At 39.8% G+C, this 288,358-nt stretch overlaps 15 protein-coding genes across 38 annotated transcripts; 8 read left to right on the forward strand and 7 right to left on the reverse strand.

Moving 5' to 3' along the window:
- Positions 1-3,332: 3,332 nt before the first annotated feature.
- efcab14 (EF-hand calcium binding domain 14) lies at positions 3,333-10,084 on the forward strand. The gene is made up of 9 exons (XM_079349106.1): positions 3,333-4,058; positions 4,588-4,736; positions 4,914-5,059; positions 5,571-5,669; positions 5,749-5,850; positions 7,504-7,656; positions 7,940-8,042; positions 8,136-8,267; positions 8,673-10,084. The coding sequence occupies exons 1-9, from the start codon at positions 3,883-3,885 to the stop codon at positions 8,849-8,851; spliced, it is 1,239 nt and encodes a 412-aa protein (XP_079205232.1). The 5' UTR covers positions 3,333-3,882; the 3' UTR covers positions 8,852-10,084.
- Positions 10,085-10,247: 163 nt separating this feature from the next.
- On the reverse strand, positions 10,248-11,479 carry znf830 (zinc finger protein 830). Its single transcript, XM_079349107.1, has one exon. The coding sequence runs from the start codon at positions 11,385-11,387 to the stop codon at positions 10,386-10,388; it is 1,002 nt and encodes a 333-aa protein (XP_079205233.1). The 5' UTR covers positions 11,388-11,479; the 3' UTR covers positions 10,248-10,385.
- Positions 11,480-11,548: 69 nt separating this feature from the next.
- Positions 11,549-22,249, forward strand: LOC306827356 (ankyrin repeat domain-containing protein 13C-like). The gene is made up of 13 exons (XM_079349105.1): positions 11,549-12,375; positions 12,487-12,528; positions 13,659-13,763; positions 16,069-16,154; positions 16,333-16,378; positions 16,576-16,642; positions 16,779-16,923; positions 17,011-17,142; positions 17,740-17,901; positions 17,979-18,058; positions 18,191-18,289; positions 20,204-20,304; positions 20,401-22,249. The coding sequence occupies exons 1-13, from the start codon at positions 12,003-12,005 to the stop codon at positions 20,529-20,531; spliced, it is 1,569 nt and encodes a 522-aa protein (XP_079205231.1). The 5' UTR covers positions 11,549-12,002; the 3' UTR covers positions 20,532-22,249.
- Positions 22,250-23,137: 888 nt separating this feature from the next.
- LOC306827519 (uncharacterized protein) lies at positions 23,138-29,513 on the reverse strand. Its single transcript, XM_079349397.1, has 12 exons — positions 29,192-29,513; positions 28,260-28,393; positions 26,017-26,132; positions 25,389-25,469; positions 25,239-25,276; positions 25,013-25,146; positions 24,754-24,832; positions 24,547-24,666; positions 24,387-24,458; positions 24,168-24,239; positions 23,868-24,051; positions 23,138-23,773 (listed from the first exon to the last, which is right to left on the reverse strand). Exons 1-12 carry the CDS (start codon positions 29,311-29,313, stop codon positions 23,582-23,584), a joined length of 1,344 nt encoding a protein of 447 aa, XP_079205523.1. The 5' UTR covers positions 29,314-29,513; the 3' UTR covers positions 23,138-23,581.
- A 1,914-nt stretch (positions 29,514-31,427) lies between these two features.
- On the forward strand, positions 31,428-37,380 carry rpe65a (retinoid isomerohydrolase RPE65 a). Its single transcript, XM_079349396.1, has 14 exons — positions 31,428-31,687; positions 32,109-32,191; positions 32,383-32,533; positions 32,944-33,051; positions 33,185-33,326; positions 33,401-33,548; positions 33,905-33,986; positions 34,488-34,620; positions 34,732-34,871; positions 34,949-35,078; positions 35,171-35,285; positions 35,715-35,809; positions 35,898-36,009; positions 36,103-37,380. Exons 1-14 carry the CDS (start codon positions 31,677-31,679, stop codon positions 36,246-36,248), a joined length of 1,596 nt encoding a protein of 531 aa, XP_079205522.1. The 5' UTR covers positions 31,428-31,676; the 3' UTR covers positions 36,249-37,380.
- Positions 37,381-39,792: 2,412 nt separating this feature from the next.
- Positions 39,793-42,055, reverse strand: LOC306826647 (RING finger protein 11-like). The gene is made up of 3 exons (XM_079348102.1): positions 41,421-42,055; positions 40,916-41,085; positions 39,793-40,708 (listed from the first exon to the last, which is right to left on the reverse strand). Exons 1-3 carry the CDS (start codon positions 41,541-41,543, stop codon positions 40,537-40,539), a joined length of 465 nt encoding a protein of 154 aa, XP_079204228.1. The 5' UTR covers positions 41,544-42,055; the 3' UTR covers positions 39,793-40,536.
- A 1,318-nt stretch (positions 42,056-43,373) lies between these two features.
- Positions 43,374-104,744, reverse strand: cacna1eb (calcium channel, voltage-dependent, R type, alpha 1E subunit b). The gene is made up of 48 exons (XM_079347704.1): positions 104,396-104,744; positions 102,027-102,480; positions 96,633-96,897; positions 90,484-90,588; positions 88,913-89,052; positions 77,022-77,125; positions 76,225-76,383; positions 73,971-74,161; positions 73,792-73,895; positions 73,583-73,698; positions 71,870-71,923; positions 70,579-70,659; positions 70,210-70,419; positions 69,944-70,056; positions 69,040-69,152; positions 68,806-68,937; positions 68,442-68,511; positions 67,912-68,029; positions 66,688-66,755; positions 66,436-66,503; positions 63,056-63,811; positions 61,618-61,877; positions 61,229-61,385; positions 61,000-61,129; positions 59,447-59,506; positions 59,206-59,312; positions 57,432-57,528; positions 57,166-57,326; positions 55,846-55,983; positions 55,408-55,609; positions 55,151-55,315; positions 54,622-54,732; positions 53,853-53,933; positions 53,437-53,556; positions 53,238-53,303; positions 51,326-51,417; positions 51,023-51,197; positions 50,808-50,935; positions 50,367-50,463; positions 50,109-50,214; positions 49,809-49,916; positions 49,623-49,723; positions 48,756-48,862; positions 48,562-48,661; positions 46,784-46,888; positions 46,218-46,353; positions 45,631-45,794; positions 43,374-45,181 (listed from the first exon to the last, which is right to left on the reverse strand). Exons 2-48 carry the CDS (start codon positions 102,440-102,442, stop codon positions 44,660-44,662), a joined length of 7,179 nt encoding a protein of 2,392 aa, XP_079203830.1. The 5' UTR covers positions 102,443-102,480; positions 104,396-104,744; the 3' UTR covers positions 43,374-44,659.
- Positions 104,745-108,512: 3,768 nt separating this feature from the next.
- Positions 108,513-130,167, reverse strand: klhl14 (kelch-like family member 14). 7 transcript variants are annotated; one of them, XM_079349293.1, is made up of 11 exons: positions 129,411-130,167; positions 127,190-127,424; positions 124,168-124,210; positions 121,409-122,309; positions 119,384-119,505; positions 114,688-114,777; positions 113,836-113,914; positions 113,205-113,395; positions 112,150-112,308; positions 110,735-110,892; positions 108,513-110,123 (listed from the first exon to the last, which is right to left on the reverse strand). In XM_079349293.1, the coding sequence occupies exons 3-11, from the start codon at positions 124,178-124,180 to the stop codon at positions 109,983-109,985; spliced, it is 1,854 nt and encodes a 617-aa protein (XP_079205419.1). In that variant the 5' UTR covers positions 124,181-124,210; positions 127,190-127,424; positions 129,411-130,167; the 3' UTR covers positions 108,513-109,982. The 7 variants fall into 7 exon arrangements, with proteins under 7 accessions (XP_079205419.1, XP_079205417.1, XP_079205418.1 ...); XM_079349291.1 differs by having other exon boundaries at positions 127,190-127,427; XM_079349292.1 differs by having other exon boundaries at positions 127,190-127,451.
- Positions 130,168-130,892: 725 nt separating this feature from the next.
- ccdc178 (coiled-coil domain containing 178) lies at positions 130,893-147,007 on the reverse strand. Of its 2 annotated transcripts, XR_013779643.1 has the most exons (21): positions 146,914-147,007; positions 146,633-146,718; positions 144,608-144,744; positions 144,469-144,527; positions 144,306-144,373; positions 143,514-143,717; positions 143,155-143,375; positions 142,288-142,430; positions 141,715-141,868; positions 141,515-141,610; positions 141,157-141,293; positions 140,835-141,018; positions 140,645-140,707; positions 140,162-140,290; positions 139,950-140,063; positions 139,619-139,764; positions 139,217-139,376; positions 136,503-136,652; positions 133,869-134,003; positions 131,707-132,819; positions 131,472-131,567 (listed from the first exon to the last, which is right to left on the reverse strand). XR_013779643.1 is itself a non-coding variant. In XM_079349382.1 (20 exons), the coding sequence occupies exons 2-20, from the start codon at positions 146,688-146,690 to the stop codon at positions 131,439-131,441; spliced, it is 2,487 nt and encodes an 828-aa protein (XP_079205508.1). In that variant the 5' UTR covers positions 146,691-146,718; positions 146,914-147,007; the 3' UTR covers positions 130,893-131,438. The 2 variants fall into 2 exon arrangements, 1 of the variants encoding a protein (XP_079205508.1); XM_079349382.1 differs by lacking the exon at positions 131,707-132,819 and having other exon boundaries at positions 130,893-131,567.
- A 1,358-nt stretch (positions 147,008-148,365) lies between these two features.
- On the forward strand, positions 148,366-168,310 carry dtna (dystrobrevin, alpha). 13 transcript variants are annotated; one of them, XM_079349390.1, is made up of 24 exons: positions 148,366-148,730; positions 152,911-152,978; positions 153,596-153,622; positions 153,748-153,828; positions 153,920-154,133; positions 154,402-154,487; positions 154,977-155,131; positions 155,224-155,329; positions 155,802-155,968; positions 156,213-156,337; positions 157,468-157,551; positions 157,780-157,860; positions 159,932-160,027; positions 161,462-161,543; positions 161,862-161,956; positions 163,025-163,138; positions 163,313-163,409; positions 164,410-164,433; positions 164,958-165,117; positions 165,233-165,322; positions 165,403-165,502; positions 165,844-165,958; positions 166,080-166,112; positions 167,105-168,310. In XM_079349390.1, the coding sequence occupies exons 2-23, from the start codon at positions 152,912-152,914 to the stop codon at positions 166,095-166,097; spliced, it is 2,184 nt and encodes a 727-aa protein (XP_079205516.1). In that variant the 5' UTR covers positions 148,366-148,730; position 152,911; the 3' UTR covers positions 166,098-166,112; positions 167,105-168,310. The 13 variants fall into 13 exon arrangements, with proteins under 13 accessions (XP_079205516.1, XP_079205520.1, XP_079205509.1 ...); XM_079349383.1 differs by lacking the exon at positions 148,366-148,730 and adding an exon at positions 149,952-150,285; XM_079349389.1 differs by lacking the exon at positions 148,366-148,730 and adding an exon at positions 149,952-150,285 and having other exon boundaries at positions 157,795-157,860.
- Positions 168,311-169,418: 1,108 nt separating this feature from the next.
- mapre2 (microtubule-associated protein, RP/EB family, member 2) lies at positions 169,419-185,190 on the forward strand. 3 transcript variants are annotated; one of them, XM_079349399.1, is made up of 7 exons: positions 169,419-169,655; positions 178,683-178,810; positions 179,492-179,637; positions 179,739-179,955; positions 180,109-180,251; positions 183,323-183,481; positions 183,745-185,190. In XM_079349399.1, exons 2-7 carry the CDS (start codon positions 178,690-178,692, stop codon positions 183,841-183,843), a joined length of 885 nt encoding a protein of 294 aa, XP_079205525.1. In that variant the 5' UTR covers positions 169,419-169,655; positions 178,683-178,689; the 3' UTR covers positions 183,844-185,190. The 3 variants fall into 3 exon arrangements, with proteins under 3 accessions (XP_079205525.1, XP_079205526.1, XP_079205524.1); XM_079349400.1 differs by lacking the exon at positions 169,419-169,655 and adding an exon at positions 169,841-169,892; XM_079349398.1 differs by lacking the exon at positions 169,419-169,655 and adding an exon at positions 175,383-175,680.
- A 1,008-nt stretch (positions 185,191-186,198) lies between these two features.
- Positions 186,199-213,701, forward strand: spidr (scaffold protein involved in DNA repair). 2 transcript variants are annotated; one of them, XM_079349378.1, is made up of 20 exons: positions 186,199-186,443; positions 186,620-186,781; positions 186,979-187,042; positions 187,643-187,816; positions 188,005-188,153; positions 191,167-191,402; positions 191,966-192,066; positions 193,494-193,713; positions 198,542-198,746; positions 199,875-200,119; positions 204,999-205,157; positions 207,148-207,235; positions 208,046-208,186; positions 208,314-208,376; positions 208,884-209,082; positions 210,055-210,249; positions 211,377-211,470; positions 211,558-211,669; positions 212,580-212,636; positions 213,155-213,701. In XM_079349378.1, exons 1-20 carry the CDS (start codon positions 186,429-186,431, stop codon positions 213,272-213,274), a joined length of 2,799 nt encoding a protein of 932 aa, XP_079205504.1. In that variant the 5' UTR covers positions 186,199-186,428; the 3' UTR covers positions 213,275-213,701. The 2 variants fall into 2 exon arrangements, with proteins under 2 accessions (XP_079205504.1, XP_079205503.1); XM_079349377.1 differs by having other exon boundaries at positions 186,200-186,443; positions 208,881-209,082.
- A 107-nt stretch (positions 213,702-213,808) lies between these two features.
- cebpd (CCAAT enhancer binding protein delta) lies at positions 213,809-215,262 on the reverse strand. The gene has a single exon (XM_079349401.1). The coding sequence runs from the start codon at positions 215,028-215,030 to the stop codon at positions 214,134-214,136; it is 897 nt and encodes a 298-aa protein (XP_079205527.1). The 5' UTR covers positions 215,031-215,262; the 3' UTR covers positions 213,809-214,133.
- Positions 215,263-217,422: 2,160 nt separating this feature from the next.
- Positions 217,423-225,730, forward strand: mcm4 (minichromosome maintenance complex component 4). The gene is made up of 17 exons (XM_079349381.1): positions 217,423-217,525; positions 218,560-218,633; positions 218,747-218,905; positions 219,015-219,178; positions 219,297-219,398; positions 219,488-219,583; positions 219,743-219,838; positions 220,732-220,870; positions 221,047-221,267; positions 221,406-221,526; positions 221,702-221,961; positions 222,694-223,059; positions 223,162-223,289; positions 223,801-224,008; positions 224,110-224,338; positions 224,598-224,731; positions 225,131-225,730. Exons 2-17 carry the CDS (start codon positions 218,573-218,575, stop codon positions 225,224-225,226), a joined length of 2,580 nt encoding a protein of 859 aa, XP_079205507.1. The 5' UTR covers positions 217,423-217,525; positions 218,560-218,572; the 3' UTR covers positions 225,227-225,730.
- Positions 225,731-226,127: 397 nt separating this feature from the next.
- ube2v2 (ubiquitin-conjugating enzyme E2 variant 2) lies at positions 226,128-233,199 on the forward strand. 2 transcript variants are annotated; one of them, XM_079347752.1, is made up of 4 exons: positions 226,128-226,232; positions 231,742-231,890; positions 232,008-232,133; positions 232,316-233,199. In XM_079347752.1, exons 1-4 carry the CDS (start codon positions 226,220-226,222, stop codon positions 232,460-232,462), a joined length of 435 nt encoding a protein of 144 aa, XP_079203878.1. In that variant the 5' UTR covers positions 226,128-226,219; the 3' UTR covers positions 232,463-233,199. The 2 variants fall into 2 exon arrangements, with proteins under 2 accessions (XP_079203878.1, XP_079203879.1); XM_079347753.1 differs by lacking the exon at positions 226,128-226,232 and adding an exon at positions 226,393-226,459.
- Positions 233,200-288,358: the final 55,159 nt, after the last annotated feature.

The raw sequence follows: 288,358 nt of genomic DNA on the forward strand, positions 1-288,358 counted from the left end.
AGATATGACTTTATTGATCCCCAGGGGGGAAATTCAGGTGTTGCAGCAGCAACACAGAAATCAAAAACATCAAAAGAGAAAAGAATAGGTACATAAATACATTTTTTTAAATAGCAGATATATACAGAAGGATATATAATTGGGTGAACTCAAAAGGACACTTAATAAATAATATGCAGTGAGTGACAGGTTAAAGTGACCAGTGATGATTTAAAGTAACTTTTGTGTACCAAAGCAGCGAGTTGTTTATTTCTATTTATTTTATATACTTTATTAATCCCCTACAGCAGGGGTGCCCAGCCCTGGTCCTCGGGGGCCACTATCCTGCATGTTTTAGATGTCTCCCTCTTCCAACACACCTGATTCAAATGATCAGGATCGTTATCAGGCTTCTGCAGAGCTTGATGATGAGATAATCATTTGAATCAGGTGTGTTGGAAGAGGGAGACATCTAAAACATGCAGGATAGTGGCCCTCGAGGACCAGGATTGTGACTGTTATTGTAGAGACATGCTTCTCACACACACAGGCCTGAATCACACACAAGCTGGACCTGTTGACATGCATTAATGGAGAGATGTCAGAAAGCATCAGCTGCCCCCCACTGGAAGAGCCCCCCTGAGCTTTTGGGGTTCGGTGCCTTGGCAGTGGACCTCTCCAGCTACCAGACCAACTTCCATATTTTGGTGCGCTTCGGGACTTGAACCGGTGGCACTCCCAAGCCACTGCCACCCATATGTAAACAGCTGAACGTTAACAGTGTTAGAAATGATAAAAGTTTGAATTCCATTATGGCAACAGTTTTAGTGAGTGAAGATATGTTTCAACATTCAAAAAATAACCCATTGGAACAGGCGAAATTTCTTTCTTTTTTTAGTCAAACCGATGATGATCTTTGGGTCTCTTAAGGAACCATTCTAGGAAGAAACTATTCTAATCTCTAAAATCAAAGAGATGCTATCAACAGGTTTGGAACAAGAAACCAAACCAAAATGCAGAGACAAAAAGCTTTTGATTTAAAATGGATGCGACTAGAACAGTTCCAACAGTAAGAAACGTGTTTATGTAGGTTCCTGTTACTTTAAATAAGATGGGGATTAAAGATGTGTTCTGCTGGCCTCATAACATGAAAGAGATCAAGAGAGAACAATAAAAGCAGAGGAGAAAAAAAAGGTTGTGCTTTCCTGTGTGCTTCCCAGTGAAGCATCAGACAGCAGCTGTCAGAGATAAAAGTTCAGAAGTTCAGAAGCAATGTGACACACTTCTGAATACCATGGGGTATTTCTCATTTAATCTGTCAACCAGCATATTTTTTATGATGAAATGTTCACGTACGAATTGAGTCATGCAACAAAATGGTAGAATGACTCCAAATAAACGGTTTTCAAAAAAAAAATCCTGGTGAGAGAAATTAGTATTCAAACAGCATCCCTGCTTCCAACTGATGATAATCTGTATTCACACAGTCTGCCATGTCAGATGAAAGCCTTCAATTAGCAGTCAAATCTATTCACTGTTTCCTATCATGCCACCGTTATTTACATTCTCTGTCAGCACCCGAGGCAGCTCCCTGCCCCACGGCTGCAGGACTCACTCCTGGTGAGAATATGAGAAACCCTGCTGTGAACAAAGCGAGAAAACAAGTGTTTTGTAGTAATCAGAGTCGTGGGCTTCCAGCGCCTGATGCTCCCTACCTCGTGGTTGCAGATGTAAGGAGCCATAAGTTGAAGTGTCATCTTCTCAGTCATAACCCTGGATGAAATACTGAGACTCCAGTGGAGAGATGAAACACCTCTGATGCTTTGATTTGGAAACTCATGCCGGCGGGGGTTGGCAAAGGCCCTCAGCATGATGCTTGTCCCCTCACCGGGTGTTCCGAGTTGAGTCGAGACACTGATTGAATTTTAGTCTGCTACCTACATGACACTGCAGGATGCACAGTGAGCGCATTCAAAATAATACAGTCACCTCAAAGTTTAAGTCATTTATAAAATATCCACAAATTAGTCTGACTAATCTGTCATAATATCAGCCGTGTATGTGTGGGTGGAATTATACCAGTATTGTGGACTGACAAGCAGTGCCTTGAGAAATTCTTTCTGAGGGCAATAAAGCAACAGCAGTGGGTCTCATCACTGGCAATTCAATAATAACCAATCTCATACAGGTCTTTTGTGTGTTTGTAAATTGCTCCAGTGTGTAGAGTTTCATTCAGTGTCATTATTATCAGCATTGTACCGTGGTAGTGTGGGGGTCCAGGGACATAAAGGAACATATTTTCAAAGCCAGAAGCAGGCCAGTGGGAGACTGCATGCAATGAAAAGGGGCTAAAGGCCAGTCTGAAGCAACCCTGCCTCCACACAGTCCATGTGTCTTGCTGGGTCTGCCCAATAGCGCTCCGGGTCAGACGGATTTTCTGGCAGAACCCCTGCTGAAAGAGTGGTGCATTCCTGATTATATTGACAACACCAGTAAAAAAAAAAAAAAGAAGACAAAATGGTAGATATTACAGTACGAAGCCTCACAAGTGAAAATGAGAGCAGCAACTATAACTCAATAAGGCTTTGTCAATGACAGACCATGAATGATATTAGTATAATAAGAAACTGGTGTTTTGGTATGGCTTCATTGCTGAGGTTGTGCTTCAGACAGAACGTGCAATATAAGGACATCTGATCCCTGACTAAAAACTCCCGCTTGTTATTCTCAACTGACAATAAACCCACAAGTTGAACAAAAATAGTTTTGAATTTTATTTTCATGTCATATGGATCATAGTCAATGTAATATAAGGCTCTTTATAATATGGAGAGTCATATGATATGCAGAATTATTTCCCCCAATACTTAAATGCATCAAAATAAGGCAAACAAATGCTTAATCCAATATAAATATGTTCAGATGCATAAAGACTAACAAACTAACTATCATGGTAAGAAATGTTTTATGTTGTACTGAAAATTCTCAAAGTGACAGTTCGCAGCAGTAGGCATGAAGACACAAGGATGTTCATATACACTCAGATGCCTGATACATAAACTGAATGTGAAAGTCTTAGAAAGAGTGGTGGTTGGGGGGTACACAGAAACTAACCTGTGACCTGATGTCTTGCCTGGAATTTTTAATTGTAAGACTTTTTACATTGTTATCGTTAGCTAAACACGTTTTACATGTTTTAATACATGTCTATTTCTCGTTGTTGCTCATTTTTCTTGCTTTTATCGTTCCCGAAAATGTGCTTTTGTGTTGTGGACTGTCTTGCATTTGTGTGTGTGCGCGCGCGCGTGTACATGCAAGCAGCTCTCTCTGAGCAGCACGGTGTCCCTTGCACAACATAGAGAACAGGAAGTTGTAGCTGCTCATTCCACCAATCAGCTGCGAGATTACCGGGACGGTCCAAACAATACAGGCAGCAGCACAGACCGCTGGAAATGCAGTATTGCATGTTAAGATTTTATGGAAGGATTTTTAACCGTATATCTATTAAAACATTATTTTAATAGTTTCTTTAAAGAGCGACATTGTTTATTTAAAACGCAAGTTAGATGATATCAAAGAAATAATTACGAGTCCTTGTTAGCAACAGTTAGCAAGGCGTTAGGCGCTAGCTTGGGTAACGTTAGCTCACATATGAGGAAATCCGGCAGATAATAACAAAAGCTTTTTTGTCGGGTTTCCTCATCACTGTCAGCAGTCAACAAGGCTAGAAAACGAAGTCCAATGTTTTTATATCTGTTAGCAACCTTGTGTGGTTGAAATTCAAGCAAACATCCAGTTAGCTTAGCTGCTAGTTGAACGTCAACATCCACCAAACTGGACAAAACTTTGGATTTAGTCGGGTTTAAATCGGGCTCGGCGGGTTCGCTGACCCCTCAGAAGAAAATGAAGAAAAGGAAGGAGCTGAATGCCCTGATCGGACTCGGTGACAGTAAGAGAAAGAAGACGAAAAAGGGATCGGGTCACCGGCTCCTGCGGACCGAGCCCCCGGACTCTGAGTCCGATTCGAGCTCGGACGACGACGAGTTCAACAACCTGAGCAGTGGAGCTAACTTTGGGAAGTGAGTAATACCTTTCATCAGATCTTGTTGCAGTGCTAGATATGTTGTAGGTGTGTATTTGCTAACACTTTTAAAAAATTCATTTTCATCACGAGACTCAATAATAAATCAGGATCCATTTCCCACACTCAAAAACACTACTTTACTTCAACTCCTCACCTTCTCATTATTTACTGGTGCCTGTCATGTAATGTTTGTTTAATGAATGTCAGTACTTCCAGATCAATTTACTTGCTCTTTGTCTGTGCTCAAATGTAAGCAAGCCATGATACATTTTGTCCACTGAGAAGATGATGAGTTTATTATCCTGAACCTTCATTTCAGACAATTGAGAAATAATTCTAACTGTACCTGCATTGTGGGTATTATATGATGGTACAGTATGTACCAGCTGATGTGGTGAAGCTGAAGTAATCCTCATAATTCCCATGACACAGCATGTAGTCCTCTGAAAATATCTTCCTCATTAATAATGTAAGATGCCTCACAGTTGAAATGTCTAACATTACCATGTTTTCTTCTTTTACAGGAGGAGTTACACGCAGTGCTGCAACGTGTGCTACCCGTTGTTTCTGTTCATCATACTCGCTGCCTGTGTTATGGCCTGTGCTGGGCTCATTTGGATGCAGATTGCTCTGAAAGAAGATCTTGATGCACTAAAGGAAAAGCTGCATAGCAGTAAGTTACACACGCACGCACACACACACACACACACACACACACACACACAGAGAGAGTTACCTTTTGGTGTTCATTATAAGCGCTCTGAAACTCAAACCTGTCCGAGTTAATCACTTATTCATTCCTTTGTCTCCAGCCCTGTGACTAACATAGTGTGTAATGTTTGTCTTACAGTGGAGTCAAGCCAAAAGGTGTCATCAAGTGAAATACCAAAACTAAGTGAAGACCTGAAGAACAAGGAGAGAAAGCTCGATGACATAGAGACTGGGGACAAGGGACTGAGCAAGCTCTGGTCCAACCTGACAGAAATGAACAGAAAGGTGAGGCGTCATCATCGCTGACACTTTAACTAGATCTTATGACAAAGATTATGATGAAGAATAACAAGCTGATTGCAGGACATGGACTTTTGGGACCTTGCAGATAAGTCACAATACTGCTATATAACCAAGCAGTAGTAACACTGAGAACAAAATACGGCCAACATTAATTGTAAATACAGGTTTTGGCATTAGCTTGAAATTAGTATGAAGTGTAAGTTTTACTCTTCAGTTTGTTCAAGCTAAGAAAAATGAGTTTTTGTGCTTTGTGCCTCTATTGGAGGGACAGGACAGTGGATAGAGTTGGAAACCAGGGAGAGAAAGTGTGGGTACTGTTCTGACATGCAGGAAAGAAGCCACATGTCGGATTCGAACCTGAGCCACATGCTTCAAGGACTATAGCCTCTGTACATGAATTTTGGGTTTATTAAATGAAAATAACATAAATAGGTGAGCATTCTGTCTAAGATGTGTATCAAATGTTTTTTTTGTGTCCATTTGTCTTTTGCAGATCAGTTTACTGGACTCTGCTGTTAACCATTTAAAGGCCAACTTGAAATCAGCTGCCGACTTAATCAGCCTTCCGAATACGGTGGAAGAGCTTCAAAAGGTAGAGACGCATCAAATGAACCGAGACGTTTTGTTCAAAGTCTTTTTAATGGTAGCTTACTGAGTTCTCCGTTTTCCAGAGTGTTGCTACGATTGGCAGCACGCTGACGAGTGTACAGCATGATGTGAAGACCATGCAGGCCGCTCTGGATAAGAACAACGACGAATTAAAGAAGACAATGGTCAGTTCAAGCGAGTTGTATTTCTTTCTAGTTGATCCTTATTTTGTCCTTGTAACAGTTTCATGGTATGATAACATTCTTCGATAAACAAAATATCCACAGCTCCAAATATGCATTTACATATTTGATTTCAGATGTGTGTAAAGGCTTCCAATGGAGCAAGTTTAATCTGTCATTCTTAAATGACTTCTTCTCGCCTCGTTGTGATAACAGTATAAATCAGATGGCAGCAGAGTTTGGTTCAGATCTGGAGGGTCACCAGTTCAAGTCCTGGTACTGACCATGGAATTGGGGCTGGTTTTGGCAGAAATGCCCTTGAGCAAGGCACTGAACTTCCAACTACTCCGACGCTATAGTCCCCGTGCAGAGGTCTGCGCGTGTATCTTTTTAATAAAATGACATGTCATCCATTTCATCTCAGAATGAATCAACAGTTCCCACAACTTTAAGACGTGTTGACGACGAGAAGAATAAAGGCAGCAGCATTGTCAACAATAAGAGTCTCGACAGTCAAAATGATTTGACTTGTGTCATCGCAGTGTTATGGACCGCAGCTGACAAACATCACAGTGGAAATCTGAAGCTGTGCTCCTTTGTAAATATGTGATATAAAAGTATAGGGCTGCAGCCTCTGCGTTTTCACTTGATGTATTTTTCATGAATCAAGTTAAAGTTTGATTTCACTTACTTTTGTGTGACAGCTTGTCTGTTTTAACATCCTGTCTTAGCTCTCTGCAAATATTGCTGAAGTCTGCATTGTTAATTCAATATGAATGGATTGAGTGTTTTCATAAAACTAGTTAACAGTGCGTTGTGCTGAAATGGGTGAGATAGATAGATAGATAGATAGATAGATAGATAGATACATGATACATTGGTAGATACATAGATTGGTGGGCCAGCTTGAAATCCTCTATTTTCTAATTTCCTTCTGCAGATATTTCCTCCCTCAGATTTCAAATCTGCTTTGTTTATGGTCAAGATGAATTTGTTGATGAAACGTTAGTTTATCTATCTATCCATCCATCCTATACTATTCAGAATCTAAACCAGAAGCTGTGGCAAACTTTGCCTTTGCAAGATTAATTTGGTCCTATTTTTCTTTGCTCACTTTACCAACAAATGTTTTGTTTGCAGTTCTTCTCAGGCCAACATTGAAAGAGTTGGTGGGGGGGGGGGGGGGGGGGTTAACAAGGTCCTGTCATTTTCTTGGATCCATGCGTTGGGTTGTCATTCATAATACATGAAACGAGTGCCAATCTATTTCGGGAGCTCAGATGCTTTCGTATTTCTGAGGGAAAGTAGGTCACATATCTGAGACAACTGCAGAACTTTACTTTATATTTGAAGTAAAGGGGGAATGACAAGGGAAGATAATAGCTCTCTTTCCCTTTTTGAAAAGAAAAAAAAACCCATTGACATCAATAGTGTTTCATAGGGAATTTTTAACTGGCTGAGATCTCTGTAGTCTTGTACCTTTTGACTATTGAGGTACAAACCTCGAAGTTCCTCCCAAAGCACTAAACCTGATCACACGTTTAAACCTGTCTATAAAAACATGCCTGATTTCCCTCCTGTTCTTTTCTTTGTTCCAAACTGGACACCAAAGCAGAGTGCTAATGGAGAAAATGCATGTCTTGTTTCTCTTTATAGGACATTTCCGATCTTAAAACTGCAGTAAGTGAGGCAAATAAGACGGAGGAACTTCACCGTACGCAGACTAACGAACAGATCCAAACCCTCCTCACTACGGTTGCAGAACTCCGCCAGAGAGTGTCGTCATTAGAGAACGGCTCAAAGCAAAGCGTGAGTAAATTGAACTTTTGCACTGCATCATGGTCAGCCGTCAGAGTCATTTCAACATTGATCGTAGCTGTAAGACCTAGCATACGGTGTCAGCATCCATCTATGCAATATTCAAGTGCTGCAGGCATTAAATATGTTTTTTGTGAAGCTATTTCCGGATCGTTCTCCATGCAACGGCAGATGAATCCCCTCGGGGACCAAGGGATTGGAAACACTGTCCACTGAAGTAAAAGACAAATTCCTACAATTGAAGTCTCCTCTTCCATCTGCTTAAAACTCACAGGACTTTAAAGCAGCAGCTAAATTGGCAATCGACAATGAAAGTCCAGGAACCCAGCAGGTGAATGAAGCCACAACAATCAAAGCAACTCCGAGGAACGTTCAAGGTACCGTGGAGGCTAAAGTAGCTAAAAGATTTAAGTTTTTTAAATTTTTCCTTACAAGACATGAGATTTTTTTTTTCTCCTGTATTTCCACAGAGAATTCCACACCACTCACACAGCCACAGACGAGCAGACTTCCACGCTTCTTAACTCCACAGCGGTATAAGATCAGTACTGAGACAGCGTGTCCAGAGAGAGTGCTCCTGCCTGGTGTCACTTCTATGAAAGGTACACTAAGGAATTGAATCGGCTGTTTTCTTTTTCCTTTTTGTTGTTTTTTTGCCATGTTCCCAATTAAAACCAGTCTCATAGCTGTCCACTTAATGTCAGACATTAAAAAACAAAGTTGCCTTTAAAGCTCAAGGGGAAGAGAAGAATTGGCTCGCCTCAAATGTCCAGTAAGACTTGTACCCGTCAGTTGTGCCTTCATGTGTATGTACCAGCACATCATTCTTATCTTGTAACAACATTGAGTTGATGTAAGTGCATTCAAATCTGTAATCATTGTTTTTCTTCGTTACAGGATATAGATCGTTTTGTAATTAATACCATTTTTTTCATTTTTCGAGGGCAGTGCACACAGACAATCCTATGTTCAGTCACGTTTCTGAATAAGTCTCATTCCTTTCACAGGATTGGAGGAAATATTCCGACAGGCTGGCGTTGAAGAAAATGTGCCTGGATTGACCTACCAAGAGCTGAAAAAAGTATTTGGATCATCAACTCCCAGTGCTCGCACCATGCAGTGTTTTGACAATGACACGGACCAGAGATACTCTCTGAAGGAGCTGAGAGCTGCCGTAGGTTTGTAAGCACATCATCACTGACAGCAGTGAACAGTATTTGAAGACCCAGCAGGGTTAGTGTGCTCGGAGATCCGGACCCTTTTCTGTAATTGCTGCACTTTTGTGAACTGAATATATTTATCGTACCGGTTGCGGAACAGTGGCGCTGGCATGCCCCCCCACCCCATTCACTTCTTCTCCTCGATTCTTTTCAGTTTAACTATGCTTTAATTTGGAAATTAACCCATATAAGTATCTGTATGTAGTCAGATCTCTCAGTCTCTTATTTTAGCAAATTCCAAGGTTAGCAACTAATAGAAACATGGGGATTAGTCTTGTGAATACTTTGAACCCTGTTTTCTGCTTTTATTTCCTGGATTTGTTTTTGTGAACCTTTCTCTTTTTTTTTTTCGTTTACATTTTCCCAACAGTTTCTCATCTTCATGTAGCATATGTGTTGCTCCGCTTTCTTGGGGTTGGTTTTGTAGTCCGTTTCTCTGCAGATTGTCCTGACCATCAACACACCCTGAACTTAATGTATAGAAACCTAGATTACATTTTATGAATGTTAACAGATGACTTCTAGAGGCAGACTTTCTGTCTTTTGTGTGTTTTTTTTTTTTGTGTTTTTTTAGACAGATTCCTACATAACAGAAAAACAATGGAGCACAAAGATGGACTTGTGTGCTCTCAGCTTCGCTAACAATAATTGAGATTTATTTCGGTGTCGTGTTTCTTTGTTTTCATTTCATCTCTTCGGTTAGTTGCTACTTTTTGATCTGGGTTGTGTTTGTTGGGTCAACTGTACAATTTCTCATTTTTTCTCTTGCAGTTTTACAAGTTTTGAAGGGCTATGAACACTCATCAATCATTCAGAAAGATGTTTGAAGTGGTCACTCATGAGGCACATGTAGCAATAACAAAACTCCATTGCTATTACTTGTTAAAAGTTGCAGTAGATAGAAAGTGCACCCAGCTCACAATGTGTAACAGGTAGTATAAAAATGCACTGACCATCACTCTTTAATTGATTCTGTTTGCGGGCCTAATAAAGGTGAGCGTACTGTCAACACATGTTCTCAAATGTTGTAATCTGTACAAAGTTTAAATGTATTCTCAAGACATGATCTTGTGCAGAGCATCAGGTTAGTAAACTTTCCTTTTTGGTCTCGATCTTAACATTGTACTTTTTTCAAGTGATTATGTTGTGCTTTGCATGTTGCTCATAATGTAACATGAATAAATTATTTATGAACTTAACATAGTCAACTACTCCTTTTTTGCAGGACAATGGTTAGTGGAGCTCAAAAATGTATCAGCTTTTGTCCATCAGGGTGTGTAGATCTTTTGGAACCATGCTGCTACTAGAACATGGGAGGTTTTATGAATGTGTCATTGTGTGAGAACCAATAAACAAACAGTTAAAAAAGGTTTCATTTTGTGGTATGTCTGGTGTATTAAATCATCATATAAAGAATATTTTTTACAAGCCTGTTTAACATCACAACACAGAAATGAATCCAGTCTGGAAGATAGAAAACTTCAATCAATAACAGTTCTTTCAGGCCAGTGCTCCTTTAGCCCTCCAGTCTCCGGACAAAATTCCCAGTAGCTCTTCCTCCTCCTCTTCATCATCATCCTCATTGCTGGCATCAACTTCCATGTGTTCCTCTTTTCTGGGCAGGGACTTCCTCTTCACCACATCCCGCTTGTCTCTCAGTATCTCAACTCTCTTGTAACACTGAATTTGTTCATCAATTTCGTCAATCTGACGTTCGAGGCGACCTTCTTCGTCGTCCTCCGCCACGATGGCGTCTGACTTTGTGTTCACCTGCCTGATCTCCTTTTGAAACTCTTCCCACTCCTTGTCCATCTGATCTTTGGGCGCGTCCACTTTGCGCACTTTGGCATCTCTAACAGGATCGTCGAAGAATCCCTCTGGCAGCGCCTCGGCTGTGTTATCTTTCTTTTCTGCGGGTTTCTCCTGCTCATCTGCTTTGAGGATGGATCCTGAATGGGAAATGGAGGGTGTGGATGGGACGGAGCTGTCGAAGAAATCGTTAGGTAATCCTCCTGGCGCCTCTTCAGCATCATCTTCATCATCATCGTCATTGTAAACTCCGGCTAAAAGCGACAGACCTGCAGACTTCTTTGAAGGTGCAGCTTCCGTTTCGCTGGGTTTCTCGAAAAAGTCTCCTGGCAACGCTGACGAAGATTGGCCTGCAGCAGAGGAAGGTTTCGCCTTTTTCCCCTGAATGTCTTCACTACTCTCCGGTATTTTCCTCTTCAGTGGTTGAATCTGCGGTGCCACGGGCTGAGATTTGCCTTCCTTCAGCTCGACCACCTTCTCTTTATGCAGCTTTCCCAGAACATGAGCTGGCCACACAAGTTCGGACTTCACCTGCACATTGCACAAGACGCAGCTGAGGTGCCCGAGACTGTTGTATTTAGCAAAAGGAGACTCCACTTTCTTCTTGTCTGTTGTTTGCCTTTGTTTCGCCCTCATTAGGCGCCGAAGCTCCTCTTGATTCACAACTTTCTTCCCCTTCTTGGAAGCTGCCATTCTTTACAAAAAAACAACAACAACACAACTCACACAGGATTGCTTACAAACTGTTTTGGCTTGCGACGGAGCGAAATACGGGTCTCGCAAAGATGACGTAAAACGCGGCCAAAACCGGTGAAAAGAAAATCTCGCGAGACCTTTCGGTGTTAGCTCGTCTGGCTTTTACGTAGCTTGCGTCCGCCTGAATTTTGCGGCAAAGCAAAGTGATTAGATACTGTTATAAAAAAAAAAAGACACGTCGAAGGAGCGGCTGAAGATACGACGATGTAGTCGTTTGATTTTCGTCTTTATTTCTAGATGTGTGTTCATTTACTGCGTGTAAGTTCTGTTATGTTTCGCATTATTTTCGGGTTTCATCGCCGCACCCTCCACATTCAGTTTTATTATTGGGGGCAAGATAGCTAACGTTTGCTGGGAGCTAACGCTAACGTTGGATCAGGGAGGCAGGTGTAACGTTATTTAAACATCAGGAAGCAGGCAGCTACGGGGAAAAAACAGTTCGCTTAAGCTGCTGAGATTTGTGTTCTTTGTGCCACATCTTCCTCTTACCGTGGCCCAATAATAACACACTTCGCCTGCTAACACACGGCACGCTTCATCGTTATCATCATCATGACAGGTGAGAAGATACGCACCATGCGAAAGGACCACAACAAACCCAACAAAAATGGAGAAATAATGGACCCGTACGAGGAGACTTCAAACGGGACTATACCAAACGGTACCAGTAACCATTTCAAATCCAACAAGGCTTTTCAGAGATCAGTCAAAACCTCGGCGCTGCAGCAGCAGCAGCTTAATGAAAATAACATCAACGGCAACTCATCGTCAATCTGCACCGTGGTCAATGATGACAACAAGAACCCGATCATCCTGACTAGCGAGGAGTTGGACTTCCCTGTTCACGAGTGCGTGTTCAAGGGAGATGTGCGTCGGCTCTCCTCCCTCATCAGGACCCATAGCATCCTTCAGAAAGACGTGCATGGTAAGCCTCTATTAAATGATTGTTGTTGTTTGTTTTTTTTTCAAAAACAAAAGAGCGATCTCATCTTTGTCTGATCACATAACCCTGACCCTTTTAATGCCTCTCCTTCAGGGAACACTCCTCTTCACCTGGCTGTGATGATGGGCCACAAAGGTAAGGTTGACAGAAGATTAAAATCTATAATTTTTGTTTTCTCTACAGAATGATTTAACCAAAATGAACAAAATCCTCCTCAGAAGGTCAAGCACCTTTGCACCGGTCACTCTGTGACTTTTTTTTGTTGCCTTTTTTAGGTTAAAGCACTTTACGTCTCCCCCCTCCAGTTACTCCTGCTGCACTCAGCATGTCATTCCTGACCTCAGCAGTGTCCCAATAACACGCTGTTGGTACAGCACAGTAGTTAGATTTATTGCTTCCAATGCGTCTAATTTGTAAGGACGGGGGTTCTTGTTTTTGTTTTGTTTGGGTTTTTTTGCACAAAGTCGTCAATTCAGCTGTATTTTTTGTCCCAAACCATAAATGTGCCCCTAGTATTGTAACCATCTGTGATGAATGACACCCACTGTGATTAGACCATTAGGCAACAGCAATAAAAATAACCACAGTATAAATGAAATGCAGAGTAGGGCTGGATGACGTATACCAAAACTCATATATCCTTTTTTTTTTTTTTTTTTTTGCTGAATGGGAATACTCAATGTATATATATTGATGTCTTATATTAACAGTTAGTTGCAGAAGTTCAACATGGACATGAGAATAATCTACCCGTTTGTGAAATTACTTCATTTTCTGCTTCAAAAAATAAACAGCGTTTTGTTATCTATTTGTTTTTTGCGTTTGGCTCAAAGAGAGAGAGAGAGAGAGAGAGTGGAGGAGTAGGGTGAAGAGGGAGAGACAGTGTCGGTGAACTGGCAGCTCTACAGAAAGGAGACACGTGTAACGTTATTTTAGTACAACATAAACTATATCGATATTGTCTTATCCGATATCTTCTTTGAAAATATATGTAATATCATAAAAAAATATGTCGCCCCCACAACAGAGTATGTAACCCTCTTGTAGTAGAGACTTTTATTGACATTGACGTTATCGATCATCTTAAAATACTGAATCCTAATGGTCAGTTAGAGCAGTTAAATATTTGATATAGACTCTGTTTCAAAGGTTGTGTCAAATAAAATCTGTCTCCTATATTTGGCACGACTGCTAAAAGAAACATGGCCAATACACAGAATTGATCCCTCTTGTTTCTGTCGTCATTTATGGTGTGTTTCTTTCAGAGTGTGCCCTCCTGCTCCTGGCCCATAACGCTCCTGTAAAGATCAAGAACGCACAGGGATGGAGCCCTCTCGCAGAAGCCATCAGCTACGGTGACAGACAGATGAGTAAGTGATGTCATCAACGGCACCCTGTTTGTATTTGAATATGTTCAATATGTGTGTGTGTGTGTGTGTGTGTGTGTGTGTGTAATGTTATGTGCGCCTGTGTGATGGGCTTCCAGTTTTATGATTGTCTTCATGGTGTCAGTCTGAGTCACTGTCTGTTGGTAAAATAGCCATGTGGGCATCTGGAGTTGCTCTCTGCATGATTGCTAATGTTTGGGTAAATGTCAGCTCGGGTGTCGTCTGTTCAGGAAATACGAGTGATCGGGTCGCTTTGCTTTCTTGTGTTACACCGAATGACAGAACACACATTTCCTTAAGTAAAAATCCAATTCAATTCAATTCTTTGTTATCGTTACTCTCCTCCTATATTCAGTCTCCAGAGTCCTGAGCTTTGATTTCCTGGGGTGAACACTGTTGAATCTTTCCATATGTATCACTGTACAAGCTGGCCGTCTTCTGGTGTTAGACTGATGACATGTTTTACTTTACTCCCAAAGTTTCTGCTTTCACACTGGGCACCCAATCCGCTGTGCTGCCCTCAGTTGAAAACCTCGTCAGGAAGAAAGAAAAAGAGAAGAATTACACTTTGTTAACGCAACATGTAACTGCTTAAATCTGCTGTACACATTATTGCAGAAGTCTGACTTTCTTCATCTTAGCTTGAATTATGGAGGGGGAGGAAACAAACACTTTTTGGAGCAGCAGCATGTCCGCGTGTAATTCAATAGTTTGAAAAACGGCTGTCTGGGCGGTGCAGCTGAAAAGCTGATGTTGTCGGTGGATTTTCTCGGAGCGCTGGTTATCCAGATGGGCTTGGAACGCAGCCGGAATGTTGGCTTATAGTGTGAGGAAGCTTCCAGCCCGGTCATCCCAATGCTTAATGATTCTTCTGCTGCTCTCACATCCAGAGCATCAGAGTCACACGGATCATACGAGTGAAAGGAACCAGCTGATGTGTGTGGGGTGAATTCCATGATCCTGTCTTTGTTTTTTGTTTCAGTAAAGTATAAAGGCCAGGCTCAGTGTTCCCTTTTCTCTTTATAGATGAATTCAGTGCGTCCCTTTCTGACACGTGATGGAGGTCGCGAGGCCCCGTGTAGAGAGAAATGACCCTCAACCTTGTTAGTATGCAGCCCGGCTCTCTGTGGCTGCGGTGGCAGGCTGGCTGGGGACTGGGACCAGGAGTTTAGCTTTTGAGAAGGTCATATAATACACAGGGGAGGGGGGGAGGGGGGGCTGGGTACATTCCCACATTAGCAAGGGCATGCAGAGGGAGGATCAGGGTCTTCGGTTGAATAACATGCAGCAGAAAATCCCACACAGATACCATGGCTGTCATCTCCATGGTAGGAGTTTAGCGTTTAATAGCTTTTCATTGAGCACTGAAACACTGCAGCGTTGTCCTCAGCCATCACCTTTCACTTCCACACATGCACACGTTGTGCCAGCAGGCTCGCTCGCTGCTCGTCTCTGTGTGCAGCGACGGGCTGCTGGTGCGCAGGGAGAGCCTCGTCAGCACTTCTCTCCTCAGGCCAGATCCCCCCACCACCACGCCCCCATGTCCCCTCGGTCAAGAGCACCAGGACACGTCTGCGGCGTGCAGCTTTTTAGTGCTCCATCCCGTCTTACTGAGCAGAGCATCATCTAAGCGTGCTAATGTGTCGGCTGAGCTAATCTGTCATTCTGATCATGCGGCGTATAGGAATAGGTCGAAGCAGAGCAGTGATGCTTCCTCGTGTGTGAACCAGAGCTTCAACATTAAATCAGTTCACTTAGTGTTCCGTCATGACAAAATCACGAGCAAGAATTTTGTTTATCGATTTTGGCATTTTTGTCGTGGGGGGGGGGGGGGGGGGGGGGGGGGGGGGGGATTTCTCTGACTTTCTGAAGGCAAAAAAGCTGACATGCAGCTTTTCGGATCATCACAATGATTATCAGACGCAGCCCTAAATCGAACGATAACCACACAAACACGGGTACAGAGGACTTTTTAATGAAGGGCCCCCGGTCCATTTTTCCACTGAAGGCGGATGCTTTCAAACTGTCTAAAAGCTAATGATCAGCTCCTCTCTGATGGAGGTTCGTATCGTGCAGCCGTGGTAAACACGGAACAGTACTCATCAATTCTGCCATGCAAACACTGACACCAATGAATTCTGGGATTAGCCAATAAAAAACAAGGACGTGTGTTGCATCCTTTTGTCAGGACTTTTTTACTCCATCGCGGCAGCTTCACCTGTTCGTTGTCCAGGCTTTGATGTGTTAAAAAATGGTGGCCTTTCCCACCCCCCTCTTCTTTCCTCAGTCACGGCAATACTGCGGAAGTTGAAGCAGCAGTCCAGGGAGAGTGTGGAGGACAAGAGGCCGAAGTTACTGAAAGCTCTGAAGGAGGTGAGCGTCACACCGAGCCCAATATCTGCCCACTTTGTTTTACATGTACATCTAAAGCCTGTTTGAGGACGCGTTTATCTCTTGAAGTAGATGATGGGAAATCTCGAGTGAACGCCACTTAAATGTATAATGAACAAGACGAATCCTATGGTGAGACGTGCTCCTGTCTTTTCTCTAGCTTGGTGATTTTTATCTGGAGCTGCATTGGGACTTTCAGAGCTGGGGTAAGTTTCATATTGTTTACACCCCCCCCTTTCTCAAACATTATCACATCAAGACGAGCTTTGGTTTGGAAGTACGTCACTCGTTCTTTAGAGGAGCTGCATGACTCAACTGTTGGCTAAAAATAAAACCAAACTACTTGTTTATCATCCACAGTTGACAAAGGCAGACTTGATTCAAACTTTCATCTGTATTTCAGTGCCTCTGCTGTCCAGGATGCTGCCCTCTGATGCCTGTAAAATCTACAAGCAGGGAATTAATATCAGGTAAAAGTGCACGGGTTCTATAAGAGGCTCTCGTTTAAATCAGCAACTGGTCCGTATCCAGGTCGCCGACTCCTTTTAGATCCTCAAAGTAGGACATCAAAGCTTCACACGCCGCTTCTCCTCCCTCTTGATTTAGACTCGACACAACTCTCATCGACTTCAATGACATGAAGTGTCAGCGCGGAGATCTAAGCTTCATATTCAACGGCGATGCAGCCCCCTCCCAGTCCTTTGTGGTTCTCGACAACGAAGCCAAAGTGTACCAAAGAATACACCACGAGGTGAGCGGAGCGGGGTCAGCGCCTCCTTTTTTTTACGTGTTTGTTTTTCTTCTTTTGGGCCTGACTCTTGTTGTCCTGCATCTCCAGGAGTCTGAGATGGAGACTGAAGAAGAGGTGGACATTCTGATGAGCAGTGACGTCTACTCTGCAACTCTGTCCACCAAGTCCATCAGTTTCTCTCGCAGCCAGATCGGCTGGCTGTTCAGGGAGGATAAAACGGTAAGCCCTCAGGGTCAAACCTAATTTAAGTGAGACGTGAAGGCACACGAATGGACATTTTCAAACGACCTCTCTGAATGTTTTTCTTTGCATCACTTGAATCCTCCGACACGATGTGATTATCCAGTGACGAGTTAGAAAACATAGATCAGTTGGACAGAAGAGTGGAGGCTTTAGTCCTCCAAGTGGGCGGCCTGGACTCGAATCTGACCTCTGGCTCTTTTCCAACATGTCATTCCCCCACTCCCCCTTTTCCCCTCGATTCCTGACTTTACCCATCCAGCCCCCCCCCCCCCCCCCCCCCTTGCAAACTCCACAAAGTGAACAGACGGAACGCAGAGGCTAACACAGCTGTCCAACAATAGAAATCGTCACGCAGGGAGAGAGTTTGAACTTTGCGTCTCGTGTACCTTATGTGTGTGACTTATATTCTGGATTTAACCGTAGTTCAGTCCTGTTTTCTTCATCTGGTCAGAGCTGCTCTTAATATAAGAGACAAAGGTTGTTTGTTTTTTTTAGTCTGCAGGACTCAGGCTGCAGGTTTGTTGTGTTTTAAGATCATTAAGACGTGCAAACGTGGGATTGTTGTCCACACAGGAGCGGGTCGGGAACTTCCTGGCCGACTTCTACTCTGTGAACGGGCTGATGCTCGAGTCCCGGAAGCGTCGAGAACACCTAAGCGAGGAGGACATCTTGAGGAACAAAGCCATCATGGAGAGTCTGAGTAAAGGAGGCGGCATCAGTGAACAAAACTTTGAGGTGAGAGAGACGACCTTGATGTGCACGGTGACAAGCGGTCTCTTCAAAGACTAACTGGACCTCTCTCTTCTCCTCAGCCCGTCAGGAGGCAGTCACTTACAGCTCCGGCACCCAACACAATTTCTTGGGAAGAGTACATCACGGCCGAGCAGGGAAAGTAAGCATCAGTTGTTTTTTTTAACTAAGAAATGTCATCAGGGCAGATGGGTTTGAATCACATGTGAACTATCATGGATCATCAACACCTTTGTTTTTGTTTTTTTTCTTATCTGCCTTCTTCCTCCTTCAGGCCTCCGCATCTCGGTCGAGAGCTCGTGTGTAAGGAGAGCAAGAAGAACTTCAAAGCTACCGTAGCCATGAGCCAGGATTTCCCCCTCGGCATCGAGTCGTAAGTACATCCATTTCTCCTCAGATCTATTTACAAAGCTCTCTGTGCACATCGCTCCCGGGTGAGTACGCCTGGAAAGATGTGGGATTTCAGAAAAAGCCCTCGAGGAGAGATGAAATCATTCGGAGAAGATAATTGGGCTAGGTGAAGGTTTCACCCTCTGTAGCGTTAGAGAGTCAACCGCTCCGCCATGTGATTTACTTTTGTTGAACTCAACTCGTGCACCTCGTTAGCTGTGTTTGAAGAAACAGACCTGCCGTCTTATTCCACTATCATCGTGCTTCTGCCAGCTTGTGGCCTTTGTTTCAGGCTCAATAGACTGGTGTAGTAATGACGTCTTTTTGTAGGCCAATCCGAAAAAATGGCGCCGGTGGTTCCTTCGAAAATTCACCTATGGGATTTTTGCATTGGATTTTGGATCATTGCATTACACACGTTTCTGATGGAGTTCAGCGGGATAATCTTTACAGATGAACATCATTTATATGAAGCTTGAAGAGTTAATGCAGCCGAGAGAAGTAAAAAGCTAACGTTATGCTCTAGCGAACTACACCGCTTTGTAATGACGTCACGACCGTTATGCTTCATCGATCTAATCATTGGATTTTACAAGCTAGTGAAACGTTAGCTTAATAAGTTGTTTATTAAACTAATATTTGCAAGAACACTGAAAAACCTGACTAGAGGCTGTAAGAAAGGGTTAGGGAGAGAGTTCCCAGTGTGATGACGGGTAACAATAACCACTGTAGTTTCAGTTAGTTACTCGTGAGCAACCGCCGTTTAAAGTTCACGTAAAAACTTTAAAATTTACAAGTGGGGTCTTAGCTAACGTAGTTTAGCTCGTCTAACAAAACGTCTACATCTCTTCAGCTTGTGTTAACCACAAACCTTATTTCAGGCGTCTAAACACAAACCCATTCAAAATCCTCATTGACTTTTGGAGTTAGGAACCCATGGCGCTAAAATGCTAACTCACTTCCTGGTTTTAGGACTCAAAACTACACCAGTCTATTAGTGAATGGAGAAGGCCGAGTGTATACAGGGCTCTCAATGCTAATGTTAGGCCATGTTACATGAAGTAGGCAGGCGTAATAAAGGATGTCATATTTTACAGTCATTGTTTTAATAAACTACTGGAGGAGTAATGTAGTCAATTTTCTCATCTCCTGTCCTGATTGGTCCTTAATGGATCCAGCAAGGAAACTCCACCCTTTAATAATAGCTAATATTGTTATTCCAATACTGGTCTCTACATCTGTCTACTGTGGTCAGGAGGTTTCCAGGACGCTGTGCTCTGTAAGTCGTGCTTCACAGGGGAGCCGTGTGTTCTTGTGCCTCCAGCAGCTCACAGTTTCCTCTCAAATGACTGACGGATCAGAAGAAGTGTCACTTTCCATTCGTGATTTCCAGTCAACTATTTCAACAAAGATTTCAACATTGATTCATCTTCCCCTCAGACTGAACACTAACGAGGGCATTTTAATACCTCGACCAAGTGATGGCGCCCCCCAAAGGCCATTTGTGTTCTTTGAGTAAAATGGGTCGTCGGTGTATACCGTCATACAAATCATTTTATTTTAATTTAGATTTTTTTTTTGAATGTTAAAACTTTAAAATGTTTTCAAGCGTCACAGTATCATCACAACACAGTGTGTTATTGGATAATTAATCAACTGCAAGGCAATCGGATAGTGTTGCCTTGCGATGCCGAGATGCTTAAAGATGAGAGGCTGATGTGTTCGTTCACTTGGTGTCAGTCTCACCTCCTTTTCATGCTTCAGCCTTTTAATGTCTTTCTCCAGCAGTCTCACTTCATCCCGCTGTCAATTCAACTTCTGTTCACGTTACACTCACTGTTTGCAGCCAAACGATGTGAAAGGGGAAAACTCATTTTTCTCTCTTTTTGGCCCTCAGGTTACTCAACGTTTTGGAGGTCATAGCCCCGTTCAAGCACTTCAACAAACTCCGGGAGTTCGTACAGATGAAACTTCCTCCGGGGTTTCCAGTCAAACTCGGTACGTGTACGCAGCGATTCACCTCTTGTGTTCCTGAGAGCGAGCTTGAGGGGGAGATCTGTCACTAAATCATGCCGTTGTTTTCTCCCCCTGCAGACATCCCCGTCTTCCCCACCATCACAGCAACCGTCACCTTTCAGGAATTCCGCTACGACCAATTTGAAGAATCTATGTTCGTCATCCCCCCTGAATACAAAGAAGACCCCAGCCGCTTCCCTGACCTCTGACCTGCAAACACAACTGACACAAACAGGAAATGACCACTGAGCTTAAATGTTTGAGAGGAGGGAAACAAAATGAGGAATTTTCTTATTCGTATATGTATTGTCCCTCTCCATTTCATTGATGATTTTTTTTTATTTAAAGGGAAGTGGTGGCTCATATCATTGATGGATCCAAATCAAATTAATGCAAACAGGTTTATTTTAGAGCGCTATCACATTTGAATGCCTCTCTTCCACTGCATGGTAAAGCTCTGTTGGACTTTTGAATGGAAAAGGTGAAAAAAGTTTTTTTTTTTTTTTCTATTTTGGCATCACCTCAACAGTGGTTCCATGCAATCTGAGCCAATAAAGAACTAAAAGAATTCAGACGGTCGATGGGTAAAAGAACGGTCACACATACGTACACGACGGCGCCCGCCCTTAGTGGGACGTTGGCAAGTCGCCGCATACACATAATACATTACTTAAGTATGTAGCATATTAACCATGCCTATCTAATGTTCATTGAATAACTTCTGTTGCATTAAATCCCAGTGTGTGTACTTGAAGTTAAGACAAGACCACATGCCTGGGTAAGTGGGGGAAAAAAAGTACCGGTACGACAGGTCAAGTCAAAAAGGGCCGATACATTGCTGGGAGTTAAAAAACGGCAGTAGCATATCTGCGTTATTTTTGTGGAACAAGTGATAGTTTTTCTTGTTTTTCTTGTTCTCTGCTCTGAGCTGCTCTTCTCTCTTGGAAACGTTCGTAAAAGACTCGTTCTGAACTCGTCATTTTCACTATGTTGTTAGGAACTCGTTCTCGTCCTTTCTGAGGACTCGTGACAGAACTCTTGGTTCTTAAAAGCACGGACACCATCATCTGTAAATAACTCGCATCACATCCGCAATCCATAACAAAGAGAACTTACAGTATAACTTTATCCTCAAACTGAGCTTAATATTCATTTATAAATGATGTACTATATATATAAATATATATATATATAAATATATACTCAAAAGGAGTAACACTGTGTAGCAATACATTTCCAGTCCTGAAGAATGTTTTTAACCAGCTGGGAGAAGATCTCGCAGAAGAACACATTAACAGTTCAATACCTTAGCACCCCCCTCCCCCCAACAGGAAACGACCTCCTGTGTTTTCAGGTTCACTCATGTTACCTCTCTGCTGTCTCCATGTTTGTCGTGCTAGTATGGACTCTGTGCTCAGTGCGAGTGAGTCATTGTGATGTATTAAAGGACTGTTGTGTGTGTACGTTTGTCTGTGGGAGAACCCGGGTGGGATATCAGGTAAACTGTGATAAGTTTAACACTGCACTGATATTAAGTATATTTAAGGCATGCTATGGCTGCACTGGCCCAGTGGACATCACATGCATTGTTAACATGTATTCTCTGAACGTTTGTTATATTACCTAAAGACTTATTTAGATGAAGGAGAAACTGAAACTTGTAACACTACCACTTTGAAACACCTTTTAGTGCTTATTAAATCTCTCCTCGATGGTAGTCCGAGCATACTTTCCTTTTTGTTTTGTTTTTAACCAAGAAGAGTTGAACTAAGCTGTGAAGTTAATATTGCTGGAATTTTCCAAAACTGTCCAGAAGGGAAATGATCTCATGGTCCATTGATTTGTCTCTGGCTTCAGCTAATGTGTACTGCAACCATACCTACTTCACATCCCTTTAAATAAAGCACCAGCATCCTGTTTCAAATGACTTTGTGTAGCTTTGATTTAAACACTGTGTTCTATATAAGACTCTAAATGCAGGATGGTGATAAGTACGCATCAACAGTTGGATGCTGCTTAATATCTATACCTCAATGCAGGATGTTTGGATCCTTACTGTAAGCGACATACTTTCACTATCGAGAAGGAAACAGACATTTGTGTCTGGTCTGACAGATGCAGCTGCTAAGATGTGGGGGGGGGGGGGAGTTTTGTGAATTTTAGCCAGGCAGCAGAAACGACCACATTTTTTAAAGAGGCTACATATTTGGATATTAGCAGACTGTGGACTTGAGTTTGTTGTGCACTTTACAAGTCTTCCGACTACTCCAAGAGCTTTTACACCATGTTACACCAAGCTGACGGTAGAGGCTGCTGCTGTGTGCAAAGTGACCATCAGTATTAACTAATCACATTCATACACAGCTGACAAAGCAGTGGGAGCAACTGTAAGTGCAAGTGTCTTGCTCAGGGACACATCAGACCTGTTGTTGGAGATTCAACCCCCAACCTTCCGGTTAACTGATGACTAACTCAACCAACTAAGTCAAACCATCTTATTTACTAAAAACAAAATCAAGTCTAACCTAAAATGAATTTTGTACCCATTTACTTTTGACATTTTGTTCCTTTTGTGGTGTTAAATGAGAGATTCTGCACTCACTCTAAATGTGGTGAGTGCTCTATTTATTTAGTTAAGTTTTGTTTTGAATATTTTTATCCACTACAGTAGCAGGGCAACAGAAATTCTGCTGGTCATTGTTTCCATTATCAGAACATAATCCGGGTATTCCACCACATGAATAAACTATGATGGCGGCTTGCCTGGACCTGCCTGCAGTGAAAACATCCATCCATGCAAAATAAATCATACCAATCATGTTTCTCCAAATAGGCTTTATTATAAAAAGAAACCCTGGATAAAACGACATTTCCAAATAAAAAATAAACATTAACTGTTTGAAAGAGGAGGCCTGAGCAACACCACAAAACAAATATGTAAAAGCTACAGTCTGTGGAAAAAAAAACAAAACAAACCCAACAACTAAAGTGTGAGAAAGCAAAGCCCGCCTCCTTCCAGTTTGAAGTGATTACAAAGAATGAGGCAACGAGCATACGGGAGCTTTAAAGCGATGTGACGTCTTTGGGAATCATCGAGGCAAACACAACACTTCTGCATTGAACTTTTGCGACAACAGAAAAAAAAAAAAAAGAATTCATGTAACATTCACTTTTGTAGCATTACCCCAGATTGGGAAAAAGTCGAGCGTGTTCACAACAGAAATGGAGGGATTAAGAAGGTACAAGGAGGACAGACAACTTAATCGCTAACATCCATGTCTTCTTCATGCTGATCACTGGCTCCGTTGACGTTGGCCGTCTTCACAGGGCGCGCTGTGCCGTTACCTTCCACAGACTGAGGAGACGAAGCCGAATCATACGAATCCTTCCTTCCCTCGCGCTCTTTCTCGCTATCGTAGCCTTGTTCTTCTTCATCGTAATCCCTGGTAACCTGTAACACGAGTTAAAGAATAATGACATTGTGTTACCGTCACAGCAGCAGAGGTTGTGTCATTATGTAATGGAAGTCGGATTTGCACACGAACCTTGACATCTCCTTTATCAACGTCTGATTTTCTTTCCTTTTCCCGCTCCTTCTCCCGCTCCTTCTCCTTCTCTTTGTCTTTACTTTTCTTTTTCTTGCTGGTGGAGCGTTCCCGGTCTTCGTTACTGCGGTCTTTGTCACTCCTGCGGTCCCTTTCCTTATCCCTTTTCTTTTCCTTCTTGTGCCTGAAACAGCGAGGAAACCACCCACAAAAGAAGGACGTTGAGCTTATGAGGTGGAAAATGAAAGTACACCTCGCAGCGATAACCTGTTGGTAAATATTCCACTTGAGTTCACTGACCTTCGTGGAGATGGAGACTTGGTGATCTTCTTTTTAGGAGAGGGACTGACGCTTCGACTTTTCCTGCGTCTCCTGTGAAGCATGACGGGACAAAAAAGTAAGAAGTGGGTACTAGGACTTGAAAACTGAGAAGATGATGTGCCGAAGAGGGAACAAAAAGAGTTTCAAAATTCTTTTTCAAGTGCCTTCTGAGAGCACACAATCCTCTGATGTCCTCACCTGCTCCCGCTGCGTGACCTCCTCGCTGTGCTGTAGCTCTTAGGTGGCGTTTTGGATCTTCTTTTTCTATCTCTGTGGATACATTTAATAAAAGATCTTAGATTCAACTACTTTCATCTTTTTTTTTTCTGGTAATAAAGCAAGTGGACTGTTCACAAACCTGGATCTGCTTGGAGATCTCCTGCCTCGGTCTCTGGAGCGGGTGCGTTTCCTGCGTGGGCTTTTTGAGCGCCGCCTGCCTTTGGAAATTGACCGTCGCCGTGACCTGCTCCCAGATCGCCTGTAACCAGACATTAAAACCCTCTTTATTTCATCCTCAAAATATATGTATATATCTGTTCATCTAAAGAAAACAGTTAGGTGTTACCTGTGTCGTGAATGTGAGCTGGATCTCTTTCTTCTGGACCTGGACCTTGAGCGAGAGCGCCTCTTTTTGCTGTCCTTACCTGCGAGACAGAAGAAAGAGAAAAAGAAAAAGAAAAAAACAGGAAATGAAGAGTATTGTCAAGGTCCAATTTTCAGAGACGACATTTAATCGACAAGAAAAAATATATATATTGCAATGCACACAAGAAACACTAACAGACAAGATGAGTCAGAGTCCTGCAAAAGGTCGGTGCACTCACTTCCAGGTTCAATAGCAGCAGAAATGAGAGACTGGGCCTCTCGGACTCTCTTCATGGCCTCTTCCATTTCTTTGTTAGACGCGTCCGCCTTCAGGCTTGCACTCAGGTTCAAGCCTGCAGCCAGCGGATTCAGTCTAAAAAGGGAAGAATCGCAATTTATTTGACTCGTCATTTCTACAAACGCGCAAACTTCAGAAGACAGCAGAGCTTCTTTAAAACGACTCACTTTGGATCCGTCATGAGCTTCAAGAGTTGATCGGTAGCCTGTAAGAGAAAGGTACGAGTCTGTCAAGCATCTCAAATAAAAACGCACAGCAAATCCTACGAGGTTTGGTTTTTTGTGTGGATAATAATGCTGTTAAATTAAAGCTCTCACCTGAGGATTCATATTGGGTCCACCGAATCCAAATAGAGCCATCATGTCCATGTTTGGAGCACCGAACGGGTTCCCTCCCATCTGTATTGACAAATACACAAACGTGTCAAGGTCCAGCCATCGTAGATGTCTTCCAAATACTCAAAATGCTACTGACATCACTGAGTCCACACTTAGACGGACCGTCCTCTTTTATGGTTTCCCAGTTACTGCCATCAATTGCAAATCATTGATGGCAATTTTAAAAAGCAAGCTGAAATATACCACTCCCTGACTGAAGAACTAAATAAAATGTGGGTCAAGTCAGTAAAGTTCTCGTACAAGACTGCAAGCAAAAACATCTGTCATTTCTGACCAATGATAAAAGGTCCTCCTGCTTATAATGAGAAGAAGCTACAGAGCGATGAGATTGTGAGGTCAAATAAAAATAACCCCAGCACTCCATGGATTGTAATTTTATAAGGCGAAGCATTCTGCATGTCAAACTAAAAATGATGTCTTTTTTTTTGGATTTCATCTGACACCAAACCATGTGGCTATCATCGTATTTTGCAGAGTTCTTTTTCAAGTCACGAGATGAAACATTGGATTTCTTTTCGATCAGGAGACGACGAGCGTCGAGTCTTACGGTCGGATTGGGCATGGGATTGGGCGTGGGAAGAAGCCCTCCTCCTGGAAGAAGTCCAGCAACAGCGTTAGCTGGCGCCATCAGTGACAAAGCTTTGGCCTCGTCTGGAATAGATCCTACAGGAAAACAAACGCAGCCATTAGGAGGGAAAGACGTCTTCGAGCACGTGCAATACAAAGACAGGTTGAAAATCTTCAAACTTTATTTCTCCATATAAGGTTACCTTACAGATCAGAGTAGTCTCCCCTTAATTCAACATTATCATTGCAGTGACTTTACAATTGCTTGAATACATCACACTACTCCAATAAACACTGCCAAGAATATATCACCTGCACGTGTTTTTTAAGTCATGAACCAAACGTTAGCAAGCACAGCTGCTTCTCCAGTTGGATGTGACCTCAATTTTCATTTAGACGTTTACTGAAACAAGCGACTCACGTTGGCGGCTTCGCTACTAAAAGCACACAGAGAAAAATCGAGATACAAACAACAGAGAGAATTTTAGGGATTTAGCAAGAACACTACACAAGCCATCAGTGTCTGCTTACCAAAAACACACGTTTCAGACATATTTAATGACAATAGCAGATTACAGGGTGGCTAGTGTTCCTGTTATAAAGCATTATTCTGGTGTTCTTACCTGCCACTGCATCAACTGAACACACTTAGGCAGATTAAATCTTTTGATCACTCTATTAAGTGTTAACACAATCCAATTACAAAAGTAATGGCACAAGGCCACTGACTGTTTCACAATAACCACCCCACAGTAATTCCAGTCCCGAACAGGTTTTTCATAAAAGAACAAGACCTAAATACAGACATACAACAAAGACAACACGGAAAGAAAAGAGCACACAGGAGAGAGAAAAAATGCTGCAGGACACAAAACTGTTGGATGGTATTTTCAGCAGGGCCTGGTATACAGGACTGACTGAGCCAGGAAAAAGAACTGTAAAACACAACAACAAAAAGAAGACCACTGTTAAAGAGAATTTATTCAACCAACATGTCGGACGGGTATCTGAGACAACTCATCAAGATAGGAAAGGATTAGCAAGAGAACTAGTGTCCCTGTTGTTGAGTTAGCTTCTTAGACATGAGTTAAGAGAAAAGTACATGTGCAGCGTCTGCTGCTTGGCCTCTGCGTTGGTTTTTTTCATACCCATTACTTCTTGGAAGTTCACTTACCCATTTCTTTCAGACATTATTGTTGATGTTCATTTTTTTGCTACTGGAGTCAAATCCTTTGAAAAGACCAAAACCTGCCATATGCTAGTCTGTCTCCATTCTTTCTGACTTTGATACCCTCTTTCTGGTTTTTAGAAACCATTCTGTTTATTACATATTACAGCTTTTTTATTTTTTTCTTAAAAAGATCCTAAAAAACTGGGAACTGTAGTTCTTTTACCAACAGAACAGTGTGGCATTAATGCTCACTGCTGCGCTTTTAAAAGCTTTGTGCAGAAGTGCTCTTTGGGTCTTTTCATGGGATTTGATGGCCTCTCTAAAATCGCCTTCTCCTGTCGGGACTTATATTTCAGCCTTAAAAACAGCAAAAGCAGTATCTGAAAGTGTTATACTGTTTCAAAGCATGTCCCTAAAATCAGACAATTACACTCTAAAATAAAGGAAGAAGTCAATTAGACACAGAGAAAGAGAAAGCAGAGAAAGAGAAGGGGACACAAAAAAAGTGGAGTGGGGCTTGAATGCTTGCTGGCCTTTGCATATGTCTACAATCCCCTGATGGCAGGCAGAGGACCACTTTCAGCCATCAAGAAGGGGGCTGCTTTAGCCTTCTCCACTACAAAAGTCATACACACACACATACACACACACATTTACACAGACAAATAACAGAGAGAAGTTTAACAGGTCGTCCAAAATGAGGAAAAATTAAATTGAAATGCTTAAAAGTTGAAATAACTTTACTTTCCAATTTGGAGTTGTGATGCCACAGCTTGTGATTGTTTACCTCCTTGTCTCTGCTGTAGACATTGGCAAACTGCACTTTTTACATACAGAACATATTGTTATTTTAGGCACGGTCAAAATTAGACAGTGGGAGTGAATGGCAATGTCTGTATATCTTACTAGGTACATGAAAAAAAGCACTGAGGTGAGATAACTTGAGCAATCCACAAATGAGATGGATGACATCCATTTAATATTTTTATGTCAAAGTCATGCCATTCAGTCAATAAGGCCCATTCATCCCAGGGGACAATAACAGAACAAACCTTCTGCAAACGGCACCACGATCAATGCTCGGTCCACAAACACGGTGTTAGTCAGATGTTGAGACACTCCAACCGACTCGGGCTCCTGGAACTTCACAAAGCACACCCGTGATGTCACAGGCATTTGAGACTCACTATTGAGAGAGGAAGGAGGATGTTAAATAGAAGAACAAAATAATCTGCACAAGTGATTAAATACTTCTGTTTCTGTCCTGTCACATAATGTGGGCTTTGTATATCCTTGTGCTTTATTGTGAATCAACCTGCAGATGAAGCAGATCTCCACAAAAAAATACTGGCTGAAATGTAACAACTGTGTATCTGCAACATTGAGCAGGGTTGTGACATTGACCCATAAATAAATTTAAAAAAAAAAAACATTGAAAACTTACAAGTAGGCTACTAAATACTGAGGAGATCATTGTGGTCTTTTTGAAATTGTAAAAGTGATCTTATTACATATTTCCATGTTGACGTGTCCCAGAATAGTGATATTCCATACGTGTGTTTATTTTTCATTAGTTTAGAGGTATAATAGATACAGTGATGTTGGAAAGGAGAAAGAAAGATCAACAATTGCACCTAAAAATAACTCTTGTTACAACTCAAGTTTACTCATTTATTTGGCTTCCACTTAACAAAGTCCATTTGGTTTTAGTTAAGCATTCCTTAAATACTTTTTTTTTTTTAATTTAAAAAAAAAACACTTTTTGAGGGCCTCTCCTGTCACATTATGTTGGTAAGTCGCTGCAGGTGAACATATCTGTTAGTTCTGTTCAGTAACTGCAGGATGGTTAGCTTTAAGGCCTACGTTTCTTTTTCCAGAAAGTCTGCCAGTTTAGTTCAGAAACAACACATGGGATGCTTTAAAAAAAAAAAAACATAAACATTAAAGTGAATTCGCAAACAACCAAATGTAAAAGTGGACTCACTCTGGTGGAAACAACTTTAGTTCGTCGATGGTTCCCAGAAAGCCGAACAGTGTTCTCATCTGCTCCGATGTTGTGCTCGGAGACACGTTCGTCACCTGAACAACCTTCGTGCTGTAACTCATCGTCGCGTTTTAACACCAACTGTAGCGTTAAGAAGTTAACTTTAAAGTTAAGTAACGTTATCTGCTGGATTTTAAACACGAGCTTTTTGTTCGTAATATAAGAAGCGAACAGTAAGTTAGCTTAGGATGCATCTACATTGTCGCGAGACGCCGCCATATTGTAATATCCCCCTCGTATGTGCGCATGCGTAGAGTCGTGCTGGTTTTTGTGTCACAGCGTTAACTTATTTTAAAAAAAATTGGGGGTTTTTTTGTTTGTTTTTTTTTACCTCGGTTTATATATGTATACAGCACGTCGACGCAATCAGACGTCACATGAAGATGTAATAAAACAAACCTACAGAGGTGTAGTTTAAAGCTGAATTGACTTTAGAGACGAAAGTCACGTGTCAAGTAAACAAAAGAGTGACATTTCATAGTCGAAGGTCAGTGTATAGTTAAATATAGGCAATCAAATACACAAACACACGTGTTGGCACTTGGCACACTGGGAACCCGATATTTTTCTAAACGATCGCTATCATATTATTGTTAATGGAGTCACACATACTAAAGCCTGCGAAACATGAACCAAGAAAAGTTCCAATTTAGACCACCAGAGGTCTCCCCTCCCCACTTTAATGTATAATACATTAACGCCTCAGAAAAGCAGAGAAAGTAATTATTGTATTATTAGTTTGAAAAACATTATCTTAGCCTATCTAACATCATAGCCACACTAACATGATGATTATCCTCTGTCGGCATCACAATTCTCTCTTTACACATTATACGTGTTTTCTGTATTCATTATTTTGATTTCCTTTTTTGTAGGCCCTCTGCCTATCTCAAGTGGGATAGAACAGCAATAGCACATATCTTTTAGTCTAATTTCCATTTTGATTTTTTTTATGTAGCATGCCTGCTTATATATGTCAGCTAATCATTTGTAAAACTCGGCTCATACCTGCCAACCTGTTTGTTTGTTTTTTTCTCTCTTTGAAGTTTTGAGGTCCATTGTTTAGTTGACTGAATATCCACAAAAAATAAGTATCTCCAAAAATCCCTTGGTAAAAATGGAAACAATTGTCCACTGGTAATGTTGTATATTGTCTGGAATCAGCTAGAGGACTATTTGTTTGGATTGTTTTTGTTATAACAACCTTACTAGAAGGACAGGAAGTGATGACAGTTTTTGTTAATATAAAGAAATACTTTAGGTAAACGTGAGTCAGAATCAAAATAAAATTCATCCCCAATAAACGATAGATTAATTCCTAACTGATACATGTCACATAAACAGTTGTATAACACTTATTAAAGTGAGTCCACATGTGTTGGCTGGCTGGTGGAGCCACATCATAACCCCACCTCTGACAAAACCACGTCTGGTGAAACTCTCCCTTCTAATTGTATTTTTTCCCATAAGAAACAATGCAGTGGTTGTCTTCAGGCGACGTAGAGCTTAATCCCTACAGCTAGATTATAGTTGCACTGAGACAAGCAAGTTAAGGCTTTTTGTAATCACACCAAAGAACAACTGGCTACTTTCCCTCCAATAGCGTTGTGTGCATGTTGTACAAGATTGCTTAAAATAGCAGTGAAGGCTCTCTGATTTGTCGTCATTTCACAATAGATATTATATTTATTCGAAAAGACTTGATTTAATAATTGAGTAAGAATAGAGAAAGATAAAGAGATTTGGTCTCCAGCCAGTTCAGTCATAATCATCTTTATTAGATAAATTCTGACCTCAAAGCATCTAAAAGCAAAATGTGTATCTCTGCATAAAAGTTGAGTTCTTGTATTGTTTGCAACATTAATGTATTATAGCTTTTTTTAAAAACCCTGTGTTGTGGAATAATTAATAAATTAACCCTGACCCTTGTTCATTTAAACTGGCTCTACATGTGGAGCTCATATGATTACTGAATTTAAATCCACATTCACTCTGGTAGCCTTGCTCAATGCAGATTTGCGGCCCTGCACATTTCATACTGTTGAATATACTGCCCTTAGTATGACTCAGCTTAACTATATCTTAAAGTATAAAACCTGAACAATTGACACAATTCAAAAAAATCACATGTACTGTTGCCACATATGTGCCAGATCTCTGTAATAAATATTTTCTTCAATAAATCCGTTTTCAGTGGGGTGGCTATGAGTCATCGAACAGAGGATAGAGGCACAAAGGGATTCTTGTTCATGGTGCGACATGATTGGCCAAAAGAAAGGTTTATGGGGCAGATTGTTGCGAATTGGAGGGGGACTGGATTGATAAATACCCCAAATCCTTCAAGAGGCCAGAAGCTTCAGGTTCTGAAGTGACCAGTGGTTCCTTTAAGAGTTTGTTTTGTGCAGTGCCACAACTAGACTGCAAAATGGTCAGCCGGTGAGTTTTTGCAGAATTACAACCCTTGTCAATCAAACCTTTTTTACTATCTTGATTCTCAAAAACAGTAACCAGAGGGGCAGCATTTTTAAACTTACTTTTAATCTTATTGAGAGATGGGTTTTGCTTTTATTTTAAAAGTGCTCTTTTTAATCATGTCAAATATATGTAACGTAACCTTTTCTTTGCCTAGATTTTTCTTTAAGACGATCGTGTGACTTTTACATCCTTTTCAACAGTCAGTCTGTCTGCAGATTATTAAGCTCCTTGAGGATTTTAAAGCTCATGATGAACTATGCACTGCCTGACCTGACACAAGCTTAGATTTAAATGACTTGAACTAACAGAGACAGTCATTAAACTAACTAAATGTATCATACCCTCTAATAACTTGACTGCAATTTTGATATTTTAACAACAGATTTGAACACCCGGCTGGTAGCTACAAGAAGATCTTTGAGACATGTGAGGAGCTGGCTGAGCCTATTCCTGCAACAGTCACAGGTTTGTTTGCATGTTTCAGACTCACTCAGACCCAAGGCAATTAGTTATTTAGCGGTCATATATTGATTAAACTGTAAAGAAAATGTACAAGTAGAAGGAGTATTTTATACTGGACACTCCTAAAGCAGTTACTCTGACATTACACTTCATAAATGTGTATAATTCATGTTTGTTGTGTTGTTGTTATACAGGTAGGATTCCTCCATTCATTAAGGGAAGTCTTCTTCGCTTGGGACCGGGCCTTTTTGAGGTTGGAGATGAACCTTTTTATCACCTCTTTGATGGCCAGGCCCTCATGCACAAATTCGACTTTAAGAACGGCCAAGTCACCTACTTCAGAAAGTAAGACCTATCATGACAACACAGGTGTTGTGTTTTTCATGATATTATCAAAACTTACATTAATGCCATGATGCAAAATCTACATGTATGAGCACAAAACATCTTATTGAATATCAGCATTGCTGGGTAAAAAGCTGTGCTGAGACTTTCATATTCATAATGAACATATTTATATGCGGTAACAGTGAAGGAAAGTTGAATGTTAGAGAAAGTTCAGTTCTCTGCATGAGGATTTGCTCATGCTGGTGTAGACTCAGGGGTTTTCTGTTTACACCTTTATAACAGTCTTCTGATATGTGTCATTTTTTAAAAAAGGATTACAGATATAAGTTAGTACCTTTGCTTGTAACATTTGATGAAGAATATTTTTAGGTACTATCTTCTTTTTTTCTCCCTGCCCCTCATTTTAGGTTTGTCCGAACAGACGCCTATGTGAGAGCCATCACTGAGAAGCGTGTGGTGATCACTGAGTTTGGCACTTTTGGGTACCCTGATCCCTGCAAAAACATTTTCTCCAGGTTGGTGGTGCTGTTTATGTAAACACACAGATCTTTTCCAATTCATCCCTGCCATCATCTCTATGTTTTTTACTGTTGTGTGAAGATTTGAACAACTTCTTAACATGATCAATTATTGTTTGTTGGTTTGCAGGTTCTTTTCTTACTTCAAGGGTGTTGAAGTGACAGACAACTGCCTGGTGAATGTTTACCCTATTGGTGAGGATTATTACGCCGTAACAGAAACCAACTACATAACTAAGGTTGACACTGACACCTTGGATACACTGAAGAAGGTAAATCCATACAAATTGGTTATAGAATATGAGATGTAACACCTGATCTTACCTCAAGTGTTTTATCTTTTTAGGTTGACTTGTGCAACTATGTCAATATCAATGGAGTGACAGCCCACCCTCACATTGAGAAAGACGGTACAGTGTACAACATTGGCAACTGCATGGGAAAAGGAGCATCGTTGGCCTATAACATTGTCAGGACTCCCCCCACACAGAAAGGTTAGATCAGTGTCAGACATAAAGCAGTGACCACACATACAACTTTTATTTTTCAAAACATATCACTGAGTGGTTATTTAGGGTTAAATTAATCACGGTAGCCTTTTCAGAACCGAGCAAAAATGTTTAATAACAATTTTCTCACTTTGGGTCAGCTCTCTTGAGATTTCTAAGAAAAAATGGTTTCATCATTAAATTTGGCACATTGACATTTTACTGATTACTAAACCAAACTTCAGGCCATTTAGGCAATTTTCAAAATAAGTGAGAAGTTAATTTACCACCAATCTTATTATCTTCAGTAATGACAGTAAGGTACAACTGTAAAACATCATGACCGTTGCCTCTTTTCTTAGACAAGTCGGATCCCATTGAGAAGTCCAAGGTGGTGGTGCAGTTCCCCAGTGCGGAGAGGTTCAAGCCATCCTATGTGCACAGGTGCGAACACACAGGGTCAAATGTATATTCACTTACTGTAAGAGATGGAGGATGGATATCATTGCAGTTTGAATGACTAAAGAACAAGGGAACACACACGTTTCAAATGCAGTTTGAAAGCTAAAAATGCTTTGAGCTAATTGCGGAGACATTCTGATATCCTCAGAGAAGAAAACCTGATTTGCCAACATATTTAAATTGATACAGTATGAGTTTCAGTGATTATAACGTCAATAGGCTTAAAGGTCTTTTATCTGTACATATTAACCCAATAAAACATGCATTGTGTTTTTGAGTTAGGAAAAAGGGATTTCAGAGAACATACATCGCTTTAAAAAAAAGTCTACTAAGCGTAACCTATTAAGAGGATTTTAAGCTTAACAACATAGCATCCTTGGACCAATGATACGCTCCAGATAAGATTCTAGTCCAAAAGGTTTTTTCTCAGTAATCCATTTATGTCAAAGCCAAATTTGAACATTCTCCCTTCTCCGTTCTCAGCTTTGGCATGTCAGAAAACTATTTTGTCTTTGTGGAGACCCCCGTGAAAATCAACCTGCTGAAGTTCCTGAGTGCTTGGAGCATCAGAGGCTCCAACTACATGGATTGTTTCGAGTCCAATGAGAGTCAAGGAGTAAGAAGAACTTGAATAGATTCTTCATGATTTTAAGTGTTTTAAGTTGAATGCTATCATATCATCTACTCCTGCAATCTTGTGATATCTACTTCAATTTATTTCTTCTAGACTTTGTTTCACATTGCCAAGAAGGATCCAGGAGAGTACATTGATTTAAAATTCAAAGGAGCAGCCATTGGCATGTTCCACCACATCAACACCTATGAGGACCAGGGCTTCATTGTTGTTGACCTCTGCGGCTGGAAAGGGTAACTTAATGTTTTGGATTTCAACCTTCCTTTACTTTTTCTGCAGATATGTCTAATATTGCTGTGTTTTTACACAGCTTCGAGTTCGTTTACAACTACCTATGGTTGGCCAACTTGAGAGCCAACTGGGAAGAGGTGAAGAAGGCAGCCATGATGGCACCACAGCCAGAGGTCCGCAGATATGTTATTCCCTTGGACGTCCACAAGGTGAGTCACCTGTTATACTCACCAAGAGGAAACAGATTGCATTGTACAGTTATTAAATGTTTTGTTATTTCATTTTTTTTCATTTGATGTAGGAGGAGCAGGGGAAGAACTTGGTCAGCTTGCCCTACACCACAGCTACAGCTACCATGCATGCTGATGGAACCGTCTGGTTGGAGCCTGAGGTGTTATTCTCCGGGCCTCGACAAGGTGCAAACATGAAGCAAATTCAATGTATTCATGGTGTTACTGTTGAAATAAGCCTGGCATCATCAAGCCTAAGTGCAAATAAACCTGCAACCTGTCAGCTGATTCCAACATCCCATTCATATGACTTCTAAACCCAATCCGAGCAATGTGTAGCAACATGTAGTAACATCCAGTTTGATACACACCAGTGGAAGCCATCTTGGTTGTTTAAGGAAAAGCCACAGTGGCTCTTTTTCTGGCCTTTCTCAGAATAAACAGTTGTGACTGGCCTACCTTTAATTAAGTCAGATGGGAATCTGTCCAAACTGGAGAAGAACTGCATCCATATCCAGTGACAATCTCATTTTGGCAGTTTGTCTGGTTAAGAGGCCATCTGAGAATACAGTTAACATATTTCAGTTTTGTAACGTTCTGATTTTGTGTTTGTAGCCTTTGAGTTCCCTCAGATCAACTACGCCAGGTACCAGGGGAAGAATTACACATATGCCTATGCCTTGGGTCTCAACCATTTCATTCCAGACAGGGTAAGGTGGCCAAAATGCCCTTCTATTATCATTGATATAGAGCATGTCAAATAGTATTTTCCATTAACTTGTGTTGTCTTGTAATTAGATCTGCAAGTTGAACGTGAAGACCAAGGAGACCTGGGTTTGGCAAGAACCAGATTCCTACCCCTCAGAGCCCCTCTTTGTTCAGACTCCTGATGCATTAGATGAGGATGATGGTGTGTAAACAACAACATAAAGATGATATATATTTACCAGCTCACAACCTGTGTAAGGATTTGTTTTCTGATCATGTGCCGCTCTTCCCTCAGGTGTGCTGCTGACCATCGTTGCAGCTCCTGGCTCTCAGAGACCAGCATACGTCCTCATCCTCAACGCCAAGGACCTGTCTGAGGTCGCCCGGGCAGAGGTGGATTGTGGAATCCCTGTCACCTTTCACGGGATGTACAAACCCTAATTAGGCTCCTTCTTGGAGTGAAAAAGCAGTTGTCCATGTCAGGGCTAATAAATACGCCCCCCGTAATAAATCTTACAAAAATATTGAGTTAATGTACCAATATGTCAAGAGAATAAAGCTTCTTCAGAAAAAAAATAATGTTTGCAAGTTCTTGTTTTGTAGTAAAAAGAAACAAATATAAGAAGTTAAGTAAATTTCAGCAATAGTTAAATGAATAATGACGTGTGCACATGCTTTGTTGACAGAATATTTCATGGTTTAACAAATAAAAATGATTAAAATCAAACACCTTGTGTTCTTAATTCTGTTTGTTCATCAGCTATTTACAAGAAAGAGGCAGACTGAGCAGAGTTCAGTTGGGATAAAGAAACCTGATATATTAAAACAAAACAAGATGCTCACTGAAGTGTCACTTTCCAAATAGCACCTCACACTAACAGCTTTCAGTCCTGCAAGCACGCTTTTCTTGGAAATGATTGGAAACTGCACATCAACCGGCTTACATCCTCTTGAGATGATCCCTTCTTTGTTGAGTGCATCCAAAACATTTTAGTTTTAAGGGTTTTAAGTTGTGTATTTCTGCTGACTTATTCAAACTATATTAACATCCAGACTCAGAGATAATGCATCCGCCTGCATTTTTTAGATACTTGTAGAGATTTAGCATGTTGTCACAAAGAGTCCCATTTGAACTTGTAACCTTTCCATGTATGTCTTAAGTGTATTGCTCAAGGTGTTAGGAATGTGGACATCTTAGCGCTGCAAAGCTGATTAACAGAGCCAACGCTTTCACTGAAAATGAAGGAATAGGGGCTTTTTCAATCAGTTATTCTTCATACATCCATGTTGAGTGGATTACTGCACCCCTATGTATGCATCCCCATTATGGGTCAGCCACAAAAAAGGAGACCATGCGCAAACTGCAGGTAGCATACAATGATAGTTTGAGGATACTGCTGAAGAAGCCCAGGAGCAGTAGTGCTACTAAGCTTTTTTTAGTGAATTGAGATTATGCTGTTTACAGGTCCTTTTGAGGAACCTGATGTTTAAGTTTATGTGTCGACTTGATGAGTCACAAAACTGGATTATTGTGAGGCTCACAAGGCCCAGGTGTAGCTCGGTCCGATATCAATCATATCTATGGAAGCATGGGTATGAGTGCCTTTTAAGACTCTTGTGAAAAAGGTTGTTTTTTTATATATATATGTTTATGTAACTGTTGTTATATGTTGTATGTCTGCCTATTGGGCTTAGAGCCTGTAATAACGTGTGTATATATATATACACATACATATATATATGTATATATGTATACATACATATATATATATGTATACATATATAAAAACATGGAGATAAAGCCAACATAAAACACTTTAACTGCACATGACATTTGAATGTATAAAAAAGGCGTGTGCGTGGTAGAAAGGGAGCTTGCGTGGCCAGATTCAGATGAGGATTTACATCTATTTTAGTATTCCACTCTGTTTGTGCGTCACATATAAAACACTTTAATTTGATTCACATGTTTCCTCCACAGCTGATGTAAGCAGAGGAAACAAAGAATCACACATTACTAATATGGCTTGGGCTCGTTTGTTATGCACTGCTGTCACATTTCCATTCCAGTGCCAGGTTTTAGGATTGCATTAATGAAAGGTTTAGAGGAAAATATCGCAATGGTGTGTTCAGTAATCTCTTACACATGCATTTAGGCTAATTGCTCTGACGGATTTCAACAGATTTTCTCGATGCCTGTTCTTAATTAATCAATTTTTAAAAAAGGAGTTGGTTTTTTTTCTTGTTTATTTTGTTTTCTAGCCTTCCAAAAAGAAAGAGACAAGGTTACACAAAATATTAATTTTCAGAATCAACATAAGCTAAATAACACAGCAAAGGAAAAGCTCAATGAAAAATCTCAGTGGTAACTATCACACCAGAAATTAAGAAGTCTCTCACAATGCGAAATTCATCTGGGACAGAGGTTTGCAGAGTAAACCAGTGTAGAAGTTATACACATTATAGGATTGGGAATAAAGTAACAGAAAAATAAGAAGGTCGACAATAAAGCACATGTAACATGAAAAAAAGGACAAACTTTCACCAAAGAATGTCACAAATTAAAGTGAAACCAATCAATGCAAAACAACTGCCACAGTGAATGTAAATAAAAACAAAACAAAAATATATATAGTACAATTAAAAACATGATTCATGTTAAAGGTGCACTATGGAGGTTTGGTAAAGACGTGATAGTTGGAGAATTGAAACAAGTTTATGCTATAATTTCTGAACTGAATACACAAGATTTACTGAAAGAAAATGGGTCCCTGGGAGACTGTTCGGAGCGAATAAGCTAGCAGGAGAGTTACACTTTCACTGCTCCGGGTAACTTCTCACGTGGCATTTATCTTCAAACAGTGTGACAGAAAACACATTTTCCAGTTTGAGTATGGAGTTGTTAACATATCACAGAATCTGTACAGTTCTCCAACTTTCACATTTCTCTACCAAAAGTCTACAGTGCACCTTTAAGCAAAGTGACGTTGTTCTTGTGTGGATTCAAAATAAAAAAGGTTTGAAGTTCACCTCAAACGAAGCCTCTAAAGAGGAACAGCTAGAGATTGTGAGAAATAAGCTTGTTTGCTTTCTTGCATACATATGGGAAGACTGATTCTGCTTTTATTTTATCTTAAGTAGGTGGGAAATTAGCTTAGCTTAGCACAAAACTAGAAGCAGGGGAAAACATCCAGGCAGGCCCTGTCCAGAGTTTCTTTTTGATCACCAATCAGGTTGATTTATATTTATATAAATTGCTGTCAAATACATGCAAGTACCACTTAAGTCCCCGTAAACCATAAAAATCATTACGCTTCATAGGCAGATGGTGCTAGTAAGTTTGCTATGCATGCTAGCTTTTTGCCTCACTGATAACAGTATTTATGCTTAGCTAAACTAATCCCAGGACATAAAAGTGAAGGCAATCTAAAATCAATATTCCCATATGTTTTCACAATAAAGCTGACTAGTATATTTCCCAAATAGTCGACACTTTCTATCAATCTGGAGCAAGCCTCTCTCCCTTCACTCACAAGAATCCAAAATGAAGCAGGATGAAGAGGAGGCTCACACTACTGAATCACAGAGTTCATGAAATACATGTTCAGGTTTACCTCAACGTGATGAGTGACTACTGACAGCTTCAAAAATGTCTTTATCAGCTATATAACTTTTGCATCTCTGAAAACAAAGTAGGATGAAGTATTGATAGTGCAAGGTTATAAGGTACATATATTAATATATTGTTTAGATACTGTCCTATAAGTAAAGTGCAAATCTCTGGATCAGATGAAAAGTGTGCGCAAGCGTTTCTAATTTTTGTCTGACTGATCCACCTGCCTGTGCACAAATGAGCCCTTTTACATTGGCTGCCAGCTTCTTGACAAATGAAAACATTCACGTTACACAACATCATTTTCCCTTCAACTCAAAACGTTTTCTTTAAAGTCTGGCCTTTTTTGAGCAGCCAAATATCTTGTAGACCTGATCTCCATCACATGATGTTGTGTACTTTTCAACTTTGGGTGAATGATGTTCAGTTTGTGCATAATTTTCTGTTAATCTTTACTAACTAGAGAGTAATGTTATGCTTATTGTCTAACACCCATAGTGTAAACATCAACGGCTGAAACTCCAACGTGTCGGGCCATTTAAAGAAGAGCAGCACAGGTGATCACAATGCCAAAGAAGCCTTTGTTAAACGTTGTCACGGGCTACTTCTAATTTAATCTTTTTCTTGAAGCAACACTTTGTGAAATTTGGGTCAATAATCTGTTAGCCTGATTATCCAGTTTGATAACAAGGACAAACTGATCAAGACATGAAATGGGCCCCCTTGGGGAGAAAAAAACCCACTGAGACCGGCTCAAGTGGAAATGCAACAAACAGCTCACATACACATCCTTATGCTCACTGTGAGCAGCAACACTGGACGCTGCTTCAACAAACAACACACACAAATGCAGTCATGCAGAGTGGTCTGGGTTTGTGAAACTGCGTTTGAAACGGGCTGATTTAGATGTAGGAGTTGGAAAGCCAATGTGAGCTGACTAAGTTTTGGTTGTTTAAAAGTGCAAGAAAACAGCCAACACATTTTAAGCTCCTCTCTCTATAAGAGGGCATTTGTTTTGTTGGGCTTGTATGTAAGTATTTGTGTTTTGTTTTTTGTTTTTTTTGTTTTTTTTTGGGGGGGGGGGGGCAACAGTGGAGTGATAATAAAAAAAAAAAATCAGTTGGTCTCGTAGGTGGAAAGCAGGGCAGCATCAACAGGCTCCATGCAGGACGGGCAGGTGAAGGATCTCATCAGCCAGTCATCTATACAGTCCATGTGGTAGATGTGCATACATGGAAGGAATCGGATGGGGTCGCCGTATACAAAGTCCAGCATACAGATCACACATCTGAAACAGATTAAATAACAGGTCTAGTTAACAGCACTACCTTTAAATCTACTGTTTGTTTTTCATATTAATTCTAGTTTTACTTTAAAGGAGAGTTCTTCTTTACTGCAAACTTAACCTATGAGTGTCTGCTTTATAATATAATTTAATTTAAATAGCAACACAACATCAATTGGGTAACAAACGAAGCAAAGTGAAAACGCTCACTCTCTGATCTTTTTCTCAGAGCCGTCTTGCCCTCCGTCGTAAACACCCTTAGGGAGGTGCTGGATGAGGCCGATGCGCTGAGCTATGCGGATCTGCTCCTCCTCTGTCAGCTGGGTGGCCAGACGGGCCTGGCTGGGCGTGGGATGGTACATGGGCATGCGAGCCTGCTCCTGGGAAAGGAACAAAGAAACACTTTAATATTAGAAGTTAAACTCTCTGACAGCTGCTCAGTTTAACTCTTAATAAAAGTGGTTTGACAGGTCTGGCTCTATGTGGAACAAACTTATCTGGTTTGGGGACCAAGTCCAAAACCAGTTTGAATCCAAAACCAGTTTGTTTACTCAGAGATAGTTTTGGCTTAAGGGGACTGGAGGCGGACTCATAAATAGGCCACACAAACAAAACAGGAGATATGACGCTATATATATCCTACTGTGTTATATAACTGAAGCATAATGTAACATTATTGATTGAATCTATATGATTAAATGTTAGCACTTCTGACCTGATAGGGAGGAGGAGGCTCCAGGTCCTGGTCTGCCCCATCACCGAAACTCGCCCTGTCTGACTGGGATTCATGAAGCAGAGAAATGTCGTCTGATGTGGGAGACTTGAGACAGTTGCCCATATCTTCCGATGAAAATCAAACCTTTTTGTTTCTCAGACTGATCTCGATGTTATTTTTTTCTCTCTTTTAGCGCCGTAGAAACTATTAATTTACAGTTCGACTACCTGCTACAAGAAGTAGCATGCACATGATTTTAAAACACCGATGTAATGATCAAACGTTAAAGGTGTCAACAATAGTTTGTCTTCATGTTGACGCGGATCTCCACCTGAAAAAAACAAAACAAAGAACTCCCCTGCTAATGACAGCTAGCAGCCTAGCTAGCTACTTTTTTTTCGCTACTTCCTCGATGAGTATCGCTCATTCCTTCGTGAGAATAAAAATGTCCGCACAATATCTACTTCAGAGGCAACGATGGCTGTCACACTGAGCGCTCTGAGTGTTAGACTGTAGCGACATTTTTCCGCCTTTAAACTTCGTGAGTCAGATTTAACAGTTTGCTTCCATGCTAGCTCTTTCTTCGACCGGAGGACATGTTATCGGTCCGTTGGATATGACGTAGAGGTGAGATTCTACGCGATGATTGGCTGATATCCTCTAGTCCCGCCTTCTTCAATGACAACAACAACAACACGAAGTAAAATAATCATGCGCAGTAATTATATTGTCAATAATTCTGATTATTGATAACTGCAAAATGTCAATATGTCAGTAAAAGCTGTAATGTGATTTCAATGCGGTTCACATCGTTCTTTGGTACATTGAAACACCAAACACTAGATATGTTAAAATTCAAGGTTGGACTAAATTTATCATGTTAAACTATTTATTTACTGTTTCACAATATATGTGTATTTGCTAAAACAACACATGCTGTGTTTTATATTATATTTGAACTCTAAATTACTTATTGATAATTTATAGTCCATGTTTACGTAGTGACCTTTGTGTACTGTATCTACATTACTTTCTTTATTTCACAGTTTATGTAAACTGACAGCAGTTGTACTTCTTGGTGACATTGTTGTTTGAAATGTCTCTTCTCTGTCTTACAGATCAAATCATTTTGATGGAAAGTGTAAAAGATTGCTTAATCTGTTAATAAAACAGTCACACCTGTTTGTATTATAGCTACTTGAACTCACAACTGACCTCTGTAAATATTGTGTCACTAAATCAGGATGGGTTTATTTCCAGCACAACTGTGCATCCACTTTAGAACTACTTTTCTTACTTGGTGTCATAGCATTTATCAGTTGAAGAACACAAGTATGAACAGGTGTAATTCTGCTGTTTAAGAACAGGATCACCTTAGGAACTTAAATGAGAACAAATATTAAGACCTGATAATTCAGCGCACACCAGGATTTTATATGCAAATAAACTTGAAGGTTTATCTAAACAATCCTGGTGTGCACTGGATTATTTAATCTTGAAAGATGTTCCTGCTCTAGCTGCAGCTCGGATGAGTAGCACGGCTGTTCACTGTAATCCACAGATTCTAAAAAATATTAAGATATTGGAAAATTAGGCCCATTGTTTATTAAGTACCACTTAAAAAAAGCCAGTACCCTTCCTCCGATGGGCCTGAGCAGTCAAACAAACTTCTTCCTCCCACATTGACACCCATAATAAAGAGGTTATTTTAATGTGATCAGGTAATCAGATCAAGAATAAAAAAGTAAGAGAAACTATCCACAAGAATTCTTCCTTTCAGATAAATCTTCTGACAGTAAGTGTGTTTATGGATGTCTGTTTGTCCATTTTCCAAATGCACATGAAGTGCTTTCTGTCTGAGTTTTTACTCAGTTCAAAGTCTCCACATTCAGTCATTTCTGATGATTTCAAACACGAAGTATAAAATAAAATAAAGGACATTCCATAACAATGGCAACTTGAGGACACCTTTATTTTTATATACAGCTATTATACACATAAAAACCCACAAAGTATTTGCATTCCAGGAACTTATCATACAAATCTGCATGGTTTTTTTTGGTTAAGTGAGTTTCACAGAGTTGTCCTTGTTCAGGCAAATAAAACAAAAACACATACCTTTAAATGAACGTTTTCAAAGATTCCTTTACCTTTAAAATTCCTCAGCTGATACTGTTGATTTTTTTTTCTTCTAAATGTTACAAACAGCGTAAATTCTCTGTACATTATTAGTAAGTAATAGAGTAATGTTACATTTCTTAATGAAGCAAAACGGGTCATGATGTGCCTACAGTCATCGTCTGCAGTGATGCATTATATTCACAAGGAAGAATAAAGGTGACAATAGATAAGAGATCATTTTCTTTTCATTTCAGTTAATGGTGAATTTACACACCAGCTATTTCTCGAAATCAAACGTGAAATGTTTCTTTAGAAATTCAGATTTTACAGGAGCAGACTGAAAAAAATAAACAGACTGTACTGAAGAATAATTCAAAAATGTTAAAGGTTTGTAGGAGGAATGATTTAATAATAATATAGGGTGAAGTAACAAATAAGCATCTTTTCTATTTTATTCTATAACTGTATTCATATCTCACAACTTATTATGTTCAATACCAAAAGGAAAAAAAAATGACGGGGAAAATCAGGCAGTTTATTCCCCTGCACATTCATTCATACTGTAAAAAAATCCAGCATTACTGAGTGTTACTTATTAGTATCCACATTGTCTGGTAAAATATCAGATTGCCTCGTCAAGATGGCTTGTTGTATTGATCTGGTTTTATCAATGGCAATGGTTAGATGATCACAATGTATTTACAGAACAATCATTTTTGAGAAAATGTAGTTACATATTCACACACCCCACAGATAAATACTGATAGAGCAACACTGAATCATTTAGAAACATGTTCAGAAATGAAAATATCTATTGACATAAATGACAATTTCATCCATTCGCTCATTTTCTGCATCTCCTGATTATTTGAGATGTATTATTACTCTCTGTCATCAAGTACAAGTCAGGAACTAGACCTTCTTCAATGTCAGTGTTCAGTGTGAATTGGCAACTACAGTTTCAGGAAGTATTGATCTTTCCCTTTTGTTTTGGGTTCACATTTTACCAAACATCCAGAGGGATCATGCCCTCGAAGCATGGGTGCAAAATGAGTCACAATAACTTTGACTCTGTACTCTGTTGTACAGGTTCCTCTAACACAACTCTCCCCCTGTCCCTAGCACCTGTCGTCCTCCTCTGTGTCGCTGAGGGGATCACAGCCAGCCACAGAGGCTGTCTGTGCCAGACGCTTCCGGAAATGTCCATTGGGGACCTGCCAGCCGGTCCGCAAGCGCGGGCGGGCTGAGCTGACAGTGTTTGATCGTCCCAAGCTGCAGGCCACGGCAGCCTCGAAGGTCAACGTCTCCATGTGACCAGAGGGGTCGGGGCTGTGGTCGTCATCCTGAGAGGCCAGGAACGGCTCAGACGGGTAACGTCGAGGTGGGGAAGGGTGGTGGCCTTCCTCGCTCCGGATCTCATCAGCAACCCCTTCTTCGGTCTCCCAGGTGAGCTTGCCCCGCCTCGCGATCTCTGGGCTGCCTTGTCCGTCCTCGTCCTCGCCGACGGAGGGGTGCTTGCGACTCACAAGCGGAGAGTAGGTAATGTGAGGGTGAGAGTGAGTTGGGGTCTTTGAAGGTCTTCGGCCGCTGGGAGTGCTGGACTCTGAGGTTGAGGGCACCGGACTGTCCGAGCTGTTGCCCTACAGATGAGAATAAACAGACATGGGAAAACAATCAGTCGATAACTTTTTTTTAATTGGGAAACCTGGTGACTTACAGATGCCAAAGTTTAGGAGGTAACCCTGAAGCTATGCCTTAATTTCCTATCTAATCTTGAGTACCCTATTAATTTTCTATCTGATATCACCATTTTAGTGTTTAATTAAAATGTTTAGTTTAACTGGAGCATGCAGCTGGAACTGGAACTTGTGGCGTTACTCCTGGCACAAAGGAGAGATGCAGACTTTTCCCATTAGTCTAACAAGCCGGTCCATTTTCATTTTCAGTTTATTTTCACCTTATTTTTTTAGCGAATAAAAACATTTTTTTTTTCTGCTGCTTAATTTTCAACAAAAAAACTTAATCAAAAATGAGTTCGCAAAATACTTAGATTGATATACTGGGTGTTGGTTGAAGTTTTCTGACCAACCTGCTTATCTTGGGGCTGTGCTCTCTCTGCACTATTGGATCTCGATGGCTGCAAGTCCCTTTCCACTGAGTTACAGCGAGAGGCCTCAGGGGAGAGGAGATGGCAACGCTCCTTAGACCTGCCACGCTCCCTGTCTGCCTTCTGCCAGTGCTCAGAACGAGAAACTGGAAGGGAGATTTTCAGAAGAGGAAACAAGTGGAAGATAAAAACAGACAGAGATCAGATAACAGGATATTATTTCTTAGATGTTGATGTCCATATAGAGATACCAAACCATCCCAAAAACATGCAATTTCAGATGTTTTCATATGGCTGCTGACGTTTATTATTATCCAAAAAGGAAATTAGATCTGAAGCAGGCAACAAGACACGACAGGTAAACTAAAGAACACATCAGAAATACAGATACAGTAAATCCACAGCTCATGAGAAAAACAGGAATTTCAACCATGCTGACAGTTCAGACAAACTCATTAACATGTATACTTTTCCCCACATGTATGTATGTATGTATGTATGCAAATGGTAGAAAATACAGTGAATGCACACAAACCAACAGGATAATAAGAAGACATGACAGCACTCACCAGCAGCCTTGTAGCTTTTGTGACGAGGTCGATAAAATCGCTCAGGACTCTTCTCGTCTTGCCAAAGACCGTTCACCCGCTGATCGGCGACAGTGGAGACTGAACGCTTCATGGAGCCGCCTGCCACCTCTGTCTGCTTTCGCATATAGAAACACACACATACAAAAACATCCACGCAAAAACAAGGCACATGCACAAAAAAAACGTTAACATGCTGTAAATTCAGAAAAGAGGGGACCATTGCAGAGAAGTTGGAAGATAAAATCATGCTTGAGTGCAAACAAATGATGCATCCATATTGTTAGGTTTAGTTTCTTCTATTCTGGAGATGAAAGGGATCAAGGTAAGAGAGCAAGGCATCAGCATTCAACATCAAACGTCACTTTGTAATTTCTTTAAATCTTAAAAAGACTCCCAACAAAGAAAAGACAGGCCAAAACTCTACTGATATAAACTTCTCATCATCTCGTGCATGTAGGAAACAGGCACTTTGGCGTTAGAGCCCATGCAGCCACTGTCGTCTTCAAGATCCAGCACAGAGGCTGTGTCATGGAAAATAAGTGTACCTGCATATCTATAGCCAGACGGGGCATGGAAGAGGCCCGCACACACAGGCCCCTTCCTAGCGGAACCTCCAGTTGGGATTCAATCCCCAAACTGCACTCGCCCACCTAGGTGAGTACAGACACAAGTAAGGAGGGCAAGGAGAGACAGAGCACCAATCAGGCTCGCCCCTGCCAGGACTGCCTCTATACCAAGGTCCATTTCAGGTGAGAGGAGCGCAGACAAGCCATTTCATCACTGAGGGTCACTGTCATAGCCATCACCATCACCATCGCCATCCAATCAAAACCATTCAGCCAAAAAAAAAAAAAAGAAAGACAAATTAACCACTAGCAACAGATAACTGACTTAGAGGAGGAATAGAAACAGTGCGAGTTGTGTCGGAGCAAACAGTGGACAAGAAGAGTGAGAAAGGACAAGAAACAAAACAGTTCACAGGGAAATCCATATTTCAGCCTGATAGTTCATTCCATCATGCAGGTTCAGGTCCTAACAACTACACAAAGAGTCACGCAACATCTGTCAAGGGGTCGAACACATTCCTGTGCAAGAACAAACACTAATATGTGGATAGTTTAGGGCAAGTTCATGTCATTGATCTAGCAGGCAACATAAACCAGTTAAACCAGACAGTGGAAACACAGTAAAACAACAACTGTTTGACAAATCTGCCTTTGATAATCCAACCTCCACAGGAATAAAAGACGGGAGCACAGACAGGAGCAATGCCGAGCTCTGCAAGGCAGGGAGAAAAGTCACAGCAATGTCATCGATTGAAAGGTAAGTGATGAAGAAATAAAACATCATATTGCTGCTTTGGCAAGCGCTCAATCAAAAGTTGTGTTGTTTTGTAAATATTAAATGCGTCTAGTATTTGCTTTAGGACAGTGGTTCCAAACCTGTGGTCCGGACCCCCCTTTAGGGATCACAAGACATATCTGACGGGCAACACAGATCAGCGACTTCACCCACACATCCGTTGATTTTACTTACAGACCCCGGCACATCCCAGATACTTTGCCACAGCTGCGCCCCACTTTTTGAAACAATTAAGGGGGATGCGTATGCGTTTGCTTTTTTATGCTTTCGTGGGTGTTGATGATTACTCTAACTGTGGCATGCTGTGTTATATCAGGGGGCAGAGTTTATCCCTTTGAGTGTGTGACACGGTCTAACTAATGCCTGGTGCAATCTGCACTTCACATCTGAAGTAGATTCACTCAACTGAGCTCTTGTACAAATATAAGCTACCTATATCCTTCATCAGGATTGTCCTTGCTTTGTTCCACTGAGCGTAGATTTATACTGATGGTCTAGCTAACAGTGCATTTATGTAGCATGTATGTGTTTGTGCGGCACTAAGAAAGAGCTGGAGATCATTTTGATACTAAGTCATTGCATTGGCTTTGCAGTCGAGCAGTTTTTACATCCACAGTTAGCTTTATTAAATACAGAAATGGGTCAAAGTTTGACTACTTTTATGTGTGTTCCTCACACACAGTGTGTTAGTCGGGTGAATGACCAAGATTCTCTTGCTGCAGATGTGTGTTGCACTTCATACAAAAATATAATTCAGTTTAGGAACATAAGAAGAAAAATATACTGTATCTAACTGTCTTTTGTATTCGACCTGTGAATTTATTCAAATAACAGCCAGAGGAGAAAATCCTTATTCAGAGTTAGCCTGTGACAAGTTCACAGTAATTTAAAGGCAAAGAACCACTGTTCTAAGACGTGTTTCAAGTATTTATGGTCACATCATGTCATTCCTGTTTCTTACCAGATTCTGCTGTTGACTAACATCCACGTCTGAGCTCATGGGCTGCATGAATAGTTCCTGCGGTGAGATAGGGCTCAAGGCCACAAAACCTCCTCTGGTCCTGCATTAGAACAGAGGGAAACATTATTGAAAACAACATATAAACAGAGCCAGGAGTACAAGAAACACACATCTGCAGGTGTGCACAGTCTCACAGGGCTGAGCCGGCACTGTGGGCCATCATGGGCAGCGTCTGGCTGTTGGACAGAATGTCCTCCGGGAGGGTGGACGCATCCAGACTCTTGAACATTAAGCTGCTCTTCTGAAATAAGAAACACAAAGACTTCAGTCACATACTGCTCTGATCCAAGGGCAACGTTTCTATTTGTTGATTGACGTATTTTTATTGTTTCCTAATTGACTTTGATTCAATAACTTTTTTGCTTCTTTTCTATCTGTAACAGTTTGTTTTTGTATTATTTGCTCAACCCCCCATATTCTCTTTCTTCTTTGTGTTTTTTGTTGTTGTTGTTTTCATTTCAAAGACCTTGCTCGTTTAAATCTTTGATTCTTGCATGCTCGATGAATGCTTCTCTGCCTGCCTCACCTTAGCATAGCATGTTTTTTTATAACTATTGAATTGAATTAGTTTCACCTCTGTTATATGCATTCGGGTCATATCCACCATATTCCTGTTTCCATACTTTTGAAACCATAAGAATGAAAAAATAAATACAGTTAAGACTTTCGGCTTCAGTCGATTTATTTGTTCGAGCTACATTTAAGAATATGAAAGTGGATTTTTCTATTTTAATATTTAGGTTAAGCTACAAGAACACTCTAGCCTTTAAAGCTGTTGTTGTTCTCATATGTAATTAATTAAACTGAGCCACAAACATGAGCTCTAGAGGTTTATGGGAAAATAAAAAAAACATCCCATATGAGGATGGACATGAGCTGTGCTGTGAGTTTGGGTTTTTTTCTTCCCCTTTTCTGTAAAATGTGTTTCACAGTATGTGTGTCTCTCCCCACGGATAATCATTTGTAAAACATGTTGAGGAATACAAGCCTGCACGGCTGACCTGAGCTTCGAGTTGTTGCCTGAGCTTCTTGGCTTTGTTCTGTTTGAAGTAGTCCATTATCATCATCGAAGCATAGATCTTCCCCACCGTCATGTCTGTATCTGCGAGGGCAGATACACTACATTAACTTTCACAGCTCATCTCGAAACATCACACTCAGTTAAACATCCATAGTTAGAACCAGACCTTTGTTGATAGGTACCAGTAGATCCAAATTCTTCTGGGGCAGATAAGGCCAAATGATACTGATCTCTTTTTGGAGTTCGCTGTCCAGAGCAATACGGTCCTCACCACCTTTGGCAGTTCAATTCAGACAATTATGTAAATACATTTAATCTATCATTCAATTCGATTTAGACAAAAGACACAACATCAAAAAAAAGGATTGAATTATCAGAAATAGATGTTTTATTATTAAGTGACAATCAAAACTAAACAGTAATGTAAACTATGATGAATATAGTTTCACTCCTTAGTGACCCTGACCTCGGGCTATTTTGATCTCCAAAGCTGTGCGGATGAGTGACATCAGGGTGGAGGTGAAGTGGACTGACATGTCCTCATCCACAGGCATGTTCATCAACACCAACCTCTGAGAAACAAACAGGAGACCGAGAGACGAAGAAAGGGGCTGATAGTTACAGTCTGTTGGTTTGGTCCCTTGAATCCACTGATTATTCTTAATAAAAGGAACTCCTAATATATTCTAATTGTCTTTAAACTACTTAGAAATGGCTCATGTACCTTATAGGCAATCTTCGCTGGACATTTCTTGCCCAGGCCGAGGGGTGGCGACATGTGTGTTAACATCTCGTACATGGCTGTGTAGTGGATACGACCGCTTCAGAGGCAACACAGGGGGGGATGAGTAAGAGAAGGCACAGAGAAACAGAAGCAAAGGGTGGAGAAGTTTATCAAGAATGAAAACAAAACTCAAGGAAATCTTTGCAAGGTCTTTTTCATGTATGACATTGTGTTTGAATAATGGTTGTTTTCTCAAAAATCAATCCCGGTGTACACTCTTGAAGGAGTATTTTTAGGAATACTGTCAGCCTGTGGCTCATTGAACTGAAATAGCCATCAACATTTCACACTCTTTGATGGCCCTCTGCTGGATAAAAAAAGAACATGTCTGCTCACAAGGTCAAATAAAATAGAGCAGCGATACCTGCCACCATCTCTCACCATGCCAGACGATCAAACTCCCCCCAGATGCGGACAAACTCATCCAGGTGATGCGGACCCAGGATGGAGGAATCTCTTGTGAGGTACTCAAAGTTATCCATGATCACAGCCACAAACAGATTCAACATCTAAACATAAAGAAAAAAGAAGTGTTCAGGAGTGCAGAATAACGTGTGCAACATATCAAGATAATTTCGTTGTATTGGAGCCCTGACCAGGAAAGAGCTGAAGAAGATGAATGAGACAAAGTAGCAGTAAGCAAAGTCAGTCCCACAGCCTCCCTCGTGGTCTGGAGACATGGTGAGGGGGGCAATGGAGGGGTCCGGTTCACACTCCCGACCCGACAGACACGAAAGCATGATTTCCTGCCATGATTCCCCGGTCGCACTCCTGATGGTTCAAACACAGACAAACACCTGGCTGACATCAACTCGAAACCCATTTTTCCAAAGTCTTCAAAAGAATTGAAATTAATTAAGATGAAACAGAAGCTTGAAGGACATCTTTTAGAAGCCCACCTGAAGAGCAGCATCAGTGCACTGAAAAAGGTCTTAAAGTTGTTGTGTTGGTTAATGTGACTTTCATCATTGAGCTTGATGTTTCCAAACACCTGCAGAAAACACGAGAATCAATCGCTATGTGCATTGGATTCCTGTTAGTTTCTGCTTTAGCAGCCGTTTTCTTCTGAGGATCAATTCAATTAAAATGTAGAAATGAAAAATGTATCTAAGCGTAAAAATAAAAAATCACATCGGGTCAGTCGCCATGGAAATGATGGAGCAGGGAGGGACTTTAAAAATGAGCAGCTTTACACAAGTAAAGCCATGAGATTATTGGTGACACATTTTTTTTTGCTAATGATGTGAATTCAAAGCATAGGATAAAAATGTTGACTAACTTAATCTATAAAATGTATCATGTACATACTGTATTTATGTACCGTAAATTCCGGACTATAAGCCGCTACTTTTTTCTCACACTTCGAGCACTGCGGCTTCTACTCCGGTGCGGCTAATGCATGGATTTTTCTTGGGGGACAATGAGCTTCTGCCGCAAAAACATTTGACTTCGTCACGTCGGATCTTAATATCAGTCATTTTGCGCTTCATGCACGCACCCTCATGATGGAAAACACACGGAGAAATACATATGATGCAGCTTTCAAGTTAAAGGCGATCGAGCTGGCTGTCAAAGAAGCTAACAGAGCTGCTGCACGTTAAGATGACACTGACAGCGACAACAGAGACTGAGGAAGTGAATGGATGGACTTTTTCTTGTGAAATATATTACGGTTATCTTTTTGTGTGTTACAGTGTTACAGACACCGTCGGCTAGGCTTCGTATTGTAACGGTTCATGTTGTAAAGTCAGTAGTTGATAATGTGTTCATAATTCCGATTATGTGGAGAGTCAGTGAATGCACCAGCGAGAACGCGTTGAGTGGCTGTATGAGAGAACGCTGGGGGAGAGAGTTGGATTGTTACGGCAAGTTATGTGTTGCTCTCTGCTGTAAACGGCGTGGTCACGGCCGACAGTGATCGGGTTATTAAAAGTTATTATTTGAACGCTCTCGTCGTCCTTTAACGTCCGTACGGACGCTACAGTATTTGCGGATGTTACCGGTAGCCTACGTCTGTGTAAATAGCTCTTGTTATAGCGTGGACACCTGCGGCTTATAATCAAGTGCGGCTTATATATGTACAAATACATTTATTTACTTATTTTTAGCCGGTGCGGCTTATATCCAGGTGCGCTCAATAGTACGGAATTTACGGTACACACAATTTAAACAAAATATATGGAATAAATTGGCCAAACAAGGTTCAACAAGATAGTTTCATTGAAACGCATTAATCCGTCCAGTATTGTTGAAACAGTAAAATAGAATAATATGAGTAAAATAATTCACACACAGCAGCTTTCTTTTTCGTAAATTTAGAACACACAAAATGTGAGAAAAGAAAAGTCAATCATGGCAATTTCTGACCATCTTTTCATGGAGGAATTTGTTATTCTCCCTTCTGGTTGGAGCTACAGACTGTCCAGGACTAAGAGCAACAGATACTTATTTTCATTCATCCTCATGTTATTAATCCACTTAATCTTCTTTATTGCTACCATATCAGTGGATTTTTTTTACTGACAGACACATTTCTGTTCTTAGTTTTATTCCATCAGGTAGTTGCACTTTTCTACGTCTTTTTATTTGTTGTGTTTTTGTCCACTGCAACTAAGATGGTGGTTGGTAGAATCATGATTTTCTCTCATTGTCGGGCTTTTCTGATCTCAAGAAAGTAAGAACGTTTTCACAGATTTTCCTAACTACAGTTATTGAAGTTGTCTCAAACAATAAGTCGAAGCTTTCTCACTGAAAAAAATGAGCCGTGGCAGTCTGTAACATTAACCATAATATATATTAGTGAAAGAATACCTGCATTCCAATGATAGCGTATATGAAGAAAAGCATTGCAATGAGAAGACAGACATAAGGTAGAGCCTGTTGAAAGAGAGAAAGCAAAATATCTGATTAAAACTTGTCACCAAGGTAAGAATTTTAATTAATTTTACTTCCAGAAATGTATTATCATTGAAGTGACATGGACCAACGAGTAGATTAAAACATATCCAACCTTAAAAGATTGTACAAAAGTCCAGAGCAGAATCCGGATGGTGTACCCCTGTCTCAGTAGCTTGATCAACCTGGCTGCCCGGAAAAGCTTTAGAAAACTCATGTTGATGGTGTTCACGGACTAGGAAAGATACACGGATGGTTTGAGAGAGGGTGACACCAGAAGGAGGGAGGAAGAGAGAGAGAGAGAGAGAGAGAGAGAGAGAGTGGCAGACAGACGGGGGAGACAGGATGTAAAAACACAGATGGCGAAATTCATCACAACATGACTTAAGTTGTGTCTGGAGGCAGGGATCACAGCACACCAGGATACTTGGAAAGGAAAAAAAATGCTGCTTGCAAAGCCGACTATTTCCGACGTTTTTTCTTTGGGTCAGCACAGTGTGAAAATGAAACGGTGTCTTGGCAGGAACTTACCTGTAAATCCACAATTATCTCAGTGATGCTGCCAAGCACAGTGATGAAATCGAAAATATTCCAAGTATCTCGAAAGTAGTTCTGCGGCGAAAGAAATTTTTTTTTTCAGTTGTTTGACCAAACATAGGCAAATTAAGTATTAGCAGCACAAGATGTGATGAACGTCACCTTTGTCGGTGTAGTGTATTTTACATGCGACATAATGTAATATGAATAAGTATGTGAAGTGTAAGTATGCTGCTGTAACATGTGAGCTATTGGTGGGACAAATGACGTTCTTAAGGTTAGAGATTTGTTAACATCAAAGACAATGAAGGGGTCTATTTGGGGTCATTCCTTAAAGACTGTGATAGATAAACAGTTTGGTATTGAAGTGAGAACAGACCCTTAGGATACATTGGGGGAGATAAGAAGTGACCTCATGGTGACCTGTATAACCTTTGAAGTCATATGTCCTGAGGAACCACAGGGGGTACAGGACTGTAGGAGACGCACACCTGAATGATCAAAGCCTAAATAGAGTCGTAAATGTCCTGATGTTGCTTTGACCAATACTGTATAAATACTAGGGTCTTTTCTTTGTCACAATTGGCTGGTGACTCTCCCAGGTAACATGGCTAACCTGGACTGATGCTGTTTCTTGTTTTTGTAAATAAATGTCTTATATTACATGCAAGTCAGTGTCAGCGGATATTTCTTCATCATCTACACATCATCGTCAAAAGGAGGACTTGAGAAACTACATCGGTCTTCTTTTGAAAACACTCACCACTAAACCAAACGCCAGGATTTTTAGGATGCACTCCAAGGAGAATAGGACAGTGAAGGCCGTGTTGAGGTGTTTGAGCACCATGTCGTAGGCTGTTGGAGCCGAGTGGTACTAAGGAGGAAAAAACGTTTAAAAGGACATTAATTACATTTTGATGCATCTATCTACAATGATCACTGTTTATAAAGATGAATATGCACCTTTGAACCAATGAGTTTTGCAGACATCATTTTGTTATAACAGTTAATGTCAGCACAGTGTAAAAAAAACCCTAAAAACTTGTAGATAAACAATCAAAATGAGCATTTCATTGCTTTTGATATCTGCACATCCATGTGACAACTTTCAGCCAATCAGAGTCGAGTATTCAGGCAGACCAAGTTTTCAGTAGCTTTAATAGCTGTTTTTTTCTTCATTATGATGTAACGCTTGTTTAGTCCAATGTTAAGTGTTCTCAATAAGTGTGCATCATGACTGTAGGACTGACCGTTAAAGAATTCCAATGCTTTTACACGATTGTTTTTTTTACCTTCATCATGAGGACAACGGTGTTGAGAGCAATCATGACGAGCACTGTGTACTCAAAAGAAGGCGAGGCCACAAAATGCCACAGTCTGTACTGAAAGGTCTGTCTGTTCTGAGGCATGTAGCGGGTCATTGGCTTGGCGCTGATGGCGAAGTCGATGCAAGCCCTCTGATGGTGACAAATTTGAAAAGAAAAACATAAAGCAGATGAATATGTGCAAATTTACACTTTTTTTTAACTTTTAATTAATCGCTCCATACCTCGTTTTTTTCCAGGCTGCACTCCTGAATCATCTTATCGCCCTGCTCCTGGAAGGTGATGATGATTAAAGCAACGAATATGTTGACAAAGAAGAACGGGAAGACAACGAAGTAGACCACATAGAAAACTGACATCTCCATTCGGTTCCCTCGACTCGGCCCCATGTTCTCCTCTGTAACATCGGTCGAGTGCTGCAGCACCCTGGAGGGAGAGGGGAAAAAGAAGAGAAACATTATTATCTTTTTCAGGGAAGGAAAAAAAATATATATATCATAACTTGTGTACTTATATTTCACAATAAAAGAGAAGAGAATATGTGAAGAGAATTTTGACGTTCTTAGGTTGCAAAATGCAAATCTGAAAAAAAGACAGTCTAAAGGTTAAACATGAAGCCTTTGAACTACCTGGCGTGTCCTCCGGGGTAAAAATCTACTTACTGAGGCCATCCTTCTCCAGTTGAGACAGTGAAAAGTGTGAGGAGCGCCCAGCAGACATTGTCATAGTGAAACTCGTGTCTCCTCCACTCTCGTCTCTTCACCTCCTTCTTGTCTCTGGTGTAGTCGATGTAGTAGCCTCTGTGGGAACACAGCAGTTGTAATGAAGAGAGATATTAGCCTACCCACTTACTATGAACAGGTTCATGTGTCTGTGCTCTATTTGAAGCTTCTTTTCTTTGTTTTGGTTGTTTATTTTCTATGTACACTGACAAGATATGAGAAAATAGCTTCGTATTGTGTTTGTTCTCTCCAGTTTTTTTCAGTAAGGGAGACAAGATTAGTCGCCTGGTTTGCCCTCAAAATGCCAAAAACAATCTGACCCAGAGCTCCTGTTTTTGACTGTGTTCAGATTTAACAAATAAGATACAATATTAGTGAACTATTAAAGAGGCCAGTGTGTAAACGTTGCTACTTTTTACATGATCTCATCTTGCTCAAAGCAAATAAATAAATAAGCATTGTCCCTACAATGTAAAACCTTAGTTTCTATTCTAACAACAAGTTATTGAAACTCTACTAAAGAAAAGAAAGATAGTTGTCCCAAACAGAAAAATATTCACTGACTATGGCAATAGCAATTACACGTTTGTATATATAAGAGAGGAATTAACCATTCATGTGAAAGTGAAGCCAATGAAGAAAGGCCTCCTGCATTATTTCTCAAAAACCAGCAGGGGGCGACTGAACCAGCTGCCAAAAGTTCAAATGGATAGAAAAAAAGATTCTACTTCCCTTCCTGATCTGGTTTGTAAGTCTTCTTTATTACAGTTAGATGTTTTGTTTGTAACTTATAGTAATATTTAGCCTCAGGTAGATATTCATGTATATGTTTGTTTGTTTTTTGAGTTAGACATAAAACAAGTGCTTTAGATCAGAAGTTGTTGTTTTTTTAAAGTAAAGTAGATGTACTTTTATTTGGTTGTTAAACTTTTCTGCTTCTTTAAACATTGTTTAAACTATTGTAAAGATAGAAATACTGTGCTTCAAACAATACTGTGTATTAGTGCCATGTTCTTGACATTTGTCGATTCAGATCGTGCAGACAAAAAAACACTGATATAGTTCTACTCTGCAGTATGAGTTCTCTTACTTACGGTTATATGTTTACATTTAAAGTCATATACTTGTGTCCTTTAATTAAGTAAAATACTGAATGCAGTTCATTTACTTGCAAGGCAATATCTTAAATGTACTACATTTGCTGAAATCTTTGAGTGCTTCTTCCATGTCTGGTTCAGATACCATTACAGATCCACTTACTGGCACTCCTTCTCTGAGTTCATGGAGCTGTCGTTGCAGTAGAAGAACTTTCCTTTGAATAGCTGCACAGCAATGACAGCAAAGATGAACATGAAGAGCTGGTACACGATGAGGATGTTAAAGACGTTCTTCAGAGATGTGACCACACAGTCAAAGACCGCCTGTGGAGAAGAGGTATGGCAAAGCAAGAGCAACCAGTTAGAGATCTGTGAAATAACACCAGGAAACCAAATACAGGACAATGTTTGGAGAGACTTGCTTCATACCTTTAGTTTGGGAAGCCTCTTGATGGTTTTAAGAGGTCGCAGAACCCTCAAAACTCTGAGCGACTTGATAGTTTTGATGTCTCTGCCTTTGTTGTTTCTGTTGACATTGAAACACAGCACTTAGGAGAAAGGACGTGTGCTCAAACTTAGGCACAAGGACAGTTGGGTATGGTTACACTTAAAACAGTGACAAGAAGAATGCTAACAGTGAAATCAAAATGGTAACACAAGTGCATATTTTAAAAAACAGGTTGAAACAGGACTTCTCTTTCAGAGTGTTAGTACCAAGCCCAGCAGGTGTCACGGGTAACAAAGATGACTGTTGTTTAAGATGTTTAACTTTGCATGAAGCTTTTGTGAACTCAAATCAGATTGTGTTTTGTAAAGATACGTTTTCTGTGTATGTATTGAAATCACAACAAATGAAAGACCCTCAAATAAAACAATGTTTAGTTTAATTAAGGCTTGTTTTGAAATCAATACATACACTCTCAGAAAATTACCACGTGTCCTGAAACCACTAAATTGAAAAAATAAGGTATGATATAGTGGTTATGACATTATTTTTTTTTTACTGTTAATTTTTGGTGTTGTATTTGTGTGTTGAGATAGGACAGAGAAAGTCCTGAATGATGCGCTGCAAAGAAGCAGCAGGCTGGAGTCAGATCCCAGACCTTCCACTTCATGGGCAACAGCCTCTGTACACAGGGCGCATAAACTAACAGTGAGGCAAACTGTTGTCCCTGAAGTTGTGTCACCTTAATGGCTAATTCTCACTTATCAATCATAACATTTGAATAAAGATGGTTTTAATTCTGTCCTTGAAACCCAGGCTCAATTGTGTGGGTTTGGGACAATGTGTAATATTTCACTTTATTAGTCATGGATTATTTTTTAATACACAACATACTATTTGTCATAGCAAAAAGTATGCACATTGTGAATGTGAATTTTTAATTTTTAAAACCGTACATTTAAAAAAACTGTACATTTATACAAGCCATTATACTCAACTGGACTCATTTTAAGTGCACCATTGGAAAAAAATGTGCCAAATTAATTAATTAATTTAAAAAAAAAGGGTTTAATTAAAGTGGCTACATCTTAAAACATTTACCGCTGATACCTGCTGGTGAGGTTTAAAAAGACACAAAAACAAAATCCAAACACAATAAATAAAAAACAAACAAATGAAATTTAAGATATATATTTAAAGTTTATGGAAGACGTTCACATTTAGTGTGGCTGAAATTTTTACCCCATCACGTTCCTGGTAGCCACAACAGTGATAAAATCCACAGGAACAACATAGAAAAAAATGGAGGCATAAAAAGAGATACACTGTGAGCAAAGCTCAGAGGATCACAGTTATAATCACAACAGAGAAATCCACAGCACAGTCCTGTACAGTACAACAGAAGGCGGAAAAAGGTTTAGTCAGTTATCTGTCACACTCAGCTGGGAACGACAACAGAAACAAATACAGTAGAGGTTTTTCAGAGCAGTCATGACACACCTCACTCGTGTAAAGCCTGAAATTACACAGAAATCCATACAAACACTTAAATCTGAGTTACGCACTTCACAGAACCAGGCATGCCTCCAAAATCTGCAATTTTTTGAGCCGCTCCTTTGTCATTGAAGCAGACAGCATTTTTCCACAAAAGTGTCTTTGAGGGAAGGTCGTTTATAACAATACTGTATGCTCAGAAAACGATTTGCTGCAGTGAGTCAGCCATTACTCATCGACAGGCGGCACTATACAGTGACTCACGTTAGAGCAAAGGCAATGAGAGCTCCCACCACCACGATGAAGTCCAGGATGTTCCACATGTCTCGGAAATAAGAGCCGTCGTGCAGAATGAGACCCTGGTCTATCATCTGAGGGACAAATATACATACACAAAGACACGCAGAGTCAATGGATCAAACAACAGTGGAGCGGAAACACCTCAGGGTGAATCTCGACTGTTACATTTCTGTGAAGAGTGTTTTCTATACAAAAATATACATACCTTGATGATCATCTCAAAGGTAAAAACTCCAGTGAAGACATAATCAAAATAACGAAGGACCTGACCACACACACAAAAAGAAACACCAATAAAAAATCTTGCTGTGCATGATTCATGACCAAAAGTATCAAGCAGTATATACAACTCCATCAACATGTAATCCTCTTGTTGGAAAGCGTTTTAAATCTTTAACAGTTTCTATTTCAAGGAAGCTGCATCTTTAAATAGAGGCTGTGTGTTTGTTCAAAAACTATATCAGGAATAGAAATATTTAATTCTGATTCCTCTGATAGCGAGGTTAGAAAAGCATTGTTTGTTCACTTTCCCTTTCCCCCTTGTTCCACAACACAGTCTGCAGTCAAGCTCGTGTCTGAAACCCTTACATCAGCTGGTAACCCCTCATCCTCACCCTCAACCCCACCCATCCCCTACAACTATCACCTTTTCCACAACTACATGCACAAACACTGAGCCATCCACAGATGCAGCACATACAGTATACATCCCCTCTCTTTCTTCCCAGAACCCCTCTTTAAGGCCTTCAAAGAAAGACTCCTTTCGTTCTTTGTCTTCACTGTTTTCCCCTGGTGTTTGCGTTGTTCCAGTTTTGTCTGATTGTATTGGCCGCTAAAGAATAACTTAAAGAAAGGCAGCACAAACATTATGCTACCTTCTTCTGTTGCAGGACTTAATCACTCTGACATCATTCATGAGTACCGAAAGGTTTGCTTTTGTTAAAATATGTTAAAAAGTGGAACCCCACCAAACAGGGATGTCACACAAAGCATTACTGCAGAAAGGTTACGTAACGTCCAAATTAAAGGTTAAAGATTATGAGGGGGCATTGAGGTTTCTCTTCAAGTTGTACTGTTTAAAAGCTCTACATCAGCCAAATGAGATATTTGAATTTGGATCATTTAGTCCAGACAAGATGAGGTGTCTATGCAGGGTCTGTGGGAACACCACAGCTCTTTACTGTCACTCTCACAATGAAGCCAGCTACAATATAGATTTACTAGTTTGTGCAGATTGGGTCACGCTTGACACTTTTCATGATGCTGAGTTGTAAAAATACAAAACAGAAAAAACAACAACTGTGAAAAGCAATTTGCACAGCTACGTCCCAGTCAAAGCTGCTGACACTTTCAATGAGCATGAAACCAAATGTGTCACGACACATTGTTGCTGAGACAGCGTTACGTCGACGAGGGATCAAACAGTAAACCTGAGGCAAAAATGTCAATAATTATATATCTCAGTAGGTTTGTCTTTGGAAGTATCTTTTGAACATGTTTTCTCGTTTGTTTTTTAAAAGACATTAAGATTATATGCTTTAGTTTTTCCAAAGCTCGTACTGTTTTTTTTTTGTTTTTTTTGTCATGAACATTGTATGGGAAAAAACACAACACAAGTGAGCTCCGTTATTCACGTGAGCATATTCCGCCTTACTATTAAGGATGAATTTTCACACAGGTAAATGCATCATTTAAATGCATTCATTCTGCATTTCCAAATAGAACCACAATAAAAAAAGAGACGTGCTCTGTCCTCACCTTGTTTCTGTCTGAGTTGGTGCACACAGGGTCCTCAGCAGCCAGTGCGATGCTGCTCGCCACAATCACGAGTAGGATGGTCATCTCAAAGTAACGCATTGTGACCACATAGTGACATATCCTCCTGATACTGCAGATCAACGCAGAGAAAGATGTTAACAAGCAACAAGCATATACTTCTGTATTAGCCTTGACATTGAATCGTTTAGCAAACTTTGCAGCATCTTACGGGTTTGAAGCTTTGAAGATGAACATGCTGTCTGGCGCTACATGTTTGGGAGGAAGTGGAGGTTCCTCCTCCTCCTCCTCCTCCTCCTCAGTTTCTTCGTCGTTGTCATCGTCGTCATCCTGGTCGGAGTTGTATGCCTCCAACTCTTTGCTGTTCACTGAAACCCAGACAGAGTTTGGAGTAAGGAGAAGTAAATGTTTTAGCTGTGCATGGACTGCGATGACAGAGAAAGAACAATGATTCACCAGCACAATGGATAAATCAAAATAAACCTTCGAGTGTGGCACTATCAGATGTCAGAAACACCTACACATGTTGAAAGAGTGATACTGGTGCTTAATCCCACTTGATGATGCTTAGAAGAACAGTGTGACTGCATTCAGAGTTACCTGTCATGGGGGTGAGCTCCAGCAGAGGCTGTGCAGACATTTCAATGGCCACACTTCCCTCCAGGTTGGACTTGTTTCGTTTGATGGAGACGGGGCGGCTCTCTGACTCGACGGTCCTCACAGTGTACTCTGTAGCCTCCAAGGCAGACTCCACAGGCATGTTCTGGCACTGGTCTGGGTGTCTACCTTCGCCCTGCTCAGACCAGGAACAGTCCAGCAGCTGTTCACACTGAGGAGGGTCGGGGATGTCGTCACCAGATCTGAAACAGGGAAGAAAAGCATTAATCAGTTGCGATCGAAATTGCTTGAAGTCTGAATGTCAATGGATTTCCCCTTAAAAGAGGATCCTACCTTATAATCTGTTGTGTTTTTTTATCATTGGTTGGTTTTCCAATTAAGTCAACTTTTGAATGAAATGTCTCAACAGCCATTAGATGAACTGGAAACATATTTTGTACAATTTTTCACGTCCTCTTAATCCTTATTATTTATAACTTTGATGACCTCATCATCAGGTCACAATTAAATTCTGAAATGAAGCCTTTGCTTTTCTTTGCAGTTATAGCATGCTTACACAAAGAAATCAGGAACCTTACTAACAGCAAAGTGTTAGCATTGTAGCAAAGTGTTAGCATTGTCACTATGGGCTAGAGCCCTGACTTTTATAAGTTTCATCATATAGGTTTATAGCTTACATGTAAGCACTATACTGTTAGCATTGAACTCTATGTTTACAAACCCTTCTTCATTTTTGTTACAAGAATGTGAGCATTGTATTGTTGGCAATGAGTAGCCTGACTTTGAGCGTAGTGCCAACACCTGTTGGCAAGCTGGCATCCTTCGATCACATGGTGAACACTTGAGAACTTATTCACCTGCCTCACATCTGCTCGTCTGCATTTACACAAGCATGTTAGCCTCTTGTCAGCACTTAGCTGTATGTGACACAGTTAAGCCAAGGAGAAACAGCAGTTAGACAAAGGGAAAGGTAGGCTGCATGTTCTTAAAAGAACGCATTCTTTTTGGTAATTTCCCTCTCTCTAACATATACTATTAATTAGGTACATTTATCTTTATGTAATTTAGTTGTAGGATTGGATTTTGGATGAAAGTCGACTAATTTTTTTGTCTTCATTACCTAAATAGATTTCATCTCCTCTTGGATTGACCAGTTAAATGATTATTAATAACGCAGCTATTAATAACGTCTTTGTACATGTGGACAATGCATTAAATTTACGTTTAAAACAAGTGAATATTTGCTATAAAAAGAAGAGAGAGGGTGCTCTCTCACGGACAATCCAATAGAGACATTTCCAGAGACAATCTATTTAAAACTATATGATTTCATAGGTTATATGAATAAAGAAATAAGAAGAGTCTCGTGAACTAAAGCATATTTTTTCTCGAATAACTTTTTGGTTATCTCAAGACGTGAAGAAAGACTCGCCTCATATCTTCTCCGACTTCTGCATACGGGTTGACGATAGTTGTTCCACAGTCATCTTGTGCTGACCCTCCTTCTGCCTCCTCCTTTTCCTCCCTCTCATCCAGTATTTTCCTCTCCTGGCTGAGCGACCGTCTCACATGTAGCACCTCGTGTGGTGTCTGAGAACAGTCCAGACTCTTTGCTTCAGGTCGAGCTTCTCTGTGACGGTGCCGTCTGTGTCGTGCTCCTTCCTCTGGCCCCTGACTGGGTCTGAATTTGCGGGCCATCCTGTGTCTGCCCCCTCCTGCAGCTCGGTGGTTTCCTCCTCCGGTTTTCTCTTCGCTCAGGTTGACCAGAGGCTCAGCTGTTGGAGGCTCCGGCATGGGGATGGAGATGGACATGGGGGGCTCTGGGAGGGGCATCCCCACAGACATGGGGGATTCAGGCAGGTGAGCAGGGCTGGCCTCATCGGAGATGGTGGTGGTGTGGTGGGCGATGGTAGGGGTTTCAGCCGTTTCCTCTGTAGGGCTGCTAAACAACTCCTCTCTGCTCGCCATCTGGCGACGTTTGCGGAGCTGGTTGGCTCTCTGCTCCCACACAGACATGTTGACCTTTCTCCTCCTCTCACGGCGGTTGGAGAAAGGTTTAGCTCCTTTAAGGGGCTGTTCATCGGCGGCACCTGGGGGACCATCAAGCTCCTCTGGGAAGTTTGGCCGGCCTCTATGGATAGCTCGTTTCCTGTACAGGTAGGGTCTTCTCCTCCCACTAAGGACCATAATTTATCTCACATTATCATGGTACAGTAACAGTGCCAATATTATGGGAATGATCACAAGAAATATCAAGACTTTGTGAATTTTGCATACCAGTTGTATAGAAACGTACAAAGTAAAATCAAAAGTTGCAAGAAAAGGACAAACCTTTTCTGTGAATTTTTAATGTTAGCTAATTGGTAACATAAATAAAATTCCCATGGAAAAATGTGCAAAATATTCCAAGCTAAAAAAAAAAATAAAACATCCAAAAACTGAAAAAAATTAAGTTACCTGAAAGGTGAGGACAGATCAAAAGCAAAGAGATAAACAAAAACACAAAAACAAAAAGGCCAAGGTGCAGGGAACCAAAGTACAAACATAGTGTAACATCTAGAAAATAATCTGGATAATCTAGTGAGAGAATTAAAAGGGAGGAGTTCTGTGAGACAGGGATGCATACAATTATACTTACTGGTGTTCAGATTCTTTTGTTGTCCATGTAATCAATGAGTGATTATTTGAAAACAAGACATTAGTGTTGTACAACATACACAGAACATTTGCTGTGACACAGAACAAAATATGTGATGACACCAGAACTGAAGCTATTCTTTATCCAGGTTTTCAAGGAACTGAAACAATAGCTTGAGGATGAATGACTGTGAATATTTTTATTGAAAGAAGTTCTTGGTTTTATGGACATTCAAATTATTTCTTTTTCTATATTAAATGTTAAAGGTTGTGGGTCAAATTGACTGCAAATCATCAGTGATGCACATTACATTTTGTTCAACGTCACTAAACAGGCATAAAAACAAGACAATGTGATGGAACCAGCAAACAGTTAAATCGGCATCTTAAAAGCTGCAACACAAACAGGACATTCAAATATGTAACAGACAAATGATACACTCAGTGTCACCTCTACAGAGACACAGTGTGTGCAGTTACCTCTCACTGATTATTTGCCTGTTTATACAGTGGGTAGAACCTGAACGTGTTTCTGTTTTTTCTATTAGTAATATCACAGCCATTTCACTCTTTGATACGTCTTGTCTTTCTAATACACGCCGAAACTTTGTATTGTAAAAAATTGTACAACTTAAAAAACCTGGTAAGGAAAAAAAAGTCCATGGTTAATACTCCCCCCCATAGTGGAATTTAAACAATAAATAATTGCATGTTTCACTATCTGTCACTTAAAAAACAAAGGTGTGATTGCATTTCATTATAATTTAATTATCTGTCCTGAAGTAGGCACAGTCCCGTGAGACATGGACTCTCTGTGTGGAGCATGCATGTTCTCCCTGTGGGTTCCCTCTGGGTACTCCAGCTTCCTCCCAAAGACCAAAGACACACACGTTATTTTAATTAGTGACTCTAAAATTGCATGTAAGTGTGAATGTAAGTGTGACTGGATGTCTGTCTCTGTATATCAGCCCTGTGATTGACTTGCCCAGGGTTCAGTCAACCTCTTGCCCTATGGCAGCTGGAATTGGCTCAGCTCCCTGCGACCCCGAATGGGAAAAAGCACGGGAGGCAGGGTACACCCTGGACTGTTTGCCAGTCAATCACGTGACTGGCATATAGAGACAGAGAACCAACGACACTCACGCTCAAAACTCACCAATTAACCCTGATGAGCATGAGGAAGCCAGAGTACTTGGAGAGAACCCAAACATATACAGGGTTTACACCTGATAAGCATCATCAATAGTCATGGATATGATGTGGGAACTCTCACTGTTGATGGTATAACCGAAAGAAGTTTGTAGTTACTAGTGTGACAACATGCATAAAAATGAATGCAGTCCTAAACAAGCCAAGCCAGTGCTCTAAATCAGAAACTCCATGTGTCCCTGAAGTACACTACATGTCTCTTTAGTGATCGCTGTTTTAGGAATCTGGTAAGCTAGTAATTCCCCTGATGGGTCATGTACTCCAGTAGTCTTATACTCTATACTGTAACTCCATTGTCACAGTGATTAAATAGATTGGTAAAAAAAAAAAGAATATGACAGAACGGAAACTTGGTCACAATCTACATGCTCAAAATATCCCTTCCCTAGGTAGAGTGAAACTTCCTGCTGTTCACAACAATCTTTGAAAAATACCATCTGCCCTCCTCCCCCTAGTATTGAAAGACAAGCAGTTATAGAAATAGCTTTAAGGTAAGGGGTCATGCTTTTAAATCAGGCACATTCAATTATCATTCCATCATAAATGCCTTTATCATGCCTGTCTAAGTTGGCATTCCCCATGCAACAGAAGGAACTGGTTCTCAGAGAGTTCATTATCAATACATTTTTTTTTAGGAAATATTGATCTTGTGAGCTAGACCCTCTTGATATCTTGATTTTTATCACATCATCTTTAATAATAAGTAGCAGTAGTTCTCCAAAAGCATCCTTTCTAAATCTTAAGAAGGACCACCAGTAATTGCTGCGAGAGACACGACTCTTCAAAGAATCGTGACACTGTTCAGCTCAATCTGAAACTTCAGTTTGCTTAAAATGAGATCGAAATCTGACAATCAGTCGAACACTGATGATATAGAGTTTGGGACTAAGAGCCGTGTGTGCTAATCTCATACTAGAACAGAAGTTTTCTTAGCTGTTGGCGGCAATGACTTACTCAGATATCAGGCCGTCTCTGCCTCTGGCATATCTCTGGTTGAAAAACTCTTCCTCCTCCTCTTCATCCTGATAAAAAAAATATAAAATAATACACAAATTAATATTGATTGTAACACCAGAAATGGACCTACATCTGTTATATTCTACACTTGTGAGATACATCCCTAAAGGTGTGTACTATATACTGTATATTTATAAAAAAAAAAAACATTGGTTCACTGCCAACACGGATGTAAAAAATAGTACAAACCTTTGTCAGTTCCTGTGCGTTGGCGAGGTTATCCACAGCGATGGCCAAGAAGACGTTCAGCAGAGTGTCTGTCATGAAGACGGTTAAAAACAAACACACCTGTAGGAATCTATCAGTGTTTGTACTCCCAGCTCCCTTAAAGAAACATTGTGTGTAGATGTATGGCAAAAACTGAACCAAATTAAATGTTTTCTCTAAGTCTTTTATGGGGCTCCAACCCTAACTCCTGGTGTTCGTCATCAAGTTAAACTGTACGTGTAGACATATAATCTAAGTATGGAGGTGGCTGTTTTGTGTTGCTCATTAACCATAGGCCTATTCATTTGTTTAAATGGAAGTTAACTGAATATAATGATAATATTAATTGCTTTCTTTATTTCAGTAAATGATTGCTTTGCATTGACTTTTATTCCACTCTTCTGAAATATAGTAGTAGATACATACAAGTATGGTTGCTAAAATAATAACATTTGCTGATTAAAAATACCCAATATCAGATAGTATTATTCTATATCCTACTATATGTATTGTATAGTTATACAAGTGTATGCCAAATTCATGGAAAAGATAGGGAAAACACGTAACACTATTTTATGTATTTTACGTAACAGTAAGAAGGGGTTAAAAGAATGTTGATCTACCTTAAATTTGTGGAAGATGGAGGCAGAAACTGGATAAATGCAGGAGTAATATTTACAGTGAAATTGCCAAAAGTACAGCATGCACAATTTGACATCTCTGGAAGATGATTCCTCCTACTTAAATGTAGTTTTTCCTCTTAATTTGAAGCAAATTGGAAGCTACATCTTTAAAATCTGGTTGGCTTTTAAAAGAATCACGAAGTAGCAACTGGAATGCTAAGATACGAACAAGGCTTCAAAGAAGAAGGCTTAATAATTAATTAATATTTCTTAATAATAAGAATGGCAGATTATATATTACTTTAAAACTAAAGTTAAAAACTAAAGTTATCAACGGTTTTTAGACATTTCTTTCTATCTTAGACAGAGCCTTTTTCTGTAAGAGGCTCTACACTATCAATTATGAACACTTTTCTACACAACACTCTTTCTACATACATCATGTAGTGTTCCTCCACTGTAATGCTACTGCAGTTACGCCAATACATTTTCAATTCTTCGTCTACGCCTGATTTTTGTACATGTCAAGAGAAAAAGCTATGTTAGAGCTCTCTAAAAACTACTACATAGTCAATAAGGATACAGTTTCCAAACAGGGTGAGCACTATGAAGTAGATGGACGACCACATGCCATACTGCACTCCACCCTGGGATCGGATCCCATTATACATCACCTCATTCCAGTCCTCGCCAGTCAAAATCTACAAGCACACAAGGAGAATATTAAGCATAGATATTTACAGTGCACGCACATGATTTGAGAAATTTGCCTTAAAATCTCATGGAAAAGAAGACATATTCCCTGCACGCAAACCAGTGATAAATAGGCTTTGAAAATGGCAGCAGGATATGTCATTACTATGTCTGCTGATCAAAACAGACCTTCACAGTGGGGCTGGTTTTGTAGCAGATCTGATGTGGATTTGTTCACGTTTCACTTGTCTGATATTCATGTGCCCATATGTGTGCACGGATGTGTGGGATGATAGCAGAGGCAGGGGGGTAGAGAGCGAGTGAGCAGAGTTGTTTAATCTGTGCCTGGGGTGAGAAATATCCCAGGGTGCAATGTGTCATGGAGAGCAGGCAGAACGAGGGGATCTGTGGGAGCCAAACCTGAAACACTGTCATGATGGCAGCTGGAAATGTGTCAAAGTTGGTGGGAGTGTAATCTTCAAAGATGAACCTAGAGGGAAGATAGATAGAAAGCAGGGTCAGATATGACCAAGGAAGAATAGGAAGAGGAGGAGGAAGAAGAGGAGGAGGAGGATGCAGAGCTATTTTGATCCGGACATATCATTTCCTCTCCTCTTCATCAAACACACCGTTGAAGAAACTGCAGTTCCGCTTGCAGGGTGTAGTAGGCAATTCAAAGACTGGTTTGATCATATATAGGTTACAATAATATATGAATGAGAAAAGAAAGCTGTCCCCTGAGAATGGAGGATTTAAGTATTTACATTCTGAGGGTTTTACTCACCTTCCTCCAAAAAGCTGCATCCCGAGAAGCGCGAACACAACAATGAAGAGGAAGAGAAGAAACAGCAGGCTGATGATGGACTTCATGGAGCTCATGAGGGACACAACCAAGTTCCTGAGAGAGGCCCAGTATCTGATGGAGAGAAATCACAGACTTTTTGTCTTCTTTGTTTAAACACAGCAGGAAAAAAGATACTTACAAACAAAGAGGGTCTCTTTTCATAGTCACACTCACTTTGTGATCTTGAAAATTCTCAGGAGTCTCAGCGCCCTCAGTACGCTGATCCCAAACGACATACCAGGCCTGAAGAAACCCCAAACGACCTCAAAGATGCTGCCTACAATGACCTGTAAGAAAAAAGACAAACAAAGCTGAACTTCCTAATGGGTCCATTTTACAGTCTCCCTCTTCTGAATTTCACGCTATCCCACTTTCCAAGCACAACACAGTTTGGGTAGATGGTTGTTCAACATGAGTCTGGTTTTGCTCAAGGTTTTTACCACTTACAGGATGTTTTTTCTTGCCACTGTAACTTTGCTATATGTTGCTTAGTGTGGCGCTCATGATGGATTAATGTTGGGTCTTTGTAAATAACATAACAAAGAGTATTTGAGGTCTTTTACCTGCTTTTTTGTAAAGTGTCTTGCTATAAAAATTGTTATGAATTGACGCTGTACAAATTAACACTGATTGATGACTGATTTTTGATTGATTGACGACTAATTGATTGATTGACTGGCAGCAGAACCTGTTTCTATCTAAAGTGAATGAGCATAGAGTTTTAGATGCACTTTTAGTATTATTTGGTAATTGTTTATTGTATCAGTCCCATTGACAAAAATATTACTATTCCATATATATATATATATATATATATATATATATATATATATATATATATGGAAACAGTAATATGGAAGTGGAAACAGTATTTATGTATCTTGTAGTTACATGTTGAAATGAACGTCTATTCATAATGTGTCTAAGTGTCTATATTTAGGTTTACATAGGTACCATCTCTACTGCTGCATCAAATCACCATTTTACACCAAGATTTTAACATTTTCCTTGTGTTATATAACACACAAATGTTTTAAGTTGGTAATATAAAGACAGAATAAGAGTTAAAGGACCTCACCCCACAGTCGAAGCAGTTAAAAGATGAGTGAAAGTAGAGCCGAAAACCCAGACCATACATTTTCAAAAACATCTCAGCCAAAAACAGCCCCAGGAAAACAAACTCTGCATAGTCTGGAGATGAGAAAACAAAGAAAAACCAATTAAACAAGAGGAATAAGAAGGCAGCTGTCTACACAGAAACTGTGACTTCATCAGATGTGACCTGAAATATACTCAAACTAATACAAAGTACTAAATCTTAAAATATTCAAAAGTGACACCCACAGAGGAAGATGGTCAGCCAGTTGGGCTGGTTGTGGTGGACAATGGCCACACAGATGGTGTTGAGAGCCACAAGACTGAGCACCATCAGGTAGAAAGTGTCAGTCTTCACCATGCGGCGGATGGAGATGCGTAACATTCGCTCTTTACGCCGCAGGTAGGCAGCGGGGCCACGCCGGCCACTGCGGAAGTTCATCCTGGATCGAGACATGCCTGAGAGAGAAAATTGTAGAATCAGTGCAGAGAGAAAGAAGGCAGGAGGGAGAGGAAGAGGTGAAATAAAGGTGAGATACACACAAAGTGAGTTACTTTAAAGCCTGCTTAAAAGGTTTAAAATCTGAGCAGACAGAAACTGTAAAGATCTTCACTCACTGGCAGTAGAAGTCTCCGTAGCCTTTGGGTCCCCTGGAGCTCCTCTTCGTGCACCCGTCTTCTTACTCGCTCTCTTTAGCACTGAAATTTTTCACATGTAGTTCAGGCCATTCAAACATTCATGAATTTCTTTATATGTAAATTGAAATAGTTACAGCATAGAAAGTTATTACTCCTGTGAACTGAAGGTCCGGTGAATAAAAGTTATATTGTCAACAGTGTTGATATTTAGCCTTTGATATGATTTAAGTCTTATTCAATCATCTGTTATTGCAACTCTGATTGCTCATGCTGATATTTAACTGTGTTGTCTTTTTTCTTAATGGAGTCTGTGTTTAACTATTGTGCATATCCATTATTATTTCAAAACATAGACTCTGGTAAAGTGACTGATGATAAAAAACTACTTACTGTCACTCAACACCATTTACATCTGTTTGAATGTTTGTACATTTCTACATTGTACTGTCATCACTTAACTCAGTATTGTTTTCTTGCACTTATCTCTGTTTACACAAGTCCTATTATCTATTTTGTACTTTTTGGAACTTCTGGGGCTCCGTAGTCTTTAGTTTTTAAAGCATTGGTCTTAAATTGCCCCCACAGTGTTTAAATTGAATGGAATTGAATATGCTTTGCCTGTTTTAAATTAAGTACATTTTCACAGTGCATACGTTCACATTTGACTCACAATGCTACCACCAAAGCATTTTATCAGTGTAGCATAGAGAGGCTAAGACTGTTGTGAGCTAAAGCTGTTGTTAAGTACTAAACTGCTTTTCACTCCTAAATTCGTCATTGTTTATACAAGCTTGTACCTCAAGATTCACACCATCAGTTTAAAATAGGCTGATTTGAATCATTAAAAGGCCAATTTCAAGGCCTGCACAGAAATGTGCTTATTTAACTGAAGAATGTACCTCAGTGCTATTTATATGGCAAAACACGGTGTGAATCCATCCTTGTCAGATTGATGATGTGATTTTTTTTATGTAAAAGTGACTCATGAGACCAACATGTTAAACTGCAAACATGTTTATGTAACATCGTTCTTGTCTGAACAGGGGTTTTATTTTTCCAAGTGAGACTGAATTGGTAATATTAAATCAAGCATTGGTATTGTTGCTATGGTTACCTGTAGCTTGCAAAATCACTCAGAGAACAGAGGTGGTTAAACTGATGACCTGAACAAGGTTAGACATATTTCCACATATTATATGTTATGTGATAATCACTGATCAATGTATTATTCGGGGGACTAGGTGTAGACTTGAATTGTGTGTGAACTCACCATCCAATGGCGACCTCCCTGAGCTTTTATTCTCCTCTGCTAGCATCACCTCCTCTGTAATACAATAACACTGAAGGTTACTAATTTGCTTTCAGTTTCAACCATCCGACATGCAAATATTAGGTATGGAAGGCTTGAATTCTTTAGGATGTCTGCAAACATTCACAGGAACTGAGGCCAAGCCGATGTAAACGAGTGCTTTGAACAACCGGTGTGACCTTCGTTAGAGAGAGCTCTTATTCTCTCTTACGCTCGCCCAATATCCCACTATCGCTCTTTTTTCTCTCTTCCTCTTCCCACACTCACCCACATCCATGCACACAGAAATATGCACTGCAGCTCTCTCACATACACAAGTACAGTACCTACAAACACACACATACATACACACAAGCTCGTGTGCAGATATAAACATGCACACAAATTTAAAAGTCAGTGAGTCAGTATCACCTTTTCCTCACCCTCTATTGCGTGGGAGACAAGTGATGTAGATTGCCATTACAGAACAGTGTGTGTGTGTGTGTGTGTGTGTGTGTGTGTGTGTGTGTGTGTGTGTGTGCCACTCTTCTGTAGGTCCAAAAAGCTCAGAAAGTGTCTGCAGCAAAGTGATCACTTTAGAAAATCATCTGTAAAAAACAGACTGAGCATTGAGCTCATTTGTCAAATGAAGTTTACCATACAGCACTGAAATGCTGAAATGTGTCATACTTTAAAGGCATGGGGAAAAAAGGGGGATAACATTGAGTGCTGCACTGGGTCAAAAAGTGGGGAGGAATCAGTTTCATTGCAAAATAACTCAAAATGCATTTAGGAAAAAACAAAACAGTTGAAAAACACCTATCAAGTTTTGAATTTGTCAAGAACATAACTAATTGCATGTTTGAATGTTCATGTAGCAATACAATGGACAACATTCAAATACAACCTGTATAGTCGAACATGTTTGAATACACACACCCCTTTTTTGTCTTTTGAAAGTACTGTTGAAACAAAGTCAACAAGTAGTTATATAAATTCTACTCCATAGGGCCAAATCATACAAAATAACAAGTAGCCTCCCATTATATTACATCATACACATCACATACACCAGAAGAGATCATGGACCTGTATAATCGCTGTCAGTGTATTGAGAAAATCAATGACTGGATGCAACAAGATCTTTTCCAACCTAACAGAGATAAGGCTGACATTATTGTCTTTGGGCCAACAAATGGCAGACAGTGTTAGCTCTTGGTGAGTCCCTCTCTCTTATAGCTATGAGTCAAGCAAGAAATCTATCCGTTATCTTGGACTGAGATACCAATTTCCACAGCCATATCAAATCAATAACATCTTCTGCTTTTTACCATTTCCAAAAAAAGGCTAAAGTCAGTGAAAAATGTAAACCACATATAATAAGCTTATATTGTATATTCTTGTATTTCCATAATTCAATTGTAATAGTAATCTAAATTGCTTTTTGATTATTTCTGCATGATCTTAACACTATTACACCTGTCAGATAGCTTTCATTCAACAGGTAAGTCAATAATTAACCAATCACATGAATTCAAAAGCATTAAAATTAAGTTGTAAGAGCAACTCTCCCATAAGTAAAAAATCACTGAATCAAACAGCACTTGTATGTGTTAAACAAAAACCTCTGTATAATCTTATATAAGTGAGCCAAAGTCCGTGTCTGTAGATGTAAGTTGTTGTGCTGCTTAGTACCTGCCCTGTCAATCCAGGCCCTGTAGCCGTTCAGTTCTCGCTCCACCTGTTGCTGCCGGCGAAGCTTCATGAAGGCGCGCCTGTTCTCCACCCGCTCCCTCTCCTTGGCAAACTCTCTGAAGAAGGAGGTGTTACAAACTGTTGTCAGGATGCAATATATACAGAAAGACACATTATTGTTACAAACACATATTAAGAGTCAGACTCACCCTGACAGCACACCCAAAACCAAGTTCAAGACAAAGAACGAGCCGATAATGATGAGAGGGATGAAGTAAATCCAGTTCCATGTGGAGCCCAAGGCATCGTTGGTCTGAAATCCACAACAATCATTTATTATAACACAAATAACGATGATTGTGACGTTTTGTCGTTTCACAGAGCTCACATTGTACAGAACAGCCGTCCATCCCTCCATGGTTATACACTGGAAAACGGTGAGTACAGCAAACAAGATGTTGTCGAACTGAGTGATGCCATCATTGGGTCCGATCCAGGTGTCGTTGCAGTCATAGTTCTCTGGACACTTCCTCACCCCACAGGCAAACGCCAACTCTGACGAGTCCACAGTCTCATTGTCTATACAAAAAAATGAAGCATGTGGTTACAGTTATGGTCCTCACTAATAGACATTGATTGTTTAATCTGAGCAGAAGGGAAATAAAGCAACCTAAACTGAGGTAATTTCATTCATAAAATCTGTACAAGCACTGAAATTCATTTGGTTTTCAAACAAATACAATAAACATCTCAAACTCTATTTGTGTCCCTTTTCACATGATATTTTGCCCATTTAAAACCACAAACTGTCTTACCCCTATGTTTTTGGTCACAGTATGTCAATCACGTCTCTTGTTTTACTGTTTGTGCTTGAGGATTAATAACTAAACAGACACTTTTCACAGTGTGCTTTCTGTGTAGAACCATATTGTACATTCATAAACTGATTATATTTTGCTGGTTATTTAGCTGCACTGTGCAGAATGTGCAGAGTTTCTAAGGGCTTTACAGGACACAGTAATGACTTTTATTTGTCAAAAGAGCAAAAATATTCTGATTTATAATCAAAGCTGAGTTTTAAGAACAAGTACTTAAGTAGGACTCTGTTGCAGTTGTTGGTCAAGAATGTGTGAAACTTGAAGCTTCTTGGCATTTAGCAGTTAGGCTGTTGAAAACAACTACAATGACCTATACAGAAGAAGTAGATGGAATTTATCAGGATGACTAGCAACAGGTTAGTGACATGAGTGGGTATAATAAGAGCATCCAAGAGAGACTGATTATAACTGAAGTAAGGGTGTTAAGGGGTTAACAACTCAGTGAAATACTCTGCCAGCAAATAGTGCAACGATACAAGATATTTTTCTCAATGTCACATTTTAAAGAATTGTTGTATTTTATGGTCTACAGTTCAATGTCATTCATAGATTCAGATTATCATAAAAAATAAACTCAAGAGACAAGGCCAACAACATTAGAAACATTGGCAAGCATCCCTGATTGCATGGGGGTGCATTAATGGACACGTCATGGGTTACATTCAAATTTGTGAAAGCTTTCTTAATGCGGAACCTTTTGTACAGGGTTTGCATGTGCTGCCAAATAAACAACATCTACAAGGAAAGGTCTTACTTATTCCAAACACATTCTGCCCCAAACACAGCAGCGTGGTTCTGTAGGAAAAGAGTCCAGATAACAAACCGGCCTTCTGCTGTCCTGGCTTGTCAACCCATTAGAAATGTGAGAACCTGAACTATTGATCTGAAATCAAGCATGCATGGTCAAACATTTCATTTGTTCATCAGGATCTGGCCCCTTTAGTTCCCATACTCATGTTCTTAAGAGAAGATGTGATGCAGAAGGGTGCTAAACAAGGTCATGTCCCAACTTTTTGGAACGGTCAACAGGTTCAACATTTCATACGTTGTCTGAGCTATTTTACGTTAAATATTGGGTTGAAATTATTTGAAAATCACTGTATTCTGCTTTTATTGTACTTTTTTCAAGCTGTCTTCAGTTGGTGGAAATTGTTTGGGGATGACAGTAAGTGCTGTGGTGTGTGATTAGCTAATTAAGCAGCAACATCTCTAATAATACTTATTAGCTTGGTGTTAGTGTAATCTACTAAAAGCCTCAAGTGTTTCATAAAAAAGCAGCCGCTTTTGAGAACATTGAGTATTACACATATACCTGATAGTGAAACAAAAACAAAAACAAAAACGTGACAATAACCAGGTCAAGGCCCTGGTGGTTAGATGAAAACAGGTGGACCTGAAGACAGGTGGTGCCCACAGATGGCGAGCTAATCAAGCCAAAATACATCCGTATATTCTCAAGCAGTAGAAGAGGCTGAAAGCTGTTGTAATATACCAATAAACCAACACAGCAATAAAGTATTTCCGGAGGTGTTTTTAGTCACGTGCCTTTAGCGCTGAAACCTTCACACTAACTCAGGAATGAATCCAAAATGTTCCTATTGTGTCTCTTTCACACATTAAAAAAACCAAACAAATTAATCTAAAACAATAACACTTGTGATGTCTGGACTGCCCACTTTGCTTCACAACAAATAAAGACTGTTAGCCGTGTGTGTGTGTGTGTGTGTGTGTGTGTGTGTGTGTGTGTGTGTGCGTGGACTTTACCGAGGATGTCATAAGATGGCAAGCAGGTTTGATGAAGTTTCCCGCTGTAGAACTCCAGGCCAATGATGGCGAACATGAGGATGGCGAAGAACAAAAGGAGGCCGATCTGGAGCAGCGGGATCATGGCCTTCATGATGGACTTCAGCACAATCTGTAGGCCTTAGTGAAGTCACAAAGTAAAGAAAAAAACATCTTATTATGTCGATATGAAGTGGAAATCCACTAAGGTGTTTGTAGTGGCCTTTTTATTGTCTGCTGGTTTTGCCTTGGGTAAAGCCAAGATAACTATTGAACATTAAAGAGATCTTGTTACAGAGCCTCAATCTCTGCCAAAATGTTTGCTTTTACAACTCACTGCTTTAAAATGAACACAACATTAAGCAGTTACTACACTTGTTACAATAAAGTGCAGAGATTGGGTGCCAATGTCTTCTCACATGTCTGATCAAACAAAGATGCATATGACTTGCAGGGCACAGCAGAATGTGTATGCTAAAAAAACAATAGTGGGTCAACTTGATGGTAACATTAATCTGGTATTGCAATATTACATATGCTTAAAGCTTCAAAAAGAACCAAAACTAAGCCTATGCATGTTGTTTGATGCTTTTGTATCACTTCAGTGTTTTGGGGACTCGTCTTCAGAGAGTACACAGATTTTGTAAACAACATACACATTCAAATGATTGGATTCAAAAAACAAAATGTCCTGGTAAACCCAAAAAAATAGCACTAGTCATTTATGGCGTTATACGTCAATATCACAGAACAGGACTGGAAGCTAGTATCTGACTCACTGGGGATTCCAGATACGAGTTTGAGAGGTCTCAGCACTCGCACCGCCCTTAAGGTACGAAGGTCAACTGGGATGTTCATGTGGGCACCAGCAGTGGCCAAGATCCTGGAGAACAACACACATGACACAAAGACTTGGTATCGTTTACCTGTATTCAACAGGTAAATGAATAGTTTTGATGTATAATGGCCTGAAAATGAAAAATATATCTGAAATAAAAAAACCAGTGACATGTTCAGAAAAAAACATCCATTAGTAGCTAAATCTTGTAGAAAATCTCCTCTCATTGAAGAAATGTATTTTGTCAGTGGTGGCTGATATATTTAGCCAAAAAGATAAGTAAAGTAAAGGTACCAAAAGGAGGTACCTTAAGGACAGTTTTTCAAAGATAAGTCATTTCAAAAGAAAATTGCAAATAATAAACTGATTTGATGACATGCAGGAGCACAGTGAATCCATTTAGTGTTCCAGACTTGTGTAGTGAGAGACAAAGAATGCAAAGCCACATACACCTGGCAGGCATCTCTACTCACATCTGCCCACGCACACATTGATGTCCCTCCACCTACACACAAACACTGAAAAACAGCATCAGGAGCAACCAACAGGCAACCTTTTACCAACATGCACCAGAAATCGCATCTGAGATGCAAAGCAGCCTTTTTGTTATTTATGCAATGAGGAAACGCTATGATATCAAAATTCAACATTATTGCTACAAAAACCCTCCTGGAACATCCAGCATTTTTTCCTTTTGGCTACACTTTACAAACAAGCTAATGGTTAGTGGCCTGTAATGTTTTACAGGCCAGAGGGCCAGTATCCACTTCTATTTCTTCAAGGTGATAATGTAACAGGGTTCCTGATTTCTTCCTGTTTAGCACACAAACCAATATACAAACTCCTAAAATCTTTGGACAGTGTTAGGAAGTGTGGGGGAGGGGATATGTGTGTGCGTACAGGGGGTAGAAAGCACATGGCAGAAACTCAAGTGTAAGCCCACGCAGAATCTCTCCTGAAAAGCAGTGGGAGGGGAGAGAGGCCGAATGAGCGTATGAATGAGTGATGCCATGTACACACTAATGCGGCTAAACATGAAAATGATTTTCAAAGTGGTGAGAATGTTGGTAATGCAATGTTCAGGACCTGTTTCTAAAAGTTGAGAACAAGTGCAGAACAACTTAGTGAGCAACTCTATGCTCACACATTTTGGGATTTTTGATCCCCCTTCCATCCTTCTACTCTTAAATGTGACATACAGTAAGATCTTCATCTTCAAAAGTTAGCAAATAGATATTTTTGGTGGCTCATTCAGACTCCCTGCGTTAAGAAAACTTCTTTGCACCTTATTGCAAAGTGATATCATTAAGGGCTATTTGCTCAATAATAATAGGATGTTAAGAATGGAGCTTGGAGAAAATCTGTTCAGCCACTGTGGATATTTTAATATACAACTGAATCTGACTCTTGTTCGAAATATTTGGGTGCAGACCTTCAAGCTGAAAAAGAAAGAGAAGGGTGAGCTATCAACAAACATGGGAAAAAAATGAACATTCGGCACAAGCGTATCATGAACATAAAAACCCTTTAATATATGTCTAGCATACTGTAAGTGGCATTTTAAGGTAAATTGACGTGGTGAACAAAAGAAGCAGGAGAAATTGAAATATTTACACTTAAATTATGCCTGCTAAACAAGTGCCCTTTGGAAGTGCATTAACATGCTGGACTTATGTTGTAAGAGTCTTCAGTCTAAATGTTTTCACAAGCTGAGTCTGCTGAACTTGAGATTGTATGTAACTTGATTTGAAAGCACTCTTATTTATGCTTCTAACAAGAAATCATCTGATGAAATTAAACCAGCAGTAATACAAAAGCACTTTTGCTGATGTTGTTACAGCCTTTCTCTTATTTTGTGTAGCTTTTGAGACTACAAACTCAGTTTTACTTCACTGTGGGTGTTAGCTGTAATTTGGTTTTACCTGTGCATGTAAACGTACAGAGTGACTGAGCGAATGAGCAAATGAGCGAGTGAGTCAGACGCAGAGTTGACACAGCGAGAGACATTGAGACAGAAAGCAGGAGCAGAGAAGTGGGAGTCTGTAGAAATAGCCTTCAAACCAAACACCCTCAACAAAGGCAGGCAGCAGCACAGCTCCTTCAAGGATGCACTTTGAGCACAACAATTCAGTGGAGACTCCCTCAAAATTAAAGCAAATATTCTGTCTGCTTGTGGTAGCTTATGAATCATCCCTACACACAGAAAGACCATTTTCTAGTGTTGAGTTTAAAAATTGTTTTACCGCAGAAAGAATACAAGTAGATAATCAGTAGTTCTGCAAACCAACATTTTTGTAGCTTTCCAGCTTACAGTATGAAACCTAACCATTTAAGAAGCTGTGTGGAACAAGTTGTATCTAAACTCGTAGAAACAATACAATATTGTTGGTTAATATGGAACTTGGGTTAGAGAAGAGCAGTCTTAAAAACTTTTTGAATGACTTCACAGGGGATTCTACACAAGTCGTGGTTCTGGTTGTTTTTTTTATACAATCTTTACAGTTTTCAACCACATGCCAAAATAATTATATTTTAACTTTGTCAATTAAAAGTTACTTTTCAATTCAATACAAATTATAGTAGTTATTATATTATATTATGATTAGCGAATGTTAGCATTTTTACAATCAAACCGGTGAACAGTGCGAACATAGTTACTGCTAAACATCAGCATGTAAGCATTGTTACCATGGTAAGGATGTTAGCAGGATGATATTAGCCATTAGCTCAAAGCATGTGTGCACGGGTGTGTCAGTGATTCCAATGGAGGTAAGTCTTTTAAGGAGTGTGTTGTGAGAGATTGTTTCGAAGGCTGCACTAAGATCAAGGAGAATGAGGATGGTTAAAAGTCTGGGGTCAGCTGCTAAGAGCAGGTCATTGGGGATTTTGACCAGCGCTGTCTCTGTGCTGTGGAGGGGGTGGAAACCAGACTCGAACTGTTCAAAAACGTTATTGTCAGACAGATGAGTGTAAACCTGAGGTGCGAGTTTCAAGACCTTCACTTCTACAGGCTTCCACATGGATGTACATGGAGAATAATCTGAGCCATAGACATAGCTGTTCCTCTTTTCCAACTTTTAGGCAGTTTTTTTGTTTGTTTGTTTCTCTAATTTGAATCATGTTCATGTACATTATCTTTAGGGAGGGCCTTGTAAGGCACTAGCATGTGGATTACAACAACTTTCCTCTAAAAAACAGATGGCCTCTAAATGTATCAACATTTAAAACATTTCCTTTACTTTTTAAGATATCTATTGGGCCATTTTTGCTTTTATTGGACAGAACTGTTGAAAAGTGACAAGAATTGTGGGGAGGAGAGAATGGGGGATGACTTACAGCAAAGGGCCGTGGTCGGTATCGAACCCACAGACACTGCAATGAGGACTGTAACCGTTGATTAAATGTTAATATAATGTGAGCAATCCTCTGTTTTGCTAAAAATCTAATTTACTAGGGTGCTAAGAATTTGTAGGGAAATTACAGCTGAGAAAGTGTTAAATCAAACATTTCACTCAGTAACATCACTTTGTCAAAACGCACTAAAACACACCTAAAAACACACGTGCCTCCACTGTTACATTTCAGCAGAGAGTTAACGATCATAGCGAGAAACTAATCTCTTCCTCATTTGCTCTTTATGTGAAACACTGCAGCACAGTGTTATACCAATCTGGCTCTGGAGAGGATGAATTCATTACATGCACAAAATGCAGCCTCTCCCACACACCTCCACCTACACTAAGAACACCACAAAAAACTACAATAATCAGCAGTATCACATTGTTCAACATGTAAGCACAGATCTGCATATTTAATGCGCAGTGGAGACCACATCAACATAATGCACAAACAAATTAATACCTTTGAATTAATCTGTAAAAAAAACAAAACGTCTAATGGCAGCATTAATATGGTTGTGTTGAATTGGCATTAGCCTACATGAAAAAATAATTTATTTACCATTAGTCATAGAATAAATGGCTGAGTGTAGTTTTTTTTTACCAAAGAAAACCCACCTGGGGATGTAAACGATTGTTTGTTCAGTTCAATTTCAAGAGCAAAATTAGAGCTGAGGCCCTTGTGTCAGTCCTTAAACTCCTGGCTTTCTAAACAAATTGTCGATAAGATCTTTTGCAGTTCATCTCTATTGCTCATCAATTCACAGTTCATCAAATTCAACTAGGTCACAGATATTTAGAAATGTGTTTTTGAAGACACAAAGCTTGAAATTAGCTAGTTACATAATTCACTTTCAATTCAATTAAAACTCCAGTAATACTGTAATGAATTTAAATCACGTGTTAGGCAGCTGAAAGTTTTAAACATATTTCAAAGCCTCAGTTACAACTTTCACAGGTTCAAAGAAATATTGTCAATCTATCAATGACATAATAAAAAAGGGACAATACATCTCTCACCTATTGTCCCTTATAGCATGTCTTGTTTAGATTTATAAACATACATGTTCAGGCTATATCAGTTAACATTTCATATGTTAACATATCATTTTAGCTAGTTAACAACAAGTACACCTATACTGTACTATCTGTAAAGGTTTCAAACAATCACTGGGACATACTGCTAAGTGATGCATCTTGTTGGCATGTAGTAGCACTGTAGCAAAACTACAGCACAGATAGAGAGTTTGCTGGTTTTGCGCTAGCTGCCCCAGTCAGCTGTGCGTCATTTGAAGGCAAAGCCTGAATGAAGACGAAGATGAAGATGAAGTGTGAATCATACTTTCTCTAGGTGGAATATTTTGAATACTCAATTGTTGGTGATTCCAGTGCTTTCAGTATAACTATAGTTTCAATCACCATTGTTTGACGTGCACAAAGAAGCTAAAGAAAGAACGCCCAACAAATGGGAAATCCAACAGCCAAACAACATGTTAGCAAGTTCACTACTGTACAAACCAATTCAGACACACAAGTATTAATGCTCACAAATGCTTAGCATATTGTGTGAGCTGCAGTGCAAGCTCTGGGTAGATTCAATTCAATCACAATCCAGCTATTGTATTTTACTGTACTAATGTGTTTACTTTTCTTGTCAGCAACTGTAACTTTGCTAAATGTGCTAGTGCTCATGAGGGATTAATGTTGGTTCTTTGTAGATAATATAACTTTGAGTAAGGTATTTTACTTGTTCTTTTGTAAAGTGTCTTGAAATAACATTTGTTATGAATTGGCCATAGAAATAAAGTTGATAGAAGGCTATAAAGCAAAAAGTATGACTGCTTGGTTGAAGTTTGTACATTTTTGCCAGAGCCCCCTCTTCTGCTGATCTATTCATCAACCACATTAAATGATATATGCAGACAGCTAAGCAAAGATGGACTCACAAGAGAAAGACTTTTCTCACTTCTCCTGTGTGTCTGTCTTTGTGCCAGATGGCTAATGAATCACTCCAAACTCCCACCCAGCTGTATTATTCATCCTGTCTAAAGAGCATCAATTTTAGGGAAGTGTCAAACTGAAAAAGGGAAACAGACTTGGGCAACAGGTAAACGGATATCCTTCATGCAGGATGATGAAATGAGTAGAAAGTCTTTAACTTACACACACATAAGCACGCGCCCGCACACGCACACGTGTGTGCAGGCCCAGATGTGGAAAATCAGATTTTAATGTGAGGAGAGAGTATTAAGAACTAATGTAACAACATAAGGGCAACAGGTTTGACAGCACAAAATGATACATAGCCTTTCCACTCATTACAATCATGCACGCACGCAAACAAGTCATTTGGGAGACATTTTATTGCTAATCAAAGCATCAAATCCACCTGTGTCTATCTGTCTGCCCCAGGATATAATTGACTAATTGACCATTTTAGGAATCCCATTGAATTAAATTGGTTTGTGGGGAAGTTGTTCTCGCTGTGGTCCTTTTTGCTACACACTCCTAGATCAGATTAGGGATTTTAATTGAGCTTGGTGTCCCAGCAGATTCGCTTCTGGCAATTCATTAAAATTAAATGGAATGAATGCCGCCAGCGCTGGCCCAGTGGCCTCGTTTTTATTCCCAACTGGCCTCTACGACCCATGTGTGTTTTCTTTTAAGTCTGACTTACTTGTGCTGTGCCACAAGTGTGCAAGAGAGTCACTGTGGGTCCCTTTCTTTGTGTGTGTGATCGAGGGAGAGAGAGAGAGAGAGAGAGAGAGAGAGAGAGAGAGAGAGAGAGAGAGTAGCATATGTACCAGAAAAAATGTGTCAGATAGGTGGCAGGAAACCAGGTCGTCAGTTACCAACCAGCTGTGGCTGGAATAAGGCGAGATGATCTGTGCGCTACAGAACACTGACCACTTTGTATATTTTATGGTGTAAATCAATCTGGGCTTAGGACCCACGACAATCACCTTACATAGAAATCTTGACTTACATTTCTGACATTTTCTAACCTGTTTAATAATAAACAGTGCAGGTTGGACCTCCGACAGGAAGAAACTTGTTGAAAAAGCACCTCATAGACTTTTTAACACAATTCTTTTTCCAGGCACACATCCACAACCCACTGAAAACAGCTTTGCGATCCACTTTTGGATACTGACCCACCAGTAAGAACCATTGGTGTAAGTGGCGTGACATCAGCTCATTAAAAAAGTAAACATCAATATTAGAGTAGAAGGTCTTTAACTTACATTTTCCATGTTAATGTAAGGTGTGGGCTCATGTTACAGGTGCTAAAAGCCCTCAGTTACTTTTTAACATCTGCAGCAGAAGGAATAAAATAACTTTTTATTGGTTTGAAATCCTTTTTAGGACCAGTAGTCACCTCTTTTTGTCTATATGTATGGTTTCTACCAACTCCAAAGGGAACATATCTGGCCCTTTATCTGCACCTCTTTGTTCACTAGCTATGCTTACTGTGACTACCTGCTGTCTGTTTGTTGCAGAGCAGGTGGCACAGTACAGTACAGTAGGTACAGTTGGTTTTCAGGCTTTTACAGCATGCCTACTGGGGCCAAAAAAACAACTGTGAGGGCGGTGAGAGCAAACTAAGACAAAACAAAGTAATATAAAAAAACAAGTTAAACTCTGCCATATATCCATGATACTGAAAGGAGCTAAGAATCTGGTTGATGGTTGAAGTACAATACAGCATCAGCCTCTCTCACAATTGTTCGTTATTATTAAAAACATAATTTTAGCTGCTTAGGGGGATGCGTATCTTATAAAGACGTTTAAAAATGGTCGACCATAACCTCAAACTCCTCAAGTGCATAACTTGAGCTAAACTTTTTTTAGGACTCCACTCCATGTATTTGTTCTCTGTCTGCTTAACTGAAATAATCAGCCCTTTAATTGATTTGTTGACCCAGTGAGATCGATTGATCAATTAAAACTGATTGATAAATATTATTTTAGTAACTGTTTCGAAAATTTAGCTAAAGCTCAATACTCAGTAAGTATTTACTATTTATTTTTCAGAATACTTCATCTTGGGCTTGATGACAGATAAATAGCTAAACTTAGGTGGTCACTGCTCTTGCTTCACAAAATCAATAAACACTGAAAAACCTAAATATGTCACCCAGGGCTTTGGGAATTTATTAGACACTTTTTGGTTAATTTTATAGATCAACGATAAATAATTGATAGCAAGGATGATCATTAAAAATGAAAATGGATTGGGTCCACACCGCAGCCCACTTATATCACCATCAAACTGTTACACAACTTGCACTACTGGCCTTCAAGTGACATCCTACGCCAAATCTCTTTTTTTGGTAACACTCAGTGTTTGTAGTTCTTGATGGTTTCCTGCTAAAAGAAAAAGGTGCTTTTTACTGTACAGTATTATCATGTCATGAAACATACTAGAAGGGGATTTTTTCAGCAAAATACAATTACTATGTGGATTTGTTGCAGGGTTGTTTTGTTTCTGTGTGTTTCTTCTAGATGCTTTATATTTTTTAAGTCATAAAAACCTTAAATCAATTGTAAATTAAACTGATTCAAGTTGACAGCTGATGCCCCTTAGTTATGAAAAGGGAAAAGCAAATCAAACGCCTGGTTGACAATATCTATTTAATTCTTACACATTTTCCAGCCATGCCTGTCTGTTACATATTCCTGTCAAAATACAATCCACAACAAGTCAAAGCCTTGTGAATAATGAGCTGTCCCTTGTACCAAACAGTACTTCTTTTCTTGTCCTTTTCTTATCTGTTCCTTTTGGAAAACTAGGCATTTATTGAGAAACTCAGCAAAAATGATACAAACTCAGACTGGTGTCTCGAGAGACAAATTCAAAGTCTCCAACTACAGCAAGCAGCACCGTTAAAGTTCTGAACAGATTATTAAACCCACTGAATCCTTTGCACAGGTAAGTTCTGTGGAAATGCATTAACAACACAGCTGCTCAGCATTCAGATGGTCTGCAAACGTGATGCTGATATGTGCCTTTTATGTAAGAGGCAGAGGGACTGCGAGATAGAAAGACAGACAGAGAAATAAGAAATACTGGGAAAAAAAAGAAGGATGTGGGTGTAGGGTTGAAATGAGATGTCAACACGCCAACAGCAATCTTCCCTGAATGCTGAATACTGCTCACTTAGCCACAAACAACAGCATACCAGTGGTAACAATGTTAAACTCCTGCGCAAATTAATTTGCTGACTCCGAGGCTTAAAGAGAACAAATGAAGTATCTCGTTTTTTTTTGTTTCGTGGGTCTAACTCTCCATCCTTCCTCCTCTCCCTTGTTCTCCTCTCCTTTCTTTCTTTCCACCATTATACATTCTTTCCACATTTTTGCATAACATGTTCAGTGATGCATTCACATTTAATTCACAGAGGTCCTGGGGGCGAACCAAAGCAGGTTTTAGACACAACTGCCAATCTACTTATCCACCCACCTATTGCTGGCTGCAGAGCCAGAGTATACCATGGAAACACACATTTGCTTCATTTATGTGTTGTACTTCCTGGATGTATGTGGTGAGTAAATGTATATACATGTAGAGGGAAATCCAATCATCAAACCAACAAAAAACTGCCTATCGGGTCACTCTTTGAATACCATGTGACAGACAAGAGGTGTGGCATCTAAGGATATGAAGCCTTTAAAATACATCAGCAACATTAAAGCTGCTGACTCAAACGACTTCAACATGCATGAATGTACCTATACTCTACCTAGCAATCAATGTCTTAAAATTAATCTAATGGTTCACCAGCAACAGCCTAGTGGAGTAAAAAAATAAATTGTATCAAAATACAGTACATGCAGAATCAGATGCTGAGCATTATCATAGAAACCTTTTATCAACCTCTCCAACACAAACATGCACAAACAAAAATTACTCTGCTATAGTTACATTTTGCCATATTACATTAAGTACATTAACTATATTGTTTAAAACCCCAGATTCAGTAGCATTACTTATTGCCAAAGCCTGACGTTTCATTCATTTAATTTCTTCTGTGCCACAGAGCTCCACTGTGTTCCAAATTTAAAAACCGACCCACATCGTCGCACTGGGTAACATTTCCCTACATTATAAATGATGAAAATGGGCATGCTAGTTTATTAGGGATGACCACACAAACACCATCCATCTGCAGGAACTATGCACCAGAGCACTAAATGCATTATTGTATAACTGAAAATAGTCCCAATAAAAAGCACTCGTCTTTCTATTTTTCTGACTGGGGTAGGGGAGACTGTAGGGGAGGCCTGAAGAGTTAAATAGACACACACATATACACATACACACGCACAGCTTTTCAAACTGCTAAATTTAAGCCAAAAGAATGACTTTAATGAAATTAAGTTGCTGTCGATATATTGTTTTAAAATGTAAAATTGTCATGAATGTGTTAGTCATAAAAAAGAATCTCTGTAAATGCAGCACAGAGAGAGAGAGGGAGAAAAGTGTTCAAACGCTGTGACTGCCAATTTGTTGAATGTATTGTCCTGCTGTTGTGGTGCAAGTGTAGTTGAGCTGATGGTACAATTTGCAAACATTATCTGGTTATGGGAGCTATTTCAAACAACAGATGATGTGTTCTACAGCAACTATGTCTGCCCTTTTATACCCATCACATATGACAACAAGTGAATGAAAAATGTTTAGTCTTCACAATTTGGGGATTAAATTAGAGCCTGACTAATGAATCGGCCAGATGATTGTATCGGCTGAGATTGGCAAATCCAATGACTCTCAATATCGACTAATTTTCTCTGCGGCATGCGCAGATATTACAAGATTTATTTACCAATCAAATAGAATTTCATTTGAGTATCATTGTATTACACCAGCAGTTCTCTGTCAGAGGCAGAGTGTTCTACATACATGATGTATCTTACATGCTCAGTTACTTCATCATATATCTTTGACACAAGTGTTTGATAACTGCATTGAGGGATCAACACAATAACTGTGTATATGTATATCTATCTATCTCTACAGATGGAACATACTGTAGATCTAAGAAAGACATTGGCTGATATATTGGTATTTAATTTTTTTCCTCCTCAATAAAGATATTAGTATTGGCACCAAAATTCCATATCAGCCGATATTAAATCATGCTAAAAAGTAGCTGAGAATGTAGTAAGCTGTAATGGGCAAGACAAAGCTTGTATACTGAATACCATATTGTGTACATGTGTCTGTTTACAGTAACCTCTACTGTAATATGTGCATGTTTCTTTATTTTTCAAATTATTATGCAAGCTGTGAAATAGTCTGGTGAAATAAAATTAACCCATAATATCTTCAATAACAGCAATGTAACACTTGAATCCACATCTAACAGTGATCCAATACACCTTTTTCTACAGAAGACATTATCACAAGCTATAATAAGAAACGTACAGGTGTAATTAATCATTTTATTCAGGTAATCCAGCTCTGAGGTATTGTGTGTCTCAGCATGCTGTGAACCATCATTAATGTTACTAGTCACACCTGCACTTTTTTTTCTCAGCTGACACTGCTTTAAGAAATATCTATTAGGAAGATAAAAGACAAACAGGAGGAAAGCTTTGTAAGGTGTACACTACAGCATTTCATATCAATATATCTCAATACATCAAGGCATATCGGACACTCCTCATTCACTCGCCAGCAGCGGACAATGACGTCATTACTGTTGCAAAACTAAAACGTGCCAGCTGAAAACCCGCATCAATCATAACTGCAAAAAACAGCATACATGCTTGTGATAGTCATTGCAAGAGTGTTTTCATAAAATAATAAATAATAATTACATACAGGTTTTTCAATAATAAGTCAAATATATGTTCACGCCAAAACTTGAGCTGTGCTTACAGACTATGGCTTCGTGCATGTCATCATCATTAAGAAAACATAATGTTACTACCTTTAAAATCCTTCATCTTTATTAAAAAGGCTTCAATAATTCAGTAAAATCTAAATCCTGTCTGTATGAAAGCAGTCAGAAGTAACTATCCACTTGCAAAAAGCTTTGCAGAGCAAGCATGATTTTGTACATTACTTTTTGTATGTACTGAGGGACACAATGAGTGCACTATATTAGGTTTGATAATGCGAATTAAGAATTCGGACAATGCTACAAGACATAGCTTCTTGTAACTGTATTCACTATGTACAGTAGAGATTAGTGTGTGATTTCTGATACTTCAATCTGACTTGATTGGCTGATCGTCAAGTATTCGGTTATAGTTACAGAGAAATTATACATGTTCTTCCTCCAAAGGCAACAAGGATGCTTGGCAAATAATCATTTGGAAATCTTTCCAACCCATTTAAAACAAACATTTGAGAAAATGAAGATTTTCACTCTTCTCAAAATATCAGGTGGTAAAGTCACTTTAGCTATACTTTGATGTCACTTACCCGCTGAGAACGACTATGAAGTCCATGACGTTCCAGCCGTTCCTCAGGTATGAGCCTTTATGGAAAACAAAACCAAGAGCCACAAGCTTGATCCCCGCCTCAAAGCAGAAGATCCCAATGAAGTAAGGCTCTGTCTTCTCCTGTGGAGGTAAGACATAAGAGATGGGTCAGTAAAAACAAATGTGTCACTTACACTGACGGATGTCAGATTCTGACTGGTTGGGTTTATGGTAAATAGACTTGGACTTGTAAAGCCTTTTTTTAGTCCTCTGACCACTCAAAGTCCTTTTTACACTACATGTCAAATTGACCCATTCACAGCACCACATTCACACACTGATGTCAACAGCTGCTATGTATGGTGATTGTTATAGAATTTCTTTAATTACTTAATGTGTAATGTTAATTCACCGTTTCTGATAACAGTTCAGCTTTCTCTCGAGACCAAGGACAGCTTGGAGAGAGTCTCTTTCTGGTATCTGAAAGGATGTGTGGGAGAACTTCGTGTTCACTCCAAGATCCGAGACATCATAGATTATTCTAGGTGGGTCAATGGGGCACAACCTTGATCAGAGCCTTTGGAAATGTCTGGCAGTTATGTTTGAGCATGACACTGAACCACAAGTGAGATGTTGAATCATGTCTCCTGCAGTATTCATCTGATGTATAAACTTTCATCAACGTAAGTCATCTGAGTCTAAGGAGTCTTATTGTGTGGAGTCAAGTCTTGGTCATTTCCTCGACAGTGATCAACATTCCCATGCTGTGGGTGTAGCAGCTGAAGCAAGTTAGGGTTCAATGTTTAGAACAATGGACTTTATTATAAATGAACATAATCAAATAGTTAAAGTTTGACTTCTTGGTGAAATTTTTGGGGAATGTTTTCCTTCCTAATGAATAGACAGAAAATGAAAGGAAATTGGGGAGAGAAGGGTGTGACTTGCAACAAAGGTCACCAGGCAAGCTCAAAATTCTGACACGGCTATTATTTGTCTCTGTAGCTGTTTGGCTGTTCTCTTCCTCTTCAAATCTATATTTTAAGGACTTTTTATGACAACAAAAAGTTAAGTATGTTGTAGAAATGTTTGATAATTGTATCATGATTTCTCGGTTAACACTTTAATGATAGTTTTGGAATTGTTTTGTTTTTTCCACTTAATTATAAGCACATCATGATGGCCTATGCATGAAATGTACGACATTGATTAAAAACGTACTTGACTTGGAACATGACCCTCTATGTATGTAAAGGGCCTTCAAATAAAGTAATGAGAAAGTCTGTGTTTCTTCAGAACAAATAGTTGAAGCTCATATCCCACTCATTTCTATAAAATATATATATATTCTTTACTTTCTTAAAGTTTATAACTCTGAGTACATCGCTGAAGGCTTACAGCAAAATATGCTAATGTAATATATGAAACATGCTGGAAGCAGATTGTCCGACTTCTGATTAAAGTGCAACAACTTGATAAACTGTCTGCCATTCTGGTTGTCTTTTGTAACTCGATAAAAGCTCCCTCACATCCCCTGTCAAAGTGTTGAATATGTGAGAACACAGTAGGCCTCACCAGTCTCTTTGCCATGGGGGTCTTATCCTCTCCAGGGAGGTGCTGCTCCAAGGCCAGGACGACACAGTTGGCGGTGATGGTGGCAAGGATCATGTACTCAAATGGTGTAGAGACGCCATAGTTAAGGAAAATAGTATTATCACAATAAGAAGACAAAACTAACACATAGAAGAATAATTGACAAACAAACAAAAATCCTTGTAATATTTTTTCTTAAACGTACAGTCAAGGTAACTTCATTGCACAAAGAGGTCGCATTTTATGTCACAAAAGAAATCAGTAACCATAGGCCTGATCATTTTGCATACATACAACAGTTTTTTGTCTCTCATGTATGCATGGTTCATGGGGGGGGGGGGGGGGGGGGGAAGCATAGATGGATGGATGATTAAATGACAGATGAATTATTGCATGGTTCACATTCTCTGGTACTAGAAGCAATCTGTTAGAGATTGCAGTATCCATGGCAACCTGCTTTTAAAAGTGCTTTTCATGAAGAGAAAAAGCAAGTCAGAGAGAGAGGGAGAGAGAGAGGGAGAGAGAGAGAGAGAGAGACAGAGAGACAGAGAGAGAGAGACCACTGTGAAGTCACCTTGGCCTGGCTGGATTAAGCGCACAAAGTGCAGGAAGCAGTTCTGTAAATCCTTTCATTGCACACAGCTGATTTAACACAACACTACAGTTCAACACAAACTCACATCTAAGAACTCTGTTACTTAAAAAAAAAAAACAGCCAGTTTAATCTCCAATTGTTTTATCTTGAGTTGATACATTTTTAAAGTAAAGTCTCAAATACTACACAGTTCTGAAAATAAAGAGATGCAGGAACGAGTGCTGGGCAAGTAGTCAAGCTTCAATAACAATTTTGGCTTCCCTTGATCATGAAAACAAGCTCATGTGGAATAACAGTTAATGTGATACATGCCATGTTGGGCTTGTTCTATCTGAGATGGAATAGTGCAAAATATCTTGCAGAATTTGTAACTTGGTCGAGGTTGCCCTTAAGGCCTCACAAAGTGTTATATGACCAAGTAGTAAAGGATACAAAAATGCTCAAAGGTAAAAGTCCTTCGACTCCTGTCACCACAACACACTTTTTTGCAACCACCTCTCCAACCAGCCCCCAGAGACATAAAGTAATAAACTCCATCACATTCATGCTATCAGGTTGCTAAAAACAGTTTTAGCAACCTGGGGCTCAAGAAACCAGCCAACACTGTAGACAAGTGTTGGCTGTGCAACATGTGACACTGCCTCCCTGCTATGATATGATGACAGTCATGGGGAAGATGCAGGGGATGTCTTTACAGCAGAGTATTTTGCCTCCACAACAGATCTATGGTCAAGGTACACCATGGAACCATACAGTATAAAGCCTATAAAGCAGATTTCACTTTAAAGAAGAAATGTCACCAAACTGCCTTATTCCCCGAAGAACACAAGGACATCGCCTGAGGCAAGGTGATAGTATTTTTTTCTCCCCTTTTTGTTCAGCATGTTAAAGTGTTCGGGATGCTTAACCCTCTGGTGCCTTTTGTTTTTAGTATGAGTCAGTGTGGCTTTTATTTTATTTAACCTTTATTTAGCCAGGAACAGTGGAGTATATATTCTAAAACAACAAGTCAACAGTACTGCACTGCTTATCTTCTAATTGTTTGGCTCATTTTTCTTGAAAGTGTTTTCATTCCAGTGTCTTTGTGCTTTAAATTGATGGAAATCTGTTTTGAATCGTTGGTCCACCAAAGAGACGGCAAAGTGTCCAAGAACTTCTCTGTAATGAATTACTTCAACAATGTTAAAGCTTGTCAACATAGAGAGAACTGAAAATGGACAAATGTCCACCTTATCTAAGTTTGTTGCATCAAGGTGAACATGATAGTAAAATAAACCAACTTACGCTGGATTCATTAGCAGATGATAAATGCCAGCTATTTTTGTACGCTTTGATTTTTTGAAGTTAGCAAAAAAAATAATTTTTCAATTATGAATTGATCCATTAAAGCATGTAAGATGAATCATAAAAATGTAAATCTGCCAACAATTTTTGTTTTTGCAAAATAAAATGAGACCTATTTTTTAAAATCATTTCTCAAAATCTACTCACTCTCCCCCTTCACTCTCTGCATTGGTACCCCGACATGTATTGGTCTGGACAAAGACGCAAGTCTTACTATAATGTGCTCGAACACTTGTATGTGCTTGTGGCTTTCAGTGGTCTCAGTTCCCATGAGGCAGCTGCTTCTTGTTATTAATTTTCCTGCCTTGACAGAAATGGGGTCACTGACTCACAGAGGAGAGTGGTGATGGGGGCCTTAGGGAGCCACACTGACTCACATTGACAAGTCCACATTGTTGCCAGTGAAAGCAGTTGAAAATATCTAAAGTGGGAAACACTTAATAAATCTCGCCCACTCTGTCACTATCTGTTACCTGTTACAATGGAAGTCAGAGTGCATGTTTTAAACCATCAGTTAATCATTTTGAAACCTCTGCATATTTTTAGATGCTTTAAACATTTTTAAGTAGCCATTTACTTGTTTTTATTTTTTTAGCAGCATGGATATGACCCACTTCTAAAACATAGGCTTGTGTAACAGACTGGTTTTATCTTTGAAACTCTACACCGGGGCTAAGGGAAGCAACAGCCTTGACACTAAACTGCTTAGCCCCAGTTAAGTCTCTGCATTGTGGTAGGTCAGTTTTGAGTTCTCAAACTGAAATACTCTGGTGAATAAGAAGGGCTTTTACTGCCCATTCATTGTATATGAAGTCAATGAGAACTTTTTGCACATGCACACTTCAATTCTGCTTTCTACAACACAGAGAGTCAGTAACTGTATTGCTAATCCTGACAGTGTTTTTGTTAATAAGCCACTGCAGCAACCAGAACAAGTCTTCAGCTTTAACTAGGTGTGCTTGAAAAGTCATTAGCACATGTAAAAAGTATGATAATGATGGAATCCAAAGTAAACTTAAAGTCTTCAAGGAAGAGATTATAAGTGTTTACAAGGTGATGTCAAAGGGTGGATTTGTGTTTACAAGTAGAGCTTCTCTAGTATGTCTAATATTCTCTAACATACTAATGTGTCTCTAACCTGTCTACAAACCCCCCCATTATGAGAAGTTCTGTCTGTCATTTTTCAGAAAATGTGCACTTGAACAGATATTTTTTTTTTCCCTTGCTGACATCACAATGGGCAGTAACCCCTCCCCCAGGTAGTTGATACTCCAACAGCTAGGTGTTTGTTCTGCTCTCTGAGTTCGCCTTCCCAACACAATACTATCATACCATGTCGTCCCTCCACCACTGCCCGACGCCCAGCCTCCAACATTCGGACAGTGTCGTCCCAACCACTACTATCAGACTGTGCCGTCACTACCAACACCTAACGCCCAGCCTCCACCATCGGACTGTGTCGACCCCACATCAGTGGCAAAGAAGTCAACAACAGGAACGTGAGGAATACAAAGGAGAAATCCTGCCTGCATATTATCCCATTATGCTCTTTTGTAAAGTGTCATGAGTTAACATTTGTTATGAATTGGCACTATACAAACAATGATTGATTGATAGACAATAGGGCATGGTGTAAGAAAGCCCAAGCCACATCCCCCTTCCAGAGATGGAACACAGCTCACTTGCATTTAAAGCTACATGGCTGGAATAAAGTGGTTTATGTATCTAATGCACATCGATAAATAATAAGTTGGTCACAAAAAAAATGCACTTATCATTTTGTATGTACAGTAATGTGTTGTTGCTGGGTACATGGTGGTGTCAAGAGCTGCTGGTTGTCTTTCACCTTCACACATGAAGTTGTTTTGTAAAAATACATTCATATAAACCTTTCTGTGGCCCATTACTGTGAAAAAAACAACCTATCTTTTGAAGTTACTGATGTTATGAGTCCCCTTTCACTCCTGCAGAGAAACAATCCTTGTGCAGAGCCTGGTTGTTTCTACGCTTTTCAAATTACTAACTGAATGTCAGACTTTAACACTTAAATGCAGCTGACAGTAATTGTCAGCTTTTATTGCTTCGTCGGCCTTAGTATCTAGCAATTAATACATTAATCAAATGTGTTGGAGACAGCTCACTCAATATCCTAAGACACAGCCTGGCATCTTCAAGATGAAGAATGTTTAGTCGGACAAACAGCCCAAACCAGTAAAGATTCAATTTATAATCACTAAAAACAAGAAGCTGGAATCTTGTACATTTCAGAGATAACCAACATACTTGCAGAATTATTCATTTATATATTTCTAATTACGCCTACATTTGAAGTAAGCTGCAACTCGTATTTAAAGTTTCCAAAGGTGTACGATCCTCAGCCGACATCTACATTAATGACTTCAAAGTTATATTCCCACTGCAACTCTGACAGTTGTTAATGGACTGTGATGGATGACTTAACTACATAAGGCTACAGGTGGTCTCCATTTTGTATGAAAAAGAATGAAAAACCACGGGCTCTCTGGTAATCAGACTCTGTACAGCTCACCTTTACAAATACTGATGTGAAGTAACACTAAGGCTAGGATTCGTTTAAAGTCCCTTTATTTGACACTTGCTTTCAATATAAATCTAAATAGCCTGAAAACAGCCATCCGTGTTAAAGATGTGTTAAACACATCCTCAGATACGTTATGTTCCTCTCTCTAACAGTTTTAAGAGATGCAGTAGATCCTCAGAAAATGTGGCCCATTTTCCCCTAAAAAATTACAAAAAGCCATTGGACCATTGGATAGCCAAAGACTTTGCACTATCTGTCAATCAAGTCAATGATTTAAAAACATGCAGTATTACTACAGCATAACTCACAGCTTCTTTAACAACGCTCTATTGTGCAGAGACTTTGACCTACAGTGTGGAGTAAAAGTCCCAGTAAACTTCTGATAGACGTCCCACTTTAACACTCCAATGTTTTCATGCAGCACCATACCATGAAAGAAAAAACACTGCTGTGAATCCATATGAATCTATTTTCACTTGGACACTATTCGCAAAAATCTGGGTCTCATCCAGTCAATACTCTGACATGTGCTGCTTTTACAGCCCACAATACACCAACAGTACTACTGGCCAGCTCTCTCCCACATACCTCTGCCTCTGTGATACCGACAGTCACATTACAGAGCTGCCGGTGGCCAGCTAGTCTTGACCACTAGACCCACTCCCACACAGCACACAGAGCCTGTGGTTAGATAACAGAGGGAGACTGGCATGCTGCACTGAAGAGGGTGTAAGACAGGAGGAGCAGTAGGCAGATATGGCATCTGAGTAATGTTTTTTTTTTTTAATGATAATGATATTAAAATTGACTTATTTTTCAGGAAAATCACTTCTACCATGATTATGTTAAATACAACAGGTTTGTTTTAAAAAGACAAGCATTTGGCTTGTTATGTTTGTCCTGTATATAATTGGCATTATTGTCATATTTTTGCCAGCACTCTTTGTTCACATTATGACTTTGCTGCAGGAATGATAACATCCCACCCTGATAGTCTTTGTTGGATCTGCAGAAGTTCGGGAAGAACAAGTGTTGGCCAATGCAGCAGCAGGAAGCAGTGAAGTGCTGCCTGCTTGATTTGAACCGACACCTACTCATGGCCAGGTTCATATTCCAATGAGCACTAAGGCAAGCAAGAGATGTGCCTACATGCCACCCCCACAGTGAGCAGCGCTGCTTCTAATGATCACCACATGCTAACTTTGTGTTTGCTGCCAGCACATGGAGCCCACAGAAGACTCTAATCAGGGCAGGGTACAGTAAGCAGAGTTCTGAGAAGGTTAGGTTCAGCTGAAGGAATTTAAGAGTTTCATTTTTAATCTGACTCAAAACACAGTTGGATGAATGGAGTTTGTTCTGCATTCAAACACTGGACATAAAACTTGTGAGACACCTCCCATTCAAATATGGCAAAACACACCGACCCCATTCAGACTCAACTTTTGAGGCAGCACTTTAAAAAACACGTTTTAGTCATTCATGGAAATTGCGTTCTTATGCTGCAGATTCACGCGCTGCTTGTCGCTCTCCATGGTGCTGAACGAACTAAAATCAATTTGCCATGCATTTTCTGTCATGCAAACAGCAGAAAACAACTTTAAACTTAACTCTCGGGTTGCTCATGGAAGGATATGGCCACTCAATGATTCTTCGTGCGTATTTCCTAATGATGTTGTCCTCCGCAAATATGAAGAGCGACCTGTTGATGGTGAGGCAGTTCTGCCGGTGGGGGACGGGGTTGTACATAGCCATGGTCCGGGCCCGCTGCGCCTTCGCTTGTTTTATAGAGGCTGTCAGTGTCGCCGCAGCCGCGTCCTGCGAGTCCCCGCCGTGCTCCACATCCCCATCCCCGGAGTCCACCGTGGTGGGAGCGGACTCGTCTCCAAACCGAGCCATTCTACAAACAGAAGGAGACCCAGGCTTAGACTTTCAAGACAAAGCGAATTCAACGGGGGAAAAAAGTGAAGTGGAGCTGTAAGTAAAAGAGAATACACCTTCAATCCTATGACAGCTTTTTGAGCGCCAAAAATCTCCTCGAAAGCTGCAGATTATTTCACTTCATATCCGAAAGAAAACTGGATTTTATCATTCAAACGGCTCCTAAATTAGGACAAAACATCCATTAACTTAACGATGACTGCAAAACATCAGCATCTCCGTTATCCCATCTGTTTAACCGTGCGTTGCAAACAGATCTAAACAACTTTTAATGTGCCTTCGTCTCTAAAGTCAAGCAGAAGACGGGAGGAAAGGATCCACCAAGTTTATATCTTGCAGTTTTCAATCAACATCCAAGCACGATTTGATTTGAAAAGTCGAAGATCAATCTGCGAAAATAAGCTGGAGACATCCGAGACAAGTCTTGGCAAACTTTACGCCTCTTCTTCGAGCCGAGAAAACTTGACAAAAGGGAAGATCCCGTGCGAAAGGAAGCCCATATAACACGTCTACACCTGATTTAAAAAATATACTCTCGGGGTTATTGTCTGAATCCGTCTAAAACGTTGCTATAGATCATCTCGAATCGCTAGATCAGAGAGACCTCTCCATCCTTTCACCTGCTGGGAAATTATCATGCTGCCAGGAGCGCATGAGTCCCCTCCTCCAACAGTTACATTTCATGATGGCGATTTCCAAATCCATCTGAATGAAAGCCGGTGGAGAGGAGGTACGTGTATTTTGTTACCATAGCAATTAGAGTTTGCAAAGGACGAACAAAAAAATATTTGCCTTACAAAACCGGGAGCCTATATACAGCAGGATGTGTGGGTATGTGGCTCCAAAACAATTATGTAAAGATGTTAGTGGGTGCAGCAGCAAAAGGAATAGGTGTGAAAATACATTTAACACCAATACTAGAAGGACAATGCACAGAAAAAGGGCAACAAGTGGGCAGATGAGGATAATTAAACATTAACGTTGATTTATAGAATAAGAGTTTGACTCATTTCCCCCCTTATTGAAAAGCTTTCAACATCAGACAGCATTGTCATATTTTCATTAATGGAGACAGACTATTAAAACATTTAAAAGTAGGCCACTGTGCTAATATTGGAGTAAAAATAGAGCATGAAATAGATCTTAGGGCTGCTCCCTTTTTGAGGGAGAGGAGAAGAGAAGCAGGGTCTTTTTCACACTCAGTGTCATAAGTGAGACCTCATTAGGCAACTGGGCTCTCTCGCTCCATCTGCTGCTCTGCTCCCTTCCCCACTGTTTCCTCAAGATGACCACTTCAGCCCCCACACACATCAGATTATTCCGTCGGGGGGCTTATTTGATGCTGCCTCAATTATGGCAATTAAAACCAAAAGCAGAATCTGTCCACTTGAAATCCTGACATGAAATACAACAATGCAGGTATCAAGTGTGTTCTGACAAATGGCGAGGTCTGGGGGGAGAAGATGGAAAAGAACATTGATTTAACAGGATCTATGAATAAGTCCCTAATTGAGCTCCAAAAACTCAGACGTGTCTCTGTTCCCTCCTCTCCCTCGTCTGCATGAGGCAGGCAGGCGTCATGCAATGCAGGAGAGCAACAAATAGCTGACACTGACCTATCAAGTGCAGAGTGTAAAAAGGCAGAATAAGTGCCAGCACATACAGTCTGATTATCATAAATACACTTAAATTATCGCTATCTTTAAGGATTTGTTACATCGTTAGAAAATAATAAAACTTCATACTGTATGTCGACCAACTAAAATATTTCTCCATCTCTGCAAACAGCAAATATCTCCCTCTTTCTATCTCTGTCTGCAGTGCTCTCTTTGCTGTTGTTTCCATAGCGACATAGCTCTCTTGAATTCCTGCTCCGTTCTTTTCATTTCTGCCAACAAAAGCCATGTTGCACAATACAGCAACCTCTTCCTACAGAAATCTGGTTCTCCCAACACACAGCAACACAAGCACAAATAGAGAGACACACACACACACACACTTCGATCAAGGTCATTGGACGTCTTCCGGAGGCTGACAGACTACAGCACAGCCCCGTCTCTACACTGATGATCAACTATACTGTATAGATTGACCACATGGAGTCTGATTTTTGTTCGGCTCTTGAGCACAGCCTACTCAAAGGCTCCTAAAAATAGCTGTGTAAACTGCAGAAAAGCTTGTATCTATTTGCTCGGGCCTAACACTTTTTTATTTTTTCTTTAAACCATAGAGAAAAAGAAATGATCAGACTTTGCAGGTTGATGGGTGGCCTACTTTAAGGTCTTCCCACAGGAAAAACATGTTCTTCTTTTTACTACAGAAGAACAATAACAATGCAGTTTTATGTCCACTGTCTTGAGAAATACTGTATTGGGGCAAAGACAGCTGAAGCGATACTGCAGGTGACAAGCACTGAGCATTTAAACGCTAATGGACTTACTTTGTGGCAGAACTCTGAAGAGCATTTATATAATTGCAGACAGGTTTTCATCCAACGCTGACAAGAGCTAGCATTTTATTTTTCACTCTGTTTCCTAGCAACAGACACTTCTACTACTGAATTATGTCAGTTTGATTCATCTAATAACTGCTGCTTAGTGTATATCATAACAGATTGGTGTGAGTTTACCTTAAATCATATTTACATGGTGTATGTTGTTTTAGAGCAGCTTAACATGAATTTAGATTGAGAAAATATAATGTAAATATGTTATCAAATTTATTAGTGGAGCCCTAAAAGTTTGTTTCTAAGAAATAAGTTTCTTTCTCTAAAAAGTCATATTACTCTTAATTTCATATCACTCATTAGTGGTCTTAAATGTAATACCATGATTTTAGAAAGTATCATTAGTGTCTTTGCTATTATCTGGCTGGAAAAGCCATTAATGTTTGGTGAAGCTGTACAGCTTAGCTCATATTGGATCCTATACTGCCTCCCTGCTGCTCTTCTACTTTGATTCCCTAGCATCCCCTAATGGACAAATAACCACAATGCATTTAGAGGAGGGCTGAATCCGCTGTTGTTTTACCTTCCCTCTTTTAATATGTTATGCTTTTATGTCAGAGGTGCTAATGCAGTCAACACTTGAAATATGTCCCGTGTTCTTTTTGTGCCTTTAAATGTTAGAAAAGATGGACTCAGTGGTGGAGCGGGAAAGAGAAAGACAGTACAATGTGGACGTGAAGTGGGTGGTGGAGGTAAGTAAGTAGTGATCAGAGGATGGAGAAGGAGGAGGAATGGAGTTGGTTAGTGGGCTGGGGTTAGGCTGATGGAGTGCCACTCCATGTTTGAGTGGTGGGAGGCTGATAATCAGAGCGATGTGGCTCCATGAGTTCAAAAGTTCACCAGCGAGCACCCTCAGCTACACCATTAATAACGCTATCCAGGATCTGATTACATTATACAGCGGATGATACTGATACACAGGCCTTACTTTTTTTTTATTATTATTATTAGTTGTTTTTTTTAAAACTTCATGTCAGCTGATGAAAGCAGATGGGAACCAATTTTGTAATTCATTGGTGGGAAAAATAATAATGCTGAAAACAAAGAATACAGCATATGTGTTGCGACTGTGGGGAACCTTTTGTTATAAGAGCTTTGCAGCTAAGCAACAACACAACAATAACAAGTGTTGTACTTTTCACAACAATGGTTCATGAGTTAAACTCACGAACGTCCATGTTTTCAGTATTGTAGAGTCCTTTGACCATTAGCAGAACAGTGTTTTTAAGAGGGGTTTAGAGTGGGTCACATGAACAAGGATGCACACGCACGCTGTTCTTTCAATAGTGACACATTACTCTGTCAATGACAATAGATGGCCGTGGAATAATGTGAAGAATAAGAACTTGAAAAGTAGAAATGTGAAATGTAGTAGTGCGAATTTCTTTAAAAAAAAAACCAGCTTCACAACAGTTTCACATTCTTTGTCACCGCATATGTGTTGTGAAGAAGGGGAAAAAAATAAAAATCTTAATAACCCCAAGGATACAAACAACATTTTGTGTTTTGGGAAACTTAACTATCTCTATTTTTCCCCCCAAACTCCTTAGGTCACATTGAAATTCTCCCTTAAAGACACGTTACAAGGTTTGATCAATAGGGGGCTCAAAGACTGACATCCTTTAACATCTTTGAGAATGGAAGGTTATTAACACTTTCAGCAGACGTTGAACAACTTTTGCAATCATTTTGAAGTCATTTTTCTAGCCCCGTAAAAAATGTAAATCTAATATTCACTCTGCCTTGGGCTCTGTGTTTGCCTCCACTAGCTTTGGAGTAAAGTATTTGAACTCAGTGTTTTGTCTTCTTCACGTAAATACAATTTCTTTCACCTTTATTGCTTTCATTTAAAAAAAATAAAATAATCAACAGCTTTCTGTGGCTTAAACACGGTGGATTAGAATTCTGTATTTACTTTCAGCCTTTCAGACTGTTAATAATAACAGTTTTAAACATGATATCAAGAATAGAAGAAGTGTTATTATTAATATGAATGAAGACAAATGTAATAGAATCATCTTCTTTTTTTTTTAAGATTTGTTTTTGGCCTTTTTGCCTTTAATGATAGAGGGAGGAAAGTGGATAGAGTCGGAAAGGGGGGAGAGAGTGGGGAGAGACATGCGGGAGATGGGCCACAGGCCGGACGCGAACCCGGGCCGCCCGCGCGCGAGGACTGAGCCTCAATACGTGGGGTCGCGCGCACTGCCGCTGCGCCACCGGCGACCCCAATAGAATCATCTTTAGCACTTACACCTGAGAAGATTCAGTCAGCACTGTAAAGGTCGTGGCTTAAATACCTGAATAAAATGTGTTACTGTGCTTCCTCATCGCTACCTCAAATAAATAAATCTCCCATCCACATCCTTTAATAAGCTTTCAGATTAACATTTAAAACAAACATGAATGAATGTTTAATGTTTTTTTGCAATGCCAGCCTAACAAAGAGGTTCAACAGGTTGAAGTCACAGTGCATAAAAATTACGTGCGCCCATATCAGTGACACTTTCATCCTCCTCCGTGGGGATTTATCATCTTTACACGTATATTTAAAGAGGGCTCCTTTGACTTTCTTTTATACTTACTCCCACTCCTTCCTGCGGGCTTGCGGCGTGCTCTGGATTTTGTGAGCCTGGTGAGCCATGATGATGTCCTTCTGCTCCACCAATCCCCCTCTCCGCCGCAATACGCCATGTGGGCTGAGAGACCCTGAACCCTGATCTGACGAGGCCTCATCTTGACAACAAGGCACGTCAAAGCTGGCTGCTCGAGGGGGCAGCCCCAGGTACTCCGAGGAGGCGTGAGGGACCTGCAGTGAGCAGGAGCGGGCTCCTTGTGCCAGGCCATGACGAGCAGCCGGGCTGGGCTTCCTCCAGGCCTCAGGCTCGGGGAGGGACAGGGAGGACTGGACATGCGCCTGTCCACCTGGACCACAGCTGGATGGAAAGTGGAGGTTTGGTGTGAGGGAGCGGGTGAGGGACTGGTCTGAACTGGTGTGCATCTTTAGAGAGGGATGAGGTTGAAGGATTCACCATAATGCTACAAAAAAGAAAAAGAAAGACGAGACTCAGAAGAATTAGAAAAGATCTTAACATGCATGCATGAAACGCTGCTCGGAGAAATCGCACATCTTTCACATTTTGTCTGTCGGTCTGTTTGTCTATTTTTAGCAACAAAGACATCATAGCTCTAGGGAGCACAATGGAGGTTGTCTACCACTTTGAACCACAATAATACATATATTTTTGAGAACGTGGTAAGTATGTTCATGCTCCCTATGGGGATGAATTAACGGTTCAAAATATATCTAACGTCTATGAAATATCTTAAAATCTTCTAGACTGATAAGAATAACTGATACTGCCTTTCATTGTATTTAAGATAATATATTCTTACAACTTTACTGATCCATTTGCTTTTTTACAAGCTCCACTGTCTTGTCAGAATATCTAATTGTCCAATACTTTGGACAGCTTAAAATCAAATGATCAAATCAGTGCAGCCGTATAGCATTTCCTATATATCAGAGAAAGTCTATTAAATATGGATGAGTAACATATTCCGCTGTAATGATGTACTAAAACAAAATCTGTGTTTTACCCATCAACAATACTGCAGAACGTCCAACTAAATGCCACCGTTTATCAGTACTTTTTCTACATGATCACCTCATATTCAGTTGGAACCTAATTGCTTGCCGTGCACAAGACTGGGTGAACAAAAGCTCTGAACTAGCAGCCATTTGAAAATAGAAATTGTAATTGTACTGGTGAGCAGGATAAGACTGCACAGAAAGTGTTTCTCGTAAAAAAGCAGTGATGACACATTCAGAGAGGTGAGATTTTTCTGTTTCTAAAAAGCACTGACCACAGCCTGGACTTTCTTGCTTTTGTCTTGCCTCATGAGTCGTTTCCAGAAAACTACTATGTTAAACCATTGCACTGTTGTCGTTGCTTGTCCAGCTAAGCGTGTACATGTGTACGCTGAAACAGACAAATATGTGACGAGATGAGGTGTCAAGGCTGAAAAACAGCAAGTTTGAAGTGAGCCAGTCGGAGACAGACGAAACAAGGCTGTTTCCACTAGGCTGGAGCTAAAAGGACGATGACTGAGTGTGGGAGAGCTGAAGCAAAAGGCAAAGTGACTCACTCATCAGCAGCAGGGCTCCTCAGACATGAACTGGACACGCTTTGAGTTGAGCTCTGGCCTCAAACCCAGCACAGCGTTTGTCTGAAAGCCTGGAGAGGCTACAAGGTCAGCACACACATTTACACTCCTGATGGCTGGGACGCCTCTGATTTTAACCACAACCATGCAAGTTCAAAAAGATATGCGATATATCGAGTGTGTTTTTTTTTCTTCTGTCTGTCAGTTTTGCACACAGTGCTGTGTGGAAATTAAATGTCAAGGTACCTGTATCAAGAAGATGCAAGGAAAAGAGTGGGGGATGATATGCAGGGTGAATGCATGACAATAGGTTAGCAAGTAAATCATTAAAGGCAGCATTGGTAAGGTTGCATAGTAGAGAAGCTCATCAATAAGCTGACAGCAGTTAAACTACAGACCATACTTACTAAGGCTCGTCTATACTGTAGGCTATCTGTACGAGTCGTGAAAGTTGAGACACTTGATGATGCTCTCCCATTTTAAATTATAATACAAGCCCATTGCATTAATTAGTGTAGCTACTGTAAAGCCTGCAGGGACAGCAAGCATGAGCTGGAGGTTTGCTATCGTTAAGAAAATACTGCAAATAAAATTATTTGTCGAACAAAAAGATAAAACATGAAAAACAACAAGGAGCATCAGTCACAAGTAGCTACAAATAGATGAAAAACATGTTAAAAATGTTCACCACAGATTGGGGATTATTGCAGCGAGCGCGTCAGGAAATAGAAAAAAAAAAGAAATCTCAATTAGCTGATGAAATGAATAATACATTTGACAGCTTTACCTTGAGGTTCCATGCGCTCCTCCATCGTCATTGAGTCTCGTTCAGGTGTGGATCCTTAAACCAAGCCCCTCTCTCCCTCTCACTCTGTCCAAGTTTAGAGGTTTGAGGAGAAAAACGCGTGGATTCCTTGGGTGCTGGTTGCCGCTGTTTGGCTATAAATACCGCGGGGTGGCTGGTAGCCAGGGGAGTGTGGCTCACATGAACGTAAACAGGCATGGGGACAAGAGCGAGCAGGCATGGAAATAATCTCAATCATATTCCATGGCTGGCTGCGGTGATATGAGTCACTTTAAGTAGGTCACCATGAATCGCTGATGTCTTTCAAACTTCATCTGAAGAGTTAATTGAATCCTCAACGGCTGTTGCTGATTTACCTGTGCAGATGTACAGCATTTTAAATGCAACAGGTCCATTCATTTGCGCTGTGATCTGAACTCATGGAGTCCAGTGTATTTGCCACTAGATGGTGGACTAAAGCCACATACCTGACACACGACTGTGCTGACGTTTTAGAGAATTATAACTAGTAATAGTCATTGTAATTTATAGGCTGAGTAGCCCTTTTTTTTTTTTAAGAAAAAAAGATTAAACTAAAATATCCGTATGCTAAGATAAATACAATTAACATGAGAGAAAAATACTAAAAATGAATAGTCCAATTCTGCGCTAAAAGTCCAATGTATGACTTTGAAACATGATATAGGTCATGATTTAAAGACACAAAGGCACATTTATGAGATTAATATGTAAAACAATTAGAAATAAATCAAATTTGTAAATAATAATAAGACCATTTTAAAAGTCAAATGAGAATTATCTAATTTCTCATAATTCTGAATTTTAGTCTCCTTTTCGGGACAAAGCATGAGGATTATTTTTTATCATCACAAAGACAAACTTTCCATCTTTCTTTTACTTCTAGCAGGAATAAACTTCCACAGAAAGTGCATAATGTTAACTAATGCTTAAATATTTACATTTATAGCTCCGATCTAACTCACAGTCACAGTATATGAGTTGTTTTTGCAACAATATTTGAAATGTATAAAATATTTGTAATACCCGGTCATGCAGAATAGCTCCTCTTAGTGTTACTATAGCTTATATATGGGTTGTTAGGTTTAAATATTTTAGCATAGGCTGTTAGAGGAAAAATATAACCTATGTTCATCTTGTAAACTATTTATAAGATAATAGTAAACGTTTAGTGTCCCATATTTTTTATTTAACTGGAGAACAAGGATAAACTGAATATAGACATAAAGTACAAATACTAAAATCATGTTGACGCTACATACCTGAGCTATTTTGTTTAATTCCATCAATGTAAAAAGAACCTGTTCAGCAATTTTCTATTTGAGGAAAGTGGGAAAGATAAACATTAAATGTTGAAATTTTTGAATGATTTCATAGATGAGCAAATCGTCTCTTTTAATCTAAGTTTTGCAAAGTTGACCCAAATGCCAGTAGCACACTTATGAAGCTCTCGGTCAATGGAAGTTTAATATGACAGAAAAGAGTATTGAGGAAATGTAGTAAAAATATCAATTAAAAAAAACAGCAGGTTACAAGAGAAAGAGGATGAGACAAGCTGCAAAGTGGTCTGGAAGATTAAAAAAAAAAAAAAGGTGATGAACAGGATACCTGAGGGTGATGGTGTGGGCACCAAATGCAAAAGATCAATTAGACAAGAGGTGGTGCACTGAAGGTCAATCCAGTCTCTACTACACAGATGAGTGGCTCTGGAGGCCAATAAGGAGTTGCTCATGAGGTATGCATTGTTTCTACTGATGATTTAGTAAGTAAGTAAGTAATAGAGCACCTTTCACAGATAAAAGATCACAAAGTGCTTTACAACAATAAAAGGGGATTAACATTTAGCCATGGTCAACAAGAATATAGGAAACACATGCATCAGAGGAACACAAACCCACCATGCCCGGGTGGATTGGCAGGTGTGGGATGGCTGAAAGTATAGGGCAGAAATGGTGGATGGCTGTAATGGCACAAGGACTAGCAGGTAGGTGAACAACAAGGCAGGCAGATGACTTGCACAGTACATGTGCTCATCAACTGCTGGGTTGATGAGCACATGTACAGCGGGGGAGCAGGTTCAGAAGGTGTGCATGATTAGAAGGGATGCAGGAGCCAGGAGAGTGAGGGAGGGATCCCCCCCACCCACACCACAGATACAGATGGGGGTATGAGTGCTGCATACAGTATGTAATGTATATGGAGGAAAAAAACATACAAATTAACTCCTAAAATAAGATGCTGGAGCAGGTTAAGAAAAGAAAACTTTTTTAGTTGCTCACATGCGTTTACTGATGAAACAGTAGAAGACATTTATGCTAGCCATTAAAAAAAAACATTCTAAAGAAGTATCAAAACTTAATTCAGTTAACATACCAACATGCAGGTGTTAGTATTATAAAACTATGAAATGTGGTTCCTCCAGGACTATGGTGCTACATCAAACAACAAAGACAAATATGAGACAACACAGACTAAACTGACAGGACATACAACTCCACAAGACCGCAAAGAGTGCACATGGACATGGGCCTGTATAAAACTAACAGGACAATGAGAGTTAGCCAATTTGATTAATTTTAGCCAACCAATTGTGCCACAAGATGGATCTATTAAACAGATAAACCAGTGTTGTCAATAGGCTGCTGTAGAGAGAGAGAGAGAGCTGAAGAGCCAAGGAAAGAAAAAAAGGTTTCTCTGTGATTAATACAGAGCCACAATGTTCCATGTACTTAATTAAAAGGTCGGCCGTGTTCATCTTAAGCAATCCTGTTATTCCCTTAGCTCAAGACAAGCAGTGGGATTGAGCACAGTGCAGAAACCATCTGTAGCCACCTACACTGAGAAGTAAATTAAGACTTCAAATCCACACACGTTTCGCGCTCAGTATTTCTGTCTAAATGTCTGTATCTTAGTCTTACTGTAGATGTCGTCACATACAGTCCCCTGAACTTTGTCTGCCTTGTGGACGTATTTAGTCTCGTTACTGCTGACCTGAGGAAACATTTAGATATCTCTGCAGTATCTCAGCTGTTATTGTCCTACACGTCTCTGAGCCTCTTATAACAAGGAGAACACTGAGTATTTTTCCTAATGGCCTGTTCCCTTATTGTTTGAATTCAATATGGATTCATGTAATCTAGCAGAATCATCTCAGTGCGGAAATAATTGCCATTTTATCCTCTAGGCACATGGCCAGGTGGATGCATGAAGAGGTGATGCAAAGCAGAGAAACGGCTGCCATGAAAAGACAAAAACAGACATTAAACCACCAGGTGAATGTGTATGTGTGGGGGGGATGTGCACGCTTTTGGCATGAGACAGTTGGTAGTAAATGGTTGAAAAATCAAATGTGGGCTGGCATGAGAGACAGCCCTGAGGATAAACATCAGGCTGGCTTTGTATGCTTACTGGTTCACTTTTTACAGACTCGTGCTTGCTGTAATGCTGTTGCTTCTATTTCAATCTAAAGGTGTTCCAAGGTCAGATTTATTAATAATCTGTGGACTCGAGAGTACTGAGACAAGTCTTTATCCATCTATGAGAGGTATTAGAGGCTGCAGAGGTGAGGTGCAAGTTAAATTAATCTCTCTTTAACTCATATTGACGTTAATTATTCTGCAGACCAACCAAGGCAACTAAAGTGGAGTCTTTAGACGAGTATGAAGAGCTAGCTTTAACTTGACACCAAACTACAAGTGAAATACTATGCAAACATAAAGAGAAAGGGAAAAGCATTTTTAACTTGGGAGTTGTTAACTCTTACCTGTAGTGTAGTGTTTGTGTTTTGACAAAAAAAAAAAAAAAAGCTGGAAGTTTTAATGTCTGCCTGAATGGGGAACACGACAACTTAAAACAGGATTTAGCTTTTTTGGGTCATTTCTTGTGTAGAGACTTAACAAAATAAGAAAAAAAACATGAACTATTTCAGTTTTATGGCGGTTGAAAAATGTACGGTTTCCTACAGAATGTCATCGACCCATCTCCAAGTCAACGTAAGGGCTACATATGTAAAGGAAAAAGAGTGGACAACTTTGTCTTGATGATCGCTCCATCTAAAATGTCAAACATTTGCAAAAAGACATTTTAATCACCAAGAGTCAATTTATTTTCATTTTCTAAAATGCAAAGGACATAACAGGATTTGAGAATAAATCCAAAATTGAGTGCACAAAAATGTTTCACTGCAAGCGACTATGTACAAGAATGAAATCAACAAATCTTTACAGAATTCAACAGGTACTGCATCAATATTTAGAGTCAACTCCTTGAACCTAATAATAGAGACTAGACTGGACTTAGAGTCATTTGTACTGTAACTCATTTTGTGACACAGCACGTAAATTATTTTACATTTTAGTGAAATAAAAGTGCTGAATTAAACGTTTGCATTAGTGCATAAAGGACCACTGTATGCTTGTTTGTTTTTTATTCATTCATGCTTCAAATCTCTTTGAAGAAATGCTATTTGACTTCCCAAACAGACATTCTAGCATTAACTTGTCCCCTCTATTTATTAACCAAAGCTAGCTCACCACCAACACATTGGCCAGCAATTACAGTTTGATTGTACCATCAGTATTAAATATGAACATTAGTGCTTGTAAGAATATCAGGTATCAATAGTAAGCCTTGCATTATATTCTTGCAGCAGAAGGAACATTGGCCACAAACAAACGGTGAGATATTTTTGGTATGCAGGTAACCTGTAAGGAACTCTCTGTTCAACAACTTATACAGAAACACCACTTCAGTCTGGCTGTAAAATGTTCAGATAAAACATTCAAATTAGGGCTAGGTGTAATGGACACATCCGCATAAAGATTGTTGCATTTTTTGTACAGTGTTTGGGCCATCGTATACCTGCTTTCAGGTCAAGCCATTAAACAGGGCGGGTTGTTTTTACCATGTCAGTTACATATATGACAACGGCAGATAAGAAAACCTTTTGAAAAAAAAAAAAAAAAAAAAAAGTTTTACACATTTAATATGTTTTAAGAGATGAAATTTGCCCAAGTGATTTGGCAGGATAAAGAGAAATTGTGAGTGATGATGGATATTTATACACCTTGATCATCACTGTTAATGTAATAGTCACCCAGCCCTACTTTAACTTCATGAAGAATTAGGACTGATCCCTTCATCTCCCAGCATCAGTCCATGAAACAACACTGCATTTTGGAGGAATTATGCTTCTACTGAATACAAGATACAATGGATTTGAAAGCTATAATTCAGGTCAACACTATGCGTGCTATAGAAGAGAAGCCAAAAACACTTACTATCAGTTTAAAGTAAATCAAGTATGAAACGGACTATTTCTCAGAACACAGATGAATTTAAATACATGACTTACATAATAATTATCATTCTTTTTTTCAAACCTTCAGTAGGGAATAACGAAAGTGCTCTGGTCAATCCTGTAAAAAAATAATTTATACACACCCCTGTCATCTGACAGACGGATTTGTCACAAAATTGTTGACGGCTGTTTTGCTTATTGATGGTCCTCCACCCAGTCACCCTCATCTCCGTCTGTTGGAAGTATTAGTTGTCATTTGTTAAAGGGGAGACAGGCAGGCAGTATGACAGTGGAACAGGCTGGGCCTGCTAAGGGCTCTGCCACCTCTCCCTCCAACTCTGTCCATGTTCCTTTCTCTGGGCTGTAGCAGATGGTAGAAGACTTGTAGGCTCCCTGAGGAAAACAGAAAATCAAGTCATTCTCTTTTTTTACTCTTTTAGGGATGTTTGAATGTCTTACTTTGAAATGAAAACAATTTTTTTGAGATCAATGGAAATGATCAAAAACAGTACGGACCAGTTCAGGAAGTACGTTTTGGTATTTTCTGAAATATTCTATGTATTCAGTCGAAGAATTCCATTAAAAGACCAACCAGGAATGAAATGATTCACTAAAAAGTAAAGCTGGCTACAGCTTATTCCTCTGTGCAATGAAGCTCCAGCATTCTCCAAAAAACACAGCGAAGAGCCAAGATGTTGCAACGGATGACACATTCCCTTATTCCAATGAACTGCAATTTATTTTGAGTCAGTCTCAGTCCCACACATACCTGTACCCTGGTGCCAGAAATACTCCATAGTATGTCAATAGTGTTTAAATCCGCAGCTGAAAAAGTCCCACATAAAACCTTCCATTTTTTTCCTAACAACTCTGAGACCTGCGCCCGTTGGCTTCAGTATTATAGTGATTGACCGTTTAACTATCAGATTGTTGTTCTTCACAAACACACAGAACTGTCCTTACATTATCCTTTTACTTTCACATTATATTAAGAAAGGCCATACCATGCTCCAGCTGTAGCCTCCGACGAGGAAGATGCTGTCATCCAGAACAGCACATCCTGGGCCGCTGCGACCCTCCAGGATGGGCGTCTGTAGTATGTTCCACTGGTCGGCCTTTGGATCGTAACACTCCACCAACATTACGTCAAGATGGGAGAAACCTTTAAAAGAGGAAGAAAACATTGAAAAGGCTTCTCCGAAAGCTTGAGAATGCAGCAACCAGATTTACCTGTATGTATAATCAACATTGTGTGAACCACTTTGGAAAGGTGTTCTTTTGTGTGTAGCACTCCACACTCCTACACTCCTACTATGAATGTAGTGAATCATATAAAGACCTTCTCTTTGTTTTTAGCATGTCTTATGTTATGCAGCCAGTTTGTCTTCTCAATGTGATGGATCAGTATAACAGCCACGTGATATATGTGGATATGGAGTACAAAGGAAAACTTTAAAAAAACTATTAGAAACCTCCACAACTGGGTGATACAGAGTTCTGTTTTTTCCTCTCAGGACCTCAGAAGCCTGTTTCATTTCATCTGCAAGTGTTTGTTTCTCCCTGTTACCTCAACACTTCCTGAACCTAAGGAGTTTTATTGACATACTATACCTATTTCTTAGTAGTCAAAGTGTGTCTTTTTTTTTTTCTTTTAAAAGATTTATTTTTGGCCTTTATGATAGAGGGAGGAAAGTGGACAGAGTCGGAAATCAGGGAGAGAGAGCGGGGAGAGACATGCGGGAAATGAGCCACAGGCCGGACGCGAACCCGGGCCGCCCGCACGAAGACTGAGCCTCAATACACGGGATCGCGCGCACTGCCGCTGCGCCACCGGCGACCCCAAAGTGGGTCTTTTTTAAGTGAATTTACAAACACCAAACCCGCAATCGAGTAGTGAAGAAACCCTCCAAAATAAAGCAAAGCCAACACACACTAAACAAAAGCCTGGAGAGAAAAAAAGAAGAAGAAAAAACAACATTTGAAAGTAAACATAAAGCTTAAAAAAATCTGTGGACACCAATCAAAGGTTTTTATGTGATGAATTTCAAACGGTGGCAGTGAAAAGTGAACTAGAGTCAGCAAATGATCCACCATGTTCAATAAATAAATGTCAACGTGAATTCAAACTTAAATAACATTTAATCTTCTGGAGGTTTCTTTTCAAAAAGCCAGCATGTATTATTGGAGATTAAACACAAATTCCCCTCACGCAACGGCAGCTCTGTTGTTTGCTCTTGCATATTCTACCTTTCATGGTGAAGCGTGAGAGAGATGGGTGACCATGAGTCTTTTGTGTGGGGAAAAAAAGGTCATTATTGCCTAATGGAAGCATTTCTTTACATACCGTTTTGAAAATAAATATGAATGATCAATCTTGAGCACTTTTTCTGTTCATTTCTTCAATTGCTTGAGTGCTTACCTTTCAAATGGTTTCCACCAATAGCATACAGGCGGTCATTCATTCCAGCAAGGGCATGAATGGCACGCTTTGTGTTCATATCCTGTTTCCTCGCCCACACATCCATTATGGGGTCATAACAGTAGAGCCAGGACACATACTCGCCATTGTGCACTCCTCCTGCAACATGTTAACACAGAGCTATGCCTCAACATACTGTATCAAACGTTATATATCTGTAGGCAGACACACAAGCGTGGACAAATACATTACGAACATTTTACTTGTTTTAATAATCTGACTGATTTTACAGAGAAACGTGTTGGCTCTTTCTTTGTATTACTGCTGTTTTGTTTTTGTTTTTTTGTATAATAAAATGTAGTTCATGACAATGAATGTCTACTTCCCAAAGACTTCTATTAAACACAGGTTCTACTTCAGACTGATGCCTTTGTTTCGTTCTTCTGGTTTTAAATCGTGATGACTGGCACATTATAATAGTTACATCATAAGGTTCACCGATGATTCAGTGAAGTCAGCTTTTCGAAGAGGAGGATTTTACTTGATACTGTGTTGGTGTGATGAGTCTTTGATTTCAATTTGAATTCAACTAAAGATATTGTTGAAGATTTCAGGATGTGGTGTTCTTGTGTCCACGTTGACTGTCCCTCTCATGGTGTATTATATGTTTGTTATTATTTCCTATTTAATATAAATCATGAAAATAGATTTTATATGAGGAAAGTATGAAAAATGAAAAGGATTCATTTAATCTCGTCGTCTACTCCTGGTTTTTGCTTAAGTATAGCCACTAAAGGCAATGTTAGCTATATAGCACAATCATTCTCTTACTGATTTCTGTGTACAAAATGCATTATGGGTAATGCAGGTGGTAGATTGTGTGTGTGGGGCTTCTGCTGCTTTTATTTCTATTCTTATACTGTCTTTGAAAACACTATAAAGGTAATTATTATTGAAGAATTTAACTCTTGCAAGAACCCCAGATAAATCAAATCCTCGTGCATATTTCCTGACAAAGAAGTGGAGATCACAAGTGAGAAAGGTTGTCTCCTCACCTGATATGTAGATCTTGCCATTGTGCACTGCTCCTGCATGTGCTGCCAGAGGCTGTGGCAGAGACGACACGTAGTTCCACTCGTTGGTCTCCAGGTTGTAGGACTCCACGCTGGAGAGGTAACCACTCTCGTTCCTTCCACCAATCACATACAGGTGCTTCTCCAGACGGCAGGCAAAGAAACTAGCTCTCCTGAGGAAGCAAGTGTCAACCAGACAACATCGTTAAACCAGCAATGACGAGATTTTTTTCAATGATTGTCCACAGTCTGTGTGAAAAGAGGAAAGGATTGATCTGAATTTTTTTTACTGGTGATGACAAGTTGATAGCACGAGCACTTGTTTTTAATGCTTATTTGTTTGATGCGGCAATGCGTGTACTATACTTTTGCAGATGTTTTTTAGAACAAATTCTAAAAGAAAACAAAAGTAAAAAAAGGAAAAGCATTTAACAATGTTTTTATGCAAACAAATCAAACACATTTTTGTTTAAATGTATTACTAACTAAAAGTCAAGAAAGCAGTGCAGTTCTATGGGTGTAATACTGTCCTACAGTGTTTTGGTGGCGTGTCTAAATTTCCTTTTCACAATCCTCAACATACAATTCTGCATGAAACCACAAACAGACTTACCTCTCCTGCATCGGAGGCAACTGTATCCAACTGTTGAATCTGGGATCATAGCGGCTGACAAAATTAGTGCTGTGTTTACCTGCAAATCAGATCAAAACAAAGAGACGGATGACTCAGAGGATTCAGTTGTGGAGTTCGAGTCTTTATGGCGTGATTAAGTTTAGGTGGATTAAGGCAGTCCTCAGCTCTTATTGTACTTTCTGCCAAAATTCATGTAACATAGAGCGCAAAGGAATTTCCCTGATGTGATGCAGGTGCAGGTCTCCGTCTTATATAAAACATCACCACCAACTATTTGTGTTGTTCTTAGTTGCTGGTTTTAAGCAAATAGAAGTTGAATCTGAGCGCTTTTACATGTAGTATAATCTATTAAAACAATCATTCTGATCCTTCATAAGATGTTTAATCGTTGAGCTTGACTCTCAGAGCAAATATGACTGATTTTACTACATGTCCTTCTCTAATATAATGTTAGTTTGTTTTATAGTAACAAGAGACAGCATCTGACTTCTGCTCATTTACAGTCTTTGTTTCTTACTGTTGCTGCGTGTGTCGCCACTCTTTTGCCAAAAGCGCTCTTAACTCTTCCACAAATGTTTCAGTGTTAATAACAGTTATTTTTCTGGGCCAATTATGGATAAGTGTTGATTGGAGTGTTGTTTGTCCACTCAACGCTGATCTGGCTCTGTTATGAGTGTTTAAAACTATCTGAAAGTGTTACATTAACTCTGATGGGTTTGATCCCACATCCACTCTGGCTCAGAGCATTCTCAGAGCAACGTAAATGTGACATATGTGCTGTTTGAAATCACTGGACAGACGGACTTTCAGTCTGTGGAGGTGCCACTGTACCGTTGGGGTTCCACTGGTCCTCTCCGCCCATTAGCAGCAGGAAGTTCTCCACCTCCACCACGCAGTGATGAGCGCTGTTGTAAGGCATTACTGGACGAGACACACATAAATAAAAGTTGTCAGTGACTGAAACATGTGAATGAAACAGGTAAGTTGAAGGGTACATTTTGGTCCTCCCTTGAAAGTTTGAATCCAAACTTTTATTACATGATTTATCACACATGAACCACATGAGAAATACATGTGGCCTGTAATCCCCATTAAATGTAACCTTGTATCCCGACAAGTGTGTGTTTGTTAAGACAATACTTCCTAACCATTAGCAGTTTAATAACACTTAAGTGCAACAAGTACAACATGAACTGCTTCTATTCCATGGCTTGAGATCATTTCACCATTATAGGGATGTCGTCTCCCAATAGAACATTAAAATGCGCTTCTGCTGCGCCTGCATGTTGCAATGGTAGCTGTTGTTTTTCCTGCACATGTTGGCATAAGCATCCAGAGGAATGATGGTTTGTTTATGTTGTTCAAACCCCTGGGAACTCAAGAGGCACTTAAGAGGTTCCAGGCTCATTCTCATTTGGTCTGTTGATGTCATGCCCTGAGAGACCTTTACAGTACATACCATAATATGAATCTGAACCTCAGACTGCACAGTTCTGATCGTAACATATAAACATAAATGTTGTTCTTAAATGAATATTTATGAGATCCACAACAACAATTAAAAAAGACACATGTAGGACTACTTCTCAACATGACCTGCAGAAACAATAACATTAAAGTTATAAGGATACACTTCCACTCGTCTGGACAATTAATGTCACAATAAAATCAGGTTTGTATTTAATAAAAAATCCCCCCAAAAATGAGCTGAACACTCTAATAAGCAATGCTTGTAGTGGCAGGGTTGATCATGTGGTGACTAATTTTATTCCGCCATGCTGAGTGTCCAATTGAATAACACAGTGCTTCTCCTACTACATGTTAATGTCAAGATTGGTTTCATTGTACCATGCACTTAGCACTACACAACATGCTTGTTACACTGACAAATGTCTTTTTCACATTTGTCAATGTGAGCCAGTGTTGTAGAATCTATCTATCTATCTGTCTGTCTGTCTGTCTGTCTGTCTGTCTGTCTGTCTGTCTGTCTGTCTGTCTGTCTGTCTGTCTGTCTGTCTGTCTGTCTGTCTGTCTGTCTGTCTGTCTGTCTGTCTGTCTATAGAATTTATATGGCATCTTTAAAAACAGATGTTCACAGGGTGCTTTGACATACGAAGCTAATTCAGAAATAAAAAGAAACATTACATAATAAACATCAACAATCAGGCCAACAAAAACACGAGAACAGGATAAAGATAAACAAGAAAAGAGAAAAGGAATTAAAAAAGCTGGATCAGGCAGAAGTCAAAGGCAGTAAAAGTAAAACAGCAATCATATTAAAGATAAAATAAAAATGAATGGAAAGATAATACTTTAAGAAGAAGATGACATGACATGACAGGAAATAACAAAACTTAATGATAATAAGGGATGGATAAAAAAAGAGATCATTACGATCTCTTTTAGATGTGAGTCTCAACTTTGGAACATCCTGAAGAGTCCCACCTGAAGATCTAAGGTGGCAAGATGGCTCATATGGGATCAGCATTCCCCAAAACGTAATTTAAAACAGTAAGTGAGCCAGTAAAGGAAATTAAGGATATGAGCGATGTTGTCTTTTAGAAGCAAGTAGAGAAAGCGAGGTACTATATTCTGGACCGCTTGAAGGCAACAGATGGATTTCTGAGAGAGAAAGGAGGGAGTAGCAAATCATGAAAAGTGAATGAATAACAAATAACTAGATGTGTTAGCACAAGTTAGCATACAAAGCTACCAGCCTTGAAGAGGGGCCCCTTGTGGAGGATTTTCCTCTTGTGTATGTTTTTTGTGCTCCCCCTCCACTCCTCCATCTTCTCTTGCTGAAGTGACCCCATTGAGATGCAGAGAAATGGTCTTAGGTGACAGTCATAATGAACATGATCGTGTTCACTCAATAAATCTCAGGCCCGGTGCTTTTTGAGCACAAATCAGTGGAATGTTAAAGCCCACCTGTCTGTCTCCATCAGTCATTTCCACTGTCACCTCCCCAATGCCTGATGGATCGCAGTTGCTGCAAAATTAGACAGCCTTGAATCTCATTTCTTTCCAATTGGCCTCTCCCTGCAATCTCACTCTGGCTGGCTGACATGTGCCGGTCCTCCATGGGAGGGGAGTCTCAGATAGGAAGTAATACTAACATACCCTAAACACAGCTTTATCTCAAACGAGGGGATTAGGTTGCCTGCCTCCAGTGCACCTCAAAGACGAGTGCCATATGACTGCCAAATTCCCTTACATGCTATTTACATTATCATTCAGTCAGCAGTATATAGGACATGGATGGGCGGCTTTTTATTTGATGTCGAACTGACTTGTACTCATACTGAGAATCATCTTATACACGAGTGAAAAGGAGATTATTGCTTTACAGCATGTCACAGGCGGGGTGCTGAGGGAGGATTTGGAACACTTGGCCTTCCTCTACAGGTGTTACAGTCACACTGGTAGACAGTGTGACAAGCTGCAGTTTATAATGACTGAAACTACTGAAAATGTTTACAACATATAATTATTATTTTTTTCCTTCTACAATGTGTGAGACTACTTACCCAACCCCCTCCTGTCTAAATCTCCCACAAACCCCAGGAGTGAACAGCCATAGGAGGTCTGAATGAGTAGGTCCACCATCACTCCAGTCTACAGTGAGCTCTAGGGCTCACTAGAGGGAGTCAGAAACCTCTGCATAGAGGCACAGTCAGGGTTGGTTGAATGACTCCACAGCTAATGCACCACTGCTGCTCTATCTCTGACGTGACTGTAACAACCATTACAATTGCATCCCACTGAGGAGAATTCCTTTGTTCTGTGCCATGCTGCGTAGATGAGGTCCATTTCCGATAGGCAGATTGTAATATCAGGATGGTTTACAGAAGAACAGGAGGAGTAGGGTGAAGCATCGTGGCTGCGCCTGTGCCTGCCTTTGTCTTGTGTTCGTCCACGCTGCTGTGGGTACACTAGATGGCAAACTTTACACTGGAATCACCGAGCAGCAGATATATTTGACACAGCCAGAGAGGGATCAGATTCTCCCCAAATTGTGTTGATGAATGTCTTAATCAAAGGCTGTCCCTCTCAGGTTTCGCCTCATTGAAAAGTTATGATTGAATGTTAATAATCTTCATTCCACATCCATTGTGTGGAGGCTACATCAGATGGTCACTGATGTGTTAAGGGGATGATTTTGCAGTTTTGTCCTTCCACTTGGACACGGACCATTTGAGTGTTAACTTTTTAGTTTTTGAGCGATGGAAATCCCTGTTGACCTTTTGCTGTCGCAGTTTATACCCATGAGAGCGAGTTAAATGAGAAGCTGACAACACAGACTCCAGGGTCTCAGCATGGCTCCTTTAGTAAAATGCAAACAAACATAAGCTAAATATATATAAAATGATTACCACGATGTACTGTTACTCTAACAGAGATAGCTCGGTCCACAACCAAACGTAAGACTCCAGATACAGAGAGTCGACTGAGAAACTCATGGCATCAAGTGAGAATTTAACCTGCACAGTGGCGAGCTGACAGAAAATAGACTAATGGCTAATATGTATGAATGAAGGGACCCGGCTGAGATATGGCTACAACCGAAATAAAAGGACAAAAAACTCAATATATCCGGCGATGATGATGCAAAGCACAAAAAAGGTCTCCCATTAGCTCTTGTTTGACCTTTGCAATATGGCAACAATATAGTGGTGAGCATCAAAAGGTCAGGGAAGACAGAGAGATGAGAGAGCATAGTGCAGAGAGGAGAGTGCTGGGATGTCTCACAGCCGATAGAAATAGATAGAAAAGAAAACTACGACCACTTCCATTCAATATGACATCATGGAATCAATATAGTGACTGAAGCCCTAGTAGAAATCCCTACAGCTAATAGCGTCTTTACGTTTTATTTTTTTATTCTCGGTCATTCAAAATCCCAGTAAATTTGATTTGTAATTTTTCCAGGAGCATTTCAGGAGCGTTTTCTATCAGTATCTATTTTAATTTCAGCTGCTGTGTTCACCAAGCCAATCAATCTCTCTCTTTTTTTTTTATATCTATCCATCCATTATCTATATTGCTTTTCCTGTTCAGGGTCGGAGGGTCAACATTTTAATGCTTGTATTCAATGATTATTTTTTGTATGTATGGGGTATTTCAATGTCATGTACTGATCAAAGTGAGTAAAATAATCAAGCTACATTTAAAAACTATTGGGCAGACGTGGCATTCATCTTTGTTCTATCTCTGCCACAATAGATCATTAGATTCCAGTAAATCTCATCATGCATCCTGCCAGCATCTTTCAGCAAAAACAAGGGAAACCGGGCATGAAGCTCCACAGTGTTGTGAAGTCACGCTCTGATTAAAAACTTATATTAAAAGTGATAGTGATACATTATTACCTAAAGGATTTAGGGAACTCCTTCCCCTCATTTTCTGTGGAAATTAACCTGTGTTAAAGTCATCCATAGGAACAACTTTGTCTCATCATAAAAAGCCACTAACATGCCCCAGGAAAAAAAAAGAAAAAAGAAAAGAGGCAGAGCTGTTTGCTACTCACTTGTGAGGATCTTCCATGTCTTTTTCTCGTCGTCATAGTACTGGACTAAATTGCTTGGAAGACGATCAGGTCCAGGAGGCAAACCACCCACCAGTAACATCATTCTCTTATTGGAACGAATTCTGTAATGTCAAAAGTGTGGGTGTATGGACAAGTGTTAGGAAACAGAGAACAAAACAGGTATTAAGACTTGAAGTAAAACAACAAAGGCACAATCCTATCTTGTACCTTTAATTTCCTAATTGACATAATAACTTAGCAATTACAAGCAACCCTAGCCCAGCAAAAAAAAAAACTCATTGAAATACTAAATGTCTTAAATATATAACCTGTGAATGAAACAATAAAAAAAAATATCAGCTTATGTCTGGGTTCAACTGCTTCACTTTAGACTACTGATCCTGCAATACGTGGCCTTGTATGTCATGATTAACAATAAATTTGCTAAACTGCGTACTTGTGCCTTTGATGTGTTACTGAATGGTTATGATTCTCCAAAGACATCTTTTCAATTAGCTGGGAAACTATGAGGGTCATGCTTTGTGCCATGCTGGAGGCCAAAAGCACAATTGAGTATATAAACCTGCCTATACAATGTCTCTATTTCATTGGCTGCAGTGATTCATGTGACATGAACAGAAATTCCCGGATATATATCCTGCTGTTTTTATTTGATATGCAACCCAAAAGCTGAACACTTTACTGTAAATTAATGACCATTATCTGGCTTCTAATGGATTGCAGAGCAAGTCCACCAATTAATCACAATATGCAGTCGGAAAAATATTAAGAGTAGCTGGCCTTTATATTCAGCCACTTCCACCTTTTATCCGTTTTCACTTTTTTATGCTTGAAAAAATCCCCATCGTCTCGGTACATTCTCCTTGCTACTGGCCCACTGTGAAGTGTTTTGGGGTTATTCATATGCAAATGAGCCCCTGGACATAGATAATGGTGATTAATTGAGAGAGGAGAGAAACAGTGGCATGTGAAACTAATTATGAGGATTCCTTATTCTTTGCTCATTCTGGACAGAAAGTAGGAAAAGATATGTAATTGGGATAATGTTGGAATAGTTACAAGAAAAAAAATTTCTTTGTGTGACATTTGACTTTCAAATTGAAATGATCTGATCTTAGTACAGTAGATGTATGCAGCGAAATTAACATTTTAATACTAATGCCATCACTGCTCACAAGAAATTTCAGGCTTGACTGCACAGTCAACCCTGTAAACAAAACCTGACAACATCCCCGTCAATCAATCAACAAACTAACAACGCCCGACTATTCACCAGCTCCTTAAAGTGCTGATCAAGACAAACATGGAGGTAACCTACATGCAGCTTGGCCTATTTTTCTATGAGTAGAACTTGCTTAATAAACCTGAATGCTGACAGCACTGCCACGTTGAATCTTATTTGATAAGCTACATCTTATCAAATATATTACACACCCAGATTTGTTACATTACTTCTGACTGTTTTTATCATGACATTAATTGCTTGTGTGTCCTTAAACTTAATCCGGGATTGTAATGTAAGTACCATGTCATCCTGAGAACAAATGAATTACAGCATTTCAAATTCTATTCATCAGAGTTGCCACACATCAAAAGCATAACCTTTGGATCTAATTTGCTGCATCTTGTCTACACTGATTAGAGAGCAATTACACAGATGTGTGAGGAAATAAAGATTGTATTTCCCTCCAATAAAACATAAGGTACCTTGTAATTATGGATACAGTGTCAAGCCCCTTAACATCTGGCATTCTATAACAGGGAAACCCCAAAAATCCTCATTAAGTGGACCTCTAACCTCACAGCTCTGACTGACCACCTACATGGTCCAGATCACAAAGGTGGTGGGATCAGTACTTGAGCAGGTTTGCAATACTTAAGATCGGTGATTAGTTTAAATTTGACAAGTGGGAGGCATTTAATCGCCCTCCGTCCACTCTCGAGCGGCTCATTACTGCTTGTGTGTGTGAACTTGGTATCTGTGTGTGTTTGTCTCATCCTCACCTGCTGGCTGTAGTCTGCCTACAGTGCTGCCTGAAGGGCATGAGGTGGTAGTTCATGGCATCCAGGAGTAATTTCTGGCACACAGGGTCACTCCTCATGAAGTCAACAGACTGCACCCTCTCCACCAGCTCTGGCGCAGGTATGAGGGCGAAGCGCAGCCTCTTCATAAGGTCCGGGGCATAGTGCATGCGAGTCTCCCTGTCATGCTCTAGCCACAGGACTGACATCTGGAACAGGGCCAGTTCTGACTCCACTGGAGGTGGCAGAGCATCCAGCATAGCACACATCTCCTCAAAGTTCAGCAGCAGCACATCCTCCACGAGGTACTTGTTGGCCAGCTTCTTGGTCTCATCCAGTCCATGGAGTGCGGCAATCTTGCAGATCTGCTTGTAGTTCTGCACAGAGATCTGGTCATTGAGGAACTGCACACTGAGCTTGGTAATCTGAGGGATGTTGAGGATCTTGCTGACTGACAGCACCTCTTCCACTGTGTCTAGGGATAGAGTCACGTTGGCAGTGTACAGGTACTCCAGCACTAGCCTTAGTCCAATGGAGGAGCAGCCCTGGAGTACTAGGTTATTGATGGGCCTGGCACTGGGGGTCACCAGCTTGTCATCAGGAGAGGATGAGGGGGTTCCACTGCTGCCCTGGTCCCCTTTGCTCCCCTCGTTGTTGATGACATTATGGGAAGAGAAGAGAGATCTGAAATACTGGGAGCAGGATGCCAGCACAGCTTTGTGGCAGTGGAACTGCTGTCCCTGGGCAGTGAGAGTCACATCACAGAACAGCTGTTTTCTCCATAAGAGGTTGAGCCCGTGCAGCAGGGTGTCACTGTGTGTTGGGTCAAAGGTGGATGTTCTATCACCCGATCTGGACATGACTTCCTGACTGTGAACGCCACCTAGGTAACAAATAAACCATGCAAGCCATTTACCTCAGGTCATTTATTTGCACAACACACGCAGCCTATAGTTGATTCCGGTCTGCTATTAGAACAAAAAAACACGATTCCTCGAGTAAGTTATTGAACAGCTCTCCAGTCCGTCCAGCGGGGGGAAAGCATCATGCCATGCCTGCCGGCGTAAATCTACATCCAGCACGGCTTCACTTGATTTCAACTTTGAGCTCTGGTCGTACAGCAACAAACAAAAACGCAGTAGTTCCCACAGCGTGCCACTCTTATTCATTCTTCACTCGGCAGCGAGATGATTTAAATGGAGGCTGGCTGAGGGGGTTTTTTACACGGAGATGCTGCAGCGCGTCCTCTCCTCGCTAAACCGCGGCTGAAGTTGTCGGATGAGGAAAAAGAAAGCAGCCGCTACGTTGGACGGAGAACATGCAGCATTCAGAAAACACTTCTCCCTTTCTCCTTATCGCGCTCCCCACAACCCCACAACGAGGACATTACACATCACACAGATTTACGGAGTCATACAAAAGCGATTAGTTTGCCTCCGAGCAGCCAGCAGCACTACGGATGCCTTCTCTCTCTTTTTTTTTTTAGCCTACGGACGTGAGTATCGATACAGCTTAATAAGTGAAATGTAGCTATCGGTAAAGTTAAATGCAAACTGCATATATTGTTTTCTTTAGCTGTGCAAAAGCTATTTCTACGAGTGTAAAGTTGACACAAGCGTGCTGTAACGTTGTCGCCAGATTGTGTAAAAGCGCCTGTCACAACTAAATGATGTGAGCAGCTCGCCTGAGAAGGAGCCAAACTTACCTGACTTCAGGTCTTGAGACAAAAAAAGAAAAGTAAAGCTTCAGGTTCCCAATAATCTCACTTGATTTGTCCTTTTGTTCTTCCTTTTTTTAAAAAAAAAAGAAGTGTCCTTTTCCTTTAAAGTCTATGGTCGGTGATGTCTCAAAATAACCATTGATTCCAACTCAGAAAGTCACTATTTCAGGTTATTTGTTGACGTTGATCATTTGTTCTTCTGAATTAACAAGAAGTGTGTGAGTGTGAGAGGGAGCTGTGCTTTCTGCAAGAGAAGAAGAAGAAGAAATATACGTGTGACAAATTATGCTACCAAGAAACAACACATCATTATCCTTGGGCCTGGGGCTCAGTGAGTCGTAACGAGAGTAATAGGAAATCCACGGTTGGGGAGAGAAACGGTCGTGCATGGCCGGTGGAGAGAGACCATGCAGGGGTATGGATGCTGGAGAGACTCGCAAAATTATGGCTCAAGGCTATTGTAAAAACTGTCGAGCGTAAATGACTGCGATTTCAAACATCTATGGAAGAAAGAAAAGAGAAAGGGGGAGAAAAACCGAGTCTTTCCCTCGCTGTTATAGAGAGAACCGTCAAGTTTTAGTGCGCATTGCTAATTAGTCAATTTCTCTCTGCCTTCACAGCCCGACGACTTTGCTGCTGAGCTGAAACTGCTAATTTCTGGGACCAGCCTTTTTTTGGCTGTGAACTGGATGGATGAATGGCTTGTCTCGCACAAATGACAAAAAGCCCCTGCCTTAATCTCCATCGCCAAAATAACCCCTCATCTCATTCTGCTCCTGCTAGTCCTTCAAAAGAAGGTGCTTTTACACAACACACACACAGACACAAGTTTTGCATCTGTATCAATAATACAATATACACATTAGGGTCCCCACATTGTTTATAATGTTGCATAAAAACATTATTATTATCCTATGTGACAAAAGCATCCACACAATGAAGAACATCACAAGCATAAAAGTGATGAAAAGTTAAAGAGGAAGAAGCAGAAAAATAAAGTCTGTGTTTCATGTACTATTACCTGATGGGTGCATTGTATCACAACCTGGGGTCTAGCTGCAGGCCTGAAAACACAAAGGGGAGAAACCTAATACAACATCCATCAGTGCACATAGTGTGTTGTATGTCTAAGTCCTATTTAGATATTCTGGATCCATACACACTTTCACCTCCACGGACCCACAAAGCACATAAGGCTGCGGCCATAACCCATTAGAACAAGGTGATCGGTGCATCACACTGAAAATAAGACTCCTTGTTGTTTTGTATGATTTCCCGTCATAATACATTATGGGACATTTAAATAAAACTCCCTTAGCTCTGTCCAGCTCCTGCTTGATCTTAGAGGTGTGGATATCTTACACGTACATTTAAAAACCTGCAAAGTGACGCTTCTAATCTTGTTATCTTAATTAGGGGAGCACCTTTTTGTGACCCTGTACATAACTTATAATGTATTATCATTAACAGGTTAACACTCAACACGTTCAGGTTAAGAATAAGGAAAAACAAAGTTCTTGCAAATCCAATCAAAGCTGGTGTAAATGAGTTATTAGGACAAAAAAAAACTGTCAATTAAATAAAGAGCTCAATTAGAGTTTAAAAAAAACACTTGCATATAGGATTCCCATGGGACGAGAAGTGACAGATACCTCACAAGTTGTGAAATGACAGATAGGGATAAATGGGTTTGTTCATGTACTATGAAATAGAGCAACACCATGCTACCGTCAAGCAATAACAGGCCACATATAGGTAGCATTTATTATAGATGAAACCACAACATAGTTTGATGTTTGAGTGTTTGACAAGCATGCAGCCTGCATATCCCCCACTTGTAGTTAAACTGAGCAAATACTTTTTGCATGAACTCTGCAAAATGTCTGATGAGATTTTAAATATAAACTGTCAGAAAGTACAATAGTGTGTTTTAAAACACATTTTTTGAATCCACTCAGAAAGCATTCTGCATTGTTGGATACTGTTCTCCTTGTGTTGCCTCACTTTTAAAGCACCACAGTAAACCGCTGTATTTCACTTCAGAGTTGCATACTGTTATCTGGACTAGCGCTCAGTTAGCACTACATTACCCAAGTCTCGAGCGTGCTGTTCTAATGCAATAAAATGACCATTTCCAACTCTTTCAGCTCTTTGTAGCAACTCAGTCTCCTGAGGCCACTGGTCTTCAGATTGCAGGGCGTTTATGGTTGTAAGTTGTTGCAGTGTGCAGAGGGAGGGAAGAAGGGTGGAGGGAGGAGGGGGGGGGGGGGGGGGGGTCATCAGATAAGAGAAGAATTTCTAGACTAATTAAACCCTTTGAGACAAAGAATCACACCACAGTGATTTACAACTCTCTGTACCAGTTAACTCAACTCATATTTATCTGTCATATTACTTTGATATCATTTCTACCTCTATTAGTAAAAAAAAAAAAAACTCCAAATTAGCAGGCATAGTAGAGTAATTAACACCAGGTACATAAGATTTAAACATTCCAGTGATGAGGTTTGGGTTTTCAAAGAGAAGGCTGCTCAAAATGTGAGACCTCATGAATGGACTCATTTAGTACAGTTATATGGTATAAGGGTCTCCTTTTTTACCCTCCTTTACTAGCTGTTAAATGCTAACCTTATAGCATAGATCCCCATGTTTAAGTAGATAAAACAAATCTGAACAAGACAAATTGTAGACATTTCTGTGGCTTTAGATGTCTGTTTAAAGAGCGAACATTTAATCTAATCAGTGCAACGGAACAAAACAAAATGAGAAGCTCCGAACTTGTGAATAGCAAAAGTCTACCAGGCATAATTCCTTTTTTGCTGGCTGCTGCAGAGGGGTATGCTAAGATAGAAAGTATTATTTTCCTAAATGGAAGGTGTCAGATGGTCACGGAAATGTGATCGGCTGTTCAAGATCACTGCTTCCCATCTGCAATTTGTGACGTGTGAAAGATTCAGCCCAAATGTGCTCACCAAGCGTAAATCCTCAGCACTTTCTCTTATCGTGGAAAAGCAAGATAACCAGCTGTTTACAGATCAGAGAACATATCATATTAATATCATGGAGAGGGTGATATCATCTTGTTTGTAAAATATTTTGTTAACTAAGTGTGCTGTGGTATGGCAACCTATAAAGTGAAAGTTGTAATTTATGTCTTATTGAAACTGTTATGTTTTAAAGGTTTTTGTCTGATTAAGAAAAATAGTGAGAGGTTGAAACGTAAAATGCTGCAGACATTAATTAAAGCAGGTAACAATAAATGCCAAATTACAAAGCTTTTAGCCTGTATGTTAAAAATTAAAGACCCCCTCTCAATTCCAGTAAACTATATGTCAGAGATCCTTTGTTTCCCGTGTTTTAATGTGATCTTATAAGAGTTAAAGGGTTTGTGTAATATTATTATGTGATATGAGTGGCACCAAATCAAAACAGTAGTTTGAGTAGCCTAAGTTAGGAGATTTGAGTCCAGGCAAACTTTCATATGAACTGTTCTAGGTAATGACTATACCAGTTTGGGACCTCTTGAAAGAAGCTTCCTTATAAAAGGAAAACATGATTTCACCTGAAGTAATGGAATGTAAAGGTTAAGAGAGGGGGCCACTTTAAGATAAAACCGCTTTATGTCAGAACATTTTGAAATGTACAGCATCAGTCACGTTTGCTTAACTAAATATTTATTTATTTTACATTGTCTGATTCACTAATTAGCGCAGGCCAGTCATCTCAGTTGAAAGTTAGTCAGAGATGATTCATATAACGTCCGCTGTGTAATGAAATTGGAAGCACTTATATTTGCCATTCAGGGAGTATGGGAGACCTGCTGTTTTAAACCCCTAGATCCCCACACATGGTGTAGCCACCACAGACACGGCTCAGAGAGTCAGCCAGCAGCCGGGAGGTGATCAGAAAAGAACAGGCGGTGTCCCCTTTAGAGTGAGCACAGGAGCGTGTGTGAGTGTGTGTGTGGCATTTCTCAAATGACAAAAGGATGCCAGTTGTGCAGTACAGGTGGGAGGAGACATGGAGATGTTGTGGAGACTCACCTGAGGGAGAGTCTGGGCAGAAGGGACCAGGGCTGTAGTGGATACCCGAAGACGTGTAGGGGCCGCAGGAGGCCATGGTGCCAGGGAGGAGGTTTAAGGGCTGGAGGGAGAGGGGGCTGCTGTTGCGCAGTCTCCCCAGCGTGATGCATCTACCTTCAGGGTGGCAGCAGGCGTGGAGTGGGGTGCGATGGAGCGAGCACGGGCTCAGTGGCGCGGTCACCTAGGGACGCTGAAGCTGCTGTAGCAGGACTGATAGTTATTCCTTGGGAGAATTGCAAGATGAGCCCCATTGTATTAGCAAACCCCCTCTACTAAAACTGTATCAATGTTCTCAAGCCTTGAGAGAAGGATGCTGGGGTGCAAAATATCTGACACTCGTCTGAGACGCAAAGTAACTTTAAACTTTTATGTCGAATGAAACAAATATGATGAGTATGAAATCTTTTTTTTTTCTGGTGTGGTATAATACCCTAAACTGAATGTTTTACTGTGAATCAGAATGACTGTTGTCAAAGTTAAACTTCAGTGAATTCTGTTGGCAAGGGGAGACCAACAATTTATTCCATACTGATTTGAAATTCTCAGACATTAAGCTTTCTAATTTGCCTGCCATACTTTTGTGTTGCAACAGTTTGAGTCGTATGTTTTAGAAATTCTCTGTCTAATATGGTCAGCACTCCCAATTATTCACTCCACTGACAAGTGAAACAAATGGGACCAACCAGTGCATTCTGTATTATCTACACCCCTTGGATTCCCTGACAATAATTAATACAATGGCAAGCTGCTGTTAGCAGCCACAACGACATGAGCTCAACAACATAAGCTCTCTCTTTCCAAGAGCTCTTAAGGGGAAATTTCATCCGGCAGCAGTGAGGTCATATACATTATGACCACAAGCAGCCGGGTCATATCAAAGCATAGATAGAGGTCTTCTTGTAGGGTGCTGTTAACATCACCAGGTTATTACTCACATCATTACTCCATGAATGTAAGGTGCAAGGAATATGTCAAGACTAATATAAATGTAGCCCCGACTAAAGAGATACAGTATACATAGCCTTAAACAGCAAAGAAGGTTCTGTGTATGTCTTAGCAGTTTATTCATATGCCACATAATGTTGTTGAAGCGGCAGTGTTGACCACCTCGCTCATGTGGTCACACATCATTATCTACTATTACTTCATTTTCTCCAAATACACATAAACAGGGACACAGGTTTGCTAATATATCATATGTTGTCAAATAAAATGTGTTTGGGCATTATTAGGTTATTTAAGAGTATGTCTCCCCCCCCACCCCCCCAATAAGAGTAATATCAAAATGGGTCCCATGATGTGAAAGTAAAAATACATTTTCTTGGTTTCACAGTAAACTGGCCAATATGTCCAATTGAAGAGTTGTCATGTAATCATACTAGCCCCCTCTTATTTTAGCCTGCAAGGATATTAACAGGTTTTTTAATTATAGGGGAGCACATTCCCCCAAACATCCATTAAAGGAATGCCATGCTAATTTTAAATCCTCGCAGCAGGCACTGGCATCAACAGAAGAAAAGTGGATGAGTTTCTCTTTAACAGCTGTAATTTGTGTTTTCCAATCACCATGCTGATTTCTGCTCATTATACTCCGGTTTCACACCGGTAAGTGAGCAAAGTTTGGATTGATTGACTCTAATTAACTAAAAAATGTTCCAAGCCATGGATTTATTATCATGCTAGCTAGCCACAAATGTCAGAGACTTTCACAAATTATTATCCTGTTAAGATAAATATCTTTGAAATCAAACGAGTGTGGAAACACAAGGAACACGTATTGTTATACTGATGAGTTTGTTTGGCATGTTTTCGGCAGAGTTCCACATTAAGGACTCACCTGGGCAAACACTCAGCGTTCCAGTGTATTGTTAAGCTGTATAGTATGACTGAATGACAGATGCTGTGGTCACCTAAACTTTAAAGGAACACACTCCCTAATAGCATACTGCAGTGTGTGTGTACTGAGGGGAATGAACAAAAAAACCCACTAAAGATCATAATTCAAACAAATCAAATCCTTTTTTTTATAATGTTAAAGATAATAGCAGTTACATTGAGGCAGAGCAGAGCTGTCTGGTCAACTCTTTGTTAACAGTGGACCTGTTCCCTCCTGTGTTCTCCCAAACTTGGCAGCATTTCCCTCATTGATATTTTAGACACAGTAGCACCTCTCTCCACTCACATTCTTTCCTTGACTCCTTCAGCTCCATGGCTCTACTCTCCACTTGCTTCTGAACAAAGACAGGACAGCTTGAGTGGACACCTCCATTTTCCAGGTTTTTCAAAAAGATCTCAAAACGGAATTTTGGTTAGCTTCAGAATACAGAACGCTGCTCTGATTCACTTGGCTTCACGTCAACGATCAGAAGTAACCGCTGAAGTGAATCCAAATGAAACGGGCCCATCGTCTGCATGGTGGCGCCAGGCGGAAATTGAGAATCATGCTGCCTGTAAACCAGATTTTACCAACATGTCTCTTGAAGAAAAAATCTGCCTTTATCCAAAGTACACACAAAAAAAAATCTTCTAAAGTAGCTTAGATATATCACAGAAAACAACCCGACAGTAAGTCTGACAGTTGTGCTGTGAATTGAATCCTCATCATACTGAAACAAACATCGTACATAGAAGAAAATACATCTCAGCTTTCAAGTGAGCCCGTTAGAATTTTCACAGTCCAGCTTCTTTACTGATGCAGCATCTAGGTGTATGCACATGGACAGCCTCTCTGTAGATACATGTTTGGACATCTATTCATGTCTCATTTTGACATACTTAGGGGATGGATTAGATGCAAAGAGAGGAGATAAATGTATCGGGGAGGCATCTTGGCTTTGCATGGAGTCAATATAAAACAATGTGATGGTTCCATTAGTTTGCATGTTTTTAAATGTAATAATGATATAGTTTAGAGAGTTCAAAGCAACCAAAGGACAGCCTTAAACACATACAACTCTAAAAATGTATGTTTTTTGGGAGACAAGACTGTAAAACTTATGTTTTTAAATTGGCTTAACATTAATAATTCTGTATTTGAGATAATAAACTATGGCCAAGTTTAAGGTACTAGACTGGACTATTATGTCTTTTTAGTTTGTTGCGTTTACACTGCCCCCTTCTGTCTCCATGTGTAGGTGATGCATCTGGTGTATTGACAAACAATACTACACAGAAGGATGGAGACAAACTTGTATTTCTAAGGAGCCGCCTCAAAGCATCCATCTGAAATGATGAGAATTGCAATACACAAAAAAATCAAAACTATTTGCACATTAAAAATTACTTGTCTGTGTTTTGATGTATATTAAAATATGAAACAAGTCAGATTAAAGCAATATTTGTGTATTTTTTAGACAGAAATCTTTTGAGTTCACTTTGAAAGTCTATGTGGAACAGGCATTAGTGTGTACCATTAGTATGACATTGTTGAAACATGATGAAACAAAAATCAATTTTCTACAAGTACTAAATGTGATTCAGTTAAGATTCCAAATTGAAAACAGTTTCCCCAGGGTTCTTTAGAAAGCCAGTGGATAGTGCACACACAACATCCTTTTGTGCACACTATTTACCCCTGGATTGCTTCAGGCTAATGTCTCAATAATTTTCACTCCTTTCTCAGGTCCTTCCCACAAAGGACTTAACTAATGATCCATGGACAAAATGAAGCATTTAAATTTATTCATTAATCATTCATCTCCAGCTCATTGAAAATGCTAAACTTCCACAAAATTAAGATTGAATATTGAAAAGTGATTGAGGGAGACAGCTTTCACGGAGTGAGGCGGGTGAAAGGAGTGCGGAGGGAAGAGGGGGTAACAAAAACAGGGTCTTTCATGACACAGTGGTCTTCACATGGGCATGGTCAAGGTGGCCAAGGTGTACTAAGTGCTAGTTAAGGTCACAGGGTTTCACTAGTTGTAATTAGATCTTGGAATCTGGAGAAGCGTAGAATTTCTGTCAACACTGCCTGTAATTATTCTCTTTTCCAATTAATGGTGACATAGATTAATTATCTGATGAGGCAAAGCCAATTGCAATCATTCACCCAGCTAAAATTAGATCAGTCCTGACAGCAGCATGAAAGTCACCTGTTTCATTGTTATGGATTTGCTGCAAGTAAAGGGGGGAATAGTGAAGCGTGCTAGGGTAAGTAAGTTGTCTGGTACAGGTGAATGTCCAATTACTCTGCTGTTTGAACTGAAGGCATCTACTCATTCAATCCAGCGGCATCTGGACGGGCTTGTTTGTTCACCCCGGCTTCGTCAGTGGTAGTAGAGTCATCCGTCAAGGTTTGCAGGAATGCACAGATGAGATGAATATCTTCCGACAACCCATCCTGTTTGAAAAAAAAAAAAAAGGGAACAAATAATAACAGCTAATTAAGAAAATGCTGCTTTTGCAAAAATGCAGTTGTACAAACTTGTACATCCTACAAACAGCTGGTGGGGGATCTGAAAGTGTGAGAGTAAAGTTACCATCTTGTTCTTATTTTTGTGAAGAAGGAGAACAAGAGGCTCCTGGTGAACCGCGTCCAGGTTCAGTGCTCTTCTGTTTTAAAAACCTCAGCATCCAGTTTTTCTATTAAACTGCCTGGCACTGTCAACCAGCTTGGGAATCTGAACCGGCCTAGTCATGCAGAAATTCTCTGACTAACAATTATATCAGCAACAGGATCTTGGATTACTTTCCCCTGGGACTGGGGCAGTGGGCGTCTGCTCCAATCATTACTGGCCATTCAACAAGGCTCTGCACTGCTCTCCGCTGTTAGCCATTGTCAATTATGCCATCCCTAGTGTAAACTGCAGAACACAAAGCTGAACTGCCAGTTCTGGCAGGAGTGTAACAGGATGACAGCCCGCCGCCCCCCACTCCCACCGCCACCCACTCCTATCCACCCACTCAACCACCCTAGGGTTCCCCGGTCTTCCTCCCCCTCGAGCTACTTTTGAGAAAGATGCCTTTTTACTTCTGAATCAAGCACGCCATAGCCGTGAAAGCGCTAACCTGACCTCTCTTATGTTCTGCTTGTGAGGTTAAGTGGACATGATGGATTACTATAGGCCTCATCTGGATTCAGCCTGGTAAAACTCCAGTCACAACTGGTATCAGTTATCTGTTGTGATATCATCCAAAGCTTTAACAGTTAATCTGTTAATCATGTGATGCGTCTTATTGTTATCTGTGTGTTAACTGCTTTATTCATGAAATACCACCCACACTATCACTATCTACATACTGTTATTACGTTTTTGTGGATAATGACGATGCATACATCTAGGTCATTTTTTCTTCTTTTTTTTTTAAAATAAAGGTTTTTTCATCATGTACTTTTTTTAAGGAGAGACCCTGAGCTGGACTGTTCACGAGGAGCCTGTTTAAAGTGAGTGCTGCTTGCTCTGATGGACCCTGTGCTGAGCTGTGACGGGTGACGGTGTGGTGCGCTTGAATACACCAGCTCTTTTGTCCTTCACACTCTGCGGCTCTCTGATAGCTCCTCCCCCTGTGCCCTACTCCTCCCTGCCTTGAGCTGTGATCTGCTGGGGCCTTTTCAGGATGGGCCAGCGAGACATGGCTGCTCCCTGTAATGTCTGAAGCAGACCCATCAAAAAAAAAAAAAAACATGTCAGCAGTCAGAGGAGGAGGAGGAACTGAGAGGGAAACCACTTAATAGTATAGTATCTTTACTCAGTTCTCCTGTGGAAAAGATCTAATCTGAGCATATTTTACTTCAACAGACCTGTGATTAGAATTAATTACCTTTTGGAATAAAAACAATTAACCAACAAAAACAAAATAGGTTGTATACAGAAGCACAGACTGCGACTGACAAATATTGATAGAGCATGAAAAAAAATAAGTAAAAAATATTGAGAAAGTGGTTCACAGCGTGGTTGCATGCCACCTGGCTCTGCACTAATGCTGGACAGGATATTTCATAAAGATTCATCACTGTCTCTCTGTCCGCTTTGACCTCATCTCACATCACAGCACAGATTAGACACCGATTATCCTCTAAATGAAGATCCTTACTTCTCAACCTTGCAGAACATGCTGCTACTCTTCTGCAAGACAGACAGCGGGTTCCTGTGCTCGACAGGCAAAGCCTGTAACAGGGATACCTTCCAACCTCGCTCTGAAACAGCTTTAAAAGTCCCATCTGGCCCTGCTAAACAGGTTCACATCTTTAATGCAATGTAAGCAAGCACGGTGTGTTGTGTATAGAGTGTAAAGAGTTATCTAGAGAGGCAGAGCTAGCCTCAGACATGGAGTCATTGCATTGGCGCTGTAGCAGACATATCATCCATCACGCGAGTCTGTGATCTGACGAGTGAATGTATAGACTGTAATGTAAGAGTGGTGTCTTTAACTTCGCCATAGCAGTGAGGCACAAAGCCTTGGTGGGTGTTTGCCTGGCTGCCCTTGCTTGGCAAAGAAGACACAAGGCAACCGACAAGCCGGGTGAGGCTCAAACAATGCCAAGCATAACATGGAGTTACTGTAGTATGGAAAAGAATACGCTTTCATCCGGTAGCACACCTAGACTGGGATAAAAGTTGAATAAAGCGATTTTACCATTTAAACGAATGGGGAGAGTTGTGAAGTTTCCCGGCTGTTTTACATTTATTTGTACAAATACCTGGGCTGTTTTTATTTTCTGGTCGGTCTCTTGAGAAAGAGCCTGGCACCGGTCCAGTTCAGCCTGGCTGTAGAGGCTGCGTTGTTTGAAGTATTTCACCAAAGCTTTGTGCATCCTCTTCTGCAACAAAGAGAGCTAGAGGGAGAGAAGGCAGAGAAAAGGAATTGGTAAGGCAGGAGAGGAAATTAATGGCAGTGTTCAAGAAGAATGATGGAGGGGAATAGAGAAAGCAGTCAATAGCCCATTCTGCAGTACACGGGCCTGACAGGAATTTCACAGTCTCTTGGTTTCTCTGCCCACTCGTGTGCACTCATCAGAATCCAGTCACATCTGGCTGCCAGGATGGGGGGTTAATTTTCTCTAAATGCTTCAGCAGTTTTGTTCTAGCCGAGGCAAACTCTGTGACTGCAAAGCTGATGAGTAAAATATTTCTACTTCACCCAGTTTAACTTTATACCAATCCCCTCAAGACATATTTTACACATACACACAGAGTCATGAACCCCCCACTGAAACCAGAAATTATTCCTAGTCTCTTGGAAAGACATGCTGCTTGCTTTATTATTTGAACACAGTTTCAAGCAAAGAGGTTTAAATTCTGATAGATGCCATTGCTTTTCTTCCCTCCTCCATCTCTCGACTCTTCCTACAAAGCTTATCATTGCTTGGCAATGTGTTCCCCAGTGCATTGAAAACCAAAGCGAATTAGCTCAGTCATCAGCTCCTGAAGGAAAGACAATAACAAGAATGCTCTTTATGGTGTACCCTGTTAAAACTAAGAGCTGCAAGCCTCCACATAAACAAGGCGATGCTTTCATGTACAGTAGAATATGGAGGGTTTTTACAAGAGACAAGTGCAATCAGATGCTGATTAATTTATTTTTTTCATTTTCAGGGGGGAGATGTTCATATTTGAATATATTTATACTTGTTGAATTGTAATGTTGTAATATCCGGTGCAAAAAGCATTACAGTATTTCTATTTAAAAATAAATAAATAAATACATTGTCTATTCTCTGAATAATTACTGACCTATCTGAATATCTATGGACATGTTATTATTTATTTGGAGGGGAAATATTTTATTGATTCAAAGGGCAGCGTTTGTTGCTCAATGTTATTCGATGTTTCCGTTTTCCACGTTTATGATTCGATTTGTACGTCTTTGAAAAAGCAGGATGCAAGTGAATGCGTTTGTGATAGAATGCATCTTTTTGGACTTAATTTCCACTTTTATATTTAAGGCATTTGTATAGGGGTTGTTGTGAAAGCATAATAAGGGTTCAATTAAACCTGTCACTTAAACTATATAGCATGAACGCCTGCTGTCAGGATTACATTTCTATATAAGGATACTTAAAAGATGGTTCTCATTGTGTCCCTCAGTGGAATCTAATTAAATAAATTATAGGCTTTGTACACACAAATGACTGGTGTGAGGCATCTCATACACATGCACTCATGTTGTGATCTCTCAAATGATCCTGACAATGTTCATAGTCTTGTATGAGCAGTCACATTGTGACACATTAATACTAACTGCAGTAGGACAGAAAATGCAATACATGCTAAAGATAACAGATTTGAAACATGAAAGAAGAGGGATTCAACGTTCCTGTTTAAATCAGATTAAATATAAAAAGGCCTACATCTACATTTCAGGAACATCTTTGATGATCCTAAGCTTGTAAAGAAAAGACAAAAAAAACTAAATTCAGGCATGAGACACTAGCCGAGAGGCTGCTGTTGTAAGAGTGTGGAGTTGAAACAAACAAAAATGGTGAAAGCTGAATCCAGAGTAAAAGAAAATCAGGCTTTGATCATGAGCGTGGAAAATCCTGTCCACAGGATTTTATTTTTGCATGCATTTTTCACTTGATAACATTCATGCAGTTAGATGAGGAATTGCTCAAGTAAAGGTATTAGTCATTTTTTGGAACAAATAATATGTTTTTTTCTTTTCTTGCAGGAGCAGTGTGGTTTCTTCCTGGTGCTATGCCTGTCATGTTTAATTCTATTCCAGTTAAATAGTGTCAAAAACTATAGAGATTAAACATTAAAATGCTGCTGCGTTGTCTCCCTCAACTAATCGAGAACTCTGCTGATATTTTAGAACTGGATGCACACGCGTTGTCTGATTCTAACCTGTGTTTTCTGCTGATCCCTAACAAATGGTGTGTGAGCCATCTTGAGCAGAGGAATATTTGTAACACTGTCGCTAATAAAACGATTCACCTCTGACCATCTTTTGAAAAAAGAAAAAAGAAAAAACATCATCAAGATGGTATAGTATTTACATGTACCTCCCTCTTGACTCCCCTCGGTGGCAAAATCACATAGCTATCATTACATGATGTCACATCCATCATCCTCCTCCACTCAAGTTATCTCATCATTATTGGATTGCTGCAGTAACCTCCTCACTGCTTGCAAAACTAAAACCTTATTTAAAAGACTGAACACATGAGGAGGAGCTTTCTAGTGCATCTGGTGATAGAACATGAGGAAACACAACATAAGATAGCAGAGCACATAATCTTCTATATGTCGTAAAACTATCACAAAAGGGAGAGCGTGATGGTAGTCATATCATAAATATAGTAATATATGAGAAAAAGTTCAAAGAACTGTACCTGTATTAAATACTGAAGCGATTTATGTGCATGGTTTTTCTCGCTGAGAGCGAACACGGCTTCCTGTTTGGCCTCCATGAGGATCTTCTTCAGACTTTCATACTCGCTTGCCAGCTGTTTGTTCTCCTTCAGTGCATTTATTAGGGCTTCCTTTACATACAGAAGAGCAAAGAGGTTTCATAAAGGAAAATACTGTGTTTACAGTCACTGTTAAAAAAACAAAAACATCAAGGCAACATGAGCAAAAGGTCAGATATGATGAAGGTAGATCATCCCACTGGTGATGCACTGATGCAGCTTTTTCCTCACAGTCTTGATTCTAATATGTCTTTCAGGAACACCTGACCAATCAATCATATCAGTTTTCCTTTTTTTTCTCAAAATCATTTTTCTGTAACTCTTACCAAGTCAGTCAAATCGATATCATGAGGCCAGTGATTAGACAAAGCTGGTCATCTTATGCGACTTACTTAATGTAATTGACAAAGGTAACAAACAGTATTTAATGGAGATCAATCACTTCATGGCCGATTCCCCATTGGATTAATAGAGTTAGCATTGGCCCTGACACCAATCTGGTGTATGTGATCAGTGTATGCCTTGCTGTCACAGATACACAGAGCAAGTTAAAAGGATTTTAATCTCCCCATCATAAATGTGAACTTTACAATGAGAGCCATCAGTGTGAGTTTGACGGCTAATTTACCAATGTTTGCAGGTCAAAGCCTCGCTGACCAAAGGAAGAAGAGCTAAGGCAGCATTAAGTACAGTACAGATGTAAAATACACACTGTATGATCACAGAGATCAATGTTTTCACCACTCACAGTCAGTCATGTAGAGATACCCACCTAAAGATGTTCATAGTGCACAGTCGATACACAGAGCTGTACATACTTAAAAACAGCACATGGGCCAGTGAGAGGACACTCTATGTTTCACTACTCTACACTGTGTACACAACATTATGCCCTTTCTGTACTTGTACTGTAAATGAACACGATATAAATAGTAAGCATACAACACTGGACACTTTTCTGGGGAATCAGGCAAATAAATCAAATTGAAAGTGTCTCTCTGCATGTCCTTTTTTTTTATGTGAACAGTGTTTCCTGAGTGCTGGATATGTGGCTGGTGAATATCTCAACTCTACCTGCAGACATAATGAAGTGTGTCTCTGCAGTAAAACAGAACAGCACTAAAGTGATGAGTTTAACCCAGCAGAAAGAGGGGCTGTAAACATGACAAATGCCTGCTATTGATTTCAGGTTTAATTACTCCATGCAGCACTGACAAAGCCCATCTGATGCTGTTGTGAAGTGTAAATGGAACAAATTACACTTCATTGCCCATAAGAAACTGATAGCGTCGGCAGTTTGCATTGTTTACTTTGTGCTCACCATACGACAGGCACTGATCAAATACATTAAAAAAACAAGAGCATGTATGAAAGATGAAATTCTTTTAGGGTGTGAATAGAGAACACCTCAGGTGAAACATGTCAACCTTTTTCAACTTGATACATCCTGTGTTCATGTATTTGAGAACAAGTGTAGGTTGTTCTTCATACAGCACATACACATGCACGTTATGACCAGGTTTCTAATTATATGGACCAATAGAAGTCCCTAATATAAAAGAGGAGCTGCAGCTCACAGGAGCTCATGAAAGCATAGTATTAGGTCGGCATTTTTTAGAAGAAATCTCTTCTTTAAGAATATTTGGATGTTTCTAACAATGTGCTTCATGCACTGTGATCTCTGAATGCACACTGTGCTTATTATGTTATGCTAATGCAGACATTATGCGTGCTTTATATTGGTCGCAACAATTAAAGTGACCAATTTCCTCACAACTTCATTCTCTGTGATCTTTTTATTTGGTGAGAAGTATTGTTGTTATATCATCTTATTCCGTCGAGTGAAAAGACTAAACCCTTCTTTGCATGAATAACTTTTATCTGGCTAATGGGAGTTGTGTCTATGAGGAAGACTTCTAATTCTTAAATTGTCTCACGCCAACAACTTCTTTAAAGTTGCTGCACTTGGATGCATGGCGGCTTAAGCTCCATTGCCTTTTCTTGTTTTGAACTAATGCATTCTTGATCACCGTTTAATGAAACTATATACCACATGGCGATTTCACATTAGATAAGCCATGTGAAACCCCCATCAGCAAAGAGGCTCTGGCTGGGGCTGATAATCCTGCAGATGAAAACCTTACAATAAATAGGGGTTTCTCTTACAAAAAAGAGGGTTCAAATAGATGCCGTTTTGTGCACAGTGTGCTCATGTTCTGACATTGTTATGGAAAAAGACAGACATGTAATGCTTATTTGATGTTCTAAACTGTGTGCTTACAGTCTAATTGCTATGTAAAATGTTGGCCTACAGGTAACAGAATGCGCACTGCATCTCACCATGACACGCATCATCAAACTCGTCCAGACAAAAAGACTACACCAACAGTGAGTTGTCATTTGTGGGAAAAACACTTAAACAAGATTGACCATGGCTTGTAATTTTAATTGCACGCAGCTCTTTTCTCTGCATCTTAAGGGAAGTATTGTGACAAGCAATGTGCTGACACTAATCCACAAACATATAAACAATGAGATGTTTTGTTTTTTTTTGTTTTTTTTCCCACCGCCTGTCTGAAAGTATGTGGAACAGCAGAAGTCATGTATTTGAGTTGTACTGAATAACAGTTTGTTACCTTGGAATCTTCCCTTTTTTGTTTCCTTGCTGTAACGTGAGCCGAGTGTGTCTCTATGGATCGCTGTGTTCGTTGTTGGCAGTTATTAATATCAGACTGTAAAGTGCTCATTATGAGAGCAGCTGATTTGTTTTTGAAGTCCACCACATCAAAAACACTTCTGCAGGGAGGAATCAAACATAGAGGCAATATATTTTCATTTTTGAAGTAAAAAAAATGTGAACAATGCATGAAATTCATATTCAAACTAAGACATACATGTAAGTCATACTGAAAACATTAGATCAAAGAAATAGCTTTGATTATTAATTGCAGGTAAAGGTTACTTATTCTGCGATAATGATACCCCATTTCTTTTCATGAGCTATAATATCGGGTGCTTCTTATCTAAAACTAACTTACTGAAGTTCTGCTATGGCTTCTGGCATGCCTTCAACTTTTTTTTCCATCTTATCTGAAGCATCTTGGTATTCTTTGCACTTCTTTGTAAGGTCACTGATCCTGTTCACGGTATTGTCATATCTCTTTATAGTAACAGTTTGTAAATCCTGTGGAGAAAAAAAATTGTGTTGAAAAGAAATTCAATGAAACAAAACAATTGTCGTTCAATGCGCTTTAAACAATGGATGTTTTTGTTCTGTAGTTGTGCCTTGCTCTAACACAAACCTGACTTCATGACTGTCCTCTGACACACAGAGTCACTTCATTCAACCTTTCAGTTTTCTCTTCTTACCTGAGCAGATTTCAGTTGGTCACATTTGAGTTTCTTTTCCTTGTCCAGGCTGAGTAGTATTTTCTTGTGTTCACACTCCATCCTTTCAAACGTTTCCGTCAATTGCTTGATTTTCTACACACAGAAAAGATGAGTCAAAATTGTCATTGAATTCAACCATCTAATTTTTTTTTTAAACAATCTGTCACATCTTTAAGGAATGTTACTGGTACCTTAATCTTTGCTTCCAGAGTATTTGTTGCTGAGGAAGCCTCATCCAAATCTTTCTGAAGTGTTTTGTTTGTTATAGCTGATCTCCTTTGTTGTCGATTCAAATCTTCATTTAAATTTGAACACTGACTCTGATGTAAAAGTAAATAAAGAGAGAAATATGTTGTTTCATTATAACACGTTTAGGGGTAAAAAAAAAAAAAAAGGAGGTAATATAACTGGAGTGGGAACGTTAACATTGTTAAATTGAATACAGCCATGCAGTAAGAATACCTTACGAAAACAATGAATGTTCAATTACTTGTCTTGTGATTATTCTTAGTTATTCATCTCTTAATAAATTTAAACATGGAGATACCCTTATACAATGAAAACCTCCTAAAAAAGAAAGAAAAACAAATGTTGTCGCTCTAATTGTTCTGCCATTCAAACAGAGTGAAATGAAGTCAGTCATAGTGAAACACAGACACGTCTCATGTGTTTACCTTCAGTAGCTCCAGGGAAGTCATCTGACCTGTCAGATCTTTCCTCAGGTTTTCTATCTCTTTCTGCAGAGCATAAAACGAGAACTCAAAAAAAACAAAACACTGAAGGGAGCATCAGGCATCTCACATTTTCCTTACAAACTGTGACCCGTGCCGTGTCCACACAACGTGCACATATGTTGTCATTTACCCGGGCCCGCTGTTCTTCCATGAAGGTGAGCCGCTCCTGCTCTTCCAGTTTAGTCTGGGTGACACTGTGCTGGGCGACAACTTGGGTCACTTCCTCCTTGGCCTTTTCCCACTGCTCGTCATTGTCAATGATTTTCTGGAGCATCTGCTTCCTCTCCTCACGCATCTGCCTCACAGCCTTCTCACTTTAAAAAAAAAAACAACACACACACACAGAGATGTGATATTCAACCCACATAAGACGACTACTACTGTATACAGTCATTTAAATATGGGATAATGGGACTAATTATGTTTCATTAAAATTCACTCGGACATGATACCTCTCAGCAAGTTTCCTCTTGTAGTCCTCTACATCCTGTTCAAGCGCCATGTTTTCTTTACGAAGAGCTGTGAAGGCGTTACGTTTGGAAAGGAGCTGCTCTTCTGTGCAGGAAACCTCTGCTTCCCCACTGAGTCTCTGTGGATAACGTAACATATAGTGTGTGCGACTGTGTGAATGCACACGCAAAACACCTTACAGTGCCATGAATTCAAACATTATTAACATGCATAGCTTCAGTGAAAGTCCAATCATAGTCTAGCAGTTATGTGCAATGCACTACTCAATGAACTAAAGAGACACACTTCAGCAGCAGTAGCATTATAAAGTGCTTTTAACACTTTTGGGACAAGACAAACCGTTTTCTCAATGTGCTCTTGAAGTGACATTATTTTTTCTTTTAATTTCATATTGCTTTGCATTTCTTCTTCAATTCGATTTTTTAATTCCACAATCTGTGAAAAAAGAAAAGTAAAACATGAATATGACCCCCTTTTAGTACCGTTAAAAAGATGCACACATTTCAAATCTTTAAATTACACATTGAAAATATAATAACCTTGTCTTTCTCAGTTTTCTGGAACTCAATCATTTCAGGAATACGTTGTTTTATGGCAGCACTCTTTCTATCAGTCAGATCAACCTTCCTTTCAGCATCCACTATTTCAGCACAAAGTTCCATCTCGAGCCCTTTCAGCGAGTTTAAATCTTCCCTGGAGAGAAAACAACATTACCTGTGAAAATTAAACTGAAATTATACATTTAAATAAGCTGAATTATTCACTTTTATGGCATACAGCACCTTGTATTCAAATTCTACTGTGATTATAGCAAGTTTTAATTTAATGTAGTCATTGTGAAGCACTGTCAAGCTTGACCTGGTGTTTGTGTTGCCAGCGTCAAATAAAAATGATATGCAAATATTAACATTGTGAAAAGTGCTTTGTTTTCATATATCGGGACATTTGTTTTAAAACCACAATAAAGATTTGTTTGTAATGAACGCTAACAAAAGATTAGAAGCCAAAGAAGTGAAGGACAGAAGTCACAACAGTTCAGGTCAAACAAAGTGAGACTAAACATCCCCCTCTGTGCTGAACCTGTATATTTTTGTCGAAGGAAAAATATTCACAATCTCTTAGCAAGCTCATTCCTCTTCGACAGCAGTGAAGATTCCAGTGTTTTCTTTTCCTTATTGGCTTGCAGCTCCGTCTTTTTAAACTCATTCCTCACCAGCGAGAGATCACTCTTGGTTTTTGAGCGAACTTCATCCGCCTAATAAAAGAAGGAGGTGAAAGGATTTCCACTGATGTATAAAAGTATTGATATTTACAAAGTTATACTCAGTCAAAGGAGGTGTTCTGAATCCTATACCAACAGGAAGCCACTTTCACATTAATGGTTTCTTATTTACTGTAGCTTCAGTTAGCAAGCGTAAAGCTGCACAGAATTGGAATCAAAGGTGACACACACATCACTCTGACTGTAACAGCACCATTTGATTTATTTTTTTAAATGACATACAACTCAAAGTGCAGTTGAGGTTGTATTGGGTCATTAGATTTGGATGCATCTTGACTTGAACAGAAGAAATTAACTAGGAGAAAAGCTAAATGAAAAGTCAGTGAATTAAACAAAGTTATTAGGATTCATCCTCTGGGGACTGTGAAAGTCTGGACCAAATTTCACGGCAATTCAGTCAATTGTTAAAATGATTTTACTGTGGACCAAAGTGTTGGATGAACACTGGACCAATAGACCGACAAACATTGCAATCCCTGGTGCCGTGCTACTTGTGGATTAAAAACAGAGGTAGAATAGAGCAAGTGTGTAGGAGAGAAAGAACGAATGTGCTCAATTCATCACGGTAACTTTCAAGAGTACAAACTGTAGAGGAATGTGGTTTAGGGCTTATCTGTACGGGACTACGGAGGCAAACCTAAGACATTAACCATCAATACAGTCTTTAAAAAAGGGAAAACATCTGACTCAAGCTTACCTCAGCTTGTGCAGTGTTGATTTGATGAATGAGGCCTCTCTGAACTTCCATGTTTTCTTGCACGATGGGAAGTTGTTTTTCAGCAAAACTAATGTCCTCCTGTAAGCGCTGGTTCAATACCTCAGTGTAAGACAGTTTCTCCTCGGCTTGAAAAAGTTTCTCCCTTTCCATTTTCAGCTGCCACTTAAGTTCAGTGATGTCTCTTATGCAAGCTTCATGCTCTAGAAAAGATTTAAAGGAAGAAGTAATTCATTCATTCCAAAGGGTTTTTTTGGACATCAAGAGTCTTACAAAACTTCTGAAGATTCAAATATGTGTTTGAGGAGAGGAGAAGATGGATCTCCTTTTTGAACACTGACCTTTCTGCACGACAAAAGAGTGCTCTTTCTGCTTCCACAGGGAGATGCTGTCCACTTTGTTCTCCAGAAAGAGTTTTCTCCTCTTCTCTTTGTCAAGAGCTTCCTCTGCATACTGCCTATCAGCTTCCAGTCGCTCAATCAGATACACAACCTCTCTCAGGACATCATTTATTTTCTTCAATTGTGGCGATAATGGACAACTTTCTAGAAAATGACAAACTTCACAGGTAACTTACTGGATCATCCCTTTAACCTACATGAAACAACACATAAACAATCAAAGACATCTTTTTGCAAAGCTAATTTTGCACACTTCGACCACCTATAAAATGTAAATGCATTGAAACATGGTCCACGTCAGTGGATCTCAACTTGTCCGCACCTCCAACTGCTTGAAAGACGCGACTCAAATTTTATGATATTCTTCGACCAATCACATTTGAGCTCAGTCAAACATGTCACTGAAGAAAGAAACTGAACAAAAGAAAGACATTTAAAAAGCTCCTCACAGACTTTTGGATGCTATTTTTTTTTTTCAGGCCCGTATTTGGGACTCACTGATAAATGATTCCACGACCCACAACTGGGCCGTGACCCACCAGTTGAGAACCCCTGTTCAATGGTTGGAATTGTGGAAGAAAAAATCTAAAAATCATCTCTGGAAAGTGAAATGTGGAACTCCATTATAGTCCCACTAATGGGACACTGCTTTGCAACTGCATGACAAAGGTTAAAAGACATTTTTTTTTTAGAAATGAGTATGTTTTTTTTGTATCAACAAAATGTGTTCACCTCTTGCACTGATTGCGAAGCCTTCAACAAACAACTCTGTAGACATCGCTGATGCGGTATCTGAATCTCTGGATTGAAATTTATAGAGAAAAAGGAAAACACATTTCAGTTGTTTTACTACAATTACATTTTACTGAACAATGTGAAAAGAAAAACACCTCACCTCAAAGTTTTGCTGTATTGGTGCTTGCCCTTATGGATCTGTGGTTGATATTTTCCAGACTAATTTTGGGCAAACATAATCATGAATAAATATTTCACTCCTAGTTGAGACCTGCGATACAATGTGTCAAAGATTTTACCTGCTGACACCAATTTTCCACCGTCATCTTCAGCTCCTGGATATGGTAAAGGACACTGTTGACATACGGGGAGGGACTGTTGAGCAAAGCACAAGTGCGATGTCTGCCAGAGCACACGGCTTGAAGATCTGCTTGGTCTTGGGGAACACACAAAATTGAGAGCTATGTGATGAAACTTTCAGAAGGCAAATGAAAGCCAATTCCTACTTCAATTTCCTTTACATAATGGCACTAAATCCCTGAAAGGTTTCAGTAATTACAAACTGATGAATTCCCCCTCACTGGAAAAACTCAGAAAACAACAAACTTTAGTTTGAACAGTATAGTTTCAAAGATTATGACAAAAAAAAAATCTGTTTGGCTGTGAGAGATGTTTTTTTTTTTAGATTCTGCCTGTAGAGTGAAATATACTGAAACCTTCAGTGAAAGAGCAATGGCAACTCGCATGAACATCCCCATCAAAAAAAACAAAAAACACCAAGGGGCGGAATTCTTGGTGGTGAAAGGATGCCATCTGGCTGACAAAAGGTAAAAAAACAGCAGTGGTGCAGATAAACATCATTTACATCAACATAGCTTACATATATTGTATATTTCAATGTACGTTATTGCACAAAGCCCTTCTTAATCACAAGTAAATTTAACCTGGGTGAATTTAACAGGCTAATATATTGAAGATGAAATTAATCTTGGTAGCAAAACCTTGTCTGTCTCTCATTTATCATTCATACACAGAATGTGACTTCTACTACAATTCAGTGTCTATAAACTTGAATTCATTTATTGTTTTAGAAAAATTCAAAATAATGTAGTCCTTGAGCCCTATTTTGTGATTGATGCACAATTTGTAAGAACTGGTATCACATGTTCAGTCATGCCTGTGGTCAGACACTTTTCCTCCGGTCGTGTTCACATGAGTTGTTCCCTCTGTCATCTTTTTAAAAAGACGGCCTCTTATATTTTGGCATAATTGATAGACCCCTGTGGAGAAAGAGGCACTCAAATCAGTAAGAAGATCTAGGTTGCACTCTACCTCAGACTATGAAACCTTTACCACATGTGATAACGACTCCTACTGTGATGTCTGATAAATCAAAAGAACGGCTTAATCCTGAGCTGACTCAGACCAAAAGAACCATCCAGGAAAAAACTGCAGGGAGACCCGAAATATAAGCCATCTGTTGCTGAGCAGTTTAGATGAATAATACACAGTGAAAAAAACCAAGTGGGGTAGGAAGGTGGTAAGGTAATATGTCATCAGTGGGCTGAATAAGCTCTAAATCATAAAGGCGGGGTGTATTATTGCCACAGAGCAGGCCCATATGAAACTGAGAGCCAGTCATCTTCACTAGATATTCTTTCACTGATATTAAATAGTTAATGGATCAAACTGTTTTCACAAGTATTCCCTAGCTTCTTGTATTGTCTGGTGAGTAGTCCAGCTTAAGCGCTGACCTGACAACATGTAGGTATTTATCACATTTAGTCTTGATGACTACTAAAAATGGTCAAGATGAACAATGATTGCTAAACCGTCACTGACAATAGTCTGTTCAGCTTCTGAAAGATCTGTATTGTATTGAGTGTGAGTTTAATGTAAGTAAGTGAGTATTACCATCAGATCATGTGAAGGTTGGAGAAATTTACAGATTCTATAGTATATATTCGGGAAAAAGTGATCCCTTAAACACTGTTTGAAGATAAAACGCAGAGGAGTTATGGTGGGAGGGCACAACAGTAAAACCATGTTATGGAAAATATTTTAGTGACAATACAGTGTATCCTCATGATTCAGTCTGCAGATACAAACGTTATTTTACATTAAAACTCTACGATAGTCTTGAAGGTCCAGGAAGAGACCCGTTTTCCCTTTGAATGAAGTTTGTGTGTTAATTCATAAAATATAGCATAGAATTGTTAGACTTTCCCAACTTTCAAATTTCCCTGCCAAATCTACACAGTGCGCATTAAAAAAAAAAAATTTAAATGAAGAAGTAGGCCTAAATGGACTTGAAAACGCCTCACCTTGCTGGCTTGGTCTTTCCTCCCTTGATGGGAATCTGAGCGGCTCGACGTCGGGCATCACTGAAACATTTCTGTTAGGATAAGAACTACAAAAATAAAAGAAAAAAAACAGTGAAACGTTTCTATTAGGATAAAAAAAATAAAGAAAATAAAAGGGGAAAAAAACACCGAAACGTTTCTGTTAGGATAAGAATAAAAAGAAAAAAAACACTTCCTTAATCCCTACCGTCGATGGACAGCATAGTTTAAAAACTTTTTTCAAACAAGTTAGCCAAAGTTACCTATCTGATACCTTCACCCATATCCGGATGTTGCTCTCTCAGCTTACGTTAAGTTAACGGTTAATTAACTGAGCTGATGATATATTAATGAGCAGGTGGGGGCCGTTGTCATGACAGAAAGTGAAAGCCAAAAAAAATGGCTTGCTATCAACTTACTTTTGTTATTACAACAATGGCAGGCTATCTGTTGGTTATCTTGAAGTTTGTCGTTATTGTTCTTCTTGGACAACGCTGCAGTCGGTCTCTGAAAGCCGCCTTTCATAAAAGTTTTCTAGAAATGAGTAAACTGAAGTTGCTGCTGTCAATCTTCCGCTAAAGTTGCTAGGCAACAAGGGGCTGCGCTCAGAGACAGTGAGCTATGTTCAAGAGCAGCAATTAAGGATTGTGTTTTCGTTTAGCAACACTAAGTGGCGTTTGTTTCCCACTAGGCCCACTTTACGGGAAGTAAGAGACATTGTTTTTATTAAGGAATATATGAGAATACAAGTAGAGTAGTATAATACAATCAAAAATGGGGAGGCAAATCAAATGACTCATTGTTTTATGCAATTACAGCAGCCCTCTGTCGGATGTTTGTAAACAAGTAAGCCATTGTTATGACAAACATAGGCTACTACAACATCCTTTACTCAAACACAACCATGAGTTATTGTAAAACAACATGTATATAAATAAATAGCAAGGGATAACATGCAAGTAATGTGTTTTGGTTTTCTAGGCTAGCCTACATTGTTGTGTTTTTAAGACTCACATTTATAAATGGTTTAAATCATTTGACCCAAAAGCCAAAATGATGCATTTCCCTCTCTTAAGTGGTTGCAAAACTTTAGTTTTTGGTGATTTTATTTACAGTTAGGATAACAGCTAGTTTATAAATGTATCTTTTGCATTCAGTGTTTAGATGACAATGGACTATACAAACTAACAAAGTTGTTTTAGGAAATGCATTACAATAGGATATATAACATTGTATATATATATATATATATATATATATTTTTTTTAATATTGAAAGCCTTCAAATATACTGCAAAGAAGGGTTTAAAACTAATAGCAAATCTTTACTGAAAAACAAAAAGTAGGCGTAATAGGAAATTGAGTAGACCGATTCATTGGATTACAAATGAGATGCATTTAAACGTATATCTATAACGTTGTTCCAAATTGTGCAGCTCTCAAATAAGGGCACTAAAATATTAAAATGAATCAAAGCTTTTTAAGAGGCTGTTTATCGACAACTAAAGAACCATGTCAAAACTGAACCCATCTATTTGCGTATCTTTCTATCCATAAACAGTTATAAAAGTTTATTGTAGCCTAAATGTAGCCTAATTATTCTCATTAATATTATTTTCATTGACAAAGAGAAGCTGAATTTGAATGACGTCATCTTCATAGAGCCACACAACAAAAATGAAACCAGTGAATAAGCTCCTCTTCCCATGATCGCCTCTCATAAAACGACTAGGAAGATACTCGTATTTGGTATTTTTCTCGACTCTTGTATCAACCTGAACATTTTGCAGCAAGGCACACACTGACGCAAGTGAAGAGATTCCGCATTACGTCATCGCAAAGGCCACATACAGGAGGCGAGCGCTGCCTTGTGTGCACCTCTGCCAGTACGCTATACCCGAAAATTTCCACTACACGAACAAGCGTTTGCGGGAGAGCGGCAGCAGAAACGGCCGCTTCATGCAGTGATGCAGCCCCTAACACCAAAGAAATCCTGATCGAAACACTGGACACGATCCGGCAGTCGGCTTCCCTGGACGGAAAACAATGATGTTGCACGACTTGCCTCGAAATACATTCTGGTAAGTCCTGTGCAAGTGCGCTGCTGCTGCATCTGCTGGAGGCTGACAAGCGGTGGAGCAGCGACCTTAACCTACTTTGCTACTCTGGGTGAAATGAGTTTTACGATCTAGTCGCAGTGATAAAAGCGGGTTTGAGCTGTGATTAAAAAGAAAAAAGAAAGGGAGTCGTGTTTTGAATGAGATGTTTCTGTAACAATGAGATCTTTGTCTCTCGTAAACACAGGTGTCTCTAACGTGACAGGTGATGCCTGAGCTGAGTATGGAGCTTAAGGTGCCTGTTGCCTTTCTTGCTGCCCTTTTCAAATTGCTGTTGAGGAATTTTCACGTGTTTAATGCTGTTCAGAGGGTAAAGGGACATTGGCTATTCCCATGAGTATCTCTCTATTCAGACTTGTAATTGAAATGCAATTGTTTGTTATCACAGGCAACACTGTGTTTACCTCCATTATCGTTTCTTTTTTTTTTATAGTGTTCAACATCTACCTTAAAGTTTGTGCAAAGAACTCATCATGAGGTATTGCAAACCAAAATCACAACAGCCGTAATGTTAAATGTGCAGCCACACTCTCTTGAAGTTTTGGCCTTTTTGCAGCTGAAACCATGGTGATCATCAGCAGGGGACACATAGAGCACAAGGGCCTAGCAGACATCCCCAGCTGGTACCAGACAAGAAGAGTCTCACTTATACCTACACTAAAGCACAACATCACTGGCTCAGCTGAACTCTATCTGATTAACCTTAAGTCAATGGCACAGCCTTTTTTTTTATTCCTGTCAGGAGATGGGATTGAGATGCCAGTGTAGTTTATAGTCTCTTGATGTAAAAATAACTCCAGCCAATCAGTGCCAACAGCTGTGATGTACTGTATCAAGCTGGCCACACACATGATTAAGCTGTAACTCAAGTAGTGTTTGGAAATATTGCAATCTGTTTACCAAGGAGAACAAACTAACACTACTGTCCACTATCTTTTATTCAGCTGCTACAGAAATAGACTCATAATGTAAACAGCTGACTAATGCAGCTTTTTTTTTTTTTTTTTTTTTGCAGCTGGCCTAAATTTAAGTTGAATATTCAGCCAAGAGAAGTCAGTACAAAATTAAAAATGACAAAACTATGAGACCCTTGGTTTGCTTTTGGCAGCCCTACAAGTTTCGTCTGCTAACATTTGATGATGATTTGTTCTTTTAAGGGAAGTTATTTTCTAATGCTGCCAGTGTGACAGTGCCCAAGGGAGAGTAATGTTTGCTGGGTACATGCCAGAAAGGAGGTTTGGGGTCTGCAACTAGAGAGCCAGTAAAGCTGTTCAAGAATGTGGAGCCTTCTCATTTGTAGTTAAAGATAGAGGCAGCACAGGCTGTGTCCTAGCTGACAGTTTCTAATTTCAGATATCTTCAGGCAGCCTCATGTGTTTGGGATGCTTTTGTTTGTAATGTTTCCTTGTTAGAAGGGCGTTTGTGTAGTGTGCCTGTGGTTCTATAGAAGGACAACGTGGCTTTGTCATAACTTAACTAATGCAAAGAGAAGGAATACGACCATGGTGCTCTATGAAAGGTATGTTGATCAGCTTGCTCCCTTTCCCATCGTGCAAATTGTATCGGCTGTGCTGGTTTAATATCTGCTCTTGAAATAGATTGTATCAAATCTCAGTAATTTCCGAGACTGAAAAACAGAGGGCAGAAGGTCACGGAGCTAGCGCTCAGGATGTGTTTGCTTGCGATGAGGAAAGGATATCAATGTTAATCTATAAAACAGTGTATCTTTACACCTTCACATTCACTCTCTGTTGAAGTGATAAATGGGCTTGCATACCTATTACTTTCAAGATGACATTGGACTTCTTGCTGCCAGTACAGGCACTTCCTGATGTTGGTGCATTCATCATTACCTTAGAACTAAAGCAACACTACATTTTGTGGATTTCTTTCAAGAGGGAATTTAAATGAACTCCTAAATGCAGCTAAATGTTATGGTTAAGTGAATCTTGTGTCATGTTTTTATCATGGTCATTTACCATTTATAATTATTTATTCTATTTTTTTTCTGCAGTAGTGTACACTGTGGGTGCCATTGCACTTATTCAGTCATTCCTAGTTAACCTATAAGCCTAATCTTTTCACTCTTTAACTGGATTTGGAAGATTCCTAAAAGCTCCATAATTGACTGCCTTTACTTCCTGGAATCAGAGGCATGATCACAAAGAGCAAATGAAAAAAAAGGATGCTGTTGTTTGCTTTTTAACATCAGGCAAATTCTTATTTCCACACCATTGGTCTCTGCAGCATAATATTTGGGTCTACCAATTACTGTCAAAGTAATTTGAAATACCATGCCTGAATGACTGTCTCACAGAAAAAAGTGCCAGAATGCTTCATTCTACCAAGCGTTAAAATATAAAAGATATTAATAAGTGAAAAAACTTTTTCAACAAACTTGTCTGCAAAGGGAGGTATGGTGTGTGTGTGTGTGTGTGTGTGTGTGTGTGTGTGTGTGTGTGTGCGTTTTAGGGGGTGCTAACACTATGTTTTTATGAACGGAGTGGCTGGGATCTTTGCTGCCATGGCAACAAACCACATGACTAGGTATATTAGATTGCCTTGGACAGAGTGCAGCGAGGCATGGTGTGAGTACTTTCTCTCTTTGCTGCTCTGCCCCTTCCAAAGTCTTCTCCTTGTCTTACTTAAGTTTTTTAGGTCCCCCCACCACCCCCCACACGCACACATTTCTGATACGCACTATAGTGTTGCACATTCAATTTGCAAATGTACTTTAACAAAATATGTGTGAGGTCAGAATGTAACTACCAGGGCTAGATTAACTCGCTGCAGGACCCGGGGGGAAAAAGTCAGCCATGGGACAGTGTTGTACCACCCATTATTATACATGATTGACGGCGCACCAGATCACAATTGATGTGTGATCCCTTCAGATCTATCGATTTCATCAATTTAAAATCAACACAATGTCACTAAATCCCTGCACAGAGTTTCAGTGAGAAGAAGGCAGCGTTTATGTAGTGCATGTTGGTGGACTTTCATACAGAAACGGGTCATGAAGTGTTGATATTTCATTGTGTATGGGTACTTTGCATCAAACAGTGCAACAGTCTGTCACACACTGGTCACTCTATAACATCAACCAGAAACTTTACATTTGCAACATTACATCCTGTTGTAGTCTGTAGCTGTAAACTTCGCCAAACATACTGTTTACAGCACTCTGTTTCAACCAAAACTGAAAAAATACACCCTGAACTTGCCCCCCCTTTTTGTTGTTTTGTCTGACTCACACACCAAGTGCTGCAGGTGCAGCCTGTGTGCAGATACACACACATCCACTGAATTAGTGGTTCCCTCTGGTTTCTTCCTCAGAGCCCCCCATACTTGTACCTGAGAAAAGCTGGACCCCCTATATGTTATAATTAGTATGCCATGGCTAACAAGCCCAACACTGCAGTGTCAAGATTAGGCTGTTATTCTCTTTATGATGCTGGTAGCTCTTTACAAGGGACAAGTTCAAAAAGTGAGATATCTTTTACAGGTGTTTTCTCATTTTTAGATCTGTTGGCTGGAACGTTAGCTTTACTTGATTTAGTTGGGGTTTGCACCAACCTATAGAGGTAGCATACCTGTGGATATCTAGCTAGTTTCAACTGACAAAATCTCCCAGAAACACTTAACATGCAGAAAACCGAGATGCTGCGTTTGTCAACTTCATGCTTTCTTCGCATTTGATCACTGCATTTGAGCGAGAACAGAGAGCTAAACAGGCATAGCAACAGTAACTAAGAGAGGCGGGGCTACGGGGCCACATCACTGTCAGACAGTGAACATGGAGCCTGTTTAAGTCTGGGGCGGTGGGCAGCTGCCTGTTTGGCCCGGTTGGTGTTTTATGTCCAAAAGCATTATAATTCTTGAAGATCAACGATAAGTGTATCCTTGAAGCCAAATGATATAGTTAGTTATATTGTTATAAAAGGGATGTCTTATTGTTGTTTGACATTTATTTTACAAATAGCTCTGCCATGCTTCTAAAGATTAAATTCAGTTCATGTATCAAAAGGGCAAAAACGGTTTGCTCAGCGATTAAGCAATGCCACTGTGTATTATGAAGCAACTGTCTATGTTGAAAGCAGTTATACACAGACTCTGACACATGACTTTCTCTCCTCTTCATCAGAATGATTGAAGACTACAGTGGGAGCAGTGACAACATGGCAGATAGACGGCAACTGTTTGTGGAGATGAGTAAGTGCTCAGGACCACAGCTTTAGGACTGTTTCACTTGCTCATCATAAAAACGGCAAATTTTTCACTCTAACTTTGACATCAAGCAGATATCAGGAGGACCATGTACACCATGTTTCACATTATTTCACATCCTAATGCCATTTCTTAAACTATGCCCTTATTCTATATTATACAATCCTTTAAAGCTGGATCAAGTTTCACTTGTTCGCTGACTGGCATGTCAGTATAAAAAAAAAACAACCCTGATTGCATCAATTATCAATCAAGTTTTGCAGGATGGAATAGATAAATATTTATATAAAAAGCTTAAAATGGCAGATTTATTTTTCCAAAACTATGTTCAAATATAAATCTTGTCAGATTTTAGTCATGAATTATTCAGTTTTAGTGACTATTTAGTGACTATTGTTTTGTTTATTCTCTCTGCAATCAGATGATAAAATCCTCCTATGGTTTAATATTTATTTAAAGACTTTTATCCTGTTTAAACATGACAATTTGATTGTTTTATTCTGTTTTGTTATTTATTTTTTCCACGTCACAGTTTAGCTAATATGTACAATTTGTTGTTGTCTGTGCATCATTGTGTTTTTTTTTATGTCTTTTATGTTCAGGCTGCTCCAAACCATTTGCTCCTAGAGGTATTAATAAAGTAGTTTGAATTGAATTGTATATGCATCAAAACCCTTTCCCTCCAGAGTAACATTATCCATGAATCAGTCTTGACATTTTGATGTTATTAAATAACTAGTAATTCTTCCTCAAGGGGCTCAAGATTTGGATTCCATACGATTATCGACGTACAGAACAGCCTGCAAGCTTAGATTTGTGCAGAAGAAATGCAATCGTGAGTATGATGTAAATGAAACTAAACCACCATTGTTACAATGTGCTAGCTCTAGATGTTTAAGTTAAGTGTTCTTGCGTTTGCATTTCAGTGCATTTAGTCGACATTTGGAATGTCATCGAGGCTTTCCGAGAGAACGGCATCAACACCATGGACCTCAACGCCGAGCTCTCTGTGGCTCGTCTCGAAGTGGTGCTGTCCACCCTTTTTTACCAGCTGAACAAGCGCATGCCCACCACTCACCAGATTAACATAGATCACTCAATCAACCTGCTGCTCAACGTCCTGCTGGCATCATATGACCCGTGAGTACTACGTCACGTGACAGTCTGCTGCTGTTTATGTACTTTCACACGTATGAGGTTGTGATATAGACAAAATCGTGCAAACTGCGACTCTGACACGTCTGCTGAAGCATATTTTTAAGAGATGCTAAAAGCTTACCTCAACACTTTTAAGATGATTAGGTGTTTCCTTTGAATGTCGGGCCTTTAAGAAAAAGAGTTCATCACGTTGACAGCTGCTTTTTAAAGAATCTATGACCTGAATGTATTATTTATTTACTCTTTTTAGGGAGAGCCATGGCAAGATATCTGTCTTTGTTGTGAAGATGGCCCTCGCAACCATCTGTGGTGGTAAAATTCTGGATAAATTAAGATGTAAGCAACACAACTAAATCTTTTAATTTCTTTAACTGTGAAAAATGACATCAAACATACCCATTTTACCTGTAATAAATCAGCTTATTGTCTTTGTAAAGGTCATTCACTTTGTTGTCTAAGTAATGTAATGCTTTGGAATTTTTTAATATACTGTAAAACTTATTACTGTTTATATCATCTGTATCTCTGGCTGCTTAGCTTATTGTTGCTGCTCTTCATGGCAGGGACAACTCATTATTCATTATGTGAAGTTCATTACATAATGTAAAAAAAAAAAAAGAATCCGTGGGAGCATTTGAATTGGCTCATGGAGAGAGAAAAAGAGGGGCTGTGCTGCTGGTGTATTATTATAACAATTGATTAGAATAACTGCTTTCCTTTGATTTGTTTTCTCAAATAAGTGGGATAATTGTGTTGCGTAATGCTGTAATTAGCCGACTGTGGTGGCAACTGATAATTAGTTTGATTCATTTGCATTGTTCCCAGATATTTTTTCACAGCTATCAGATTCTGCTGGATTAATGGTGCATTCACAGTTTGACCAGTTTCTGAGGGAGGTTCTCAAATTACCCATGGCGGTTTTCGAGGCACCTTCTTTTGGCTATACCGAACAAGCTGCGAGAGCATGTTTTACCCAGCAGGTGAGCGTGTTACAAGTGGTTCTTGAGTTAATGACGTAGTTGATGACTCTTTCCTGTTAAATGTACCTCTCCTTCGCTCTGAACGTCAACAGAAAAAGGTCTCCCTCAATACATTTCTCGATACGTTGATGTCAGACCCGCCCCCTCAGTGTCTGGTGTGGTTACCGCTCATGCATCGGCTCGCCAACGTAGAGAACGGTAAGACACCACATGGAATATTTATAACATGCGATGAAAAAAGAAAAAAAAAGAAAAGCTAGCTGGGCTGGAAGGATGTAAAGTTCAGCTTTGCATCATAATCTTGAGTCACAGCACACACAATCAGTCGAGTAGATAGAGAGAAGTTAACACATCTTCACTGAAACGATGACCCATAGGCACCTCACACCATGTGTATGAGTAAGTGTGTTTGTGATGCACTTAGCACTGACATGTCACATGTACACATAGTCAGCATGCTGATGTCGTACTAGCTTGGATATGTAGTCAAAAATGTAAAATGATTACACATCTGTCGCTAAACTAATGGAAATTAATTCTCCACTCTATCCAATGTACTCAATATCTGGGTTTTACAATAACAGCTGTTTGTGTGCATGTGTTTGTCCATCTGTACGTGTGTGTGTTTGTGTGTGTGTGTGTGTGTCTGACCCCTCCTCTCCTCCTGCAGTCTTTCACCCGGTCGAGTGCTCCTACTGCCATACTGAGAGTATGATGGGCTTCCGCTACCGCTGCCAGCAATGTCATAATTACCAGCTCTGTCAGGACTGCTTCTGGAGGGGGCATGCCAGTGGTTCCCATAGCAACCAGCACCAAATGAAGGAGTATACGTCATGGGTAAGGAGAGGAGAAGGGAGAGGCTGAGGGAGGAGGAGGGAAGGCTAAGTGAGGTGTGTCTCCTGTGGACCACTTGTTGGGGCTACTTTTTGCTCTGATTCAAATCAATGTACCGTATGATGATGCAGACCGTTGAATGCAGGTGAGAGTATTGCTGTGATGTTGCCATGCAAGCGTTTTTAAAAAGAAATTAGTGTCATTGTGTACACTGAATTGGCTCCTCATTGTTGTGTTTGTTTCCCAGAAATCCCCTGCTAAGAAGTTATCCCATGCCCTCAGCAAGTCACTGAGCTGTGCTTCCAGCAGAGAGCCTCTTCACCCCATGTTTCCTGAAATGCCAGAGAAACCTCTCAATCTAGCTCATATTGTGTAAGTTAGCTGCCTTATCTTTTACAATACTAAAACAGAGCCATCCAATAATGCCTTCCTCCTTTATATTCTTCAAATGTTTGATTATGTCCCTCAGCTGATAATTATCTTGTTGCTGCGTCTGTGTCTGAAGTGATTCAAGAAGTCAATCTCATAGGTCAACTGATCAATGAGGCTTAATTATAGCCCTGGGAATGACTGTATCCTGCAACACAGCTGCTACCTTTTCCTAGACCTGACTGATGAGATTTTTTTAATGAATAATAAAACAAAAAGCCTACACGAGCATACACTCTGGTGTGATAATTAGAAATATATTGAAATAGTATTTAAATCAAGTTTAGGTACTAAAGCCTGCTGGTACAGAAAACGCTCTCATATTGACGCTCTTTTATAAAAAAACAAAAAAAAAAACAATATTTTTTTAATAACCTTTATTCGCCGGGGAAGTCAATTTATTGCAGACAGTTTTTTATAGCTGAATGTGGACTGACCAATAATGGAGTTTTGAATGTTGACAAAGGATACAACCCTCTATTATATATTATGACTTTTTCTTCTAAATGTATTATTTATTTTCCTTCTTTTGGTACTTAAAATCTTTTCATTTCTTAAATATATATTTAGTGTAGTTGTTGCACTGTCAGATAAATTATAATACATTTTCATTCCCTTTCTTGTTCTGTACTTTCCTCAGAGATACGTGGTGAGTTTGCTTTGATTCTTTAACACGTGATCACATGTGTCCTTATGCTGTTACCCTAGATATAAATAGTTTATAATCTACTAATCATTTACAGTGTAGTCAAGTCCCATCCTCCCTAGTTTACTGACAGTCGCTATTTTTTTCTCTTTTTTTTTTTACACTCACTGTTTTGTATCAGTACATGGATTCATTCCTCAACTTATTGCATGTTCTCACTTTTTTATCCCACCCTGCACATTGTAACTCTCTATGACGTTTTTTTGCCCACATCCAAGTCATTAAAAATTATGTTGCACTAAATCCAAAACATGAAAGGAATAAAGTACAAAAGGAGACGGCAGCGGCATTTCTTTCTCCTTAACTTAATAAAAGACATTTGTTTGTTTTTTAACTGAGAAAGAAAACTTTTTTTTTTCTTCTCCAGGCCACCAAGACCAATGAATTTCACCAATGACTACGCACTCTCCCACTCCATGCCTACATCAGGGAACCCTTACTCCACCAAAAAGTGAGTGACCATCCCTAACAATGAATGCCCTGGACTCTCAGAAGCCCTTATGTCCAGTAGGCTCTGTGACCCACACTGTCTTTGAACATCCTTGCCTTTATTTTCAAGAGTGTGCGTGCTGACTGTGTGTGAGTGTGCGTGTGTGTTTAAACATTTGTGTATCGCTGTCTTTTCTTTCCGTTTTTTTGTTTTTGTTGTTGTTTTTTTCCTGTGCTGAATGTAAAAAAGTTTGCCTTACAGCAGGAATATTGATGTTGAGATAAGAAAGCCCCTGACTGGGGCAGCTCCTCGTCTGTTAAAAGGTAAAGGGTAAGTGCCATAGCTGTGCACATGACTATGTCTCTGTAGCTTAAATGCATGTGTGAACTAATATGGATGATAATCATTGGGCATTAACCAAGATGCTAATCATCCTTAGGAAACCATTAGAAAAACAGATTTCTTCTGGAGGGTTTACACTGTTGTGCTCAAGGGGCCGTTATACTGTAGACACTAAATTAGTAAGAGCCAACAAGATAATTTGTAAATATGTTTCAGCATCTAGAACAACCTCCTCGTGTTAAAAAAAACAACTGTTTCTAATATGAGACCCAATCTCTTCGATGCTGTAGCAGTTAAACACTTTTGTTTTCACAAATATTTGTTTATTATGTATACATAATACATTTTGTTTTTGGTGATTAGAGTTAGAAAAAAATGTTGCTCATTATGTTGGAGATAGTAGTCATTTTTATCTTGACCTCTATAGAAAGGGCATTTCTTCTCTCCTGCACCTGCACTTGTTTAAGAAAGTGTTTCTCTGGACCGAGAACACTGTTCCCTTTCATAATTCTACCTTATAGGAAAACATACTAGTGAGATGACTGAGTGATGTTCTTCACAGTATTATTTAGGAACATGACAGAGCAGCTGACATTACTGATACTGTCTGAACAGGCTGAGATCATATTGTCTAACACATGGGGCTATTAGATGGTGTGTGTTCTGAGTTTATTTGACTACATATCTGACATACATATGACATTAAGAGTTATTATAATAGGAGTGAATACACAGGCATTAACAGTTTTTTTACATTATGTATGGCTTGGGCAGATGTAGTCAACATGGACAAACTTGAAAAACAGCTATCTGATGCAAAGGTTTATGGTGGCTGCAAAGTTACAACACCGTTATCCAGCGAGGCTTTTTCTAGTCAAACAATTTAAAAAAAAAGTTTAGAACATTTTGGAGATTTATTATTGCAGTTTTTGGCTTGAGACTGTTAAGACTCAAAACTGCAAACAATATCCTTACCTTTAGTCTCTTACTCCGGCTGAAATTCATGATTCAATAACCCCTCCTTTCTCATAATGCAAACAAAATCCCTTCAGGTGAATGTCTGTATCATGTAAGCGTGTCTGCTAATGCTTCACCAGTGTTTTTTAGCTTGACAGTGGGTGTAATGATTAATTAGGGAAGGAGTTAGTCATACACTGGTCACAAACCCACAGATTTTTTTTTGGCTCATCTTAACAGGTTTTTTTTCTATTTTTATTTATTTATTAGTCACTCTTTCTTTTTAAGACGTATGTTGGGCTGTTTGGGGACTTTATTGGAGAGACAGTGGAAAGAGACGGAAATCAGAAGAATATAAGAGTGGGGAATGACATGCTGGAAAGTGGTCACAGGTTGGATTTGAGCCTGTTCTACAGCCTCTGCACATGGGGTGTGCAAGCCTACCACTTGGTCCTTTTATTCACTTTTGCCTTGGTAAATATACCTGGCACCAAATGCATGCAGCTAATAGACAAAGAAAAGGACTAACTAGCTGGTGAACATAGCAAAGAATTGAGTGAACCCCAAATAAATTTGAGTTGAGAATTAGTCAAAGATGCAAAACCAAGCAAGAAAAAAAAACATTGGTCATTCCAGATGGACAGAAATACAAAAGAAGGGTCAGCTAATGTTGCTCTGTAACTGCTGGATGTGTTATGAGCCACAGTTGGACTAACATCAAAAAAAGATTGGGGTGCTACTGTAGACTTGTCGAAGGCTGGATTGTTTGAACAGAAAAGTGACTTTCAGTTATTTTTACTTTCAATAGTTTTAATAATAGAGGACAGAGTGCTTGATGCTTGTAGAGTGTAAACAGTGCATGAAGCTAGCAGACTTATTTTCTGGGCTTGTCCTTAATCGTACTCTTAGCCTTCATCTGCAGTGTCTCTCCCTAACATAATAAGGCCTTGTTTCTCTCTAGTCATCCATGAATGGCAGCTTTTCAGCCACTCTCCTCCTCCCCTCTTTTGTTGCCTTCTCTCCTTTTTCTCTCTCTTTGTGTCTCTATTGTCACCTGTGTAATGTCGTTTTTTATGTCCTGTGAAACCCTGCACTGTTCCAGGTTGAACTACAACCTCGATGTTGCTGATAGACTTGCTGACGAACATACTCTGATTGGCTTCTATGTGAATCTACTCCAAAACAACCCCAAAACATGGTTAGTTGGTGTGGTGGTGTGTTTGCCAAACACCAGTGGAAACTATGTGCTCTGCTGAACAGCCACTTTGAAATCCTTTCTCATAACCCAACTTTATTCTGAGACACTTCATGCTCTGTTTTATTTGGAAAAATGGGTAAAATATTCACCCCCCCACACACACACAAAAACGTAAGCTTGTTTCATACTTCAGCCCCTAAAATCCCATTTAATTCAGTGAAATATATAATTGAATGTTTTACCTCGTATAATAGCCTGATCACATATGTGTGGGTTAGGAGCAGTTCATCTCAAACATTATTTTTATGGAACATTTAGAACCATTCTTCGTAGACTTGAATTTAAAATCCTTATGTTTGACGTTTTGATGGTGACCATATTTTGGAGATAAGCTGGACCAGAATCAAAGTGAGGGGTTGGCCAATCATCAGCTAACAGTGTAGCTTGGTTAGCAAGGTGCTGCCCCATAGAAACACCAACATTGAATCATGATACTTATTAAGGTTAAAAAAGCTTTAGACAATATGTACTAACAGAAACAGTTCTAACTGTCTGTATCATTCACGTTTGACTATAAACCAGACAATAATTTACAAAATGAACGTACATGCTTTAGTGTAAAAAGCTAGTAAACTAGTAGCCGTCATTAAATTTCCACTTAGAATACACTTTCCACACTATGAAGGAGGATTTCCAGTCTGTTAATACAATATATGAACAACACTGATACATGTATAGTGACTAATTTATCACTAGTTATATCAGCATATTTTCTCCTCTTGCCAAACATTGTTGCCAATTACCTCACAACAGAAAAATGAGGATGCCTGTTTTTTTGTTTGTTTAATATTTGTAATGTTTGTTTCATTTTTGATGTATCAGATTATATTTGAATATGTAAGAGCCCTGTGGGAGGTGACCATGTCTGTCTATGTTTGAGTGATTTATGATATGTGTCTTTGCAGAAATGTAACCGTTCTTTTGGGTGATCAAAGTGTACGGGCAATTGGCTCCCAACCTGGGTTACAGGGCGCCTGGGGGGTGACAATGATTTCTGAGGGGCAGATGTTTTGTCTGTTCTGATGTTAATCATGCTTATAAACATACTGTGTAGTTTGAACAGCTTTTGATCGATACAAGGGGCTCCAAGAGAAAAAGAAAAGGTTGGGAAAACGTGTAGCTTACCCTCCTGGCTTGTTAATACAAAGCAAATGAAATTAAGTTCAACTCCCTTCTACATAATAAGTAAGTAGCTAAACGTGATTAGTCGGCCTCAAGTGTAAAACTTTCAAAGCTTTTCGGACAAAGAACTATTCTCACTTTTGAACACACTAAACTTCGATGGAATCTTTGCTGCATTCTTTCCTCTATCTGTGTTGCTGTATAGTAACGGTTTCATGTTCTGATTCCCATCTTTGTTTTCCTCCCGATCAGTTTGCTGGAGAGCAGTAACCATCAGGATGAAGAGCACAGTCTCATTGCCCGCTATGCTGCTAGACTGGCTGCTGATGCTGTGGTGAGATTCACTGTATATAAAAAAAATGATTGCACATGATAAAGATGATGGCACTTTTTGCTGGAAAAAAACAACCTGTCATTGATGAGATGAGGAGTTTGAAGTACGTGACTTGTCTAGCTTTGGGTCCTAGCAAAGATGATGAATACATTTACAGATAGTGATCATTTCTAACGTTTCTATTTGGATCAGATTTTGATGGATGGCTGGTTACTTGTCTGTTATTTTCCCCATGTGATATTAAGATAAAGTCGTGGATGACATCATCCTGAGTTACAGCCGAGTCACATGATGTCTCTTGCTTGGTTTCACCGGCAGGCTCAGCAGCAGAGGGTCCCCACAGACCTCCCATGTTCTCTGGATGCCAACAAACAGCAGAGGCAACTCATCGCTGAGCTCGAGAGCAAAAACAGGTTAGGGACGACTGGTTTGTTGATATTCTTTGGGGTTTTTTTGTTTTTTTTTGTCTCTTTACTTTTCAAACTCCACCTCAAGAAATTCAGCTTGACAGAAAACAGAGTCCTGGACTGATGAAACAAACTAAACTCAAAGTAGATTTAAAACTAAATCCAAACGGTATTGCTTTCATTAATTATTGTTAATGTTTTTATGAAGATATCTGATTGTATAAATGTTGTTTAAATAACATTCTTATAAAAAAAATTTAATACAAAATATGTCCCATTTTTTTGTTATTTATATTGTACAAATTTTGCCCCATAGCGCTTGAAGAATTATTCAGAAAATTAGTTAAATATGGGGAAAATCTCATTTTTATTGGACAAAGGGGGAGTCAAAAGATAATTATAGGACTCAGATAATGAGTAAATATGTTTAAATACAACTATAATTCATATTTTTGAAGAAGTAATAGATTTTCTCTATATTTAGTTAAAAGGTGTGTAGCAGTTTTTACAATGATTTTCGGTTTTCCATTTTTTTTTGGCAGCTTAAATGCATTGGTAAATGAAGAAATAAAAACCTAATGCAATCGAATCTGTATAGAAACAAATAACAGACACATTTAGCTAATTTCTGTCAAACATTGTGTCGTCTTTATTTACTAAAAAGGCAGACATTTGTATCTTTAGTGGGTGGAGACCAAAACACACTGCTGCTCTGCATCGTCAGAATACAGACTTAAAAATGTTATACCTTTAGCTTGATACAGCTGCCCCAAAGTACCCAAAACATATGCTTTTGTTCAGATTAAACATGTCATTGGTTAACATCTGCTGGATCTATTGGCAGAGTTTAATTGCTCTAATACTCTAATTGCAAGAACAATTAGAGTATTTTTAATTAACCTAAAAATCAATTTCAAATAAGGTTATATATGTACAGACGTAGGTCGTATCACTGAGATGGAAATATTTCTCATATAAAGTAACCCAGAATGGTTAAAAAAACACCCATATATCTTTCAATGACCCTGGGTCATGTGGATAATAGTAGTTACATATTATTTGTCTCTGTTTCAGAGAAATCTTGCAGGAAATCCAGCGGTTGCGCCTTCAGCATGAAGAGGCCTCCCAGCCACCTCCAGACAAGGGCCAACATAACCCCACCCTGCTGGCTGAGCTACGACTTCTCAGGTAACTCAACCTACTTTAATCCTAGTGTGTTTATCATGGATTATCTATCTTACGCTGCATTAGAACATAGTTTAATTGCCTACCTTTTTTTTTGGTCAGATGACGCCTATACACCTTTCTTGTGTCTCTATAGACAGGACTTCATGGTTTCATCACTCATGTTTCCTTTGTTAGGCAACGCAAAGATGAGCTTGAACAAAGAATGTCTACTCTGCAGGAGAGTCGCAGGGAACTCATGGTGCAGCTGGAGCAGCTAATGATGCTTCTCAAGGTACTGCAGACGTGCCTCTCATCTCTCTGACTTCACAATGCTCAAAGACAGTACAGATGCCATAATTAAAAAACAAAGCCACTGTTTGTTTCCTGACGGTAACAGTGAGGTTCAGGATCATTTTGTGTACGCTAGATTATAGTTTTGACTTCTTTACTCTAAACAGGTATTAAATAAACATAGTGCGGATTTACTTCACCTTTTTTCCTTGAAAGAAGAAGGATTCTTTTTCTATCTGTACGTCATAACTCAAGCTAAGATTTATAAAAGCTGCACTTTACTGATATGAGGAAACATGTTTAAAAAAAAAAAGTCCATTGAGGTTGCATATCTGTTCAAGTAAAGCTCTGTTGAGGCTCATGCTTCATCTTTTGAAGGATCAAACAATTCTAATTGATCATTTTGAGTTTGTCAACTCATCAAAAATAAATAACATAATAAATAATAATAATTGGCCTCCAGCATTTAAAAATATAATGGATGTATACAAACCTTACACAGATTTTAGGAATATTGTATTGTCAAGTTGGTTACGACTGCAGGTCCTGTTTAAGATGTAACTGTTTCTGTTTTATGTGAGACGTTTGTTGCATATTTTAAATTTATTTAAATGTATTGTCTCCAATATTTTTGCAAATGACTTTATATATATACTCCAAATTAGCTGTGTTAAACCAAGGTTTCTCACTCTGCCACACACTCGATTATGCTCCATCGTACCTTGTAAGACCACATGTCTATTCTACTGTCAGATGGACAACCTTTGGAGCGAGAATATCTTCTGCATTGAACAAGACAGGAGTTTCTCAAAGCCTTCATAAACTGATTAACATACTGGCTTAAGTGTAGAGGATATCAATCTAATTAGACTGAAAGGATCAATGTTAATCCATTAAACTTGAATGAGGAGGCCACATGCGTGTCACATCCTGAAGAACACACTGATTGAGCTCTTTCTAGAAATTGCTAAAAAGCGATGAAAATATTGTTTTCTTTTCAGCTGGAGGAAGAACGGAGAGAAGCTGTAAGTGTGAAACTGTGGAGAACAAAGACACTAACACTTGAAATGCACGTTTGAAGACAGCCAGACAGCTATAAACAGATTAACTATTTCCTTTTGGTTTGGTTTGAGATTGTAGGAGCAATGCATGTCATGTGCTGAAAATGTTCTAACAAGACTGTAAATGCGTCTTAATCTTAATGAGTCCATTATGCCATACATACAGTATCTAGCATGTTTCCAGCGTTTGTTTTCCACACAAGGATATCATGGAGTCCTTTTGGGACAAATTAGCTTCTCTGTTGAGACAGAAACATATTGAGCTGAACTGTTTGTGGCTTTTTTATTTATTTATTTTTTGGGAATTTGAGTTCTTTGCTGTGATGTAAGCTTAAAATGAAAAGAGGTACTTGTTGCTCTGCTTGTGGAAGGTTTGCTTTGATGGGAAACCCTTTTATCCAGAATATATTTTATGCTTCAGCTTTCTCTGTTAACAATGCCAGCACAGTGGCACTTGTTAGCACTAAAACTGTCTGTATGTGTTGCAGACTCAGGGTCCAGGCTCTCCACGCTCATCCCCCAGCCACACCATCAGCCGACCGATCCCCACACCAATTCAATCCAACTCTGCTGTCACAACACCAACGCACACACCTCAGGATTCACTGATGGGCGTGGGAGGGGATGTTCAGGAGGCCTTTGCTCAGGGTAACACAGTCCCATTCAGAAGCATGCAATTGCTTCTGTGTATCGTGTCTAAAATATATTTTGAAGTTGTTTTTAATTCACATTTTAAAATGATGTCTTTTGCATTTTTCCAAAGGTCCAAGGAGAAATTTGAGAAACGACTTACTCATTGCAGCTGACTCCATCACCAACACAATGTCATCACTGGTTAGAGAACTCAACTCAGGTAAAAAAAAAACAAAAAAAACTTGTACTTTGATATATTTTTTACAAAAGAGCAGTTTTAAATTGTGTTTTGTCTTACAGAAGGTGGAAGCGAGACTGAGAGCATTGTGGATTCAGACTATGGACGTGCTGACTTTTTGGCCACTAACTCATCAGATCCTCTATTCACATATAAACCAAGGTACTTATCACAATCTCTGTACAAGTGAACTAGAACTGCAGCTCAAGTTCAAAGTGAACCTGTGAGTACATGTCATTCCCCTGCTCACTCGCTCTCTCTCTCTCTCTCTCTCTCTCTCTCTCTCTCTCTCTCTTGCCCCCTGGGTTTTAACTCTATCCACTGTCCTGTCTCTAAATAAAGACATTAAAAGCACAAAAAAGTAGATTCAAAAAAGGAGGAAACTAGATCTGCATCAAATGACTGTCAAGAGATAAAAGGTCCCGGTTGGTCACAGTACCTCCACTTTTCAGTAGCACGTCAGATCCTGTGACTTGATTTACACTGCCATCTGTCTGTCACAGGAGTCACAGTGTTACACAGGACAGCTTTGAGAACGACCTGGAGCAGCAGCTGGAGGACGAGCTCACGCTGGAGGAGATGATGAAGCACAGGCAGGAACCGGACAAAACGTGCATGGTGAGTTCAAGCTTTCCGAGAAGGAGATGGAGACATATGGCATATTTCAATAAATACAATTTCTGCATATTCTAACATGTTGTCTGCACGTGTGTTTTGTTGCATTTCAACTGTGATATAGGTGACTCTGAAGCAGTAACCGTGTGAGTCCATGGTAAGTGTCTGAGACGTGGATAGACTCTTTGTGATCCACACTTGCAGGGAATTTATAAATGTAAACATTACAATTTTTTTTTTTACAACAATGCTAGATGTAGTGCTCAGAATAACTGATAGCTAAACCAACCTCTAAATAGGATAAGAAAATATAGGTTTAATATGCAGTTTGCAGCATGCATGGAACCAGAAATACAGTGAATAAAAAGCCTTTTCCTCCTAGGCAATCATGTTTGCAATCATATACACTTACTAGTATTCAGTTTTACATCAGGTTAATTTTTGCACACCATGTCCACTTATTACGCAGTCTCTGGTCAGTACAGAGTCAGAATTTAAATTGACACAGTGCACGTTTCACTTTAGAATACAGGATTTTAGCTAAACCAGAATCTCTAGCTTCCTTACACAAACTATCAAACTATTACGAGCTGTCATATGCTAGCATACACAATTGTATGTGTTAGGCACTACCAAGTACAAGCTAACAAACAAAAAGTTAACTCCCCATTCCCTCCCCATGTTTCTGGAAAAGCTAGCAATGTTCACGCGAATTTAGCCTATGAATCTAACGTGGACAGCGATCGTGGGCGCGACCAAGGAGACAAAACAGGAGGAAATTTGATATGCTTAATTTCTGCTCCATGGACAACAGTGTTAAGCTATTTTTACATGTTGCAAAAACGTGCCAGGAGGAATGTTTTTATCATGTCAGGACAAAAAACTTTAACAGGATTGACCTACTGCAAATATAAATAAACAATTACTGTCGTTGCACAAAAAAAATCAGATTTGGGTTTCTGGCTAATGAGGCTCATATGTGTTCAAAGTATGAATATAATGTCTAAATGTATAAGTGTGATTGTTGGAATATGCTTTGGCTATTTAAAGTGGATGAATGAAATCAGTTTAATGTCCTGGCCTACCTTTAAGTGTTGTGACTTTTTTTTTAACCTAAGTTGTTAATAATATGTTCTGTATTCTTAACAGGTGAGCCATATGAAAAGCAACAATAGTAGAAGACACTGGAAGAGACAACACTGGGCCTACTACAGAACAGAGCGCTGAAGATATGATGAATTCACATTTAAAAAATGGCTGAATCCAACCATAGATACATTTATGTAAAGATATATTTTTTAACCAACCACATATTGAAGGTAATACTGTGAGCTGATGTAAAGAGATTAATTAGTGAGCTGTCTATTATACCACTGGTGCCATAAAAACCACATGACTTTGAGGATTTACTTCTTGATTATTAGCCTTTTTATATGAGTTGTCGAGCAAATGTAGTACTTTAGTGTAAGTACAGGGTGGCAAACTTGATTCAAATCACAGTTTACAACTATTTTTGTTTTATGACAGTGAAACAATGCAGGTTTAAATATTAATTTTGGTCATCTGATACATGATATAAACCAGAGATAAGTTGGAATTGAAGATTTAGATGATAAAACTGCAATATTTTGTAAATGTCTAACTCAGACAGATTTTACCACTGTTCCATATGGATTTCTTACTGTTGCTGTTGTATGGCTTTTGTATTGTTTTTGACTTGTTTTTGGAACAGGTCATCAGACACATTTGTTTTAGAACATTTGATACATGAATATTGACAATGCACACTGCCTTATAGCTGTCTGAATGACCTCTTAAGAGAGCTCATTCAAGCTGCAATGCAGCATGTAGCTCAACAAAACAACTGTTCAGAAGCATCGCTCATTGAATTTATTAGAAAAATGAGGTTTAACTCATGAGATCCGATGCTATAAAGTCATCATGTCTGAGGAGGATTTGATTAACATGAACGACATGAATTTAATATAAATTACAGATGGATTTGTTCTATAAATTACATAGAATTCCAAATGTATCAAATTCAACAGTTTACAATCACAAAAGAGCAATGTGTTTACCATCGGTTGTTGATCAATTAAGGTTTGACCACAGGTCATCTGCCATTTTTCATTTGTTAGCAACAATGCTCTCACACAGAAACTCCTGTGTCTTGCACACCATCACACACTCTTGGTTTACTTTCTCAACTGAACTGAGACAGTCACTTTGAGAAACGTGGCACCAATCTAAAAACTATAAATGTGTGAAATATATCTAGTTTGATTTTTGAGCAAGTTCATAGCAGTGATTTTGCATGGTGGTGATGCATAATAAAGTGTTGACACAATATTACAATTTTGCCTATGAACTCCTTTTCTTTTTTATCCCATTCCAGAACGGCACACTTCAATTGGCAGTCTTTGGCAGTGCACATTTATTACCTGTCATAAATGCACTGTTGGCTGCCCTCAACCAATTTTCCATAATTCATCACATACACCCAACATCTGAGCCCACCTATTTGGGAATATGGTATTCTAATCTGAAAATTAGGATGAAAATGTTTGCTTCCAGCCTTAGGCATTATTATAAGCATATCTAACTTGTATCCATTAAAACAACAACAACAAAAAACTTTCCTATTACAAGGATAGTGCTTTTTAAAGGATATAAGCCTTCATAAACTCGACCTACAGAATCCATCAATACTTCAAAGGTTATAATTTCCACAATCTATTTTTATCTGTTGTATTTTGTCTGCGCTAAACCAGTGAAAACAGTTTTTAATGCTGATGATTTTTTCACAAAGCTTGACTACACCCTGGTGTCGAAATATAAGTGGTGCAGTTTTGTCAGCTGCTGAATATGGATGTTTTCAACGTAAGATTGAAACGTTTTCCCCCTTCGTACTGAAATGATTTGCTTGTATAGAATTAAAATCTAGTGAATTAGAAAAGTATTTCATCAAATTAATCTTGCTGTCTCGGCAAAACCCATTATCATCCTTAGAGGCGTGTATGTTTAGGCTATTTCATCTGATCTTAATTACACCGAAATGTATGTTTTCTAGCAATTTATATACTTAATTAACTATTTACTCTATATGTAATGTCAAAAATAAGTCTATGCTGATAACATAAATCACGCTGATAAAATAAATCATTGATAGCCTTAAGAAAAATTGTAAATTAAATTATAGGAACTTGTAGATGAATATTAAGTGGACATGTTCTGGCCCTATTTAAAAATTACAATGCAGATTGTTTTTGTTGCAAAATTGTGTGCATTTTTTGAGATGCCTCTTTTTCTAATAAGCATAAATCCATTCGTAGATTAAAAAAAAAAAAAAAAAAAAAAAAAGGCAGTAGGCAGAAGGATTGTTTTCTCAGTTGGCTGAAATATATTTCTTTCTTCCTTTCTTTCTTTTCTTTTTTCTTTTTTAGAAAAAGTACGTTTGAAAGCTCGACAAAGGGGATCGCTGTCAGATGTTCTGAATGATCAACGCATCAACACGCGATTGGTCAAAATCACGACAGATGTCTGGAATTGACCAATCAGCTTCAATATCGATGAAGCATTGTCCAATCAGCTGCCGGTTATCGTCTCATCGTCTTGCGAGAATGGGCGTTTGAGGGTGGGGTGACTCAGCCGGAAAACAGCAAATTTTAACACCTTGTAACCTGCGGATCGAAGTTCACTGGTGAGTCTCGTTTTCTTTTTGCTGAACAATAACAGTGTGTCATTTTATTTGAAGTACAGAATGTGTTAGGTAGCTGTGAAAACGGGAGCGTAATCAGCGTAGGTTTTTGGTGGTGATGGTAACCCAGGGTCAGAGCATATGTCGGCTGTCACTATTCTGACAATGTCGGGCGGCAGCAAAAAAGATCTTACTGCAAACTTGGCGATGAGCTGAACAACGTGTACAACCCATAAGACTGTAAGTATCGTCAGTGTAGGCGAAACAATCTTTCATGTTGCTCTGGGACTGTTTCACTGTGTATTAAGCTTGCACTCACTCGCATACTATTGTTCTCCATTGAAACTATCGATCCTCAGAGACGAGAATGATCTTTATTTACTGCCGCTCACTGCTCCGTTAGTGAGATACATCTCGGAAAATGAACTGAGACTCTTATACTAGATGGTTGTGAGCAGTGGAGCTCTGTAGTGGGTGCATAATGACACTCTTTTAAGACAGACCTTTCATTTACGACTAATATTACTTGTAAGGAACTGGCTGAAGGATGCTATTAAAGTTACATATCCTCTTTAGTTCTCTCTGTGTTCCCTGCCTTAAATGGGTTCAGATTTGAGACTCCCTCTTATTACTCTGACTCCTTTAAGACAGTTGTCTTTTCAAGTACTGGCAAAAATGTTAACCCGTCCAACCAGGAACTGGGTAAAGACTGTCCTCCTTGTATTTTTTTTTTGTGGTGGATCTGTTGGGTTGAGTTGACACAGCCAACCCTCCACCCAGTAACCAACCTTTTAATGACTCAGAGCAAAAGAAAGCTACAATTCCTGTAATGAAAGTGCATGTGCTGCAGCCCAGGACTTAGCCTATGCCTAAAGGCATTATGTAAAGACTAAACCATCATCATCCTCCAGCTGTGCATTACCAACATGGCAGCCAACACTTTCACATAGCTGAAAGCACTTAAGAGTCAGACTAGTCAAAGCAGCTGTTAAAGCTAATCATGCTGGCATGCTTTGATAGAGTGATGCAGACAGCATATTACAATGAACCAACTTGAATAAAGCAAACTGCCCCATTTACAAATAAAAACACAACAAAGGATCTGTCCCTGATTGAAGTCCACCTGGATATTTTTTTTAAATCTCCACACAGCCAGTCCAGGCAGGCAGCCCTTAAATCATTCCAGACGGTCCAGTTAAACAAAACTCCCCGACTTAAATTATTGCTGAACCTCAGGGCAACTTTATCCTGCAGTGTGCTGTATGTTAACATGTCTAAGCACACCGAGCTAACGGCATCATTTTAAAAATGTGTTTTGTTCATTTTTCTGTTACCAAGTCTGAGCTCAGATGAGCTCAAATATATGTTCAAAAAAATTGTTAAGGGGATTCTGAAAGCTCTCATGCCGTTGAAATAACTTAATAAATATAGGCCTGTTTTTGTTTTTGTTTTTTTATCATAGGACAGGGTCTTTTCGTTAAGAGTGCAAAGACGGACCACTCCTCTACAGGTTTCTTTGTCTCTCTTGTTTTTGTCTCATTTGGACCTATTTCATCCCTAGGCTTCTTAGTCTCATTTTTTAATTTTGCCAGGACATGCATGCTTCACCTCAGTGATGACACTTTGCAGCCTGTCAGACTGGAAAATGACATCTCAGGCAGCCTGGCGAAGGCTTTGGTACCCAGTCTAGCAATGAGGAATGCAGCTGCTGCCCATATGACTGGGTTTGTACAATGTGTTAAAAGTCTCCATAATACCTCCTTTAACTGTTTGCTTGTTTTAACGTTAAAAAAAGAAAGCCTTGATTCTCAACATTATTTGTAGTCTGGACACAACCACACGTAAACCACAAATCTTTAAATATTTGAATGGAAAGATTCTGTCACACTTTAGTTCACTCCTGGTTTCGGCTCACGATACAGAGAGGCACTAAAAAAAACTGACCTGGGTGAAAAAGGAAGGATTTTTTGTTCTGCGTAGCCTCTGTAGTAAATCCATCTTCATGTAGGACACGTTTTTTTTAAACATAAAATGTTTTTGCGATCGAATTTATAGCTCGCATTTTGAGTTTGAGAATCTGACATCTTCGGTTTCTAGCTTTAACTTTGAGCTTCACTCAGCCAACCTCCAAGATTGTGAACAAGCAACAAGGTTTCTCAAATTCCTCCCACCTCTGAAGTTTGTAGTATACTTCACCTGCTTGCCAGGAGATACTAAACTGTCCTCAGTGCAGTCTGAAACATTAGTATTGCTGGAATGTGGTGTTGCATGTGTTTTATTCAGAGACGTGTCTATGTGTCCACACTTAAGTTACTTAATAAGATTAGTGCTTGGTTATGCTTTGTGCTGGGCTCTGCAGGATTTGTGTAAAGGCTGAGGAGAACTTTTGACCCAATTTAAAATGGCATTCCTGATTTTCCCTCCAGGAAAAAAAAAAAAAACGCACACAAAAGATCGATTTCATACCACGGCCTTGGTTTATTTCTGGTTTGAGATTAAAACTCCTAAAACGTCAGCTTGACTAGCATGACTTTCGTGTGTCTGTGAATTATTTCAATCAAGTTTCTGTGGCACATACATCTGCTTTACTGACATGTGACTATGATAAGCTCCAGTGTGGTTGGTTTAAGGATAATGATTAAGATTATTTTTGCCAACATTTTAAAGTTAAAACCTGTCAGAGTGTTTGGAAGTTTCTCCAAAGCAAAAGCTTTCCTGAAAATCCTGCATTAGGAAGTTAAAAAAAAAAACTTAATTTCTTTCATGGAGTGCCAGGTCGTGTTGATGATGCTGGTGTCGAGGATTAAGTCATTAAGAATTGAATGAAAATGGAGGAAATATTATTTTTCTTCCTTCATTTGTACAATTTAGGCTTTCAGATTTCAGTCTGTCTTAGTGTCTTAGTGCTCTGTGCTGAAGTCCACAAGTTGTTTGCAATGAAAAGCGTTGGCCTGATGGGGGCACCAGAGGAACAGTTTGAAGTTGTGTGACATGTCTTTTGTAGCATTAATGGTCTTTTGCCCTCTTGATAGCAACAGTTGCTAACGATGCAGCTTGAAGTGGAGGTGGACCCTGAAAAGCCACTTTTCTGTCACATTAAGAGGCTCTGTGAAGACTTCTACAAGATGGGAGGGCTTTAATGAAATGGAAAAAGTTCTGTTGCAAAACATTTATAAAGTGACCAGACCAACTGGAAATGACCTGGACATCTGTAAATGACTTAGTTGTTTGGTGTATTAAATGGGAATTGTACTCGTATGTCTTGTACTTGTCCCCAACAAGATAACTGTGAGTAATAAAGAGTTATCAAAAAAGTTTGAAATGGATTTAGTAGTTAACAGCTGATCAGTCTGTCAGCTTATCCTTGCAGCACTATAGTGTCATTGTGGCCAGAATGTTTTCAAACCAAATAATCTAAAGCATCTCGTGCTGCATGTGATCAGACCTTTTAAATGAAAGCGGTGGATGCATTGTTGTATAATGACTTAAAAATCTGTCCATTGTTTGACTGTCAACAAAACAATAGGACTCCTCCTTGGTTTATCTACGTGGTACTGCCAAAAAGAAAAACATATTTATTTTTTAAATAAAGCAGCAAAATGATTCATGAAACAGTGGAGGGTAAATCAAGGCAATAAAATCACAATACAGTGTTGTGATGAATTTGGCATCATTGGTCTTTGACTTTTGCTGCAAGGCCCGTTACATGACATGTGCATATTTGTACATAAAAATCATGCATGAGACATCACAGCTGTAATTACCTTGTGGTGTGATCCAGTGCTTTTTTAAAAGCTGTGCCATTATTTATTAGATACTGTACAGTAGCTTCTTCTTCTTCTTGATTACTAACCATGTCACTAAGGGATTGATTCGATTTGAGGGGTGTGATAAGTCATGTGACTTTCAGATTCATGGTCGTTCCACAATTTAACGTGATTGCATTTGCACACATTTCCATTTTTAAAGAGGGATGCACTGATCTCACTTCATCGGAGCCAACTAGAATTGTTGATAGAACGTGTTCTGTGTTTGCTTCAGGAGGTTGTCTTTGATTGGCAGTGTTGTCACAGCGCTACCCCTGGAAACACTAGCTTTATAGCTATTGCAAGCAGCTCTACATCTTGTTGGTATTGTAGGCATGGTGAAAACCCCTTAGCTCCCCAAATGTTGGCAGAATAGCCTCCTCCTTCTTCCCTCATGAAGGTTAGATACTGAAGGCGCTGGTGACCTTTGCACATGAGGATTTAAGAATTGCAGTAGATCCGATCCATTGTCGATGACCCCCAGTCCATCGATGAGTACGTATTGGACCAACAGTATCTGTCAGATTGATGCATCCCTTCCACTAAAGTAGAACTAAAATAAATTTTGGTCGAAACAAGATTTGAACAAGCCAGTTTATTTCGGACTGAGTTAGGGCTGTTGAGAATACGCCCAATACAACACAAAGCAAAGCTGTGGTTTATAGTCTAAAAACATCAGATGTGAAAATGCACACAGAAGATTCCAAGAAACCACAGGACTGCATTGTTCATATTTCAAACACCATGTGTATTAAATTAGGTCTTTGAATGAGCAGATTAAGTACAGGCAACACTCCTACAGAATGTATGTAAAATAATGGTAAAAAAATGTTTTTAAATCCAGGGAAACAATGATTCATCACTTGATTTCTTGATGCAAGTAAAGAAAGCAGCGACTAATTTGTTCATTATTAAACGATTTAAAAAAACCTACATGATCTAGATTCTCAAGTACAAGTGTGTTATAATTGTAATCTTGCCATAGAACTTGGAATATATCTGAGTTTTATTATTATTTCTGGTCTGACAAAACAAAACATTTGAAGACTTTACCCTGAGCTTTGGAAAATGCTCACTGGCAATTTCCACTTCTTTATTACTGTTTTTTATTATTCCAGAACAGTAGTGAGAAGATTGGTTGATAATAATGTTCATTATTATTGTTATTATTATATACATATATATGTTATTATCTTCTCAATTGGCAGATTAATGTTGGTTCTCAGCAAATAGTGAAATAATGCCCATCACAAATTCCTGTGACCAGTTAATGCACTTTTATACTTAAAGACATTGAGTTATTGGCCATAGAAGCTTTTTACAGTTTTATTTTTTGCCCCACAATTTGTGTTTAAAAAAATGATCAGACTCATTTAATGCATAAACTATCTATGACTAAATACATATCTCAAATAATTGAAGTGCTGCAGCCCTGAAACATAATGAACATAGAGACTGAAAAGTCAAAGAGGGGTGTTTTTGTTGGTTGCATTTGAATTGATTAACTTACATGGTTAGTAATCAAAATCTATTTACTACATATTACCCAACCCCATCCATCCATTTAGATCTGCCTGCTTCTTCTGTTTTTACTCTCATTAAAAAAAAAAAAAAAAAAAAAAAAAAAAACATCTGAAGGTGAAACTGGGTGGTGCTGCATTTTCCTTTTGTATTTTAATAAATGTCAAACCCTCTTCAAACACTTGCATTTTTATCATTGAGTATTTTATGATTGGCCTCGCTGTCATAAAGATTATCTCACTTATCTCACAATAAAACAGCGAGTATTCATAGATCCGGCCGGTGATCATAATGATGATTCCATTTTTACCAAACAAGTGATCAAATGTATTTTGTTGTACTGAAAATAGCCCACCTTAAGGAACAGGCAGCCAGTCCCATCAGTCACGTGGTACAGGGTGCAGATACGTCATTAGGGCAGAGATTTGTGAAGAATAAGCAGACAGAAGCGAAGAGCCCCGGAGGTGCGCCACTTTCTTCGCACTTCGCATCGTTCCTGTTGCTGTTTTTTTTTCTGCTGTTTTTTTCCCCCGGCCAGACAGAGAACAGAGTATCTGTTCCGCATTTTTAGAGACCCAAATGCCCGGTCCCACCCAAGCCCTTTCCCCAAATGGAGAGAATAACAACGACATCGTCCCGGACAACGGATCCAACATCATTCCTTACAGGAAAAACACAGTGCGGGGAGAGCGCGCCTACAGGTAAATGAGTGTCCTATTTCACGTCTGTGTCGACGAAAAAGAGGACAAGACACTCCTGCAGAAACAGCTCCGCATTCTGGCCTGGTCCTCCTCCACGTCGTGTGTTGGTTTTGCTTTGCACCCATCTGCTATTTTTTTCTCCCCCCCTCCTTGTTGTCTCTCCTGTCATCTTAGCTCTCTGGATGGCTATAGCATAAACCCTTCTTCTAAATATGGGTCATGGTGTGGTTTATAATAAAGATATTTGCAGGCATACATTGAATGTGAAATGGTTTCTGCGCAGTGGCACAGGCAGATTTTTTTTTTTTTTTTTTTTTTGGAGGACTGGTTTTGTCAAATGACAGGAATACACCGACACAGGCTAAATGACTCGCATCATCCTTCCACTTAACGCTGGAAGAATAGCCGAAAATCTAACTTTACGTGTATGTACACTGCAGCACGATAGGTTGGGAACCTTCACGGGTTGCATACATAAAGCCGATCCCTCCTCCTCCTCTTCTTTTGAATGGAGGCATCAGCCCAGCCCTGGCTATCACTGCCGGGCTAACAAAGCATGCTAGCAGCAGCCCATACATCCGCTTTTGTTGACATGATCGGATCGGCTGGCCCCACTTTTTCTTCCTCCCTGCCATCCCGGAGAATCAGTGAACCGAGGCTGTGCTGTGATGGCCCAAATATACTTCTGAAGGGTTATAATCCTGCATAGACTGGTGTTAGCTAGACATGATGATATAGCATGGTTTAATACAGTATCAGTCGTGGGCTAAAGAAGGGTGTTTTATTAGAGCCAATGAATGAAGGAAGCAGACGAGGTTATGCTGCAGCCTTTATTTCTTGTAGGAAATAAAGAATGATGCTTGGAGTGCTTATTTTGTTATAACAGTTTAATACTATGCTAAGAGGCTCTTAACTTAATGACTTTAATTCAGTAACTGGTGAGGCTTCAAAGCTTTTTTCTTGCATTGTAGTTTAACATGTTGACAAGAATAATACCAACTAAATGCTGTGCTCCACATTTCTTAGCATGATCAATGACATTGATGTTATGTGTTTGTTTAGAGTAGGTACTACAGATGAGACACTTTTCTGTTTATGATAAGGTTAAGAGAATTGAGTTGAGAAATTCTCTTACTCGTATAGTTGTGGCCAAGCTGACTTCTTAAAGAAGACATATTATCCATCTTTTTCTTCTTTTCAAACAGTCCCCTGTGGTCTAAATGAAACATTTGTGCTGAGCTTTGGTCAAAATATAACATGAATCAAGCACCAGAGGATGTTTGTGACCCTGTGCAAACCAGCTCTCTCAGAACGCTCTGTTTGGTGTGTGTGTCTCTTTAAATACAATGACCTCCTGAGTTTTCATGGTAGACATCACTCCTAAATGGCGGACCTGCACAAAAGTTTTACTCTAGGCTGGAGGTGGAGTCCATGAGTGGAGATACCAGGGGAGGGGATTTTCTTACCAGAATCCAACTTGTGATGTCACAAACTAAGAACATTTGAAACAAAGCATTTTTTTCCTGTGTGGTAAGAATTAAGCAGACCACAATCAAAGGACTGGGTGGATTTACTTCACATTTTGTGGGTCAATAGACACTCAGGTTACCCACATGTTTAAACATGTTTCATAATATGTCCCCTTTAATCAAAGATTGAGTAATGGGGTGTTTTCACACCTGAATATACGTAGAGCAATCGGGGAAGGAACCCTGGGTAACGCAGGTGAAATCACAACATCCTTCTCCATCCAACTTGACATAAAAGTAAAATCTATTGATTGCACCAAAGGTACAAATTCAAAGAGCGAAGGCCTGCATGTTCGGCTACAACCAAAATATGAACATTTTACTCCATTGTTCTGTTTTTCAAAAAGCAAAGGAGATTTTTGGTCGGATGTGCGACTCCGCTTCAGCTTGTTCAAAAAGCTAAAAAAAACTCAACATGATTATTGACACGTCTTTTTCCCTTCATGCACATCACAGTTGTCTAGTGCATGGGTTCCCAAACTTTTCAGTCTGTGACCCCCAATTTAATGGGGCCAGATACTGGGGACTCCAGTTGCACGCAGCCATGCACACTATTAGGCCTCTCCAAACACCACACAACAGCCCAGACACCGTCATACGTTTGTATTTATTTTAAAGTTAATGAGTGAAATATGCAATTTTAAACCATTTTTTTTATTTTAAAATGTTTTTGGAAAGAATCTCACGACCCGCCCCCCAACAGTGTCTTGCAACCCTCACTTTGGGAACCACTGGGCGAGTGCAGTGGCTTTGAACTCGTCAAGCCTCAGATCCTACCAGCAACACCTCCGCGAGAAAAACCGACCTACATGTCATGACATTTTTAAACCCAAAGGGATTTTTTTTGGATGCAAAATTGTGCAGTTTGGATCTCAGACTGAACAAAACAAACAAGAACATTTTTGACCTTCTGAAATATTTCTGACACGACTAAATCTTTTATGAAGCAGTATGCATTGTACTCAGTGGGCACCTTGGATTAACTGTCTATAGATGCTCGTACTGGCAACCTGCTTTGGTGGGACTTGTATTCTCTATTTGGGTCCGTCTGACCACATGAGGAAATGTTAAAGATCATATCTTGATGTAAATCTTAATTCTGCTTTGCTGTTGGGCTTTCAGTGAAATCTGATACATGATAACTGAATGTAGTATGAGCCGATTTGTTTGTTTTGAACATATGAAGTATAGTGCAGCTGTGTTGAACTGTGTTTGCCTGGACTGGGCTGTCTTAGTGGTTACAGAAACTCCTTACTGCCTTTTATTGTGGTTAATGTCGTAGATTGAAGATACACAGCAAATGTTTGCCATATATATATTTTTTTTTTTCATAATTTCCATAAGAAATAATTTTTTCTTGAAAGGCCCAAAATGGTCTTTTGATAAGGAGGAGCAAACCTGAGGATAAGGTTCGGCAACTTCACATCAATCGCAATGCATTTGGTATGATGTGCTGTCTTTCTTCTGTTGCAGTTGGGGGATGGCGGTCAACGTATATTCTACCTCAATAACCCAGGAGACTATGAGCAGGCATGACATCACTGCCTGGGTTAACGATATTCTCTGCCTCAACTACACGAAAGTGGAGCAGCTCTCCTCAGGTGAGAACAGAGTGAAATAAAAATGGCCTCTTTATCACATCTTCTTCCCTTAGCTTCGCACTTCATGGGGCAAAGATTGCTTCTGTCAGAGATTACATCTTCACCAGTTGAGGATTTCCAATACAATTGAATGTAAGCTGGCAGTTATAACAACCTGTAGCAACAAGCTCACCTCTCCGTGGCAGAGAGTTGTCTATAAATAAACTTGTAGCCTGCCATGTACTTCTGGTGTGACCAAGTAATCCAATTTCAGTCACTACAGAAACACACACAGCCCCCCTGCCTGTCTTAAGGTGTAATCTACTTCTTTGATTACTTCTTATGTGCCCTCTGTTTGGCAGTTGGTGACCGCTATCAGATACAAGTCGCATAAACCCAAGTTGAGGTCCTGTCCTCTTTTTCAATTGGATTAAGGTCTAACAAGGCTTCAGTAAACGTTGGTAATGTTACCACGAATGTGTTTAAAAGTTTCCTTCTTCAAGAAACAAGGTCAATAACCTGGATTTATATACCAAAAAAACCCACTCATGTTTCTCGTATTCTTTGATTTTGTGTTGTGGTGATTAATCCTAGCCTGTATCTTGACAAAGCCTTTCATATTTATGTATTTATTTATTTATTTTTGATGAATTTCAGAGCAAAGTCTTATGTACTAAATGAACCTTTTTGCCACATCTTTAGGAGCTGCATATTGCCAGTTCATGGATCTGCTCTTCCCTGGTTGCATCAGTCTTAAGAAGGTCAAATTTCAAGCTAAGCTGGAGCACGAGTACATTCATAATTTCAAACTGTTGCAGGCATCCTTCAAAAGGATGAACGTGGACAAGGTAATCTTGATCAGCCTTTTTTATGTTGTTTCCAGCAACATAAAGCTTCACGTGAACTGCATATATTCATGTTTCATTATCTTTTCTTCTCCTCTATTCAGATTATTCCTGTCGAGAAACTGGTGAAAGGCAGATTTCAGGACAATCTCGATTTCATCCAATGGTTTAAGAAGTTCTTTGACGCTAATTACGATGGTAAAGATTATGACCCAGTTGCAGCCAGACAGGGTCAGGATGCCATCCCCCCACCTGACCCTGGTGAGCAGATCTTCAACCTGCCAAAGAAGTCCCAGCATGCAGCAAGCTCCCCGACCGCAGGTAATCTTCTGCCGCAGCGATCATGTTGCTAGGTGCGCGTCCTAGCAACGTGACGAAAAAGAGGAAGCAACTCTGCTATTCAAGTATTTGAGAAATGTTTGCAGCCGTTATTATGATGCCGTCATTCACCCGACACATTCATGTCTGCTGTAGGAGCATCAAGGTCGAGCTCAACAACTCCCAAGTCCTCAACACCAACATCCAGACCCTCGTCAGCCAAAAAGATCCCTGCAATAGCAACTCCTGCCAAAGGAGAGAAAGAACTGGACGCACAGGTCACACATCTTACAGAAGAGGTGGGTTCAGGAACAGCTAAACTCTTTTGGTTGTACGTCAAATTGCAACATGGTTTACTAATGTCTTAACTAACTATTTCTATTTCTATATTTCTAACTCTGTAACTATTTCTATTGATCGGATTCAAACACTCCCTTTCTGTGGGCATTGTTTTTGACATCTGTCATTCAAATAATACCAAAGATGTGTAACCATAGCAAAGTCCAAGTACAAATGTGCTTTGTTGAGGGGGTCAGTCATATTAACTTTGGTCTTCAGCTGATATGGTATCCTCCTTTATACCCACATTAAAAGCTCTAGAGTTATTTTTGTGTAGGTGCTGCAGTTAGTTGTCTTTAAAGCAATTCAGCCGACAATCGGCAGCACAGCTGGTGCAAAGCCGGACAATGAGTTACATTTATTTACTAATTATTTAACTGTTTGGTGTTTTCTGTGGCTGCTGTTCTTCCACATGTGGAATTTAACAATAAAGGGAATATAAATTAGAACGTCGATGATTCTGGCTCTTTAATCTACTGAATGAAGAATTTCAGTGTTTAAAGAATTTTAAACACGTGAGAGAGAAGTCCTTTTGAGAGCGAGGCTGTTACTGGCTGTCGGGACAAAGGATTAATAGAGCAATAGATTATATAAACAATCATAAGAAACGACTGAGTTACAAACCATAGACAATTTTAATAAAGCGATTTACTCTGGACCCCGACTTACACGTGATTGGTGCAATTTATTCAACTTGTTTCGTATTCAAGTTGCTGTATATTGTACTTTATGTGAATGATGTAGCAGATTACATGTGAAAGTTTCCACATTTTGTGAGTTGACCGAAGAGAAACGATCAGCCCAATCTGCAGCATCTTCAGTCTCTCTGTTTCGTTCCACTCTCGTTGTTCTCATAGTGTTGGGTTTTAGACACGGCAGGCAGCCGTTTAAAGCAAAAAAAAACAAAAAAACCTACCAGCCTTTACAATATTTGCACAGCACCAAAAGCCTAACAGTATTGTGAAAAAAGTGTGTTTTCCACTGAAGGTACAACATCAATTCAGTCGGGTTTTTTTGTGTTGTCTTCGGCCATTAATTATGGATTGTGCCTGTTGTTCATTGACAAGGTTCTAAACACCTGAGCAGAAGAGGGGAAATAAAACATTAGGGACAAATGACAAGCAGAGTGTAAATAACTTACTTGGGCTTACATTCTCGAGGTGAACACAGACACAACAAACAAAAGAAGTGAGCAACTCGTTTCTGCAGACAGCATCGAGAAGACAACATCCGGTTAATGCAGCAAACATTGAGTTATCGAAGTCTCAGTTTCTGATCATGAAGCTCAAATCTGTTTTAATATGAAGCAGTGTATGCGTGACTCTTTGGGTTGTTGTAAACGTTGATCTTGTGACTTTATGTCTGTGGCTTGTTTTTGTCTGTAACCAAAATCCACTTTGTTATGTTTGTGTCACATCAATCGGGGATGTGATTTGATTTCCGAACAGTCGACCAAGACTTGAATTATCCATGAGGATGTTAGTTGGTGTTGAACCCAACAGCATCTTGGCCGTGTGTCTTTATTTTCCAAGTACTCCAAAGTAAAGTAACAAGTGTTGGTTAACCTACAGCTAATGACACAGATTTAGTGGCCACAATTTCTTCTTATATTCTGTGACAAAGGTGGCTGTGATATTTTTGAGGTCTTCACTCCAGTTATTATTGTCTAATAAACGACAGTATCGGATACTGTATTTCTACAGACTCAGGAAACTGTCAGGATTCATGTTCAGTTGACAGGTTTTCAATGTGATGATTCCCTGGACCTACATGGTGGTGTGAGTGGGGTCATGGGAAATTGATTGGGTCCCCAAATACACGTTTTGTTTCTCGAGGAATTCTATCGTGTTTTATGTTGGTATGCTGGCTCAGCTGGCATGTTGTGTTACTTTGCACACGGGGTCTTGTCCGTGCTCAAACGGAGAGGCTTGTGTTGCTGAGTACTGTGATTTTTAACACAAGTTCCGGGCTTCCCCCAGGCCAAGGTGAGGCCGTAAGCAGAGTTTGTGTCGTTGTTCTTATCAAAACAATCCAAACCAGCATGGTAACATGACTGAAGGACGTCGATACAAACAGCTTTACCTCCTAAACTGCTGAAAAGCACTCAACTTATCTCTAATTCATGCAGCTCAGTGTGTGGGAGAGCAGACTGTGTGCACTTACTTATTGGTCGTGGGTCGTGTCATCTCTCAAAAATTCAAATAAAATCAAGAATATGAAACTTTCTGCTTTGGCAAACATGAGATCCTCTCCATCTGTCACTTAGACTTTCTGTCAATTCATCATATAGTATGATTTTAAAGAGAGAAAAAAAAGATCCATCTACTTACTAAAATGTACCAGTCCAACTCAGTTTAGGAAGGAGGTGTTTCCACTTAAACATAGGGGCGTGTCCAGACTTTTCTTGACACAGTGAAGTGACAAATGTGATGTGCTGCATAAGGCCACACAAATAAATACCAGTGATTTACCCAACTCCCCCAATAATATCTACTTTATGACACTTTGTAATGGAAACGTAATGCCTTGCATGTTAAGTCAATTTGTATTTTTTTTTTGTACTTAGAAAAAAAACATTTGAATGTCAAGTCCTACATTGTCTAACGTGCAAAGGGTTTTGGGCCTAAGACATTGACTGCATTACTTTCCCATGCACCTGTCTTATGAAATATACATTTATATGTAAAGAAAGATAGTCAGCTTGCCCAAATAAAAAAGTCCCAACAGTTGGTATTAACACAAGTCCAGCTTCTGACAGTGCAGATAGCCAATCACATTTTAGGATTTTTGGGGTGGCACCTGGGTCGGCCAGTCAGATTTCTAGGAGGGGCCCATGCTACCCCTGACTACTCATCTGGACATGACCCTGACTGTAGGTTCAGGGTCATGTTTGTGGAGTTTAAAGTTTGATATGTGCTGGTCTCTGTATACTTATACTTGTTTGTCCTTTGCCCTCACGTAATAAGAATCTAAACAACTTCCGATGGCTGATCAATTCAAAAACGAATCTCTGTGGATTTTATTTTTGTAGGTTAACACATTAAAATTGGCACTGGAAGGCGTGGAGAAGGAGAGGGACTACTACTTCAGCAAGCTGCGAGAGGTGGAGCTGCTGTGCCAGGAACAGGGTGAAGAAAACGGCCCGTTTGTGGAGCGGCTAATGGAGGTCCTTTACGCCTCAGACGAACAGGTATGTCTGTGACCTCTAGACTGATCTCAACAGGATTCATGTTCAGTTGGAGGTTGTTTTTTTTTTTTTCAGGCTCAGTTGTGTTTTTCCAGCTGCTTGTTCAACAGTAAAATGTGTGTGGGCTATTTCCCTTTGTGGTTAAATCATGTGGAAATGAAACTGCTTAAAGAGATAAGGAGTCATTCTTTGTGTGTAATCAAGTGTGTTTGCCTCGGAGAATAATTCAGTAGCGCCCTTTTAAGCCGTCTATGCTCTGGTTTAAGGAGGGAGCAGAGCTGGGTGAGGGTGACGGACAAGAAGTGGACCAGCAAGCTCACGAGGAGGCACCAGATGATCAACAGGAGGAGCAGGATGAATACTGACTGCCATCATCATCACCACCATCATCCCTCAACACAGTTACAACCTTCTTTTTAATATGTGAGAACTGTTCAACGGATTTTAATTTTTCCTCATTGTTTCTTTTTTTTGTTCTCTCTGAGACTGAGCACATGAAGCAACCTCCTGAATGCAAGCACCATCACAGTTTTTATTTTTTGTATCTCTCCACTGCTCACTGTTGATGTTTTTTTTTTTTGTGTGACTATTGGTGAACTGCTGTGGTGGGTTTGTGGAGATGGCCTCCGATCTCAGACCATCGCAGAAGTTTCCAGGGATTGTGTGGGTGGACAGTTTGTTCAAAATCTAAAGTAGATGTGATTAAATGCCGAAGTTTAGACGGGTAACTGTCGTCTGTCGGCGCAGGTGTTAACTTCCCAGCCTCTGTCCTTTTTTCCCCCTTTTTATTTTGTTTTGTAATTTGCATATCAAAAAAAATATTAATCACAAGAATGCAATAAGAAAAGCCCTGTAAGGGCTCGTAGTGGCTCTTATTTAACGTCCTTCCACAAGTTGCACTGACATTTGACTCTGTACTGGACAGTCTGTCCATAGACTCACCATATTTATTATTATTATTATTATTGTTAAGCCTTAGAAATAGTGCAAGCCTCTGCATTGCATTGAATCCTCGTGAAGGAGGACAATACAGTCAATGACTTGTGAATGAAATGTAGTAAAATGCCAATGTCTGACTGTTCCACAGCTATCCACACACAAATGTCAAGGTTTCAGATAATCAGTGTGTCTAGCAATGTATTATTCACACCATACAATGTGGTATGATGATAGTTTACTTTTTATGTCATGAACATAGGGCAGGAAGAAACATTATTGTGGACTTGTCTTATAATGGTGCAGCATTTTATATTCCTCAGCTGGAACTTGTGGTCTGTTAAGATTTCAGCTGTATTTCTTTTTTAAACCCCCGGTCTTTGGGTGTTGGTTCACTGATTCATTTGCCATGCTATATTCCAGTAAGTACATTGTATACCCTTTCTTCATATTGCATTTACTAATATTGAACTGGGCAGTGCACCATAATGCTTTAGTCATATATAATTGTGTAAAGGAAAAGGAATGTAAACATGTTCTGTCAATAATTAATGAATGGTAAATGTTTTTTTTTTCATGTCCCACTCATTATGCATTCCCCAAAAAAACGTGTTGCATGTATGCATTTTATTTGTGAATAACTTGACCTGCTTTTTACATATTTAATAAAAAAAAAACAAGTATGTTAAGTGAGCTTTTTGTATGTTTAACCTGCTATTTGAAAGTTGTGGAGATTCGGATGGATTTGCTGTAATAAAAATGACATTTTAAGTTCACAGGGGTGTTGTGATGTCACACACACAATGGTATATAGAATGGACTTAAAATTTGAAGAACTTAACCATTAATGTAATAACCGGTAATATGAGCTGGATTTTGGTGGTTCTTGAGCAAGTCACATGTAGTTGGTATTTGAATTTTTTTGTTATTTTATTAGATTGTTCTCTAAAATAAGTTTTCTACATGTTAAGTACGCTCCCTATAAGCAGACCAGGAAATTAAAATCACATAAGTATCTGGGCAAAAAACCAAAACCCAAATATTCTGTTTTCGTTAAAGATACAAAACTGACATCTGCAAAATTCAATTTCCGAATCAGAATCCGTTTTATGGCCAAGTACATTTACATATACAAGGGATTTGTCTTGGTGCATTGGTATGAAAAAAAACAAGGCTAAAATGACAAGTACTTAAATAAAGTACCCTGTATTCAGTGTTATTTCACTTGGTTCATTCTTTTTGTAATATGCAAGAGATTAATGTGAAGGTAATGTAATGACCAGTTGAACTCCTGCTGCACTTTCTCCAGTAGTGCTCTCTAGTGGACGTTTGTGGAACTTCTAGTGTTTTACTTTTACATTATGTACTCCTCCACACCTCAAGGGTTGACAAGTATATGTAGTGGTTGTGTACTCTCTTGTTTTGTGTGATATGCCAGGCAAACAAATTATATAGTAAAATAAGCCAAGTGATGGCAAATGGAATAATCATTCACCTCCGTTACATATAAGTGTTCATCTTTACTCCTAACTCTTTAGCAGATTAGTGTTTGTCTTTGATTATAAGAAGGTAGGTCAGGTTTACCCACCTCCTCAAAAGATAAAGGACTTAATCCTTACATTGAATTTAGCATCATGTATTAGTTGATTTATATTTGAATGTTTAATCCGACTGCAAAGAAGCTGCTTATTAAAACTGTAAAAAACTAAGTGAATAGTGTAGTGAAATATTATTTCACACAGTTGTAATTATTGTTGTAAAAGCGTGAAATTGCAAGACATGAGTGCTCGTGCACACAAACTGGCGGGCGGGATTCCTCCGGTCCACGTGGTGTAATAATCAAACACACCTCTTTTAGGTTGTGCAACAAAAAGTCTGCTTTGACTTTTACAGATAGTTAGCCAAATACCGGCATACCGTTTATATATTACAATGGCTTAAGAAAAACGTTTAGTTTGAAACCGTATTTAAAATAAAACTACTACGTTGGCCTGTATGTATTCTTTTTTTCGTCATGTCTGCCAGAAAGGTAAGAAACTGCTAGCAGCTAGCTAGCCTGTTAGCCAGGTTACACTAACTTCAGGCTACAGGCTCGTTAGCGTTCAGCTCTGTCCACTTACAGCTCAGTGGATTTATCCTGTCAGTCATTCATACATCACATCAGATACATAAGTGTTAAGACGAAGCTTTGCTCTATTTCCGTAGCGTAAAAGAAACTCCAAGGATTTAAAGTGTGTCTTCTTCCCGGATGATGCGGAGAATAGTTTCAGAAAAGCAGCTCAGGAATCCTCGTCACTTTCACGTGTGTCCTCTGCAAAGAGCTGGGAGAATTGTGGTGACAGCTTTCTTCAGTCCCCAGGGATTAAGGTTATTATGGTTTTATGAGAAGCAGCCATCCATCTATCCATCCATCCATACATACATCAATCAATCAATCCATCCATCCATCCATGCATACAGCCATCCATGCCTCCATCCATCCATACTTACATACATACATACATTGATTCCTGCAGTGGTGCTCTACACTTTTGACAGTATCGATACTTGTTTTGTTGTTGCAGGATCTCAAGTCAACAGGAAGAAAGCTGTCTGTCATTAGAAAGTTGACACAGTCTACTACGTCAGGTGATTTGTTGTGCGTTTTAAATGTCTTTATATATTAAGAGCTGTGCAGTAAATCAGTAAACAAAATCATCTACGTTAGCACACCAAGACTTTCTTCATTCTGGATCTATTTTTGGATTTAGTGTCTACACTATCAGTACAATCCAGCTATAATACGTTATTATATGTATTTGGACGAAACCATTGTTGGTTTTTTATGCCAAAATGGCAATCTTGATGTCTTGTTTATTAATCTGTATTCTATATATGCTTTATTTAACTCAAAGTGAAGTCTTTTTTGATTGAAACATCCGTTTTCAAGGGTGTCCTGGCCTCGACGAGCATCAGCATAAATAAATCTTTGCAGACATTTGACAACATAAAACAAATACATAATTAGAAGGAGACAGCAAAATGTGACAGAACAATGATTTAGTCATTTAGAACGTCATAAAGTACAACGTGAAACCAGCTCCTGAGGCTTTAAGGACTGTGTGTATACTGTGGCAGTATACACACAGTCATTCAACTCTGTGGACGTGTTGGAAGATTTGAATTGTCAAAAATGGAAAGGTACATCACCTTCTATTTGATAACTCCTGTTCGTCTGTGTTTCCCCAGCGCACACCAGCGCCGCGCACTTCAATGAGGACGCTCTGAACATTGCGTGGAGCTCTAGTGATTGTGAGCGGTCGGATGACGAGACCCATGAGCAACGTGTTAAGAGACCAGCGAGACCCACAGCTCTCAGTCAGTCGTACGCCAGAGCGCTGCACGAACTCAGCACTGAGAAAGGTAAACTGATCAAGAAAGAGATTCACTTCATTCTGCGTAAAACCAGGAAGACAGAAAACAGAGTCGGTACAGTTGTGTTTTTTCCCTCTTGATTTCAGTCATCGTGCTAGGCAAACTGAAACTTACACCTAAGCTGAAATGTTTTGTTTTTCTTTTTAAAATCAAGTTTGTTTCATTCCTCTGTGTAGACGACCCCCCTGTCATTGACACGGATAGTGATCTGGATGAGTCTGAGGAAGATGTTGAAAACAACAGTGAGCAGCAAATCTCTGACTGTGAGTCAGAGCCCTTTGGTGACAAAATCCCTGAAGATGTACTGCTAAATAAAGCTGAAAATGTGAGTGAACTATTCCTGTCCTGGTACAGTATGCCCTGGGTTCGAGTCCGACCTGTGGCTTCTTTTTCCTGCATGCCATTCCTCACTTTTCACCCCAGTTCTCTTCTTTTGGATTCTATGTGGTTGAGTGAACACTAGATGGGGCCATGCAACCTCTTCAACTTCATGTGGCAGCTCGAGCCCGGAGTATGTTTCTAATTAAACTTGTTCGATTGACTGTCAGTGCAGATTCACTAGAAGTAGTGACTCAAGTGTTTGAACTTTTTTTTCCTCGAGTCCAGTGACTAACTCCAGGAATAATTCTGTGTGCTAAGTATGACATCTCAAGAGCTCCACATTCTGTTTCTCTCTCCACAGCAATCAACATGTTGAAGTATTTTGTTCAACACTAATGGAATTCTTTTTTCTTCCCATATTAAGACTAAACTGAAGTGTTATTTGGATTGAATCATGTGATTTAGCATTCATACCAGCAGGTGGAGTGCAGCCGTTTCTTCCCATGTCCTCAAAGGGCCTCGCAGGCTCAAACGAGTGTTCACTCATGTTCCAAACAGTCAAAGTTCACAAGCTGAGGTAGCAATAAAACACTGAGTGAATGTGCTGCCAATTATTCACCAGTCCGAAGCACTTCTTTCGACAGGTTGAAAAGTGGAAAGATGAAGGTTATCGGTTGCTTTCATTCCTCTCAAACTGAGATGAGTGTGAAGGAGGAAACGGTTAACAGTCGTGTTATTCGTGGAAATAAAAGCACAGTTGAGCTGTAGCACATGTTAAGGACATAATCAGAGTATTTACTACTGGATCATCTTTAAGCCAAAACGCCAAATATTTAATGACTTCATCACCCAGGACCAGCCCATAATGTCTTAAGTAACGTTGAATGTTTTTGAAGTTATTGAAAGCAGCTTGGGCTTCATCGTGTTCGTCTAGGCCACATAATATAACTTCCCTTTTAATATGTAATATATACATTTGCATTTGATTTTCAAGACGAATCAGTTCACTGCTTCGCCTACAGACTGTTACAAAATAATGAAAAGTGTCGACCCAGGTTCAAAAGCTGAAGATTATGTCTTTATATCTCTTATGTTGTCGATCCAAACTTATTCAGTGAACACGATACGAGGAAAAGTAAGAAGCCAAAGCCAGCAAACATTTAATGATTTATTGAATGAGAAATCTTGTGACATTGTTCGGATGCTAACACCTGACCAATCAATGTCTTCTTGAATTTTCGCAGCTCTCGTGTTGAATATTTAGAATGCAAACGATGAAATGCAATAAGATGCGTGCGCAACAAGCTTCACATGAATGCATTGGTTAAAATAATCCAGTGTTAAGGGTCGGGGTTTGTTTCAGCCAGACCTCTGTGTGCCGGGCCGTGCTGTACACTGTGTTGACTTTGATTGCACTGTTGGTTTTAGGAGGTTGTTCAGCCTCAGTGTTTGTCAAAGGCAGGGCTGGCATGGAGAGAATGTATAAGGAGTGGTGCTCAGGTGGAAGCAGCACACAGTTCCTGATCGTTCTGCAGCACAGCTAGCATGTCGGTCCATTGGTCAGATGTGGAAACATTACTGAGGTGACGTGAAGAGATTGATGCAAATACCCTTAAGCAGGATCGTGTTAGCTTGTGGCTATAACATCTGAATCATCTGGGCACTGCACATCACTTTTAAACGCCCCTTAAATGTTTGTTATTCATCACCAGCAAGCTCAAGGTAAACTTCAGTAAGCAGCGTGTTCTTGTGAGACTGAAGGCTGTGTGTCGAGAGGAAGCCTGTTGTCAGATTCGCATCTCTCCCGCAGACCCAGCTACTTCCTCTTGTCACACTTTATTTGCTGCTATCAGCTCTCGGGGGTCAAAGATCACTGAACAGGAGGTTTGTGGTCAGAGGCTTGCTGGAACGACATCAACACTCATCGTGGTCTTAGTTTGTCAACCATAGTTTATCTTAAATGCAATGCATGTGGTATTTTGGCTGACGCTCTTTGTTGCTCACCAGTCAGCATATTCGTTATGGGAACAGCGTTTGGATAATTTATAAAAAGTGATGTTTCAGTGTAAAAGAAAGGTTTTGATTGAGTTAGAATTGCAGAACCTGGTTTTCTATGCTGCCTGGAAAGCTTGCCAAACTCACTGCCAATTTGAATTTGAAGCGGACCGAACAGAATATAGAGAAAGAGATCCAGGTCCAAGTTGAGGTAAATGACTCCAGATACATGTACATCTGAGTCACTTGATGTTTGTGCTGCCACATTTCTGCATCATGGTCCCAGAGTTCGAAGTGGACAGGCGGAGCTACATGGAGGACTTTGCATTTCAAGGCCAAAGAGGACGGACTCTTACAAGATGGAGCTCTGTATCAAGGTCGACAGCCTCCCACTACATCAGGGCCTGAGCTAGATCAGGGCCATGTCAACAGAGCAGGCCTGTAAACACCGTTTTACTACTGTTTGTTCAGGAGGGGAAAAAAACAAAACGTGCGAGTGGATGAGGCTGCAAAGAGCCAATGCTTTCAGTGCAGGGTGAAAAAAAAAATGTTTGAGCGGAAGCCAGGAACATTGCGTTCCTTATTCTCTGTTGCTGTTTGGAGTGTGACGTCTGCTGGCAGAGCGCCCAGCAGGGTCAAGTTGATTCAAATAAGAACGCACGTTGGCTGACGGAGCCTGGTATGTTGGTCGTGTCTGCACATGACAGGGACTCAGGTTTCTTGTGGATTTTTTTTTTCTTCCTGAGAGCTGAGCAGTGAGACAGCAGAAAAGAATTGTTGGTTAACAATTTCTTATGAGTTAGTCACCCTGACATGTAATAAGTGCACCATATCAACTCAAGGTTATGTGTTTATATGACGTTAATTATATGACTTTAATTACTCGTTATTAATTTACTGTAAACTGAGTCCATTTGATAATCACACTTCCATCTGACATGAAGCTGGATTTTCTCTGTTTAACTAAACATGTTTAAAATTAGGTCAGTTCGTAATTCTAATAATCGTGACTTTGTCCCTAGGTCAAAGAACTGGAGATCTCAGGCTACATGTCCGATGGCGAGGATGAAAGTGGCACCGTGGGCTCCAGCAGGCTGGACTCCACGTGCCTTTTCCTCCAAACTGGCGAGAGCAGCAGAAGGTCAGTCGGCGACTGGGTGAGAACTGCTCAGGCCATGCTGCAGACGCCTCAGAAACAGCTCAACAGGCAGTCCAAGACTCCCGAAGACTCCGCCAAAAAGAAAAGAAAGTTTAAAAGGTTTGAATGGTCCAGGTTTCAACATGCCCATTTCAACGTCCCCTATCATTTCAAACACCTTTTTTTTTTGTTTTTTTTGTTTTTTGTTTTTGAGGAGACGCATTAGGACACGAATGTCGAGTGAAGCTGATCCCAAACAGATTAACAGTACAGGTCACGACCTTTGCCTCACAAGGAGATGCAAACAAAGTAAAGCTTCACCTCGCTTGTCGCCAGGTGACAGTCAGACTTCGGCTGCGATGTTTCCACGACACAACTGATGATAAAAGGGACACCTGCTGTCATCATGTGGGTGCTAAATGTCGTTGCCATTTCCAAAAGCCCCCAAATCTGACAGATGGCTATCTGTACTCTTCAGCAGCTTGATTTATCTTTTTTTTTTTTTTTGCATCAGAAAAAGTCTCTTTTGAAGTATGTAAAGTGCATGTATGTGTTTGTCAGCCTATATGTTTGTCTCAACAGCAGAATGAAACGATAAATTTCCTTTTCAGGGATTCAAAAAGCACGTTATTCATATTCATTGTGTGTGTGTGTGTGTGTGTGTGTGTGTGTGTGTTGCACAGTGGGGGTCTTGCTGAGAGGCTGAATCGACTCCAGCGCAGACAGAGGTCAGCCGTAAGCTTCTGGAGGCACCAGACCATCGCCGACACCTCAACATCAGCAGGTGATCCTTGCAATAAAGCCACCATAGGAACCCCGCTCCTCCTCCTCTTGTGTTCACCTCCGGAATCAGCGTTTTTTGGTTCAATGATGAGCTTTGATTGGTGTGTAGGATGGAGAGTGTACATGACTGCAGTGACAGGCGGTGCAGAGGAAGCGCTTGGCTGCAGGTTGATCGCTGTGCCCCTGAACTGTGAACTCAGTATGTAGGTGACAGGAAACTGCTTGCCTAGGTCTTATTTTCTTTTCCGTGGTGAACCAAACCACTTTGTTTTCTTGTTAAGTATCTCCCTATAATAGGACACGACAGTGGCTTAAAATCGACAGTTGAGCGTGGAAAAAGAAAAACACCCAACTGATTTCGCGAAGAGTCTGCGGCCAATCAGTGGTTTCGTAAATTTCATTTTTTTTATTTTTTTTATTTTTTTTTTTACAACTTCATCTAACCTTGTAACCTTTTTTGTTTTCTATTAAAACAAACTAGGCAAAAACATGTAATGAGTAATTGGATCTTTAAACTTTATTGGGAACAGCTTATTTAAGTCTCTGCTGAATTATTACAAAGAGCTCTCTGTTGCCACACACCTGCTGATCCCGGGTCGTCGTCATTTGAGTCTGTGATGTAAGCACACTTGCACGTGTGGGAGGCCTTGACTTATTTCCTGACAGATAGCTCTTCCTGACATTTATCAGATCATTACACCATCACAAGGAGGACTTCAGCGCTGTCTTTAATTGGTTGTGATGATTTTGTGGTCCGTGACATGAATGCGCAGAGAGCGAGCAAAACACTTAGCTTGCATGTTTGGACAAAATGCACGTTGTAACTTTGCAGCTCTCAAGCGAAATGATTCACTCATGTTATATTAAACGTTCCCCTCCGGCCATTTTCAGAGTTTGCTAACATTCACAAACCATAGACTGTAACAAACACTGAAATGCACTGGCTGTGTGTTCTCTCATGCTGGAGGTTTTTTTTTTTTTTTTTTTTTTGCATCGAACTATAAACCAAAAATGAACATGCAGCCAATTTTTTGTTATGATCTGAGTTTGATACATAGCTTCAGGACTTTGTCTTGATTTGCCCGCCATTCTTATATATGATAACTTTATTGTTCAGGCCAAAAAGCAGAGCCGGCCCCATGGTGAATTTCCAAACATTTACACACTCACCCAGTGGGAGTCACTGCATCTCGTATCCAACACAGCCTGAGTCAGAAACTGTTACAGTTATGCAGCGCAAATTGTTCTCATACTAAAACTGAAATACTCATATAACACATAATAAGGCCCACAGAGAGCAAGAGTCCGTGAGAGCATCGGTACAATCTGTACGCGCACACGCACACACACACCGTCACACACTGAAATGGACAAACACTCAACATCTGTGTTGTTGTTTTTTTTTTTTTTTTTTGCTCTGCTCTCCAGTGGACAGGCCTGGCAAACTGGTGCTTGAGGTGCTGAAGGTTCAGGAGGAGTGTTGCATGCAACTGGCCCTCTGTGAGCACCAGCAGCCCCCCGGAGAGGGCCACCAGCGTGGTGACCCCGTCCCTGAGGAGAGGGCTCGTGTGCTGGTGCTGTTCAACAGGGAGACTGCAGCTCAGCTGAATCCTTCCCTCAGAGATATCATCCAAATATACCCGCCATGGTGAGACCATGTTTCCTCCCCTGAGTGTGTTGCTCTCACATAAACATGCAAAGTTTGGGGGGGGGTTAATATTCTGACAATTGACGCTTTGATGATCAGTTAAATTATGAGTAGACGTGTTTCAAAAGATAACATGTTGCCTCATCGAAAAGACTAGGTGAAAAAAAAAAGAGCAATTTTTATAAAGTCCTCTTTATTTACTGGTGGAGTAAAGTATATAGTTTCCCTTAAATTACTCACATGCATTTAATCTGTGAAACACTGGATCACTTCATTCAAAACTAGGAGTATCAGGATCTTAAACGTTAATGCTGAGGAGGCATACTGGAAGAGTTAGAAATATACATTACACATAACAACATGGAGACGAATACTGGTTTGTGTGTTTTTAAATTAACGTCAATCGGATTAGTCATTAAGCACAAAAAGTTCTCAATAAAATAAAAGGAGCAAAAGCCCCAGATGTGAGGAACACGTACATGGTAGGGAGGGTGGGAGCGTGTGTGTGTGTGCTTTCTGGGATTGTTTTGGAGTCGGAGCAAGGCAGCAGTTGACTCCAGCTGTTGGGAGTTTGGGTTGAATGTGCTCTGGAATATCCAAGCTGGCGGAAGAGCAGGGGCCTCCTCAGCGCTCCGACGTCACAAACAGCTCCAGGGAATGCTTCACATTCCTCTTCCTGGCAGTAGTTAGGTCATTTCCAGCAAGCCGGGGGAAAAAACAGAGTGAGATTATTTTCTGGAGCATTTGGGAGCAGAGAGTGGGGCGGTGGGGGGGGGGGGGAGGTAGCCAAAGAGCTGAGATTGAAAACACATGGCGGCTTTGAGAGTATCTCTGGCTTTAGCACCTCTCTGTCCCTGTTGTATTGTATTCCTGAAATCACAAAATAGAGACGAGCTCTCAACAAACACACCCGTTCACTATTTCAAAGAATAATTTCTCATCTCTGCAGGCATGAATAAATATTGCGTGTTTACAGAATTACTTCGAGAAGTTACAGCATTTGGTCTACATTTGAGATCAATCACATTGTTATTCAATAAAAAGTCCCAGAATCCAAACAAAAAGCCCTGACAAGTTTAATTAAGACTTAAGAAAGATTTATTCATCTTATTTTGACAGCTGCCCAGAGTGGAAAAACACAGAAATGTCGAGAATCATTACGGTAAAATTCCTCTCGTTGATCAGTTTCCGGTGTGACAGTCGAAGGGTTAAACTCCTCCATACTTCCAGAAGTGAGTAGGTCGGCTCCTCCCACCTCCCACGCCTCGCTGTGAGTGGGCCGAGGCCTGTGCGGAAATACCTGCAGGGATTATTCACCCATGCTCTGTGACGGCAGCAGCCCGAGCCACTCCTTAACCTGGCTACCTGTCTGATGATGAAAGCGGCCCACTCACCTGTACACAATAGGTTCACACTTCCTGTACAGCTCATGTACAGTACGTTCTGCTCCACTAACAGAACAGTCAGGCTCATTGATTACTGATCTTTGACTGATTAAAAAAAAGTGCCATCCGGCTTAATCATAACATGAGCGCTTTTTTTTTTTCAAGTCAGTGTTCTGTGAGGTTCACACACACACACGCACACACACACACACACGCACACACACACACACACACACACACACACACACACACACACCGTCTATTGGTACTTCTTACTGTATTCATGCTTTTTCACTTCACCTCATAAATGAATTATGATAGTATATGAGTATAGTATACACAAAACACAATGAGAAGACTACAATGCAGAATATTCTATTTGAAGCATTGCATCCAAATTTCTGACCAAGATGGGGGAAAAAACCCTAAGTGTTCTCAGTGTTCGTTCTCATGCAGAGATGCCCCTCTGTCAGTGCTTAAAGCAGGAATCAGAATTAGACAAACGTGTACGATTTTAAAGCGCATGTCCTCAAGATTTAGTTTCATGGAAGGTTTGAGAAACAAAAAAGAAGAAGAAAAAAAAACAAAGAATCTCGTTTTAAAAATGTCCCTTTTTTATTGAGATCAGTGCGTCAACATTTGATGATTACATCTGGGAGCTTATAGTCATTGTCTTCATTCCTCTTGGTCATCTTTTGTATGAAACGCTGAATGAACTGATCAGAAGTGAAACCTTTATCTAAAGCTTTAACGTTACTGTGGAGGAAGCAGGAAGCTCACTCTGAAATGTTGATTTAAAGTGAGATGAGAAGGAAATGCATAAATAGTTCTTCAAATGAAGCGCAGCGGTTTCATTGTACACAGTCTATGTCCTCTGGAAGCTTAGACCTTGACTCCCACCCTCATCATCAGCCTCACTCTCATCCCTGTTTCCAGCTCTTTCCGCTGCCCACGCTCATCAATGCCCCACAAAGAATCTGAAAACAAACAACCAATCAAAAAGCGCACACGACTTGATGCAGTGTAAGGACGACTCTCTCCACGACTGCCTTCATTAAGGGTTCTTTGCAAAATACAATTAGTAACGCGTTCATAGAATGCTAAACAAGTTCATCACATACTCGTAGAAATCCCTTTTCAAAGTGTATTCAGCAGACTTTTAAGTCTACTATCTGGGATTATTGACCGCCACTACGACATTCAATCAATTCTTCTTTGTTTAACCGGATGAGTCATGTGAGTGTCTGCAGCAGCACGGTGAAGCAGACAGTGCCAAGAACTGAACGTCCAATTAAACACAAGCCGAGACGATCACCCTGCAATAAACACCGTCACTGTCGAGATAACCTGCTGACATGTTTTTATTTGGACTGTCCCACATGTCCATTGACTCTCCTAGGTGTGTAATATGTCAAATCCTCATTTAGTTATTACCCGTTTTATAGCTCACAGTTCTTTATAATGTTCTTTGTGCAGGACACTGTGTTTGTAGTAACCCATTAAAGTCAAAGAGTGAAGACCAAATATTAATTTTTAACTGCCAGCTTAATGCAATAAAATGAATCACTCAAAAGTACAGCTTCCGAAATGACTCAAGCTTTCAATGAACACGCCACAGAATGTACAGAGGCTGCACTAGACTCCACTGAAACATTGCAGTGATTACAAGTAACTAGATTTGTAAAACCTCGTTTTTTTTTTTTTGTTTTTTTGTTTTTTTTGTTTTTTTCATTTCTCACAGCAGATCCAAACAATGTTCCCCCCCCACACTTCATGTGTGTATGTTGGATTTCTCCAGTCGAACTATCACCTGACGTCTCAGACGAGTGTTGACACGCTCAGCAAGTTCCAGTCACAGAGGGCTCCTGGCTCTGAGTCAGTGATGATAAGCAATCATCACACCATTATCCGTGTCAATCGTGGATGGTATTAAGTCGTAATTCAGACTTACCACAAACAAGCTGCCTTATAATTACATGGTGATTATTCCAGTTTTCTCTGTTCTCAGGCTCAGCTCACTTGAGGTGTGTCCTGTACCTGAATGTGGAAAAGGAGACATTGACACTTCTTCCGCCCTAGCTTAGCAAATGGTATAATCATTGTCAAAATAAAGAGAGCTTTACAGATTTCTGTTCAAATCACAAATGTCTTAACTTAGATATTCTGATTCTGTGGACAGTCACATGAAAATATATCAGAAAGTCTACCAAGACATGATTTTCATTCTGTTTAATTCAGTGGCCTACACGCAACATACATGATTTCATGTCCATGTAAGTTTCTCAGGTCGTGATAAAAACGATGACACCGATGAGCCATCGACATTTTAAAGTAAAGTTTAATCACAGAGGACATGTTTTCACTTTGCTTCTAATATATTACATCACCAATCATTGAATTGATCTTTCAATCTTTACACCCGTACAGCCAACCTTAAGACTACAAGTTGGAACTACAGATCCTGGACCTCAGTGCGTTTACGAGAGCAGGTCAACTCTATCTAATGAAACAAAACCATAACCAAATGTTGCTTTCACTCTCCATTCATAAATGTCGCTCTTAGTTTTTCTTTTAGTTAACGCGCTCTGTTTTCACTCTCTCTTCCTTCTAAATTAACTGGGTGTTTTGTTTTCTTGTTTCTGGTGACAGGCAGAATTGGACCTGAAAAGTGATTCTTCAAGGGAAACAATCTAAACCGAGAGGGTGTCATATTTCTAAACACTTGACATAATGAGATGGAAAAATCAGAAAAGCTCTTTAGTGGCTAGAATCTCCCTGGTGGTAGAAATAGACCAGTGACCAAAGGTAACCAAAAAAGTAACTGGTAAAAATGAAATACTAGTTCAAGGTAACTTCAGGTCACATTTTTTGATTTTGGCAATCTTTTTTTTTTTTTTTTTTTAATTTTTACGTTCAGCCTGTTTGATTGATACAGACGTTGAAGTGTTTTTCCACACATGATGTCACCTTTGGAAAGTGTTTTAATTGAGCTGTGCAGCGCCGTGTGGTCTCGTCTTCTAAGAACCGCAATTACATGGAAAATGCACGCGTCACCTCAGTAAAAGATATCAAATGCATTGGTTGTGTATTTTCAGGTTAACACACACGAGGAGCGCGTGTGTTAACGTGCTGGGTTTGAGCAGACCTGCGGAGGTGTTTGGTACCTTATCTGACATTGACATTCAAACTGTCTCGAGCTCTCGCCCCCTTATGTTTGTGCAATAATCCACTTCCAATGTGCCGTATAATGTGAAATGTAGCTTTCTTGAACCTGATTGCAAAACAAACATGTCTCACATTGCCTAACGCCCTTTACATATGTTTCACAGTTATTTGCATCATACAATAAGAAAGTGTCGCGTTCATGTATAATATTTGTTCATGTCAATGAAACAACTACAATACCTTCAATCTCAAACTTTGTGAACTTTATGTCTTTGCAGGCAAAGTCTCTCGACAGACGGGTTGAGCTGTGATATTATTCTAAACACACACTTCAGCCAGAAAGTCTTCTCTGCATCCAAACCAGGAAACGTGGGCTCCACAGGAGGCCTGCTCTCAGCCGTGAGGGGCAGACCGTATCCTCTGTGGAAAACCTTTGGACTCCTAGAGGTGGGCAGGACCTCAGAGGAGAACAATGCCAAACAGGTTAGCAAGCTTTAATATCACGAGAGTCACGTGCGTCACATGTACCTCCGAAATACTAATACTATCAGACTTTAAAGACGATCCAGGGCATAATACAACCCCTTTAGTTTTCTGTAGTCAATGAAAAAAGTTTAATTTAAACACTCTTCTGCCTTTATGTCTAAACCCCAGTGTTGAATCATCCTATTAATGAATCTGTAGTAAAACACAGGTCAACTATTCAAACAACACTTTTTTTTCCCACAGGGCTCGACAGTTTGCATTTACTTTATTTTTGGGCAGAGGAAAAAAAAAAAAGCCTCATTGGACTGTTCAACCCAAACTAGTCACTAACAGGTTTGCTCTTTGTCTGATTTAGGAACAGGATATCACTGGGGTTAGTTTATGTCTGTGCTTGATGTCCTAAACATGCTCAATTTGCTTTGAGTCAAAACAAATAAATGATCCAAACACACATGACAGGTATAACCGGTAAGTAACTTCGGCATCAATTATCCTCGTCTTAGAAGGTCCCTTATTCTTTAAGATTTATATTCTTTCAGGACTTTTTACCAGACTAATCAATTCTTTTCGATATTTCACCTTGGCTTTGTTAAAATTCATGACAGAATTATCATCGAATTAAAATAACATTTTAAGCATCAGGATGCACTTTATTGATCCCCCAATGGGGGAAATTTGGTCGTTACAGCAGCTCCAAAAAACCCACTAGAAAAACAGGGAATATAAACAGCATCAATAGCAAAATAAGTTTAAATAGAATTAAATAATACTAGGCATAACACTAAGTACACTTTCCCAGATTAAAAAAACACACAATAGTAGCTGCGTTATGAACTGAACACGCACTAGTCACACAGACCGAAGCTCTTCTTGTCTTTGGTTTAAAGTAGAACTGCAGCTAAAACTGATCTTAAGAAAAAAAATTATTTTCTTTGTATATGTTTGGTGCAGTAGCAAGTTGTTGCCATCACTATTTTCCAAATCCAAGTTAAAAATCTAGAAATGATCTGCATTGGTATGTTAGGAGTTTATCAAATGAACTAAACCTAGAAACGGTTCAGGTTTAAGATGTTGACTCTGCATCATTTCATTAATGTCTCATTTGCCTCTCTTTTCCACGTGCAGGTTTCTACCTCTGATGCTCAGTGTGGCTTCGGGGGCTCAGGAGCTCTGACGAGACACTGCCTTTCTCTCCTCGAAGTAATTGAGGGGCTCGGTCAGGCCGGCTCTGTGGGGCAGGACGTGGAGGTGGTGGTCCAGAGAGTTTATTCTATCCCCGTGCCAGACTCCTCCACTGTGTCCATCCTGAAGCCCAGAGTTCCCTTCAGGCCGTCCTCAGCTGCTCCCTCGTCAGAAAAAGGCAAAACGAGGTACTGTTGATAAAAGCCTTTTGTCATTTGATGCCTGAAGAGTCTTTGGAGGGGGAAACAAAAAAAAAAAATCACATTTTATCTGCTGTTTATGCGTCTCTCCCACAGTATGAATTGCTCTTTTTGTGAAAACTGCATGCTGGTCTGAGGCCTTGCATGCTTCCCCTCCATGGTACAATGTGTCTCAGTGGTCGAGCTATTGTTGACAGCGCAGCAGGCCCCACAAAGTGCTCATACTGTCTCCAGCCATATGGCATTGTTTGACAAAGGACACAAACATTTCTAATTGAATCCAGCTCCTCTGTGTGCGATTCTGGCCAATTCTCTGAAAAGACAGCAAGAGCTCTTTAGAACGCTTTGCACCAGCAACCCGGAGATGAATTAGTGCCCACTCGTACTCGTAAAAAAGGTTTGCAGCAGCTGTCATTACCTTAATGCTCTAAAAGCAGCGGTTCTGCTGGGCCTCGCCTTTTGGCTGCATTCTGTGTTGATTGAGTTACCTGCAGAAAAGCCCTCTCACACAGGCAGGATGTGACAGACAAAATGAGAGTGGCTCTCTCTGCTAACCACTATACAGGTGAAGCTGTGGGCGAGGCATGACCGGTCATATTTTATATTTTTTCATTTGTTAATATAGTTTTTCTAGAGTTAGAACGTTTGATTCCCCTTTTGAGAAAACTACAGCAATAGTTACATTCATGGTAAAAGACTTTCTGTTTGAGCTCTCCAAAGCTTCCTGTGTTATTGAAATGACTCGGAGGTTCAGTCGAGTGGTCTTGTTTTCGTTAATGACTCACTGAATGTTCTACTTGAAGCAAATCCAGCGAATATGACCTGTGGTTGCCTGGCCCTCTGCAGGCATGTTGTTTTTGTCCTTTGCTGAGTAATAAAAGGAAGAAAAAAAAAAGCACGGGTCTCTGCGAGTCAAGCAGGCGATGGAGGGGCACTCTGTGGTGAAGCGAGGAGAGCCCCGGTCAGCTGACGAGCGTGGCTGTAATATGACACGCGCTCCTGCCATGCTGCTTTTCCGCGGCTGGTAAACAAACGCCGCCCTCTGACCGGAAACTGGCCTGCCTTTTTCCTCAGTTTCAAACGAAACCAGATCAAACGGGTTTGTTTTGTAGTGAAAGGCTGCAGGGGGGGACGGAGGTTAGGAGGTTATTTCAAGGGCCTCGGGGTCAAAACTCCCACACGTGTAATTTAACAGATTGAAACTGGAAAAAAAAATTTAATCTCTAATTTTGTATGATTTGCCAGATTTTTATATATATATATATTAATAAGTTTGTTTGTTTTTTTTGTGTGTTTTTTTTCATAAGGTGGTAACATGACTGTGTGCCTCACATACTCCTCAGGGTCGAATGCTTGGCCTGAATATCTGCACAGAAATAACAACATTCAGCACATTGTGTTGTCATAGTACTTTTCCAGGATGCTCGCTCTCCTCTGTGGAGAGGAGAGGGTAGTTAACTTGGCAGCCCGCTGGCCCCATTCTGTATACAGACAAGGACAGTGTGTACCTCCTAATGTTGTGTACCCACTCCCCAGCAGCTATGACTCACTCCCCTGGTCAGCCCGCTTATTTGATCCTTTTGTTGTTTAGCCACTGCGTTAACACACACAGGGGAGAGGGACGCCAGCTTGATATTTATGCCTGAAGAAGATTCCCGTAAATCCACAATAGAATAAACAAGAAGATTAACTGTTTGCAGGAAGTAAGGAGAGGCTAGTTGTGTGTGCTTCTTTTTTCTCTCTCTCTGCGGAGAGGGAACACAATGTGCTGCAGGGATCCTGTTACAACCATGTTTATCACTCTGCCTGCACTGATTGGTGGACAACACATAGTAAGGAATCCTGTCTGTCCGCCCCCCAACCAATGAGGCCTCACTGCTGTATTCTTAATGTGTGGGTCACTTACTCCCTGTGTTGCCAAGAAATGTGCGTGGGCTTGCATGTGTGTGTGTGTGTGCGCGCGCTTTTGTGTGTGTGTGTGTGTGTTTGCACAGGCTCAGCGGATCGTACTTCCTGGAAGAAAACCTGAGTTGCTGAGAATTTTGTGGTGGTTCACAAAAACACATTCCTCCAAAGTGCCTGTGAATGAAACTGGCCAATAGCAGAGGATTTAGTGAGGAGTTGGGGGTCACTTTTTGAGGAAGTGTGGCCTTAAAACTGCTAAAAGAAGGAACTGGATTTGTGTGTGTGTGTGTGTGTGTGTGGGGGGGGTGTTATCAAGATAGTACCAGCACAAGTCTCATCATGTTTTTATTGTCAATCTGTCAAAAGTAAAACCAAATTTCTTACCAGCATTCTTTCAAGTTCAGACAAGCTTCACTTGAAGACAGTGTCGATAATTTCTCACCGAGCACAACTTAGGCAGCTGTCATCATGCTGTAGGCGAAGTCATGTCTTGACTGATTGACTTAGTTTAGGACAGTTTCATAACAATAGATGTAGAACACTTCTTCTTTCACATTAAGGATTAAATACAAAACACACAGAAATCTAACCCGAACCCTTTTTATTGACTTTAATATTTAGCTGATAAAATGTGTGTGATTTGCTGAATTGACGAGATTCTTAACGTTCGTCTTTAGTCCACCCAGCACGTACAAGTTCCAAACAGAGAAATCAATCAGAGGTAGAAAATCAAAGATGTGAAAACACACTGACATTAAAACTTTCGAAAAATCATCACCAAAGTAAATAATTAACAACCTTCCTGAAACAACCAACAGGCAAAACATAGAATTATTTGTTCACAAAAAAACAGTCAAATATTTTCATTAAAATGTGAAAAAAGACAATACACGTGTCCAATGCAGCATGACTTGTGAGATGTGTAAGATATTCAGAAGGGAAAATGTGAACTTTTGAAATTCGATATTTTGATATGTAAGTATTTAGTGTGATAATAATGATAACAATTGTACTACTTTCTAAGTATTTATATTCTTGCTCCATACGCTGCTACTCCGAAGACGGTGGTTGTTTTTAAAACAAGCTTTTTACAGTGTTTACAGAGTACATCAAAGAAACACATCAGCCAAAATACAAAAAAAAAAAAACAAGTCGTAGCTTCATGGTTCCTTTTATTTCAGAGGGGTTTATTTTCGGACATCTGTCAATCACTCGTTCCACCTTAGGTAAGCATCATTACATCTGCTTGGAGGGATCTGAGCCTGTCCCCCTTACAGGACTGATACTCTACCTGAGGCCTTTTTCTTTTCTGACTCAGACAGACTGAGTGTCCGGAGTCGATCGAAATCATCCGTGGTTCAGGTTCGCTCCCTTGAACTCACCGCACGTGTGTTTTAAACATCTATAAACATCCACTCTCCACAAACCAGTGGAGTGAGTTCAAAATGTGTCTGTTGTTTTAACGAGGTGTCGAGCTCTGATTTTAGATTTGGCAAGAAAGTGAAGGACTGAGAATAATCTTGGTTGAAAAGGTTGACCTGTGCCATAAAAAGTCATGTCAGGAATGTTATTTATTCTATTTCCAGGTCTCGGAGAACAAACGCAGACACAAACAGTGTTTACCAACAGAGGACATTTAGAGGCCCAATCAGGTGGTGGCAAACAGTCTCAAAACTTTCCCCATGTCTGGGATGTGCGAATGCATGCACACACATGATGATCATCCCTGTGTTGTTGTTTTTTTTTTTTTTTTTTCCCCTTCATATCTCAGCTTCTCTTCTCTGCCGGCCGTTGCTTGACTAACCAGAGGACATGAACTGCACTGTTTACTCTCAGGGCTGGTGCAGGGCCGTGTCTGGGCTTGACTGGCTCAGATACTGGAGCCTGTAGCAGTTCCATCTCCCAGCTTGCTGGGAGTAGGAGAGAGCCGTTCACTCCCTCACAACTTTGTAGGCGAAAGGTCTTCACTGTCAGCAGCAGCCTGTCAAACCGGCCATGAGCTTTATGACTTCCAAACGTCAGTGCTGAGGCCTCCACTGTGTGCATCAGAGAGTCTCTGAGAGCATATGCACTTCTGTAACTATTGATCAAATGTGTATTTTAGATTAGATTATTTCATGTTAGAAAAGCCTGTAGTCCAGCCATTCTGAATGTATCACTGTTTAGCCCGTGTAGACTCTGCTTTTGTCTTTTTTTTTGTTTTTTTGTTTTGTTTTGTTTTTGTGCTGAGGGTTCAGTGTGCTTGTGTGCTTTTCATTTTTTATTTTTGTGATGAAAACAATCGTCTCTCTCTCTTTTCTTTTTGTCTTCTGAAAAATCCAGACATTAGCTAATAATAAAAAAAGAGTTTAAAAAAAAGTAAGTAAAGTAAAAGTAAAAACATTAAAAGTTAGTCGTGGAAAAGAAGTTGTCCTTCTCTGGGATGCTGAACGGAACATGTCAGGAGGACCTGGATGCTTTCAGCACACTCGGAGTGTTTGATTTAGTGAATTCACTGCTGTGCACAGCTTAGGTGGACCTAAATAATGGAGTAACTATCTTTCTAAAACATGAAGAAACTGTCCTGAAGTTTCCATGAAGAAACCTGAACTGCTTTGCTTGCTGTTACCACTTGCTCTCACTATCTCTTTGGCTAACAGTTTAGTCCCTGTTTATTTAATATTCCAGTTTTACTAATGGGTTCATTACTGATTGAATACACCTTTTTTTTTTTTTTTGAGTTCAAGATGAGTGATCAAAAATCACTGAATCTAACAGAGCCAGAAAATAATGGTGTCGATACAAAGATACCAAAAGAGGATGTATTCATTTAATTCATAAAACAATAAATAGCTTAAAACAGAAAAATACATGTTGACACGAGAGTGCAGCCTCACTTGAACATGATTAAAATGTTCGCATCAAACCAGCCTTGTTTGGTTTCTGCAAACTGATCAGATGTTTTTAATGCGTTTCTCCCCAGGCTCTGTGTGCTTGTCCAAGACAGCTACGGGATGTTCAGCGAGATCCAGCTCCACCTCCTGCCCCGCAAGGAAGACCTCCACCACTACGTCCTCATGTGGCAGGGGAGGCCCTGCGTGCTGAGGGGCATTAAAGTGGTGCAGCGGGTCACTCGAGAAAGGTGAGACAATCCCGCTGAGCCTTTGTAGCTTTTCACCTGTGTTTCAGTTCACAGTTCATAGTTACACTTCAGTCAGGTGATCTTATCTTTCCCTTTGGCCCTGGGTGAATTCAGCTAATATACAGCTACTGATATGAAAGGCCAGTGAAGTGTCCTCAGTGCAGCCTGGTGCATGAAGAGAAACACAACCTCAAGCTGAATCATCCTGCATTCTGATGGTTTAACTTCCTAATGTGTCAGACTCCAGTTTTATTTTTATTTTTATCCTTAAACATCAACACACACACACACACACACACACACACACACACACACACACACACTGACAGTACAATGAGAATTTGATGTGAGCTCATATGAACTCGATTATGCTGCTCAGCCAGCAGTGTTTACGTGTAAGGTGAAACCCAAGTGGACTCCCTGTGTCCCTCGTGAGTTTCCATAGTCAGGGTCCCAGATTAGAAGCGGTTAGATGAACTGACATGAGACAGTTTCGAGACAGAGTTATGGATATGTTTACATCTCGGGTGTTTTCAGTGCCACCACAGCACTATAATGTCAAAAGAGGTTGTGGGCTGTCTTACATGCACATGCGGGTCTGGCTGGTGTAAATAAGGCGTTCTTTTTTAAGCTCCGTTTCTTAGAATTGGTCAATATTGGACATCTAAACACACCATTAAAAAAAAGTCAACGTGATACCCGAGTGATTTTAATGGTTAGTGTTGTTGGAATGGTTAATATAAAGCTACAGAAAAGAGGCTGTTAGCTTAGCTTAGTATAATGACTGAACGTAAGGGCAAGCGATACCCTGCCTCCATCCAAAGATTGCCCCCCCCCCCCCCCCCGATTACGATCAAAATACTTTTTGCATAACTGGAATTTAAAATTCAATGCATGCATGTTAGTTATTTTCACTCTTCTCTTTGTCACAAAGTGTTGATCTTAATGTTTAACAACAACAGTGTACTGACTAACTTTACCAGAGAAGATTAAAATACTGCTAACTGACCACTCTGGCACATCTCTGATGACTTGATTTCTAAACATGCTGCTGGTTTATGGACGTCACCTTTTTTTTAATTCTACTTCTGTGTTTATTGCTCATGCCAAAAACAAGACAAGACAGATGTTTTTTTGTGTTAACCTACTGGGCAGTAAAGCTGATTCTGGTGCTGAGTCTGATCTCTTAAAGCATAAAAAAAGATTCATTTAACATTTTCAGCTCAGTGTCTCAGTTCTGGCTCGAATGAGTCCTGTTAGTTTTGTCGTTACTCATCCTGGCGCAGGCACCACTGGACTTGAATGGGCTGCAGAACCAGTTCCACACAAAGAAACCCTGTGATTCCAGCCTGACTAACAGGTTGTTAACCAGTGACTGATATGACAGCACACATGGATGAACGAGTAACACTGACCGGCCCGCCCCCGAACTCCACAAGTATCTCTAAGAAAGGAGACGAGAGACTGACACAACTCCTCCTGAGATTACTGCTTGATTATTTTTCCACCCATTTTTCTTGTTAAATTGTGTCATTCAGTAACAAAAGCGAATCATGTATGTTCTTCATTCTTTCGTCTCTGAGATCAAGAAAGTGATGAAACAAGTGAAGTATCATTTTATAAACACAGTTGGTCAAATCCCTCGTACTCAGTCTTTTAAACCTTGTTGTTTTAGCACCACACTGAGATTGTGTCTTACATAGGGTGTGAGCACTGTTCCCACCCACAACCGTCGGTGTCTCAGAACCCGCTTGTAAAAACAGTTTTTGTGTACATCTGCGCTGCCAGCCCAAGCACGCTCTCTGTTAAAACTAAGTGACGGTAAAGAGAGCTCTGTCTAAACAGATTCATCTTTGAATGGAGGTGAAACTGGCTCTCAGAGCTTCCCCTCAGAGTCCCTTATTCACAAGTTTCTCCTCCTATCTCACCCCTCTGCAGGGCCTCTTCCTTACTCTCTTTTGTGTGTGTGTGTATGTGTCTCTCACTTCAGGCGCTCAAGGCTTTTCAGCTTGATAGACAGCCTGTGGTCCCCAGTGATGCCCCTTAAAGATCACGGAAACACACCCAGTGTGTCCACTGTAAGTCCTGACTTGGTTTGGGATTTATTCTTATTTTAGTGATGTGAAAAGTTATGAAACTGCAATTTATGAGTATTTTATTGCTTTAAAGCTAATCTCCAGAAAATTGTCCTGATTGATTTGTTGTCAGAAAATTGTAAAAAATAAAATAAAAAATTCTCTTGACAATTTTCTGAAACCCTTTCTGAATAATCACATCGAATCGCTTTCCTTGTCCAGGAAAATTCCAAGAGCCTCATTCAGATTGATAAGCACATGAAAGAAAGAAAAAAGCAGAAAATGCTTCTCTTTTTTTTTAATTTTTTTTTTTAACTTCAATAACCAAATGTTAATTTCCACCTCTATTGAGATTAAATCGAAGCAAAATAAAAGATGCAAAACTGACCAAATTCACCAAGTTGGTGCACAACACACGAGCCTTCACTTCACTGTGACATGGATTCACTGGCAGCACAGAGAATGAAGATATTCTTCAGAAGCCTGTACCATCATGTAATAGCTTCAGACTCAGTAGCATAAGAAATAGAAAGGAAACGTGTGCTAATGTAATTCAAAAGTCAACTTGTTTGTTGATGATAAAATACGACTTCTAGCTTATAGAATCATGTTCAATTACACGGAGTCTGTTTCTTCATTGTGTAGTCAGGATGTTTTTGTAAACAATGTCTAATATTTCAAACTGAATCATTTTAAGATCGCCTGACTAAGGTTCCTTCAACAACAGCTGTCGGATGTTTTTCACAAAATCAAGCCATCAGATTCCTCTTTATACCGTCACTATATTTGAATCCACACATCTTGTCTTCATAGGAACGTAAGCCTGTAGGATCAGCTCCCAGTTTCTGCTACCTGCTGTGTGGAGAGGAGCGCTCAGTTAAACCCTGCGACGAGCAGAATTTGTCCCCGCTTTACCTTCCCAGCACATATCAAAGATTGCAAGACATACTGCAGGTGAACAGTTTTTCACACACTCAGAATGTTGTTGTTTTTTTTTTACTTTATTTTGCTGCAGATCTTGATAACTTATCTGGAGAAGATTAATCTCAAACCTGTTTTTTTTTTTCCCCCTCTTTTTCAGAGCACGAATAAAACCTGTCGCTGCAGTTTTGTTGCAACTGTCGTATACAAGAGAATAAAGGAGGTACTTTGCTCTCTTTTTATTTGAGGAGAAATACTGATTTTATTTTGAGTACAGTCTTAATTACACATCAGAAGTCATCCTTCTCAGCTCAATCCATTCGAACTAACAGATAAGACTGAGCTCTGACGCAGAGAGCAGCGTTCATATCGCAGTTTGGATGACAATCTGGGCTTAAGCGTTCGTTAACATTGATTAATGAGACCTTTAAACTTTGACCGCGGTGAGATAGCAGCTCTCAACAAAGGGGTGGACTTTGCCTCATGCTCACACCACCTCACCAATGTTGTCGTACGAGTAACCAGCATTGTGTGAACTTTGTTTAATGAATAATCTAAGAACTAAAAGTACTGTCCTCGGTTCTTTGACATTAAAGAGAATTTTCACATAATTGGTCCTTGGTAGGCTTTTATGATCTGATATTTCTTCTAAGCTGTTTCTAGGTTTTTTTTCTCTGTGACATGCTCTCAATTATCCTGCTCTCTGTGCGCCTTTCTGTTCCTGTAGCAGAGCTGGGATGGAGGCCAGGGTGAGGTTTGGTTGGTGCTGACAGACTCCAGTCTTCAGGAGGAGCCACCCGAGAGGCCGTGCGGGCGAACGGTGGCCCTGTGTGTGAGCTCATCCTGTGTGCTCACTTCCTCTGTCGTCAAAGCCCTTACTTCCCCCGCCGCCTGTCGCATGTCATTCAGAGATGCCATCAAAGAACATGGTAGAGTTTTAGTTACACCTGAAATACCATCCAACACTTGTGTCTTATCTTTGTGTGCACGTCACTTTAACAAAGGTGGAAAGAAGTTAGACCAAACTGAAGAACTTGAGTATTTACACATTTCTTACTAGTTTATAGATGTACCTAAATAGATTTTAGAGGTGAATATTAGACTTTTTATTCCACTTATTTATAGGACAGCTATTCCTACCTCTTAAAGTACCACCAATGTAAAAAGAAAACTCATAAAATCAGTAGAGGCAGTTTCCAAGTTTAACAGTTAACTGTCCTGAACTGATGTTTTTTGGGGGGGTTTTATGCATCAAACTATTAGATCGTGAAAGATGCATTATGTTTGTAATAGTGCCATCAAGGAGGGTACACCCATACAATCAGTAAGAGCAATGTAACCTTACATCAAAGAGATGACAGAAGGTAAATAACCACTCCACATCAACGAGCAGCACGAGGCTCCGACGAGCTGCTGAACATCGTGGAGTTTAAACTCACTCCGAAGCAGGATGCTGTTGCTCTCCAGCTAGTGTAATTAAATTAGCTGTTTGCTTAAAAAGTCGCTATCACAAAGTCAAAGGTGTAAATGAATCTAAGATGAGTTCATTTCCTCTTAAAGTGTCTTCAAATTGTGGTTGTGGTTTATGTAATGTGTGGATAAGCAGCGTTCTGCTGTTGCAGCAGCTTTGTTGGTAAGTGTAACGTTATCTCGTCCTGTGGGCCCCAGCCTGTGGTGTTTATGTTGGAGTCCAGTGCTTAATTGTTACATACTCTTTTCAGTACTATTTGAATTCAGGAGTTTAGCCTAAATTCAGTATTTTTCTATTATCGTAGAACTTTGACATCAGTGAAAGATACGCGTACTTGTTAGGGACGTGCAAAATGAGGAGGGTTTTTTTTTTTTTTTCATGCATTTTGCTTTTATAATCCTATTTTCGTTTTCCTAACAAACGCATGCAGGTGTTCTCCTGTGTGTGGAGCAGTCAGTGGTCAAGATCTACTCTGAGGATCCTGATGGCAACCTTGAGTCGTCCTCAGCCAGGCCAGAGTCACTTTCACAGTCGTTGACAACGCCTGACAAGACCCTGCCCCAACCTGTGAGACTGGATCCTCTAAGTCCTGAGATCACACCCAACTCTCTTTGCTCTCTCACAGGTCCGTGCCCCCCCCCCCCCCCCCCCCCCCCCCCTCACTGAGCCCTGTGGTTTCACTATTACTTGCTTCATCTAAACAGTTCCTGAATAACTCGTAAAATGTGGTGTTTTCTCAAGGGAAGAAAACCACTTGTTTGTTTTTGTTTCATCTACAAGTTTAGAGCTCAGCAGGAGGCCCTGATGTGGCTTGAAAGTATTCCTTTCTGCTCTTTGTTATTCAGTGTCCTTAGGCTGTCATTGTTTAGAAATGTATGAAATAAAAACACATGACATTTTGTTGAATTCTTCCCCATTCCCATGCCATTTCTGAGTGAAATTTATACGCCTGCTTCGCATAAGGCTTTCATTCTCAGAGGAAGGTACAGCAGTTTTAAATTGCAGGCCTCATATCATTGTTTTAGTTAAATCTCATAGGGTGTTCACATTCTAATCACTGTCACTTTTTTGCTAATGTGGGATATGATCTGAACAGCACAAGTGGGTTAAAAATACATTTCTTTCTGGTTATGCAATTTTGTTGCAGAAAAAGAGCGAAACAACATCAGATAACAATCTGCATCTGTCGACTTCATGTCAAACTGGAGGGCAGAGATCACACTGTGAACCCTCTTGTTTCAGCCCCCTCTGGCCCAACAAGTTTGGTCAGGTGGCTGAAAATAAATAAAACAAACTTATTATCTTTTTGGACTTGTGCACAAATGTAATCTTCTGGAAATAACTGGTGAGAAAATAAGCTCCGACCGGAAAAGAGGAGAGATATATCTGTGTTCAATTCAGTATCATAGTTCTGGTCTAATGTTTGCGTTTGTGAGGAAGGAACTGTGGTTGTTACTTGAGATGGTTTATAGGTAGGGCGTACTCTGCTGCATTTATCAACCCAATCTCAGATCAAAATGAAAGAAGAGTTTGTTTTTTTCCTCCTCCACCTTGTCAAAAAAATACATTTTGAAACCTTCAGCGTTTGCCCCTCCAGTGTTTATTGCAGTTTGCCATCAATTTTTATATTAAACGTGCACCATTAAAAAAAAAAAATAATAATACTGAATGCAATGCAGAAAGTTACGTTTGCATTCATTTATTTTTCAAAGATGTTTTGTGTGTGAATATTTCTTTATGACTATCCTGCAGGGGTGATAGTTGGTGTGGACGAGAGCTCTGCTTATTCCTGGCCTGCCTGCAACCACTGCGGGAGCGACAACCTGGAGACGTACTCTGAAGCACAGTAAGTTATAATGTTCAAGCGAAACAGCTTAATTTAAGACCTGGAGCTGGTATGTGACTTTTTCTTTTATGTATTATTTTTCCACAGTCAAAACTTCCTCTGTGTTTCCTGCAAGACAGTTGTAGATAAACCTGACATGAAGATTCAACTGGAAGTGTCACTGAGTTCTTCATTCACTAACTGCACTTTAAAGGTTAAGGTGAGAACAGCATTTTAAGGTTCTAAGTGTCATCACATCCGTCCAAAGTGTAAAAGTGATGGACTTCATGGAATGAAGTATTTCTTAGTTGGGACAGATGACTTTCTGGAAGTTTCTCAGGTTTTCTCCCAACATGGCTTTAAAGATGTCAGCGGGCTGATTTTGTGTTCTTTCCAAGACTCCCTAACCATTTCTTCAATCTGAAAAACATTTGAATGTCCCAATGGATGTAAATGAACTACAGTATGCAAAGAAAATCTACGGCTGGTCACATTTGGCTGTATGCAGGCGAGCATGCTGTTTTGAGTCTGTTTGGACCCATAACACTTAGATGTGTATAAGTAGCTCAAAAGACGCACTTAAGACTGCAACTGATACGTGTACATTATTTAACAAAACTTAAGAAGCAATTTTATGTTGAACACTATATCAATAAGTATGTTTACTGTATGCAAAGTGCATACAGTATTTGGAAAACATACCATACTTAAAAGACAGAATGGGATTTGGCATGCATGAGTGCTTACCTTTGGAGAGAGTCAGTCTTTCTGCTAAGCTAAGCTAAGCTAATCAGCTGCAGGTCAATTTCTTTAATAAGTTCAGAAAATGAGGTTCAATATGTATACACGTACTGTAGTCTTCTGATGCATCTAAATGCCTTAGTATCTTGAGTAAGAAAGATTACATGATTTTCCAGGCATAAAAGAATAAATAAGCCTTTAGAGCATTTGCATAACAAGGATAGATTTATCATTTGATGCCTGCTGCTGTTATAAAGACAGAACCGAGATAAAACTATCAGTAGCTCTTATCTGTTAGTCATAAGTGAGCACACTGTGTCAGTGTAACGTGTTGGTTGATTATAAAAAAATGCATTGATGGCTCCGCACCTTTTTCATATCTCTGACAGCTGCAGCGAAAGACAATCATGTCCATCTTAAACACCACAGCACTCGAGGGTAACGAGGTAGGTTTGCTTTTACAAACAGTTACATAAGGCTGGGCTGGACCTCACGCTGCATTGATCTTCTGTCAATAAGTCCTGAAAGCACAGTCATCTGTTCATGTCAGTCTGTTCTGTACAGAACACTTAAGTCTCTGAGTCATGCTGGTCATCGATAAATGCTGCCAGAATACTGATGTCATCGTCCTCCACCTCCTAGTTTAACTGATTTTTTTTTATTAGCAGTTTTACTCTGTGGGTTAATGTCCTGTACAACCTGTAGGTGGGGACCTTTTTCATAATCTTTGCAGACAGTGTTGCTTTTTTAGGTACTAATGCTTTTGGCCATGAGAGTTCAAAAGGTGCTGAATAAATTTTTAGATAAACAGAAATACAGCTGACCAATATGCAAAGGTCAGGGCTTTAAGTGAAATCAAACAATCAGATTTTAAGGCAAGAGTCAATCAGCCTAAAGAGGTTTAAAGCTTTAAATAAAGTGTGCAAAGTGTGAGGTTTTTTTTGATGAACCATTACTGTTCCAGTTCCTAGGTTACGACGTGGAGAATGTCCTGGGAAAAGAGGTGGGCCCCATCCCAGCTTACGTCCGAGTGGTCACCAGGAAACCCGCCCTCTGGATAGGCTTGGAAGAAATCTGCCTCTGAGGAGACCGTCAGGACAAGTAACTAATAATCAATCCTCAGACTTCAGCTGGCTCTACAGATATGCACACTAGGCTTTGGCCTGAGCCTGTGCAGCCTCTTCTATCCTCAGCCCCCCTCGGAAGGCCTCCCTGACAGCTTGAGGCTGTGCTGGAGTGAACTGAACTGCAAGAAGACAAGGTCTTGTTTGTGTTAATGATATGTGATCCTGTGGGGCTGGGGGGGGCGGGGGTTGACAGCCCAAGGGTAGACCAGTCGCATGCAGTCTGTCAAAGCAGCCCACGTGGTTCATCAGTGGGTTGTGACTCTTTGAACAGGACAACTGGCTGTGAAAACTTTCTCTAAGTGGTCTTCAGCACTTTTTATCTGACTAATCTACCTCTGTGTATAAGTTCTCTGACACTGTCAATAAAAGTTCCTTTATTGCTGACTTTGCTCTCTATTTCCTGTGCACTCCTTTTTTTCTTTTTTTTTTTTAAAGACAACACCCTCCCTCAACTAAACCCTCATTTGTAAAGACTACTCACAAACCAGGAGTTTTCTTCACCTTTTCAGTGATTTTATTATAGATTCCATAAACAAAATGTTTTCAAGGTTTCATACAAACTATATGAAAAATCATGCTCTGGCTCTTATACAAAGTTTGGAATTATAAAACATGTACCATATCAGGTATAATATGTAAATGCAGTGGTAAAATAATTTAATACAGAAAAAATCCCACAAAAATATGGCAGCAACATCTTATATTTTCCAGTGCCATTATGGTAAGCTTAAAAATGCATCTGGTACAGATGGTAAGAAAAACTGTCTGTTGAGGTATGTCTCCTGGAACTCAGTTCATTGACTAATTATTCATCTGTCACCGGCTCTCTGCACTCGAGGGCCCCTCAAAGGACGAATTGGGCATCTGCTTGAAGAAATCTCTGAGTCCAGTGAGCTCTCTGGTTAGCTGATCGATGGTTTTATGAAGCCTGTCGTTTTCAGAGCTCAGTTCAAGCAGCTTCTGCTGCATATCCAAGTTACGCATCTTCGCTTTGTCCCTGCTTTTCCTCACTGCAATGTTATTCCTCTCTCGTCTCTGTCGATACTCCATGCTGTACCTATCCACCGACTTCTTGCCCTTTTCCCTCCCCATCTTCCTTGGGGAGGATTTGGCAGAGTTGACACTGGAGATGGGCTCCGGGGTGGTGGGAGGAGTGGGCTGCCCTGTAGGGAGGCTGACGGAGGTCTGAGCGCAGGTTTCGATCTGGGAAGGCAAGGATGAGGACATGTCGCTGTCACTCCAGTCGGACTCCTGCTTGATAGGAGCACTGAACAACCCTTTAGACAGCCCAATGTCAGCTTTCCTCTCCGCTGCGTATGCGGCTGACAGCTGTTGCTGATGTTGCTGCATGCTGCCGGGCTGCACGGAGCTCTGCAGGTTGTAGAAATCCGCCTTCTCCTGCTTCACAGTGTTGAACAGGTCGAGGAACAGCTCGTCGTTGCACAGCTCCAGGTTGGGCACGGCTGTCATGGACTCGATGTACTGGCTGAAGTCGATGGCGCTCTCGTCGTCGTACATGGCAGCGGCGGTGCTGAGCTCCACCATGGTGCCGACCTCGGCCGCAGCGTCGACGCTCCTGCTGCCCGGCTTGCAGAGCCCCTGTTGCGGGCCGCCCAGCTTGGTGCTCTCGTAGAAGTTAGCAGGCTCCATTGCCCAACTCATGTTGCATTGTGGAGACACGCAGTGAGAGTCCAGGCTGTATATGTCACACATGAACCCTGGTGACTTTTTCCACGTGGTTTAGGAAGGAAAGAGACAGTTAAGTGTTACCCACAGATGTGACAGCTCTCAGCACAAAATGACTCTGCAGCGGCTTCACCTCCTTTCTCTGCAGGTGCGCTTAAAAATAAAAAAAATAGACTTTTCTTGTTGTTGTTATTCCTGGGTGTGGACTGTCATTTGACAGACTGATTCACCTCTTGTCACTTGTCTGAGGTAGCTGTACTTTCGCGGAGTGTTTTGTATTGACTCTGTGCTGACGTCACACGCACCGCCCTCTCACGAGCCAGTCAACTCCAAACGGGGGTCACGTGGTGTCCGTCAACTTCCCATTTGAGGAGACAGGGGCGTGTTGCCTGTGCCACCCACTCTTTACTACAATTGTATGAATGGTTCAGAGTTGTTGACATACTGAAGGTGCTTGGTGTTTGTGATTTCACTTTAATATGTGCCGCGTCACAAGTTCCATGGCTGTATTACAGAAGTAACAGATGCTAAATTAACTTCTTATATAGTTAGAACAAATTGGTGTTTAATAAACTTTCATCATTAACCAGAAAATGTGTAAAATATACAGAAAAGTTAATGATAAAGGTACTTTGTGGGGATTATAATAAATACAAACACATAGATCACTTCTTTTTAATTTTAAAAATGGTTTAATGATTGTCTATAATCAAATCTGTTGTGTGTGTGTGTATATATATATATATATATATATATATATATATATATTGTGCATTATTTGCCTGATACTGATGAAGTGTTTAGAAGTCATCAGCTATCTACCTAAAAATCTCTGTCCAAAACAGGTCTTATTTACAGAACTTGCGTTTGTCAGATGTCAAACACAAAGCAACACATGCTTTTTAAAGCCTTGCCACACATATATCTTAACATGGTTGTCGCACATGCTTCTCGACTTAATGTTGACATCTGAGCATTCAGTTAACAGCATATGCACTGGTATGAATACAATCTTTATTGGACAAATGTGTTTACAATGGATCAATTTATTTACCCATAAATGAACAGGTGCTCGAATTGACTAATGGAATAATATGTTAACTTTTTTTGTTTGGTCAAACATCTATGCTTGTTAAGTTATTAGAAATTGTACCAAACCAGTATTTACATGGTGTCATCTTTAACTGTGATTTACTGCAATCACAGATTAATCAGTAAAAGGATGATCATTGTTTGACTCGTGATTAATACATGGACTTAAATATAAATATGTTCTGAGTTAATCTCATTCACAAAGAGACAGAACATATGTACAGAAGAACACAGACAAGAAAACAAAGATACTTGGGAAGAAAGTAATGTAGACCTTATGTATGGCTGCTATACAAAGAGGTGTGACTGCAGACTGAGCATCATTCATTGATATCAATAAGCTGATTTATGCAAGTATACAAATTAGTCTGGAATGACAACGACAATTCAATATATTAAAAGCTTTATTCATTAAAAGGCATGTATTTATAATTCACATTAAAGGGGAAAAAAACTATATATCTATTCAGTAATTGAAAATAGATGATGAATTTTAAGATAAAAGCACAAGATGTTGCTGATTATCTTATCTTAAAATACTTATCTTTTTACAGCCTCTTAGGGAACACATGTCCTGAAACTTCTCGGAAACACTCCCATGTTTTCCTGTCAGGAAGTATGCTGTACTTTTCCGCTGTAAGGCCTCTATTTGAAGTGGAAAGTTTGCCATCTGGTGGTCAATCAACGCATCTGCACGGAAAGATGCCGATCTGATGGAAAAATACTTCCGGTTGCCCTCAGATTATCAGACATTTTCTTAACCATAATAAAAAACTTTCATTGATAGACTGTAAATATTAAGATTTTATTGAATGAAGATTACATCTATTTAAACTTTCACATGTGTACTGTAGCGGGAGATTTTTTTTTTATTTAAATCTTTTTTTGCATAGTTTTTCCAATGGCATGTATTGAAAATCTCCCATTACGCCAAAAATCCACGATTTAAAATGAAAATTGTATTCCTTAAAAACAATTTTGAAAAGTTGTATTTATGATTTATTATGAGACAGCAGCCTTTTGAGGGCCACTGGTTGTATTTTGCATATATATATGTGGTATTTTGACGTTAAGGGGGTTGAAAAAGGGAAATTACTGTCGGACCAAACCAAATGAGCTAAAGGTGTGTGCAAGAACAAGACACAGGGTGGAAGCGCAGATTGTATTTAAAGGACTACAAGCAGGTAGTGTGTAGTTTATTTGTTATTTTATATAGATTTTTTTTTATCGTATTTGACAATTCATTATGTTTATTTAAAGCCACAACGACTGAAATCCAACATGACGTCCCCCTCCATATAAAACGAAGGCATGTACCGGAAATAATACGTAAACACCGCTCTGCTATTGGCCCAAATTTCCCCGCGAAATCTACGTCATCTGCAGTTTCGCGCCACATCTGCAGGACTCGGGCGTACACAGAAGAAGAGGTAAACCAGTCTTATTTTATTCAGCTATTGTTTCATTAACTTTTCATTTCTTGGAACTGATCGGTAGCTCGTGATATTTTGCACGTTTGTTGTTGATTTGTTCCCTTTCTAAAGTCATAATACGTATTTAAAGAGTTCAATCAAGTCAAACTTTTCAAACAGGTCTCAGACCATTGTTTCTTCTGCACCCACATGTCAAATGGTGGTTGGGTAACAGTGCCTTTAATACAGTTTAGTTTAGAATAAAGTATATTATGAATTGTTAAGTTTGTCCCTGTAGATATGAGTTATTAATTCAAAGAAAACTTCACTTTAGGATTTTTTCCCCATGATTGATCATTGATAGTCGATTCAGTTTAGGTGATCAGATTAAACTTTCTGCTTTTGTTTCGAATTATTTAATAACTTTAATATGTTCTTTGCATCTAAGCTTCATAGGCCGAGTAGTTAGAGCTTCTCGAAAAATGCAGCTCACAACATTCATAGTTTTATTATTAAACAAGCAAGCCGAAATCTGTTGTTTTCTCTACAATGTGTTTTTGTATTTTTATTCATTTTGGCACAATAGTTAGGACGCAGTGGCAATATCACTCAACAATAAGATCCCTGAAATGTTACAGGTGGATTAACAACGTGATAAATAAAAACGTCAGATTGTGGTGCCTTCAGAAGAGTTAATACATTAAAAGTAATTGATCATCTCTTGCAACCTAGTTCCAACTTTCCCTCAGGCCATGCACGACAATACAAACTAACAACAACAAAGGAAGAAATGCATTGGAATTAATGGAATACATTTTTATATTTTAATTAAGCATTACACAGTTCTTTTGGCTGCTAAACAAACTAAATCCCAACTCATTTAAAGACATACAGCTTTCCCATCTGGCCTCTTACTGTTACTGAGGTCTGAAGGAGAGATTAAATCCACAAAGTGATTGCCTCCCTCGGGACAGTCCAGAGTTTGTTTTGACCACTATGAAAACATGCAAGCTTTTATTTTGGTATAGTAAAACTTCATCTCTTTGCTTTAGATAAACTGAAACCATGTCTTCTCCAACATCCACTCCTGGCCGCAAACGTGGAAGGAACACAAACCCATCCACACGTATGCATCTTCTTTTAATAAGACATTTTCATGTGTCCTAAATGGACAGAAACTACTGAGTGACATGACTGTTTGTGTATGAAAGTCATTACTTTTGTCATTGGTACCTGCAGCGAGCAGTGAGGGTCCCACCTCCCCGCCCTCTCAGAGGCGCAGAGACCATGACTCCTCCACCGGGGACCTCATGCCAATGCCAACCTCCCCTGCCACAGACATGCTGAGTCCAGCAGCCCCTCAGGACACCTCTCTGTTCTCGAGCCCACGTCCCTCAGGTACTTACCACCCAAAAAGTCCTGGGTTCAAATTCTTTTAGGTTTGTTTCAGCCTTATTTGATGAAAGTGCAGGGCATGTTTCATCTTCTTAGTGTCTCTTTTGAACAGTCCTACCAAATGAAGTGGACATGAGCTCTCCCCTGATGTATGGGACCCCCAGCTCCAGGGTTGAAGGGACCCCACGCAGTGGAGTGAGAGGCACGCCAGCTCGACAGCGCCCTGATCTGGGGTCAGTCAGGAAGGCTCCACAAGTAGATCTTCAGTCTGAGCCGGTCAGTGGAGTCATCAGGAATAAATGTGTTGATCAGAAATGGTCGCTTATTGAAAATGATTTAGCACAGTGACAAACTTGAAACCGCAGTCGATTACAATTGACACGTTATTTTGCAGCCGAGCACTGATGGTGCCGTAGCCAGTGAGCCAAACTCGGGTCAGAGACTGGTGATTTGGGGGACTGACGTTAATGTCGGGAATTGCAAGGAGAAATTTCAGGTAAATCATGCGTTTAATCTCGACTTTATAGTCCACATTCTTAGCACTGAGGAGTTATCGTTGACATTCTTCCCTCACTTTCCCTGCAGAGGTTTCTGCTGAGGTTCATCGACCCAACATCCACTGAAGACGAGAACGCCGGTCTGGACCTGAATGAGCCTTTATACATGCAAAAGCTGGAAGAGGTAGGGAATTCAGTACATCTGGATTTAGTTGTGCCTGAGTGGAACCTGAGCAAATCCTCAGCTGGACCAGATGACGACCCCACAAAGTATCCATTTACGTCGAAACATCCCCTTTACTCTCAGGTGTAAACGTCCTCACTCTTTTCTTGTGCTTCACAGATCAGTGTTGTCGGAGATCCGGTGCTGAGCGTGAACTGTCTGCATGTGCAGTCCTTTGATGCAGAACTCTACAGGCAGCTCATCTGTTACCCACAGGTCAGGTCCCGTTTATTTAGTCATCATTTTATTGCAGAGTGTAAGGTTAACAGACTGATCGGACAAATGTTTAGCCATTTTTTCCCCCCTTACGTTTTATTTGATGTGGACGGATACAATACTCGTAGACAAACAACAATCTAATGCAAGTATCACAGTGTTTATGGCGGAGGCTAATTAGCAACACTTGTATAATATAAAACAAAACGTAGAAGGAAGGATCCATTTGTAGCTTTGATACAAACTAAACATGAGTACAAGTCTGTAGCTGAACTAACCAGGACTTTGTGGCTCTCTTAAAAGTGGTGAGCTTCAAGTGATCAGGTAGAGAGATCCAGGATTTTTACTCGTTTCACAGAAAAAAGATGTTTCTGTGGAAAATGAAGCTTTATAGTTACCACTTGAAGCTGTGTATGTTTGTGCTTTAAAAGGGAAGTAAAACGTCTATATCTCAGGATCCATAATTTGGCAAAAAAAAACATCAAAAAAAATTAAAAAAAAATTTAAAAGCGCCACAATAAAATGTACTTGTAGACAAGTGTAGGTCGATGCCATAGATTATGCCTTCCCTTCCTTTCCCTCTTTATAGAAATGAGAGGATTCATGAAAACACTTCCAAGATTTCTGCCTCTCATAAGGACGCGTTTTTTAAAGTGCTCATGATGGATTAATGTTGTCTTTGTCTTAGAGAAATAAGTAAGGTCTTTTACATGCTTTTTGAGAAGTGTCTTGAGATAACAAGTCGAGTTAATATTTTTTATTTTTGTCACACTTGTTTCTAAGGGACGTTTAAAGCCTCTTTGTCTTGTTTTCATTCAATAGTACTTCAGGCCTTGTTGACTTCTGAACAGTGTATCAGGGCTTTTTCGTGAGTTCTACTTGTGTCTCTACAGGAAGTCATCCCAACCTTCGACATGGCAGTCAACGAGCTTTTCTTTGAGCGTTTTCCAGACTCCATCCTGGAATACCAGATCCAAGTCCGCCCCTACAATGCCCTGAAAACCAGGAACATGAGGAGCCTGAACCCAGAAGGTGTGTGAACTCGGCACTCTCGCGTCACTGGATGTGTACGAAATGAAGTCACACTTTTCAGCCATAAGCAGACATATTTAGTGTGGGCTGGGTGAATATGGTCTGATACTTAAATAAAATGTGAGATACCAGCATGAGGCTTAAGCGTCTGTGTGCCTTCTGTGTTTCCCCTCCAGACATCGATCAGCTGATCACTATCAGTGGCATGGTGATCCGCACCTCGCAGCTGATCCCGGAGATGCAGGAGGCGTTTTTCCAGTGCCAGGTGTGCGCCTACAGCACCCGTGTGGAGGTGGATCGCGGTCGCATTGCCGAGCCGGCTGTGTGTCGCCACTGCAACACCACCCACAGCCTGGCCCTTGTTCACAATCGCTCAGTCTTCTCAGACAAACAGATGGTGAGAGTCAGAGGGGTTCGGGGCAGATTGCTTCTGTTCAATCACACCTAACCTCAGAATTGGAAAGGGGTAATTAGCTGTTTGTTTTCTGTTAAAGTCATGACATCTGTTCATTTATCAATCTCGTTTCTGTTACAGGTTAAAATTCAGGAGTCTCCTGAAGACATGCCAGCAGGTCAAACGCCTCACACAACGGTCGTCTATGCTCATAATGACCTGGTGGATAAAGTGCAGCCAGGAGACCGCATTAACATCACAGGTACCATTTCCACAATCTTACCTACTAATATTTGATGACTTAATACATAACCAATGTCCCACCTATAACCTGTACACCCCCCCCCCCCCCCCTTTAGAGCTCTGACCAGGACAGTCAGCTGCTCCATGTTTGCACCTCGTAGACGTTGTAACAGCATCCGAAATGTTCCCCGCAGGTGTCTACAGAGCGGTCCCCATGCGCATGAACCCACGTCAGAACAGCGTGAAGTCGGTGTATAAAACCCACATTGACGTCATCCACTTCCGCAAGACGGACGAGAAGCGTCTGCACGGTTTGGATGAGGAGGCGGACCAGAAGCTGTTCACCGAGGACCGGGTCCAGACTTTGAAGGAGCTGGCAGCGAAGCCAGACGTTTATGAACGCCTCTCGTCTGCCCTCGCACCGAGCATCTATGAGCATGAGGACATCAAAAAGGTGCGTGTGACGAACGCAAGACTTGAACAACTTGAGCAAGCAACACAAACTGTCAGTCACACTGAGCTTCATGAAGTGACTATAACATACAAATGTTTGCATTTTACATTGAAATCCACAACAGGAAAAACACGTACGAGCACGACTCCTTTCATTCATTCATTTAGGTGTGCTGTTAGGTCCAGGGCCTTGTAATAATGCTCAGTGGCTACCTGTATAAGCAGACCTCTTTACAGCAAACATTGTGACTCGTAATGTTATGGCACAGGTGTTCTTGTTGGCAGTGTAACTCCTAGGCTCTGTTGTAGCTCATCTGGCATCGGATCGTACTAAGCTGTTGAATGGAACGATGTCGTCTTTGGGATTTAAAATCAGTTCATTTTTTATTTTATTTTTTTAAGTGGATAAAATTACCTTATTTTGCTGGGGGGGGGGGGTTCAAATGATGTAACAAAGCGTCTAGCTTGTTCATCAGCTTGTGTAACCACTGTAAGCTCTTCCCTTTAACATGTGGAAGTAGAGTGAGCAGTCCTTCTGTGATGTCATCAGTTTTCCTTGAATTTTCCTTCTTCACAATGTCTGGAAAAGTCTTAAGATGCCCTGTTGGAATTAAAATCCAAGATGGCGCTTTATTGTCAGTCATTGTGATTGCTACATTTATCTATTTATTTTTTTAGTTAAGTTTTGATGTTGGTGGTTTTGTGGTATTTATTCCCCCTCTGTTGGTTCCAGGGAATTCTGCTGCAGCTGTTTGGCGGCACCCGTAAGGACTTCAGTCAGACGGGTCGGGGAAACTTCCGCGCAGAGGTGAACATCCTGCTCTGCGGCGACCCCGGCACCAGCAAGTCCCAGCTGCTGCAGTACGTCTACAACCTGGTGCCCCGCGGCCAGTACACGTCAGGGAAGGGCTCCAGCGCTGTGGGTCTCACCGCCTACGTGATGAAGGACCCAGAGACCCGGCAGCTGGTCCTACAGACTGGAGCTCTGGTGTTGAGCGACAATGGCATCTGCTGCATCGACGAGTTCGACAAGATGAGCGACAGCACCCGCTCTGTGCTGCACGAGGTCATGGAGCAGCAGACCCTCTCCATTGCAAAGGTATGTCTGAAAAGTTTTCAACACGTAAGACAAACTAGGGGACAGAACTCGCCTCCACAAGAAAATGCATTGATGATTCTCCGTCTTATGTTTCGGTCTCAGGCTGGAATTATTTGCCAGCTGAACGCCCGTACCGCTGTGTTAGCAGCTGCCAATCCCATTGAATCCCAGTGGAACCCCAAAAAGACCACGATTGAGAACATTCAGCTGCCTCACACACTGTTGTCCAGGTGAGCACAAACGGAAAGAGCATTCACAATGAAACACATTTTATCAAGAGGCTGGTTTCACTTATTGGCAGACATAAGAAAGCCTCACTTTGACACAGTCCTGGAAGTGGCGTACGCTCCACAGAGGACGTGTTGACTGTGTCTGAAGTGAACACAGCGTGTTCAAAAGCACAAAATATTATCACAGCAGGATCAAACTGTGGCAGGTTTATTAGCTTACATTCAAAGAGTGAATCTTATAAATGTAACCTTTTGGTTTGATGTTCATTTAACATTTTGATGATCATAGTCATACAATTAATACATTACATTATATTTTGGCAGGTTATGGTGACAATGTGGTGTTTTCCTGACTCATTCGTTACCTTTTGTTTTCATAACTGATGAAATGTCAGACACATAATTGTACCGCACATTCTAAGATTCATCTCAAATGTTAATGTAGGCAAATAATTAGGTTTTAAGATTAGGCAATGTGCACTGTCTAACACTGCATTGCATCCTCCATCAGGTTTGACCTTATATTCCTGATGCTGGATCCTCAAGATGAAGCCTACGACCGCAGGCTGGCCCATCACCTCGTGGCACTGTACTACCAGAGCGAGGAGCAGATTGAGGAGGAGTTCCTCGACATGGCGGTGTTGAAGGACTACATCGCGTACGCACGGACGTACATCAATCCAAGGCTGAGCGAGGAGGCCAGCCAGGCCCTCATTGAGGTTTGATGTTTCACATCTTACGTGTTTCGGCAGAGCGGTTTTTTTAAGGTTTTGACAAACGTATTAATTTGAAAAGCGGCCCCGTGTATGTTGGTCCTCAGGCATACGTGGACATGAGAAAGATAGGCAGTGGTCGCGGGATGGTGTCCGCCTACCCCAGGCAGCTGGAGTCCCTGATCCGCCTGGCAGAGGCTCACGCGAAGGTGCGCTTCTCCGAGAAGGTGGAGACCATCGATGTGGAGGAAGCCAAGAGGCTGCACCGAGAGGCCCTGAAACAGTCCGCAACTGACCCCAGAACAGGATTTGTTGACATCTCTATACTCACAACAGGTTTGAGCCTTTTGAACAATAACCCGTGGGATGAGTTTAGAATACTAGCCACTATTAATGCAAGACTGGGTGGGAACAACTTTACATGAACTATATTATAAACTTTACCAAAACATCAAAAGAAGCTGAATACGAGATCTTTACATTTGGACTGTTGATTCAGTGTAACAAGCAAATAAACTTTAAATGATTTTTATACGATCACTGGGTGTAATCCCTGCAGTGCATTTGAGTGTATTGATGTGTACTGTGATTCCAGGTATGAGTGCAACTGCTCGTAAACGTAAGGAGGAGGTGGCCCAGGCCCTGAAGAAACTGATCCAGGCCAAGGGGAAGACACCGGCCATGAAATACCAGCAGCTGCTGGAAGACCTCAGAGGACAGTCTGAAACTGTAAATATTTATTTTTACTTCTCCCTTAAGACATGGGAAAATGTGATGTTATTTCAAGTGCACATCCTGAGGTATTATAATTCTAATAAAAGTTATTTTGATTTGTAGTACATGACATTTGTGGAAGCTTCAGTTCTGCCTCATTAAATATTGGTCAGCCTGCTACAGCCATGAAAGTGCAGAAGGAAATGCAACCTTTAAATTGTGGCATTTTGTTTCCATACATAACATTTCCATGTTTTAATAATAATGTATTAATAATTTCATAATAAAGGGATTTAGCACCATTATAGTCGGCCACTGTGAAGAGAAGCAAGTAAAAAGTGAAAACGTTCTATTTTTCAGGGAACACAATCACGACTTTCTCTTAACGACTCGGTTCTGTCACTTTGTTTTCAGGCGATCACTAAAGAGCTGTTCGACGAAGCTCTCCGGGCTCTGGCCGACGAGGATTATTTGACTGTTACAGGAAAGACTGTTCGTCTTCTTGCCTAAAGCACACCCTGCAATTATGTACAGACTGTAATTTCCCGTATTGACCCTTTTTTTTGTGTGTGCTGTAGAGAAAATATTTGTACAAATGAATCACCATGTTTTTCTGAGAGTAAAAGATCTACTAGGGTAGAAAGACAAGAGTCAGTAACCACACGTCTCAACCTTTGGTGTCCTGGTATAATAATAATAATTAAAAAAAAACTCTATACCAGTTATTATTAGAGATGATATTTAAAAGTGCTTGTTTTTCATTTGTTTACCTACATTAAGAAATGCTCTTTCACCTTTTTGTGCTCTTTGACATGTTAAAGGCCATTTCCCTCCAGCTTCTATGTTATGACTTAAGAGGGTTTTTTGCCTCGTTCTTTGATGAGGAGAGGTTAAAGCAAAGTTCCTTTTGAACTTCTGCTAACTGAGTACTTATTTCCAATGAGTGAATTGTTAATTGCTGCTTACATTGACTACTTGTTGTAAGAGGAGAAAATAAACTGTTGCTCACTTGAAGTTCTTGGACATTTCCTTTTTTCTCTGTGGTTTAATAGGAACACTTTTAATCCAAGAGTCTTAAAAGTTGCTGGAAAGTATTCAAATTTTCAGTGATTGACTAGTAAAACCAAAAGTTTAAGTCTTTATTGCTGCAGCAATTTTACCTAATAATTTAGCTAACATATTTTGCAGTGTTGTGTTCTCCAATAGAACTCAACAAGAGAAAAAGGCAAGGTCACACATCAAGAGACAACAGTGTCCAGGCTGTTTTCGAGCATTGAGTTTGTGCACTATTATTAATTGCATTTTCAAATGAATAATTTCCTCAGGCCTCAAACTTTGCACGTCACCCTGAGATGATTAAAAATAATGGGAGCTTTAGTGTAGATAAAGTTGTGTAGTAAGCAGGTCGTAAAGAGCTGGGTCGTGAAGTGAGCAGCTTGCAGGGGTTTTTAACCACAGTGATGACGTCACGGCTGTGTGTGCTTCTGGACTCGGCTGAAGAAGATGGCGGTCTCAGGTTGGTGGGCTTTAAAACTACAACATGTACAGAAAAAGTGTGGACGAGGCTGTGACTCTTTTATTCATACGCAAACGTGGCAACTTACTCACTTTAATTGTGTACCATAAAAAAGCTCCTGGATGGATCTGTAATGTTGTTCTATTCTGTCTCTCTCCTCGACTGAACAGTGGTCTTCATGGGAGAGCCCTCTGTGTCATGGAGCTAACCTAGCCTCAGCTAGCCCCGTGAGTTGGCTGAAATAGCTCTCGCAAAAAAATTAAAAAAGTTTCAGTTTTTACTTGACGTTCCCGAAATAGTTTATACGAATTATGCTGCAAGTACACAGCTCTGTCGTCTATGACTTTCCTCTTAATGCGGGATTGTAAACAACTGCAGACAGCTAGCTACCTCGGCTAACTAACTAGAATATTCCAGCAGCTCGTCCTGTCCAGCGGCTCCCTCACTTTACAGGGATAAACCAGTTGAATTGGCCTCGATACACACTTTTAATCCTCAATAATTAGTTAATAAAATATCGTGTCTGGTTTTTGATCGTGTAGCACTGAAACACTGTATCGATGTAGTTTAAATGTAATGGACCCTTTGTTGTTTACCATTCCAGCCTGCACGCCGACATCATTGTCTGATTTTTAAATGAGGTCGCACCCCTTTGGCTCCAAATAGAAGTTATCTGCTCATCCTGTAGGGTGGGGCCAAAGTAAAAATGTGCAGGACTGATATAACATGTGGTAGTGGGCAGTGCTGTGTTTCAGTAAATAGTCGGGACCAGTGACTTCTTCAGTGCTCAGCACGCAGCTGGATCCCAAACTAATAAAATGATTTCCAGGCTGCTGCTGCTTAATATATATATATATATATATATATATATATATATATATATATATATAAATATATATATATATATATATATATATATATATATATATACTCAACAAAAATATAAACGCAACACTTTTGTTTTTGCTCCCATTTGTCATGAGATGGACTCAAAGATCTAAAATTCATTCCAGATACACAATATTACCATTTCTCTCAAACATTGTTCATAAATCTGTCTAAATGTGTGATAGTGAGCACTTTTGCTTTGCTGAGACAATCCATCCCACCTCACAGGTGTGCCACATCAAGATGCTCATCAGACACCATGATTAGTGCACAGGTGTACCTTAGACTGTCCACAATAAAAGGCCACTCTGAAATGTGCAGTTTTGTCTCACAGCAAAATGCCACAGATGGCGCAAGCATTGAGGGAGCGTGCAATTGGCATGCTGACAGCAGGAATGTCAACCAGATCTGTTGCTCGGGCATTGAATGTTCATTTCTCCACCATAAGCCGTCTCCAAAGGCGTTTCAGAGAATATGGCAGTACATCCAACCGGCCTCACAACCGCAGACCACGTGTAACCACACCAGCCCAGGACCTCCACATCCAGCAGGTTCACCTCCAAGATCGTCTGAGACCAGCTACTCAGACAGCTGCTGAAACAATTGGTTTGCATAACCAAAGAATTTCTGCACAAACTGTCAGAAACCGTCTCAGGGAAGCTCAACTGCATGCTCGTCGTCCTCATCGGGGTCTTAACCTGACTCCAGATCGTCGCCGTAACAGACTTGAGTGGGCAAATGCTCACATTCGATGGCGTCTGGCACGTTGGAGAGGTGTTCTCTTCACGGATGAATCTCGGTTTACATTGTTCAGGGCAGATGGCAGACAGCGTGTGTGGCGTCGTGTGGGTGAGCGCTTTGCTGATGTCAATGTTGTGGATCGAGTGGCCCATGGTGGTGGTGGGGTTATGGTATGGGCAGGCATCTGTTATGGACGAAGAACACAGGTGCATTTTATTGATGGCATTTTGAATGCACAGAGATACCGTGATGAGATCCTGAGGCCCATTGTTGTGCCATACATCCATGAACATCACCTCATGTTTCAGCAAGATAATGCACGGCCCCATGTTGCAAGGATCTGTACACAATTCTTGGAAGCTGAAAATGTCCCAGTTCTTGCATGGCCAGCATACTCACCGGACATGTCACCCATTGAGCATGTTTGGGATGTGCTTGACCGGCGTATACGACAGCGCGTACCAGTTCCCACTAATATCCAGCAACTTCGCACAGCCATTGAAGAGGAGTGGACCAACATTCCACAGGCCACAATTGACAATCTGATAAACTCTATGCGAAGAAGATGTGTTGCACTGCATGAGGCAAATGGTGGTCACACCAGATACTGACTGGTTCTGAGTCCCCAGACCCTCAATAAAGCAAAAACTGCACATTTCAGGGTGGCCTTTTATTGTGGACAGTCTAAGGTACACCTATGCACTAATCATGGTGTCTGATGAGCATCTTGATGTGGCACACCTGTGAGGTGGGATGGATTGTCTCAGCAAAGCAAAAGTGCTCACTATCACACATTTAGACAGATTTATGAACAATGTTTGAGAGAAATGGTAATATTGTGTATCTGGAATGAATTTTAGATCTTTGAGTCCATCTCATGACAAATGGGAGCAAAAACAAAAGTGTTGCGTTTATATTTTTGTTGAGTGTATATATCTCGATGCCCTCGTGAATACATCTGTTTTCTCCTTTTGTATTCATTTAAATGTACACTACCTGGGGGGTGGTGTTTCAGTGAAGATAAATATGGGGGGGTATATTAACTTCATAATCAAATTAGCTTCAGATGGAGCGACAAGGTGGTCTTTTTAGCCATAGCTTGAGGGTCGAGGAATATTTTACAAACAAAATGTAAAAGTGTGCTGTATCATTAAAAAAAAGCACATCTATAAACTGGGACCTCTTGCACCAGCTATTTTGTCCAATGCTCCCGTCCACTTTAGTTTTGTGCCAATAGATCAACTCTCGATATGATCGTGATCGTATATATATATATATATATATATATATATATATATATATAATCTTTTCGGGCGGCAGTAGCTCAGTCCGTCAGGACTTGGGTTGGGAACCAGAGCCAGTACAAGTGCCAATGTGGGCCAAACATATGGAAGTTGGTCTGGAGAGGTGCCAGATGACTTTCCGAGCACTGCCAAGGTGCCCTTGAGCAAGGCACCAAGCCACCCGCTCAGGGGGCGCTTCCAGTGGGGGCAGCTGCTGCACTCTGACATCTCTCCATGAATGCATGTCCACAGGTCCTGCTTGTGCATGTGTGTGATTCAGGCCTTTGTGTGTGAGAAGCATGTCTCTACAATAACAGAGTGCAAACAACAATTTTCCCCTCAGGGATTAAGAAAGTATATAAAAAAAATAATAATAAAAATGACTGAGCCCTTGGAAACATGTCTCACCTGAAAGGGGTCCATGGTCTAAAAAAGTTAGAGATCTCCTGCCATGTATAACTCAAAGTGAAAACAACAGCCTAACAGGTGTTGCCCTTGAATCCCCCTGATGTAGCCAGCTGATACTTCTGACTGGCTGTTGTGTATTATCATTGTTATGCGATAACTGAAGTAGATAATTTATTATTTACTGGGGAAATAGCCCTGCATTTTTGTCACTAACAATAAAACATTTCAAAGAATACTAGGGCTGGGGATCTTTGGGTGGCTCACGGTTTGATTTCGATCCTTGGAGTCATGATTTGATACAGAATTTATTTTTCGATTCAAAACAATTCTGGGTCCATGGATTCAAAGTCTATTTTTGAATATGTACATACTTCAGGATCAACTCCAGTCTCGCTGAATTTCTCGCTACTCCATTTGATATTCTGCTGAGTTAAAAAGCTAACCTTAGCACTAAGCAGGCAGCGACTAATTCGCCAAAACAAAACAAAAAAACAATTTTGGATCTATTAAAATTCTCAGAAGACAAGAATCTCAATTTTTAAATTCAGCTATCCCCCCCCTCCAAAGCCTTCTGCTATTATTTGATTGTCATCTGATGCTTGAGTAGTTTTTCCGAGCTTCAATCGATGGTTATGCTGATGAATGTTGTTTTTGGGCTGCTGTTAAGACCAAAATGAAGATTTTGTTGTTATTCGTGGCTCTAGGAAATGTTTCGCTGTTTTCTAACCTTTGTAGGCGTATAACTGTTGAATGGATTGGTACAAAATAATTGCTTGATTAAAACACTAATCCATGTTAGTTGCTGATGCAGCATATTTTATTTTTACTTGGCATCTGAAACTATGGCTAGCTTGAAATTATTGAGAATATTTGCGCCTCATCATGTTTGAACATTGACTGAAATCTTTAATTCTAATTCCCTTTTTTTAATGGTTGAGCCCATAGACCAGTTAATAGACAACTTATCCTTTGTGCCATTGCAGTCCAGATGTTGTGTTTTGATTTTCAAAGGTTTTGATTGGTGGTTGTTGTGTGAGATTTGGGGAGGTGCGACGCCATGACAAACATGTTTCGATGTTCTCCACGTTGTCTTCTTTCTGAAAAGGACTTTTCACTTCCTCTGTGTTAAATGTGTCTTCAGGATCAAATGTAAGAGGAGCAGTAGTTTAACCAAGCGAGCTGCTGTCGCCTCAACCTTCAGCCCTCCTCGTGTCACTGACACCTGTCTGAGTGCCCGTCACACTGTGTGTATAAAACCAGTCTGTTAACATTCTCCCATGAGCTGAACACATGTTATCAAGTCAGCAGTTAGAGCAGTCACAAGATGTTTGAACGACAGTCTGAACCGTTTGCAGTGAATCAGTATCTGCACATGTGCTGAAAAATCTCACGTCTGTTTCCAAACATTAATGGACTTCATCAGTGTCGGGTTGAAGAAGACCTCAACAAGGATTCAGTTTCAAACACGCATCTCTTTGAGTTTTGAGCATGTTAAAAAAAAAAGTTGTTTTTTCATTATGTTTCAGTAAAAACTGTCATTTTAGCACTTTTTAAGTACATAAGTTAACAATTAGAAATAATAACACTCAGAACTTATTTCCTCGCTCCGACAGTATTGACTGTCTTTATTAATCTGCCAGTCAACTTCTCCATGAACTGTTCTGTTTTGAAATTGCAGGAAATAGGCCCCACAATAGTTTTCAAAATAAAAACTTGAATAGCCTTTTCTGTGGTAGAAAAATCAATTTAAGAAAAAAAAACTGCTTCTTCGGCATTTCTTCGACTAATACAAAAAAGAATTCATTTGAAAATGTGATGTCGAGACTGAGCAATGACTTAGATCCTGTTTCAGATGCTCGACCTTTTAAACTTACCAACATCAAAAGCTACAATAAGAAGCTGTCTTAAATCTTTATCACTTTTACTTTTTAGCAATGATGCTTCAAATAGGAGTCGACTGATTTTGGAGCAGTCATAAGCCATTTGTCGCCCCTTCAGGATGGTGAAGCTTTAGGAGTTGTAGTTCTGATGAAGGATTATGTCAGCCAGATCTTAAGTGTTGCTTATTGTTGTTTTTTTTTCTAGTTATTGGACCAATATTGATGCTTTTTGTATTCGTGAACAGGAGGACAAAAATAGAAGGTCAGTGGTATCTTCATAACTCTGTGTAATTCCTGTTGTTATTTTAGGAGTTACAGTCCCACGCAATTTTCGCTTGTTGGAGGAGCTCGAAGAGGGGCAGAAGGGCGAAGGCGACGGCACGGTCAGCTGGGGTCTTGAGGATGATGAAGACATGACTCTCACACGTTGGACGGGCATGATCATTGGACCAGCGAGAGTAAGCGCGCACACACACACACACACACACACACAAACAAACAAACAACGTAGCACCGATGTGTGTGTGGGAAAGTTTTTCTACTGTGTTTCTAATTCTCTGTCAATCTTTCCCCAGACCAATTATGAGAACAGGATATACAGTCTGAAAGTGGAATGTGGACCCAAATACCCCGAGTCAGCCCCAACTGTTAAATTTGTAACAAAAATTAGCATGAATGGGATAAATAATTCCAACGGCATGGTGAGTGTCACGAAAAATCTTGATAGCTTTGGTTACGGCTGTTGCTCTACCTCAAATCATTTCCAGAACTCAGAGATTGTCCTGCAGTTTGGAGACGCTCTGACATGATGCATGCAATAAATCACTGTCAGAAGGCCTGTCACCATGATTGATTTGGTCTTTTTTTTTTTTTTCTCCCACAGGTGGATTCACGTAGCATACCAATATTAGCAAAATGGCAGAATTCTTATAGCATTAAAATTGTTCTTCAAGAGTTAAGGCGTCTAATGCTGTCCAAAGAAAATATGAAGCTTCCACAACCACCTGAAGGACAAAGCTACAGCTCCTAATCATAATGGATTGTTTTGCCCCTCTGTCTTAAAACCTTACTCTCTTAGAAAAATTATGTAAAATCATCAAGAAGCTCACTCCACACCTCAACAGAATCATCTGCAAGAGCAAGATTGGACTTTATTACTTATCTCATTGAAAAAGGAAGAATCCCTGCAGTTAGGCACTTAAACGATAGTCAAGACTACCAGACCACAGTTATATACCTTAAAAAAAACAAAGTTACTCTGACAATGACTTTTGTGTTCAACATGTTCAAGCTTGACTGGGCTTGAAGGGGGAAGCATGACGCCACACAGAGGCTGTACCAGAGTCCCAGTAGTTTTATGTTCAAATGAGCTATCACTGAAGTAAACAGCAATGTGTGTGTGTATGAAGGCATGCTCTGTAACTATTCTAATACCTAGTCAAAGAGAAGCCACTTTTTTTTTTTTGAGTTGTTAGTCAAAACTTAGCAGGTTCATTGAAATATCATGCAGATTGCTAATTATTGAACTGTGGCTATAGTCTAAAAGTAGTGTCACAAGGTAAGGAAGATTTATATATATATATATATATATCTGTATTTGACACAATACCAATAATACCATGTTTCTGTTCTTCAGCTCTTTGACATGTAACAGACGTTGAAGCCTGTTCTGTTCTGAAACCCTCGCATTTAACTTCTGGTGAAAATGGCAGGTGTATAAACTTGTGATTTTCTGAAATTAAAATCACTGTCTGCGAAAAACCCCAAGGTTTTAAGTTTTGGTCTTTTTTGTGCTCCTCCAGCTGCACCTGCAGCTTCCACATGTGCCCACATGGGGGCGTTAGTTGACTTCTGTTGGTAGCTGAAAGCACGAGTCATGCATTGTGTTGTGAGTAATCTCTCTGTCCCCTTTGGGCCTTGTAATAGAAACCAGGTTAATGAAACTACTGGATGACACCACTGCAGAAATTTGATATGTGACTTGTGCAGTTGTCATCTCATTATAGCTCATGAAAATGCCACCTTATGACTTTCTGCAGCTCTCTTATAAAGTAACATTTATGAGCTAAAAGAACATTTTTCTATACCATTTTCAAACGATCACAGAATTATCTCTCGACAAATTCGACTAATTACAGTCTCTGTACATCACACAGCGTTTGTGTGAATATCCAGTGTGGCGGTGAGAAGCGAGGGTAGTGTTCCCTCTGAGAATGTGACCTTTTGTTGCTTTTCAGCTGTTAGATTATTTATAACGTTTAATTAACCAAATGGGCATTTTAAAAGAACTCGCTGCAGATGGTATAAGCTTCCATATTTAGTACAATTGTTTCAATTGGTTAAAATGTTATCGCTAATAATTTGGTTGCTGAAGCGTTTTTTAATTAGAAAATGTAAACAATATTCAACCACAAAAAAAACCCAACAAACACTCTTCAAGTGATTAGAGTAGTTAACCTTTAAGGAAGCATTGACAGTGTTCCTATTTTTCACCTGCACTCGACTCATATTATTCTCAAGTAATTGATATTGGATGGTGGACCAATTTTTAAAAGACGGAAGAACCAACATTTTTTCAAATTGACCAAATATTGTGAAACATCCGGTGATAAATGTTTAAAGCTTCAGGCCTGTCCTTGAATGCAGCTCTCTACCTTATGATATATCTCTGTCCTCAAACTCATTCAAGGCTTCTGTGTGTGACATCTAAACATGATGAACTGCAGTGGCTTCCACATTTGACCTGAGTGACCTCCTGGCCGTGTTTTACCGCCATATATCTCTCAGGCTGTTTGGGAAGCAGAGAGCAATGCAAACTGACTCCCGGCAGCTTGTCTTGTCTCTTGGCTTGGATGAGCACGCTTTGACCTGCCCTGAAAGACCGACTCTGCAGCATAGATAGACCTCCGCACTGGTCATTCAAAAGTGCCCCCTAAAAAAACACAAACTATATGTAATCTGAAAACGGCTGACTTAGAGATAAATAACCACAAAGACATCTTATGTCTGTACTTAATATGAATATAGATAAACCATTTGCATAACTTCAAGTGATACAGTAACTTATATACAGAAAGAAAACATGCATTGCATAGTATGAATTTAAAATCTGCAGCATTTGCATATCAAAAGTCGCCATGCTATTTTTTTTTTTTTTTTTTTACTTCTATTTTCAAGCCACATTTGCATAGGGAGAGCTTTGATGTGCATTGATGTGACTGCTCCTCATGCCCAACTAGCTCATCTCTGTCCCCTAGAGGGCGCTCTACTCTTAAGTATGTCCTTGGCAGTTTCTCTGTGATGTAGCGTCTATTTAGAGGACATGACTTGTCTGAAAAGGCAGAGCCACTGTGATGCTCTCAGGCTGCATTTGTTCACGCTGTCATTCTTCCTCAGAAAAGTGACATGTTTTTGCAGTTTGCTGTAGGGAAACGCAGCCCGGCCCCGCCAAGTTTTGTAGGCCACTGTCACAGAGGCTCTCTGCTGGTGTCCCTGTGTGTCCTAATCACGCTGTTGTGTTTGTGCACAGTAATAGATAACAGAGTCGGTGCTTGTACTATGAAGCTATTATATCTGTGAATGCAAGCAACATTTCTTATTCCGATGTGTGCATGTGGGTGTTGGAGATGAGTCAGTGTTTGCTGGGGAGGATGACCTCGCTCTTTCTCAGTCTGAGCGAGATGAGATTTGACTTTCTAGATGTGACAGTTAGTATGCAGCTCTAGCTTCCCTCAGCCATACCCTCCTCTTTTTTCTTTTTTTCTTTTTTTTTACTTGTTGTTTTGTTTATTTTTCCTCCTCCCCACCCCCTCCTTCTCTCGGAAGTCATGAATATGAAATCAGAAGTGGCTTGTGTTGCAGCCAGTTCACTCAGCGGCACAGTCATCCCCCAAATATAAAAGACACAGCCCCAGGTTACACAGGCTTAGTCCTTTTATTCACCACATGTATTTCCACAGGAGACTTCTCTGAACCTCTGCTCAAGATGACTACTTTTTCTGAGAGTCTCATTTGAAAGGAAGTAGGAAATCCTTACTTGACTATTTAACCTCCAGCCCCATCAGACTAATCTGAATTTCAAACTCAGGCACCTGCACAAAGGCACCAGCGGAAATCGCACTGGAGGCTCGCTGAGCTTATTACACTTGTACCACTCAGTTTATTTTGGGTCCTTTTATAAGGTGCCACCCGGGCAAAAATAAAGGGTTATATTGCTTTGGGTTGGAGGGGACTGTAGCCACAGAGAAGCGTGCAGTGATCTAAGAAGGGAAGGAATGCAGTGAGGAGGACGTGCGTCTCCGCTGCCGGCAGACTGCTGGAACCAGGCCTCCGCTCCCAGAGCTCTCACCTTTTGCCCCCGAGGGCCAAAGGGTCACGTCTTGCGTCTGTTGATACTGTAAAAAGCTTTGTCTTCTTTACGGCTACTGAGGGGAGAATGTGTCTGTCTTCCTGAGAAAGGCCATTTGTTACCGTTCTTCTTATCCTTGTCATAACTTACACTTGAAGTTTTAAAGAGGAGAGAGCTTGTATTCACTGTTGAAAACAAACGTTGTCTTAGCTTTAACTTTCTTGGATGGCAGGTTACTAAATCCCGCCAAACGCACAAAAATGTCATGGAAAAGCACATTTGGAGTCTTTCGATTGCTGCACTTGATGTTGGAGTTGCTGATGTCGATGAGATAACTACTTACACCAACACAAGAAGAACCCATCATTTTCTTAATCATTTAACCTAAGCCAAGAATAAAAAAAATTAAAAAAAACACATACAAGCAACTGAACAATAATAACCAGGAGGACGTCAAATAATTTAAAATTCTTCGGAAATTATTTGTGTTGGTTTCATTTTATTTATATTTTTTATGTGTAAAGGTAAAATAACCACTAATCCTTGCATCACAGGACCTTGTGAAAACAAAACACCAGTATTGGCTTTGAGCTTCTCAGGAGCTGTGTTGTTTACAATATTTAGACTGCTGTTGCAATTTAAAAGCTGTATCCCTCATAGCCCTCTGTGTTGTGGGTAATGAGAGCAAACCTAACACATCAGTGTCTGAGTTGTTTTTTTGTTTTTTTTTGCGTGAGCAGTTTATTTTTTAAACTGTGTTAAGAGGTTCTTTAGCGCCACTTAGTTATTGTGCATCGAGTTGTAATCGAAACAGAAACAATATTATTACTTTACAAGGCTCATTTGGTGTATGGTTAGCTAAACAGCTGCATGGAGCATTCTTACTTGTTTCTGGCTGTCTTGTGAATGTAAGTCAATAATTATCCTCTTGTAGCAGGAATAATGTCATTGATAACACTTGGCAAGCACAGTATGAATTGTATTTGCGTGTTGATTAACGCTGCTTCTACTTTTTGACACCGTGATGAGAGTGGTAACAGTGCAGCAGATCAGTGGAGTTTGTTGCCATGTGTAGAAAAAACAGCAACAGTAAGAGAACTGAAAGATGCTATATTTGATGTAGAACTGTGATGTTAAGAGTTGCTGATGATTTCAATTTAATATGGGATTGATTAGTAGATGCAGCTTTCAGTGTTTTCCCCCTGCGGTTCACCACCCTTCAGGGTCTTTAATATTATCTTCCTTTCTCTGTGAAACAAGCATTGTAGATAAGAAGCAGCATTTCTTGCTCCTTCTCTATCTATCCATCAAAAAAGAAAATCTGCTTCAATATCAGTAATTTCTAAAGCTAATTATCCACATAGTGTTTTTTGGAGGCTTGGAAGCCAGTGTGTCTGTTGAGTGTTAAACTGCTGTATTTACAGTGAGATAAATGAATGGCCTTGTGTGTCGCTGTGAGAAAAGAGCCCGATTGAAACCACATGGCTGCACTCTGCCGGCTCTCTGGGCTATTGTCATGCTTTTCACAGAACCATCCACATTAGGATACGCTGCTGCAGCCAGCGCCTGAGGTCATGTTAGAGCGTAACCCTCGCCCATGTTAGACTGTAAGACTCGCAGAGAGACAGCCTCAAGTTATAGGAAAACTTTGATTTGAATCTGCTGTCGGCATATGATGTATGGATCACGCTATCTGGAACAGGATTTAAAATAAAAAAGTCAGCATATTACTTGTAAGAGCACAACCTCGTCTTGGGTCAAAGTGACACAGAACAGGGCTTTTTGCAAAATGTTGCAAAAAAAGCAGGAGGATTTTTTTTTTTAAAGGAGCAAATCGTGTGTGTGTACTTACTGCATTCCAGGTTATTTATACAGAGAGAAAAAAAACTGTGTAGACTTCATGTCTCTACTTGGTGAGAACTATTAAATTACTGGTGGATGTTTTTAATTACTCCACATAAATGTTGGAACACAACACTTCTCCAGTGTTTGGAGAAGGAGTAGGGGGGTCTATAATGTCTCACATGTTTAGGGAAGCACTGGCTTGCACTTAATCATGGTGGTCCTGAGTGATTCTGGCGTTGGAAATGTGGCTTTGTGAGAGAAAAGTGAGCATTCCTTCTGCTGGCGCAAGGGAGAGGAAATGGGTAATAAAACCAGGAGGAGAAAAAAAAGAAGCCTTTGCAGCAGGCTGGAGCCAGTGATTCTGAGATCCACTTAATTGCTCTTAAATGAAAAAGATTTTTGGCTTCCCATTTGCTGTGTTTAAAGAAAAGTCAAGTCAAATCCCACATGTATACCAGCCAAGCGGTGACTTCTCATTCAGCAGTATGAGCACTAATCCCTCTTTTTCTGTGCTGCCATCGGTATTATTATTATTAATATTGAGAAAGCTGCTGTTCATAGTCAACAAACGCCAGAGGAAGCAGAATTTCAGCCCTTTTGATCACTTGCTAAAGCCAGAGAAGTCAGTGGATAAAGACAAGATTAATACTAGTATTTTGTTTTTCTGACTGTTAGGACGATTCAAGAAACTGAAATTGCACAAGAAATAATACTGATGATTCTGTCACTTTCTGCTATTTACCATCAATACCTTGGCCCTGACAACACATGTTGCAGAAATTGCCCTTCACTCCATACTAAATGTAATAATAATAAAAATAAAAAAATCCACTTCTACTTAGGCGGACGTACAGAAATCTTTGCATCACATTGCACTTACAAACAGAAGAATGTCCTCTGTTAATGGGATGATGTGATATAAGATTATCCCTACTAACATATTAACGTGTACAGCCATTTCTGTCGTAGTTGGGTAATATCAAGCTGTCATTGAAACATCTTGTGTGTTTTGTGTGAAGAATAAAAAGCTAAAAAAGCAGTCAACCAAAAGTATACAGTACTAAATACTCTAATACAACGAGCTGCTCTTATAAAATTGTTGTTTTCTTGTTACTGATTCTTAAACTAAGACTAAGTACTAAGACTAAGTAATATCCCTTAAACTGAAGAAGTGTAGAAATACACTGACATTTGACAAACAGACACTCTGCTAGCAAATGATCGTTTGAGTCGTTGAGCATTTGTTTGTTGCATTGGATCGTATTAAATCAAGTACAACTTGTCATATGTTAGCAGCTAGCCTCCTACTAGACTATCACTTTGGTCTAGGTGTAGGCTCAAAGCTCATATTAATGTATGTTAATGGAACAGATGTCATGCAGGACAGAACCTCATATTGGATAACCCAGCAGCTGCACTAAACTCCTACTTCTTCTAAAATGTTCTGGGTGGGATGCACTTCATCCAGAATTGTTCCCGCCAGTCCCTTATGCATTTTCCCCATGAAGTTGGTGCACAACCATAGACCGTATAATGTGCAATTTCTGTACATAAAAAAACCCCGCTTCATTGTGCTCGCCAGTGAGGTCCTCTCCCCTCTTTTGTGGATGTTTTGAATATGTAGGACTACATGTAGCATTGATCTCAAAGAAAAAAATATCATCACGTCATCATTCGCCACTTTCACAAAGCATTCTTTTATGCCATGTCTTGCCCACCTGAGGCCCCTCTCACAGACATATTCCCCCTTTCTGAGTGACATGTAAACAACCTAGCTGCTCCGAATGATGACCGGGGCAGTATTTTTCAGGAGGGCATCAGTGTAAACAGATATGCAGTAGCTAATGTAAGCAACAAACCAGCCACTAAGCTATACTACAGAGCTGCTATTTGCTCGATCGCTGCTCAAAGCTAGTAATACTTAATAGTTATGTTAATAATTAATTTATGATGTCATAATAAGGAATGCTGAACCTCGAAAACAATAACATCCTTACTAGTGCTCTTAATGTTAATGTATTGTTATTAAGGGTCTTCTTGAAGGTAGCTAATAAAATATATTGTTTTAACTTGAAATATGGCACATTTCCTCCTTTATTTTTACTTCTAATTTTGTAACTGTCAGTATGTCTGGCAACTGGGAATTCAGGAGCACATATATAGGAGGAGTCAAATGATTCTGCAGTCATTTAACTTAATATATCTGATAAAATGTATTCAATATAAATGCGTCCTTGATTATTATTTAAGTAGCTTTAAGACAAAAATGTTTAAGATAGTATCTGATTATTTTGGTTGCATTATAATAGTTTATGTAATTCTAAATTAAGAGAATTTTTAATGAATCCAACTCAATAGAATTATCCAGTCATTATTATCCATCATTATAGCCTCTATCATCCCTCGACTGGTTGACATCTTTTATCCAGATCAAGACAACTTCATGATATATTTGTGGCGTCTCTGCTGCCAGCTCTTTACCGTTAATTACTTTATTGAGTAGTTAATGTGCATCTCTTCCCACAGTAAAAGTACAACCCCCAAATTGTACGGTCCAAGAATAGCTTTTGCAATTTCCACCACAGGGCATCAGTTGTTTCCCTCACATTCTCATCCTATCACAGTGTACATTTTCAAGATGATGACCTTCTGTTGAGTCAAAGATTCTAGTCCTCACAGTGTTACCATCATTGTACATTTTTGTTTCTGAGTGTTCAAGTCGGGTGTGAAGACACCATTCAGCGAGCCATTAAGGCCTGAAGTGCCACACTAAGCTGTCATGTCGAGTCAGCCTGGCTCCTTTTGTAGTCATTAATTGTTGATAGAAGTGTGTCACATCCTGTCAGGCTGACTGCTGGTGTCCCTCTGGTCACCCCTCTGTGCCCACTGCCCGCTGCTGCTATTGTGGCAACGATTGCAGCGGAGGAGAGAAGAATCGGGCCCTGCAGGATGTGAGACAATACTGGGAAGGAAGAGGAGGGAATCCCGGAGCTGTGTGCAGAAGCCAGGACAGCAAAGTGTCTCTGAGAGCAGTCCCCTGTGATTTCTCCCCCCTCTTCCCCGGAGGATAGACTTTGTCATCCTCTCACCTTTCTGTATGGAGGGAATGAGGAAGAAGATGACAAATTGCTTGGCTTCTTAAAGGCTTTTTTTTCCCCCAACATTTATTTAAGAGGTGATACTTCTATTTTATTGGCTTTGGTTAAACTAAAACAAGAAGATATCTTTGGCTTCTTTAAATTCCATAACTTGTTCCAAAATCAAAACCTTGTTTTGTTTTGTTGTGTGTTGGCCATAATATAGCACAAAAGGAGGATCTGAAATCAGCATTTTGTCTTTAGAATGTTTGTAAATTTTGTCATTGCTGGATTTTTTTCTGTATAAGATTTGCAAATATTGTCTTGATACTAGGCTAATAAGCTAATCAAGCAAGCACTGCTAGTTTGGGTAACTGCATAGCCTTATTTCGTGAAAATTGAAAAAATAAGCTTTTCATTTAGTTATTTTACTCCTAAGTTCACTTAAGTTAACTTACTATATAGTTTGCTCTTCTGTTTGAAGTTAAAATCAATAAAATATGGATTTATTTAAAAGATTAAGAAACCTCATCCCTTAATGTAATGACGATGCTAAAACGCTTTTCATTAGCATGAATGATGTTTACGGTCACCATTTCAGTAGCGTGTACTGGAATGCTAAGATTTTTTTTGAGAAAACCCTAAACCACAAAATACAGCAGAGGCTGTTGAGACTCTTGCTTATCAGGGGTTTTGTGATGAACCAAAGTGAAGCACAATTTTCAAATGTAACCCCAAAGTGAACCCTCCATCATTAGTTGGATATGAAGACATATAGCCTAGATTTTTTTGAGTAAATTATACAAACTTTTTTTATTTATTTTATTAATTTCACTCAAACCCAGAACTGTCATCCTTAATCCATCATGTAGTTTGGAAAATGTTGATATGAAACAAACGGGTAGACCAATGCTATCCCTAGAGCTGCATGAGTAAAAAATCTCCTTAAAGCTGGTTATGGCTATCTTATAGTCATGTTTTTTATTTACTCAGTCTATGAAATGGCCCTGCCTATTTATGGGACAGGTGTTAATTCACTCAAGGTCGTCAACGATGGGAAAGTCTTATTCGTCATCTGTTGTCATGTTAAGGAAAGACTTGAACCTCTTCAGAGATGAAATATAAATCACATGATATATTTAATGACACCTCTGTGAGCTCTGGAAGCTGCTTGACTGTGGCGACCTGGACCCTGGGTGCTCATGTTAAATCAAAAGCAATTACATAACATTTTCTCATGTTTCCATAAGTATATATAAAACAGCTACAGGAGATCAGCCGTGGCAATTTCTGTCTGACTGAAAAACGGGCCACCCCAATGTCCATGGACGACTGTGCATGAATCAATGCTTGAATAGTGATAGACTACACGACACAGATTGAGCATTAATGAAAAAGAATCATGTGGCGTTGGGATGCGGTCACAGTTTTCTCCTGCTGAGTGGCTGAAATGCAGTCACACAATTAAAAAAAAAAATTGCAAGACCATCTTTTTACGGTTCTGCCTCTGGCCACTTGAAAACATGTCTCTGGACCACAAAAGATGATGCAGTGTATTGCTCTTCAGACAAGTGGGGGAGCAAAATAGATGTCCAAATATTTCCATGGCTCCTGTGGCCTTCTGCTTGCATAGTCCTGGCATGAGCTCATTGCTGTGCGGCTAGTTTATGCTCCCTCAGCACTGTTCTTTCCCAGTCTGCAAGTATCAATGTCGAAGCTAACTAGGCATTGACAAAGTCGTCTGAGTTCCCTTTCCCACTACCCACTAGACTGTGGCTCCGCTTGGTATTGAGGCTAGAGGTTTTCATAAAAGCAGATTATATCCTTGTGTCACATAATACTGAAAAAGGGGAGGTCATGCTCTCTGATTTTACTTAATATCTGAAACACTCAACTCGATCATTTATCATAAAATGCATTAATGGTATGGATTCCTTGAGGTCTATAACTTCTTTTTAAGTGAGCCGGCTGTTACGAAACTGTTATTTCCTTAATTTCCCCTCTGTAGTTATTTTTGTAAGCTGGAATCCAAATGGGGAAAAGTTGCCTGAAAATGTTAAGAGGACCCTCTTAAGGGGGATAAGCATTCTTTTCAACTGCAGTTCAAATCCCCAAAAGAGCAACTCTCTTGCGGTGTTTAACCAAACGAATAAATTGACATAAAATGTATTCCTGATAATGCAAACATGGGGGACAGAGGAGCCAGAAATAACTCTCCCAGTCAAAAAGATGTGGAAGAGATTAAGGCTTAACCCCACGAAATAAGCGAGTGGAGGCGGGAGGTTTGGAAAATGAGAAGGGGGGAGAAGAGGTGAGGAGATGGTGTCTGCAGGGGTGAGTGTGTATGTGTGTGGGAAGTCCACAGAGGGTAAGGAGAGTGAGAACTTAGCAGGCTGGGGTGTGTATGTGTGTGTGTGTGGAAGGGGGGGGGGGTCGGTCCTGTGAAAAGGAACTCATAAAAGTCACATTTGTTGGTGATGCATGAGGAAGTGAAGCCAGCTTTGGCACATGTGTCTGTGGTGCTAAATTAACTGTTAACACAAATAATCAAAGTGCAGGGCCCATTGAGCGCTGGCGCCAGTGAAATGAGGGGGAGAGGCTGGCTTGCTGCTCTCTGAGAAGTTGCAGCAGACAAGCTATAGCAGCGAGCTAGCAGGTGGAGGTCTACCAGGGGCTTTCACAGGATGGAAGTGCTTACACAACAGGCCGACCAGCCCACTGACATAGGAAAGCACCGCCGCACTCCTGCTTCTTCCAGCTATTGTGTGGAAGCGTGCTTTTCTTTTTAGATCTTTCTTTGTAAAGCTTGACTTATTTGAAGGACATGGCACCAGCAATTACCTCCATGACTGGGTGATGGTAATTAAAATACCACTCCTGTGACCTTGAGACTTCTGTTTTTTTCACCTAAGGCTTCTTGGCTGCAGACACTAAGGTCCAAACAACTTAACTTCCCCTTTTGAAGCCTTGTTGTGAAAGCAAAAACCAAACTATGTGGCCACAGAACTGATTTAGGGTGAAAAACCTCCCCCCTGCTGTGATTTTATTAGAGTCTATATCAATATTGATCCATGAAAATGAAATCAACTTGTAATTTTAAAATTATCATTATAATTATCTTTGGATGACAACATATATTTTCCCCATGTGATTTTACTGTCTCTGTGCACAGTTTATTGAGATGTTGAACATTTCCCTGCATATACTCTGCACACTTGTGTATATGACATATAAATTGTTCAATATTAACAAATACAACTGTGAGCTAGAAATGTGTTTAATAATACTGAGCTAGCAAAAGGGACAACACTGATCTAAACTGATATTTATGCAATATGTTATCCCAGCACCATGAACCAAATAAAAGTGAATCATGTTAACAAGTAAACAGATCAAGATGCTGCTGTGCTTGCAGAGCTCAAGTCACACATGATACCTTTGATGCCTCTATGCGGGATTAAACAAATGAGCTGCATTTAAATTTGTGATCATAGCAGTAATCTTTGTCTTTTTACAGGAACATTTCAGCTCTAGTATCTTCCTGCCAAAAACAGTTGAGTCGTGAGGGGAAAATAAATACAACAATTTGGAAAAAGTAATACCCTGCAGCTTTGTGACATCAGCACAAAAGAAGCACAGCCCCCGATGCTCTCCACTTCCCATGCAGCCCACACTGGGCCGTAGACCGAGGTTGCCTGGCGCCACAGTCATCATGTGTGTCAGTCACTTGCAAAACTCACTGTTTTCCTTAGAGGATGAGCTAAGCTCCTCCTTTAGCCCTAACGATTTATTTTAGACTCCAGCGTCCAGAGACCCCCTTTCTTGAAATCCCAGTTTATCTTGGCCATGTTGTTTCAATATGAACCAATCAGCTTAGCCTCCAGAGGAATGTCCCCCGAGACTCGCCTTGGTTTCCCAATAGGCCCATTCATTTTGAGGACACAAGTTTAACATCTGGTTTGCATTAGTGCTCCCTACAATACCTCTCATCTTGTGCCTGTCACACAAGAGGGACAAGAGGAAAATCAGTCCCTACAGAAATATTATTTCAAACTTAGATATATGGAGAGACGATTTGCCAGCTTTTAACTAAAATGATCTTATGAGATAAATTAAATGGAGGAAACATTGGAAATAAATGCAATCTCTTTCTCACTGAGAGTTACATTAGAATATCACTCTTACATACTTTACGTGTGGGTAATATGCAGTATTGGTGCGAAATGCTGTGTCAGCTTAGCAGAAAAGTAGAATAGAGGGAAGAAGCTCCACCTGCTCTATCCTTACCTGCAAAAACCTCCATACAAGTAGCTCTACAGCTCAACAATTTACATGTCCCTTAAAAAAATCAAAACACTGATGTCGAAAAATGTAGACCAACAAGATATAATCTAAATACTGAGCTTCAGATACACTGGTAAATACATTGATTGGCCTTACAAGGCTACTTTTCAGCCATGTTCAATTCTTTATGCTCAACTAAGCTAACATGTACCCTGTGCGGTTTATTTATTACTTTTGTGTGCAACAAAAAGGGGATGAAAATTAATAATCTGGTGAAAAGAGAAAGTTAGTATTGTCGGCTTCAGATGTGTTGGTCTGCTAGCTAAATTAGGCTAATTCCCTTCTTAAATTTGACAGCTTGACTGATTCACTGCTTGAATATATTTTACTATTTGGTCCTTCCTGCTTGGTTTGTTTGCCATACAAATTTGTGAAAAATAGATTTGTGCCACAGTATAGTGCTGTGCTTTCAAATCTCTGTGATACCAGATACCAACACTTTTACACTCTAATAATTAGCCTCCATGTTCAGAGTGTATCCAGATGTGGTGGGGGGTTTGTCCTAGAGTGAGAACGCTCTGAAACAGCAGGTGCATGTCTCAGGTAAAGGCTGCTGCGCCGAGCTCCTGATAATGCAGCCTCTTTTCCCTCCACCCTTAACTCCCTCCTCTTTTTCTAACTTCAAGTATGTCCTTTTCTCTCCCTCTCTTTATCATATGAACCACCCTGGAGTGCAATGCATCGAGGTGTCTGCCAAAAAGCATGCCAAATGAAGAGCAAGAAGGGGAAGCAGGCAAGGGTGATCTAGGTCTCTTATCTTGGTGTTATTGAATTTTTCTTTCAAGAAATAATTCATTTGAAGTAACCCTCAATTAGACGGCGCACAGAGAAGTGCATTCGTCTGACCGCAGTGAAAGGTACTCACTATCTGCTTTATCATGTCAGTATCTCGGGCAATAATGTAAAAAAAAAAAAAACATGCTAACATGGTCCTCTCTGCAGACTGTTTCTCTGTTGAAGCTTGTTTGAGTAAATGGAGCCTTTAGCTTTATGAAAATGAATTACAAGCTTGTTATCTGTTGTTATCACTGCCTAAATTGCCTTCTTCGGATATATAAAACAACTCAGGCATGTTGTTTATGATGCTTGGTTGGTATTTACACTGTTGTTTCTGTCTATTATCCCTGTGAAGCTACAATGAACCTTGTAGTAACCAGAAATTATTTTGTGAAAGTTTATACCCCATATAATAACACCAAAAACCAATTGACCTCTTTTAAATCAGAGTTACTCTCTAAGATTTCCTGTGCTCTTGCAAACAAATATTGCTTTCCATCTCACTTTGCCTGAGAGCAACACAGCACAGCTTGCAGTGCAGCTTCATAGATCAGTATGACACACTCGCTCCCGTCTGTTTGAACAGGGTTAATCCTAACACACACCTCACAGAGGAGACACATTTCCACATTACTGATGTTCATTCATACAGTGTCACTCTTCTGACTGGCTTCTTACTCACTGGAGCAAATGTATCATCAGGGGGGCAAAATTATCCTTTGTTTGTCATGTTATCATAAGAGATATACATTTCACTGTATTACAATTTTAAATGCATGCTTTAAGTGAATCATATGTCCCTGATTATTTTTCTATAAGGAATATTTTCTAGTAAAATATAAGTAGCTGTCGTTATTTGTTGAAGAAGCCTAACAGAGCAATATAAGACTTTACAAAAAATGTCAAATGTTATTTAAGACACTGTAAAGTAAGTTGATAAAAAATAATCCTCCCATACTTAACGCAAAAATAAATTTCTTACACAATTACAATGACAGATTTCAGCTGTGGAGAGGAGGAAAACTCGCCTAATGCTTAATTCCCACTGCATGATATGGCTCAACCCAACCTGCTGGGAACTATTTTTTCAGTGTTTAATTGGCAAAAGTTGTGAATAGAATCCTGGAACTTTTTGGTATTTCCCTTTCACCTAGATTTCAAGCAAACTTAGCTGATAGCATTTCATGTAAAGGTAAAACATTGAACCACCATTTGACCACAGAAAAGTGTAATTTATTTGCTATTGAAACACAGATTTACCTAATCCTTTCTCTCAAATAGAAGGTCAGAGGTTTGGTCCCCTGCTTCAACAGTCATGCTGTATGTCAAAGTTTCCGTCGGCAAGATACTGAACCCCAAATTGATCCTCATGTGCTTCTCCAGCAGCGTCTGAATGAAATAGTAATGATGGTCAAGTTGGAAGAATAGAAATAGAAATAGAAATAGAAAAGCGCAATACAGGTCCATTTCACCATTGTCATTATTATAAATTTCATGTCACTCAGTTTATGAATGTAAAATGAATTTAGAATATTCTGTTACATAAAGTTCCTGCCTGTCTGTCATGCTGAAGACAAAATGTAGCCTCATGTCAATGTTAACCTGTGAAAGTAGAAAGGAGAGAAAGTACCAGCACTGTGTTCTAGCAAGGAAAAAGTTCTTGCTAGTTGCTGCTTGAGCAGTCCTGTTGGATGAATGCTAAAATCAGCATGCTAGCATGGCCGCAATGTTAATATTTACCAGGTTAAATATTTAGTATGTCTGCTGTCTTCATTTCTTCTTGTAAGCACACAAAATACAGATCTGGTTGAAATCCACATGTACCAATTTTGATGCAGCTAAGAGATAGTTATGAAAACATGTACACAAGTAATGACATTTCATCTAGTATAATCAAAACATTTCCCAGTGCCAAAAATTAACTTATTTTAAAGGTAAAGGTCAGTGGATCATGAAAGTCAGTTGTCTTGTGTCTTTAAAGATCATAAATGTCTGTACCAAAATGCATGCCCTGCTTAATCTTTCTGACTGAACTGCATTCATAAAGGCATGCCACTAGCATGGCCATAAAACCATTTAATAGTAATTTAAGGCATTAGCTTAAAATACAACTAAAAACTAAACACATTTCCCCTTTTATTAGCCTACTTTACCTGTATGATCTACATCTGGACAGAATACACAGTTGGATGTTAAGGTCACCAATTCACAGGCAGTAACTTTGTGTCAGACTTCATATTAAATCCTGACTATGCTGAGTCGATGGCGTCTCTCTGAAGCCCAAACATTTTGACCTCTGACCTCCTGGGAGGTTTGGTTTACAGCTGGAGTTAACAGTGCTGATAGCATGCTGAGAAACCTGCCCATTTGATCCAGCAGACTGCCTGCTCTGCAGTGTTTTACAACCAGTGTCATCTGGTAGAGTCACAGAGAAAAGTATTTTTTATTATTCCTGATAACAGTGTGCATGTTTATTCTCAAATTTCCTTGATTCCATTTTGAAATCTTCACTTTAATAGAAATCATGGCTGCATAATGACCCTACAGTCAGTCTGAAATTCAGGTTTTAAGAGTTGATATATAATAAGCATTTTGTGGGCTGACTTTGTCCCATAGTAATGGTAGTTGTTAAGTGTGGTAGGTCATGTCATGTCATGTAGCAATTATGGAACACAGACGTCCATCCTCGAATAGTCCCTGATGGATTAGAGACTATCCATAAACATGACAAGTCATTTTCTGTTTGAACGAGGGACTGATTGTGTTTTGTGATTGTAAAAGACTCTCAGCATAGGAGGAACTGGGGGATAGTTTGGGGTCTGTCCTCTTTTTACATGAAGTTTGGAGGGCATGGCCTCATTTAGGTGTTTACCTAAGAAATCAGAAACTCTAACTCGTGTGCACTTGCTGTATGACACAAAAAACTAAAAGTTAAATGTTGATGGGGTTTTTTTTTTGTTGTTTTCTACCCAATCCAACAATTAGTTTTGGCGCCTCAACATAGCCTAGTCTTTACATTTGAATTGGTTGTAGGTAAGTAGGCACAACAACATTCACTCGAAACACAAGCATGAAATATCGAAAACATGATTAAATATGTGTAGACATAAAGTGATTAGGACTGGAAAAATTAACCTTTCGAGTCTGCATCATGTTGGACTGATGTTATCTGCTGTGGAGGTTGTTAGGAAATAAAAATTGAACAGTCCCAACATCATAAAATTGTTGTCTTGACTGAGATTGCTCTGGTGGGAGAATTGGTCTCTGAGTCGATTTACTGTATTCAAATTCTGACCCTCCAGGCAATCATTGATTTCTACTTGTTTCAGCTCAAAATGAAACTCAACTCAGAAAAAGCCTGACAGCTCACAACATTGGTAAGGTTTATCTTATGTTCTTTTTATGTCATTGTGTAGTAATGTAGTCCAGATTCTTTCAATCACAATAAGCCCTCTGTTTGTTTAAATATATTTAGACAAACAATAAGAAAAGTTGGAGGCAGTGCTAAGGGATAATATGTGATTGGAAGCTAATTTCACTTCAAAGTCAGTTGTATAGTAGTCGACTTAGAGATCCAACAGCACATGAATGCACCGCACTGGCTCACAAAATCCGCCCATGCTTACAATTGCATTGCCATGGAACAATAACATAACACAGACAGTACTGAGGGCAAACTAAATGCTTACTTGGTAGATTAGGTTTCAGGCGTCTTCGAGTTGATTTTGAAAAACAACATGAATGCACTCAAATCTTAGCTCCGGTTTGCTGTGGAAAATGGTCAGCAGAATGTAAATTACTTGTGACTTGTAGTCAATTTGCAAAATTATGCTAAAACCACCAGTGACCTTTGGAGCTAAACTGAGACATCGCTTATTAAGAAAGTGAAAGGTCAGTGAAAGTTACATATGAATGATCTCCTGTTGTGAATAAGGGAGCAAACGACAGAATTCAGAGCGTGGTGTGAAGATCTTATAAAATTAAGATTACAAAACTTTAATTACTTGCAGAAGCTGATTTGTCTCTGTATCAGATATCGCCTTGACACGGATTATCACCACAATCTAATCAGTGTTTTTGGAGTCCAGAATTATTTGAGCCACTGATGCAATGGCTCATTTGTAACAGAGGTCATTTGTCATTTTGGCAGCAAAAAAGTCTTTTCAAACACACTTTGCAACCACGACTGCAACAACATGGCTCAACTTTCTGATGATGAATGCATACAAGTAAATAGTAATCCTGCTTATCAGCTACAGCAGAGATGATTTATTTGGTCAAAGGTCAATTCTGTTACTGTTCTAATCCCACAAAGTTTCAGCTTTTTTCCATGACAGTTTTCCATGTCCTATATTGAACTACGTTTAAAACCATCATGTATCAGGTCAATTGTTTGCTCACTTCAAACAGGCAATGGCATTACATCTGACTGTCTTGAATAGAGGTAGATAAATAGAAGCGCGATAAATGACAGTGCACAGGCCAGTGAATGTGTCATCTTAAGACTTGTTGTGGTTGTTCTCCCAGTAAGGCAGCCAGATTTAATGCCATTGCCTGTTTGAAGTGAGCAAACAATTGACCATTTAGATTCAGAGGAAGGCACAAATATTACCGAAAAGGTAAGAGGGCAAGACTGCTCAGCTCTGTGAACTTTCTTTGATTTTTTTCTTCAACTCTGAGACTGACCATGGCGTCTCATAAAGTTCAGCTTCAGGATACTTGTAAACTTTGCTTCATCCTCTTTGACAACTTGTTGTTGCTGTGAAACCTAGATATCCTGATTTTTACTTCACTGATCAACATCTTGAGCTTATTCTAGATGAAGGAAACAATCTGTGATACCTTCAATTATACAAAGTTAAGCCTTCTGAGGTCTGAGGTTCATTTCTCAGCTAGACAGAAAAAAAAATACAGCATTTCCGTCACTGACAACTACACAGACCATGACACAGAATGATTTGTTGTGGAGAAAATCTTCAGATAAGGGATCAGATAATGGAGCACAATTTTAAATACACTTAATGGATTTCAGCTGGTATGTTACCACAGGATCACTGCTGATACAATTTACAACTGGCTAGCTTGTGATATACGCATGATACAGAGTGTGTTGTTGGTGCTGAAGCAAATGCATCAGACAAAATTACACTTGATAAAAGATAATCTCGAGAAAACCAAATGGATCAAGACCGAACAAGGTTTTACAGGACAACACATTTTAAACAGCTTTATCCTCAAATTCTTCACATGTATTATTGTTAAAAGTGGTCACCATCAGTCAAAGATAATTTTGGTATACAAGCTCAGACAAACAGCCTTCGAGTCCATAATGATGATAAGCTTCTATTCCAGTTTGGTCTTTGGATATTTTATAAAGCTGCTGAACATAACAAAGATACGGCATATGTGGACATGACATGATGTTAGCAGGATAATTAAAGTAATGTGTGAATTTTGGTGGCGCCTAACTAAAACAAAAAGTGCATTTTTAGAAAATCTACCACATTTAAACAACCACCATAAAGAGTAAATAAGTGAGCTTTTCTGATCAAACAATGCTTTGTGAGAATGAAGCTAATAAGCACTAAGTGTCCATTAAGAGGTTTCGACATTAACTACCTCATCCCAGACTCTTACCACACATTTATTTCCCAATTAGCAGTAATCCTGTGAATGGCTGGCAGAGCAACTTGCTAGCCTTTTTAAAATAGGCAACAATTAGATGCATTGTATTGAATTAGCATTGTGAAGACTGAAGTCACGCTCCTGTGAGGGCTAGTGTTTTATTTGTCACCTGGGAGCACTGCTCTGAGGCCAGGTCACAGCGCTGCACAGCAGGGACCCTGTAAATCGCCTGTTGCTGCCGCCAAGGCTGACCTGCAACAGGGCCGCCATTCACCCGTCCTGTGAGGAATGTCTCCTGCAGCAGTGGGGGGGTTCAGCGGAAATAAGATGTGGTTTAAAGGGAACAGATGGATGAACCGTTCGCTGACAGTGTTTCCTTTGAAAAGCCGTTCAAAGAATCCTTTGACAGTGAGTGTCAGCTGATTACAACTCCTTTAACTCTTTCTTTTCTGCCGTCTTGTGTCCTGAAACCCTCCAACCATCGCACTGAAACATCACATTTTATATTGTTGGACTGAAGTTCAACAACCATAGTTAAGTACTTCTATTTCATGCCACTTTATACATAGCTCATGCATCACAAAAACATGATCAATCTCTAAAATTAGTTTATTAATCTTTAAAACAAGGATGTTTATGTATCTGTTGAAAATATATAATATCACATATCTCTCTAAAAAGTCTTTTTAAAAAACGCACTTTTATGGTGTTATTCTTTTTTACGGTCAATTGTAATGAAAATGCAAAAAAATGTAGAAAAGAATCAATTAGTCTATTGAATTAGATACACTGCGTATTCAATCATGGCCATTTTTAAATAATGACAGGAAATGTAAACTGTGTAAAACATGTACAATAGTAACCAAACAATGTTCAAGTGATCGCTGCATAAAGAAGCATTTAAAGACTATGCGTAATGTGCAAAGCTGAATTAAACCCCCCAAAATGTCAATGTAATGTATAAGCCAATCAACTGACTGCTCTAAGCTCTCTTGTAAGTTCATCTAATGCTGGCTAATGTTTGTATTTCTAGTATTATATGTCAGTTAAGCACAATGCTTCAAAACTTGCAGATTTAGATATCAGGACTTGTAGATGACTCGAAAGCACCTCAAAAATGTTTTAAAGTATTATGATGCTACCTCATTATAACTCTGTGTGACTTTCGTGTTTGCTTAAAACAAATGTTAAGCTGCCCACAGAATCACAAGAAGGAAAATTATGGTGCGATAAAAGTGGTCAGTTGGGATTTCAGGCGAAATGAAGATGGAAAAAAAAAATCAAGGAACACTCAGACTCGCTCTCTGCAGCCAAAAGCACCACGACTTGTGCGTCATCAAATTACCAAGAGTGTTGCCAGTCTCAATTGTAGGGTAGCATAATAAGTGTGCTTTGCTGTAATAACAAATAATAGCAATTCTAATGGCATTGCATATTTGTCTTCAGCTCTGTACAGTTTCTTCGTTAACCTCTAAATGTGTTTCTTTCTTTTGATTCCATTTTATCAGTGTTCTCTCAGCCAGCTCAGACATCTTGTTAGCTGTATTCACATGATACATTAAGTGTTGCTCAACGCCACACTGGTTGTATGAGGCTGTGATTACATTCATGCACAACCACTATCATCAGTCCATTGGACATTATTCAAGCACAAATGATGAGGGAAAAACACTTGAGAAAGGGTTGCTCAGTTAGTTACTCGCCTCCAGCTATCTGTGACAGCGAACAGCTCATGTCGGTAGCACAATTAGCTGCAGCAGTAGGGGGTCGATCTTAACAATGCTGTTGTTTTCCTCCTGCCATTGCGGTCCAGTTTTACGGCCTTTCTAAGCACACCTCACCTCTGTTTTACATTTACAAGAAACCGCCGAGAAGACGTAATGTAAGGAGCATAGAAAGCTGATTAAATATTTATCACTTTCATTATTTAGTTAAGGTCAGCTGGTAGCAGTCCAACACACTCAGGAAGACAAAGTACTCTCTTTATCGTAGCCATTGTTAGGGAAAAAAATATTATTAAGCAATATCACACAAGAGGGAGGGTTGTTGTACTACGGTATATATCAACACGGCTGTCTGTCAGTCATAAGGCGTAGGTGTTTACATTTCTTGTTTCAAGAAAGATGCCATAACGAAGCACTGCCATCCGTATCCTTTTGATCTTCCACATTGTATCTGCAGAATATTGGTTTCCCAGTGTATGATTTTAAAATGTGTCACAGTGTTGTGGAAGAGGCACGATGTGTAAACAAACAGCACAAGCTTCACATACACGCACACACTCAGACAGCGTTCCTTTGCCCTACCAGATTCTGTCACGCCGGCTCCTGTTACGCCTCTGCGTCTTCCTTTTTTACTTTAACCACCAATATGCCTCCATGACTTTTACATTAACTACGAGCTGTAACAGAGACACATTGAGTCCTGTCTTCAGCAGTTTATGTTAAATGGGGCTATAGAAGGCAATACATTGTTTTTGTTATTCAGCACAATAACTAAACCTCAGAAATAATATTGATTTTTTTTAACAGTTCTACAACCAGCATGTATTAATTTGGCGTCACACACATGTCTGACGGTTGCCAAGCGTCACGTAAACCTTTACTTATACCCTTGCCACTTAATGTCTACATGTTACCTCAGACCAGTATACTTTGTATGAATACATTTATGTGTATGTCTCCATTTATAATGCAAGCAGTGGTATACGAGTTTGTTGACAGTTTTTCAGGTTGCCTTTGATCTGAAGAACCAGTTTGATAAATCTGGACAAATGCTGTCTGCTGTAATGTTAATGAACAGTTTTCAGAATCTGAAACAGAGCGATACATGTGCTCCAAAGTCCCAGTTCTGTTATAACTGTATATCAGATATATCTCATAGAATGCCTCTTGTCAAATCAGATTGCAGGAACAGCACTTACTGATGTAAAATAAACTTGATTATATTACAAACAGTCAGGTGTTATGGTTTATGAATGCATTGCTACAGCAACCTGCCATCAGCTGCCAGGGGACCCGTGCCAGCCTGTGGTTGAACCTGTGAGTGTGTGTGTTACCGGATAGAATCGGCGCAGTCAAGGCTGAGAGTTGAAAGGGCGAGGGAGGTGGTGGCGCGGGGCACTCAAGGATAGACCTCCAGTGTTTGTGGAGGGAGGGAGGCCGGCCAGCTCGAGTTCTGGGGGAACTGTGGGGCTCGTGGGCTGTCTGGGGGAGGGGGTGCTGGTGGCTATGGTGGTGGCGGGTAGGAGGGTTTTCTAACCAGGAGACTGTAACTCATTGTAGCCTGACTCCACTGGCTTGGGTGGCAAAGATCGTGAAGTCCTGGACATTCATCAACCTGCCGAGGAGAGCCGACTGACTGGAGCCAGGGTCTGTTTTCTTCCCCCCTTCTTCTCCCTTGCACCGTGTCAATGGGATCCAGTGCGACTGTGCCGAGGCAGCCGCCCCGAGGAGACAGACCCGGGTCAGTGCAAATAATCAGGCCTCTGACGCCTCACCTCGTTACTGAGCGAGGTAAGGAGGGGCCCCAAAGTTGAGTGTGGGGGATCCCAGAGGAAACCAGGGACAGGGGGTCGGGCAGAGGGTCTTTCTAGGAGGAAAAGGTCATGATATGGGCATGCCGATGGATGGATTACAACACAGACTCCATTACAATATACATACATCCAGGATTGTTTTGATTTTAGTTTAAGTTATTTTTTGGACAGGAATAATTCAAATATGAGTTTACCCTACTTTCTGAGTGCCTCTACGGCTGCTGGGCAGCAATCCACCATCCCCAGTATGGCTGCCTGGTTTCTCAAATACATGTTTAAAAACCTTGACAATCAGATGTTCAAAGTAATGTATGACATAACTCATTTTAGTGTCTTTGCTCATTTATTCACATTATGTTATTTAGTTACTGTAAAATGAAATAATTACAGTGGCGTAAACCTCTGATGTATTATTTGGACTTACTGACTAGAATAGAATAACTGATTTGTCTGGGTTCAACCTTGTTCTCACATTTGACAACAACATATCATCACTTTATTCTTTACAGACATTTTAATGCAATGTAACATATTTTTGAATAATGTGACAAGGTTTTCTCAAACTATTAACCATAAACTTGTTCTCCACACTGAGGTAGATTTACATACAGTACTGTGGTTAATTCTTCATCGTAACTCCCGTCACTCCGTCAATCTTAACAATCAGTATCATGACTTACAAAGTAAAATGTGCTATGAAGTTTATTTTCTGAATAACTAAAAATAATTCATCTTTATTTAATCAACTTGATTAGCATTAAAACCATACAATTAGGCTATTTATTGTATTTAGTCAATAAATGTTCACTTGCAAATATGTCAACAATTTTGAACAATATGTCAATTTTCTACCAGAAATAAGAAGTGTTAAAGGTTGATTTAATACCACAATAACCTTCAGCAGTAATGCATCTCTTCACTGAGCAGTCTGTTTCTACAGTAACTATGGCAGCTGGCCGAGGTCATCTTGCAATATGTACATACGTATGTCTTTGTGGCACTATATGGCCATACAAAGGCGGTATGGTTTGATATGATGGCTGAGAATAAGAGGAAGAAGGCGGTGACAGATGAAGCTAAGGAGAGAAAAAGAGAGAGTGACAGAGAAGAGTGTACATCCCTGCAGATATTATTCACAATCGATTTGATGTAACGTTGCTGTATGGTTATTGGCGTCATCGTTGTCTCAGATTTAGCAGCTTCACGGGGTGCACAAAGACATTGAACTCAAAGTCATGTCTTAGGCTTACATATAAATGGTTTATACAAAGCCATTAATATGACTATTGAAGCTGATGATAAAGATACTTTCTGAAGTGAGTTACTTTTAGAAAGAGGTAACTTAGTGAAGAATTCAAACTTGATATTTGTAACTATTTACTATAACTAGTTATTTATTTGCTGTTACTTGCGCGTCACTGCTAACAACAGTGCAGTTGCACTCAGAGACCTTCGATTGGCGCCAAAACGCACTAAGCCACAAATCTATAATGTTGCATCCTATGAACATCGGGACACATGAAGTCCTAACTGAGTGATCCATGTTCAACAGGCTGTCGAAATAAAGCATATTTCCAGGTGACACTTTAAATAAAAAAAGACCAGTCACCCCCTTAATTCCTCTGCTATCTGCAGTGTTCTCATGCTCGCTGTGACAGAAACATGGCTGACCTTTAATAACATCAGATGGGAGGAAACCACAGCAAGGAAGGCGCTCAAACATTAGTCTGGACATGAGGGCTACTCTCTGTAAGTCATCAGCTTTCCTATGACTGGGTCTCGGTGATAATGGCGCTGAGTCAGAGCCGGAGCTCTGAGCATGGGAAAATGTAAAGGGAGGAATGTGCGGGGGAAACACTGTCTGCTCTGATGGTACTCCACAGTCTGCTCTGTGTCCTCTCTGAAAAGAGCTTTATTATGACTGAGGCTTCATGTATTTATGTTAACTGAATAACACTGAAGTATTGCTGAAGTATGAACCTTCATTTTCGTTATTCATATTCTGGTATAGGCTCTTCTGGTCACCGGCATGAGCTGTTTGAAGACTGAGTTTGACTGAGTAGAAGCTCTGTAAAAGCTTTATGTGTTGGCCTTAGTCATTCTAAAGCTTGTTGAATCATATTTTCTCTCATTTTATAACCCTATTGTACCATTTTATCTACTTGGAGCCAGATGATTTGATTTACAGCATGCTGAAAAATCATGACTGTGACCTGCTTCTACAATCATGTCTCCATTTTCAGCAGCAGATAAATTTTCCAGCGAACAAAATCATCTATTCTCAAGTCAACGTCATTCTTCTGCTCATTTACTGTCCCGCCGCCGCCAAGCCATCTGAGCTCATTATCCCTTTGGACAAGTGTATTCAGACGTTTTTCTGCACCTTTTGTGTGCATTAAAAGTCTCTGTCCCTAGCTGCTCATCAGTTTCAGTTTGGAGTTCTCACTTCCAAATATCCTCCCCTGAACTCCCCCTTTTGCTTTTTTCTCCCCCTCCTCCTCCACCTCCCTCAAGGCCTCATGGGAGCTCAGCAGTACAAATTTCCGTTTATACCAGTGGCTGGGGCTGACGACACCGCAGAGCTCTACCCCACAGATTGACGAGCCCTCGGATGCCGATTTACTGTACATGGCAGCCACTCTGGAGCCGCCGCACATCTGGAGTGGAGTACGCTTACTGAAAAACAGGGGCCAACCTTGGCCCAAACAAGTGTAGCGGAGCAAAACCGATGAAAGGCAGCCCCCCTCCCCTCTCTCCCTTCCTCCACTAGACACACACAAGCGTGCACACACATAAACACACAGACATCCTCAAAGCCCCCCCCTCCCCACTGAACACAGATCTCACAAGCTATTACAAAAGACCTTGGAAGGACTGGATTCTGTAAACAAAAACTTGAGAGAGGCATTAAGAGACATGCTGGAGCTAATGATTTGATGCTGGTGGGAATGTCTTCACCGGAGCTGCTGAAATCTCCACTTTGAAAGTGTGAACTGTGTGTATGTGTGTGTGTGTGAACTGTGTGTGTGTGTGTATTCTTGGAAAAACATTGAAGCTTCAGCTTTGTCAAAGTTTGAAATAGGAACTTTTCCAAACTTTAAAGAGAACAAAAATAAACAAAGAAGAGATTTCAAAAATGCATAAATTGTATCTGACACGTTTATTTTCTTTACATTTCCAAGGAATTGGTTTTATTTGGCTTTATTACATGACTATAACAAACTTACTGATGTGAAAACGTGAATAATCAGATGCCATTGAGATGCAAAATATATTCAAAAACAGACATCCAAAAATATCATTACAAAAAAGCTGTTGGTTTCCTGTAGGAATCTCATATTTTGAAATCCTCTCTTTTGCAATTCACAGCTGACTTTGTTCCCCCACAAGAAGGGAAGGTTTCATAAAGCTGGGAGTGGGCCATGTCAGGAAAAAGACGCTGTAAAATGTCAAAATATCACTCAACACAAAGGAGAAGTCTCTCTTCTATTATTGTCAAAAAATCTGACTTCAGTAAATACATTTACTTGTATAGGCACAGTATGGGGTTCAATTAAATCTACAAATAAAAAAACTCTCAAATTTTCGAGATCATTCTTGACATTATATTCTCTTGTGTATAACCTTAAAACAAGCTCTGTTCAGCTTCCAAAGTGTGCTCTACATCCTGCCGGTATTAAATCCTCAGATCTGCTCGTAGCTGAGCTCAAACCGCAGAGACGGCGTCAGGAGTCTCTGCTGCTCACCATATTGAAAGTGTGTTACTGTGTGTGTGTGTGTGTGTTTGTGTGTGTGTGTGTGTGTGTGTGTGTGTGTGTGTGTGTGCGTGCGTGTGCATGTGTGTTGTTTTTAGAGAGTGTCGCCGTGTCTGTAAGTGTGTGCGAGGTAAAGAGTGTCAAGGAATTCATTGTCTGTTCTCCACCTGTTATTATTCTGGTCCCAATCAACCTGCTAGCCAGTCTGGAGCCAGTGGCCATCTGGAAACACTGCTCTGTTTATAAACTTGGCAAGGATCAGCACTCCGGGGCTCTGACCTCCCACACAAATCTGGAAACAATTAGAGCAAGACAGTCTGGCTGATTACTGTGAAAAAAGGACCCAGCGTGGATCCCACTGATGGCTGTGGGGACGCCAGACCCTTGTTAGAGAAAATGCAAACTCAGTACTACGCAAAAACACCCCGCACATTATTACCGCACACTTACACTTTTTGGATTATGGAGCCTTTCTCATCTGGAATCTCTATTTTTGTATTCATGACCTTTTTATGTTCTCACAGACAGATGGGCACATTCAAACACCCACATGTACAAACAAACACTATGTATTGATCTTTCTTTTGCATTGTTCATGGAAAGACTTGCACCTCGCTTTTATTTTAAGGAAACCCGATACGATAACCTCTGTCCACATGTTGACTCAAGCCAGTGAGAGCTAAATCTATTTTCAGGAATTGCCTTTGAGAGGAAATATGAATAAAACTGAAGGATACACATCTTTAAGTTTTATGTTTCAAATCACTTTAACCGTGTGTTTTTATGCTGTCGCCATAAATAACCTTTTAAAATCTTCAATTCATCCCCCTCATTCATCCCACACATACTCCTACTGTCTCTGTGTAATATCAAAAAGGTTCTGTGCCTTGGATTGAACTCGTTTTGATGACAGCTCAGAGAAGGGGATTCCCATCCAAGAGGGCAGGGAGGTCACTTTGGATCATGACATCATTAATCAATTGGCTGCCTCTCTTTACAAAAGCAGAACAATCATCATCCTGATAATACTGTGACGTTTAATTGACTAACAGGCTTCTCATAAACATTTGATGTAATTTCAATTAAATAGACTCAATTTAATTTCTAATTTATGCATATTTAAACAAACAAGAATGAATTTCCTCCTTGATGTTGTAAATAGTTGTCAGTGCAGTGATCCTGGGTCAATATTAATAAAAATCCAACAAAAGATTAATTAACAGTGCATGTTTTTCCTCTTAGAAAGGTCTGATTCATTTCTCACGGGATTCAGACGCACAGAAAAGCCCCAAAAGCTTGATTGTGCAGGAACCCTATTATAAACACTGGCACGCATTCATCACTTGAAAATATCAAAGTCATACATCAATTGCACACTTACATGATTCACAGTTTGTTGACAGTGTTTGTCCAGCATTTCATCATCATTAATAACACTCATGTGACCAGCAAAACATCTCGACAGCATTTAACTACACAATAGCTGGGGTTTGGGGGGAATAGGGTCTTAAGGCTGTGACCTCTGTGACTCACCTCCCTCCAGTGATCTGCTGATAAAAATGTTTAATGGACAAAAATTTAGGGTGTGTACATCTGGCTTGTATCCATAAATATGAACATTAAATATTATTGTAGGCTATTTCTAATAAACAAAATTATGTTTCAATGACTCAAGCAATGATGGGTGACTTTATTGCTAGTTGTGCAAATGGATTATTTTGGGTCCTTGCAAGTTTGGCAGGACATGGACAACATAAAAATGTGTAACTCTAACAATTCCTATTCAGGAATTACTAAACTTTTTGAATCTAGTAAAATCATTGTTTATGCTGATGAGGCAGTGGGCAGCATAACTTTTGTTAGGAATAAGAATTTAGGACAAGAAAACAATGTTGGTCACTAATAATGACTGACTGATACTGAGGTTGAGCATAACATGTTGTGGACACTGAGTTTTAGATGAGGAGAGCAATGAAGAGAGTAGTAAGTAAAAGAAATTGTTACATTTCATCTGCTTCTCCATGATTAATGCTAACCAATGTAACAGGCATTTATGCTCATAGCTGAAGTATTTGGTCAATCCAATGATGCTTTCTGTGGTTACTTTGGTTTGGCCAGTGACAGTCTGTGCTTGAGTACTTTTTAAGGCATTTATTTGGTTCAACATTAATGAATGGAATCATTTGCACTTTGTTGAGTGTTTATTAATGTGCATTTCAATCTCATTTTGTAATAATGTTCTTTTGTTAGTCATTTGTTTTGCATAAAATCTTCAAAACCTGATATACTTCCTCCCAGATTTCCCCTGATCATCAAAGTTCCTGGGGCATCCTTGGGATCCATCCATCCATCATTCATTCATCAATCCATCATTCATTCATCCATCCATCATTCATTCATCAATCCATCATTCATTCATCAATCCATCATTCATTCATCCATCATCCATCCATCCATTTCAGTGAACAAATTCTCTTCTAAAAGTTGATATCAAACAAAATATTAATCTTCACATGAAAATGCTAGTCATGAAGGTTTGCAGTGACCACTCCTCTTGGACTCTTACTTTCTTACCAATTCTTTTTTTTTTTTTTTTCTTTCATTTTCTCTCCCGCTCTCACACATTTTCTCTTTTACAAGGATTTATAGTATTCTGTTCCACAGAGCATGTGAATAAAGCAGGAGGGGCTGCTTTTAATTAGCAAAGATTATAGGAAATGGGCCCAAAGCCCAATAGAACATTTCCAGCTGGAAGTCCAGCCTCTGTGCTGAGCAGCTAGAGCTTACCATGGACTGAGAAGGAGACTGAATGGAGATATGACATTACATGGTACTTTCCAGTTTCTCTGTCAGTCAACCTGCTCCTGTGCTCTCAGTGAAATAATGAACATTAAGGTTCCTTACATATGATATCTTCAAAGTACAGATACATTAATATCTGCATACTTACAACCTTTACTTGCACAAGTACAAGTAAATGTACAAAAAATTGCCATGTTTTCTCTTCTTTCTTTTTTTTGTTAAATAGTCTTTAATGAACAAATCTTAAAAGTACATAAGGTGAAAGGCAGTCACATGTTTTTTTGGTGAAAATGTTTACCCCTAATTTAGAAAGAGTCACACCCCAGAAGCCATTGGTAAAACGGCTGAACCTCTCCCTTCCTATATTTAAAAAAAATCCTTTTATAATTTTATTACAATAGAATGAAACATTTCATTAACAGGTAAAACCAGGATCACCTCAGAGAAAAAAAATGTACAGCAAAACTATCCTTAATAACAAAAGTTGTTTTAGTTATATATAAGGTGTAGCCTTGTTCTTTGTAGCCAAATACCAAAAGCAGAAACGAGTAGAAGAGAAGAGAAAGAAGTCTGACGGCAGTGCATTAATGCTACCTTTTTTAATGGCTGCAATCCTGTTGTGTTGCTTGCTACCCCCAACTTGTTTTTTTGTTGTTCATTTACAGAGCCAGGGCTGTGAACAACCAACACATTTTTTTTATCATAAGAATGGACAGCTAGTGCACCATGAGGGGATATTAGATGAATTGGCTGTCACACATCATGGCTTTGTTTTGGGCACTGTTCACATAATATTACAGAAACATCTTGCATATCACTCGGAGATCTTAAAGTCTCATAGTGTCATTTAAAACCAAGAACAAAATTAATTCTTACTATCTCGTCCTACTTATACCCATAATTTATACATCCTGATAATGTTACTTTGTAAATCAAAGGGCCCATTTTGCTGTCAAAAGCTGAGATAAGTCTACAATAGGTTATATGATGTGCATGAAATGGTAAAACCAAAATGAACAGATTGTAAATAAATATAATACTGCACTAGATTAAATGCATTTAATTTATACGTGCAAAGGTCCGACACATTAACTGGCTGTTTTACACGGCAACTGCAAACCTAAATTACATTAACTACATGTGACATATCTCATCTGAAGGTCAGAGAGAAAATAGTCAGTTTTCAAACGCAGTTTTCATAATGTCAAGTGACTTGTGAATCACTGTCACTTTAAAATTGTGACATAAAATCAGAAGTTAGAAATAGCTCATGAATCATTGCAGTCACTTCCTCTTACAACAGACCTGTGAAATCTCTGGACACTTACAGGGTCTAACGCCTGATTAGCCATCCATTATTCCCACTCGGTCATACGCTTCCTCCATAATTAGACTCCACGCTGCTGCTGTTGCTGTTGCTGCTGCTGAGGAAATTACAGCAGCCTCGTTTGGTCACATGAACACTACAGCAAGAGACTCGTGCTGTGTTGCACATTGACCCTTCTCCTTTTGTGTTCAATAACAAATGTGGAACATAAAAAACAAGTGAAAACAGGATCCTTACGGGGTAGCGTGTGGTGCCTGGAGCTGGTGTATTTTTGACGTGGCAGAGGAAGAGCGAGGGCAGTGTCCTTCCTGGTTCTCTAAAGCTTCCTGCACTGACTGGAATTTGATTCACGGCCACTTGTTACATTCACTTACTATGCCATTGTTTCACTCCCCATTGATGTCTGGAGATTTGCTTTAGCTGACAGCCTGGGCCGTAGTACTTACAAACATTTTTAATCCTAAACATCCAAAAAAAACAAACATGATATCTTTATACCTCTACTTTTATTTAACAGCCAAAGTTTCTTGTAATTTTTGCACTTTCACAGCAGTGTTTTCAATTACTCTGGCTGGTTGGACCTCCAGTCAGGTGCAGGTATGGCGGAGTCATGCTGGAAATATTGGCGATGTCACGAAGCTTGTACTATATACTGGGCTGCCCACAACAAAAACTTTAACTTTACACACCAAAGAAGAAAAATGTTGACCATGATGCTAAGTATTCTCTGCAAACTCTATAGTGGAGTTGGCAAATTCTTTTTCTCTATTCTTCAAATACAAGCTGTAATGAAATACAGCTAGTGTTTGCTGTAGATAACCATCCATCTCTGTTATTGATAATAATAAACTCAAACACATAATCCTCTGATTTCCAGTTTGATCCTGATTTACCCCACACGTAGAGTCTTTATAAAACTGTCCTCTATCAAGCATGGGTACATTTTTTAAACTTCAGAGACGAGTCTCTCCTCAATGCCATCACCCACATTGAGCGCAACCTACCATAACTACTGATAGAGTTTATCTGTCAATGTTTCTATCATTTTTTTTCAAATTACTCTGAAATTATGGTAACAAATAATCTTAGTTCCTCATTTGTTCATCATTTGTCCCCCAGTTACTATGCAAAATTGATGTACCTTTTTGTAAAGCATTAACAATATTATTATTATTGATAAAATATCAAAAATATATGGCTGACATTGTCCAGACTGCCCTACAAGCACTATAGATATGTAAGATACATATTCATGCCAATACAATAATACTTAAAAAGGATCTAAGTACTTCTTCCAGAAATATTCCTCACCAATCTTACTGTTCTGATAATCATCTTTGCCAACAACCATGTGAATCATTGCTTCAGGCACCTGTTTCAACTATTTTCCAGCCACACGCAGTAATGTGTGGAAAAATCAGTCATGTTTCATGTGAGCTTACGACACTGAGCTGCCTCAGTCATCAGTATCACACAGAGTCATTCAACACACCGCAGATGAATATGTGTGTGGATTACTCTCCATTGTAAAGCAGTTTTCTTCTATAATAAGCAAAGTCAAATTTCAAGCATTCATTTATTCCATTTTAATACCGATGTGAATGAACAACAGCTGCTCATTTGCTTTAACATACCTGTCTGTTTTTGCCCAGGTGTTTCCTACAGGTGATCTTGCACTGCAGCTCTACTCCAGGTGGTGGCAACAGGTCCATATTTCATCAGACGCAACAACCACCTCCTGCTGCCATGACACCTCTGTGGTCATCTGTCTGAGTAAAGAAAATAAGGCTATTTAGAAGGCTAAAGGCTATATGATAAATATCTAAGCCCCAAACATGCATCATTAGGGATTTAAATGATGTGTGTCCCTTTTTTTCAAATGTAAAAGGCATTTAATTAGTCTTTAACTGTTCCTCGTTAAGCTGAGAAAAAAGGCACAGATCAAAGTTACTTTAATCAGAACATATTTCCTTCAATTACAGTTAAGTGAGCTTAAACAGCCTCATTAGTGCAATGCTGCACAGACGTTCTGATCAAAGATGGTTAATGCTGGTTGTATATCTGTGGTTAAGTTATTAAATCATCTGCCTTTTTCAACAAACTTTTCTATTTTTAACTTGAAAAATTAGGCAGTCAATGCATCAACATTAGGCATGGGGTTAATTGACAGGGTTCTGTAATAATTGCTAAAAGAGGTCCAGTCATTTCAAGTTAGGTTTGGAATTGCTCTAGAAATCCTGCACTCTCTGGGTATGCATCACTCGAGCTAGACAAACTGCTGCAGCTTCGTGTGACACAAAGCATTCAGGATTTCCACTGTTCAGGCTCAAGGGATTTAAATTGTCCCGTTGAGAAACATCAGTTGAACTTAAAGTAGATAGCGCAGCATGCAGAACTTTGGTTTGATATTGATTTCTAAAATGTATATATAAGGCTCAGAGTTAGTGTTTCAACTCTATCCACAGTCCTATCAAATAAATGCAAACATCCCAAAAATAAATCATAAAAAGATAGTATTTTGTGTTTATCTTGCCAATCTATTTAATAAGTAACAATAGTGTAAATCTGTACATATAGACAAGTACAGTTATGGATGTTTTGAGTGATTGCTACTTTTACTTAACATCTCAATACTTACTACAACAGATGAAACAAAAAAATCACACTTAAAGCTGCTGCCTGGAACAATAACCTTGCAGCAGAAGAACCTCATCATGTGAAGATGTGAAACGTAGATAAATAAAACACATGCATCAGACTGGAAAGGATGCAGCAGAGCAGGTCAAAACTGCTGCAAAACAGCAGCAGAGAATTACAACGAGAGAAGCAGCGAGGCAGAGTGAGGCGGGCGCCAGCAGACAAATACGCTTGTTATCAAGATGAGTTGAAAGGATGCAGCAGAGCATGCTGGGCAGAGCTAATACGGCAAAGTGGAGACGTACTCTGCTATGTTCTATGTAATCCTGTAGGTGGAGTGGATCCTCCTTCCTGTATGTTCCCACCAAGCATGATCATCAGCCCTTATTCTAAATCACAGTCATCTGTCAGCCTGTAATCCCCTGTCCTTATTGCCTGGGAATATCGAACGCTGCTCTGTCACACTAGCAAGTCTGTTTGATTAATGTTTCAATTAAAGACAGGAAAGAGGGGAACTTTATTGAGTGGATGCAGAAAGTAAGTATTATTATTGGGAACATCTTGTGTTTGATTATGTTGGATGGGAGTACAGCAAACGTCCTCCAGAGTTGAAGCAACTCCAAGACAGTTGGAACAAGAGCGGAAATAAGGGCATAAAAAAGGTAGATAATTATTAGAAAAGTGGGGTGTACACAGGAGCAATAAGATGGGATTCACTGCTTAAGCGCAGATGTGAGAACGATACAGACTTTGGGTCTAGGCTGAGTTAGGACTTTTTTTTAAAAATGGCTATTTTAGTGTTTTCTGCAGTGAGCCAGCTGGCGGTCAGCACTGTGGAGGAAGCAGGTGTTTCACATTTGAGTGGCAGGTGGTGATCTATGCAGATCTATGCAGCCAGAGTGAACCACCGGATAAATACATAATTTATTATAAACCCAGGCTGGCATCCAAAGAGAGCCACTTCTCTATTGACTATCTTTTGAGACTTGCGAATAGAAACTGTACACATTAAGTAAAATATGAGTCATTTGAACATAAAAATGGGGCAAAAACGGTGTTACACATAATTTTCTGTGGCGAGGTTCTAGTTAGCGTTTTTTTGAAATAGAAATTGGCTTTTTCCCAAGAGCTAAATGAGGAAAAATTAACACCATTCTTGCTTTAAATGTGATTTGGGGCCAAAATACAGGTGACTTAGCTAAGGAAACAGCCTGACTGTCTATTGCAAATTATACTAATTAATGAGTCACTTTTATTTAATTTATCTTCAACCTAAAATGAAAATACAACCAGTTGTGCTTTTGGTATGTAATTAAATAATGGGCACTTCATGGCTGAGCATGTATAAAATGAACAAGTGTACAAACGATGTCCACAGATCATTGATCTAATCTTTGTGTTTAACTATGCTAAATTGTGAACATCTTACCACTTACTGGCAGTCACAAAAGCTGTGTAATTTCATCCAGCCATTAAATAAGATTTATTTTCTTTTTGGTTTTTGTTTGTTACAGTACAACAAGAAGATATAATGATTATTGAATTGCTTTTTATTGAGCTTTAGAGTTGCTGGTTGGTCAGTTTTTCTAACCTTTGAACAGAGCCAGGCTAACTGTTTCCATTGGTTGTCTCTGATATGCTTATAACTCGCTGCTTGGGCAGGTTTTGTGCATATAAATAAATTATATGTAGCTGTAAGTCAGGATCTTGTCATTGCAGGACCAAAGTATGTGAAATGAGTTCATCTGTTACCATTTGTTTTACTAAGATATGCTGACCAGCATCTGATTAAAGCTTCAGTTTTGCATAAAAATAAGTATGCTATCTTTCAATTCTTAAGAGAGCAAATAAACATCATTCTTAATATCTTAAATAATGGTTTAAAGCATCAATAAACCTTAAATTCCCTATTCTCTTCAAGGGAAGGCGATTTTCCCATTTTCACCCTTCAGTAAAACCGGACAAGCACAGAACACAATCCTTGTTTGGGAAATCAATCCACCCTTGTCCTAAAGCTATGATCTCTAAACACTAGCTCTAAAAGTATTTACTCAAACAGTGGTGGCTCCTAGCTGCGTGTTTTAACTTGTAATCTGTGCTCAGATTCACAGCTCGCAGCCCAGGAATGTAAGGCTTTTTTGCTAGCTTGGGGTGATGCTGTCGCTCCCACTGTCAGTCTATCATTAAGCTAGAGTCGACAAAAACACACGCACACACATACGTGCATGCACACACAACACTCAATGTGTACATAAACACAGTAAGGTATTTCATTGTCCACAGGAGCATGAAAGATTTAGCAATACATGATATAACAAAGTGGTGAAGTCTACATTTAATTAAAAAAAAAAACTTGGAAGTGTTTTGTGCTAAGATAAATCATGGATGATAACGAATGTTGTGCCAATTCAATCATTGTAATATTTGAGAATGTATTCATAAAAATGTTAGCTATATTCTCCACACACAAAGACACATACAAAAAAGGCATTAGGATGATGATCACACCTGTTCTCTGCACAAGCTCCAATGATCAATAAGACTGTGAGATGAAAAGGAGGAGGGAGAGAACTCTTGTTGCGGTACAGAAAGTGATTCAGATCAATTTGAGGCAAGACTCTGGCTGCTCTGCTGAAAATGTGGACTATTACATCCTTGCCTCACATGACAACTGATCTTTCTTAGAAGCTCCAGAAGAAAAAAAAACATTGACTTCTCTCCAGCTCCTGTGAAAGCTCTGAACCCCTGACCAAAAACCTTATCCTCAAACAGAGAGTATCAGAAATGACAAAGAAATGTGTACATGGTGAGGGTGAAAACAAGAAGGGATGCTCTCATAGGAGCGGAATCTACATAATAAGTGAGCATGTATTTACACTGACATGATCAGTCTGACAAACGTTGAAGCTGCAGCAGGCATTAGGTTGACAAGCCAACCCTGTGTCCTGTTGCAATCCTATGGTACCAAAACTGGTGATATTAGAGGCAAACTCATCTCTATTGTCTGTGTGTTATCATCAAGACTTGAGAGAAACAGCAGCTTGGATTATATTTATTCAGATTTATTCAGTTTGGAGGAAAATGCAGGAAGCAGAAATATGTACAAGGTGATCTGTGACTGCTGTTGAGTATAAATGGAAATATATTCGTCTGGGTATAAGATTCACTTGTGGTGAAACCTTTTCCTTATAAAATATAAAAACTATAAAACCCAGTTTCAGGGTATAAGGGCAGGTATGATTCATATATGCTGCAGGAATCATTCAGTAGAACTGTCATCAGAACAACTTTTTTCATTCAGTAAAGTCAAGGACAGGAAAAAGTGACAGCCGCAGGTTTTATCGTCATCATCTAGTAATTGAAATGAGCACCATACAGGCAGGTTCATAGCATGGTTTTGTCATATAACACTACTTTTATAGACCTTAGTAGCAACATGCATCCTAGATATGTGCCTTTACCAAATACATATACACAGCATGAGCAATAATCCTCTTAATTTGACCATAAAACTGATAAGCACCAGATCTTTTAAAGACTACATGAATAATTGTTCTGCTTCCCTTTGCATTTTTAAGCATCCCTGCCTTTGTCAATAATGTAGTAACGTTATTTTGAAAAACAACAACAAAATGAGTGCTTTGGGGTGTGCAACCCTCCTTCACAAGCCCATCCAATTCAAATCTCGGTTGACTAGCTACAACCTCGATGAGGGACGGTGGAATGGTTGCTTTAATCAGATGCAGATTGATCATTAAATCTTAAATAATAATCTTACTTTATTTGCTAAATATGGAAAAGTAATTGCATAGTATTTTTTTTCTCCTAGACAAGTAATAAACAAAAGGACACAACATGCTGTACAAAGAAGCATTGTGATGTTATGTTAATGAACAATGAGCCAGGTGCCTCACTGTGACAGTCAGTTGACAGTTTCTGGTTGGAGAAACACTTGAAAATTTTATTTAAAAAAAATGTTTTTACTAAATCTTAGCTCTTCTCTATATCTTAATTCATTGCCTTTGCAAAATCCTGCTTAAAATTAACACAAAATATTCAATTTTACATCCATAATGCATTTAAAATACAAGCTGATTAACATCAAGAATTTGTATTCAAGGTTTTTTCATTTGCAGCTTCGATGTTTCAATGTGTCTTCATGCATTTCTGGATACATGATATTACATCACATCTACATATTCTGCTGTATGCCCTCAAACACACCTTTTTTTCTTGTAATTTTCTCCCCATATTTGAATAGATAAATTCTGTTTGGTGCAGAGAGGAGTGCAGTGATTTCACAAGTGATGAACTCTTGACCTCTGCCTTTGGGGCTCTTCACAGAGCTTTTCCTGTTGTTTTCTCACTCACACGGTTTGAAAACTCTGAATGAGTTTGGAAAAGCTGTCTTTTACTCTCAGCCCTAGGCCATGATTATAAAATTACAGATAGCTATGGGCAATACGAAGATTTGAAAAAAAAAAAGCTACTTGAACCTGTCCACTTTAAGACTTTGCATCCTTCACATCTTAATGAAAGTCTAAGTGGACGACAAACGTTTAGAACAAATCTGTCTGCAGTTCTATGATGTATAATTCTTGGACTACATTCAAAGCATGTGTATGCCTTTCTGAGAGGAGATCTGTCTACTATGTAGGATATCTCATATACCTTAGCAAACACCTTTTTTTGCAGCTCAATTTCAGTTTTGACGTCTTCTGTTTGTGCAGGCATATTTCCCAGTAGTGAGAGCTCGAGTCCACCATGCAACTACATGTCTCAGGAGATTGAGTGACATCCTCTGCTTTTAAGAGGATTTTATTTTGTAAAGCTGAGGAGATAGACCGTGGTGCTAATCTATTCCGACACTGCCATGACGGTGGATCTGCTATTCATTCAGGCAAAGCAAACAGAGGAGGGGGGACGGATCATTTTGCTTACTCTGCCCTCATTGTTAAAAAAAAAAAGTCACCACTCCTTCAGGAGTCTTATGGGGATAATTGCAGCTAAACTTTGTGCTTTTTCTTTTTTTTAGATCCATATCATTACATTTGCTCTACTACCAGATGAGAAAAATCACAGCATGTAATAAGTCCGCTCTGAATTACCTGCTGATAAATGCTCCAGGCACAGAGACTTAAAGAGGGCTCAAAGAGGTATATTTAAATTCCTGTGAATCCATGTTGGTGGGCATTGACGTGGTCTTTGATTTTTAAAACCAGCATGAGGGCTGAAAATCTTTCATATCATCTAACTCAGGGTTTTTTTTCCCCTCCTCTTTTTCCCCTCACAGGCCCAAACAGGCTTTGGATTGATAAGTTTTGGCTTAACACGACCGTGAAAAGGAAGCTCCCTCGCTCTGCAATAAGTCAGAAATAAGTTTGCATCGAACATCTTTGAACCCAAAATATGATAGCCTCAGGCCGTCCTTTTGCCACTCCTACAACAAGACAATGTTTTGAGAGAGTGTAGCACATGCGTCACGTCTCCTTCAGAAGATTCTTCTTTGCATTTTTCACACTGAACCATTTTCCTCCCCTTTTCTCCTCACCCAGACGATTACTGTTGCACTGTGATCTGAGGAATCCCATGACATGGCCAGACTTGCAAGCTTACATTTGTTGGTGATTGGCTAGGCTGTTGCGGCAGCTACAGGTGCCTCTGTAGAAAACCAGAGAGTTTTAATCAGTTCATCCTTACACACAGGGGCACACAGTAAAGAGAAGATGGTTAGATTAGGAAATATGGACACATTTCTGAGCGAAGGTGCAGTAAAGCTTCATAAATGCCCAAGATATGATGTACCCTTTCAAACTCTAACTTAAGGATTAGGCCACTCCCATTAAACCTAACATTTAGAATTTTAAATACAACTTTTATACAGAGTTTGAACCTGTGCCTTTATTTTAAGTCTGCAAATAGTTTTTTAGGGTGTAACATAAAAGAGACAATCCCTTGGATTGTAATTGCTGTTATGATGTATTATCTTCCACATTAGCCTTCATGACAAGCGTCACAACACATCCTATAATTTCATGTTCTGGTGCTGGGATTTTCCAGTTCCTCCATCCACATCTTTAGAAGTGCAAGTCATAGTATGCAGATCCGCTCAGCTTTTCAGAGCAGGGTGGTGACTGAGTCCTCTGACTTGTCCCGACAACTCGGCAGGTTGGGTGCTTCTCAATAGAAACACCTCGGCAGCGTCATGTCTGCTACCTGCACCTGCCACAGGCAAGTGCTTCTGCCTTACAAAGGCATAACTTAATGCTGAAGCAGGTCCCAGCCTGTATCCATCCCCCACCCCACCCTGCATCCTCTTACTCAGCCCAGCCTTGTTGTTCTTCTTTATTGTCAGAGAAGGAGGAGGCAGGAAAGAACGTGTACTTGACCTTCTTTGGTCGCTTACTCTGCCATGACTTTTACACAAGGTGAAGAACTTTTTGCCTGGAACAGCTGTTGGATTGCTTCCAGCATTAGGGGAATCCAAAATCTCCTCCCAGCTGATATTATGGCTCCCAAAATGAGAATAGTACTGATAATACTGTTTACAAGAAGCTCACAATATGTCTTCAACATTAGCATATCCAATTTGTTTTCTGCACAGGCCTTGTGTGGGCTCTGATCAGGTGGGGATAGCAAAGTTTCATTAGACTCGTCTTCCAGAGGAGCTGCAGTTTTCCTTCACAATATAGCCATCATTGTTGCACTGAATGTCAGATTTCCACAGTTTACGTCGCTGTAAAATGAAAACACTTGAGCAACAGTGAAACAATAAGACCAAAAATCAAAACATGATCCCTTTGTACATTTGAGAACCCCACGATGCACGCCCAAGCAGATATTATTTTGAATTCCTTCTCCTTTATCTCCATCTTCCTCCGCATCTGCTGCCAATTACATCATCAAAATGCTTCAGTTCCTGTTTCCTCCCTCCCCTGAATGGCTGATCAGCCCTCAGCAGCAGCCGAAGAGAAGCACATGAAGGCATACATTTAGAAGGTGCATATACAAGTCAATGTATAATAATGAGACAGAGTGAGACAGCATGTATTAGAGAAAAAGAGAATTATTCTGCTCTATGGGGTGGAATTTAATTCTTAATGAGGTACTGATTATACCCTTCTTTTCCTCAGTATTTGAATATATATATGTAATACAATATTATATTACTATTCTCATATATATATTCAAGAACAGAAAGTGAAAAATCTGGCGTCAAGGATTTCAGGATGAGAGATTTATTCATTTATATGTTCAAGGTAAAAGGTTCAAAAAGTTAAAAAAACTTTCACAAAAGAGAAAAGACCTCAATAGGAGCAACAGGGAAGAATGGATTCCTTCTTCTCCGAGAGAAACTTACAACAGATAATGATGTAAAAATGGAAATGACTTGACTAAACTCTAAAAACCTTAACATTGTTATCAGGGACTATTATAGTTTATTTTAAATAAGACTAAGTACTGCTGATGTACGTGTAGTTCTTATACAAATTCTAAGTATACTCTCAGAACGGGTGGACTTTAAATTGTATGAGAAATTGTAACAATATTTTTATGCAAGTGTTGGAAAGGTGGAAACATATATAAGAAATGTGGACCAGTGAAAAAGTATTTTAAAAGAAACTTCAACCAGGCTACATTTTGCACCTTTGAAATTTTTAAAAAGATATTTTTCCAGTTATTTTTTCCACCTGTCCTCTTATTGCGGTCGACTGTAGAAGCGCTGAAGAGAATTTCCAGCTTGAATACAGTCACAATGTTCGGCCTAGTTGAAGGACTCAGGCTAAATCAATGTACTGTATGTATTGAAAAATTCCTTCCCGCATTGAGTTGTGATAGATGTTTTCACCACTGAGTCTTTCAAGTTATTGAATTTTTTTACTCTTGTGTCCACTTGAAATGACGGACAGGAATGTAGGTCAAAAAGATAATTGTACATAAAAATGGCTGCTCTCTCCTTACTGCGCTTCATGAAAAAAGAAGCCATTTGTCATTGATTTTTTCCTCCCTGCCTCGCCTTTGGATTACTCTTCCTAATATCTCTGGGAGAGAGCGCAGAAAAAAGGAGGGCAGCTACACCTGCGGCTGCCGAACAAGTGTATCACTGTCTAGGCGCTGTGTCTGGGCTTGTCGGGCCCTCTCACCTGGAATGTGCCGATGAGACAATCAGGTGCAATAGGCGCGTGGCAGCTTGCTGCAGGGAAAGATAACCTGCTCTGAGACAGCGAGCAAAGAGCGGAGAAGGACTTTCCGCCCCTAGTCGACACCTCTTTAAAAAGCCTGAGACATTTCTATAGAAAAGATGAGTCGTGCGACACACAGGCAAGCACGGTGGCTGATTTCTAAACATCACTTTTCCATCAGTAGATTCATCGCGTAGGCCTGTTTGACGATCCCAGCATGACTCACTCAAAGGGTGGAGTGCTGCGAGATTTTGTTTAGCCTAAGGGGGGAAAAAAATTCATTTCTATCAAGAAAAGGTCATGAGCAATGTTCCAGCTTCACAGGAAATGCATCAACGCACATAATTGGATAACCTATCAGTTTTGGGAGCACAGTGATTGAAGAGACACCATTTGCTGCTGATATTTGGTCAGCAGGATTGAGGGAGAAAGAAAAATGTCGAATGTAAAGTAGCTCTTTGGCATTCAGAGAACCAACTGTTGCTATAGCATTAATATTTTATTAGCACATGGCTGAGAAACATCTTGTCATGTTGAACTTTAGCAACCAAAATTTGAAAAAGACTTTGATGTAAAATGCTCAAAAACTGATTCCCATCTAAAGTCTATAAAGAGGTTGCTGGCTGTAGTGAACGTAATAATATTCATTTTCAAATAACAACCTGTAATCCAGTTTCTCCATCTAAATATAGAACTATTGCTTTAGGTTAAGTGAAATCCACTTACTGTAACTCTGGAACATCTTTCAATTACATATACCAATATGTTGAACTTTAGATGCTTATATTGGATTACATTTATGCATCAAATATTTTAATCTGATTTTCATCAAAAAATTACATTGCTACATAATTAATTAGTTGACTGGCTGTTGTTAAGATGTTTTTAACTATCCAACCTCAACTGTATAATTTCCAGGGAATTACAATATGAGCTTCCACTCCTACCCCCACCCACACACTATACCTTCACTTCTTGTAAAAATTAAGATTTATGTTTTTTTTTTTTCATTCAACAGGTCATGAATGTTTTATCTTGAGGCATTTCTGTAAAGCTTCATGATTTTCCCCCTGTTCTGTTGAGAATATTATTTACCACTGAAACCTAAGCAGAACGCTTTTTGGGAGAAAACGACCCCTCTCAAGTGTTCGTTTTTCCAGAATGTGTGTGTTTTTGTTGTCTAGGTTTTCCTTGGTGGCAGTGAACAAAGCGTTCTACTGTGGAGTAGTTTCAGCAATCGCAGACACAGTGTCTGTACAGGGAGTTCCTGTCCCTGGCCCAAACCCACAGACCAACAGCAAAGAAGGACAAGGTCAACCATTGCTTCTGCTTTCTCTTGGCATCAAGGCAGAGAACTTTTACCTCACCCCCAAGTTGTATTCCTCCAGGCTACATGTCTCTGGATTTATTTTACAGTCTGACAAACATTTCTAAGATATTTTGTAACACTTCATGAATCAAAACAGCATTCATAATGATAACTTTAAGAAGTTTTATTGGTTTTCTTATCAAAGAAAAACACAACAATACACAAACAGTGAATGATAAAAGCATGACAGACAGTAAAAACAAATTATAGGGGTGGGCGTTGTGTTGGGGGAGGGGTGTTTGTTTAATGTGTGTTACAATGTGATTTCTTCACATTGCTGTTCATCCCACGTCATGTGTCAACTAACAGGATTTAGACACATGTAGCATAATTATTAAACGATTTAAGGGAAGATTGTCATAGGTGGATTTCATGAACAACAACAAATCACAGGCTATGTGAACTTCTCTGATTTAAAATTCAGTAAAATGTTATCTTTCATAAGACCACTTATTTATCATTATTTTCAGAAATTCAATACCAACCTAATGTCTATATGTTTTAAACTATCCCTCTGGAAGTTAGCAATTACAATACACCCGTTAGCATGTAAACATGTAAAGGATAAACAAACAATATTTGAAGTGTGAATAAGTGTGCTGTAGATATCTTGATAGGATAATTTTACATTCTGAATAGGCTATGTTTTTTCATCTATTACCAGTTTTGAAGTAAAGCTAAATTAAACTGGCTGTAGATCCGAGGCTGGAATCAAGTCTGCCCATCGGGAAAAGCATATAAATGTATATCCACAAATGTAAAGTATTGCTTTGCTCAAGAGAGTCTCGGTAACACAGTGAGCGGCATCAAACCTATTATAAAGTTTCAACTATTTGCAACACCTTCATAGACTCAATCCCAGAGCCCCTCTGTTTGAGCCAAACTCTGTTTCCATCCATTTTCTGTTTCACATAAATATAGCTTCAAACATCGGTAAAGTCACAGATTTAAGGTTTTCTCAATCACTGCAGAGGTAGATTGTGGAATATTTTGCTGCCAAAGTAAGTTTAACTCTTTGCTTGGGTAACCAAAGATTACAACGCAATTATCAGAGGCAGGAATTCCAGCCTGTTCTTCACATGATAAGAGAAGCTCAGCGGTTGTAGAAGATAAAAGCAGAGACACTCACCAATGAAAACACCACTAGTCTTATCAGATTGCGATAGACTTTGTAGATCCTCCCTAATCTGTGTATAGTTGCTTTGAAAAAGCTTTCACTGTCACATTAACTCTCTGCCATATGGTATCCGTCACCTTGGTCCTTGTGGGAATTCATGTTGCTGCTGTTTTTTCTTCTTTAATAAAAGCTTTCCATTTTTGAAAATGCTGCTTGCTCCAGTACTGTTCAAACGTTTGACGGCAATTATTTTTCCACTAGTGAGAACATGTACTAAATCTGGATTACAGTCCTAATTAATTGTAGCAAGTTAAAAGACGGAGTGACAAGATAAATACTCGATTGTGCTGAGATTTCTTTTGAGATATGCCTCAAAAAGGAACGTAAAAAAAAAGTGTGCAGTCAGCTCAAAGAGCACAGGATTTCATAACATGTACCGTGTAATGATGACTACAAAATACACCCCACAGGATATATGATGCAACTATTATTTTCTGTAGATGTAATCAGATAGACAGATACACATCATCTCTGACAAATAGCATTGGGCCTACAGCGGGATGTTTGGACTTCTGCAATACAGCAATCTCCAGATCATTTTAGTCCAGATTACAGAGTCTATGCAGCGATATCTGCACGTCTGGCTGTCTGCAAGCCCTCAACAACATAAGTGGAATCTGATCTTTGACCTCAAGCTAACCCTGACATCACTGAGCATGTAAGGAGCAGGAGAAAAATAAGAGTGCACTCCATAATTCAGGACAAAAGCCGGATCATGTGTTCTGACATGTAAAGCTGAATGATAAGCATATTATTTTCATAAGGCTTCTACATTTAATTGGTATTCTGTAAAAAAAAACTTGTTTTGGCCACTGCACAAGCATAAGGGAGGGAAAATCTCATTATCAAAGTCTCACCAGTGAGCTCGTGCAATGTGTAACTTGGGTTTTTGGAATGACACTGATAAATCTGGCTTGTGTTTCAGTCCTCTATTAAAAGTACAGCTTCTCAAAGTAATTGGCAAAGCAAAACCAGAGTCTTATTCTGTTTTAGTTTCCATATTGAGGATGTTTTTGTTGGACATTTTAAACACAGAGTTTCATGGCTATATCCATCTTTCATAAACATATTCTGAATCTGTCCTGTATTAAATATGTATGGATTTGTCTAAGATTGGTCATATTGTCAACAAATCCTATTAAATGACAAACAACAACACAATGTTGTTTAAGTATTTATCACTAACACATAAAGTCAAAACTAAGTTAAGAAAATGATCTTTGCCTTTTTGAAAGTATGTTTTTACTACTTGTAAAGGAGCATTGTAAGCATTCTGATCACTTTATGGAATTTGTTAGAGCAGCAAAATTACCTGATATATAGTTTAAAATCCCACCTCGATTTTTTTGAAAAATACTCTTATTAACTATCAAGCCAAGACTTAGAATAGTGGATTTTTAACTTACTCAACATGAAAATGGAATTACATTAACTGTATGTGTCAAAGCTAGTTAGCACATTTCCTAAAGATATTGAGCTTTGTCTTTTAGCTCACATCCTGATGGAGTGCTGCCATTTACAAACTTCAGCTTCCTTTCAAACATGTCTAAAACGACAAAAAATATGTAGAAAACAAATAAAACAGATACATTCATTCATTTTGCTCTTACATTATACATGACTGAAAAGGAACAGGTCTCTCTTGAAGTTAAAATAAAGTTAGTCCTATACTCCCCTTTTGTATCCAATATTTAATATCACACATATACACAAAATATTTCCATCAGCAGAATACAGCTACTTACAATATACCCTAATCTAATTGTGTGTGAAGCTATAATAAAACCTGCACAATAATGTACAAAACTGAATTAGGACTGAAAACCCTGGTGACTCTTATTGCCCTTCCTCATCCCTGTATACCTGATGAAAAGTATTTCTTTATATTTCATTTTAAACTGGATTATTCTACTACAGTGCTTTATATCTCTACTCAGTTTGTTCCACAGTTTCACACCACAAATTGACAGACAGAAACTGAAATTGAAAGGCCCCTTTTACTTGTAAACTCCCTCTCTTTCACAGAACATCTTTATTGCGAGGCAGCAGAATATTCCTTGCTTATAACATTATTTATCCAGTTTTGTGTTACACCATGTCAGAAATGTTTAATAATATATTCTGTGCTTGTAGGTTGCTACTTGTCCCAAATCTCCGAGCAGTAGTGAAGATATGGCAAAAACAGCGATTTAGGAATTACAAAGTGTTTATGCCTTTTCCAGGACTAAAATGCTTCTTGTTTAATCTGAGGTTTCTAGTCGATTTGTTCATCAATGATCAAACCAAGGAATTTACTTTCATGTATTCTTTCAATGTTTACGCCTTCAATGCACACTTGTACGAGAGTGAGTAGAAAGTAAATTACCATGCATCAAGGTGGAAAAATAACAGTTAAAACACACTTTCACTTTGAATACAGCACCAAAAAGTGTGCTTGGAAAGACTTTGCTTAACAAGTCTTTGATGTGACACCCCGCAGAGCAAAAAGCACAACAGGCCTGTGCTCCATGATAACAATACAGTTTACACAATATTATTGGCCACGGTGGTCCCTTATTTTAACAAATCATGCCCATGCAAGAGGACTCCACTTGGGAGCTGACTCGTCTGCACCACTTCCGAGTGAGTAAGAGCCCCTCCAGACGCTGATGTACTCTGGGCCCGGCCTACTTCTCCACACCTACCCTGGCATGTCATCACGGTCAGGGTTTCTCACTGAGCTGTAATTACCTCAGCCTGACACACACAACAAGGGAGATGCCTTCAAGTAAACACAGTCCAGATTCTGGCAGAGTCTACTTCAAAGCTGGAGCAAGCTGATAACAAAGCAGACCCTGGAGAGCCCCTCCCTGGCCCGTCTTGGAGAGGGTGGCCGGGTCTTGCGCAGTGCTAGAGGAGGTGGGGGTCTGATAGTGGTGTTGGTGTGAGAGAGAGAGGAGGTGTGAAGTGGCTTTTGACAGGACAGCACCTGCTGCGTCTTCACTCCCAAGAAGCCTCTTGCCATTTGTCTCGACTGACCGAATATCTTGTGGGGGGGGGGACGAGAGTGGGAAGGGGGTTCAACCAGAAGGCATGTTGATGGGGAAGGGTAGTGTTGAGAGAGAGGTGAGGGGGTGTTGTTGTGGGTTCGTACACACCTTCTGTCAACCCAGTGGAACATTCCGACTGGCTGTGGCAATTTACACTGCTGTTGTGGGATGATGACGTGTCTGCAGGCTGACGATTTAGATCCCCTCCTGTGCTCAGTGGTATGTCTCATATTGACGCCATCATCAGTGATCTCAAGCCAAAGTTTTTTTTTTGTGATACTTCAATCATAGAAGCCTTAATTAGTATTAATCGGAGCCTCATCTGAACCTCCATCCTCATACAATCCGAATGCTGCCTTTAAAGTCATGCCTCATCACAAATCAATGAATCCCTTAGGTCCCTTTCACACTTATGCACGACTAAAAAATGGCCTTAAATTGTCCGCTTCTACTTCATGTGAGAACAATAACGGCCATGATATGTTCAAACGGCCTTAAGTGGACTTCTGTCCAGCGAGCTCCCCCAGTAAAATGTTGTGTATAAGCAGGTAAAATAATTTCACATTCACTACAAGTGAGTGGGGCGATGTTGATGTTCACATTATTGTGGAAATAACAACGGAGCTTGAAGATAGACCTACACATTTACCATAACAATGTAGATGTTAAATAAATCCACAGAGTTTTGCAGTACCATACACACGTTAAAGATCAACATTATTATCTACTATTAATGCACCTTTTCGATTAGATTATCTTATCTTGTAAGCTAACTTCTGATGCAAGTTCTGATGGTCCTGGCTTATCAAACAAGTGGTTTAACATGAAGTCTTATCCGATCTCTTTTTGGATTTTCAGTATCTAATGTCCTTCAGTTGTTGTCCAATTTAGAAGCAATGAAATAACTTTTCGATATATTTATCTCCATAAGCAAATATCTGCATGCAAGTGTAGCTAATAATCATCTCTAATAATCTCTTGATTGACATATTGGCTACTAACAGTGTCTTAAAAGCCAATCAGTGCTCTGATTTCCTGACCTCCTGGAATTCATCAGAAATGTTTGATATTTTATTCAAAATGAAAAGTGCTCTAAAAGCAGTTTTGTTAACCTTTGAGGACAGACCTAAAAAATCTCCATTTTGAAAATCTGCATCATGACGATGTTGTTCTAGTCATCATCATCGTTGTTAAACGTAAAAATCAATGTAAATTATCTTTTTTAGGTTCCTAAAGCTGAATTTAGCCTGAGTGAAGCCTCTGTGTGACCTAATATATACTGAGACTCACCAGAAACAAATAAACAGGCCCTATACTTTGAGGGTACACAGTAAATAACCAATATATGACGGCTTTTTTTTTAGTGACGTTATCACCAATGATCTTGAGCCAGAGCTTTATTTAGTGGTACTTCAATCACTGAGGTCTTAATTAGTGATAATCTGTGCCTCATTATCCCAATCCAATCCAAATGCTGCCTTTAAAGTCACGCCTAGTCCTACATCACTCAGTGTCTTCTTTGTCTCTTATCAGCCGCGGTTTTCTCTGTGACTCACGACACAGCTGGATCATTTCTCCTGTGATCAGTCCGCTGGAATGAAAGCATCAGAACAGACCAGGCAATCTGAGGAAAATACTCAAAGGCTGTGGTGAAGCCAGAGGAATGCACCAGTGACAGAGGATATTTACGGCTGGGAAGACTGTGACTACTAGCTCGGAAAGACAAACAATCTATTTCCCGGAGGGGGGATTGTAATATTGATGCAGTGTTTAGAAGACTCGTAATTGCAAAATATCACTCCACACAAGTATTCAGCAGCCTGGTGGCTTGTGTTTGAATTCTTAGGGCACTTTAAGATTTCAGAACACACTCGAAAAAACTGGAAAGTAGAAATAACAAGTTGTGTTCAATATAAATAAAACAGCAGACTCAGGAGTTTCGCTTCACTGTGGACAGTTTTGTTGGATACAGTTGCAAACATTGTCATATCCTTTCTGTTCCAGTGATTGCAGAAACATTCATTTGGAGCCAAAAAACTAGTCAAACTGAAACGGTCCTTTAAAATGACTGATGACGTTCTGCCTCTGGGTTAGGCTATGTACGGATTGGGATTTCATGATGCATACCCTATCAAAATGTGTCACCAGGTTTGACACTTTCTGCGTGAAAAGGAACAGTCAAATATCACAACATGTTATAAAATGTGAAAGAAAAAGTGTACAATCTGTGTCGATCTCTTTCAGGCAGAACAGACTTCCCATTGTGTTCACTTAACAAACATCACTGAAGGACCATCAATTATTCTGTTGATTACAAATCATTTATTGTGCAATTATTTTTTGTACAGTACTGTATCTTCTACCCTGGTACATTATGTTCAACGCCTTGGTGTCTGAGCTTATCAAGAACAGACAGAGAACAAAGAAAAACACATTTATGATGTATAATTAATTCAGCAACTGTTCAAATCAAGAGATATGTTATGATGAATCCATCAGATATCTCAGAAAAATAATTAGAGCTCTGGCCAAATTGGGTTAAAAGTGTAGGTTTATGTATTTGGAAATTCAAAGTATACTCCATTCATTACAAATACGTTCTTCAGAACTGTTAGATTCCTTTTGATGTACAAGCTGATAACATCAACAATTGAAGAGAAATGTGTCTTTAGTTTGTTAATATCTTTCTCAAAAACCCATTTTAATAGGTGGCCTTTCACAGAAACCTTCTTTAAGGACTACAAATAAAGATGATCACATTTCATGAGCAGTATTTGTGAAGCTTCACATGAACTAACCGACTCCATGGCTATCTAAGGATGACTGACCATGTCAACACCAAATACAAATACACTAAAATCCTTTTTATTTTCTAATATGACTTAGTATGTTAATGTAATTCAATTGGAAGACTACGTTCTTTAAAAGGAGCCAAGGATGTCTGAGAGAGGTCAAAATAAATGTAAGGGGTCAAGTGGTTAGAGGATAAAAAATAAGTAAATTTTCATTTAGGTTTTTTACCTAATCTTTTCCTTTTCCACTTGTGCATACATTTACCCACTCAGGCACTTTGTACTTTCCAAACACAGCTTAAAGAGTAAGCACCAGATACCTATAGTGTGATCAAAAACATTCTATGTTGCTTAACACTCTTGTGAAACTTAAATTACATTGTGTTTACTTTTTACATGATTTGAACAGTGCTGACTGATTTGGGCTCCAACAATATTGCTTTTAAATACAGTGCAGTCACAGAAGGCACAGCCTCTAAATGTTCCAAAGAACAACTAGTCATGCATGAGAGGCAGTTTTTCTCCTTCAGTAGGGCTGCTTTTTTGCATTGCATAATACCTTACAGGTGTTTCTATTTTCCTACTTGTGATATTTTAATGTAGTACAACCTTTATGATTTGTAACCTGGATATGCATCATGCAGCAGCAAAGACACAAATGATCTACATAACTTCTTTTTCATGCGCTGGCATCCTTGTCGAGGTAAGGCGTAGTTCTCATCCCCAGAGAAGCTTCACAGGAGGTTTTACGTCCTGTTGGGGCTTGTCAGCAGAGTACAATACCCAGAGTCTGAATAATGTGGCCGGGAGCTAGTTTATTCAAGCAGCTTTTGTTTGCGCTCCATACTCACCTTTTCCCTTGACTGATGATCAGATAACCACGAGACAGCAGGAAAAAAAAAATCCTAGAACCTCTAGAGATGCCCTAGCTGCCACTGGCTCTGTGCAGAATGTGTGTCAGTGGATATTGAAGACTGATTTCATACTGCGTCATGGTTTAAGGCTCATATATCCATCTAAGAAATCCAAAAAATTCCTCAAAGCACCGTATTCTAGTCTTAAAGGTGTTGTGGATGGTGCTTAAAACCACTCAGAGGCCCAATGTCATGCCAAACTACAGGGCGAGCATTTCTCAAGCCCTCTGAGTATTCTGTTTCACAATTTACCCATAAGTTAAGAGAGGTCATGCAGAAATGTGTGTGTGTCCCTGAACAGCTGCTGTTTTATGTCAATACCTGGGACTCAACAGGGAAAACATATTTCTACAAGATCAAACTATTTAGATGCTTTTAGTTTTTTTGTATTCATGGAATAATTTGATTCTAAATCTGAAATTGGATTAGACTTTTAACAGGTCAAAAACAAATATTTCGTCATGGCGACAAAGAGGTCTACTTTTTGACAGGGAGCATTGCATTTCCATTGGTCTCTGCTTGTTGCTTTCCAAACATATGGTACAAACTCCGCAAAAAATCTCCGCACCAAGAGAGGCAACAGTCCTGTACATACTGTAACCTTTGTAAAACACAGCCCATTTTCTCATTACAATGCTGTCCAAAACAGCAGCGAGGTCCAACATGTAAAAAATGACTCTGTGGCATATCCCTCTCCCTCCAATAAAGGCAGAAAGGGCCAAAAATATATTTTTAAAAAATCACTTGTTATCTGAGACATGTTCAATGCATTTTTTGTAATTTTGATGATTTTGTTCCATCATCTTGATCAAGCCACAGAGTCATCCGAAACAAGAACATTGTCTTACTTTGACAATTTGAAAAACTGGGTAAAGAATTGTTTTTCCCCTGTATGCTCATGTGTTACTGTCTAATAATGCTGATTTATCGTTTGATTTAATTACTGATGGTTATTAGTCTGTTGTCTGCTCTTTGTGTGGAATTTGATGCTGCTGTTTTGGCCAGGACTCCCTTGTAAAAGACATTTTGCATCTCAATGGGAATATTTCTGGTAAGAGGAAGGTTAAACAAAATACCTAAGTAGTATTTATTTAAAGAAACAATATGTAACTTTTCCACCTTATAACAGTTTGAAAGTTGATCTAACAGCAAAATCATTTTCAACAGGGAGAAGAATGGCATCCAACCCATTTCCACAGAGCAAATTGGTGATAAAGAGGTTCCTAAATTATCATATTTGGAAGTTTAGGGCCACAGGAAAGGCATGGGTGCTTGTTAAATTGGGAGGGAGATTATGTTTATAGAATTACAAACTGTTGTTTTAGGATTTGGTTATTGTTGGATTAAAGAAACAAGATTGATTTTATTTTTGTAAAATTTGGACACGTCGAAGCTGGCCGGTTCCCTGTCTCTTTCAGTAATTTCTCTTTCTCCATTTGCTTACAAAAATATGTGTTCATTATCCTACCTACTTCCTCTGTGGAGATCGAAGCCTCTCTGTTGTGTTTTTCTGCTTTGCTGAGGCTGTTCATGCTGTTGCTGTGGAGAGTAAAACCACTTAGAAAAGGCTGGTGGCCAGACAGCTTCTCTCAGCCCTGATTCATCATAATTAGGTCACTGGCTCGGTCTGCTGGCCTCTCAGGGATCATCTCACACTCACAATCTCAGAAACACAACTGTGCACTGCCATGCTGCTCAGAAATAACCTGCCATCAATATAATACACACTGAAAGTGCAGTTATCTTCCTCGTGTTTACTTGCAACCTTCTTGAACCACAATCTGTTTTCTATTTATTGTCTTGTGATTTCTTGTGCTGCTGTTTATCTCCTTCTCCTTTGTTATTGGTAAATATCCAGGCAGTCAAATCAATTAAGGATAATAGCTTTGCCTCGCCTCACCTCATCGGCCGATGTCATGAAGAGTGCCCATAACATTTTCTATTTTCAGAGTATTTAATGGATTAGAAAAAAAGAACATTAAGATGCACAGCAATTCTTTGAACAGGTAAACACAAAGCGGATATGAATTTCAATAAATGACTTAGGACACAGCTGCCCAATCTCATCTCCCTGATGATTATTTGTCTTTAAAAGTCTGGTGGGCTCTGTTTTGTAATTTCCCTTCTAATCAGGCGGTGAAAGGGCCCAAACATCGAGTAAATATTCAATTGTCTAGCAAGCAGAATTGATGAGGCAATAGTTAATTCACCCCCTAAAGCTGGGATGCAGAGTGAGGATGTGGAGCTTCTGCATAAATCTGTATGGCAAACACAAGCTGGAGGAAGTTACCTTAAAGATATACTGAATAACAAACAGACATGTCTGCTGGAATAAAAGTCAACATTTAGTCGGGCTGCTTATTCAGAGGTTCTGAAATTCTAATTACTTTTGACTTACATTTCCTCTGTGGACTAAAATGATATTTAGATAAACAAAGGGATTTTGATGCCTAAAATTAATTGTGGTAACCTGACTGACATGCTTGAATTGGTTAATTTCTGTAAAAGTCCATTTGAATAGGACATTTTGTATTGTCTTACCAAATGAGGTAAACCTAAATAAATATTTTTGAAACATTTGGTTGCTAAACATTATGCTCAAAATCTCCTTCTTGTGCTGAATACAAAATGTCACACCTCCTCATTATCTCTATAAAATGGGAATGTAGATCAGCAGGACTAGAAATAATGACAACGTGATGTTTTGGCCTATTTGAGGTTATTTGAACATGTAACACAAGTTGCCTTTGAATAAATTGTCTGAAGTTTTACAAAGCTTACTTTTCCCTGTTGACACTAAAAATAAAATATAAACTATAAATACGTTTTTGAGACTTTTTTTGGCTGACACAGAGCATTCAGAACTTAAAAACTGTTTAATCTTTACATTTGTTTCGGTTCGGATATAACCTTGGTTTATCCTCACTTTTGCTTATGCATTGAATTGAGCTCCAGCTGCTGTTTACAGTAATACAATCAAACTCTCAATATATAAGCAATTAGGGAATGTGAATGAGAAGTCCTTGATGTGATGCACTGTTCTTGATGAACTGTTCAATGCAGCTGAAAGCTATGTATTGGCTCTTTTGGCAACTTTATGTGGAACACTACTAGTACTATTTGTTATCGAAACCAATTCCATAATGGATGAACGAATGAGGCTATAGCTACTGTAGCACGCTATGAAATTATATTGGATACACAGGTGCTTTAGGGCGCACTCACATTAGGCAATCCGTATCATGCCTAAGCACGCTTCACCCACTTGACTGAGTGTCCCTTTTTCTTTTTGAATCCTCCTGTTTAGTAAACTAAGCACTCTTTATGAACATGTAAAGCCATGCAGGCGTTGTTTGACGACGTAATGTACAACCGAGCTCAGGCCTCGTAATTCCTCCTGGAGCAGAGTGAGTGCAGGCCAGCGGGGGAACGGGGGGCAATAATACTTCAGCATGGTTCGGAGCAACTGGGCCTCGTGTGAGTGCACCCATAATTACATTTTGGCAATGACATGCTTATATGCACACAATGCACTGTTGATGTTAATCTATAACACCTATCTTTAATATGGTAAATAAGTTTCTCTGGCTCGTTAGCATGCTTGCATGCATCACTAATAAGTCCATGACTGCTGGCCTCATGATTAGTTCTGCAGAAACTTGATTACAATAAAAATATTTTAGTTGCATATTTTACCTGTTGACAGTGAAAAGTCCACCAGGGTGATCGCTACAGTACGGTTCCAACAATCCATCTTCACAACCTTCATTGTGTCAAAGTGGTAGCATGACTCAAAAGTTCTGACACATCCACTCCCTGAAGTTGTTGGGAAGTTGTTGAATTGAACAAGACTGTGTGGATCAACACTATACATAATTAAACATTGTGCAAATTTCATGGCCCCTGGGAAAAAAAAAGTCATTAACGACAAAGGATGGGACCCAAAATGTAGCCTTAAACAACTCCAGATATGATGTTAGTGCATGAGAAATGAGTTTTCATGGGTTAAAAAAAAGTGTGTGATTGAGTGGAAGGAGATGAATCAGTCAGGCGCGGGGCAGGTAATACCACCCAGTGCTTACGGCATTCAAATTTAAATTGGATGATCAACGGTGTCAAAGGCAGCTCTGAGGTCTAAAAGGATTAAGAATGAGCAATTTTCTGCATTAACTTTTCAATGCATGACATCATCATTATTCAGATTAAAAGCAGGTTCTCTACACTCATTTTGACAGCAGCTTCACATCAAACTACCAGTCTTCTGCACCACTTTGTAGAACTGACAACCACTCAGAGGCCCTTCAGGATAATATTTGATAACTCTGATGTTCGTCCTGCACCACCTTGTCCTAAAAACGCAGCGGAGAGGACTCTATGAAAATATTATTCGCCTGGATGCTCTCTCTTCCTGTGGAGAGGAAAGGACTCAAGACTCGACTCTAGAGAGCTGCATGTTGAAGGAGATTAAATCCAAATGAATGACAACCCGTGTCGTCTACAGAAAATCAGTCTGTTAACTTTCTCAAATCTTTACATATTCATCACATAACTTATCCTGCATATGAAACTTCACTGAGCACTGACTTTTGAAAAAAATGATCTGCAAGAGTTTAAAATCAAATAGACATAGCACTGAGTTGCTCCAACTATGCATACGTGAAAACATAATCTAGTCTGAACATTATTTCTTGTTGAGGATGGAGTTTATGCACTACTGACACTGAAGGTGTTGTACCAGCTGAGATCGAGTTCAAAAAATAGGCACAAGTTACAACTAGCTCTTATTAGGTGTACAATAAACCTACTGCTTGTCATAGAGCATTTAATTATCAGGGAATGAGGAGAACAGGGCTTATCAGCTGTTTGGTTTCTGCAACACATTACATGCCATAACATCCTTTGGAAATGTACGATGACTTTGATACGTTCTTACGATGCAGATATAAAGCACTTGCACCATTCAATGCCAACGTTTTTATTTTACACAAACTGTAGATTACAGTTGGCTATAATTATCATTGATAATGTTACATTGTCAACCAATTTTGACTGCTGTTTGTAGATAATAGGAAGAAAAAATAAATAGTTTCAACGTAGGTTTTAGTGTGAACTTCCCACATAAATTAAGACAGAACTTACAAATTAACAGGTGTAACAAGCCATGTAGATGTAACGCTTGACTATAAAAGTTACAGGGCAGGGTTGGGGTTGCTGGTGGTAGTGTGGTTGTGATATGGGATTTTATTGTGTCATTTCGATTACTTAATTGGAGACAGATAGACGTGCTAGGAAAGCAGAGACAGTGCTGCATTTATTCCCAGTTAATTCTGTACATGAGTAAACTTGACAGTTTCTAAAGAAACTGATGTTTGCACAATAAATGTCCC

This window comes from Symphodus melops (assembly GCF_947650265.1).
Source record: "Symphodus melops genome assembly, chromosome: 7".
NCBI classification, from domain to species: Eukaryota; Metazoa; Chordata; class Actinopteri; order Labriformes; family Labridae; genus Symphodus; species Symphodus melops.

Coding starts and splice junctions, on each gene's coding strand:
- ube2v2 (XM_079347752.1), top strand. Junction 231,891..232,007: donor TGATCATTGGACCAGCGAGA/GTAAGCGCGCAC, acceptor ATCTTTCCCCAG/ACCAATTATGAGAACAGGAT. Junction 232,134..232,315: donor TAAATAATTCCAACGGCATG/GTGAGTGTCACG, acceptor TTTCTCCCACAG/GTGGATTCACGTAGCATACC.
- LOC306827356 (XM_079349105.1), top strand. CDS start 12,003: ATGACAGGTGAGAAGATACGCACCATGCGAAAGGACCACAACAAACCC. Junction 16,924..17,010: donor ACCAAAGAATACACCACGAG/GTGAGCGGAGCG, acceptor CTGCATCTCCAG/GAGTCTGAGATGGAGACTGA. Junction 17,902..17,978: donor TCAGTGAACAAAACTTTGAG/GTGAGAGAGACG, acceptor TCTTCTCCTCAG/CCCGTCAGGAGGCAGTCACT.
- klhl14 (XM_079349293.1), bottom strand. Junction 114,778..119,383: donor GACATGGAAGATCCTCACAA/GTGAGTAGCAAA, acceptor TGTCTCGTCCAG/TAATGCCTTACAACAGCGCT. Junction 113,396..113,835: donor TTGCCTCCGATGCAGGAGAG/GTAAGTCTGTTT, acceptor TTGCTTCCTCAG/GAGAGCTAGTTTCTTTGCCT.
- rpe65a (XM_079349396.1), top strand. Junction 34,872..34,948: donor GACCTCTGCGGCTGGAAAGG/GTAACTTAATGT, acceptor GTTTTTACACAG/CTTCGAGTTCGTTTACAACT. Junction 36,010..36,102: donor TGCATTAGATGAGGATGATG/GTGTGTAAACAA, acceptor CTCTTCCCTCAG/GTGTGCTGCTGACCATCGTT.
- cebpd (XM_079349401.1), bottom strand. CDS start 215,030: ATGTGTGACATATACAGCCTGGACTCTCACTGCGTGTCTCCACAATGC.
- mapre2 (XM_079349398.1), top strand. CDS start 175,559: ATGCCCGGTCCCACCCAAGCCCTTTCCCCAAATGGAGAGAATAACAAC. Junction 175,681..178,682: donor CGGGGAGAGCGCGCCTACAG/GTAAATGAGTGT, acceptor CTTCTGTTGCAG/TTGGGGGATGGCGGTCAACG. Junction 180,252..183,322: donor TCACACATCTTACAGAAGAG/GTGGGTTCAGGA, acceptor TTATTTTTGTAG/GTTAACACATTAAAATTGGC.
- znf830 (XM_079349107.1), bottom strand. CDS start 11,387: ATGGCAGCTTCCAAGAAGGGGAAGAAAGTTGTGAATCAAGAGGAGCTT.
- LOC306826647 (XM_079348102.1), bottom strand. CDS start 41,543: ATGGGCAACTGTCTCAAGTCTCCCACATCAGACGACATTTCTCTGCTT. Junction 41,086..41,420: donor AGCCTCCTCCTCCCTATCAG/GTCAGAAGTGCT, acceptor TTCCTTTCCCAG/GAGCAGGCTCGCATGCCCAT. Junction 40,709..40,915: donor TCTGAGAAAAAGATCAGAGA/GTGAGCGTTTTC, acceptor AATCTGTTTCAG/ATGTGTGATCTGTATGCTGG.
- efcab14 (XM_079349106.1), top strand. CDS start 3,883: ATGAAGAAAAGGAAGGAGCTGAATGCCCTGATCGGACTCGGTGACAGT. Junction 7,657..7,939: donor AGAACGGCTCAAAGCAAAGC/GTGAGTAAATTG, acceptor TAAAACTCACAG/GACTTTAAAGCAGCAGCTAA. Junction 8,043..8,135: donor AACTCCGAGGAACGTTCAAG/GTACCGTGGAGG, acceptor GTATTTCCACAG/AGAATTCCACACCACTCACA.
- dtna (XM_079349383.1), top strand. Junction 161,544..161,861: donor GACTGGCTGCTGATGCTGTG/GTGAGATTCACT, acceptor TTTCACCGGCAG/GCTCAGCAGCAGAGGGTCCC. Junction 165,323..165,402: donor GGTTAGAGAACTCAACTCAG/GTAAAAAAAAAA, acceptor TTTGTCTTACAG/AAGGTGGAAGCGAGACTGAG.
- cacna1eb (XM_079347704.1), bottom strand. CDS start 102,442: ATGCACACCAGTTCAGACCAGTCCCTCACCCGCTCCCTCACACCAAAC. Junction 70,660..71,869: donor AGGGAGGTCGCCATTGGATG/GTGAGTTCACAC, acceptor GAAAAATTTCAG/TGCTAAAGAGAGCGAGTAAG. Junction 59,313..59,446: donor CCTTTGAGATGATCATCAAG/GTATGTATATTT, acceptor TTTGTCCCTCAG/ATGATAGACCAGGGTCTCAT.
- spidr (XM_079349377.1), top strand. Junction 205,158..207,147: donor CAGCGGGTCACTCGAGAAAG/GTGAGACAATCC, acceptor CTCTCACTTCAG/GCGCTCAAGGCTTTTCAGCT. Junction 212,637..213,154: donor CAGCACTCGAGGGTAACGAG/GTAGGTTTGCTT, acceptor TTACTGTTCCAG/TTCCTAGGTTACGACGTGGA.
- mcm4 (XM_079349381.1), top strand. CDS start 218,573: ATGTCTTCTCCAACATCCACTCCTGGCCGCAAACGTGGAAGGAACACA. Junction 223,290..223,800: donor CCTCACACACTGTTGTCCAG/GTGAGCACAAAC, acceptor ATCCTCCATCAG/GTTTGACCTTATATTCCTGA. Junction 224,009..224,109: donor CCAGCCAGGCCCTCATTGAG/GTTTGATGTTTC, acceptor GTTGGTCCTCAG/GCATACGTGGACATGAGAAA.
- LOC306827519 (XM_079349397.1), bottom strand. CDS start 29,313: ATGAGTTACAGCACGAAGGTTGTTCAGGTGACGAACGTGTCTCCGAGC. Junction 25,147..25,238: donor AAGCTCATGACGGATCCAAA/GTGAGTCGTTTT, acceptor TTCCCTTTTTAG/ACTGAATCCGCTGGCTGCAG. Junction 24,052..24,167: donor AAGTCTCCATCTCCACGAAG/GTCAGTGAACTC, acceptor TCGCTGTTTCAG/GCACAAGAAGGAAAAGAAAA.
- ccdc178 (XM_079349382.1), bottom strand. CDS start 146,690: ATGCCCGACGTCGAGCCGCTCAGATTCCCATCAAGGGAGGAAAGACCA. Junction 144,745..146,632: donor GGAAAGACCAAGCCAGCAAG/GTGAGGCGTTTT, acceptor GTGTTCCCCAAG/ACCAAGCAGATCTTCAAGCC. Junction 143,718..144,305: donor CTTCGCAATCAGTGCAAGAG/GTGAACACATTT, acceptor GTCATTTTCTAG/AAAGTTGTCCATTATCGCCA.